The 288,358-nt window shown below is 45.5% G+C and overlaps 2 protein-coding genes across 2 annotated transcripts; one reads left to right on the forward strand and one right to left on the reverse strand.

The window, feature by feature from the left end:
• The first annotated feature begins 35,695 nt into the window (after positions 1-35,695).
• On the forward strand, positions 35,696-138,449 carry NCOA3 (nuclear receptor coactivator 3). The gene is made up of 23 exons (XM_090286531.1): positions 35,696-35,802; positions 95,757-95,835; positions 113,440-113,544; positions 114,363-114,535; positions 115,013-115,113; positions 117,339-117,513; positions 118,618-118,806; positions 118,978-119,079; positions 120,958-121,098; positions 121,447-121,594; positions 122,276-122,667; positions 122,835-123,700; positions 124,617-124,752; positions 125,690-125,884; positions 126,275-126,553; positions 126,649-126,775; positions 128,138-128,309; positions 133,282-133,575; positions 134,644-134,748; positions 136,014-136,269; positions 137,009-137,183; positions 137,524-137,665; positions 137,928-138,449. Exons 3-23 carry the CDS (start codon positions 113,459-113,461, stop codon positions 137,937-137,939), a joined length of 4,266 nt encoding a protein of 1,421 aa, XP_090142657.1. The 5' UTR covers positions 35,696-35,802; positions 95,757-95,835; positions 113,440-113,458; the 3' UTR covers positions 137,940-138,449.
• A 3,853-nt stretch (positions 138,450-142,302) lies between these two features.
• On the reverse strand, positions 142,303-240,230 carry SULF2 (sulfatase 2). Its single transcript, XM_090286532.1, has 21 exons — positions 240,145-240,230; positions 213,933-214,210; positions 199,048-199,287; positions 171,259-171,410; positions 168,327-168,496; positions 163,689-163,839; positions 162,440-162,615; positions 159,988-160,116; positions 158,506-158,562; positions 157,636-157,762; positions 155,660-155,855; positions 148,739-148,967; positions 148,510-148,606; positions 147,910-148,004; positions 147,037-147,096; positions 146,410-146,579; positions 146,018-146,160; positions 144,790-144,913; positions 144,112-144,145; positions 143,832-143,885; positions 142,303-142,926 (listed from the first exon to the last, which is right to left on the reverse strand). Exons 2-21 carry the CDS (start codon positions 214,105-214,107, stop codon positions 142,896-142,898), a joined length of 2,610 nt encoding a protein of 869 aa, XP_090142658.1. The 5' UTR covers positions 214,108-214,210; positions 240,145-240,230; the 3' UTR covers positions 142,303-142,895.
• Positions 240,231-288,358: the final 48,128 nt, after the last annotated feature.

The following is a 288,358-nucleotide window of genomic DNA, read 5'->3' on the forward strand; positions in this document are numbered from 1 at the left end:
TATGTACACATATACTGAAATAAAAATATTGGTTTCAATATATTGTGTATTTTGTTCCATTATTTTCTTATTCCATTTTGGTCTAGACTAGTCTGATTATAAATAAAATATAGGCCATAACCCAGAAAATTAATTTTATAACCTACTAATGGATTGGGACCTGAGGTTTGACAAACACTGGTCTATACTCGTCAGGATCATGGTCAAGAAGAAAGGCACAAGGAAATCGTTTAAATGAAGTATGTACATTATGGCCATGCAATCATTAAAATACATGTGGTTTCTACCATGGCTTTCTGAGCAGCACGAGCTGTGGCCTGCAACCTGCATGGCCCTGGGGCCCAAGGGTGGGCGCATTCTGGACGCTGCACACTGGCCCCATCTGCTCTGGTGCGTAAATTCACAGAGAAAGATGAGTGGATAACAACAGAAAATGGTGTTGGAACAGTGCGAATCAGTAATTGTGCACAGGAAGCTGTGGGAGATGTTTACTGTAGTCTGCCTGGAATTGGGACAAAACTGAACAAAGATGAGTTTGGTGCTTTGGAAAGTGTGAAAGCTGCTCATGAGCTCTACTGTCTTTTCTCAGAAGAAGTAACTAAATTAATGAAGCTCTTGCAGAAAATCCAAGATCTGCCAACAAATCTTGTCATGAAAGTGGTTGACTGATCAAGATGACCCCGAGTAACCCCTCAGAACTAGATGAACTAATGAGTGAAGAGACATATGAGAAATGCATAAAATCTATTGAGGAGTGAAAATGGACACCCCCTCCCCCAAATAAAGTAGTATGAAACAAACAAAAAAATGTGGTTAAGGTCTATGTGCTGATGCAGAATTCGTCCCTAAAATATATTTGCAAATTTAAAAATCTTGCAGGTGACTACATGGGCACACACCCTGTCTCACCTTCCCATGGCTTCAGCAAAAAGGAAGTGACTGGCCATTCTTGAGTCACAGGTCCTTCACCTGGAGTCAGTCTATAAGGATTGAAGGTAGGTGGAGACACTTGACGCAAGAACATAGGGGTAGTACTACCCAGAGAAGGAGGAAACCGATACTAAAACTGTGTAAATAAGCACACTATGACCTAAATGATGTTTAAAATAACAAAGGCTGCCCTGGCTGGTGTGGCTCAGTGGATTGAGTGCCAGCCTGCAAACCAAAGTGTTGCCAGTTCGATTCCCAGTCAGGGCATGTGCCTGGGTTGTGGGCCAGGTTCCCAGTTGTGCGTGCGCGAGAGGCAACCACACATTGAAGTTTCTCTCCCTCTCTTTCTCCCTCCCTTCCCCTCTCTCTAAAAACAAAAAAATAAATAGATAAATACAATCTTAAAAAATAATAAAATAAGTAAAATAATAAAGGTAAAAATATTAGGAGTTTAAAAAAAAAATATATATATATATAGAGAGAGAATTGTTAACAATAAATATCAAAAGGGCAGGAATACCAGGAGAATTTTCACCTGTATCATTTGTGTTTTTTACCATAAATGTTTTGCTTTTAGGACCAATAAAAATAGTGAAAATATTTTCATCTAAAGAAATGTCTAAAAAAAGTAACTCTATAAAGGCAAAAAGTAGATTCATGGCTGCCTGGGGCTGGGGCTGTGGGTGAAAGTGGGGAATAAAGAGAATCAGATGAGAGGTCTTACTGGGACGATGGAAAAACTGCATTGTATTAAGATTTACTAAAAATCATCGGACTGTATACTTGAAAGGGGTGAATTTTATGGCATGTAAATTATATCACAATAAAACTGGAAAAAAAGAAAAAGAAAAAGGGAAAGAAAGAAGGCGAGGAAGCAGGAGGAAGATTCAGAGGCCAACCAACCAATCAGTCTGCAGGATTTGGGATTCAGTTTTGAAAACCTGTGTACATTTCTGGACTCCAGTCTGCCAGCTGTTCCCACTCCACGATTTCCCAAAGATTACTGACAGCATTTCCTCAATCACATCTGCAAATTATTTCAGTCCCTTGGAATGTAATTCATCAGGTTTAAAACCTTTCTGACAAGGTGAATATGGGAACCAAGTCCAAAAGTTGAACGTTTTCCTGGGGCCTCTTGAGTCTCTACCCTTCGTGTTTGATTCTCTTCTGATTACTTTTTCAGCCTGTGTTTACGTTCTGTGATTTCTGAAAAGTGAGTTCCTAGGCAACAGAAAGAGCTGGGGTAGTTGTGCACAGTGAACTAGGAATTGGGAAGCTGGGCTCCTGGTGTGTCCCCGCCCAGATTCACCATATGACTGTAGTTGATGTTTGTAGTCTAGTCAACCTAGCAACTCTTCCTCCCTTTTCTGGAAATTGCACTCCAGGTTTTTTGGGGGGAATTTCCCCTCCCCAACTCTCTGTGATTCTGGTGGGACTCACCCCCAACCCTCGTGCTCTGGGAATAAACAAGTGACTCAGGTCTGGCCCCAGTGATTGGCTCAGGGATGGCCATGCGACCCAAGGCAGTCCAGTGAAGGTCAGTTCTGGGATGTTTACGAGAAATACTGGAAAAGAAGTGCTCTTTTTCTACCATGACGGGATGGGAAGTGGGGTTGTATCTGCCGTGGGCCACCATAGAGAGAACGCCTGAATAAGAGTGAAGCCAACGCGAAAGGGACAGAGAGATGAGAGAGTCCTGACCTCCCTGTCTGAGCCTCTGGGTCCACCATGACTGAAGCCATTACTGCCCGTGACTTTTACAATCAGGTGAGCCGTGAATTCTCTTTGTGTAAGCCAGTTTGATTTGGGGTTCTGTTACTTGCTCTCAAGAATCCTGATTAATACAGCGCCCTTGGGTGAGTTATTTCATCTATTGTTGTCTCAGTTTCCTTATTTGAAGAAAAAAAAAAGAACTGATAATAAAACATGGTGAGAATGAAATAGTTTATTGAAAAGAGCTGGAAAGAATAGAAAGGTTATACCAATGAATACTACTGTCAATTAGTATGAGAATACCTAGTTACTTCCTTTTTTTGCCTTTCTTTGTATTAACAGAACTCCAATTTCTATTCTAATACATTGCCCTTAGAATAAAACAATTTCCCCGCTTCCCTTGCAGTTAGGTAGGCACCTGACTAAGGTCTGGCCAATGAGATGTAAGTGGGTGGGGCTTCCAGGGAGTGAGTGGGGCTCCCTGCTACCTGCTGCCTGGGTTGCAGATGTGACAAATGGCAGTCCGGCCATACCCGTGAGACACGTGACTTTAAGAATAGGGTGCTAGAGCCCTGGCTAGTGTGGCTCAGTGGACTGAGTGCTGGCCTGCAAACCAAAGGGTTGCTGGTTTGATTCCCAGCCAGGGCACATGCCTGGGTTGTGGGCTGGGTCCTGTTGGGGGTGCATGAGAAGCAATCACACATTGATGTTTCTCTCCGTCTCTTTCTTTCTCCCTTCCCCTCTCTCTAAAAAAAAAAAAAAAAAAAAAAAAAGAATAGGGTGCTAGAGAAGCAGGGAAACAGACAGAAACCAGGTCCCTGAGGAAAATGCACCCGCCATACCAGCCCTGGACAGCTGACCTATGGACTTCTTAAGTCACCAGTTTGTCATGTCTCTGTTTCTTGTACCCACCTGAGTTGAATGGACAGAGCCTCCCCCACCACGCCCCGCACCCTCAGCAATACTTTGTATCATAAATTACATTTTCATTTTGCCAGTCTGATAGTTGAAAACATAATGCCACTTTATAGCTTTGAGTTCATTTCTCATAAGAATTGATCTTATTTTTCTGTTTATGAGCCATTTGTCCCCGTTCTGTCTGGGAGCTGTCTGTTCTCATTTTTTCCCCTTGATTCTGGTCTCAGGCTGCCTCTTCCCTGTGATTGTAAGACGCTGTCAGCGGCTCCTGGCTTCTTTCCCATCTTCTCAGCAACCTCGGCAGCAAGAACACCATTTTCCTGGAAGAGCCAATGAAAGTTTAGGGATTGTCAAGTGAAGACAAGCCACAGACTGGGAGAAAACATTTGCAGAAGACATATCTGATAAAAGACTTACCCAAATCATTAAAAAACAAAACAAAACAAAACAAAAAAACCCACTCTTAAAACTCAGCAACAAGAAAACTAATGACCCAATTAAAAAAATGAGCAAAAGATCTGAACAGATAGCTCATCGAAGAAGATAAATGGATGACAGGGAAGCACATGAAAAGATGCTTTACATCATGTATCACCAGGGAAATGCAAACTGAAACCATAAGTAAATACCACTACACACCTCTTCGAATGGGGTAAAGTCCAGAACACTGATAACACCAAATGCTGGCAAGTGTGTGGAGCAATGGGAACTCTCACACTCCTTGCTGGTGGGAATGCAAAATGGTACAGCCACTTCAGAAGAGAGTTTGGCAGTTTCTTACAAAATTAACTATACTCTTAACCAAACCTGGAAACAACCAAGATGTCGCTCAGTAGCTGAATGCGTAAGTAACCCGTGATATGTTTATCCAGTGGAGTATTATTCGGTGCTAAAATAAAAAAGTTACCAAGTTACAAAAACACCTGGAGTAACCTTAAATGCATATTACTAAGTGACAGGAGCCAATCTGAGAAAGGCTACACACTGGATGATTCTAACTACATGGCATACTGGCAAAGGTAAAACTATGGAGACAGTGGAAAGATAGCTGTTGGCAGGGATTAGGGCTAAAGGGGGAAATAGGTGGGGCCTGGGCTTTTTAGGGCAGTGAAGTGATTCTGTATGATACTGTAAGGATGGATACATATCATCATGCATTTGCCCAAACCTGTAGAATGTACACCACCACGTGTGAATCCTGACGTCAGCTATGGACTTTGTTTGATAATGATGTATCAATGTGAGTTCATCGATGATAACAAATGTACCATTCTGGTCGGGGATGTTTGTTGATGGTGAGGGAAATATGTTTGTATGTGTTGGGAAGGGGGCATTAACATGGGAACTCTCTGAACTTTCTACTCAATTTTTCTGAGAATCTAAAACTGCTCTAAAACAATAGTCTATTAAAAATAGGAGGGAGTATTGGTCCTGATTGGATCAAGTTGGATCAGTATCTCTTTCTGATTTAACGATTGTAGTTAGGAGAATTAAGCATGTTGATCGATCAGGCCCATCTCTGGAGCCTTGAGCAGATCAATCCTCCAAAAGCACTTGGAGTGAAAAGGCATAGAACTCTAGAAAGACAGTAAGTGCTTGTTATTAAAGAGGAGAACGGACAGTGGGAGGTTAACTCGATAAACTTGGACTACGTTGGACAAAGAGTAGAATCAGATTCTGTAATGGGCGGAGCAACAAGTCCAGAGGCCTGGAGGTGATCAAAGAGATGGAGTTTGTTGACAGACCAAGTGACGCATTCTCTTTTAGGTGTCTATTTAACTCCCATTCACGTCAACAGCTTTATTAATTTTTTGAGCATCAAATGGGGGCCAGATCCTGTGCGTGGAGTTGGAAGAAACTTGTGTGAATAATAACAAAGTGAACAAGTCCATTAATTTTCAAAGACGTCATATTCAGTCAATGAACATTTAGAAGACTATGCAAGTGTCACCGCTCCCAAATTAAATTACATGTCGCTTAATCAGAACATCCATAATCCTTCTAAATCATCGCAATTTCAGGACTTGAGAATTGGAGGATTCAGAGGAAGCCAGAGCAGTCACGTGACTCGCCGTGATCCCCAGGCTCCCAGGACATGGTAACTTTTGACCTTGACTAACCAAAGCGACCACTTAAAGGGAAGAAAGCGCTCACCAAGAGTGGCCCATGGTTACTCTTGAGTAACTAGACCCCAAACTGTGTGCGTCAGTCTGGAGATGTTGTAATTGTTCAAAAGACTGAGGCACAAACCATAAATTGTTTTTTCACATAGCCTTCAAAAAATTGTTTTTACATAACCTTCTAAAGGCGACAAAACCAACTTTTTAATACAATGCAAAAAAAAGAAATACAAACCTTTTTTATTCTGAATTTTAGTCTCTGGACACTTTTGAAGTGGTTTTGTTAGTTTTCTAAGTTTTTCTTCAATAAGCCTTCATTGCTCCATTCCTGTTTGTGATAAAAAGAAGGTCACATCACTTTCTCTGCTCCCTCCACCCCACATTGTTCCTGTTTCTATATTAAAGAGGTGTGTACCTGAATTAGACACAGGCGTACCACATCATTAACACTTCCCGTTAACCCGCATTTATGAAACACTCAGTTTATCCTTGGTACTGTAGAAAACATGAAAAAAATGGACACTATAGCTGGTCCATTAAGGAACCAAGAGTTAGTCTTCAGCTGTGTGATCTTAAACTGGTCACTTAACATCTCTGAGCTTCAGTTGCCTGACCTATAAAATAAGGATGTAATACCATTCTGGCAAGGGTCTTATTTTACTCATTCATTCAACAAGTATAGTGTGAATTTCTGCTCTAAGCCCCATACTCCTCCATAGAGTAGGGACATAGAGTAGCGCAGAGCTGTAGAGGGTTTTTGTGGGGTTAGAGGCTGGGCAGCAAGTAGGAAGCATTTGTATGTGAGCATTTCTGGTATATTAACTACAGAGAGCTCAGAAGAAAAGAATGCGACTCTCCTAAGGCCCCGGCATTAGCTGTCTATTGCTACGTAATAAGTCGCCTCTAAATTTAGCAGCTTAAAGCAATACACATTTATCTCACAGTTTCTGTGGGTTAGGACTCCAGCAGGGTTTGGCTGCACATTTCTGGCTCAGGCTCTCATCTGCTTGCAGCCACGCTGTCCCCTGGGGCTGCAGCCACCTGAAGGCTCAGTTAGGGCTGGAGGAGCTGTGGCTGAGCTAACTCACGTGGTTGTCGGCAGGAAGTTTCGGTCCCTCACTACCGGGGCCTCTCTATTGGGCTGCTCATGACATGGCAGCTGGCTTCCCCTCTAAGCAAGTGATTTAAGAAATAGAAAGAGAGAAACCAAGACGGAAGCTTCAGTCTTTTATAATTAATTTCAAAAGTGATGCTGTATCATCGCTTTTGCCAAATTTTCTTGATTGTACAGAACACCCTGGTGCAATGTATTGTGTGTGTGTGCGGTGGTGGGGAGGGATTATTTCAAGGGAGGTGATGGCCAGGAGTCAAAGGATCACTGGGGCCATTTTTGTTTTAAGATTTTATTTCTTTTTATTTTTAGAGAGAGAAGAAGGAAGGGAGAAAGAGGAGAGAAAGATCAATGAATGGTTGCCTGTCACGTGCCCCCAACTGGGGACCTGGCATATGTGCTGACTGGGAATTGAACCAGTGACCCTTTGGTTCACAGGCCAGTGTTCAACACACTGAGCCACACCAGCCAGGGCTGGGGCCATGTTTTTAAATCTCCGTTAAAAAAAAAAAAAAAAAAAAAAAGTTTTTTATTGACTTGAGAGAGAGAGAGAAATGTCAATTTGTTGTTTCACTTAGTTATGTATTCATTGATTGATTCTTGTATGTGCCCTGACTGAGAATCAAACCTGTAACCTTGGCCTACCAGGATGATGTTCTAACCAACTGAGCTACCTGGCCAGGGACCCTGGGGCCATTCTGAAATCTGGCTACCAAAGCCCTCCACAGTTTTTTGGTGATTTCTCATTTTATTTTATTTATTTATTTATTTTTTGTTCGAGGGCTGCCGCTTGCTCAGGCAGGATCAGCTGATTTCTCATTTTAAATCAATATTCACCTTTATTCTTAAATGTGTACTCATAATTTTATACTTTTAAAAAGAAGGCACCCCCCAGCTTGTATAAACTTCAGATCCTGCTAAACCTGGACTCCAGGCTGGTCCTGAAACAAGATCCCTTTTCATGACTCTGGCAGTGTTAGAGATTTTGTACACCTGGTGGGAACAAGACCCAGGTTTGCGGAGGACCCGTCCTGCCTGGGGAAGGTGTGGATTTCAGCCCCTCCTTCCCTGTCTTGGCTCAACATTCCTTTGGAAGTTGAAGCTGCTGGAATGAAACCACAGGTTTTGATGAATGGCAAAGAGATAAAGTCCTGTTTGCACGTTGTAATGGTGTATTTAAACATTTTGACAATGATCAGGTAAAGTGCTTCCCTGGTATTGACTCCACTCTTTCCATAAGGGGTTGTGCCTGGCAGGAAGCACCCCCGCTTCCTGCCACATGACTGGTGCGCTCACAGTTAATGGACTTGTTTGATTTCTTTCTGCTTAAGCCACACAGGTGAGGAAATGCAATTTTTTCTTCTTTGTTTCCTTTCTTAATGCACCAAGAAAAAACAAAGCTGGCTTTTAAACTCGACTGCATCTATTAACTAGAGGCTCTAGCTAGGAATGAACAAAAACAAAACAAAACAAAACAGAAACCAAAACAACCAACCAACCAAACAAACAAACTCTTTTGGTCATTGCTTGAATCATGGTGATCTAAGATAAATCTAATCCCCCCCTGCCCCACCCCCGGGTAGACACTGAATAGTGTGTTGGGATTGTGTAATAAAAGAAATGGCCACCTTTTATTGAATGCCTAATTTTATCTCACGCTGTCTTCATATATTATCTCATTTACTACTTATTTAACAGAGTAAGTTTGATGATCCCATTTTGCAGGTGAGGTTCAGAGAGGCTATATGACTTGCCTAAGGTCACACAGCACAGAAACGATGAAATTGGGCTTAAATGGATGTCTGCCTGGCTTAGGAACTCAGTTCTTTCTACTATGGGGCCCTCCTCCATCTCCAGATTAGTCTGGATTCCCACATTACATGATTGTACAGCGTCTAGTAGCTTTGCAGCATAGTACTTACTAAATTTCATTATTCTATGATAACAGTTACATATTACTGTGCAACAAACTATGCCAAACCATAATTGCTTAAAACACTCATTTATTGTTTCTTGTGAGTCTTTGGGTTGGTGAGTAGTAGTTCGTTAGTTAGACTTGGGTTTGCTCGTGCAGCTGCTGAATTCAGTGGGAGGTCAGCTGGGACAGCCAGACAGCTGGGTCTTTGTCACCGTGGTCTGTCATTTGGGGCTTTTCTGGCATCGTAGACTCAGGGCAGCATTCCAAGAGAGTGAAAGTGGAAGCTGTGAGGCCTTTCAAGGTCTAGGCTCTTGAACTGGTGCATGGTCCCATGTACCCCATTATATTGGTTAAAGCACGTTCCAGTGAGCTTCCTGTAGGTTTAAAGCATGTTGCTCTTTTCACGGCTCTGTCCCTAGTGCCTAGGACAGAGCCTCGTACATAGACTATTTCTTGACCTAAATGAGATTATCACCGGTGTCTTTTTCCCCTAGCACAGTGGTAGTAGACATTCCCTAAATGGTGGTTATCATTTTAAAGCTTTCTCAGGAGAGAGAAATATAGATGATCTGTTATTTCTAGGGACACCTCAGACTTCCACAGAATGATCTTCATTGTTCTCCCCAGCCTACCCCTGATCCGTTCTTATCTGATACTCAATAAATTGCCAGAGACACATTACTGAATTAATAGAGTGGCAGTAGAAAATCAGGATGGAGTGTGGTCATTGAGTTCAAATCCTGGCCCCACTTCTTTCTAGCTACCAGGCTTTGGACCAGTCATTTAAACTCTGTGCTTTCGCCCTGACTGGTGTAGCTCAGTGGGTTGGACGTTATCCTGCAAACCAAAAGGTCATCAGTTCAATTCTTGGCCAAGGCACATCACTGGGTTGTGGGCTGTGTCCTCGGTTGGGGGCCATGTCCCTGGTTGGGGGTGTGCAGGAGATTACCGATCGATGTCTCTCTCTCACATCGATGTTTCTCTTCCTTTCTTTCTACTTCTCTTCCCTTCTCTCTAAAAATAATTAAATAAAATCTTAAAAAAAAACAAAACAACCTCTCTGTGCTTTTGATTCCTCTTCTGTAAAATGTAACAGTAGTACCCATTTCTTGAGATTGATGAAAAATTAAGTAGATTAATAATTGTGGAAAGTATTAACAAGAGAAGTTAGCGTGCAGTTACTATTATATAAGAGTTAACTATTACTGTATTATAAGTAACCCATGGGGTCTGACTTCAAGTTTCCAGTGAGTCACTTTCTTAAGATACCACACTGAGTTTGGAGAGCTGCTATTCTCTGTCTCACCCAGCAATCTTCAGAGAATCAGGAAGCTATCAAGATGAGCTCTGAACAAGCACAAAAGCAATCTTGCCCTGTTCATGCTTGGGTAGCTTTAATTTGCCGATTTCTAATTTTATACGTAGTGTTTAGATTTTTAACTGGTTTTCTATTGGTATGAAAGAGGATGCCTTTGATAAGGAAGTCAGCTTTACAGGCTTAAATAGAAAAATTGCATTACACCCTGGAGCTTGCCTTCATTGTATTATTATTATTTTAGTATGGAGAATTTCTAACATTCAAAAGGATAGAAAAACAGTATAATCAGCCCCTGTATCCATCATCTGGTGGTTTGAGAAACACCTTGTCAAATGTATTGTGGTCTGTCTAGAAAAGGGCCTACTGCAGACCTTAGAAAGAAAAAGGTCTATTGTGATGGAAATGATGACAGAGAAATTTAAGTGAAAAAAAGAGATTGCGAAACACTCTAACGTTGTTTCCATTTGGTATAAAAACAATGTATTTTACTGGCACATATTTGTAACATTTCATTTTTCTTATATAGCCTGTTAGAACTGGCAGGGACAGCCCCTTCCCAGCAAGCAAGCAGGCAGGCAGGCAGGCAGGCTTACTGTCACACAAGCAAATGTCACAGGCAGCGAATGAAAACCATACATAGTTTTCCTCCTTGATTCATTTGGAATGAATGGGATCAGGGAGGTGGGTACCCCTTCTCTATGCTCTGTTCAGACTCGAGCTCAGGCCTGGGAGGGCCTTGCCAACTTGGGGTTCCCCGGATTTTGTGGTTTGAACTGACATCACTCTTTTTTTTTTTTTTAAATCTTACCTGAGGACACCATTTCATCACCTTCAGAGAGAGAGGGAGAGAGAGGGAAACACCGATGTGAGAGAGAAACATCCATTCGAGAGAGAAGCATGGGTTGGTTGCCTCCTGGAGGCGCCTGGACCAGGGATGGAACCCACAATCCAGGCGTGTGCACCAACCCCGGAATTGAACCCACAACACTTCTTCCCTTCGGTTACGGGATGACGCTCCAACCACCTGAGCCACACTGGCCAGGGGAACTGGCGACACTCTTGACTGCATTTGAAGCTGTCTTAGCAGGAGGTTCCAGGCTTCCGAGGTTCTCAGAATGGAACGTTTGTAAGACACGCACCTCTTTTCTCTTGCTAATGTTCAGTCCCCCTTTGGGCCCCCCCAGTCATGTATTACCATTCTGGACCCAGGTGGGGAGGGCAGGAGGGGTGTCAAGGAGAAAGAAATCTTTTTTGCCTCCTAGGGACTTGGAGACATTGGATGTTAACATCTCTGAGCAGTCACCTTGGGCCAGATACTCTGCTTGGTGCTTCATACTTAAAAACTCTTTGGATGTTATAACCATGCAGGGTGATGATACTATTACCATGCCCATTTTAGGGATGAGGAAGATGCAGAAAGGTCAGAGATATGCCCAAGGTCACACTGCTAACTAACTGTGGGCTGCCTTTGAACCTCTATCTCTTAACCGCTATAAACCAGCTGCCTAAACACGAAGAATGTTCTAGAAAGACAAGAGAAAAGGAGCTCATAGTAGTTGTCTCTGGGGATTGAGCCTCAGCTGGGAGGAAGGGTCCAAGGAGGCTTTTATTTTTCACCTCATAGTTTGACCAGACAAGTGATAGAGCTGAGTTGTAGATAAGATCAGAACAAAACTCAGGAGCCAGGTGACCTTAGTTCAAATGTAGCTTGGCCACTCACTGCCCAGGTGAATGCACCACTCTGCAAATCAGTTTCTGCACCATTCAAAGGGAGATGATGATGATCATAATGCCACTTTGTGGGACCGCACTGAGTTTGGAGAGCTGCTGTTCTCTGTCTCACCCAGCAATCTTCAGAGAATCAGGAAGCTATCAAGATGAGCTCTGAACAAGCGCTCATCTCTTCTTAAAACATTTAAAACCATGCCCTGTCACATAGTAAATAACAAACGCATTTTAACTGTTATCATTCTGAGCATTATTGATTGACACTTTGCCACAAATATGTATTACTTTTAAAATAAAAAATAAAGTAGTTCTTTTGAAAGGCCAAGTACAATGTCTAACAGTTAGACATACACCTGTCCTACGATCCAGTAACTTTGCTCTTGGGTTAAGAGAAATGAGTGCACATGGCCACAAAAATACTTGTTCAAGAAAGTTCATAACAGCTTTTTTTTTTTTTTTTTTTTCATAGTAGTCCAAACTGGAAACAAGAGGACAGGTAAATAAATTGTGGTGTAGTCAGCCAATGGACTAGTCAACCATAAAAAGGAATGAACTACTGATGTCCCAACAGCCAACATGACTGAATCTGGGAAACAAACAAACAAACAAACAAACAAAAAACCCATAATCTGAGTGGAAGAAACCAGATACAAATGAGTTCATTCTATATGATTCCGTTTACATGGAGTCTGAGAACAGGCAAAAAATTAATGGAGATAGAGGTCAGAATAGTGGTTAACTGGGTTTGGGAAGGAGCAGGAGGAAACTTTCCATGGGATGGAAAAGTTTTATGCCCCAGGGGACGTGTAAAGTCCGGAGATACTTGTGGTTGCCACAACTGGCGGAAAAGGTGAGTGCTGCTGGCGTCTGGTGGGTGGAGGCCAGAGATGTTGCCAAACATCCTATCGTGCTCAGGACAGCCCCACAATGAATTATCTGTCCCCAAGTGTCAATAGTGTTGAGCCTGAGAAACCTTGGTAAAGTCTAGGGTTGAAATTGCTTAAACGTGATCAAGCAATTTCAGCATCCTTGCAGATCCTTGCCATTATTACAGGCGCAATCCGAGTGATAGAGATGGCTGGTTACCCTTACGACAGAATCGTCACTGGAAAACAGCTGCCCAGTCAGGGACATCTCCCAACCCCCTTTGCATCTGGGTACAACCATGTGATTCTTGCAAACAGAATGTGAGCAAAAGCAACGTATGTTAGCTCAGGGCAAGGCCGCCAAGAAACACATCTTCTCCATTCTCTTTCCCCCGCCACTACAACCCAGAAAATGATGGAGAGTTGTTAATGAACCTGCAAGACAGCACTGGATAGCACTGTGAGCAGGAGATAGACTTCTGTTATGCAAACCCTGAAATGTGGGGGTTCATTTGTTACAGTGGCTAGTGTTACCCTAATAGAGTGTTCAATAACAACAACAAAAAAATACAGTCTCTGAGGGGCAGATCTTCCAAGCTGATCTATTAAGAGCTAGTTAATCTCACTCGTAAATTCTCTAAAAGCAGGGATCATATGGTACACATTTTCTTAATCCCCCATAATGCTAAGCACCGTGTGTTTGTTTTTTTTCTCTGAAGTCCTATGGCTCTTGATTGGAAGAGAACTGTGTCCTTCTTGTAATCTTTCCAAGGCACTGTTTATTGGACCGCAAACACCACTTGCACATTCTCATCCCATGTGTTTTGGGGTCAGATTTACCTTAGCAGAGTTGGGTTCTGATTGGCGTCAGTCAGTCCATGGGCTTTCCCTAGCATCAGTGTTCGGTTCACAGACCAGCACATAACCAGGCCAGAGCCGATAAGATACAAAGTATTAGCTGGGGCTCCTGAAGGGAAACCATTTCTTTTCTTTCAAGAGAGAATCCTAAATATACTTCCTCTTGCCCCGGGTTGGTAGTTTAGGTATGTGAGGCTTCCAGCTACGGCGGTCACCATGCCACCAAGAGGGCAATGCTTGGAGCTGTCTAGGAGCCATGGGTTGAGATGGGGCTCCAATAGTGTCAGATATAAGTTCTTTCTGTATTTCTTCTCTGCCACCCTCAGCATGTTAGTTTTGTTTACGCATGACGGTGGCAAAACAATACCCATGATTCCAGACATTGAGATTGCAATGTCATGTATCTCTGTTAATGAGAAGAACTTTTCCCAGAAGGACTCAGCAGATTTTTCATCTTGACTTGTTGCTCGAAAGCACATCACATGACAAAGCCCAAACCAGTCACTGGAAAGTGTCCAGATCCCCATGACAAGCTCATGTCTATCATGATTCTCTTCTTCAGGCTGAGTCTGGGACTGGGACTCCTCTCCCTGGAAGTACATGGTCACCAGGAGGAAGGTAAAATCCTGGTCATGACCAGAATTCTGGCTAAAAAGGGAGAATGTTTTTTGAATAGGCTATCAATAGTGTCTACAATATATCTTACCATTTATTATAGATATTTGTATACATGGTAGATCAGCCAATTGTAAGTAATAGAAAACAAAAAAAAAGTTAGGGAGAAATTTATTGGCTTGCACATCTCAAAAGTTCAGAGATAGCAGCTTCAGGCATGGTTGGATCTAGGCAACAACATCATCAATACTTGGGCTCTCTTCATCTCTTGCCTGTTTTCCTGATTGCTGGCTTTATTCTTAGGCATAAGCTCACTAACTGGTAGTCCCAGAAGCTACAGGCTTACTCTCTACTTAGCAACTTCAAAGAAATAAGTATTTGTTATGCAGTTGTTCCAACAGAAGTTTAAGAATTAAGACTCAATGACTTGGTTTGGATCACCCCTTCATCCGTGAGCCAATCACTGTACCCAGCAGTAATGGAAAGCTCTCATTGGTCAAGTCTAAGTCTTGTGCCCAATTCTCAAACCAGAAAATGAGGTCATCACCATATGCAAAAAGATTAAGAATGTGGGCAAAGAAACAAGAATGCTACCAAAGTGGACTTTGAGTGACTAGTGACTCTGAGGGCACCTCCCAGTCCCAACATGCTTTGCACCAAAGGCAGCATTTGAAAATCCATCAGACTTTATTTGGTTTCCTTCACTGACTCCTACCTGTGGTTGAGACTTGTTCTCCATACTTAGTCCCTTAGGCCAGTGCTTCTCAAAGACTAATAATATGCCTAGGAGCCAGCTGAGGGGAGTGTTTTCAAATGCAGATTCTGACTCGGCATGTCAGAGTTGGGGCCTGGGATTCTATATTTCCAGGGGCCACACTTAGAGTAACAAGGGATCAGAGTGCTTCCTGGATATTATCTCAGCTTTTCAGAGAAAACTATAATTGAGTTAGGAAGAAAATTAGATCATATAAATAATCCTTTAAAAAAAAATTAAAAGGTGAGTCCATTTAAAGAAATAATATTAAATAAATAATAATAAGGTAGTCTGTGGTTGTGGCAAAAAAAAAAAAAAACCCAAAGGCACTATGCTAGCGAATGAAGGTTGGTGAACTCTGATAGAGCCAGACAGCCTTCTGGATTGACTTTGGTTGGATGAGTCTGGACAAAAAATTCCTTACTTGAAAACTGGTGCGAGAGAAATCTTTCAAAAGACAGACAGCTGCTGCTACCTCCACGTAGACCTTCCAAGTCCGGATGACCTTTATTTGTGGCCTCTTTAAAGCTTGGGGGCTATTTTTTCAAAATGAAGCCTTCATTTCTGGGAGAGGAGGCATTGTGTATACTAATTGCCAGTTGCAAGAACCAAGTGGCCAGGGTGTCTGGCTTTTGAAGTCTTGCAAAACAGACTTATAAAAGTTGGCAGCCCAACCATCCAGAATCCAAGGCCTTGAAAGATCCCAGCTTGTTTATTTATGGAAAGCTTGCTTTTGCTGACCAGACCGATTTAAAACTTGCTCAGTGGTGGAAAGATGTGTGTGTGTGTGTTTCCTCTTCTTTTACCTCGTATAATTATAAACACCTAATGCCAAGGAACTGTGGCTCTTGTCACCTTGAACTCAGACTTTGTTTACCCTAAGCATATTCATTTCAGAGAGGGTTCACAAGGCAGAGAGAGAGCTGACTATCCCCAGAGGGGAAGTTTAAGTATTTTTTTTGCCACATTATTTCCACCAGTGGCCTCCCCAAATCATGCCTCATTTGCATTAATTCAGCAAAAAGTGAAAACGAATGAAGAAAAAAAAAGCATGTTTTGATTAATTAAAAAAATCTTTATCCGACTACATGGTTACTAAATCTGATTAACAGTGACATGTGGCTAAATCTGGATAAATGGGGTCATTTTTTTTCCCCCTAGAAAATGGCCTCGCTCTATCTTCTGTATCTAGAGAAGGATTAAGAAACTCATGTTAATCTTTTGGCTTGCTCTGACTAAATAAATCTTTGGTAGGCTGGTATTTTCTCTCTGTCACCCTCCCTGTCCCTTCCTTCCTTCCTTTGTAAACATTATTGAATACTTCCTATGGTACTGCTATCTGTTTGCAATACAATAAAAAACAAAAAAGGGAATTCAGTTTCTGGGCAGGAGTGACAAACTTAAATGCACAACAGGAACCAGGGATGCAGTGAATAGAGCTGGCTTGTGTAAGACAAGAGGTGATAACTGTCATTCAGCCTCAGTATCTGGGAGACATCAGGGAATGGTGGGGACTCCGGTAAGCTGGAGAACCCTTGCCCCTCTCCAGGTCCTTATATAAGCCATGCAAAACAATAGAACTTGTTTTTCCACACTTTTATGCACGCATTTCCAAAGAAATCAGAAACTCAGATCCTATGGGAAATCTACCAATATTCAAATACTGGTGACTAATTGAGACTTTTTAAACATTGTATGGGCCAAACCTGTACTCTAGATTTGACTAAGTCTAAAAGAGTAGCTTACAAACAGTTTTTATCTTCATTCACAGTAAGAAATACGTTTTATGTCATGTTGGCACGCACACACACACACTCCTGAAATGTAAGTTTCCAGAATACTATGTAGGATGCAGTATTTTCTTTTCTGTTCTATCCTATCCTAACCTACTCTTTAAATTTTTGGATTGGAGAGATTAAATTGTTTTTAGGACTTCCTTACTGGTAGCTCAGTTGGTTGGAGCATTGTCCCCATACACCAAGGTCCTGGTTTGATCCCCAATCAGGGCACATACAAGAATCAACCAAAGAATGTTTAGCTGAGTGGAGCAACGAATCGACGTTTCTCTCTATCTCAAATTGATAAATAAAATTAAAAAACAAAAGGGCCATGCATGGATCACTAAATGAAGTAGGGAAAACTGAGTCAGAGCGTGAGTAGCAGTTCCCGGCACTGGTGACACACGAAATCAATCAACTGAAGAACTTGAAAGATACTGACACCTGGTCCCTATCCCAACCAATTATATCAGACTGTCTGGGCCTGGGGGCTGAGCATTGGAAGGCTTCCAACTCTCCTGGCAATTCTAACGTGCAGCCAGTACTGAGGACCCTATCTCTATATATTCAGGAGTTCTTACAGACCTAAATTCTGATCAAGGCCTGGTACTTTCTAGTTGTGTGTCCTTAGGCAATTTGCCTAACCGGAGGCTCTCTTTCCCTTGCTGCAAAATGTATATTATAAATAGTACTTAACTTGTTGGGGTGCTCAAAGATTAAATGAAATAAGATATGTAAATATTTTTGCCCTGGAACCTAGTACTCTACTATATACAGGGAGGGGCAAAAGTAGGTTTACAGTTGTGACTATGTGAAACAGTTTATTCTTGTATTATTAGTTATTAATTATTGTATTACTGTCCATACGAACAACTTAAACCTGCTTTTGCCCCACTATATATATGGCAGGTGTTCAATAAATAGGGACTATTGTTCTGCGTGGGAAAGACAAACAAATGAGCCATTCAGGGCCCCAGTCAGACCTTTTATTTAAAGACAACACCCTCGCCCTGCTTTGCCGTTTCTACCTGCTGCCTCCGGCTGCAGGGGGAAGTGTTAGCGCTGTGCTGGAGTTACTGTACTCGAATTATCAAGAAAGATACTGGCACAGCTGTGAGTTCATTTACATGTTGCAGCTGTGTGAGTCTTGTTAAAATAATAACAGTAGTAATTATAGTAACACTTACATGTGGAGTGATCAAGTGTCCTGGTTTCCCCGGGGCCTGAAGGGGCTGAACATTTATATACGGTGTCCAACTCGTTTCATTTGCGTAAGACTTTTCAGAATTTATCACTGCAGCCCTTAGGCCAAATCCAGCCCAATACCAGTATTTCTGTTTTTTTTGTTTTTTGTTTTAATTGAAATTTTTTTGAGTTGAAAGTTGAATTGGAATTTAATTGACATTTTTATTGAGTTAATTGTAAATTCACACGAAGTTGTAAGAAATAATACAGAGATCTCTTGTACACTTTGCCTATTTCCCCCCAATGGTATCATCATGCAATGCTGTAGTATGATATCACATTCCGCTTATGGACGTTAAGACAATCCACCAATCCTGTTCAGATTTTTCTAGCGTTAGTGTACTTGTGTGTGTGTGAGTATTAGTTCTATACACATGGATCACCTGTGGTTTGTGTATCTATCACCACAGTCAACCCCCAAGGGCTCCCTCGTTTTGCCCTTTTGTAACCGCACCCACCTCTCTCCCAGGTTTCGCCTGCAGTCTTCATGCCTAACTGTGGCTACCGCTTATCTGTGCTCCATCTCTAAATTGTTGTCATTTCAAAAATGTTATACAATGGGAACCACATCGTATGTAATTTGTGCAGGTTTTCCCCCAGCTCAGCATTATTCCTTGGAGATTCATCCAAATTATTGTATCAGCAGTTTGTTCCTTTTTATTACTAAATAATACCCAGGGTAAGGATATGCCACAGTGTAACTATTTACCTTTGAACCACGACTGGACTGGTTCTAATTTTTGGCTCCATTTCCTGTTTTTGTATAAAGTTTTATAGCAACACAGCCATGCCCACTTGCTTACATATTGTCTATGGCTGCTTTCCAGTGTTGACTGGTTGTACCACAGTGGCCCACAGCCTAAAATACTTACTGTCTGGCCCTTCACAGAAGTTTGCCAACCTCTATCCTAAGCACTTAACATAATGTTAATCTACTTAACTGTTACAACATTCCCATGTTATCATTATAATCATTATCCTCACTTTGCAAAGGAATAGAGAAATTGAGTAATCTGCTCAAGGTCAGGCAGCAGAGTTAGGGTTTGAACCCTGGCTCTTGGGGCTGCCTCTTAACCAATCCTGCTCTCAATAAACTAGAAAGAGGGGAACTCAAAACAGGAAAGGCAGGAAAGAGTCCACGGCTTGAGCTGCAAGGGTGCTCTTTGAGGGCTGAAGGGATAAGAGGATTTAGCCTGCGGTCATTGCTGTTTTTATGAGACTGATGTTTGGAATTGAGCTAACACTACTCGCTAATTTGAACTTAATTTAATATAGGGCTTCTTGCATTTTCTTCAAGATTTGGCTAAGGCTCAGGCCCCAGGTGCTGGGCACCCGGTGTCCACAGCCACATTGGCAATTGGAAAATTAGCATAGTCATCGTTGTCTTTGTTCATCTCCCAGGGATTTTCAGGTAAGTAGGGACCTGATCCTAGAGAGACCTCTTTGGACCAGGGAGAAGCTAAATGGTGGTTTTTAAATGAAATGCCTTACTTTTCTTTTAGATGGGAAGACATTATGTCACACTGAGAAGATCTGGGTCTCCTTTAGGGCAAGCAGCTATCCTGGTTTTCCCAGGATTCAGTGGGGTTTCTGGGATGCAGGCCTAGGAAAGTGCTGGGCAAACTGGGATGAGCTGGTCACCCTACCCCAGCCCAGTTTTGGCGGGGGAGGGTGGGTTTCAGAATACAGATATTAAAGACAGCAGCATTTCTATTCTTTCAGATGTTTTTGATTTGCTCATTTTTTTCTGAACAATTTGAGAGCTCCGTGCAAACAGAGGGGCTCTTCTCCACCTGTAAGTAACCCAACGTCTATCACCTGAGAACGAGGGCTCTATTCTATCTGATCAAATACAGTCATCAAGCTCAGGAAGCCTATCATTAAGATAAACTATCTTGTACTATACCCTCTCATGCTCAAATTTTCCTAACCATCCCAATAAAATTCCTTATAGCTGCTTTTTAATAATCTATTTGTTTATTGAGTTTAGAGAGAGGGAAAGGAAAAGGGAGAGGGATAGAGAGAAACATTAATTTGTTGTTCCACTTATTTATATATTCATTGGTTGATTCCTTTTTTCTTTTCCTTTTTTAAAGATGTTATTTATTTACTTATTGTTGTTTGGAAATGATTAAATCTTTTTTTCTTTTCCATTTTTTAAATTGTTGTACTATTATAGTTGTCCCATTTTCCCCCCCCATTATTGATTTATTTTTAGAGAGAGGGGAAGGGAGGGAGAAAGAAAGGGAGGAGGACATCAATGTGTGGTTGCCTCTTGTGCACCCCCAACTGGGGACCTGGCCTGCAACCCAGGCATGTGCCCTGACTGGGAATAGAATCAGCAACCTTTTGGTTCACAGGCTGGCTCTCAATCCACTGAGCCACACCAGCCAGAGCTGGTTGATTTTTTAAAAAGTATATTTTATTGATTATGCTGTTATAGTTGTCCCAATTTTTTTCCCCTTTGCTCCCCTCTGCCCAATATCCCTCTTCCCTTCAGCAATCCCTCTCACCTTAGTCCATGTCCATGGGTCATGCATGTAAGTTCTTTGGATTCGCCCTTTCCTATACTATTCTTAACATCTCCCTGTCTATTTTTTTCCTACCAATTATGCTTCTTGATCCCTGCACCATTTCCCTATTTCTCCCTCTTCCCCTTCCCAGCTGATAACCCTCCAAATGATCCCCATATCCATGATTCTGTTCCTGTTCTGGTTGGCTTAGTTGGATTTTTATTTTTTAGATGCAGTTGTTGATAGTTGTGAGTTTGTTGTCATTTTAGTGTTCATAGTTTTGATCTTTTTCTTAAATAAGTCCCTTTAACATTTCATATAATAATGGCTTGGTGATGATGAACTCTTTTAGCTTTACCTTATCTGGGAAGCACTTTATCTGCCCTTTCATTCTAAATGATAGCTTTGCTGGATGGAGTGATCAGGTTGTAGGTCCTTGCTTTTCATCACATTGAATACTTCTTGCCTGCAAAGTTTCTTTTGAGAAATCAGCTGATAGTGTAGGTAACTCTCTTTTTTCTTGCTGCTTTTAAGAACCTTTTTTTATCTTGAACCTTTGGCATTTTAATTATGATGTGTCTTGGTGTCTAGCTTGTTTGGGACTCTGTGCTTCCTGGGCTTTTATGTCTACGTGCCCTGATGGGGGATTGAACTCACAACCTTGGCATATCAGGATGATGCTCTAACCAATTAAGCTACCCAACCAGGGCTACAGCTGTTTAAAAAAAAAAAAAAAAATTCAGGATACAGCCCCGGCTGGGTAGCTAAGTTGCTTAGAGTGTTGTCCCAATAAGCCAAGGTTATGGGATCCATATTTCTCTCTTTCTTCTCTCTTTCTCCCTCTTCCTTCCTCTCTCTCCTTAAAATCAATCAATAAAAAATTTTTTTTAATTAAAAAAATAATAAATTTGTCTCCTTTTGTGTCTCTTTTAATCTAGATGTAGGACAGCTCCCTTGCCTTTCTTTGTCTTTCAAGACCATTGTTTTTTTTTTCCAGATTCTAGGCCAGTTCTACAGAATGTCCCTGAATTTGAATTTGTTCGATTGAGTCCACGGGTTTAGATTCAGGTTAAACATTTTTGGCAAAATACTGCAAAGGTGAGGGTGTGCGTGTGCTTCTCCGGGAGTGACTTTTACATTTATAGCAGCTGACAGTGTAACTCCTTAGAGGGGGAAAATATTGACATCACTAAAGGAGAAGCACCTTGCCCAAGGTCATCTCTGCTTCTTGGTTGGAGAACCCCGACCCTCATCCTGCTCTCCGTGTCCTCTGCACCTGTGTAATTTGTCTGTCTTCTGTGTTCTTAGAAAAGGACCCCCCCCACCCAACATGTTATTTTGGGTGAGAACTCTGTTGAAAAAACCCCTTTTTCCTCATTTCTTTTGCACACCATATGTTTCTCTCCAACAAGGCCGCAGCTGCTATTGTTTGCTGCAGACTTCTTCGCATCCAGTCCTTCCTCTTTTCAAGATAAGGCCTGTTTTTTCCCAGGGTTCAGGGAGCCCCACCTACGAGAGCTGTTCCAGGCATGGAGAGCATTGTTTCCCTTTCTCTGATAAGGTTCCTCTGCTGAGGACACTCCTTTGGTTTCTTACCTGTCCCCAGTGCACTCGAGTCTCACGTCTCTTTTAATTGGATAGTGTCGCCATTTGTTTCTGTTAAGATGCTATTTAATTATCTCCGTGTTGTGCATTCTTGACAGCCAGTTAGCTGACCGTCTCCAGAATCATGGCTTAAAGCAAAGGTTCTAAAACTTGAACATGCATTAAAACTGCCTGGAGGGCTTGTTAAATCACTGACAGCTGCTCCCCCGCCCCCCCCCCCCGCCCCTCCATAATTTCTGATCCAGAAGCTCTGTGGAGGGGCCGAGGATTTGCTTTTCTGACCTGTGGTCCATGAACTACACCTTGAGAATCACTACCTGAAGTCGTCGTCGGCAGCCGTCCGTCTCGAGAGACGATGGTGTAGCTTCTTAAGAGTCTATCTGCACCGCCGAGAATGGTTGTGCAGTCCGACTCGGGAGTGACACGGTATCTGTCTCCTCCCGTGTTGAATCGACATCTTGCGATGACGCTGGAGTGTCCTCTCCAGTGAAGCTGAAGCTACAGAGCCTGGGCAGGGTGATATGGAGGGTCTGCTGTTGCCCATGCAGCAGACCCCCCCTCTCTTCGCAGCTGAAGGGTCCAAGGGAAAGACGGAGTCAATACAGCTTGGCTTCAGGTGCGCCGCAGGAGTTGCCGGTGTTGACTACAAGGACTCCGGCTCCGGATTTTCTGTCGGGGTTTACTCCCTTAGCCTTTCCCCTGAAGAGGTATGCCGCAAGGCAGCGGAGGTTTTTTTTTTTGGAGTCAGAGTTTTCCTTCTCTGATGTGCCCTGACTGGAAGATCGAACCAGCGACACTTAGCTCGCAGGCCGACGCTCAATCCACTGAGCCAAACCAGCCAGGGTTAGGCATTTGTATTATATCAAACTGATGGTGTTGAAATAGTTTTCAGTAAATTACAAACATTATAACATCCACAAAACCTGGCAACCCTCTCTTCCCGGGTGCTGGGACATTTTCTTGCCCTTGATCCCACATCGGACCTGTCCGTTTTCTCTGTACTAGCTTCAACATACACCCCAAATCTGTCCTTTTCTCCCATACCACCCTCGTCCAAGCTCACACGCCCTCTCACCTGGAATGTTGCAGCCACTCTATCTGGTGCCCTCTCCTACTCCCCCGTGCCCCCGCCCCCCACCCACTCCCCGCCAACGCCATCGCCTGAGCAATCTTTGAAAAATGCAAGTCAGATCAAGTCACTCTGCTGAAAACACATCCAGTGGCTATTGCGATTAGAATAAATTGCAAACTTCTTTTACGACTGACAGGCGCCTGCATGTGCCCGCCCGCCCCTGCCTCGCTTCCTGGCTACAGCGCTGGCTTCTCCGGCTTTGCTCATCACTCCAGGTGCGTGGAGTCCTCCGGGTCCTGCACGCGCCAAGCCATCTGCATTTGCCACTTCTCCTCAACCCCGTGGTTCACAAAAGGCCACCTTCTCTATCCACCTATCTGAAGAAAGAGGGAAGTGATGGCCAAGATGTGCTGTTCCGGGAGAAAGTGTGTATTGCGTGTATGTTACCATTTAAGTAGAGAGCAGAGGGTATGTGCCTCTTTGCTTGGGCACAGTTAGAATACCTCTGAAAGGATACGCAATAAACTGGTAACCGGGTTGCCTCTAGGAAGAGAAACTGGACATCGGGGAGAGCAGAAGATTTTCACCCTAAGCCTTTTGTACCTTTTGAATTTTGAACCTCATTAACATGTTATCTAGTCAAAGTAAATAATCAAAGCTAAATAATTAAGTAAGTAGTTCTGTGGCTAGCCTATCATAACAAGCTATTTATTTCTTGTTTTGCACTGATCACAATCTGTAATTATCTTGCCTGTGTATTTCTTTTATTTTCTAGATCACTAGATTACAAACTCCTTGAGAGCAGGGAGTGTTGGCGTCTGTAGCTCGCCGTTAGATTCCCAGGAGTGCCCGGTTAGTTGTAGTAAATCTATAAATATTTGTTGAATGAATGAATCCTGTACACTGGGGACATGATGGGGGGGAATGGGCCATAAATTACCTCGTGATTCAGAACCAGCGTATACTTGAACCCCACACCTGCTGGAAAGGAACCTTTGGGGGTTCGTTATTACCTAATGCACTTTGAGTGCACAACCATCCTCTGTAAGTCCCGTGCCAGGTGGTTGCGGCTGCTAGGGCAGGTCAGAGTCAGCACGATATGCTGGAATCATGGTAGCTGTGCCAGGCCTTAGCTCTTATTCCACCTGAAAAAAATGGGCAGAGTAAATGAAAGTCATTCCTATTTTATATTTATGGTATTTGCCACATTCTTGTGCCACCTATATTATTATTATTTTAAAATATTTATTTCCTTACTTTTTAGAGAAAAAGGAAGGGAGGGAGAAAGCGAGGGAGAGAAACATCCATGCGAGGGAGAAACTTTGGTTGGTTGCCTCAAGTACACGCCCTGACTGGGGACTGAACCTGCAACTCAGGCATGCGCCCCAACTGGGAATCAAACCTGTAACCCTTTGGTTATGGGACAATGTTCCAACCAACTGAGCCACATCAGCCAGGGAGGATACACTGCATTTTGTTTATCCACTCATGGCGTGATGAACATTTGGGTTGTTTCCACTTTTTGGCTCTTACAAAGAATGCTGCTGTGAACACTCATGTACAAGTTTTTGTGTGGGCATATGTTTTCAGTTCTCGTGGGTATCTCTCTATTGAGGAGTGGAATTACTGAGTCATGTGAACCTTTTTTGGAGCTGAGTTGTTTTCCAGAGTGGCTGCACTGTTTTACATGGTATCTCATATATTGTGTGTCCTATGTTAATTTGGAGATTTTGGTTGCAAGATATGAAGACTCACTCCATCTACTTTAGGAAAGGGTGGGCTTATGGTAAGGATATTTGTAGGACGCTACTTGTGACATCATCCTTACAGAAAGCCAGCAAGACCAAATACTGAAGCCTTGCAGATGGACCAGAATCAGGATCATGTGCTCAGGAAGGCATTCCGCCTTCCTGCTGCTCCTGGAATGCCCCAGGTGAATCCCCACCTTTGTTCCCTCTGCCATCTTCCTCAGATATTTTGAGGGCTGCTGTCTTGTGTCACCTTAAATGTCATCTCCTTTCAGGACCCTGACCTGACATTCTAAAGTAGCCAGCCTCACCAGTCTCTGTTCTTTCACTCTGTCTTATTTCTTTCATAGCACAGATCACTTTCTGATATTATTTTGTTTATTTATGTGTTTACTTTAAATTATTCATCCCTCTTCTTTGCTCTCCAACCTGTAGAATTTGAGCTTTGTGAGAACAGGTTTGTATTATTTAATCCTAGAATTAGTGCCTGTGAGTATGTCACCTTACCTGGTAAAAGAGAGTTTACAGGTGTGATTAAGCTAAGGAGTTTGAGATAGAAAGAGTATCTGGAATTCTGTGAGTGGGCCCAATGTAACCATAAGAGTCCTTGTAAGAGGGAAGTAGGAGGGTCAGAGTCAGAGAAGATGTGACAGCAGAAGCAGAGGTGGGAGTGATGTGAGAGTCGGCAAATTTTCTTTGATGCGAAGGGGGCCGGGAGCCAAGGACTGTGGGCAGCCTTTGGAAGCTGAAAAGGCAAGGAAATGGATTTCCCCTAGAGCCTCCAGAAGGAACCCAGTCTTTGATTTTAGCCCCATAAGATTCATTCCAAACTTCTGACATCCCAAACTGTAACAGTAAATTTGTGTTGTTTTAAACCGCTACGTCTGTGGCCGTTTGTTACAGCAGCAATAGGACATAAACGCAGCACTCAGTAAGTACTTGGCAAAAAGATGAATGAATGGAGAAGGCTTCACAGGCACTCGAAAGCCATGAGATAGCTCAGCTGGCCTTGACGCAGGCTTGCAGCGCACCCCTCTACCGCTAGCAAAGTCACAGCTCAGTTACTTTCTCTATTTTTGGGTTTGTATGGGTCATCTTCTTTCCCTTCCTGCCACCACCTGCCAGCTTCCCTCGCCTGTACTCTGCTTGGTTCTTGGTCAGACTTGCTTGGTCTTTATATACAGATGATATATGAGGTCTGTCCAGAAAGTATCCAATCACAGACTGTGAAAAATAGAGACATTTATTGAAGAAGATACAAGATATAAGGAACATTGTATGTCTGACAATGACGCCCCAGTCTCCTTCAGAGTAGACACCCTGGGACCTCACGCAGTTCTAGTGGCTCTTCCACTGTTCAAAACACTGCAGAATCCTTTGTTGTAATTGTCATCAGCTGCCCTGTCATATTTTCCTAAGTCTCATCAATGGTCTGAAATCTTTTCCCTGTCATAGGTGATTTTAGTTTTGGGAAAAACCAAAAGTCACAGGCACCAAATTTGGGCTGTAGGGCGACTGAGTCACCTGGGTGATTTGATGTTTCATCAAAAAACTCTGCACCAGACGTGATGCATGAGCGGGTGCATGGTTGTGATGAAGCTGTCAATCACCAGTTGCCCATAGCTGCAGCCATTTTCATCATATTGCATCTCTCAACCGATGAGGAACATCAAGGTAGTACTTCTTATTAATTGTTTGGCCTGGAGGGGCGTGCTCATGATAGGCAACACCTTCCCAATCAAAAAATACAGTTAACATGGTCTTGATCTTGCTATGACTTTGCCACGTGGAGAACCAGGTGACTTCCATCGGGATGACAGCGCCTTTGTTTCCAGATCATAGCTTACACTCACGATCATCTTCAGTTGTGACCTTCTTGCGGAAATCAGGTTCATTGGTAGTGGTTTGAATCAAGGGATTAGCAATTGCAGCATGATGTTCCTTGTGCTCTGGGAGCAGAAGCCGTGGAACAAATTTTGCCACGACACGTTTCATGCCAAGATCCTGTGTTAAAATCTTGGACACAGTAGTTTTTGGAATCCTTGCATCAGCTTCTAGTCCTCACACTGTCAGTCACTGATCTTTGTTCATGGCAGCCTGTACACGTTATACATTCTAGGGTGTTCTGCTTGTTGCAGGCCTTCCAGAATGTGGACCACTTTCAACAGATTCTTGACCATCTTTGAAACATTTGTGCTGCACTTTTATTTGTGCTGCACTCATTGTATCATCCCTGAAAGCCTTCTGAGTCATCTCGAATAGTTTTCACGGAGGAATGTTCAAGCTTAACACAACATTTTCTTTTCTTTCTTTTTTTTTTTTTTTGCAGGGCATTAACACAACATTTTCAATGCTCTACTCACTCAGTCATCTTGAATGCAATGGCCACACAGGACACATGCTCACTCAGTGGTGTTTACCACCCCCATTGACGAGTACAATGAAGTCGTCATTGTTCACACATGCGCATTCCGGTCCACTCGCCTTGGCTGCCAGGCTACACTGATGTTGCGCAAACCGTTCTCTTTCTATTAACAGTGGCTGGACTTTTTCCAGACAGGCATTGTATATTGTTGTTTTCTCAAATTTTGTATATTTATATCACATCTCTCTCATAGTTTCTGTCCTAATATCCTATCTGCTGAAGTGCCAGGGGTCTAATCCCACCCTTCTTTTGTCCACTGATTCCTAGCTCAAGGAAGATTATTTCTGTGTGTTGCAACTTCAGATTATATGAGTTCAAGCTCTCATTTCCGGTCCTTGCATTTGTGTTTCAACCCAAGACCCTTGCTTTCTGAGACCCATGGCACCTCCCTCCTCTGGAAGTCACAGTGTCAGTTCACACTTTGGTTTGGTTTTCAGTTCCATTTTTGTTTTTTGGCTGCTGGGGATTTCCCTTACTTTCTTGTGAACTCAGTTACTCGTTTAAAAGAATATTTATCTTTTACCCAGAAGTTTCAGATGTTTTGGTAGTGAAGAAGGGTAGGAGGATGTTTCAGGTTATCTAAATCTGCAATTGCCGGGAATAAACTGCTTTCCCTTTTCTTTTTTTAGTATCTTTTCTTTACCTCCTAGCTCTGAATATTCAGTTTCTGTTCTTCAGGTCCCATCCTAGCCCCTCCTATCTCATGTGTCCTTTATCCCTGCAGTTGCAAATCCTTTTATTAACCAGATGAATCACTCTATAGGTTTCTATTTAAATTCACCCCAAATGAAAATCTGACAAGTCAACCTGTTTCCTGTCTGGACCAATAGAGTCACACCCAGCCATCTCAGAAATCACTCTCCAGCCCCTGCATTGGCTGCCCTTGGAGCTGATGCCCATATCTGACCCCATCATCTGCGGTGTGAGCAGAAGTGGCCAGTCACAAGGTACCGAAGACCTGCCCTTCCTTCAGAAGGGCATGTGGGTGGGGCAGACATCATGATTGACATGTTCAGTGACTTATCCTAAACAGACTCTGCAATCCAGTTGGTTGATAATAGCCAGAGGATGTTTGTTTGTGGTTTCTTTTCTTTCTTTCTTTTTTTGAATCCTAGAATCTTGGCTGTTATATTCACCCCTGGCATAAATATTGTTTTCATGCCTTAACACATCCATTCCTTTGATGTTTCTACTCTATAATTACTAAATAATTAGAAGAGGGTTTATCCTTTTGAATAAGCTCACTGTCATTAAAAAAAAAAACTAACTTCATTAAAAAAAACTAACTTCATTAAAAAAAAAAAAAAAAAAGAAACTAATTCCAGGGCTGGAGTCAGCCAACCTTTACAACCCCAAGACTCCATGTGATGGGGTGCCATACAGCCACCAAAACATAATGAAATTGCTCCACACGTACCAGTATGAGAGGATCTCCCAGATACTGCAAGTAGCAAAAGTCAGGGACAAAGCAGGGTGTAAAGCATGTCATTATTTCTGTTTCAAAAAATTTATGTATATGTTTACATGTGTGTTTATTTGTAAATGCACCTCTGGAATAACACTTAAGAAACTGGTAATAGTGGTTGCCTCTGGGAGAGGACTTGGATGGCACAGGGACTTGACCTTGTATTGCTTTTGTAGAATTTAAAAAGAAAGAAAAAAGGAAAGAAGAAAAAGAGGGGGAAGGGAGGGAAATGGAATAAAAGTCCCCCGACCAAGGTGGGAAGATTTTGTGAAAGAGTAACTAGTCTTCAAATGTATTTCTCTCTAGAGGAGAAGGGTGGGGACTAAAGTGGTTCCTCTAAGCTGCCATCTCAAAAACCAAGGACCTCCCACTGGCAGCATGTTCCACGTCACACTTGAATTTGTATTTGTGGTGTAGGGGAGGGGTATTCTCAGTTCTATACACTAAGCCTGGCAAAAAGGTTTGAGGTTATGAAATAGAATGTGGAGGCCAAACAAGTCACCTTCCTTGCTTCGTGCTTTTAAGCGTTTGACTGTGAATCACAGTGACAAATATATTTCACATTGTGATTCAGTATTCACACTTCTATATATATACTTGAGATAAGAAATTTAAGAAACAATATATACTATGTAAGATCCACTTGACTATCTGGTAAAATTCCGTTACGGTTTTTAAAAATAGTGGGCAAATCCCATGACGTTGATTTCTAGACGACGACTGGGTATTGACCCACCATCTGGAAAACAACGTTATCTCATAAAGCTGACCCCAGGGTTACTTTTTGGAGACACCCGATTCGGCCATCATGAAGGATATCCTTTCACATCGGAACCAAAATGCTTCATCTAGCCTTGGTGATCTTTCCATTGGGAGACTCTGAGCTGCCTTGATCCAAAGCACTGCCATTGTTAGACAAATTCTTTGTCTCCTCCCCATGGCCCCTCTCGTCCCCCTTCTGCCGGTGCTGGGAAGATCCTCAGCTTGACCTCTCTGAGCTCCTTTAGAAGGAGTTTGTTAAGGAGATCTTTACTTCCTTCTTTATATTTTGTGATTACTAGTACCTGTTAACACATTGCTTTTAAGAGAGAGGTACAAGGAAATTCACTGTAATAGTAAAGATAGGAAACAACCTGAGTGTCTACTAATAACTTCCACAGACTTATAACAGCTGTTTAAAAAAGCAGTACAGTTTCCTATGAACCTTATCATAAGGTCCTCGTGGGACAGTTTCCATGATACATAATGAAACAATAAAACAAGGGGCAAAACAGTGTGCACGGTATGCTCTTGTTGTACAAGAAGCAACACATGTGTAAGGTCGTGTAAGCACAGACTATCCCTGGGAGACAAGTGAGAAAGTAATGACAGTGGTGGCCCTGGAGACAAGAGGGTAGGGGAACAGGGGTGGGGGCAGACTGACTTTTCAGTTGACTTTTAAAAAATATTTTTAAAATTTCTACAATTATTTAAAAAATTTTCCTTTTCATATATCTCTTAACAAGATATGAAAATTATAATTCCCCAATTGTATTAACTGTAATCAGCACTTAAAAATAGCAGTTTTATTGAGATGTGATTCACAAACCATAACATTTATCCTTTTTAAGTGTACATGCCGGGTTTTTTTTAGCATATCCAGAGTCACACAACCATCATCACTGTCTAGTTTCAGAGTATTTTCATCGTCCCCTAAAGAAACCCTGTACACCCCCATAGCCAACATTCCCAGTCCCTGATCCTCCCAGCCCTAGAAAACCACTAATCTACTTTCTGTTTCTATACACTTGCCTATTCTGGACACTTCATGTAAATGGAATTATATATGACTGGCTTCTTTAACCTATCCTGATGTCTTTAAGGTTCTCCCATGTTATAGCATGTAGCACTACTTCGCTGCTTTTTTATTGTGTAATAATATTTCATTGTATGGCTAGACCACATTTGTTCAATCATTCATGAGTTGATGGTCATTTGGGTTGTTTCCATTTTTTGTATATTATGAATAATGTTGCTATGAACATTTCTGGGCAGGTTTTTGTTTTGACATATGTATCACTGACATATGTTTTAAATTCTCTTGGGTATATACCTAGGAATGAAAATGCTGGGTCATATGGCAACTCTGTTTAAGATTTTGAAGAACTGCCAGACTTTTCCAAAATGGCTGCACCATTTTACAGTGTTTGCAGCAATGTATAAAAGTTCCACTTTCTCCTTATCCTTGCTTACATCTTTTAAAAAAAGTTTTAGAATTCCTGCAATGGGTACTTTTTAAGCATTTGGTAGCAAATTACTTTTTCCCAAAGCAAGTACATTTAGTAAGTAAGTCTCAGGAATTAAAAAAAAAGTGAACTGGGCTTAAAATTCTTCCAGCTGTGGAGAGTCATTTGCAGGTTGTGGGGCTGGGCAAGTCTGCTGCAGCCAGACCAGGTGCCAATTTCAGCTGGCTTGTGTGCCACATGTGGCACAAAAATGACAGGTCACCAACCCTGATCTAGGTTTAAAGCAAGAGGCATGAACACAGTTACCCTGGGTTGAAAAGGTCAGGCCACTTTTTACTACCCCAAATTTGCCTTAAATGTGATTGTTTGCAGAGGTGTTTTTCCCCTTTAAGCAAACCAACGAATAAAGCACTCATTGGCTCTAAATCTCTTCTATCTGTCTGTCTGTGTTTCTGACGTTTAAGTCAGCTGTGTGTCCTACCTGGGGAATGGAATAGTTCAGAGTACAGCCTGGGGGTGGAGCCAGGACCAATGCCAGCTCATTTTCAGATTGGGTATTTCGAAACAGAGTTTTAGCCATGTGCAGGGTTTAGGTATCCACCTGAGCAATCTATTTTCACTTGCAGGAAAATTTCAGACTATAATAACTGTAATGAGGCAAAATGGAAGGAAAAGGAGGAAATTATTACTAACCTTTGGATATTAATCCCTGCAAACCCCAAGTTTGAAACTGTCATACACAATCATTATTAACATTTATTGAGTGTGTACTTTGTGCTTGACACCATTCTTAGGGCTACCAGTATTGTTTTATTTAAACATATGAAATAGGTATTATTATCATTGTGGTTCCCATGTTAGGAAATGGAGGTGCACAAAGTTTAACAACCAGGGGTTATCATACAAGTTTATAAGTAGCAGAACCAGCTGAGCGAGTCAGGCTGTGAATGCTAAAAGCCTACACTCTGAACCACTAGGGGATATTGTCACACAATAAAAGAGAGAAGAATGCAGGGCACTGTGAGAGGGGCAGGGTGAGAAGCAGAGCCTCTGGGATGGACCAGACAACTGAGAAGCATTTACTCATCCACTCATGGCTGAAATAGTAAATGCTTGCCTTTCCAGATTCCCTTGCAGCTAGGGGTAACTATGTAGCCCATATCCGCACTTATGGGACATTTGCCTTGGGTGTAGGGAACAAGGGGAAATTTTGGGAATCAGGTTTATATCTAAAAAAAAAAAGGGAGAGAGACAATGTCTTTCTTGACACCTATTCACTCTCCTGCTTCCTGCTTTTGGACTTGATTGGGAATTGATGTGATGCTTCAGCTGTGGCAGCCATCTTGAGTCCAGGAGGCTAAAACCTAAGGACAGAAAGTCAATATGCTGAAGATGGTGGACAAGATCCTTGATGAGCACACTCTGAAACTGCCTACCTCTAGACATGTTACGTGCAACAATTAAACGTCTTTATTGTTTATGTGTTTGTGGAGAGGCAGCGAAGTATAATAATTAAGAAGATGAGCTTATGAGCCTGGGTTTATATGCTGACTCTAGCACTTAGTAGCTCATAACCTTGGGCAGGCAGGTCACTTGTTCAATGCCTCCATTTACTCATCTGTCAAAATGAAAGACCCAGAACAGAAAACTTGCAAGACTAATTCAAGAAACATCTGTGTACCCTGAACCTAGAGTTACTAATTGATAAGTCTGCCACATTTGCTTACATGCACATGTTTGTATATTTTTTCCCCAACTGAATTATTTGAGAATAAGTTGCAGGCAGGCTGGTTATCATGATTATCAGTTTGGTAGCCTGTTAGTTGCATATACAACATGTGACCCAAACAAGACCATTTGGACAAGTTCCCTTTTTGAATTTGAATTTGGGGATAGGGTGATAGAATTAATAAATTGATTTCCTTTCTTTTTTTCTTTCCTCCTTTTTCCCCCTCCTTTTTTCCTTTCTTCTTTCTTTTCTTCCACAAATATTTATTAAGCGCTACTATCGGCCAGACACTAATCCAGGTGCTGGAGATGCTGCAGTGAACTGAACAAATTCCCTGCCCTCTTGGAGCTTATAGTCTAGAGCGGGAGCTGGACAATTAATTAAAAATTCAGATAGTGTTAATCATTCTGAAGAAAATAAAGCAGGGTGATATTTCAGAAGAGATCTGAATGACAATAGGGAGCATGCCAGGATAAAAATCTTCAGACCGCAAAGGGAACAGCAAAGTGAAAGATCCTGTGGCAGGAGCATGCTTGGTGTGTTCAGGAGACATCAGGAATCTTGGTGTCTGGCATGGGGTGCGAAATGAAGAGAGATATATTATTGCTTGAGATCAGATAAGAAAGCAGAGACAAAATCAGTTAGGGTCTGGGTTTTATCCCAAATGCAATGGGATGTCATTGGAACATGCTCAGGTTGGAAGCGACATAAATTATTTTCCAAAGCTCCCTCCAGCTACTGTGTGGGGAGTGGCTTATAGAAGACTAGCGGGAGAAGCGACGTGCAGTTGTTCAGGTGAAAGGTCATTCGGGATCTTAACATTTCAGTTCTGGATTCTCAACATCTAACATAGTATTATTATGAGTGCATACTATCCCTAAACTCTGTAGTGGATACTAAGACTACATCCGAGAACAAGAGAGATAAAATCCCACCTTCAGGTAGCTTTCATTCTAGTGAGAAAAAGAGATAATAAATACCATAAGTGAACAAAAATATGCAGTGTTTCCAATGATAAAAAGTGCTATGAAGAGAAATGAAATCGGGAAGAGTGGTAGGGAAAGCTGGGGTTGGAGTGGGTGGGAACTTAAAATAGAGAAATTAGGGAAGTCCTCACAAAACAAGTGACATTTAGACGATGAGCATGAGGAGAAGAGGAAGTGAGAGACTTGGATTTTCTGGAAAAAAGTGAACTAAGCGGAAGAAATAGCAAGTGTAAGGTCTCTGAGGCCAGAGCATGCTAGGCATGCTGGAGGAACCCCAAGGAGTCACTTGTGGGTAGACAAGAAGTGACTGATGAACTTAGAAAGGGCAGAGCAGGGCAGAAACAGGTGTGTGTGGCTTAATTGCAAAGATTTTGGAGGAGAGACAGTCAGTGACTTTCACCAGCATCCGTCTGGTTGCTGTGTTGAGAACAGACTCCAAGAGGAAAAGGGGGAATGGAAGCAGGGGGCAGTGAGGCAGCTACTGCAATAGCCCGGGTGGGAAATGATAGTGATGGAGCTAGTAAGTGGTTATTTATTTTATTCTGTTTGTACTCAAGACATTTTCCCCTGGCTGGTTTGGCTCAGTGGATTGAGCATCGGCCTGCGAGCTAAGTGTCGCTGGTTCGATCTTCCAGTCAGGGCACATCAGAGAAGGAAAACTCTGACTCCAAAAAACCTCCGCTGCCTTGCGGCATACCTCTTCAGGGGAAAGGCTAAGGGAGTAAACCCCGACAGAAAATCCGGAGCCGGAGTCCCTAAGGCGGTTTGACGTTGTAGTCAACACCGGCAACTCCTGCGGCGCACCTGAAGCCAAGCTGTATTGACTCCGTCTTTCCCTTGGACCCTTCAGCTGCGAAGAGAGGGGGGTTCTGCTGCATGGGCAACAGCAGACCCTCCATATCACCCCGCCCAGGCTCTGTAGCTTCAGCTTCACTGGAGAGGACACTCCAGCGTCATCGCAAGATGTCGATTCAACACGGGAGGAGACAGATACCGTGTCACTCCCGAGTCGGACTGCACAACCATTCTCGGCGGTGCAGATAGACTCTTAAGAAGCTACACCATCGTCTCTCGAGACGGACGGCTGCCAATACAATACTCAAGACATTTACTATTGATTCAATAATATTATCTAATATATAGTCCATATTAAAATTTTCCCCCGAGTCCTTTTTCTATGAAAAGCAAAACACAACAAAACCTTGGATCCAATCAAGGCTCACATATTGCATTTGGTTTCCACATCTTTCAAGCTTCGTGTTTCGTAGCACGCACCACATTCTGCATTTGTCTGTTTTCTCATAGTTAGGTTCAGTTTAGTGCCTTTTCTTAAAAAAAACAAGACTACAGGGGTGGCGTTACGACTTCCTCATTGCATCATATCAGGAGGCACATGCCAGTTCAATCCATTACCGGTGATGCGAGGTGATGGTGACTGGTGATTACTTGGTTCAGGTGGTCCCTGCTGATCTCTCCAGAGAAAAGCAAGCTGTTCCCCTGTTGTAAATGATAAGTACTCCGTGGCACGGTATTTTGGGACTGAATATATAGTGACTATCCTGTAGCCAGCAAGCTTTTACCCAGTGACTTCAGCATCTAATGAACAGCCCTGAGGTTTCTGACCTTGTGCCTCAGTTTGCGCCTCTGAACAATAAGGATAATAGTGGTTCCTAAGGTATGCTCGTTTTAAGGACCAGTTCTTGCACACAATAAACGCTCCATAAGTGTTAGATATTCTGGATGAAGACAAGGATGAAAAAATTAAGGGTACGGGTAGGGGTAGGTTTGCATTCTAGTTCTCCCCACCCCGCCGCAGATCCCAGGTGGTAAGTCAGCCAAAGCCAGCCAAAGCCAGCCAGAGCCAGCGGAGGGTCCACAAAGCCACGCCCTCACGCCAAGGAAGCCGTGCAGGGATGGGGCACCCAGCGCCCAGGCCGCGCAAGGCCCCCTGGGACCGGTAGTGCTGGGCGTGGCCCCGGGACTACATATCCCGGCGGCCCCCGCGCCGCGGCTCCAGCCGCTGGCTCCTCAGCCCTTACAGAGCGACGGCGGCAGTCGCGGTGGCTGGGTCGGTGGCGGAGGCAGCGGCGGCTGTGGCGGCTGCGGGCTGAGCAGCGAGTTTCCGATTTAAAGCTGAGCTGCGAGGAAAATGGCGGCGGGCGGTGAGTGGAGATAAAGGAGGAGCAGCAGCGGGCGAGGGGATGATGTGAGGTGGAGGGAAGAAGACCAGTCTCCGGGGCTGCCGCGAGCCGGCGGCTTCGGCTCCGAGGGGCGCGCTAAGTGGGGGGCGCGCTGAGAGAGTTTCGGGGTGTCGGGACGGCGCCGCTTCCCCGCAGCCCGGAGGCAGCCCAAGCTGGGCGGCAGCCGGCTTGGGGGTTTGAAAGGTTCCCGCGGGGAGGGGTCGCCCAAGGAGTTTGGGGGGACCGCGGGGGCCCACTTTCCCTCCTGCCCTTAAAGTTTTATTTTCCTCCTGCCTCCCCAGCCCTTGAGGGCGGCTTTTGGAAGCTGCCCGAGTCCCTCTCTACCCACCGCCGGGGCTGCTTCGCAGTTATTCGGAAGAACTGGGGGGTGGGAGAAGCCGCACGGACCCCCGCCGACCCCCCCGGCCCCGCCTCCGGGTCGTACCCAGGATGGGGTCGGATTTTGCTGTGTTTACCCCAGCACTCGGGCATTTTCAGTGTTTTAACCCCACTTATCGGCGGAATTTCCATTTTGGGCACGGGTAGGTTCTCAGCAGTTTTCTCGGTGAGAAGGCATTTTGCTACCTCCGGCGTGAAGGCTGGGGTACGGCGAGTGGGAAGTTGGTGGCTGCATCCCGGGTTTGGCTCTCGGCTCCTTCCCCTTCCCTCTCCCGCTTCTCCACCTCCCCTCTCCTCGCGGACACTGTTACACAGTTTGCAGCGATTTAAAGACGCTCTTCGTCTTGCACTTGTCTCAGACAAGAAACAGCCCGAGGCGTTGGGAGGGGTCTTCGCTTCCCAGGCAGCTCGAGGGCACCCGGGCTGGAAAGTTAGCCGGGAGAGCAGTTGTCAGAGCGCGAGAGCGTCGCCTCCAGATCTCACTTCGCTGGGAGTTCGGGATTCCCAGACGGAATGACACGGAAGGACGGAGATTCTCTCCAAGCCAACCCGCCCCCCGCCGCCGCCCCCGATCGCGGAGACTTCCTATTTGCAGTTTCTGCGCCGCGCGGCGGAGCCAGGCTGTGTTTGTTGTGAAGCCCGCACCGGGCCGAAACGGGGAGGCGAGGACCAGCTGGCGGGCTGCGGCGGTTTTACATGGAGTTGGAGGAGCGGAGCGAGAGGGCAGCATCTCGTGGGTTTAAATGCCCGGCCTCGCCGCCGGTCCCTGGCTGCAGGCTAGCGCCCCTGCTTGTTGCGGCAGGTTGTTTAGAGGCTAACGGGGGGGGGGGGGGGGGAATGGGGAGTACGGGGGGGAGGGGGCCTGTTGGGCACAGGTCTTCCGAGACCGCCGCGTCCACTAAACTGTGAAATGGCAATTCGCAAGTTGGCGGAACTGCTTGTTCTCATGATTGCTTATTTAGGATAGGTTCTATCAGCTGTGATGCCCACCTGGGAAGGTACAAAAGCTGTTGGAGAATGAGTCTCCTGCTCTAACCCTTTCCCAGTTCCCTTCTCCGGGGAGGCAGCGGCTATGACTGGTTTCTAGAGGATCCTTGGTGTTTGCGGGAATTATTTTAAGATTTTTCATCCGAAACACACACCCCTGTTGAATACCAAAAGCAGGGAAGTAAGAGGAACAGAAGAAAGGGCAAATGGTGGGAATACTGTTTTCTTTTTTTACTGTCTTAAAAAAAAATGTTTAGCTGTTGGAACTTAACTGCTTATGTTGCCTTATCTACTGACACCCTTGAAGAAATAACAATCTGTGAGGCTTGAGGATGAAGAACCCTGCTGGGTTCATTGTATGTAAGATGAAGCCTCTCTAACATGTAAAATGATATTGAACACTATAGCTCCTGTCGCTGGAGGTTGCTTCAGGTTCTGCATTTAAATGAGCTGCAATCTAGATGGCTTGTGAGCCTAAATTATAGAGGTAGTTTATGTATCCATAGAAGTGACTTCACTCTTCAATCAGCATTAAAAAAATAAAAAGCATACGCCAGCTTCTGGCATATAGAAGTACATTTTGGATACGAGGATTGTGGACTAAGTGGGAAGCTGTTATGTTTCTAGAGCAGTTATAGAAATTGTACCATGAAATATTCCGTAACTACAGAGGCTTTGAAAAGGCAGAACAACTCCAGCATAATTAACAAGATTTCCATTTTTATGTTTTAGAATGGTGCATTTGAATTTACCAAGACTAACAAATTCATTAAAAAATTTAGTGATAGCCCTGGCTGGTGTGGCTCAGTGGATTGGGTGCCGGCCTGCGAACCAAAGGGTCGTCGGTTCGATTCCCAGTCAGGGCACATGCCTGGGTTGCAGGCCAGGTCCCCAGTTGGGGGTGCGCAAGAGGCAACCATACACTGATGTTTCTCTCTCTCTCTCTTTCTCCCTCCTTTTCCCTCTCTCTAAAAATAAATAAATAAATAAATTAATAAATAATAAAATAAAATAAATAAATAAAACCTAAAAAAAAATTCAGTGATATTAGAACTTAGGGTATGAAGGGTTATATTAAATAATTTCACCATATTGTGTATTCTCCCTCCTGGATAAGAATTATTTCTATAAATCACCTCCTACCCCCTAAGCAAATAAGTTAGAATTCATTCAGTAAGGACTTAGTGTGCTGTTTGACCCTGGACCACTTCTCTAGGAGACATATAAATAAAAAATAGTTCTTGAGATGGTTATTTACTAATGGTACTTGACTGGTCTTTGGAAATAAACTTACTATGTCAGGGACATATTAATGTATTTAAAAATATATAAGAAATTCAGTCTTGTGTATTAGCAGTATGATTTTAGAACAGTTCTTTTTTAACTTGAAAGCTTTGTTTTTGAGGAGTCTTTTAAAAGAATGATTTAAAATATTCTTCAGTTTGGTAAGATAAAAAACAAACTATTACCCTATCCTTAATTGATATTGGAATAAATGGCTTTAGGGTCTTTGTTTTGAATTTTTTTAAGCTGTATAATTTCAAGCCTTGGCCAGAGGATATAGACTACTTTTGAAAACTTTTAGTTTGTTGAAAGCTTGGAATGAATATAGCCTGCAATTGTTACGTGTCTAAACAGCAAAGGGACCACAGTTTAACACAATTGTTACTCTTTTAATCATGATTGAAGAGGTACTGCAGTTTCTCATAGGTTAAACCAGAGAGAACCTGGCCCAGTTTGGTTTGAATTTGTTATACTACTGTGGTGAAGAATATTCCCTATTTGCATTATTGAGTGGGTAAATCTTCGGGAGCAGAAAATTAGTGTTGAAAATATATGCTCACTTTTCCTTTCCCTCCTAGTTCAGATGGAGGGAATGGGTGACTATTCGTTTAGATTCTCAGGGACAGCATTGAGGTTGAATGCTGCAGTAAAAATGTAGGCATTTTCTTCCATTGGAGTGCTTTTTTTGGTGGAGAGGTGATTACAAAATGGGCGTTTCAGAGTTTAAGTGGAGGAGGTGCTGTATTGTAACGAGGCTTATTTCTTCACCTTGTTAATGTTTGCTAGGTAATTGCATTTGGCCCATTTGGTTTTCTGACAGGGTTTCTGGGAGATTATTTTGGGTTAAGGATGCAATTTATCCAGAACCTAACCTTATTTTCAGCCCTCTGACAAATAATGGGAGTGACTTAAATTGAATCACCTTTCCCTTTCCAGCTTCTGGTGAAGAGTTGTTAAATGAACAGGAAAATGGCCAGAAGATACACAGCAGGAGTAGAGGGGAGGCTGCGGAGCAGGAGGCTGGGTTATCCAGAGACTGGATAATCTCAGACTACGTTCTGCCACTTCCCAACTTTGTCAGCATTAGCTCAGTTTGGTGGGTTCTGCTGACCTAGGTCAGTTTACAGGGGGCAGTAATGAAGGTTTATTTTAACTAACTGTAGTCAACTTCGTGGCCCAGAGGCAAAGGAAAGAAGTCTGACCTAAGCGGCACACAGGCTCTACCTATTTCAAAGAATATTCTAAAGAACAAATGAACTAGTCCTTCCTGTTGTCCTTTTTCCTATTTTTCATTAGGAACATCTGTATCCTATTTTTTCTTTTTTGTTTATTTCTTATTGCAAAGCTCTAGGAAAGAGTAACTTTTTTTGGGTCTGCTGTTCACCTGTGAAGGTATTCTTCTGAAATGTTTAATTTCCTTGGTTAGAGTCTCTGAGGGTTATGAAACCTCTTTTTGGAGAATAGGCTGACTACTGATTTTAACTCATCATCATCCACATCATAATGAAAAGGGAATATTGGCCTGGGTGTCACATAGCAATGGATAATCTACTGCCCCCTGGGGCTTTGCTTTTGATAGGCAGCTTCGGCAGCTGAGTTGGGCCGAACTAAGTTGGAAAGCGGTAGATGGATATAGATGGATAGATGGGAAAGGACTGCAGAAGTCATCATAATCCTCAATTAGGATAAGCCTCCTGGTTAATTGAATGTTGAGTATACAGGTTAAATCCCATTATAACAAACTCCAGGGGAGTAGATAAATTATTATGTTGTGTGGGGATTGAGCTTTATTGAATGCTGTTTAAAATAAATTAGTCTTTTTGTTTTTGTTAGAGATGTGGGAAAATTTTTTATTGTAACAATCTGACAAGTCGTTATTTGTGAACCAATAGGTTTTTCTCCTTCATTTTTAATGCATTTGCCTTTCAAAAGGAGAGAATCCATGTTGAGCTGGGCAGATAATTTATACACCCCCTCCCTTCAATCGAATAGCTTCATTGGTTTGTTTTAACAACCAAATAAGTTTATTAGTAAGTACTATTGCCACCATCAAAGTGTGGTCAGAGGAAATGGGAATTTCCCCAGGTTTCCAGGTAACTAGTGCTGGTAATTTTTTCTGCCCTGAAACTTTTAAAAATAAATGAATGTGCTTCATTTTAGTGTGAACTTTCCTTCATCAATAATAATTATTGTGCTGAATAATTTCTATTCAGCCGATATAGTTTGAGACCTTTAGATCTCAATATGGTATTGTTAAAAAATAAAAAGTGATGGTACTATTATAATCTTTAAGATGCTTCCATATAAGTAAGAAAACTTTCAGAAACAGGATTAATATACATTAGAGAAAATACTGTTTTTATGCTTGGCCAGAAATATATTCTTTCTGTCCTGTACTTTCAGATCAGTTTGTCCAGACTTCAGGCATTAACATCCCACCTGTCTGAGGCTTGCATTTGTATTTTGGATCGAGTTTTGATTGGGTGCATGCAGCAAGACATTTTCAAAGTCATTCTTTGAAATATATGTTCCATGAAGGAGGGAAAATCTGAAAGGGGGAATTTCAAACAACCCAAGCAGTGTTTTGAAGGTTCTCAAGTCTTAAGAATAATGACTGACTAGTAGGCAGGAAGCCTGCAGTTGTATTGTGGTATTGTTCCTCCATCTTATGCATTTGAGAGCAGGAGTACAAAAGAGAAGAAAGCCTGGGGAGGGGGAAGAAAGGGTTTTAACAAAAAAAGGTGGTGGTGGTGGGGGGGACTTTTAGAGTAAATAGTCTTTGCTCTTCTGTTTAAGTGAAATCTAAAACCAAATTATTTTTACGTTGAAAGGAAATGTTTGTTTATCCTAACTAAATGTCTTAAACTGACATTTTAATAAAATCGTTGCTGCTGTTGGTGGCAAGAGCAGCATGATCACACACTCAGTTTTAAAACAGAACTTAAAGAAACCACAGGTGAAAACCTTTAAATATTTTCCTCCTTTGTTAGTCAGCATTATTTGTTAACTTGTTATTTTGAAAAGACTTACCAGTGAAGAGTTGAGAATCATTTGTGAGTTTGTACTGTAAGGTTTGTGCAAATCGGTCATAGATTTATAAAGCAAGGGGGTGGAGTGTGCTCTCTTCCAAGGTTCCTTACATTAGCTGTGCAGAGTTTTTATTTACACTTTATTGGTCAAACAGTAAGTGGATTAAACTTTTTATGCCACATAATGGTGTGAGCATGCAAGTTTTGTTGGCTGACTCATGAGTTTGGGGACAAGATGACTTTGAGCGCCTGAGTTCATCATGGTGTATTCTGCGAGCTGCAGAAAGTGTGTGGGGGCGAGCAAGGAGAGAATTTTCATCCTCCTCCTCTGGGTTAAGAAAATGAAGCAGTATTTTCTTTACTCAGTAAAGCTGTCATCAGTGAAATTATTACTGAATTTAAGTCACTGTATAGAGTAGCTAAATCAGCTTGATTTTATTTCCAGATTGAAATTTGGCAACTTTATTTGAAAATGTTTTAAGGATTACCCAGTGTTCTCTTCACCAAATTGTGTCTTTAGTCTACACACTCTCTGCCTCTTCCAGGCTCATCTCTTTTTTTTTTTTTTTACTTGCTGGGTGGTTGGTTGTGGGCATTTATTTATTTATTTATTAATTATTTTTCTATTACAGTTGTCCCACTTTTTCCCCAGTTGCTCCCCCCACCCCATCCACCCCTTCCCCCATAGTCAATCCCATCCCGTTGTCCATGTCCATGAGACAATTATACGATTGTGTTTTATGGCCATATTTTTATCTCAGCCAACATAGTTGGTCCTCTTCCCGTCAGCAAGTATTTGCATCTAGGAAAATCTGACTTAACCAGTGAGAAGAATAACTGCACATGCATGTTGGAGGGTCAGTGGTATCTTCTTTATATAAGACCACTTACTATATTAAGTTTTAAAAATCACTTCAGGAATCAATAAAATGAATTCAGGAAGTCACTTTCAAAGTGCACAACCGTATCTAGAATGGTGGAACCCTTAGGTGTATTGATTCCAAATTAGGTAAACCTGAAATCGTGGACTTTCACTAATAACCTTCAGTCTCCCCCTTTTTTCTCCCAGAGTACAAAATAACTCCCATATGTGATGTTTTAAAAAATGGACTTTTCATACCACCATTCTCTTAGCCATGGGGCCTTAATTTTCAGTTCTCTTTAAATTTGCTACTGCTTGGCTGTTGCCCACTCCCCCATAAATATACATACAACAGCCCCTCTCTATATCGCGGTTCGCTTATCATGGCCTCACTGTATTGTGCGATTTTAAAAAATATTATATTTAATTATTTATGGCAGATTTTTCGCTATATCGCGGGATTTTGCAGTACTGTACAGTAAATACTAAAATAAATGTAAGGTTCCTACTTCGCGGATTTTCACCTATCGCGGGGGGTGGTCTAGAATGTAATACCCGTGGTAAGTGAGGGATCTCTGTACTCAGTGTTGTGCCTGCTTCGGCGGCACATACACATAGTGTCTACTAAGCTTTTACTATGTAAGGCACTGTGAGAGCTGAAAAAGGTTTTGACCTCCAAGTGTACACAATCAAGTGCTCACATCACTTCAGTTCAAGGTAATCTGTTTTGCCTATTAAAGATCGTGGAGAAGCTCAGAGGAGAAAAGGGACTACCTCTGACCAGGTGATCAGAGTGCAGGACTTTGAAAAATGAGTAAGATTTTAATATGAAGAGAGCACAGTTCCTGTTGGTGAGAAATTATTAGCAACAGCACAGAGGTAAGACATTTCAAGACTTGATCATTTAAATATTCAATTAATGTTGAGTGAGTGATGGTATTGCATAAAATGGTTTTGTTTTTGCAGAATCCCAATGATAGGTTTTCCCAAATAACTCTACTTCTACCAGTTTAATCTTATTAAGCATAATGTGATCACATTTTTTTTTGCTTAAAAATCTTCAGAGTACAACCCAAATTCCTTAATCTAGTATCAGCTCTTATCACAGTCTTTTTTAAAAATCAGTCTTTTCCATTTTTGCTGCCCCTTTTTTGCCATGCTTATTTTTTCTGCTGCTTCTCCCTTATTATCTTGTCTAGTCATTAAGTTCCAGCTCAGATCTTGTTTCATTGAAGTAAATTTCCCAGACCACAACTGAAAATATAGTTCTTGTTGCCTGGTATGAATTGTCATCATCTCTATATAGGAGTCAGTATTTATTGATTGGTAGGACAGATTCAAATAGTCTATTCTTTGAGGTGGGGACCATTTCTTTAATAAACTTTTAAAATCCTATACTATACACTTACATAATATATTACGTATATTATAATTTTTTGAATTATATTCATTTTAGGTATCCCAGTACTTGGTGTTTGGATGTGAAAGTTTCTAGAGTTCAACCCTCAAGTTAATTTTTCTGTCTGGAAATTGAGGTCAAAGTAGAGCCCTAAAGATTTTCTTGGGACCTGTGTCTCCCTTACAGAGCCATCCCAGATAAAGCATGTCTGGGCCTTAGAATACATTCATATTTCCCATATTCCTCCTTACAGAAGGACTGTCTTAGGACTGGACAGTCCTTCTGTAAGCTGTGCACATGTTTTTATTCATTATCACTGTTCTTCAAGGAATTGTGCTAATAAGCATTGTGGGCATTAAAATTCCTTTGTATTCTAGGAGCTTATAATCTAGTCAAGAAGTAAGTATAATTGAAAAAACTTAGTTGCAGCAACATAAGTGGTTTGGAAGTTCAGAGGAATAAAAGGTCATTTTCAACTGGGATTGTTAAAGAAAATTTAGTGGAGGAGATGGAACAGATCTAAAGGGAATTAATTGCTGCTTCTAATCTTTTTCCCACATCCTTTATTCTGTAGGACTTAACTTATAGTAAAAAAAATTAATAGTTTTTAAATCTAAAAGAGGGTGTAAACATAGTAGAGTCAAAGCAGTACAAAAAGGTATACCAGGAAAAAGTGAGGCTCCTAGTACCCCAGGTCTTTGGTCTTTGTAGCTGCCCTTCCCAAAGGCTAATCCTGTTAGAGGATGTTCTTCACCTTCAGTTGTCTCTGTCTTCAGTTTCTTTTTCTTTTTTTCCTATTCTCTTTCCCTCCCTCTTTATTTTTAATTAACAAATAGGAGCACAGTATGGGCTCCCACTGTTTCACTTAACAAAAGACGTTGGAGAGTCTTCTACACCTTATATTTTTAAAAGTCTATGTAATATTCCATTGTATGGATGAATTTGATAAAACTTATGTAACCGGGTTCTCATTGCTGTTTTCAGTCTTTTGCTGTTTTGAATGATGCTGCAGTGAACTGTATGGAGTTGTGTGTGCTGGCAGGAGTATATCTTAGTTAAAAATCTTGGAAGTAAGATTTCTAAATCAAAGAAAATGTACATTAAAAATTTTTAATGGCTCTTTCCAAGTTGCCTCCGAAGAGGGTATACCAAATTTATGCTCTCATCTATTCATAAGAGTGCCTGTTTCTTCTTTCTTATTTATTTTTTTAAAATCCCTTCATGTTGCTTGATGGCCTAAAGGCATGAAATCTTTGTTTTTTGTAATTTTAAGAGTTTGGAACTAAACTTCTCCTCATGAAGTTCCCAAAAGCCTTTCATAATCTGACTTTAATACACATTTGCAGCATTATCTCCTTAATTCTATTAATCTTAAATTGCTGTTGAGTCTCCTTTGCTCTGCCTTCCACTCTTTTACCCCAATAAAATTATTTTTTCTGTGTTCTGAGTCATATTCTTTGATATGGAATAAAAAAGCTACCATTTATCGAGTGCCTGTGTGCCTGGACAGTGTTGTGTGCTTTTAAGTACATGATCTCATTTAATAGTCTGAGATTTTTGTTGTAGAACCCACCATTTTTTAAAAATGCAGTTTTATTCAAAATCCTATTCAAAATACAAAAAGGTGATTCTATTAAAATTTACTTTTTAAGTTGAAATTTAAACTGTTTACTGGTTATAAAGGTAGCGAAAATGAGACTTAGGAATATAAAACTTGAAAGTGGGTTATGAAGAACTATTATGGACCTAATCTATCTCTGCCTCTAGTTTATTTCTGTAGTATTAAGAAAATCCCGATGCGTATAGAGATATAGTTGCAAATAGTTTCAGTTCAAAAATATGTTTTGAAATCTATAACAGGTATACATGGGACAAATTCAGAAGGTACCAAAGAGAAGTAAGCATCATCCTCAATTGTGTCTCAGTCACCTTCCAAGCCCCCGCCTACAGGCAGCCATTGTTGCTCTATGTCTAGGCATGTAAATGCATGTACTTAAGTTTTCAGGTTTAATGAATTTCTCCCCCATTTTTGGATAAACTTTATATTGAAGTGTAACGTACATTCAGGAAAGTGCACAGGTACAGTCCGAGAGATTTTCATAATGAACACAGCTATGTAACTGGCACTCAGGAGCCCTATTCTGGACTGTACATACTTTTTAAATCTTGGAGAGGTCTTACATCTTTGTATCGCTACTAAGTTCTTTCTAATAGTACTCCATTGTATGGATATATCATAATGTATTCAGTTTCATATTATTACAGACAAAGCTGTAAGTGAATATCCTTATACATATTTCTTCTCATATTTTGTTAGAAAGCATATAGAAATTTCTAGAAGTGGAATGCCAGCTTAAAGAGTATGAATTTAAAAATTTTGTAGATAATGCAGCTTGCTCTCTGTAGAGGTTATATCAATTTACAAATCCACTAGCAGCGTATGGAAGTGCCTGTTACCCTTACCTCTGAGTAACATTGTGATATCAGATTTTTATAAGATTTTATTTATTTTTTAGACAGGAGGAGGGAGGAAGAAAGAGAGGGAAGGAAACATTGATGTGTGAGAGAAGCATCAATTGGTTGTCTATTGTACGCCCCCAACTGGGGACCTGGCCCATAACCCAGGCGTGTCCTTGGCTGGGAATGGGAATCAAACCAGTGACCTTTCGATTTGCTGTACGATGCCCGACCCACTGAGCCACACCAGTCAGGGAGGGCTGCATTCAGTCCCCTTCTGGGTTTTGTATTCAGCCAGCCACTGGTCTGCTTCCTGTCACTGTAGTTTGCTTTCTTCCTTACTTTTTAAAAACCTTTTCTAGGTATAATTGACACTTGATTAATTGTATATACTTAACCTGTACAGTTTGTTTTGACATATGTGTCTCCCTGTGAATCCACCACCAAAGTTACAGTAATGGGAATATTACCTCCAATAGTTCTTTGTATTTTTTTGTAATCCATGTCACCCTGGTCTCCAGGTAATTACTCATCTGCTTTGTGTCACTAAAGATTAGTTTGTATTTTTGAGACTTATATATAAGTGGATTTAACAATATGGGAGGGTCTGACAGTTTCTTTTTACCTTAATGGAGTTATTTTGAGATTCATCTATATTGCATATAGCAATTGTTTCTCTTTATTGCTTAAAGAATATTGATTGCAGTGTATGGGTATATCATAATTGATCCATTCACCTGTTGATGAACATTCCAGTTGTGTCCTGTGTTTATTAAAAATAGAGTTTCTGTGACATTTGTGTACAAGGCTTTGTGTAGACATATACTTTATTTCTCTTGAGTAAATATCTGGGAATGGAATTGATGGGTTATATGCTAAGTGTATGTTCAACATTTAAAACTTTTAAGAAACTAGTACCTGTTTCTCAGAGTGGTTGCACCATTTTATGTTTCTCCCAGCAATGTATGACAGTTCCAGTTGTTCACCTTTACTTTTAAGATTAAAAAAAAAAAACAAAAAAAAAACGAAATCTCTTTTGCACTTGTGTACTTTTGCATACTTTAGAACTATTTAAGAGAACTGAGGTTCTAGAAATTGTATATAGCTTTCTAAAAACCAAATAAAACTACTAAGGAAATGAAAAGAGCCCTGGCTGGTGTGGCTCAGTGGATTGAATGCCAGCCTGTGAACCTAAAGGTTGCCGGTTTGATACCCATCAGGGCACACGCCTGGGCTGCGGGCCAGGTCCCCCAGTTGGGGGCATGTGAGAGGCAACCCATCGATGTTTCCCTCTCTGCCTCCCTCCCTTCCCCTCTCTCTAAAAATAAATAAATACAATCTTTAAAAAAAAGAAAAGAAAAAAAGAAGTCTTTGCCAAACCCAACGTTATTCAGATTTTCTCATAGTTTCTTAAGTAATTTCATAATTTTAGCTCTTAAATATAGGTTTATGGCTTATTAGAGTTAATTTTTGTATATGGTATGAGATAAGGGTTGAGGTTCATATTTAGGTACATGGCAATTTTTCTAGCATCATTTGTTGAAAAGATTATACATTCTCCATTGGATTGACTTGGCACCTTTGTAGAAAATCAAATAACCAAATAGGTGTAGGTGTAATTTTGGAGTCATTTCTGTTTCCTTCCATTTCTCCCTCCTCCTCCTCCTCCTTTTTTTTTTTTTTTTTAATTTCCTTTCTTTTTCCCTCCCTCCTGGTTTCCCCACCTTCCCTGTCTTGAAATCAGGTGGGATTAGTCCTCCAACTTTGTTCTTTTTGAAATCGTTTTGGCTGTTCCAGGTCCTTTGCATTTCCGTATAATTCACCTTATTTATTTCCGCTAAATCTCTTGTAATTTTGATTGTGATTGCACGGAATCAGTTGATCAATTTGGGGAGAATTGATTTCTTGAGAACATTGTGTCTTCTCTTCCATGAACATTTATGTATCTCTCAAACATTTGTTTAGGTCTTCTATGATTTCTCTTAGCAGTGTTTGTAGTTATCAGTGTACAGCTCTCATAAAGCTTTTGTCCCAACAGTAGTTCCGTATTTTTAAAAGTGATTGTAAATAGTGTCTTTAAGTTTCAATTTCCAATAATTAGTTAATATATAGAAATACAATTGATTATTGTATACTCACCTAGTACACTGTAACCTTGCTAAACTCATTTTAGTAGCTTTTATGTAGTTTGCATAGAATTATGTGATGACTATACTGTTTCTGAGTAAAGACCATTTTATTTCTTTTTTTCTTTCTTTGTTGTAATGGCTGGTGCTTCCAGTGCAGTGTTGGGATTATTTTAATTGTGATTGCATTGAATCAGTTGATTAATTTGGAGAGGCAGCTCTCTGTTTTGTTTTCAATCTTGGGAGTAAGTATTCGATCTTTCACCATTAAGATGTTATTTATGGGTCTTCTGACCTGCTTTGTATCCATATAGCTTCCTCTCCCTCTTCCGTTTGTTATTGAGTTCTAAGAGGTTTTACTTATTTTTGTTTTTAAGTGTGTATTCTGGATATATGTATTTTTAGAAGTATGTTTTGCAACTACTTTCTTCCAGTCTTTTCGGTACATATCTTTATTGGTGACTGGAGATGTCTCTGCTAATGTTCAAGTTCTTGATCATATGTGTATTTTGGGGAATAATAAGTGCTTTAAAGCTTGAATAACAGTTATGCAAACATGTATTATTGACCCCCATTTCTTAATTTGTATAAATGGAAAGAAAAACCAAAATTGCTTACCTGGAACATTTCAGTTCTTAAACATAGTTAATTATTTTCTACTTTATTTAACTGTTAAAAAGTCATTTTCCATTTTAAATAGTCTGGAACTTGATCTTTCTTTTTCTCTTTAATAAGAATGAATACGGCCCTGGCCCTTGTGGCTCAGTTGGTTGGAGTGTTCCGTGACTGAAGGGTTGCAGGTTTGATTCCCAGTCAGGGAGTGAGCCTGGGCTGCAGGTTCAGTCCTGGTCCCCCGTGGGGGTGCATATGTCCCCGGCGTGTTTGGGAGGCAGCTGGTTTCTGCCTCTTTCTCACATTGCTGTTTCTCTCTCTCCCTTCCTCTCTCCCTTTCTCTCTCTAAAAGCAATGAAAAATGGCCTTGGGTGAGGATTAAAAACAAAAAACCCAAAAAACCCAGTAAGTCTTTGTCTATTTTTGCATTTATTATTACAAATTAAGATTGAACACATCAATTATATTGGTCTAGTATAATCCTGTGAAAAGTTGCTGAAGATCCTCCTAAGAACTCTGACTCTTGACTTGTGAGGTTTTGTCATTGTTCTCTCTTTAACCCTTACTAACAAACCCAATCTTTATATGGCTTACTTCTATTAATATAAAACTTATTTCTTTTTTACCAAGCTATGTTTTATTGTCTTCTCTATTCATGGTTTCTATGCTTAACTGTTCTGCTGAGTTGTATTACCTTTTTAGTACCTCTACATTTGTGCTATTTTGACAAGTGTGCTACTTGTCACATTTAGTATTTATATTAAATTATTGTAACCTTAAGTCACCTAAGTATCTCCCTGAACCCCCTTTTTTTTTCCTGCTCAAAAGGAGTGATAGCTCAGTTTACTTACCTGTCCTCTTACCTAATTTGAAGATACGTATTTTGATTCTGTTCTGTCTGAATTATTATTTCTGTCATGCTGGAATTTTGGAACATTTTGCAATTTACATTTAAGAAGGCTTGTTTAAAGAAAAAAAAAAAAAAAACAGTGGAAATTTCCAGCTTAAAAAAATCCAACTACTGGTCTCCTAACTGCTTCGCAGGAAGAAAGAAATATGAAAAAGAACCGCAGACGTCCTGGATGTCAGCCTGTGAAATTTTCCACGATTTCCCACAATAACATGCAGGCACGCTCATACTCCCGGATTCAGGGCAACTAGGGTTGCTCTCTGAGTGGAGTTTGAAGCTACCCTATCAATGATACAATGGCATCTGGCTGGCTTTTAGTGAGCAGTTCATAAATTCACACATCTGAGTACTATATGTTTATTTTATTTCTGCCTGAAATGTGGCTGTAACACTGAACTTGCAAGCTTATTTGAGTCTTCTGATTCCAAAATTTCTGTTTCTGAATTTTGGTTTTTTAATTTCATTAGTTATGCATCTGAGTATATAGACATATAAAATAATTCTTTTAGTGATGGTGTTATGTAAATTTTATTTTATAGGATTTTATACTATCTTGAATGCTCAGAAAATTAAAACAAAGTTTTAAGAAGATGTGCGTAAGTTCACTATTTGGTGTGATTTAAGAAACATTTTAACCTCTTTCAGGTTCGTGTTAATCTTCCAAAGGGTTAGTGGATTATAAATATACTGTAACCACCCACTTATACCTTGTTTCAACCCTTTCATGGCATATGCCTAACTGTGGTATTAGGGAATGAAGCTGAGAAATTCAGATTTTATGAATTAACCCTTTAACTGTTACACATTTCTACAGTGAGGAATTTGAGTGTTCATAGTGATACAACAGATGGATGCGCAGACATATCTTTGTATGTTTTAACACTCATAAGTCGCATTTTGGAAATAAAGGCATACTCATGCATACGTATGTCTCTCCCGGGGCTGTTAGGTCTTAGACTTGAATAAGAACAGCACTGTGACATAGCAGAGGCCTCCACCCTTCCCTGCGCTCCACTCTTCCGTGTGCAGCCTCATCCTTCCTCTTGGCCTTTCCTGTATCTGTAACTCTTCTGCCCTCTTCATGCGCTTCCTCTTCTCAGCCCTCATTCTGGCTTCAACTGTTTTATCCTTTTCCTCTCAGCCTTAATTTTCTCTGGTCCATGGCCTTTTCTTTTATTTCTCCTGTCAACTTTCCATCCTTTTCCATCTCTCACTTCTTCTAGTTGCTCACTGTTTGGAAGGTTTCTTTGCTCCAAGTGTTTTCTGCTCCTGGCAGATTGATTTTCTTTTTGTCTTTGATCCCTCACACACATACATCCTCGTACCTCTCCAGTCCTTCAGCTGTCATTTTTGCCTCCATGTTTTTATTTATTCCACAGATGTATTGAGTCCTAACCATGTGTCGGGATATACCAGTGACCAGAATGGCTATGGAAAAGACAAACAAACTGCATAAGGGGACTGGAAGCTGGTGTGTGCATGCATGTGTTGTGGGGTTCACATTTTAGATGAGTAGTCATGGTAACCTTCTCTGAGAAAGTAACATTTGAGCAAAGAATCCAGGAAGTAAGCCTTGAGAACATTGGAGGGTGGGGAACGTTCCATGTAGAGGGAATAGCCAGTGGAAAGGCCCTTTGGTAGGGGCACCCTTAGTGTGTGAAGAACAGCGGGGTGGCCAGTGTGCTGGGGCACAGTGGGAGGAGTAAGTAGTAAGAGAATGAATCTGCGAGGGAGCCGTGTGGCCTTGTAGGGAGTTGTAATGTCTTTAGCTTTTACTTTGAGCCAAAGTGGGGAGCCACTGTAGGTTTTTAACTTTCAGCTATTCCAAAAAGATCTTATGATAATTGATTTCCCCCTTCCAAGTGAAGCATTTCATTTTATTATAAAAGTAATTAATTGAGGTTTGTTTGAAAAATGCAGAAAAGTACAATGAAAATAAAAAATAAAGATTACTGTGACCTCATCATCCATGATTGAAGGTGTATATATCATCCCACTTGTTTTCCTTTGTGCTTGTATGTGCATGTATGTGTACACATGCACACACATGCACTGTAGGGTTTTGGTAGACAACAAATAAACTGACTTAGGCTTTAAAGAGGTGCCTCCAGCTGCTTTGTGAAGAGTAGCTGTATGAGGGCAGGAAGCAGGGAGGCCTATTAGAAGGCTATTAAAGTAATCCAGGTGCGAGATAATGTTGGCCCACACTGTGGTGGCAACAAAGGTGAAAAGAAGTGGTCCAATTCTGTAACTGTTATGAAAGTAGAGCCAGCAGAATTTTGTGGTGGGTCAGTGGGATTGGGCTGTGTGGGGTGGGCCAAGGGAGGAGGGAAGCATCAAGGTGACTCAAAAGTTTTTGGCTTAAGTAACTAGAAACCTTTGGTTTCATTTTTGCTTTCTTATTAGACTATCCACCCAAGATGAAATTCTGCCTATCTCTTATGATATATTTTCCTTGTGCACTTGAACTCGTGATTATTTCTTTCACCAAGCTCCTAGTCTGTTTTGCCTAGCTTGGCACTTGGTACCCACCACAAGATGTTATATAAAATACATTGTTTCACTAGTATTAGTCTTTTTAACTTGGAAGTGAGCATCCTTTTTCTGAGCATGCTGGGCTTACTTATCTGCTCAAGGTCTAATAACTTTCTGAATACATTATGGGCATTCAGTAAATGTTGAATTGTACGGTCCTCTGGCTTGAGAATAAGATATAAGAAAATCTTAAAGTAAATACCTGTTCTAGCTTTACTTTGGCTTACTGGCATCTTTTGAGGATGAATAGTTTTGGATATTTTCCTCAGTTATTTTAAGTCTAAAAAGCCATTAAATACTTTTTATTTCCATAAAATGTTATGTATTATCTTGAACTCAGCAGTATATTTATTTTTTCTCATATTTTATTGATTATGCTATTACAGTTGCCCCAATATTTTTTTCCTACTTTGCCCCCCTCCACCTGGTAACCCCCTTCCCTCCAGCAATCCTCCCTTTAGTTTATGTCTATGGGTCATGCATGTAAGTTCTTTGGCTTCACCCTTTCCTGTACTATTCTTAACATTCCTCTATCTATTTTTGTTCCTACCAATTATGCTTCTTAATTCCTGTACTTTTTCCTCCATTCTCCCCCTTTCCCCTCCCAGCTGATAACCCTCCAAATGGTCCCCACACCTGTAATTCTGTTTCTGTTCTGGTTGTTTGCTTCGTTTATTTTTGATTTTTTAGATTCAGTTGTTGATAATTATGAGTTTGTCATCATTTTAATGTTCATAGTTTTTATCTTCTTTTTCTTAAACAAGTCCCTTTGACATTTCATATAATAATGGCTTGGTGATGATGAGCTCCTTTAGCTTTACCATGTCTGGGAAGCACTTCATCTGCCCTTCCATTCTAAATGATAGCTTTGCTGGGTAGAGTAATTTTGGTTGTAGGTCCGTGCTTTTCATCACATTGAATACTTCTTTCCAGCCCCTTCTTGCCTGCAAAGTTTGAGAAATCAGCTGATAGTCTTATAGGTACCTCTTTTTTCCTCTTGCTGCTTTTAAGATTCTTTCTTTATCTTTAGCCTTTGGCATTTAAATTATGATGTGTCTTGGTGTGTTCCTCTTTGGGTCCAGCTTGTTTGGGACTCTCTGTGCTTCCTGGACTTGTATGTCTGGTTTTTTTTTCGCCAAATTAGGGAAGTTTTCTTTCAACTTTTTTTCATATAAATTTTCAATTTCTTGCTTTTCCTCTTATCCTTCTGGCACCCCTATGATTTGGATGTTGGCACTTTTGGGGATGTCCCAGAGTCTTTTTAAACTCTTAGTTTTTTTTAAAATTTAAATTCTTGTTTATTTTGTTCTGGTTGAATGTTTATTTCTTCTTTATGTTTCAAATTGTTGATTTGAATCCCAGCTTCCTTCCCATCACTGTTGGTTTCCTGTTTGTTTTTCTTTATTTCATTTTGTATAACCTTCACTTCCTTTATTTTGTGGTCATATTTAATCATTTCTCTGAGCATCCTTATTACCAGTGTTTTGAACTCTGCATATGACAGGTTGGCTATCTCCTTTTCACTTAGTTCTTTTTCTGGAATTTTGATTTGTTCTTTCATTGGACCATACTTTCCTGTCTCAACGTGGCAGCCATCCTGTGTTTGCCTCTGCATATTAGGTAGAACTGTTGCACTGTATGTTGTAAGGGGCAGAACCTTAGGTATTGGTCAGTGCTGGGTGAGCCAATTCACCACTTTGTGGGGCTGTATGTAGGGGTAGGGTCAGAGAGGGAGCAATGCCACTTGGCACTCACCCCATTTCCAGTCACTTCACGTGCTTCCTGTATGTGACTGGCGCCCCTTTAGCTGTTGCCCTGGTGATGGTTCCCAGAGTGGATGGGTTTGCGTAGAACCTTAGGGGCCATCTAAACCGACTCTCCTGAGAGAGGGGAAGTTCCTTCTGCTTCCCCAGCCCCCACTGGTTTTCACAGCCGGAAGCTATGAGGCTTTATTTTTCCTGGTGCAGGAACCATGAGCTGTGGGCTCATGGGGTCGCTCCCCAGGTGTCCCTCTCCCAGCTTTTATAATATAGGATGACTTGTTCTGCCAGCCGGCTGTAGCCTCTGCCTTGTGGCTGCCACACTGTCCTCACCGCAGGGCTTCTGCGGCTCCGCCCCTCCTACCCATCTGTATGAACACTTCCCCTTTAAATCTTTGACTGTCTGGCTTCCATACATTTGATTTTCTGGCAGTTCTGGTTGTTTTCTTTGTTTTGAGGTAGTTGTAATCCTTAATGGTTGTGTGAGGAGGTGAAATGTGTCCATCTATGTCTCCATCTTGGCTGGAAGTTCCATACATGTCTTTTTTTCTTAAAAAAAAGAATACTTACTGCTTACCCGAAATAAGTAAAGCATCCTAGGAGATAAAAAGATGAGTGAGGAAAGGTCCCTGCTCAGAAAGGAACTTATGCTTTTGTGCAGACAACGTAACATATATACAAATATGTCTCCTTTATGAACGTAATATTGTTTGATGATTGAATGCAAAAATTTTTTATTATACCTTTGGCATTCTAAAGGCTGTAGAGGTTCTTTGCCTCTTTATACAATTGCGTTACACTTTTGTGTTCTGGGTTCTTATTTATTAATGAATCATTTTTTTAATCTTCACCTGAGGACTTTTTCATTGCTTTTAGAGACAGAGGGAAGGTGGGATGGAAGGAGAGAGGAAAACATTGATGTGAGAGAGAAACATCAGTTAGTTTCCTCCTGTATGTGCCCGACCGGGGATCAAGCCTGCAGCTTAGGTATGTGCCCTGACTGGGAATTGATCCCGCCCCAGCCAACTGAGCCACATCAGCCAGGGCTGGGTTCTTATTTTATAAAATAGTTTTTCAGACTTATTCCCAGCTGTTGCTACTTGCTGATGGGAAGTGTGCTGTTGTCTCCCAACTGCCCCCTTTGGTTTTACTTGCATTGTATTTCCCTGGAGCCTTATTTAACATCAGTATTATTATTTTTTAAATCTCCTGTGCTATGTACATTTTTACTATCTGGTATAGGAGCACTTGCTTTCCCATTTATTTATATTTATGTATTTGAGAGAGACAGACACAGACACTGCTTTGTTACTCTTCTTATTTATGAGTTCACTGGCTGTTTCTTGTCTGAGCCCTGACCTGGGATCACGCCCGGAACCTTAGCGCATAGGGATGAAGCTCTAACCGAGTTAGCCGGCCGGGACCTGCTTTCCTCATCCTGTAGCTTTGCGCTTTACTTTTACTACTTTAGTGCTTAACCTTTCTACCTTTAATTAAAATAATTTCTCTAATAACATCAAGGATTCCAGAACACACACAAGATCTTCAAGGAATTTTCATGTAGAAACATTGTTCTATTTTAAGCAAAGACTAAGTTCTTCAAATGGTCCTCACTTATTAGATACTGTCTGGATTAGGGGATGTGCTGTCTCTCTACAATTGCATTCTCTTAAATTTCCCTTGTTTGGAAGGGATTAAATCTTCTAGACAGGGAGGATTGGAAAGTTGGTAAAAGGCAGTCCTTTCACTTACATGAGTTGTGGCCACCAACTGAGTTTTGCCTGTGATCATCATTTCTACTTCGAATATTTTTCTTTAGAAGGATGACAGAATGTAACCCACACAGATTTTAATTATAATCTAGTTAGTTCAACAAACTCTTAGATATAAAAACCAAGGAGATTAAAATGTCTTATTTGGATGACATTTAGTTGATTTGCTATAAGTCTTTGGGTTTGGGAATACTGTAGTAATTCATGATGTGATTTTTAGGCACATCATTAGAAACAAGGAAAATATGTAATTTATTTTGGTTGGAGAGTAGTGGTGAACTTAAACTTTCATGTTCTGTCCAGGGGTAGCTGATGTTCAAATCTTCACCTGCAATCAGCCACAAATCTTTAACTGCAAGCTTTGGAAAAATGATTTGTTGACATATATTGTTAGATGATTTTTAAAAACATAATAATTTGCTAGGAAAAATGATTTGTTGACACATTCATGATGATTTTTAAAAAAATTTGTTTTGTCTCCTGAGTTGTTTCATAAAGTAAAATTATTAATTCCCTTTTTCAAATGAATGTTTTATTTTGAGAAACTAGAGATGATGATATATCCCCCTTTTTTTTTCTTTTTAAAAAACTTTCAGTATCTGTTCTGGCTGTTCTATTGGACTTTTCCCCAGACCTTTACTTAGAGCAAAAAAAAGCTTGGATGTTCTGCTTTGTTTCCAGTACTTCACTTTGTATTTGGTAAGATGTTCTCTAAAGAAAATGTGTTGCCTAGGTAATGTTGTGTTTTAGTATCTTTCTTGGATGGCTCAGCTTTTTCAATCTTGGGACGATCTGTTGACTGAGTTTTGATTTTTGACATTTCCTTTCGTGTGCCAGTAGTACATAAACTCTGTTGACTGCAATGTCCTTAGTGCCCAGAATGGTGGCAGGCACGTGGTAGGTACTCAGGTATTTGCTGAATGAATGTAGAGTAGCAGTAGCAACAATTCCTTATAGAGCATGTGCTATATATGTCAAAGTGCTAAATATTTTGAATGGATTTGGTGGTATTTCCATTTTAGTGCTGAGTTTTTTCCTATCCTTGTGATGTGTATGAGTGGGTGTGAGGGAGGAAGGAGGCGATGAAGCTGGCGTTTATTGAAGATGCTGTTAACCAAATTTAATCAAGCTTAAGATGCTATCAGTTATGTAATGCATTATTTTACATACCACTACCACTAGGAAGGAACATGTAAAACTGCCAATTAAACTATGGGATATCGTCAGTAACATGATACATTGTGATTTATTTATTTTTAGGGGGACAGGGAGGGAGGAAGAGAGGGAGAGAAGCATCAATATGTGATTGCCTCTCACGTGCCCCTAACTGGGGACCTGGCCTGCAACCCAGGCATGTGCCCTGACTGGGAATCGAACAAGAGACCCTTTGGTCCACAGGCTGGCACTCAATCCACTGAGCCACACCAGCTAGGGCCCATTGTGATTTCAAAGCTGTAAAAACATTAAAAAAAAAAATCTTAGGAACCTCTAAGAAATACCAGTTTTACATAACTTTCTCATTTAACAAGCATTAAGTCTTCTATAGGTATTATTACCCTTATTTTAGAGATGACAGAAATTAAAGTTTTGGGTTAAATTCATAGTTTTCAAGATAGAGGATCCAAATTGAGGTCTTTTTACCATCTATATTGCTTCAAGAGTCAGGGAAGATAAATAGTACATAGGCCTCTCAACTCTGGCTTTAAGATTTTTAGTTGGCATGGCTTTAAACGGTTTCTTAATGTAGCTGTTTTCGTCTTTTTTGAAATCAACAAAATCTTTGTATTTACTGTGTGCTAGCTACTCTGGGTTTTTATGTGTATACAAAACAATATAAGGCCTTATCTCTTTCTCTGAAGGAATTTACAGTCTATTTAGGGAGATGAGAAATAAACATGAAAGTTAGATAACTAGAGAAGATTTAAATAACATTTCAGAGAATAATGAAAGAGGTTTAACAAGGCAATGCAGGATTAATTACGAAATAAATTGTACAAATAATTGCTTTTGGAGTTCAGAGGAAGGAGAGATTGCTTGAGGCTGAAGTAATCCAGGGAAGGATTTAAATGAATTCCGGGGAGATAGTTTCAGTTAGTGAGATTATTTACTTACTCTAAAATCGTATTAATGTTTGTTACAAATGGAATTGCAAACTCTTGAATATGCAGAACTGCAGTACATTCGGTTTTTTCTCTGTGTATGAGAGAAGACGAACTACCTGCCGTAGAAAAGTAAAGCAATCATATGGTATCAAGTAGATGGGGGGGGGTTACTCACTTTTAGAAGAAAGACCTTTGGATGAAAAAGAAGGGGTAGCCACCCCATCCCCCCATTTCTTAAATTCCTTGAGTGCCACTCTTGCCACATTTACAGTCAGTTGCATTTTCTGAACCATCATTGCCAAGGTTACTTTTTGTGGTTCTTAAAGTTCATGATGAACTTTGGAAGGTAGTAGGCAAGCATTAACTGTGCTACTAGTTTTTTCTGTACTTTGAAATAGGGCCTCGCTTAGTTAAAGAGGCACAGCAAACGAAGAATAGTCCCCCATGTGTTTCAGACTACATTCCCGAATGAATCAGACTCCCGAACTCCACACTGGGTTGTCAGGTGTGTTACTTGTTTTACAGGCACGTCTAAAGCAAAATAGGAAAGGCTTAGAAGGTAAGAGAACTGCATTTTGGACCTTGTCGGATAGTCTTGGGCATTTTATTTAACCTCTGGAGACATGAGTTGGATCACACCAAAAATTCTTTCCCTGTTTTTTAACATTTTTCTTTCTTATTAAAAAAAAATGCAGTAGATGCACATGACTAACAAAAATCCAAACTACAAAAGGTTATGAACTGAGATTTCCCTCCAACTTTTTGTTTCCTAGTTCCTTCCTCCCTCAGAGGCGATCACGGTTACTCTTTTGTCTGTGTATGTACAAACATATATATATGTTTTTATAAACTTTATATTCCATATATTTTCTCCCTTTTTTATAAGCATAAATTGTAGCATATTAAAAACATTGGTTTGCACTTGGTTACATTTAACAATATATTTTGAAAATGGTTTTATATTAATAAATACAGATCTAAATTTTTTTAGCAGATTGTCATTTTGTTAATATGCCTTAATTTATTTAACCAGTTTATTATTGATGGACATGGTTTGTTTCCAGTATGTTGCCATATAACAATAAAATGCTGTAGTGAATTTTCTTGTATACATTTTATTGCAGCTTTAATTTGTATCTCTAGTATTAGGAAAGTGATTAAACATCCCCCGCCCACACGCCCCATCCGGTTTATAGGTCAATTGTATTTCCTTATTCAGAAAACTTTATATTCCTTGTTCACTTTTCTTTTGGGTTATTGGTCTTTTTTTTTTTTAACTGATTATTTTCATATAATGAAATATATAATACATATTTAAAAAAGGCATTTGCCTTTGGAAAATACCTATTGCAAATACTTTTATATCTTTTTAAAACAGTAATGGAATTGTACTTTTTTGGCAGATAAATATTGCTTAACTTTACATTAAAATACCCACTTCTCAAATATTCTTTATTTTTTTTTGTAGCTCATCTTGTACATATTTACAAAATGAAGTTACGCTTCTCATGTATATTTTGTTTGTAATATACCTAATATATTAACATTTTTTATTGCTAATAAAATAGACATAGTATAAAATTTACCATTTTTAAGTGTACAAGTCAGTGACATTAAGTATATTCACAATGTTGTGCAACCACCATTACTGTGCATTTCCAGAACCTTTCATCATCTTAGACAGACCTAATATCTTTTTAGGTAGCAATTTCAATTCATGACTTAATAACTGCCTCTCATATTTAAAAGGGTACTGTCCATGTGAGAGCTCCTTTTAATCCAGAGACACAGAACTCTGAGTCCTTGTTTAGAAAGGTTTTAAGAAAGCAGTAGATGCTAAAACTGGGTGAAAGTCTCTTGTATTCTGAGGATTCTTTTCTGATGTTTACCTCAGTTTTGGTTATCTTCTTCTTGGTCATCTTCCAACAGTATGACTTTTTCCCCCTGTTTTACATTTTGGGAAATTTTAAACATAAAAAGTAGATTAGCATATTGATCCCCATGTCCTCATCACTTAGGTTCACCAGTTACCAATTTATAGCCAGTCTCGATATCTTTATCTCCTTTTACTCTTCCTCCCCATATTATTTTGAAGCAAATACCAGACTCACATGATTTCCTTAAGTATCTCTAAAAGATAAGGACTGTCTTTCAAAATAAAGCATAATCACAATGCCATTATTACATCTAGAGAAATTGCAATAATTTCTTAGCACCAAATAACACAGTCACTATTCAGTTTTCCGGGTCTCTCTTTTTAAAAAAATCCTCACTTGAGGACATGCTTATTGATTTTAGAGAGAGGGGACGAGAGAGGGAGAGAAACATTGATGTGAGAGAATCATTGACCGCCTGCCTCTCACATGTGCCCCAACTGGGGACTGAACCCGCAACTGAGGCATGTGCCCTGACCAGGAATCGAACCTACTACCTTTGGGTCTACAGGATGATGCTCCAACCAACTGGACCACACCTGCCAGGGCTCTTGCTTCTCCTTTAAAAAAGGAACGTTTATTTGAATCAAATCCAAATAAAATTCACACATTATAACTTAGTTATGTATTTTAAGTCATTTAAATATAGGTTACTTTATTTTCCCTTTGAATTTATTTGTTTTCCTGTAGAGTTTCCTTTTTGTCTATATTTTGCTAATATATCCTTATATTGTTTAAGTTGGTTCTATTTTTCTAATAAATTGGTAGTTGGTTGTCAAGACTCGGTCGAATTATGTTTGAGTTATTTTTAGCACATGCATTAGCTATCTCTTGCTGTGTAACAAATTGTCCCACAATTTAGCAGCTTAAAACAACATGATCTTCCACAGTTTTTGAAGGTTAAAATCTGGGAGTGGCCTTGATGGGTGGTTTTGGCTTAAGGTTTCTCATGGGTTGCAGTGAAGCCTTCATCCAGGGGGTACAGCAGACAGGGGCTGGAAGATCAGCTTTCAAGGTGGCCCGCTCACATGGCTGTTGCAGAAGGTCTCAGTTTCATGCCTGAGTATCCTGAAGGCACTCTCCCTGAGCAAGGGATTAGAGACAGGGAGACAGGAAGCAGAAAAGCTGCAGTGCTTTTATGATCCCAGAAGTGACATGCCATCATTTTACTCTCTTCTTTCAGTGGCACAGACTGATCCTGATGCTTGGTAGGAAGGGGCTACTTCAGGGTATGAATCGTAGGAGATGGGGATCACTAGGGCTCGCTGCCACAGTGAGACTACTTCCTGTGTGATGTGGTTTATCAGAAGACACCTGATGTTTGCTTCCCTTTCTTTTTGTGCTACTATAGCTATTGATGATCAGTACCTTTCAGCTGTTAATATATTAGGGGTAGCAAATTCTGATATTCTCTCATATCCTTTTCATTTAATAGCTGTAATATTTCTGTAAAGAGAAACTTCTTAAAATCAACTGTTTGGTCACCCAGTATGGATACAGTTCACATGGGAAGATTTATCCAGGCTTCCCTAATGTTAACAACTGCAAAACCATGGTACGGTGATCAAAACTGAGAAGTTAACATTGGTACAGTGCTGCTAACTAGATATATGCAGATATTGCCATTTCCCCCCCAGTAGAGTCCTTTGTTCTATTCCAGGATCTACTCTTACTCTTTATTAAAATTTCTTCCTTTTTGCTTTCTTTTTTTTGGTTTTTGTTCTTTAGTTTTTTTTTTTTGTTTGTTTGTTTTTGAGAGTGTGTGTGAATATGTCTGCTTGCCTTTTATATAATATTGTCTTAGTTTTAAAAAAGGTTTGCATTTTTGCTTTGGCTATTGCCTTTATATAAAAACTTCAGTGTGATATCCTTAGTCTCTCCCATCCCTCCTTTTTTTTGGTTATTGTCTGTTATTTTCTTACTTTGAGTACTGCTGAAATTACCTAGTAACCTTTTATTTCTTTTCCCCAGCATTGATATAAGCTATCCTTTTATGTTCTTTTAATATCCATAAGGCAATCAGCAAGTTTATTTTAATTTTTATCTCCTTACTTTCCCCTCATTTTTGATAGATATGTTGTGTGTACATTGTCAAAGCATATAGCCATTATGTATTATAATGTGCCCTTAGCAGTTTTCATTTTACATAGGTATATATTTATTTTTCACTATTTTAATGTTGATGTGGACTTTCTAGTTATTTGGGTTGTGTGAAATTCATTCTTTAGTAAATTTCTCAGGAAGAGCTTATGGGAACAATATTCCTTGAGCTTCACTATGTTTAAGTTTGTCTGCAACTTTAATATTTGAAAGCTGATTTGGCCTATTATAAAACTTTCTTCTAGAGTGTCTTGTCATTCCATTGTCTTTCGGCATAGAGTATTACTGTTATAGTCTGATGTCAGTCCGGTTTTTCTTACAAGTGACTTAGCCTTTTTGTCTTTGCCTGAATGTTCAAAGGATTTTTTTCATAGTGCCTTTATGTATAGGTGTTGGTCATTCTGATTCATTTTTCCTCGGGCATGTATGTAGTTACGTCCCTTTCAGTATGTAGTCTCAAGTCCTCCACCAGCCCTCCCCTGCCAACAGCAGGAAGGTTTACTTGACTGGTGGTGTGTTTTGTTTGTTTGATTTCTTTTTGTTTTTGTTATTTCATTGGCTTGGTTTTATTCTTTGGAACATATCTTTGTACGTTTATGTTTAGTAGGGAGATAAAACTCTTTACTATATCCAGACTGTGTACCCACTTGCCTTTCAACCTTTTCATTTGGATTTCTAATCGACCTCTCAAAGGCAGCATGTCTGAAGCTGAGCTTACCTTCCCTGCTAAATCTTCTTCTGGAAGCCTTCCTTGTCTCATGGTTCCTTTCATTTCTCCTTCTCTATTCCTCACTCGATCCAGTGCTGTTCTTCATCTAATACGGCCACACACTGCCTGTGGGTGTGCCCTCTCTGGGGAATGTCCTTCTCATCCTGTGTGTTTGATTAACTCCCTCATCTCTCGTAATGCCGCAAATCTCACTCTTAGTGAGGCCCATTCTGATGGCTTTGATACTGGAACCTCTCCCCTCATAGCACTAATCCTCTAATATACTGTATAACATACTTATTGTGTTTAATGTTTTTCCCTTATAAAATATAAGCTCCACCAGGACAGGAATCTTGGTCCCTCTTGCTCACTGATATATCTCAAATACTTAGGTAAGTGCCTGGTATGTAGTAAACATTCTTTATTCATGTGAATAAATGTGTCCTTCTCAAACGATTCTCCCACCTCTGTCTGTGGAATTAAGATTTTTTGGGGGGGAGTATAGCTGTCTTTTATCTTCAGATTCCATGGGCCTGCATTAGGGAAGTTTCTAGTCTCTGTTTTATTTTAGTTTCTGGTTTATTTAGGCTGGAACTGTTTTTAGAAATGCAGCCAAGATGGAAGTTGACTCTGAAAACAGGGTATTATTAATATGAAGAAACTGTGAGTAGTAGTTAACCATTTATCATATATACAAGGGAAATCCTTTTTTATTTTCTTATTCTGCCAGCCTAATACTAAAAGGTTCTTTCTTTAACTGAATTTTCAATGGGAGTTTGAGGAGAGGGAACGGTAGGTATAGGCATTAATTAACTTGGAATTGAATATTGCAAATTGGAAGAGTTGTAGTGGTCCAGTCCAGAACAGATTGTATCATGACAATTTATGAGTAGTCTCTCCAAGAAAGACTACTCTGTTCTGCACACTGCCCTCAGGTACAATATGTGGGATATAACAGTGGGGCTTTCAACTGGAGAACATAATAAAATTAATTGGTGTTGTAAGTCCCTCAAAAAATACCATTTAGTGAGATTAAAAAAAACTGTTAGTGAGTTGTTATTGAAAACATTTGTTAAATAAGTATTACTTTTCTCTGTTTGAATTGGATGTGATGCATAAAAAACTTCAGAGGAGTTGTAAAAAGCTTTTCTTATTACAAAGTTAATACATACTATCTATAGGTAATAGAAATTAGCATGTCAGAAAAGGGAACCCACCCAGAAGGATCATTTTGGTGTGTACCTTTTCAGTCTTCATCTATGTATAAATATACTTATATAGTATACATATTACATAAGAAATTTAATATATAATATTCTGTTTCCAATATATTGTGAACATTTTTAGAGGCTGCATAAGTATTTTATTATATGGATAAATCAATTACTTAATTTTTCAGCTTAACAATAACCTACAACCTTTGGACCAACTCAATTACTTAATTATTCAGATGTGCATTGAGGTTAATATTTTTTCCCTTTTGCTTCCTTGTTTTTATTTATTTATTTAAAAGTATATTTTATTGATTATGCTGTTACAGTCCCAAATTTTCCCCTATTGCCCCCCTCTGCCTGCTATCCCCATTCCCTCCAGCAATCCCCGCCCTTAGTTCATGTCCATGGGTCATGTGTGTAAGTTCTTTGGCTTCTCCTTTTCCTATAATATTCTTAACATCTCCTTTTGTTCCTACCAATTATGCTTCTTAATCCCTGCACCATTTTTCCTATACTTCCTCTTTGCTTCCCAGATGATAACCCTCTAAATGATCCCCATAACTATGATTCTCTTCCTGTTCTGGTTGTTTGCTTAGTTTGTTTTTGCTTTTTAAAGATTTTATTTATTTATTTTTAGAAAGGGGAAGGGAGGGAGAGAGGGAGAGAAACATCAGTGTGTGGTTGCCTCTCGTGTGTCCCCTACTGGGGACCTGGCCGCAACCCAGGCATGTGCCCTGACTGAGAATCGAACTGGTGACCCTTTGGTTCGCAGGCTGGCACTCAATCCACTGAGCCATACCAGCCAGGGCTGTTTTTGCTTTGTAGATTCAGTTGTTGATAGTTGTGAGTTTGTTGTCATTTTAATGTTCATAGATATTTATTTTTAGGATTTTATTTGTTTATTTTAGAGAGAGAGGAGGGGGGGGTAGAAAGAGAGGGAGAGAAACATCAACATGTGCTTGCCTCTTGTGCACCCCTAACTGAGGACCTGGTCCACGACCCAAGCATGTGCCCTGACTGGGAATCGAATTGGTGACCCTTTGGTTTGCAGGCTGGCACTCAATCCACTGAGCCACACCAGTCAGCACCATTGTTTTGATCTTTTTCTTAAACAAGTCCCTTTAACATTTCATGTAGTAATGGCTTGGTGATGATGAGCTCCTTTAGCTTTACCTTGGCTGGGAAGCACTTCATCTGCCCTTCCATTCTAATGATAGCTTTGCTGGATAGAGTAATCTTGGTTGTAGGTCCTTGCATTTCATCACATTGAATACTTCTTGCCAGTTCCTTCTTGCCTGCAAAGTTTCTTTTGGGAAATCAGCTGATAGTCTTATGGGAACAACTTTGTAGGTAACTCTGCTTTTTTTTTGCTGTTTTTAAGCTTCTCTCTTTATCTTTAACCTTTGCATTTTAATTATGGTGTGTCTTAGCGTGGTTCTCTATGGGTTCAACTTGTTTGGGACTCTGTGCTTCCTGGACTTGTAGGTCTACAGTAGTCCCTCTCTATATTGCGGTTCACTTTCACGGCCTCACTATATCACGGGATTTTAAAAAATATTGTATTTAATTATTTATCGTGGATTTTTCACTATGTCACGGGATTTTGTGGCACCGTACAGTAAATACTAAAATAAACGTACGGTTCCTACTTCACGGATTTTCACCTATCGCGAGGGGGTCTAGAACGTAATACCCGTGATAAGTGATGGATCACTGTATTTCCTTTGCCAAATTAGGGAAGTTTTCTTTCATTAATTTTCACATACGTTTTCAATTTCTTGTTCTTCCTCTTCTCCTTCTGGCACCCCTATGATTTGGATGTTGGTAATTTAAAGTTGTTTCAGAGGTTCCTGAGCCTATCCTCATTTTATGCCATTCTTGTTTCTTCATTTTGTTCTGGTTGAATGTTTATCTCTTCCTTTTGTTCCAAATCATTGATTTGAATCCCAGCTTCCTTCCCTTCACGCTTGGTTCTTTGTATATTTTTCTTTATTTCATTTTGTGTAACCTTCATTTCTTCCTTTGTTCTTCTTATTTGCTGTGTTAGAGTTCTCTGAGCATCCTGATCACTAGTGTTTTGAACTCTACATCTGATAGGTTGGCTATCTCCGTTTCATTTAGTTCTTTTTCTGGGGTTTTATTCTTTTCTTTCATTTGGGCCATATTTCTTTGTCTCCTCAATTTGGCCGCCTCCCTGTGTTTGCTTCTGTGTGTGACGTAGAGCTGCTTTTACTCCCTGTCTTAGTAGCATGGCCTATGTAGCAGAGTCATCTGTAAATGGTGTGGGGCTGAGCCTTAGCTTGTTGCCAGGGTGGGGCCACCTGCTTCCCCACTTTGTGGCTCTATTTGTGGTGGGGGGCGCAGAGAGGGGACAGTGCCGCTGCCTGGCTCATAGAGATTTGCCCAGCACTTGCCCTGTTTCATCACTTCACCCACTTCCCTGTATGCGATTGGCGCCCTTCCAGTTGCTGCCCTGGTGTTTGCATCCATTCTAAGACCATGAGGGCCCTTATAAGTGGCAAAAATCCCGGCATTTGCTTCTGGTACTCCAACCCCCATTGGTTTTTACAGCCAGAGGTAATGGGGGTTTATCTTTTTGGTGTTAGAACCCTGGGCTGTGCGGTGTGGCCTGGGGCTGGGTTTGCTTGCTCCCAGGGTATCTCTTCCAATTTTTATCCACCCTACGTGTATGTGGGAGCATCCGTGCTACTGCTGCTTCTCCAAGCCGCTCTGCCTCTCCGCCCCTCTGCCCCTCCCTGTGACTGCTCCCCCCCCACCCCCACCCCCACCCCCCGTTTGGATGAATGAGTCTTCTTTAAATCCTTAGTTGTCGGACTTCCACGTAGCTGGATTTTCTGACAGTTCTGGTTATTTGTTTTTGAGATCTGGTTGTAATTCTTTCTATGGTTGCACGAGGAGGCAAAGCGTGTCTACTACGCCTCCGTCTTGACTAGAAGTCCAAGGTTATCTTTTGCTAGTATAAAATAACACTGCAGTGACAGTTTCTCAGTACTTGATGTATTATTCAGTTGTAGTGAAACCTTTTTTAATGGATGTTTAAGTAATTATCCTCAAGAAATAACATTTCTTTTTCAAATTATTTTAAAATTGTACATAAACTTAAATTCTTATAGTGACCCTTAGTGAGAAGACAACAATTCAAGGAGTCATTTAAATTATTGACACTACTTAAAGTTCTTTAGAAGTTTAATTTAGCATTTACAGTTAAGAGTTCTTACTATAGTTTCTTTTTTGATAAGAAAAACATGGGAATGAAAGTTGCTTTAGGTGAATAACCAACATGCCTTCAATCAGCTACAGGGATTTTTTAAAAAGTACTTGAGATAGTCCTGGAATAGCTAATTATATTAAATACTGATATAATAGAACTTCTATTAACTTCTAATAACTTCTCCCCAATGCATTACTTTAGTCAAGAATTAGTAGTGTGTGTCCCTGCCTCCCGTACATATATATTTTAAAATACTAATTTGATACCTTAAAGAGATGATTATTTTTGTTTTTAAATGCTTTTAATAATAGCATAAAAGTTTATTTTTTGAAAGAGGTTTAAAAGCTTCTATCCAGTTTCATTTACATGTTTATTTTATACATACTGTTTATTAAACACAATTAAGGAAAAGTGATTTGTTCTTTTCTGATTTTATAAAAAGCAGTAAAATGATGGATGTACATTTAAAAAAGAAATTCAAGCAATGCAGAAAAGTGTATCTAGAGATAGTTGGTGCCGAGATTTTTGTGTGCATCTTTCTACATTTCTCTATGTAGACTTTAACATATGTTAGAAATGAGGGTATTTTTTTGCATGCTGTTCTGTAATTTTTTATTATTCCATCTTATGTGGTGGATATCTTTCTAGGTTAGTAAGTTGAAATCAGTATTATTTTTTTGGTTTCTACTATACATGTGGCATCTTTTATTTTTTCTGTGTATGCACCATCTTTTAAATAATCTGTGTTTTATTGATAAACAGGTTGTTTCCAATTAGACGTTTATGCTTTAAATGCCTCACTAACTTAAAAAAAAAATCCTCCTCTGTGGATATATTTATTGATGTTAGAGAGAGGAAGGGAGAAAGAGAAAAATACTGATGGGAGAGAAACATTGGCTGATTTCCTCTCATACGCGCCTTGACAGGAAATCAAACCTGTAACCTTGGTGGTGGTGTATGGGACGACACTCCAACCAACTGAGCCACCTGGCTGGGGCCAATCTTATTTTTAATTATGCTTTCTCTTTCCCATATTCCCTTGAAGGAAGTCCCAGATAATCTACTATTCTAATTGTAAAAGTTTTAGTAAGTACAGTAGTGTACCTTGTTTGTGGTTTTTCTTTCTGTGGTTACTGTTACTACCTGTACTCACCTATGGTTCGAAAATATGAAATGGAAAATTCCAGAAATAAACATTAAGTTTCAGATTTCCTGCTGTCTGAGTAACGTGATGAAATTTTGCACTGCCCCTCTGTGTCCTACCTGGGACACGAATCATCCTGTTGTCCAGTGTATCCACACTGTATGTGCTGTCTGGCTGTTAAGTCAGTTAGTAGCCCTCTTGGTTATGAGAGAGAGAGAGAGAGAGAGACAGACACGCATAGAAGAGACCACATTCACATACATTTAATACAGTACACTTTTATAATTGCTCTGTTTTATTGTTGTTTTCTTACTGTGCCTTATAGATTAATAAACGTCATCATAAATATGGACGTATAGGAAGAAACAGGGTATGATACTGTCTGCGATCCCTCTCAGATAAGGGAGGAACGCTGTATCTTTAACAATAAGGATTATTTAAAAAAATTATCTCACCTTAAGAAATTCCTTAATATAAAATATCCAGGCATGTTCTATTTTTTCAATCGCTTGAAACATAACTGTGTTTATAGTTAGTTTGAATTAGATACCCATATTGCAATTTATGTTTTATTTCTCTTATTTAGGTTCTTACTGTTCCTCTTATTGGGAAAAGTGGGGCTCTGTCCTGCAAATTTTTCCATAGTCTGGATTTTGTACCTTAGTAGTATCAGTTAGCACATTTTTCTGTCCTCTGTATTTTCTATAAATTGGTGGTTGGATCTAGAGTCTTTAACACAGATCATTAAAAGAGAATTCAGTTTCCATATTCATAAACTTTCATTCTTTTAAATTCTTAAGTTGGTCTACCTGAGAAAGCTTTGCAGACTTATTCTCCAGGTGTCTCCTTTCATAGTTGTCCTTCTAATTGCCAAAAAAAGGAGCAACTTTCTTTTACTGTGTTGCATTTACACTGGGTGTTTAAAAACAAGTCTGGGGTTTGACTCACATGTGTAATTACTACTATTGGTGTTATGGTGTAAAAAGTGACTGACTGACTCTTATGGCTGGGTAACAAATGGTCTGTCAGGTGATTCTGAGTCTGTTTTCATCAAAATCAAAATTGAAGGGAGAGTTAATCAAATTGCTCTCTGAGAGACAATGGAAAAGTAATTTTTGATGATAGTTTACTGAGATATTGTCCGTGTAACTAAGATTGCACTGAAAGAATTGAGTGATGCTGCTTTCACATAACTCCTTCACTTAATTATCTACTTAGGTCAGCAAGTTTTATGTATAATTTTACAACCAAAAATGTATAAATTGATGGACACTGTTGCAGTTTAGCAATAATTACTTATTGTGGATAGACACCTGGATGTAAGGGCTTGTGTATCTTAACAGATTCACTTAACAATGAAAAATGTACCTTTTACACGAATTTTATAAAAATGTGTAATACACTTTTATTTTGAACAATTACATCCTAATATCAGTTGTATTAATTCAGAATAAAATGTGTTTTCAACACTTAAGAACCTATGATCAGATGGAATATAATTATTATTTCAATTTATATACCCCTTTGTTGCAGAGATAGGATGATCAATAAAATACTTTCAAGCATAAAATGATATTCATTATGATCAGATACTGTGGGAGAAGAGGAATAGAAATTTGTCTTCCAGAGAAAAAGAACAGTTATAAAATTTCTGGCTGTTAGGGTGATGATTATTCTGGTTTCTTTAAATACTTAAGAGTAATATAACTTTATTAAAAATTCTAATACTGATAATACCTTGGAAATTACTATTTTGTAACTAGTTAAGTTTTAATTTAAACACCAATTTACAAATATTCCAGGGTACATATTTTTTTCAAGATTATTTTGGTTGGTAAATGAGTAAAAATTCGAAGTCCTTAGATACCCACTAATGTCAGGCTCTGTACTATTGATAAAAGGACTGAAGTGTTACATTCCTGGCTTTTAAGGAGTAGATTTTTGAGGAAAAAAAATACATCTTTGTCTCAAACAAAGACACATAACTTTATAAAAACATGAAATGTAAAGAAATTCATTTACCTCCCTTCCCCATTCTTAGCAGACAAGCAGCTGACTCTTTTGTATATATAAGCAAAATTACAAATCCCTATTTTGTATTTTCAGTTTTAAGTCAGCCCTCCCTCCCTTGTGTTTTCTTTATCAAAGTGCAGGCTGGAAAATAAATATTCTTGTTAAAATGAAAAAAATTTACCAGTGATTAAAGAAAATTTTAATAGTGACGATTGTGTTAAAAAATCTTAAATATTTTTATTTTAGTTTGCTAAAATAAAGAAGGAGAAGAAGAATTTTGCAGGCTTAATAGTTCATCATTAAGATAATATGCGTGTCCCCCCCATGAAGAATAAATAGGAAGGCTAACACAGAAAGGCTAATGTAAACACTTTTTAAACTAAATTTTTTATTTTTATTTTTTTGGCTTGATGGAAGCTCTATTTCCCTTGGTTTTTAAATCCTCATGCACCAGGTTGGTTCTTTTGCTGAGGATGAGGTACTTTTGTGGTAGTGTTGCCATGGTGACTGCCTTCCAAGTGCTGCCTCAAGGTCACTCATCACTCAAGAGCTCTGAATACTTGGATTTTGTTAAAGAAAAATATCAACACTGAGTGGCTAGAATGAAGTTAATTATCACATTGTATTACTCAATCAAATTAGCAAAAAATATAAACAGTATTTTGTGTTGACAGTATTGATAAACTATTTTCTTTGAATATTGAATTTTAATCTGTTAGATTAAAAGTCTAATGATATATCTACCAATTATTCTTAGCCACATATTACAATCATTTGATTTTATTCTATTTGCAACCTTTTAAAAAAATACAGCAACTGTACTTAATTGCATTTATGTTTGTGTGTCTAAACATACCTGCCTCAGTATTTGTATTTTTGATGAGATGAAGGCAAAGATTCCTTAACATTCCCTTTCTTTTCAGCAACCTCAGCTTGATGCTGCCTGTTGTATCAGCCTTTATTCATATTAGAACGATCATTTTTGTCCCCAAAACTAGATTTCAGAGATCTATTGTCTACCTGGCTTCTATTTCATGCATTCTTTGTCTCATACTGTTGTTAGTTTCCTGTATGATTACTTCTGGATTTTACCATTTAGTTAAATTTAAGATGTTCTGCCACCAGAGATATTTATATATTACCATAAACTGGTTTTCATTGAGGAAAATATGAAAAGAAATGCCTCCTTGCATTATCCTCTGTTCTCCTGAGTCTTGTTCTGAGGAGAGAAGAATCAGAGCTGTGTGCCTCCGTCAGGCTGGAAGGTGACTTTGAAATCAGATGAGAAACGTTACTGTAAGGAGGAAAGTGCCACCGAAACAAGCAAAAATTGCCATTCGAACATACGTCGCTAGAAAATTTGGTCTTTCAGCTAATTAGACTCTAACTAGTTGCTGTACCTCCAGGGGAATTGGATAAATTGGTTCTCATAAAGCATTTTCATCTCTGCTTCTGTAGAGCAGCCACCTTTGCAATGTCTGATCAAGACACTATTTTACATGCTTGAAATTTTAATGAATGCAGAGCTCTATAGATAGGATTGGAAATCTGCCAGGTAGTATATGCCATCTAATGCTTGTTTCATTTATGCATATTTATGAAACCAAGTGAGTTACCTGATGCTATTTTTGCTAATTTATTTGGAAAAATGAACTGATTTAAAACTGTAAGCTATGATCTAGAGAGAAGAGTATTAGACCAGGTGGCCAGGGTGCTGCATTGATCCTTCCTCTGTATTACTGTGGGAACTTGGTCAAGTCATTTTTGTGCTTCATTTTCCTCATCTGTAAAACGGGGTGGTTCCGTTTCCATTGTGACCTTTCATGACTCCAATCTGTCGTTTTGTGTATTAAATTCAGATTATATTCCGAAAGGGAGAATTGTGGTTCATACTAATCTAAAATGCTGACTCTTTCCAACTAATTTGTTGGATTCTGAATGGAGATTGATTTTATGTTTCCTGAGGTACCCGTGAAGCGGTTTTGTGTTCTAGATGCATTTTTAACTTAGCTTATTTTGAAAAGAAGGAAGAAAGAGTTTGAGTGGTACTGGTTATGTGGCAAATAATTAGCAGTTTTTAAGGTGTTTTGCAACTCTACAGAGTTAGAATTGACTGTAGAAATAGAAACTGAAAAATATCAAATAGAAATTGATTTTGAAAATCTTGAATGTGGGCTTAATATAGATTCTAGACTTTTTCAATGAGGAAGAAGGGTTCAAATGCAATATATTTTTCTTTGAAGTTTTCCTCAACATGCCTCATTTTATAGCACAGGAAGGCCTTAGTCTCAAAAGATGGTGCACATCCATGTTTCTTTTGTATTAGAAAAAAATTACTATTATGAGTTTTAAAAAATTTTACAATGTATAGAATATATGAGCAGAAAGTGAAAGCTGTTTGTGGTTTGATGTTGTATCTTTTCATGCCCACTTCCACGCCTGCGTAAACACAGTTTTTACTTGACTGGATCATGTAGCACTTATTCTGCCATTGCCATCTTTGTGCCAGTGCACAGGGATCTACTTCATTTAAAAAATGGCAAATATGGATCTAGTAGAGTCTAATATTAAATAAGACCTGGTTTGCATTGGTTGAATATTGATTGGCTTGTAAAACAGTGTCACAAAGAACATCTTTTGAGCCCTGACTGGTGTGACTCAGTGGATTGAGCGCCCGCCTGCGAACCAAAGTGTCGCTGGTTCGATTCCCAGTCAGGACACACGCCTGGGTTGCAGGCCACGTCCCCAGTTGGGGGATGCACGAGAGGCAACCACACATTGATGTTTCTCTCCCTCTCTGTTTCTCTCCTTTCCTCCTCTCTCCAAAAATAAATAAACAAAATACTTTTTTTTAAAAAAAGAAAAAAACAAGAACGTCCTTTTACTTCTGTTTTTACTTGTGTGTGCAAATATTTCCATAGAACATATTCCTTTAAGTTGAGTTTCTGGGTCAGAGGGATATCATTAATGTTTGGATAGATATTTCAAAATTGCCGTCTAGAAAGGTTTAAAAGTTTCCAGTCCTGTTAACAATGACACCTACTTAAAAATTTTTTAAAAAAGATTTTATTTATTAGAGGTGGGAGGGAGAGGCAGGGAGAAAGAGAGGGAGAGAAACATTGATGTACAAGAGATATATTGATCAGATAGATACATTGATCAGTTGCCTCTTGCATGTCCCCAACTGGGGACCTGGCCCACAACCCAGGCATGTGCCCTGACTGGGAATTGAACTGGCGACCTGTAGATTCTCAGGCCAGCATTCTGTCCACTGAGCCACACCAACCAGGGCCCTACTTTTCATGCACATTTTTATTGGATGAGGATCTTATCATAGCTACCATTCATTGACTTACCCACTTGTGTTAGGAATTGTGCCAAATTCTTTAACTGGTAATTTGGTAAGATGTTATTTTGGTCTCCATTTACAGTTGAAGAATTTGAGGGTCAGAGAGGTGAAATAACTTCTTAAGGCCACATAACTATTAAATGGCAGCAGTGGGGCTTAAATCCCTATCTCTGTGACTCCAAAGTCTGTTTCTTTTATCCAAAAACAACGTTTCTGATTTTGCTCACGTTGAAAAAACTTTCATAGGAGCACATAAAAGTTTCAGTATGTGTATTTTTCCTTAGAACCAGTGATGCAATCACATAATACATTATTACCTGTTAATAGTGCTTTTAGATCATCCATAGCCTAAATGGTATAGCTAATCCATTTTATTAAAAAAATGATGTATGATATATAATTCCTGAATCTGGCTTTAGGTATTTGATTTTTTTAAGAAAATTTATTTTAGAAATGTGTCTAATTCTAATTGGCGTTGAGATTAGTTTGAGGAACCAGTGACTACACTTAGAGATATATTGCCAGTTTATAAACCCAATCTAGTTTGAGAAAGAGTAGACTATTCATTTGCTGGGGCTGTCATAACAAAGTGCCACAGACCAGGTGGCTTAAACAACAAACTTATTTTCTCATGGTTCTGGAGGCCAGAAGTGGAAGATCAAGGGTTGATTTCTTCTAAGACCTTGCTCCTTGGCTTGTTGATGGCCATCTTCTTTCTGAATCTTGAATGGTCTTCCCTCTGTATGTGTCTGTGTCTTAATTTTCTCTTATAAAGACATTAGCCATAGTAAATTAAGGCCCATCCTAATTACCTTATTTTAACTGCATTACCCTTTTAAAGACCCTATCTGCAAATACATTCATATTCTGAGGTTCTGGGGGTTAGGACTTCAACATGCGAGTTTTGGGGGGTGGGGTGGGGTGGGCATGATTCAGTTCATAACAGGTCATATTATTTTTGTCTTCCATATTTTAAGGATTTTTAAGTGCTCTTTATATATTTGATATGACTGGTTTAGCTTTATGAAAATACTAAATCCTTGCTTTGTTAAATTTTCTGCTGTACTAAATGTAAACATAGGTTATTTAGCTAGTAATTATAATAACTGATTTTTATAATAAAATTGTTATATTTGGGGGTGGCAGTTTAGAAGAAATAGAGTATTTTCATTGTTAGAAAAGAAGCTGAGGTCAGTGATAGGAAACACCTTAACTCTCAGAAAATATAACTTGCTATCTGGACCTTTGCTTTCTAAGATTCTTCTATCATGAAGTAATACTAATATCCCCAGTTACCATTTATTGATCACTTGATACAGTATCAGAATCTGAGTATTTTAAGTTCTTTATGTAATTCTTATATAATTCTCACAACAGCCCCATAAGGTATTTTTTATGTTCATTTTAGGATAAAGCCTTCATTTGAGTGGATTAGTCTTATCTATATTTAAAGTTTGTAATCTTTACTGCCTTCTCATTTTCTACTTACTTGAAATTTGTCATTTTATGACAGATTTCTCTACCATATTATACATGATTTCATCTTTTCTGGTCAGGAGCCAGAGGTTTTCTCCTCTGTGTTGGGCAGAATTCCAAAAATCATTCCTGGAACAGAAAATTGAAGTCATTTGGTGTTTTATAACATGACGTTAAGTCATAGTGTATATGTATGTTTTAAATTCCAGAAAACTGTAGTAGCTGTGTTGGCAGCTTTTTAAAAAAGATATTTTATTCCTTTATTTTAGAGAGAGGGGAAGGGAGGAAGAATGAGGGGGAGAGAAACATCTATGTGTGAGAGAAACATGGACTGGTTGCCTTTTGCACACCCCCCAACTGGGGACCGGGCCCCCAGCCCAGCCCTGTGCCCTGACCTGGAATCAAACCAGCAACCTTTTGGTTCTCAGGCCAGCGCTCAATCCACTGAGCCACACTAGCCAGGGCTGTGTTGTCATCTTTTAATTATTATTAGGTTGACCAAAAAGTCCATTTAGTTTCTTCTATAAAAAAGACATTTTTCATTTCACCAATAACTTCATTGATTTGGATATTTTGAGTTTGTCGGCTGTCTCCTGCTATTGGTGTCTAGTGGGTAGAGGCCAGGGGTGCTCCTAAACGTCTTCCAGTGCATAAGACAGCCCCACAGAGAAGAATTATTTGGCTAAAATGTCACTAGTACCAAGAAACCTCACAAACTACTTTTGACACGTTCAATCAGTCACAGCACCTTCTCCATACACTGCACACATCTTGTTTTGTATTTCAGTTGCATTTTTACCTTTTTTTAAATTATAAAGCATAGTATGCCAAAAATGTTGTGTATCCATCTTTAATATTAAAATGACTGCACAAAAATTTACTTTTGATAAGTTTTTTCTAAATGCACGCTGAGATGACAGCTGTCACAATATAATCTAACAAAAATTGTTTCAAATGAAGTTAAAGACAACTAAGCATTACTAGAGCCATTGTACAGAAAAAGCTAAATAAACTTCTTGACCATCCCAATATATTTTAACTTCTTGAGTCCAGGAGATTTTACATTAATGCCATGAATTATTTGATGGTACACTTTTTTTAAAAATAGTGTTTCACTTTATTTTCTTTTGCACTTGGAACCACAAAGATTATCTATGTCTAGTAAACATTTTTCGAGAATTTTTCAAATGTTATGGGATGTTATACAAAACCTTCTTCTATACCGGGATACCTCAGAGATATTGCAGGTTTGGTTCCAGACCACCAAAATAAAGCAAATTGTAATCTTTTTGCTGGTAGAGAGTCTTGCCTTCAATTTGTAAAAAATCCAGCATTTGTGAAATGCAATAAAGCAAAGTACAGTCAAACAAGGTCTATATTGGTAAGCAACTTTCTCATATTTTCACCTCTTTTGGGGGAGTGATTCTCTCCTTCAAGATCTCTGAGCATCTTATACATATTCACCTGTATGAATCTTTCCTTTTATTTAATCTACGACAGTTTTGTGCGACTGCCGTGTGTTAGGCAGTGTGGTCCTAACAATACAGAACCTCATACTCTCCCTTCAAGAGGGAGAAGAATGAGAAGCAGTTACCAGGATGTTCAAAGGTGTTAGTTGTCCAGCTTATTGGAGGGGTGTATAACCTAAGTTGGGATTGGGAGGGTAAGGACCAAGTTGAAGCATCTGGGGAATCTTTCAGGAGACGTGTATGAATTGGAGGTGAACGGTGGGTCCCTAGAAGAGCATCCTGATCAAGAGCAGCTTGTGTGAAAGGCTTGAGCAGTTGGGGAATCCTCTGGGAAATGTAGGTTAATAGTATGACTGGACCCTTAGATGATACAAGGAGGGTATTTAAAATGAGCCGAGAAGGGAATGTGAACTCGACAGGCACAGAAAGGTTTAAGTAGGGGTATGCAAAGATTGCCCTGATTCATTTGAGGATTAAGTGAAGAATAAAGGTAGACTATGGGGAGTAATCCAGGGAAAACATACTACCTAAAGGATAGTTGTAATGAGGTTAGATGATTTGAGAGAGATTAAAAACTAATGATACTGTGGGATGACAGAGGTGCAGGACATAAACTTTTTAAGAGCGTCTTATGTCTCCAGATTTCTAGTTTGCTTATTTTACAAATTATAGCAGGCATTTAGTGACCATCTGCTGAATTAGTAAGCGGACAGAATAGGTAATTTTGCTGATGATTAGAATCTATCAGTCTAACCTACTCCTTTTCTCAGTTCTACATTTTCTTTGACACCTGGGCATTGCCGTTATGGGAATGTAGTGGTGGAATTTTCATGCGTCTATATAAAAAGCTGTTGAAAGATAAATTGTTAAATTATTTCTCCCTCAGGTCACATAGCGGCAGACCTCCTGATAGAATTCAGATCTTCTCAGAGTTCAGGTGTTCTTTGTGGTGTCTCAGGGGATACTCTTTCTTGTGGCCACATAATGCTTAATTGAATCATATTAAAATTTCATGTAAGTCCTTTTGAAGGTTTTATTGGTATTATTTTGTTCTAAAGGTAATAAATTAAACTCTAATTTAATCTCATTGGTATATTTTGAGAAATGGGATTCATTTGACAAAATTGGTTGTGACCTATAAAAATAATCATGAATTAGATTGAGAATCTCAGTGAGAAAGCAGGAAGGATTGAAGTGTTATTCAAGTTGGGATATGTGAGATGTTCTAAGAGGATTTGTTCTAATCCACTGCTTCTCAGAAGTATGGTCTGCATTTCTGCAGTATTTGTATCATCTGGGCCACATTAAAAGTGTAAATTCATGGGTAGCCAGGCCTGTTGGGGGGGGCAGGAATTTAACAGCCACCCCTCTCCCCCAGGTGATTCTGCTCCCTCAAGTTGGAGAAGCACTGTTCAAAACTAGACAGACAGGGAGGATTAACTCAATCCATTTCCTCTTTTTAGAAGTGTGGTTAACTGTTGTGTTTAGGAGCGTATGTCCTAGAGCAGCCCTAAGAAGTCAGATTTTCTCTATAGTGGTGGTTATCAGACTTTGGAGCACACCAGAATCACCCGGATGCCCAAATCACAGGTTGCTGGGCCCCACCTGTAGAGTTTGTGATACTGGCATAGCGTTCAAGAATTTCCATTTCTAAGTTCTTTAGTGTTGCTGATGCTGATGCCTATGCTGCTGGTCTGGGGACCACAATGGGACGACCACCGTTCTGTGACAAACGGAGTGATAATGGAAGTGCAGGGAGCATGAAGTGGAGAGGAGGCAGTTCTGGTTCTGGCAGAATCTGGCCAGCCAGTGGTTTCCCAGACCCCAAGGTCACTTATTATGAAAAAATAGAGGATGCGACTATACTTCTAATATTCCTTGGTTACAACTGGAAAAACTTAGTTTTAGGTAGTTGTTGAGTACCTATTTTCTACCTATGTGCTCCTTCTCCCCTCAGAATTGCAAAAATGGTTGCTATTGGGTAATTTTAGAATTTAGATTTATGCAATCACAGTGATTACTACAATTAAAATATAGGAAAAGGATAGTACAAAAAGCACGAACTTGGACTTCCAGCTCTTTTTGAGTTCCAGTTAATCCCTGTTCTATCATCAGTTGTAAGATCTTGAGCATTATTCTAACCTACCTAAATTTTAGTATTCTTCTCCACGGACAATAAAATTCTGTGCACTCTAGGCTTCTAGAAATGTTCCTTCTCTTTATGGTAGGATCTAGTTTAAAATAATTTAAACAGTTTGTTGCCATAAAGGGTAAATTCCAAATGTTGTTTGGGATTAAATTGTTTACAAAATATTATCTTTCATCTAACAGAGGTCATTTAATATGTGGTGCTACCCAGATTTTCTCTCCATCACCCCCCCATTTATTTATTTATTTTTAGAGAGATGGGGAAGGAGGGAGGGAAAAAGAGGGAGAGAAACATCGATTGGTTGCCTCTTGCATGACCTCAACTGGGGACCCGGCCCTCAACCCAGGCATGTGCCCTGACTGGGAATTGAACCAGCAGCCTTTCAGTTCGCAGGCTGGCGCGCTCAGTCTATTGAACCACACAAGTCAGGGCTGTGTGGACATATTTTCAACTTAAATTGGGTAAACATCTAGGAGTATGATTGTTGAATCATACGGGAAGAGTAGTTTCAGCTTTGTAAGAATCCACCAAACCGTCTTCTAAAGTGGCGTTAGTTACCATTTTGCATTTTTCCCAGCGATGAATGAGAGTTCTGTTGCTTCTTACTCTTGACAGCATTTGCTGTTGTCGGTGTTAGTTGTTCTTCTGCCATTTTTTAATCAGATGGTTTGCTTTCTTTGTTGATTATTGTTTCTTGTCTTTATTTAATTTTTTTTCTTTTTTTTTGTATTTTGAGTATAAGTCCTTTATCAGCTATGTAGTTTGCAAATATTTTTTCCCAGTCTTAGAGTAGTCTTTAATTTTTTACTGATATTTTTTTGGGGGGGAGGGGAGAGAGAGAGAGAGAATGAGAATGAATTGATTTGTTGTTCCACTTATTTATGTATTTATTGGTTGACATTGGTTGGTTCTTGCATTTGCCCTGACTGAGGATCAAACCCACAACCTTGGCATTTCAGGACGACGCTCTAACCAACTGAGCTACCTGGCCAGGGCCTCCTTGACTTGTATTGATTTTTTTTTAAAACTGGCAAATGATGGGATGTGGGGGGAGGTAGAAGAGGGTATGGGGAGGATAAATGGTGATAGAAGAAAACTTGACTTGGGGTGGTGAACACACAATACAATATACAGATGATGTGTTACAGAATTGCACACCTGGAACCTATATAAATTTATTAACCATTGTCACCCTAATACAGTCAATAAAGAAAAAAATAAATTGGAAAAGAGGGTCAGGAATTGGGTTTGGGATCTAATTTAGGTAAGGAGTTAGGGTTTTGTATTTCAGATGTAAAATAAGGCTTAGAAATGTTTATATATAAGTAAATTTTGACATTGTCTCATCACTTATTTTGTGGTTAAAAGAGCAAAACAAGCTAATTTTGGAAAATTTGGGGCAATTTCTAAGTGGAAAAAGGCACTAGTAATCTTGGGTATTAAAAATTTGGTGCATTTCCTTAATTTTTCTTCTCTCTCCCGTGTGTGTATTTTCTGTATTTTTCTGCATCTTGCTTTTATGTAATTGTGTAGAACTTGTAATAATATTTTAAAGGCTACTTCTGTTTTATAATTGTTAAAAGTAATGCTGATGTAAGCATTTGTTACCACAAGCTTTGTCTGCTTTTCTAATACTTCTTTTTGGTAGACTCTTGGAAGTAGAAGCGGGATCAAAGATTTTAAGATTCTTACCTAATTATTTTTCCTAATCTGTTTTTTAAAATATTATATTAAGTTTAATTTTTTGTAGAGCTTAAAAGTTTTTAGTGGCATTTCCTTTAAATTTAATTAAAAAAATATTGATAAAGTTATTTGTAATTTCACCTTTTGAAAAAGTATAGTAACAAGCATTCCTTCAATTTAATTGCTCATCAGAATTTGTTTATACTCTTCCCTACTTTTCTCCAAGTGTAGGCAGATATATTTATGTTCTCACACTTTAAAACAGTGATGTTATATGTTGCTTGCAAGTCTTTTTTCTCAGTTTCTTATACATCTTTTTAGGTGATTGTATATGTAGATCTACTGCATTCTTTTCAATGGTTACATAATATACCATTTTTGGATGCCCTTTCTTTAACCATTTATCCATTAATTCAGCAAATATTTATTAAGTACCTGTCGTGTACCAGTTACTAAGGGAGAAATAGCAATGAACAGAATGTAGTAGATGTTCTCACCTTAAGAAACTTGCATGGTTAGTTTGTGTTCCCCCATTGATGCTCATTAGTTGTTTCCTTCTCCATTTTATGCTCTTTTATAGGATGTTATATTGAATACCCTTATGTATCTTTTGTGTCTTGATGTATTGTGTTGTGTTCCTAGACATGGGCTTGTTGAGCCCAAAGGCTACCTGCTTAAAATTGCCTTTTCCTTCCTTCCTCCCTCCCTCCCTCCCTCCCTCCCTCCCTGTCTCTCTTTTTCTGCCAGCTGGTACCATTTTCTTTCATTTTTATTTTGCATTTTCCTACAAGAGCTGTGTGTATTTTCATGTGTTTATTGACCACTTGTCCTTTTGGGAACTGCCACTCTGATTCTTTGCTCATTTTTCCTCTTATGTTGTCTTTTTCTTATTAATTTGTAAGAGTTCCTATGTATTGTGGGTTTTTATTCCTTGTCTGTTTATACACTGCAGATGTTTTCTCCTAGTCTGTTATTTACCTTTTAAATTATTTTAAATTTCTCCTTAATTTGAGACTTACAGAAAAGTTGCAAGACTGATATAAAGAATTTTTCACTCATTCTTCAAATGTTAACATTTTACTGCATTTGTTTTCCTCTAACATTTAAAAAAATATTTTTTTCTGAACCATTTAAGAGTAAGTTGTAGATGGGATGCCCTTTACTGTTAAATACTTTAGTATATATTTTCTCTAAACAAGGAATTCTTTTACATAATTATTACAATGATAAAAATCATGACATTAATATTGATACTAGCAATCATCCTTATAATGCCCCCTAAAGGGGAGGAAAATCCAAAATTGAATGCATTCAATTTTAACATATTTAGTCACCTTCAGCCTGGGACAATTTCTGATTTTTTCATTTCATGACATTGATACTTTTATAGACTACAGATCAGTTATTTTTTGGAAGTCCCTCATTTTGAGCTAGTGTGGTATCTCCTCATGTTTAGATTCAGGCTCTACACTTTTGGGGGAGGGATGCTGTAGAAGTGATGTGTTCTCTGTTCAACCAGGAGGCGCGTGTCTCTGAATGAGTCCCATTATTGATGGTGCGAACTAACCCTGGCCATTTAGTTGAGGTGGTATCTGCTGCTTTCTCCATTGTAAGATTACACGTGGGGATATACTGTAAAATTTCCTGTGGGGTGTAGAGGTTTTCAGTCTGTAGTTAGGAATATATCCTCTTACCCCTTAAACTTGTACCCACTAGTTTTAGCTTCCATTGATGATTCTTGTCTCCTGAGTGAATCATTGTGATTTTGCCAAGTGGTGACTTTCTAGTTCCAACATTCTACTTTTTTTTTTTTTCTTCTTCTTGCTATTTCTCTTCTCCTTCTGGCACCCCTATGATTCGGATGTTGGCACCTTTTGTTTTTGTTTTTTAAAATATTTATTTATTTGTAGAGAGAGGGGAAGAGAGGGAGAAAGAGAGGGAGAGAAACATCAATGTGTGGTTGCCTTATGCTTGCCCCCAACTGGGGACCTGGCCTGCAACCCAGGCATGTGCCCTGACTGGGAATTGAACCGGCGACCCTTTGGTTCACAGGCCGGTGCTCAGTCCTCTGAGCCACACCAGCCAGGGCCCCATCATTCTGTTTTTATTGGTTAGCTTTCTATTGTAAGGAAGAGCTTTCTCTTTGTATATATATTTTCATATTTATTGTTGATTAATAAGTTTTTAGTTTAGTAGATTATAGTACTTTGCTATTATTTGTGATGTTCAAATTGTACCAGATTTGTCCAGTTGCTGTTCAACTTTGATTATGTGTTTTTTTTTTTTTTTTTTTGTATATGGGATCTACAAAAATACGCTCATTTTAAGTGTATTGATCTTTTGAGACTTCTGGGTTTTGTGTTGTGTTCAGGGGAAGCCCTTTATTGCTTTAACTGACACTCCACCATTGATCATCTAAGTCCTCTGGTTTTCTAATCTTTGTTGCTCGCCTCGTGACCACTCCTTTGCTTCTAAGCACCACCCTGGGGAGTGGCCGGGAACTGAGAACCAGCACGCAGAGTCCCACAGTGAACTGACTGTTGTGCTGAGCCGAAAACAGAGCCATTAAGTCACAGCACTTGGGAGAAATATTTTAACCCTCCAACATGAAAATGAAAATCTTTAAGGGTAGTTGAACTCCTTTTCAAGCAGTGTGCTAAGTGTTTCTGTGTGTGTTTAATCTTTCCTTAAGAATTTAGGGCTTGAAGAGCATTATTGCTACTTTTTTTTTTTTGGCTGTGACACTTCTTTTTTTTTTTTTTTTTTTTTTTTCACATTCATTTTTTTTTTTTTCAGATTTAATGTGTTTTGGCTGTGACACTTCTTATACCTCCTGAATTAAACAGGATTATTTTTCTTTAGGCTGAAAGACAATAGAGCCTAGACCATTTTAATTTTAAGAGGTTTTCTGTTTGCTTTTTACTTTATTTCTTCCTATTTTCCTTCGCTATTGTTTGTCAGCCAGTTATCTGTACTTTCTTGCTGTTGTCAATACTTTGCCTTTAACAGTGTCCCCTTTCTAATTTGCCGTGACGTTACACACAATTCTAATGAACTGGGAATAATAAGAACAAATAAACTCAAGTCTGAGGCCCTGAGAATCTCTCCTAACGGGTGGATGGGCTGTATGTTTTTTGCACCAGTTGTCAGACTTTTCCTGACAGTGTTGGTGGCAGCAAGGCTGTCGATAATTCAGCCTTCATAACTGCCATTTGAGATAGGTAGGACAAGAGATGTCATCCTTATTTTATAAAGGGAGAAATGGGTGGTGTTGGTTAGGAGAGTGGAATTTGAGTGCCATTTCCCTCCAAATCTGTTGAATAAACTTTGTTTTTAGCAATAACCTCTTGCCCCACCCACACTAGTCCTAGAAAAAGCTGTGTTGTGTACTGGCTTCAAGTATGGTTCTTTATTGATTATTAAACTTAAAATTTAAAATGAAGCATATTACTTTTCAAGCAGTTTAGCACATAATTTTCAAGTTCCCATTGGTCTACAAAATGGGTCCCAGAATAGAAGTGGGAAGATTGAGACTGTTGGACTTGATGATAATAAAAGACAATGAAATTAACTAATTGTAATTAATCACTGATCTGTTAATGCTGTCACACAGTGCCGTCTGCCTGGAACCCTCTTTGCATCTTGGTTTCCTTTCAGCTCTCAGATTAAACGTTGCATCCTCAGAGAGCCCTTTCCTGAGCTGAAATTACTTTCCTCCTCTTACCGTCTATATCATATCACCCTATTTATTTTCATTATGTCATTTACCGCATTCTGAAATTACCTTGTTCATCTATTTGTTGTTTGCTAATATCTAATAAAATGTAAGCTCTGTAATTTTATCTTTTGTCCATCGTTAGGATTTATTTCATCTCAAAGGTAAGTGCTTATTAGGTCTTCCTGAACCTGCCTGAGTAACTTCCCTTGCCACGCCCTGGTTCTGGCTTTCTGGACTGAAGGACTTCTGTGAGGGCTGGTGTCTTTGTTTATGCAGAAGCTGAAGTAGCAGTACTGTAGAGTGTGGTATGATTTCAGCGAGCATTTGTGAAACGAATGGATGCTTTGCCCTGTTATTTCGTGCTAGGCACCGTAATGACAACCAGTTAGCTTTCCACTGGAGAGGTATGGCTGAGGCTTACAGACCAACGCGCTTCTGAAAGAGTAAGCATATGTATGGCCTAAGTTACGTTATTGCTCATTAATAATACCATTTTACATGGGATAGTCCTTTGTATTTTTTTTTTAAGCAGAATTCTCAATTATGCATTAGCCAATCCAGAGTGATACCATAGAAAAGATTTGAATCTTAATTTTGTTAAAGAGTAATTTTTTTAAGTGAGTGATTCTTAAGCTTAATGTCTGTGAAGTACTCAGAGCAAGAAGCCATGCAGGCTGGAGTTTTGTTTGCTTTTATTTTATAGTCAGCACTTCCTTTTAGGTTGTTTGACACGGAAGCTGCATTGGTGCAGGAAGGAGACCAGGCAACTAGCCGCGGTGGCTGTAGTTTAGTTTGTCGTGTTTGTCATGTGAGGAACACATTGGGTACTTGCATAAAACCAGGGAAGACATGATGTAGTTGGAGATGTGATGAATGGTTGCACCTCCCCTGCCCTGGCCCATGACAAGAACCTCGCCAACAACTACTTATCTCTGTGCTTTATTCTGAGTTATTTTTGGAATAATTCATGTGATGGAAAAAATATAGAGAGGTTAGGAGAAATTGAGGAACATTTAATACCTCTGCTAGTGCCTCACAATGTGTCCTGGGGAAAAGGAGTATGAATAAATAAATTAATTTTATCCTTTGTCCATTTTTAGAGTTTGTCGCATCTCAAAGAGGCAGGTGAAAAGGTCTTGCTGACTTCTTCTGAATGCTTCCCTTTGCTATACCAGCCACTAGATTCTCTACATTTGGGAACATCTCACAGTTTTTTCTATTCGGTTGCCTTCCTTTTCCTAAAATGATCTTTTTCTTCACTCAACGTCCATTTATTTTATTTTTATTTTTTAAATATATTTTATTGATTAGGCTATTACAGTTGTCCCAGTTTTTCCCCCTTTGCTTTCCTCCACCTGGGACTCCCATTCCCTCCAGCAATGACCGCCTCCCCCTCCCCCCACCCGCCCCCGCCTAGTTCATGTCCATGGGTCTTGCATATAAGTTCCTTGGCTACTCCATTACCTATACTGTTCTTAACTTATCCCTGTGTATTTTGTACCTACCAATTTGTGCTTCTTGATCCCTGCGCCTTTCTCCCCATTTTCCCCTTTCACCCTCCCAGCTGATAACCCTCCAAATGATCTCCATACCTATGATTCTGGTCCTGTTCTGCTTGTTTGCTTAGTTTACTATTTGGATTCAAATATTGATAGTTGTGAATTTGTTGCCATTTTAATGTTCATCATTTTGATCTTTTTTTAAATATAATTTTCTTTAACTTTCATATAATAATGGCTTGGTGATGATGAGCTCCTTTAGCTTTACCTGTCTGAGAAGCACGTCATCTGCCCTTCTATTCTAAATGATAGCTTTGCTGGATAGAGTAACCTAGGTTGTAGGTCCTTGCTTTTCATCACTTTGAATACTTTTTGCCAGTCTCTTCTTGCCTGCAAAGTTTCTTTTGAGAAATAAGCTGACAGTCTTATGGGAACTCCTTTGTAAGTAACTCTGCTTTTAAGATTCTCTCTTTATCTTTAACCTTTTGCTTTTAAATTATGATGTATCTTGGTGTGGTCCTCTTTGGGCTCTACTTCTTTGGGACTCTGTGCTTCCTGGACTTTTATGTCTATTTCCTTTGCCGTATTAGGGAAGTTTTCTTTCATTATTGTTTCAAATAAGCTTCAATTTCTTGCTCTTTCTCTTCTCCTTCTGGCACCCCTACAGTTCAGATGTTGGCATGTTTGGATATGTCCCAGAGGTTCCTAAGCCTATCTGTGTTTTTAAAAAATTTTAAAATTCTTTTTTCTTCCTGCTGTTCTGATTGAATGCTTTTTCCTTCCTTGTGTTCCAATTCATTGATTTGATTCTTGGTGATTCGATTCTCGGCTTCATCCCCTCCACTGTTGATTCCTGTAGATTTTCCTTTATTTCACTTAATGCAGCCTTCATTTCTGCCTGGGTCTTTTTTATGCTGTTGAAGTACCCCATGAGTTCCTGGGGCATGCTGATAACCAGTGTTTTGAAATGTGTATCTGATGGGTTGCTTATCTCCATTTCATTTAGTTCTTTTTCTGGAATTTTGTTCTGTTCTGTTACCTAAATAATTACTAGTAGCAAGATTTAACTGAGCAGTTACTAGGTAAAGCTAGGCAACCATACAAGTACTTGGTCTATCCTAAGGTTCTATTTATACTTCAATTAATTGGATAAAATATTAGGTAGCATCAGAAAATCTATATGCTCTTTATAATTTTCTATATGTAACCTTGGATAAATTAGATTTTGTGTCTCACTTTTTTCTACCTACCAGATTGAAGTTATTCTTAAAACATGATATTCCGCAGAGATATAGAATCACCAAAGCACCTCTGTGTTTTTAATGGGCCATGTTTCTTTGTCTCCTCGATTTGGCATCCTCCCTGTGTGTGTTTCTATGTATTGGGTAGAGCTGCTTTGACTCCGTTTTAGTTGTGTGGCCTGTTGTAGGAAAGCACACCGGTAAGTTGTATGGGGTGGAGCCTTAGGTGTTGGTCAAGGCTGAGCAACCTGTGCCCTCACTGCTGTGTTGCTCTGTGGAGTTTGCCCAGGGGGAAGCTTCTCCCATCACTTGCCCTGATGCCAGTCACTTCACTTCGTCACGTATGTCACTGGTGGCTTTCCAGCTGTTGTCCTGGTGCTGAATCCAGAGGGCATGCGTCCGCATGAGTCTTAAGTCTGTTGGGAACCCTTTAAGAGGAGTCTAGAGAATCTAGTTTCTTCCGCCATCTGATGGGGATTGATCATCCTGGCATTGGAACCTTGGGCTCTGGGTAGTTTGGTCTGGGGTACACCTGCTCCTGAGGTATCCCTCCCGATTGTTATCCACCACGCACGCATGTGAGACCACCTGTTCCCATCTCTGTGCCTGCCCACCTACTCCATCTCCGCCCCCCCACTCATCTAGGTGAATGTGTCTTCTTTAAGTCCTTGGTCGTCGGACTTTCACACAGCTGGGCAGCTTGATTTCCTTTCTTTCTTTCTTTCTAAAAAAAATCATAGTATTAGGTTTTACTTCGTTTTTTAAATTTCTATTTATTTATTTATTTTTGGAGAGAGGGGAAGGGAGAGAGAAAGGGAGAGAAGCATCAAGATGTGGTTGCCTCTCATGCGCCACCAACTGGGGACACAGCCCTCAACCCAGGCATGTGCCCTGACTGGGAATTGAACTGGCGACCCTTTGGTTCACAGGCCGGCACTCAGTTGAGCCACACCAGTCAGGGCCAGCTTGATTTTCTAACAATTCTGGGTGATACTTGTTTTGTAGTCTACTTGTATTTTTTGCTATAGTTGTGCATGGAGGTGAGGCGTGTTTACTTAGATCTCCATCTTGACTGAACGTCTCTCATTTTGCATCCTAAATGATTTTGTAAAAAGCCCTTTACTCCTGGCTCGTATGGCTCAGTGGTTTGAGCACTGGCCTGTGGACTGAAAGGTCGCTGGTTCAATTCTGAGTAAGGGCCCATGCCTGGAGTGCAGGCCAGGTCCCCACTTGGGGCAACCAATTGATGTTTCTCTTACACATCAGTGTTTCTGTTCCTCTTTCTCCCTCCCTTGCCCTCTCTCTAAAAATAATAAAGAATCTTAAAAAAAAAAAAAAAAGCCCTTTACATATACAGAAAGCTATGTGCCTGTTAAATAACAGCTCTTTCCTGCCATTCATTGAAAGGTAAAAGACTTAAAAACATCAAGCAATACCAGTTTGTTTGAACTTGATCAGCCAGTATCCAGTTTTTTCTCTGTTGAAGTTATTGAACCTTCAAACTTCAATCACAGTGAAAGGATGGGAGCCTAAGGGAGGGACAAATTATATACTTAATTTATGTACAAAATAGAAATAAAATGGCTTTGAATATGCTGACAATTTAAAAAGAAAGGCCAGATTTTGCATTTTTTATACAACCATTAAAAACACAGAGGTGCTTTGCTGATTCTATATCTCTGTGGAATATCATGTTTTAAGAATAACTTCAATCTGGTAGGTAGGAAAAAGTGAGACACACAAAATCTAATTTATCCAAGGGCATATAGATTTTCTGATTCTACCTAATATTTTATCCAATTAGTTGAAGTATAAATAGAACCTTAGGATAGACAAACTACTTGTATAGTTTCCTAGCTTTACCTAGTAACTGCTCAGTTAAATCTTGCTATTAGTAATTATTTAGGGAACAGGTTTGTTTTGGTTACTGATAATGTATATTTTGAGGATGTTTGTTGTTTGAGCACAGAGACATAATATTAATGATGGTTAGAGGAAAATGAAATTGAATTTCAGTACACAACTTTTGCAGATATTTTGCAATGCGGGCTTTTGTGTTTTGGATTTCTACTTTCATGACTTTTAGGCCACTCTTGGCTTTAACAGAGAGGAATTTGAATCTGATTCTATTTTCTTCAAGGGCCTGCATCTTCCTTTGTGGGCATTTTGCATAGCAAGGACAGTTTGTACGTATTGTGTTGAATGCTAAGTTTACTTCAGTGTCTGGGGTTAGATGATTTGTATAGTATTAAGTAAAATGTTTTAATGTATTGTAGCAATGAGGATATCTTTGATATTATACTGAATAAAATTTCTGTCTTTATTAAGGCAGGGAAGTATTTTAATCTTTATATGACAGGAATTCTGGGATCTTCCTGTTCTCCCCTTCTTATATAGCTACTGGTGGGGATGGAAGCCTAGCTCAGTGTTAATAAATGCCATCACCCATTCCCTTCCCCCAGCCTCACGCTGGAGTCTAGTTTGCCTGCAGCTGCAATGGTAGGCATCTTTCAGGAAGTGACCTTGGCTTGTATTAATCAAATTCAGAACACACAAAAAAGCTTCTTCCTAACATGCTGACTTGATGTAAAATTTTATTGCATCCATTTTCTTTCAAAATGAGGCCATCTTGTAAAAAGAAGATACACAGAAGACTCCTCTAGTTTAGTGTATTATTAAAAAAAAACTTCTGCAGGCCATGTTTTTTGTTGTTTTTCTTTTTTAAGCCTAGATTTTTAAAAGTATAGACATATTTATTGATAAATAATGCATAAACTTAAATTATGAAGGTTTGGGATTTCTTTTCTTCTTTTTTTTTTTTTTTACCAGAAATTTAATGCTAAATTTAAAAAAATCCTATATCAGCATCAAGTTTAAAATTTACTATCTTAATAACTGATATTAAATTGCTATGGAAACTTTAGACACTATGAATTTATTTTGGGATCCTTTAGCAGTATATATTAAATAAGGCACTATTTTTTGTATATTGGTTACCTTCGGGTGTTCAAAGATAACTGGTGTTTTACTTTCCTGGTTTGGATAAGAAATAAATTTCCTACATGAAGTAATTTTCTTAGGCAGTAGTAGTGTCTGCAGCAGCTTCTAAATACAGTATAAACTTAAATTTAAGTCAGTAAGCCTGCTAAAATTTGACCACTTATTGTATTAATGAGAAATATTGCTAACTACAAGTTCACATATCTGATTATTTAGAATTTAACTGATCGTCTTGATAGAGTAGCTAATGCAGATATCTCACTTTTATCCTATGAAAAACATTAGTTTTTAAATGTAGGGTAGTTACGATGTATATAGTACAGACCTTCATTTTGACCTTACTCATTGTTAAGTATAAAATGTTGAAAAGAGTCTTTAATGGATTATTTTACCAATGTTTTGTGCATTTGGAAGAAATATGTAAAAAAATGATTCTGAGAGCAGTTGTATCTCTTTCCAAAGGGGTCACTCTTGAGTTGGATGTGTAGGGGATCACTCCTGGGAACTGGTGTTTGGAGAGGGGAGACAGAGGAAAAGAAAGCTCACACCTTGGGTGCGCTGTATTTGCACTGTGGTTCATGTGCAGTGTGGAAAGGACAGACAGGCTGCATGTTTCTATTAATCGTTTAGAGAAGAGGTAGGGAATTATGCAAACAAAAATTGGGGGTGTAGATAAATAATTAAATGTCTTTCCTTTTTGAGTTGTTTTTAAAGCATTTACTGGAAACCCAACCAGCCATTATCTTTCCTCATATTGTAAATTGTTCTTAGAATTACAGCCTCATGGAGATAAATCTGTTGCTTTAACCTGTCTAAATTCACTGTCTAGATATTAGCATTAATGGTTTGTTTGTTAGATACTACAGGATAAAGAAACTAATTTCAAGGAGAGAGATAATAATTACTCAATTATTTCTCCCCTCAAATACCTGTTTAATATACATGGTCTTAAATAAGATCGTTGCCTTGAACTTAAAATATTCATTGTCTTCTGCCTCTCCCCTCCCACCCCAACTCCCAATTAAAAAAAAAAAAAAGAAGAAGAAGATGGAAGGAAGGAAGAAGGAGAAGCTGGACAAGAAAAGGAATATATATAATCCCGGTAGCCAATGAGTTAATGTTCATTTGCAGCCTGAGGGGTCAGCGTGCAGGCTCTGTTTCCTGATTGGCTGCTAAAAGGTGAAATTGAAACCACTGTAAACTTTTGACCCTGTAGCAATTCTTGTGGAACGCCTTCCACTGGTGGAGCCCAGAGCTTCGCTCACCTCCCCACCCAGGCTCCCCACCCCCTTTCCTGTATTTATTTTGTGTGATCGTGCGGCACCGCATGCAGTTTTTCCAAGAGACTGGCGAGAGAGAAAGCGAACAAGCGCCAGCAGGCTCGCTCGCATGCCTGTTTTAGTAACCATGTCATTACTAACTACAGCCCAGCCAGAGATGTGGGGCCTGGTAATAAACGGGTCTGCCAACCGGATTTTTTAGTTTTCTCCTTAATCGCAAGGTAATTTAAAAAATGCAGAATGGTTCTATTTACTGCCATTGTTCATCAGTGGATAGTGTCGTGGTGTAAGCAAATTTCCCGAATATGTTGAATTAAAAATAGCTTTCATTTTCAGCAGCCGTTGTATGTGCCCCATTAATGTTTTCTACATCTCATGTAATTTTTACATAACTGGCTAACATTTTTACGAGAGTTTTTTTTTCTTTGCCTTTGTCTTCTGTTATAAAGAAATGGCATTTTGGTTATGATAACTGGAAAATAATTGCAGAAATTATCTGTACATTCAAATATTATCAGTAATTCTCTTTCTTTTTTGTTGAGGTAAATGGTTTTGGATTTGTCTTGCATTCACACTTAAACAGTGTTTTACAGTCATGTTACCACACAATCCTATGAAAAAGGCAGGGCAGTTCTCTCTTCTCTCCTTTAATATTATCATTGGACTCTGTGTCTTCAGTTTCTGGTCCTTGTATCCCTGGTGTCTGGTACCGTGTAACATGGGTGCTCAGCAAATGCTTACTCAATGAACCTGGTTTTCATTTTGGAAATTATAGTGACTATTTGTACCTGCTTCTTTCTCAATAAATGGCAAGAATCATATTTTGCTTATGACTTCTGAGTGCCACTGCAGTGCCTGGCATTTAACACAGGTACACAGTGAACATTTAATTGAAGGTCACTTCAAGAAGCTGGACTTCCAAAACCGAGGTTTTCTAAAACCAAGACTTCTGTTTTTACTACATCATTTAAATTTTCAGGTTGACTCCATATAGGACTAAACATTTATTTTAATTTATTAAATGACTGTGTAAACTATTATAAATCAGATTCGGTCCTTTATAGTATATACCATAGTGTAAGTAGTAATAATTTCAGTTTTTTGACCCTGTCCTTACTTTACTAGACAGGCATATGCTGTAATTTGAGGTCATTCCTATCCCCTTTATCAAAAAGGAAAGTTTGTTATAAGTGATTACCAATGTCCTTAATGGACAAAGTAATAAATAGTTAAAAAAATAGTTTTACTGAGTTCAGTTTATTCAGTTTCAAAAAAGTGGTACCTTTCTATATAATATTAAATTTTCATGTGATTATTAACTTTGATTTGTTTTTTTCCCTTTCAGTGTAGCTACAGATTGGTTGCAGTTGCAAGTAAAATCTGTTGTTACTGTTTTGACAAAGGATATATTTATCTCTTGATAAATAATCTCAACTACAAAGGAATATTAAATTTAATTTACGCCAATATTAGGTAACCCTTAAATAACTTGAAATTTAATTGATACACAAACAGTCTGTAGTGCTTTGAAGACGAGCAGGCAACAGCTGGCTTTTCCCGAAGATGGTGATTCCCCATCTCCGTGATTTTAGGGAACTAAGGAAGGCGCCCCTAGGAGCATTGTCCATAGCAGCATGGAAGGAACAGTGAGTCTAATATGACTAGTAACAGTGTCCTGGCCTCCATCCGTGTTCAGCAGCAAAAGGAAGGCATGTTCATAATATTCAGTGACCTCTTTTTGTTTGCGCGGGGTTTCCAAGCATGAGCATTATATAGTTTGAATTTTCCTGTCAACTCCCCTCCCACAGTTTGAGCCTTTGTTTTGGCCTCGAGGTACATCTTCTCCTACGAGTTACTAACAAAGCCCAGTTTGACCCCCACTCCCCCCATTAGCTTTCTAGTGATGCAGGCTTTGATCGTGTGGACCTCATCAGTAACCTTTTTTTAATTCTAGTAGAAAAATGAATGTCCGCTACCCTTCCCAGATATCTAGCTTTTGGGGATGCATCATTCAGTTTTTATGACAGTGTGATTTGATTTTTTTATGTGTGATTGACTAAAGTCCAAATTATGGAAAATGGTAAGAGTAAGCTTAATTTTGATAAAAGTAAGAAATACAGTTTTAGGAAGTCTTCTAGGACTCTTGCCTTTGCAGAATCTTACATTCTAGACAAGTTAACTGCAGTATTCCTAACAGTTTCACTCTTGACAGGATCCTAGTATATATACTTTTTAGACCATATCTACCTCTTGCATGTTGCTGGTAGGCAAGCCAATCATTGATCTATGATCTGGGGACCGCTATAGTCCACACTTCTGGAAGTGCAGAGTTTTGTAGATGGTGTTTCTTCGGATTCCTGGGGGTAATGGGGTACAAATTGGGTAGGTCAGCACTCCTTTAAGTAGTTCTCATCAGCAGTACAGCAATACTTGAGTATTAATGTAGGCTCTGTTTGCCAACGCTCCACACTAGGCAGTGACGCTTGTTTCCTGGGTCAGTCGTTATGCTACTAGGTACATTCGGAATCAAATTCATTTTTCTACCCACTGCTCTTGTTCTCCAGTCACTTCCCCTCCCCATCCCCTCATGTAAAGGACCATCAACAAAAAAACCATTTCTGATGTGAAACTTGATTTAAAACCAGGGCCAGAAAACCTTGGATCTTCTTTACAGAAGTTCAGCTTACCTCCCCTGCCCCCCCTTCATCTTGCAATTAAATTGGATATCATAAAAATTAAAAGTCATAAAACATTAAATTTATTTAAGAACTAAATCTAATGCTTGTGTTTTCTCCTGTTTTTCAGTGCGCTTGGAAATTCTTTTAAAGATTTTTATTTATTTATTTTTAGAGGGGAAGAGGGAGAAAGAGAGAGAAACATTAATGTGAGAGAGAAACTTCAATTGGTTGCCTCTCGTAGGCACCCTGACTGTATGCACCCTGACCAGGGCGCGAACCTGCAACCTCTAGGCTTGTGCTCTGATAGGGAATCGAATTGGTGACCTTTCACTTTGCAAGACAATGCTCAGCCAACTGAGCCAGTACCGGTCATGGTGGAAATTCTTAAATTATATGTCAGGTGATCTTTTGTTTGGCTGAGAATAGTTTTTATTTACTGAGCATTTATGTATTAGGTACTAATAAGGAATGTAACCATTTTCATTGAATCTTTACAACAACCTTCTGATGTGTGATTCCCATTTTAAGATGAGAACTCGTAAGTCTCTAAGAAGTCTTAAGTTGATTCAGGAGTACCCAGCGAGTAAGTGAAAGAGTTGAGTCTTGATCAGGTGAACTCCACAGCTTCTGCTGTTTAACTGTTATGCTAACAACTAGTTATACTATTGTGCATGGGAAGGTGTATTCCAAGAACCAGCTTATTTTTGGCATATATCTCAAGTATAAGCAAGAGATTATACTGTGATTATAAATAGACATATTAGTAGATATATCAGCTGTTTATAACTAATTACATGACACTGACAGACTATCTGGATACTCTGCTTTGCCATTTGTGTTCCACACATGATGTGCTTCTTTCCCCCAGCCTCCAATTTTCTTACCTTTAATTTGGGTTTCAAAAGTACAAGACCCTTCACATCATACAGCTGTATCGTGGCGGTTGGGAAGTTGCCAGGGCTGTGACACTGTGACGTGTTCATTACTTGGAACTTGTGAATATCTTTTTTCTTTTTTTCTTTAGGGCTGAGTTGTGGTGGTCATCTTGCTATGAGGTCCTACTAGAGGTAGCGATAGACTTGCTTTGTTACATTGGAAATTCATAAGGGGAAGGTGAATGTTCTTGTCGGCTCGCTTTGTCATTACACCAGAGCCACTGCCGGATTTCCTTAGGGACCAAAGTCTGCGATGTAGATGTTTGTGTAGTTTATTGCAGATTATTTTGAAAACTGCTCCTCATTTCCCTGTCTTTCATTTAAAAATATTTCTTGGTAATTTAAATGCAGCCTTCCCTAGAGGGGGGAAAAGTCCAGTTTTTTCCCCTCTTGCTTGCTTACATCATCCATCCATCCATCCATCCATCCATCCATCCATCCATCCATCCTGTGGTTATTTACGCATTAGCTTCTGCCAGGATATTAATATTATCTTTAATTGTTATTTGTCAAAGACTCCTTTTGGGCAGATGGGGATGTTCCAAGTTCAGATTACCCATCTGGTTTGATCATATATCAGGACTTGGAGCTGGTTTCCTCCGTCTCACTTTGTGTGATCCATTTTTACAAACTGTGACAAAACATATTGTATATGCTATGCCAGAGTTTTTAAGCAGAAGCAGTAATGTATGGCAAAATAAGGCATCAGTTCAAATTTTTAGGAGGCCTTCTATTTGATAGGTTTGTTTGTTTGTTTCTTATGTCTAGGGAAGGGAAAAATGGTAAAAGTTAATTTGCGTGTGACTAATAATTATACTAATATTAAGAAAGGGCAATGAAATTCAACACCCCCCCCTTTTTTTTTTTTTAAATCTTCAGGATCAAAATACTTGCTGAACAGTGGAGTCAGAGACCGATAAAAATAAACTCCTTGAACATCATTTGACTGGTTAGCCAGGTAATTCAGGATTTATTTATTTATTTATTTATTTGTTTGTTTGTTTGTTTATTTATTTGACTGGATCCTTTGCAATTTTCTGACTCCACCCTCTGAAGATACTACCCTCTTTATTATTTAATCTTAAACTTGTTTCCTATTTCATGGTTTCTCTTTAATGATATTAGCTAAATCAATGCATGCTATTAGAATGAGTAAATATATGTGTGTATGTATATATTCACACACAGAAACATAACTTTTGGAGGGAGGAGAGGAACCATATGCTGCAGTTTAATATGAGACACTACCCTCCTGCCCATTTTGTCTTTATGTGTGAGTATTTTAATGGCATTAGTCAAAATCTGATCAGCCCCACCTGTTTTTACCTTGGGAAGACTAGTTTTCCCAGCTTGCTTGCATGGGCATATAACATTCATCTATGTTTTTATTGCATCAGAATAAGGAAATGATAGAAAACATTATCTGATAGCTGAGAAAGTAATTAGGCTTTGCCTAGCTATTTAAATTTTTGTTAGTAATACCATCATTCTCTAGACTTGAAATCTGAGTCTTTGAATCCCACTCCCCTTTGATACATTTAGTAAACAGGTCTTAATCTGGTTTTCTATTTTCATGTCTCCTGTATTTGTTCTACTTTCTGGTATTAATCTTTGCTTCCTAGGCCAAGACCCCATAATTTCATGCTTATTTTTGTCCAGATGTCTCTTTACTGCTCCTTATCTACTGCTTCTACCCACTTGAAATGTATGTGGGCATAAGGATTGCTACATAAATCAGTAGAACAAACAAAAACCAGAAAGAGATCCTGATGCTGAGTTACCAAAGCAATGTAATGGGGAAAGGAGTCTTCTCAACAATCACCCTGGAATGAAGTTAGCCATACTTAAAAAATTGATCCTTGGTCCTTTCTTCACATTGTACACAAAGTTTAAATCAAAATGGACCACAGACTTTATAAAGCTAAAACTATACAACTCCTACAAGAAAACACAGGCGAAAATTAGGTAGCCACTGGTCTGCTTTAAGTCACTACAGTTTTGTCTTTTCTTGAATTTCATGTAAATGATATTCCCCTTATGCATATATTATACATTTTTAAATTGTTCCTCAGTTCTTGGATATTTTGTTCTGCCTTTTCCTTTTTTCTCTTTGTATTTCAGGTCTTGAAGTTTGTATTGGTATATCTTCAAGCTCCTTTTTTTTTTTTTTTCCTCCTCAGCTGTGTCTAGTTAGCTGATGAGCCCATCCAAGGCATTGTTCATGTCTGTTAGTGTTTTTGACTTCTAATATTCCTGTTAACTTCTTTTTTACTTTCAATCTTTCTGCTTGTGTTACCCATCTGTTCTTGCATGGTGTCCACTTTTTTCTGTGAGAGCCCTTAGTATATTAATCATAGTTAAAATTATACATCTTTCCTGTGTGCTAGCAAATTTTGGAGGCTTCTTTGTATATATCATCAAAATCTTTATTTATTTAGTGCTCAAGATTTCTCATTTAAGAATGTACGTGGCCATATATGTACATAATGTTACTATGTTGTTCATAGTAACAATAATAGCTAAAAATGGAGACAACCTAAATGTCTATCAATGGATGAATGGATAAACAAAATAAGGTATATCCATAGAAAAAAGTATTTATTCAGAAATAAAAAGAACTTTTAAAAAAAATTTTTCATTTTCTTTCTTTTTTTAAAAAAGTATTTTATTTATTTATTTTTAGAAGGGAAGGAAGGGAGACAGAAAGGGAGAGAAACGTTGTGTGAGAGATTGGCTGCCTCTCGCATGCCCCCAACTGGGTACCTGGCCTGCAATCCAGGCGTGTGCCCTGACTGGGAATCAAACTGGTGACCCTTTGATTCACAAGCCAGCACTCAATCCACTGAGCCACACCAGCCAGGGCTGACTATTGATTTATGCTACAGCATGGGTGAACTAGAAAGAATTATGCTTAGTGAAAGAAACTAGTCCCAAAGTCCTAGATACTATGTGATTCCATTTGTATCAACTGACGAGAATAGGTAAATCCATAGAGACAGAGCAGATGAGTGGTTGCCTAACGTAGGGAAAGAGATTGTGTGACGTTGGGAGAAATTGGGAGGGTTAGGGGAGAGACAGCTAAGGGGTACTGGGTTTCTTTTTAGGATAACGAAAATGTTCTAAAATTGATTGTGGTGATGATTGTACAACCCTGAATATACTAAGCCCCATTGAATTGCATACTTTAAGTGTATGTTAAGTGAATTATATCTCAGTAAAGCTGTTTAAGAATATAGCAGATGTCTTGAGGAATAGTAAGAACTCTGTGGTGCCATAAAGGAATTTTATGGAAAAAGATTGTTAACCTTTCTCATGGCACTGACCTAAGAAGATTTGCTGTTGCAAACATTCCTGGGTTTCAAAAAAAAAACATGTTAATTGAACTCACCTCAGTTTTTCCAAAACCTCACTCACTCAGTCTTTGTTATAATAGTCAACCTGTAATTACTTAATGCTAATTCCAGCCTAGTATATTTTTCATGTGTTAAAGTTTATATTGAAAAGAACTTATTCTTAAAAATAAATTCAAATTCATACCTAGACCTATCTGCACTTTTCTATTCATTAAATGTTGGTGAGATACTTATGGGTATCTTGCAACAAAATGTTTCAAAATCAATTTTGTTCTCAAACTTATAATAGTAATTTAAAGAAATACCAAGAAAGCCATAATTTTCATGAATATGCTATTTAGGGTTAATGAGGTGCTGTGGTTACAAGTGGAAAAGCCAGGGTTATTTTACTTGAGGTAATCAGACCTCACTTAGTCTTTCTCCTCCCTTTTAATTTTTTTCTTGGGCTTTAAACTTTTAAGAGTCTACTTCTATGGAAAGAAGACTGATGACTAGTGATATTATATTTAAAATTAGAGGTGCCTGGTTCAGCGATGATATATAGGATAATTTTAATGCATTAGTAATTTTAAAAGAAATATTTTGAATTTAATGTTGATCAAACAGCAACTTAAATATTTTTATTTTTGAGCAGAGGTTACATATAAAAAAGAGATGCTTTTAACAGAAAATTCCTATTGATAGTTGTGTTTTATTAAAGTCAGACTGAGTGAAGAAGGTTAAGCTCACTTTGATGATGGAGCTTTGAAAATCTGTAGAGAAAACTGTTGAAAGTTGTAAGGTCCATCTTTGACATGAACAACAAATGTCTAATTTGCTGCACTAATCCAATGACCATTTTTCTGCTCTTGGTGAAAATGGATGGGGATAAAGTTTTAGTAATTGTTCATAGTCAGGGTTCATTAAGAGGACAGTTTTATTGGACTTGGAAAATATAGACCTAAAAATGGTCGAATTGGCAATAATATAGCTCTTGTAGTACTTAATTTTGTAACTTAATTAAGAAATATAATTGGCCTAAATATCAGCTTAATGATGTAAAAGTGAACTGCTGTATAAATAGTTCATTTTATTATAAATCGCCCTATCTTTCATGTGCCAGACTCTTAATTACTTTCTTATGATTCCGTATTTGTGGCAGTTTACTAAGAATATGGTTTTGAATCCATGTAATAGTTAACATATAAAGCCTACGTTATTATGAAGCTGATATTGAAAACCTTTAAACTTCTGACCTTGACTAGATAGGATTTGTTTTGTATAACCATTATGTGCTACTGGTGGATTCAAAATTGCCTTTTCTGGGACTCAGCTTTGTGAAAAATAGTATGTATTGGGCATGAGTGCATGACAGCTGACATTTATCACGGATAACAGCAGCTTTACTCATTTTCACATTTTAAAGTCACTTTGAAAGCTTTGCATGTGCACATGTGGTCAACATATGTTTCTAAGATTTAAATATATTTTATATCATGTATCAGTGAAACTAAGTGTCAGTCTTTAATGAGCTTCGTATATTAAACTTATACTATGTGAGTACATAAGCGTGCTATGAGTATACTTTATGAGTACACAAAGATCAGTTTAGGATATTTTAATTCCCTTCTGTAGAATTTTATCTCATGGTTTTTAAATTATAACAAGTAAAAATGTACCTAATGTAGTCCAGGTAGCACTCTGATTACACAATGTGTGATGTGGCATTCTTTCATTCCCCTACTATAAAATTTGACCCTAATGTAGAAAACTGAGTTACAGAAATTACTCTTTTCTAAATCAATTACTAGTGTATTGCTTTTCTTTTTGAAAAGACTTTTATAGAGCTTGTTATTTTACAGGAGGATGAGAGAGAATTGGCATTGTATAATTTTTAATATTGGTTCTTAGCTTTTTAAAATTTTTTAAAATTAGAATTGTGATAATATAAAAAAGATTTTAGAACAAAACTGCAAAGTTCTTCATGTGTTGGCAAACTTGTTAATTACAATAACACCTTTCTATGGTTGGTTGGTTTCAGATACTGCATCCCTTGGTTACATTTATTGATATGCAGATCACATTTACTTGCTGCAAGGTAACAGGAGACATGCTTTGACTTCACAAGATAACTTGGCCATGCACAGCTGTAATCCTTCTGTCTTTTCATTTTTAGACATGATTCAGTATATGAGGCCCTGGGAAGTAAGTTAATTTTTATGAGTGTGAGGGTTTTTATTTGGCTTTTGATGAGCCTGTTTTGTGGTGTGAAGGTATTATGCAAATTGTAGCTGTTAAAATACCTCTCTCCCAATTCAGTTTGAAATAAAAGAAGTCCAAGTTCTATTTTTTTCCTTTCCTTTTTTTTGTGGCAGTTGAAAAGGAAGCCATGAACAATGAAGAGTGAAAGGAATTTTAAATTTAGGCTACTTAAATTGCCAGTGTTTTTATATTTTAAAAAATCACAGAGCAATTAATAATTTTAACATGAGTTTTCAAAGCAGAAATTGTCTTTAATCACTTATGACCCAAGTGCCCTTTGTAATAAGTTCTGTTTCAATACATTATTTTGACAGAGCAGTGTACAGTATCAGAGAGGTTTAAAGAAAATATTTGAAGTGTATACATAAGAACACTTTAAGACCACTACCAAAACTTTATTTGTAGATCTTAACATTTTAGAGAATTTAGTACTCCCTAAAGTTATCTTTTTAGTCCCCTCTGAGGTACCAAGGTTTAGATAATTTGCTTAAGTTTTTCAGCTAATATAGGAGTTAGAAAACACAAATACTACAGTGTTTCCTGAATTTATCTGGATGGTGGACATAGTTACTTTATAATTACAGGGACAGTTTTTTTAAATAACCATGGTTCTTGAGGAAGTCATTTTTTAAGCCTACCATTTGCTTTTTATTTTGGCATGTTGTTTTTAATTTCTTAATTTTTTAAATTGATTTTAACAAGAGAGAAAGAGATATTGAGAGATGAATTTGTTGTTCCACTTATTTATGTATTCATTGACTGCTTCTTGTGTGTGCCCTGAATGCACATCAGACCTGCAACCTTAGCCTATGGGGATGATGCTCTAACCAACTGAGCTACCTGGCCAGGGCCTGATTTTTAATTCTTTAAGTAGTGTTGAAAAGGTGATGGCATATCCATTTTAGAGAGTAGGAAACTGAAGTTCAGAGATTTAAATTTGTTATTATTATACTGGGGTTTATATAAATTCTAAAGTCTTTCTCTCCCACTTCACTGTGCTGCATTCTGGTTGGATTGGTTAGTTTTCTTGTCTAATTCATTGTGTGGTGTGTGCATATAGCCTAGGAATTAATCCTATCTTGAGTTTTGGTTTCAGATACAGGTTTAAGTATTCCATGTTAACCAAATATATTCAGAATTTGGATATTTGATACTCAGATAATGGTTAATACTATCTCTTTTTAGTACTTTATAATATCTGAAGGCTTATAATTCATTGCTTTCACAATCACATTTTTTCATACATTTTTTTATCAAATATCATTAAAAATCATAAACATTTTAAACTTATTTTCAGTTTCATTTTATTGGGTGGTGAGTTTGTTTTCAGATATTGATGAATTTCGTGGCCATTTTTCTCAGTTCCAATTTCAAACGTACTTGGGAATTTTAGTTCACAATTTGCAGCTTGAGTGGGAAATGTATTTTTCTTTTCTTTTCTTCTGGGGCCCTCCATGTATGCCCCCCTCCCTGCCCCTGGCATTCATAGCCCCATTTTTGTTGACTTTACCCATTTCTGCCATACCTTCAGTCCAGGTTCAGGATTTCATTCTGAAATATTAACTGGCACTATCAGAGATATACATGTACAAGTTTTGTATGTATTACCCTTTCTTCAGCTGTGGGTGACAGTTTGATATAATCAGTAACTAGCTATTAATAATTGCTTTTTCCCACCTTCCTTTCAGGACTTTTGTTTGGTTTCTACCTCTGAGTATTGCTTTTGATGCTGTTACTTTGTGCATGATTTGATTTACTGACTGCCTTTGCTAGTTTCTGGCCCTGGAGCACCGTGAGTTCATGGAATCATCAGTTTGTTGCTGTGTGTTTGCTCCATGTTTTGGTCCAAAGACATATTTGATATATTGGAGCATGACTGTTTCTCCCTAAATTAATAAGATTTTAAAAATGTCATTATTATTACATTTGGAGCAAGCGGGCAGAGTGTGTTTGGTTGAAAGCAATAGTCCACTATGTCATTTTATCAAGAAGTCCTTTGTTCTTTTAATCTCACAATGTGGTTTATTTATACAGATGGGCCCAACTTGGTACAATTAAAAATTTTTGATGCTGTGGAAGTGGTCACACCTTCAGTAGAAATGTACTTTGAATTTTGACCTTTTCCCGAGCTAGTGATATGCGGTACAATACCCTCTCGTGATGCTGGACAGCGGCAGCGAGCCTCCGCCCCCCCCATCAGCCGCTGTGTCCCCAGGGTAAGCAGCCGGTGGACGCTCCACAGTGCATTCATTTCCTTAGACGACTGTGCCCAAGGGGAGGCTAATTACTGTGCGTGTTCTGAGCACATGTAAGGTAGGCTAGGCTATGATGTTTGATAGGTTAGGTATATTAAGTGCATTTTTGACTTAAGATATTTACAATTTATAATGGGGCTGTTTCAATTTATGATGGGTCTATTGGGGCCGAACCCCACTGTAAGTTGATGAGCAGCTGTGTAGGTCTGCAGGTAGTAGATACTGAAATATTTATTAAATGAATGTAGAGGATCTTGGAGAAACCATAGCAGTTTCAAAGCCTCAATCCCAACCTTAATGTCGTCCGGTGGTTCTCAAAGTGTGGTTGATGGACCCTTGGGAGTCCCCGAGAATCTTCTGTGGAGTCCACACAGTTAAAACTTTTTGTTATATGTTATTTGCCATTTTCATCCTGTCGATGTTTGCATCTATGGGGCAGAAGCAGCGGTGCATGAAACTGCTGGGTCAAGGCAGTGGCCTCAGCAGACTCTGCTAGTAGTCACCACAGTCTTCATTGTCACGGACTCATAGTTAAAGAGAAAACCCATTGATTTCCCCCTTAGGATTGTCCTTGATAAAGCAGCAAAATTTGCACAGTTCATTAAATCTCACCTTTTGAGTACTATACTTTTAATACTCTGTCTAGTGAGAATGGAAAACTTCGTAGAAAGCACGTCTGCCTACCAAAGTGTAATGGTTGTCTTGGGGAAAAGCACTTGGGCGATTGGCTTGTGTACTGAACCTGCCCCTTTCTTTATGGAATATTGTTTTTACTTGAAAGAATGGCTGAAAAATTATGGATATTGAAACTTGGATTTTCGCTGACAGTTTCTTAAAATTAAGCAAGGTGAGCCTTTCACATCAAGGAAAACATCTGACAGTATTTGTTGACAGTGATAAAATTTGAGTTTTCAGGTGAAAATTGTTGGTAAATTTGAATCTGGCACCCATGAGTGTGACAGCTTCTCAGTACTCAAAAGACTTTCAGGATGAGGTGGGTGATGATATTAATGTGGAGTTTTTGATATATCAGTGTTTGAAAATCTGCTTAATCAGTGAACCAGTATTATCCAGATGACAATGTTTGATGTTACAAAATCATGCATGGGTCAGAGTTGTTCAGAGTGCAACGTAGGTCATTATTTTTTAATGTAACAACATGAAGGTTGATTGACATGGTTTCAGACTTCACTTTGCAACTAACCTTTAAGAAAGTACTGCTTGTCAGGTTTTAGCATAATATCAAGAAAATTATCTCTTAATATTTGTGAAAGGCTATTGAAATTGTCCTTCCTTTTACAAGTACTTGTCTTTTTGAGGCTGGGTTTCCTTATGTTTTAATAAAAAAGCATATTGCAACAGATTGAATGGAGAAATAGGTAAGAGAATCCAGCTGTTCCTTATTCAGACATAAGATTTGTAAAAATGAAAGCAGTGCCAACTCTCTGAATTGTTTTATGTCACAAGTTATTTTTTATAAAATTGCTTATGTTAACATATAATGGGCTTATTATGAAATGAATTAATATTCCAAATGTTTCTAAGTTTTAATTTATTATATGGTAAATATTGACAGCTATAACCCAAACAACGAAAACTTCTTGGGGGGTTCTCAATTTTTAAGTAGGAATCCTGTTATCAAGAAGGTTGAGAAGCACTGAACTAGTAAATTTGATTGGAACTCTAGAAGTATTTGTCACAAATCTTTCACCTTGTTGCCTGTAGCACATCTGGTTCCTACTATACAGCTGTTTCTGTTCTGTCCTGATAAACATGAAGAAGACCTGAGAAAAACCAGTGAAGGGTGGCCAATTTCAAGGACATGTAGTTGTCTTTTTCCTAAATCTTTCTTTAGTAGTAAGAACCAAATGGACTGCAGATCGTTAGGACTTTGAACACCTGTATAACATTGTGTACTGTGTTGGTACTTAGTTGTTCCTGCTTTTGAATTACAGATCAGGCATTAATTTTCAGTGGAGACCTTTTATATAGCACATAATACATTTTGTGGTTTTACACTTATCTAGGTCAGCATTTTTCAACTGGTATGCCGCAAGAATTTTTAAAACATGGAGTACCTGACTATTTAGTCAAGGTGCACTGACTTCTTTTCCCTTAGATTGTCAATAAATAAATAAATAAATAAATAAATAACAACAGCCAACACAGCAATAGCCATCTGGTGTGAATGCCCTGTCTTGAACCAAAAAAATATAGCTTATATAATAGAGTTGCATCTTACTAGTCACATTACATAATAAGGTTGCATCTGATTGGTTAATTCTTGGTACCAGACTGGGAATCGAACCTGCGACTGTTCAGTTCATGGGATGACACTGCAACCAACTGAGCCACACTAGCCAGGGCAGCACCTGATTTTCTTAAAAAGTCACTTTGGAGCAAAAAGGGTAGGTAATTACTACTACTACTACTTCTGTTGTTGTTGTTGTTATAAATCAAAATTATACTTTCTTTGGTCAGATCATCAAAGTCCATTTTTGGGGTGCTGCAGAATTTTAGTAATTAGTTTATGTGTGCCATGAGATGAAAAAGGTTGAAAATTGCTGTACTAAATTTATTGATCTTGACACTGGGTCATCAGCTCATTGAAGGCAAAAACCCTTGTCTGTTTTGATCAGTTTATCCCGAGCACATGGCATAGGGAATTTGATAGCCTTTGTCTGTGCGGACAACACTCAGTATGTTGAATAATGACCACTCTTTAAAAACAAACTTTTTTCCAGTTTTATTGAGAAATAATTGATGTGTTACTGTATGAGTTTAAGGCATACATCATGGTGGTTTAATTTACATATATTGTAAAATGATTACCACAGTAGATTCAATTAACATCCATCATCTCCTATAAATATAATAAAAAGAAGAAAATTATTTTTCTCTTTGTGATGAGAACTCTTAGAATTTACTCTCTAAACACCTTTCCTGTATATCATACTTTCCTATATATCATATGGAAGTGCTAACTATAGTCGTCATATTGTGCATTACATTCCTGGTAATTAAGGGACCACTCTTAAGACACTTGCTAAAGTGGGTTTTGATTTTAACCAGTTTAGTTGTATACATGATTTTATAAGAGTTCATAATTAAATTTTTGCCTCGGGTATTCTCTAGCAATAATGAGGTGCCCCCAGTTTTGTTTCATTTCTTTTTTTAAATTGTAATATTTCTATAACTTAACTTTTTACTAATTTTATTTGTTTAAATTTATTTTTAAAATAAGGACAATAGCAGTTTATACGTTTTCTTATGTGCGAGGCGCTGTTATTTCCATTAGGAACATCGTAGATAAGAGGTGCCCCCAGTTTCATTTCCTAGACACACATAGGCAGGTTTTATGACATACAGAAAGAAGCCTTTTAAACTTATGAATCATGAAACTGACCTTTGAAAAACAACAAAAACAAGTTATGTTTTACTTTAAATTATTTGGGTGATGCTCTTTTTGTCTTATTTCTCAGTATTTTATATTCTTGCTTGTTGAAAATGTCTTCTCCCTAACAGTCGTGACCAAGAGGCACAGATTTTTAATTCTACTTGGTATAGTAGCTGTATTTTGAAGGGGAATAGGGAGACAGTGAGGTTATTGTTCATTTCAGATTTTGGTGGTACTTTTTAACATTTCTACTGGTGCTGCTCCACCCTCCAAGGGGTAAATGATGTTAAGGAGTGCTTCTTAAGATTTCTTGACTTTGATATATATGTTCTCAGTCATTATTTGTATCATCGTCAAACCAGTAATGACTTTTGGAGATTTATTTGAAGAGAGAAATTCTGTTTCCAGGCATGTAACTTCTAGGGAGATGGAAACATTTTAAAAAAGGATTCTTTTGAATTTAAAGTTACTTAGGCTAGGAGTGGAATTAGAGTCGCTGAAGAGTAACAAGCTGTGAGGTCAGGAAAAGTAAAAAATAACACAGTGGAAACAGTAAGAAATGAGCCACAGACGAACCTGCAGTAAAGATGACCCATTCAGGAAGTCTTATGAGTCAGACTTGCCATGTCTGCGTTGCTCTGAGTTAGAGGCCATCTGCTCTAACCCCTTTGCTTTTAGAGAAAAAAATCTAGCTAAGATATGTTCTTCCTTCGATAAGATATGTTCTTCCTTCGATACATTTTACTCTTTCTCTTCCACCCTCAGTATCTTTTCTTTGAAAAATTAATTCAGAATGCTTTAATCAGTTTCACATTTGCACATTGTTAATTTTTGTAGTTTGTGTCACAAGCAAACCCACTGTAGCTTCTTTAAGTTTTTGATATTGGTGGACAGGGCCAATTTCAATACCGTGGGGGCAGTGTCTTGTTACCCGAAGTTTTTTCCTCTGCAGGCCCTCCAGCATAGGAACACCTGTTTTGCAGTTGACCCATGGTTACCATTCCCTGTGTCACTTCATTCATTGCCTTCGTAGTGACACTGGCTATAGCGGTTCTGCCGCTTTCTGCCCTTTGGTTACCAGGTGGCCAATGTCGGCGGCTCTTAAGTTTTAACGTTTTTTCTAATGTCTTTCTCCTCTGAGGCAGGTAGAAAGAATGAGTTAGGAGAAAATGGGTCATGTGTTGTGATCATTTCTCCTTTACATCTTTACTGCTTATTAATTACATTTCTATCAGATTTTATTTTAACTTCTCACTGCTTACCTCTTACCTCTAGGGGAATAAAAACTTTGTTTTTCTCTTCTCTTTTCTCTGCTGCTTCTATTTTCATTATGTGTCAAGGGATAACCTTAGGTATAAACAGTACTTTCGGTGGAGATAGATTTATGTCTGTCAAAGAAAAATTAAACCACAAATTTAGATGTAAAAATGGATGATAAAGGAGAACCAGCATTGTGTACTTTACTTAGTATCTTTGAAGGTGCTTGGATGGCCTTTTCAGAACCTCTAAAATGTGCCTGCTTATTCTTTATACCTTAAGATTCTTTATCTTAAGAACACATATGTTTATGACAGTAGTTTTATTCTATTTTCTTGGCATTATGTTAGTTACTAGCGACAGTTCACCACACTATTTCAGTGGGAAATTGTTTTGAATTCTAGTCAGCTCTCTGTATGTTGCAGTTAGCCTCCACAGTCCTGGCTAATTTATTTGTGTGAATCATTTTCATTGATTGCCATATGGGATATTTGTAGCTATTTGTTTTTCCAGCGAGAGGAAAATTCATGTTGCTGAGCATACATCTGTGTTCTTGGTGTTGCGTACTTCTGAGGGATCATCATTATCCCCATGCTTGTTTTACATTGCTTTTCATCCTTACAAAAAGCATAGGAAGATGTGAGGTGTGATTATCCCCAGTTTTTACAGGTGACAGGATTTTAACAGGTGACAGAAGTTTATTTACCTTTTAGTGAAATTGAGATTCAGCTCTCAAGTTTGATCCCAACAAACCTCCATTATTTCTTTATTGTATCATAGTACGTGAGCTGACGGATTCAAACCCTCGAGTTTTATTTTGATAGCATGAAGCCACTACAAGTTTTGGAATGGGAATGCCCAAGTGAAGATGACATGTCAGAAAGAAGCAAAAATGTTCTCGAGTATTATTCCTCCACCCCCACCAAATCTCTGTATTTTAGGAAGAATGTGGAGTTTGTTTAAAGTACAGCTAAGAGGGTGGGAAGGAGACTGGGAGATGGGCAGAGGAACAGGGGGACTGGTGGTAGGAGTAAAAAGGAAAGGAAGACGTTTGTAATAAAAGTCTCATATAAGTTTTTATAATGGTTTAGGGTTTGTGTGAGGAAAGTGGAGACAGGAAAGTGAAGAGGAGTAGAGTGTGCTGTTGTCAAATGTTGTAATTAAAGTCTGAGAAGTGATGAGGATAAAGTAGGCGGGAACTTCTTTATGGGAATGCTTTCACCAGAGCTGACAGGCAGTTCAGCTTGATCTTGAAGGATGCATTAGGAGTGTTCTAGACAGAAGCGGGGAGGAAGGGAGATTTCAAGAGAAATTGATGACAAGGTTAAAAACAAAATAGGAAATATTTCAGTGATCATCCGTGGCCTAAGGTTTCTCTTAGCATAGGTCATCTGGGGGGCTGCTGCTGGCGGTGGTGAGGAGGAGGAGGTATGACTGATGGTGTGTTGTTTAGAATGAAGCCGAAATCAGATTTATGAAACCTAAGTTTAGGTCTGTTCTTATGTATCAGAGAGATTCAATGCGTAAAATGGTAGGAGTCATTGTAACCTTTGAAACAACTAAAGAATTACTCAGCTAGTTCGTATGCTGTCAGGAGAGGGTTATATGACTTAGGTGGAATTGGCTTGCTTAACTCCCTCTGCACAGTGTGTATTTGTGAACTTCAACTCTGTTGCTTATGTAGGGGTTGAAAAGTCTCTTGGCAACAGGCTTCCAGTTGCAACCAACACCTGTCTTTGCTAATTGGTATGCCCAGTTCTGGTCCTAGAGCCTCTGGGGAGTTTGTGTTTGAGTTCAACTTCATCAGGTTTAAACTGGAGCATGAACGTGAAGGGCCTTTGGGTCAGCCTGTTGATTGAGAAGGAAAAGGCAAACATGCAGAGGGAGAGGAGGGAATGAAACCTCCTGGATTAAATGGCGGTTAATTTACATGCGGGTGTTTTTCAGCTCTGTTTATTAAAAACAGGCAATTTTACTTTGTTGTTCTTTGGTAGCCCCGATAGAGGAAGAGAAATGACCAGGACCCGAGGTTATAGCATTTTCTGGCATATTTCTGCACCAGGGTAGTTTCTTGTAGACACCTTCATATACTTTCTCTCTTTTAAAAAAAATGTAGGTGGGTAGGTTTCCTGTCGGCTGTGTTCCCATGCACTTTATTGCGCTCATTTGAACACTTACTAAATTATTTTATAATTGTTTATATGTCTTCCTCTTCTGCTAGCCTGTGAGTTCTAGCGGTGTGTGATGGTATTCATTTCTATTTCCTGGACCTAAAATGGTTCTGGGCGTATAAGTGTTTGAGCGGAAGTGGGATTGCAAAATGGACTGCATTAGGTAGTTTATACTTTGTCCTACCAAATGTAACAGGTTATCAACAACAAAACAAAAGGATATTGCCAATTTTTAGTTGAAAAATTTCCCCTCTTTTCCTTCCTCCTTGTCTGCTTTCAGCTCTTGTTCTTTTTCCTGGGGCTGAATTAAAACGTGAAGGCAGGACACACTCACTGGAAGACAAAGCCTTCATCATGGGTCCCTGTTTGCGGCCTTGTCTCCTCCCCTGCTTCTCCCTGTGCCCTAAAAACACACGGGCTGTCCAGTTCTTCCCTCCACGGTGCTGGTTCTTTTGGAATTGCACAACAGGCTGAAATAAAGCCTTTGGTATTTTAGAAAAGACAATCTTGTAGGATTAAGTGTTTAACTAGTGGTGACTAGATACTTAAGTGTCTTGAGTAAGAGTGTCAACTTGAGTTCTGGGCAGTGCCTTTATGTACAAATGTCTCATACATTTTTTTCCCCAAGAGCAATTTTTTGTTCTAATTGGCTTGAGCAGTATCTGCTTTTACATAGTACTTCAAGCAGTTTTCAATAAATCTACAGGAGTTTGAAAAATTTTGTTAAGTTACTCTCTCAGGAGACACCCAGAAACGCTCCCTAATTAACATATTAATCATACCTTGTGTAAGTCAGGCAAACAAGCCTGACCAATAAACTAAATTACTGGTGGGGTAGTCAGAGAGTTCTCAGCCCCCCGCATTTACTCTTACAAAATCCAAGAATTAAAACACCCGACAGACTGTTTTAGGGTACAGTTTGTGCTTTTCTGACTTCAGGTTTATTTTTTGCTGTGTAAGCCACTGACTGTTTGTCATCTCAAGTGGAAATAAGGGTCATGGTTAATATTAGACCATGTCAGAGGGCAATTTATTTGGTATTTGTAATGATTAGTTTTTTAGGGGCTTGAGGGGAGTAGCAGCATTCAGTACCTGCTGAGCTGGAGCAGGGCCTTGCCTCTGTCCCTAATACTGCATGCCCTTAGCCCTGGATGGAGTAACTTTTCCGTGTTCCTGCTGATCAGCTGAGAAATTTTCTGGTTAACTGGTTGGAGATGATGTGATTCAACAATATAAATGGTTTATTTGCGGGGTGTGTGTTTGTGTGTGAGAGAAAATGCCCAAGAAACACTTGATGCCAACATTTTATTGGTTATAAAGTTTGAAGATATTATAGTCTCAGCTCTGCCATCTCTTATCTGTGTGTGATCTAGGGAAAAGTATGTAGCTATTTCCATATCTGTAAAATGGGAATGATAAAACATACCCTGAGGAGTCGCTGTGAGAAATTACAAGAGAATATGTGATATGCCCAGCACTATAGCCACAGAAAGTTATATCCTTACTCATTTAGAAAAATAAAATATTTTAGTGGGTCTCAACATCAGTTGAGATGTACTGGGTGACTGATCTCGTCCCCACTTTGGCATGGCGTGGCTTTTCTTAGGCCCCTACCAAAATAACTTTTGCTTGCCTGGTGACACTAGCATTGTTGATTATTCTCTTTTCCTCTTGGACAGGGAGTAAGGACTTCCTGTATCCTTGTCTATCTGGCTAGTTTGTTGTACACAATCAAGATTTTCCCTCCTGTCTTAACCTCAAATAACCAAAAGCAAAGCTAGGTAATGCTGCTAAGCCATATATAACATTTTCATGGCTTTTGAGCTGACGAGTGTAATTCTTTGCTGCTTTTAGCCTGAATTGAAATTTAGGAATGTTCATTTTCTAGCAATTTGTTTTATTTTGTTCATGTCTAAGCTTAAACATGTACCATAGCTTGATCATTATGTATAGAAAGGCCTACAGTATTTATATGAGAAATTCTATTTAGTTGCTATAAGCTTCTTGCTCATGTAAAATCTGATTTATCCTGGATCTACTGATTTTTTTCAGGCAATATAGACATAGGTAAAATTAGATTTTGATAGCAATGAAAGTTATTCTAAGCTTCTCCTATTCTGTACTTGAAGTAATTGCATAGAATTGAAGTAATTGCATAGAATATCTTGCTTACCTTAACAATTGGCCCTCCGTATTGGTAGGTTTTGTATCCAACAGTATTTTTGATCTGTGGTTGAGAATCTGTGGATGCAGACTGACTGTATGCACTGTTCTATGCCATTTTATTTAAGGGATTGGAACATCCATGGAGTTTGGTGTCTGAGGGGGGTCACGGCAGCATTTCCGTGGATACTGAGGGACAATTGTAAAGTTAAAGTCTATATTGTCATATTCCTGTATCTAAGTGGTGTAGCGTAGAACTCTTCAGTAGAAACATTTTGCACAGGGAAAATAATTGTAAAAATGGCTCAAAGATCTACACAGTTGAGTTCATATTGAATACATTTTGGGCCTTTGGGTTCTGATTCAATGAAAAGTCTACTTATAGTCATTTTCTGTGTCATGGACTTAAAGGCTCCTGTGATTGGATTGCATTCTGAGTATTCTTTCAAATCATAACGTTAAGGCACTATTAACCGAAGTTATTTTAAGTTCTTTCTCTCTCCTTTATTTTAATTTATGTTGTGAGGAAAGAAAAACACCAACTGTTGAAAACATCTCAGTTCTTAAGCCTTTATATTTTACTATCAAAATTATAGATAGAGTGAATTTTGTTGGTATTTATTTCATACCTAGAGCAGCTGTTAAGACAGTGGTGTAATGTAAAACTCCTGATTAATGATTGTGTGATTTTGATTTTTTTTAAAGCTACATATTTTAAGTTTGATCAGTATCTTGTGTGAAATTTTAATTTTTATTTCATTTCCCTTCTTGATAGTATTGTGCCACCTAGTGGAAACCTATGTCCCTTAATGTATATCTCAGAATGTAGATGGAATGCGAGACCCATTTTAACATGTTAACAAAAAATAGTTTGGAATGTTTGAACTTCTTGATTGACTTGGAATTCTTTAGAACAATGATTGATTTCCTAAAAAAGAGTTTAGGACAAATAAAATTCTTAGTAAGTGAAGGTTTAGTTGATGTCTTAAAATTATGAACTCCTCAGTGTTAAAATCTGTTTCTTTTTTCAACAAGAAATACCTTACATTTTTTTATTAGTGAAACTTTAACCAAAGCATATTATATTTCCATCAGTTAATATTAAAATAATTGTTGCTTTATGAGTCTTGTCAAAATCCCCCTGCCCCCTGGGGTTTTAGGTGTTGTACACCTACACAAAATGTAGTGGAGTTTACATGCTGTTTACACAATCTAGATTTATTTGGAAGTAACAGGAGAAAAACACATTGGATGATAAATACTAATAAAATGATCTAAAAAAATGAGCTGCCTTGAGAATAATCTGAAATAAATTAGACGTTTGTCATTTGAACACTTCTTACCAAATGATAAGATAAGCTCTAATTCGTGCGTACTTGAGTATAACTAAAATTTAGGGTTTTATCAATTGAAGAGTTGGTGTTCTCTTTGTCTTATTGGATAAATAGGAAGAAGATGCAAATTCTTTGTGAGCTATTCAGTGCACACATTTTTAGTAGCACTTGAGGAACATTTCTGTTTTGGGGTTGGACATTCTGTATAATCAACTGGAATATGAACTCTGAGGTTGTCTTCAGAATACTCATTTATTAGAAAGAATATTGAGAATTCTCTAACCAGTTAGAGAAAGTAGTTCTGAATTACATGATGTACAGTCATTCAAGCATATAACACCTTTATAAAGTTACAGATATTTTATAATGTTTTTATCTTATTCTTTTTTAGTTGCTGATGTACATTCACAATGAGCGGATTAGGAGAAAACTCCTTGGATCCACTGGTCCCTGATTCACGAAAACGCAAATTGCCATGTGATACCCCAGGACAAGGGTAGGCAATTTATTTTCTGCTGTTTCACCAAGGTCTCCTCCCCTTGCCCTTATTTTTTTGGTTTAAAGATAACATTTACACTTTCTGTTACTTACATTCTCTGGTTACATCTCTTGGTTTTTGTCTTTCTTTAAATATTATTTTGCTTTTTATAAGTAGGGGGTACAGCGATGAGATGGACATCATGATGTAATCGAAGCTTTATCGCTGATTCAGATAGAAGCGAGAATATTGTACAGTCTGTGATACTGTAAGAAGCAGTTCTCAACGGAAGAGGCAGGAGTTGGGAATAGATAACCAAGACTGTTATAAATAAGGATTTTTGATATCTTTGAAAACATATTATGAGTTGATATTTTGGCATTTCTAAAGTTTAATCATTTTTTTCCTTAATGAAGTTAGAAGTTTAAAAATTAGAAATAAAATACTGAATTTTATGCAGCGATGCTCTGTAGCCTTTTTAGTATTTACCACTGTCAGTATCATTTGAATTTTAATGTGACAGTTGCAAAATACAAACAATCTATAATTTGTAATAAAACATTATTAATACTTACCCCCAGTTTCCACATGATAAAACTGAGATGGACTCTGCCCAAGACCACTGGGCTGCAAAAAGGTGGACTTGAATTTAGGTTTGCATGGATTTCTGCTGTATTGTACCACCTCTCCAAGACAATGTTTTTATATTTTTTATTGGCCAAATTTAGTTTATTTACATTTGAAGATAATAGTGTTGTGTAGGGACTGATGCTGCTCACGGCTCTTTTATGATTGGTATATTTGTGTTTTTTCCCCCCGCTCTGTCCTCTTCATAGTCTTACCTGCAGTGGTGAAAAGTGGAGACGGGAGCAGGAAAGTAAATATATTGAAGAGTTGGCCGAACTGATATCTGCTAATCTTAGTGATATTGACAATTTCAACGTCAAACCAGATAAGTGTGCAATTTTAAAGGAAACAGTAAGACAGATTCGACAAATAAAAGAACAAGGTAATACAAAGTAAGAAGAACACTCAAGTCTTTTAGAAGGAACTTGTTAACTGTTTACATTTGTCTTTTTGCTACCTTGTTGCTTAGGTGGGGTCTCCTACTAATCGAGGCTAGCTCCTGTGGGAATGGACAAATGAGTTGACCAACTTTACTCTTTAGGAGACTCTCGGTTGATTGAGAAGAAGGCTTAGTGTTGCTCACCCTATTCAAACGTTAGTTCTTTTTCAGGAAGCCATGGGGTAGTAGTGCATTAGTAGTGAGAGAATATTTACGTTACTTTTATTTTCTGTCCTCCTGGGTAGCTCTGAAGTTTAATTTTAACATTTAAAAATCGCAGCATTTTCTTATCAGGAAATACGTGTATATGTGCACGCGTGTGCGTGTGTCTTTTGCATCTATCCCAGGGACTGTTTGAAGGTGGATTTAATCTGTCACTGGTATGAGTGCTATTTGTAGTGCTGCTTTCTGTCTTTTTAGGAAAAGCTATTTCCAATGATGATGATGTTCAGAAAGCTGATGTATCTTCTACAGGACAAGGGGTTATTGATAAAGACTCCTTAGGACCACTTTTACTTCAGGCAAGTATATGGCTTTAGCTATCTAGTAAGCTATACTGATTTTGTTAAGAAATTGTTGAAATTTTGGTTAGGTAATGAGAACAAAAAGATGTTCTTTTTTTGAGACATAGCTCAGTATTTTGAATATGATGACAAAGTGCTCATATTTACAATATATATAACTCAGGAGGCATGCGGGGGAAGGGGGCGCCCCTTATAAAATGTAGGTGCAAACTGAGAAAGCAAACAGAAAAAAGAAATGGGGGACGAAAGGTAACACATAATTTCAAAGGTAATATTTGGGCACATTTTAGCTCAGACTCTGCATTTTTGCGTGACTGAGCATAGAGCATACTACAGTTTTTTTGAAGTATATTTTATTGATGATGCTATTACAGTTGTCCCAATTTTTCCCCCTTTGCCCCCCTCCACCTTGTACCTCCTTTTCTCCAGCAATCCGCTCCCCGCTTAGTTCATATTTATGGGTCGTGCATATAAGTTCTTTGGCTTCTTCATTTCCTGTATTATTCTCAACATCCTACCAAGTATCCTTCTTAGTCCCTGCACCATTTCCCCATTCTCTCCCGTCCCCCACCCCCAGTTGATAGCTCTCCAAAGGATCTCCACACCTATGATTCTGTTTTTGTTCTGGTTGTTTGCTTAATTTGTTTTTGCTTTGTTTTGTTTTTTAGATTCAGTTGTTGATAGTTGTGAATTTGTTGCCTTTTTAATGTTCATGGTTTTGATCTTTTTCTTAAATAAGTCCCTTTAACATTTCCTGTAATAAAGGCTTGGTGGTGATGAACTCCTTTAGCTTTACCTTGTCTGGGAAGCACTTTATCTGTCCTTCCATTCTAAATGATAACTTTGCTGGATAGAGTAATCTTGGTTGTAGGTCCTTGTTTTCATCACTTTGAATAAATACCTCCTGCCAGTTCCTTCTTGCCTGCAAAGTTTCTTTTGAGAAATCAGCTGATGGTCTTATAGGCACTGCTTTGTAGGTAACTCTCTGCTTTTCTCTGGCTGCTTTTAAGATTCTCTCTTTATCTTGAACCTTTGGCATTTAAATTATGATGTGTCTTGGTGTGGTCCTCTTTGGGTCTAGCTTGTTTGGGACTCTGTGCTTCCTGGACTTGTATGTCTATTTCCTTTGCCAAATTACTTGAAGTCAGGGCCTGAAGCCCTTTATTAAATTCACTTTTTAACTTTTTTGTTTCATCTAGTTTGCTCCAACTACTTTTTAGTTGATCAGTTCATTTCTCTTTGTAAATTCTCATTAAGGAATAGTATAGTTCCTGTAGCTTGACTTGGTATCAAATAGACAAATGGGATGTGCTGAGGATGATTATTTAAAAAAAATTTTTAAAGCTGTGAAGCTATACAGTTTCAAAAATTAGGGTAGACGTTAATTGATTTTATGTTGACATATTTGCCTTCTTTTTTTTTTTTGGAATTGTCCTTAAAAAAAAAATCCTCACCTGATTTTAGAGAAAGAGGAAGGGGTGGGAGGTGAGGAAGAGAAGGAGAAAGAAAGAAAGAGAGAAACGTTGATGTAAGAGAGGAACATCAGTTGCTTCCCATACATGCTTCACCTGGGGATTGAACCCGCACGTAACCTAGGCACGTGCCCCGATTGGGAATCGAACCCACAGCATTTTGGTGTATGGGATGACGCTCCAACCAACTGACTTTCCAGCCAGGGCTGTCTTTTATTTTTTATAAAACGGTGTAGTCGTGGTGCTAACGTTAACAGAATGGTGGCTGATAGTTTTGCAGTGCTTGTTAAATCAAGAGTAGTTGTTAAAAAAATTCTACTTAGTACCAAGGCTGGTGTCTTAGTCTGCTAAGGCTGCCATAGTAAAATACCATGGAATGGGTGGAATAAACAGCAGAAATTTATTTCTTACAATTTTGGAGTCTGGGAGTCCCAAGATCAAAGTGTAAGCAGGTTTGTTTTTTCCTGAGACCTCTCTCCTTGGCTTGTGTAGACTGCTGCCTTCTCACTGTGTCTTTATATGGTCTTTTCTTTGTGGGTGTGTATACCTGGTGTTTGTCTGTCTCTCTCCCTCCCTCTCCTTGGGAGGACACCAGTCATACTGGATTAGAGCCCTACCCTTATGACTTCATTTAACCTTAATTACCTCCTGAAAGCCTTGTCTTCATCAAGGGTTAGGGAGTTTAGCATATGAATTTTGGTAGGGATATAGTTCAGTCCGTAATATCCAATATTAACATACTCCCTTCAGGCATTGGATGGTTTCCTGTTTGTGGTGAATCGTGATGGGAACATTGTATTTGTGTCAGAAAATGTCACACAGTACCTGCAATATAAGCAAGAGGATCTGGTTAACACAAGTGTCTACAATATTTTGCATGAAGAAGACAGAAAGGATTTCCTTAAAAACTTACCAAAATCTACAGGTAGGCCTTTAATTTATTAGTTTACTTATTTATTTTCTTAATAAGTTGAATTTTTTTTCTTGATCATGTCTTAGAAAATTTAATGTACCTTTTAGGAAGCCAAGTGATTAAATTTGTGTAGAAAGGCAAATGCTTAATAGCAAAGATTTCAAATATTACCTTGGTGGATTTAGAATATGGTATACATTTCATATGACCAAAATATACAGTGAGATTTCTGTTTTAATTGAAATTATTTCAGTGTTTTGTGTATAATAGTCTCCCATTATTCTTAGGCGACATGTTCCAAAGACCCCCAGTGGATGCCTGAAACTGGATAGTACCAAACCTTATATATACTATGCTTTTTCACTTAAAGGAAACATTCTATTTTATTTATTTATTACTGTTTTTTATCCTCACCTGAGGACTTTTTAAAACTGCTTTTAGAAAGAAAGGAGTGGGGAAAGGGAAAAGGGGAGGGAGGGAGGAAGGGGGAGAGAGAGAGAGAGAGAGATGTAAAACAGAAACATTGGTTGCCTTCTCATAACCTGAGTATGTTCCCTGACTGGGAATCAAATCCATGACCTTTTGGTTTTCGGGCTGATGCTTCAATCAACTGAGCCATACTGGACAGGGCAGGGAGGCATTTTACATCTTCTCTGGGGTATCCAAATTGTCAGTGTCACTCCCTTGTGCTTTGGGGCCATTACTAAGTAAAGTAAGGATGACTTGAACACAAGGACTACTACTGAGCCACGTGATCTGATAATCGAGATAGCTATGAAGTGACTCACTGGGGGGTAGAACATACTTCATGGATATGTGGGACAGAGAGATGATTTGTGTCCCAGGCAGGCTGGGGTGGGACGACATGCATTTTAAAACTTATGAATTGTTTATTTCTGGAATTTTTCATTTAATAGTTTTGGACCATGGTCAACCACAGGTAACTGAAACTATGGGTAAGGGGGAACTCTACTGTGCTGTCACCTTGAAATGTTAGTGTAGACATCACTATTATGGAAAACATGTGTAATGAGAAAATGTAGCTTGAGTTCTTGGTGATGGTGATAGACTGAATTGCCAGCTTTTAAAAAACTCCTTTCAATTTATTTTCCAAAGTTAATGGAGTTGCCTGGACAAATGAGACCCAGAGACAAAAAAGCCATACGTTTAATTGCCGTATGCTGATGAAAACACCACATGATGTTCTGGAAGACATAAACACTAGTCCTGAAATGCGCCAGAGATACGAAACCATGCAGTGCTTCGCCCTGTCCCAGCCACGAGCTATGATGGAGGAGGGGGAAGGTAAGTGACCACATGTATGTGATGTTTATCACTTACCACACAAAGAGCAGTCACACTTGTACTTTTGTAATTTCCATTGTTATAATTTTTCTTACTAAATTTCATGTCCTCACCTACTGAGCATACTCAGTGGCTACATAGATTTCTTACCTGGTTAAAATTTTATCGCAGATTTGCAGTCCTGTATGATCTGTGTGGCGCGCCGCATTACTACGGGAGAGAGAGCATTTCCATCAAACCCTGAGAGCTTTATTACTAGACATGACCTTTCAGGTAAAAATTTGGGGTATATATATTTTGTTCATTTAGAAAATTTTTGGAAAAGCTCACTACTTCTGTAGCCTACGCTGTCAGGCTACGTCCACCATTAATGAGTGCTTTGCATGGGTTATTTCCTGTATTTCTAATGTGCCCCTGAGAGAGATTCACCAAAACCCATTTGAGAGAAAGCACCTGGTTTTCTTTTCAAATAGCATTTTAAATCAGAGATTAATATTTTTTTCTCTAACTTCAGACCCAGTTTTTATAAAGAAATAAGTTTTCAGCCCTGGCTGGTGTGGCTCAGTGGATTGAGTGCTGGCCTGTGAATCAGAGGGTCACTGGTTCGATTCCCAGTCAGGGCACATGCTTGGGTCACTGGCCAGGTTCCCAGTTGGGGGCATGTGAGAGGCAACCACACATTGATGCTTCTCTCCCTCTCTTTCTCCCTCCCTTCTCCTCTCTAAAAAGTGAGTAAATTCTTTAAAAAATTTTTTTTCAAAGGTACGGGTAATTTTAACTATTAAAGATTTGAATTTTAAACATATTCTTGGGCTAATGGCTCATATTCATCAGCTTATCCAACATTAGTACCTTTTTAGCTTTTCTGGAACTGTCTTTTACTATGCAGCTCCATGAGTTTTCCCAATCCAAACTTGATTTTCTTCATTTTTACTTTTCTCACAAAAACATCATGGAGAGAATAGATTGGCAAATCTTTTCTGTATCTTTTCCAGTGTGTCAGGAATCAGGTTATTAACCACTTCTTTCATCTTGTGTCGTGATTTACATTATCTTCTGGGTTTGGTAGACCTTTTGGTGCTGAGCACGAAGAGATTGTCTGGATCTGAGTATTGCCTTTTTTTAAAAGTAATATCCGTGCAGAACAGACGAAAACAATCATTAATAGTCTTGACATCAACATGAACTTTAGTCATAGTTGACATTTTTTGACCATGTTGCATATTTTGTCACAGAAATCCATGTCATGGATGTTGATCACACAGTTTTTGCCCTGGACATTGTCACTAATTATTCTGAATTTTCCAAATGCAACTTAAATACTCTGTAGATCAGCAAGGCTCACTTCTGTAGCAAAGCTCTTGAGGCCATCAGAGGCAGTTTGGGCTCCTAGAGTCCTTGTGACCAGTGTTTCCCCAGGACCCCTTATCGTGAACACAGCTGGTGCTTTCATGTCATACCAACCTTCTTTTGAAACTGGATCAGCCACTTTTCTCCTGGGCTCTCTTTTTGCCAGTTTCTGTAAGGAGTGTTTTCTTGCAATTTACCTGGTACTGCTCAGAACTTGAGAAGGCCTAGCTAGTTTTTAAGAACCATCTTCATGAAACCTACTCTAATTTTGTAGCATATTTGAGTTGTATATATTTTGTTTCTTCACTGTATTTGATGTAGAGCAAAAGTTGTCAGAAACTTCCAGATTTGTGGTCATGAGTATTTGGTTAACCCTCTTAGTTAAGATTTTAGGTGCCTAACAGTGCAGTCTCAGATGTAAAGAATTGTTTGTGCCAGCTGTTTAGGCAGGCATTTTCTCTAGCTTCATAGTTTCTTCAGGTGTGAACAATTTTACCGGTAGGTTTTTTTTTTTCTTTCTTTTTTCTTTAAATAAAAATGGATCTCAGGTTATCTGGACATGTTGCTTTCTGTATGTTCAGAAAGTAAAAGGAGTTGTGTTTATAGCAAAATGTTTAATATAAGCGTTTACCTGTAGGACTCTGCCCTTAAAGAGAAAAACTCTGGATATAACAAATTTGTGTCAGAGAAGGTGAAGCAAAGATTTAGTGTCTTTATTTTATTTTTTAGTGCTAAGCCATGCAATGTGCAACCAGTAAATAGTTGTAGGTTGGATTTAAATTTTTACTTTCTGTTTAATAGGAAAACTTGTCAATATAGATACAAATTCACTGAGATCCTCCATGAGGCCTGGCTTTGAAGATATAATCCGAAGGTGTATCCAGAGATTTTTCAGTCTTAATGATGGGCAGTCATGGTCCCAGAAACGTCACTATCAAGAAGGTAAGGAATTTTAAGGTTAATTCTTGATACTGTTCGTTGTGTCTGGCATGCCATACAGCAGTAAGTATACACATGACTGTAGGTGTTTTTTGGGGGGTGGGGGTGGTGGTGCGTAGGAAAATGAATCTTGAGCATTTTATTATTTCTTTTATTATTTTTTTGTTATTTTTCTATTACAATTGTCCCACTTAATCTTGAGCATTTTAGTTTAGCCTATTCATAATTTTGGTGCAGATTCAGTCTTTCACTGGATTTTGAAAATGTTGCATATGAAATATGTTTCTTTCCTCTCCTATATGTATCTGTTTGCAGTTGTAGTTATTAGTAATGGGATATTTCCCCCCACAGCTTATATTCACGGCCATGCAGAAACGCCAGTGTATCGGTTCTCTTTGGCTGATGGAACAATAGTGACTGCGCAAACGAAAAGCAAACTCTTCCGAAATCCTGTAACAAATGATCGGCATGGCTTTGTCTCCACCCACTTTCTTCAGAGGTAACGATAGATTGCTCGGTACTCTCATAGGAAACGCAGCAGTGTCCTCAAGGTGCTTTATGGTTCATGTAAAAAGAGAAAATTTCACAATACTAAAAGCAAGAAGGATGTTGGATTTGCCAAAGTGAGTTTAGATTCCTGGATTATGATAGGTTTTCTATAAGGCTATATTTTTATGTGAAAATGAGTATTTGTTCATTAAATACTTTCTGGGAAATCTTAGAAATGAGAAGGCTGTTGGGTAAAAGCATATAAAATCTGACTGCCTCTGTTACCTTTCATTTCTAATGATATATGACATTGCTTTAAGGATTGAATTTAAAATTTGAAGGTAGACTTTAAGAATAGTTATTACTGCAGTTGGTAAGTGAACAACACAAAATTCTCTCATTAACTATCTTGAGTAGTTTGCAGGCACCTCCAGGTTAACCCCCAGACAGATGGCAACTCTGGTGAAGCCCTGCTGAGATTCCATTTACCGTAGCTTTGGGGCATTCACAGTACTGTGGTGGTGTTCATTTGGACTTTCTGGCTTATTAAAAAGTATGTTATTAGCTTAATAATTGATCAGTATCTAGATTGGAATTGTTACTAGGTATCAGAATGGCACCTAAGAAGTTAAGTGCCTAGGCTGATTCAGGGCTTTAATGCATACCTGTAAATTTTTTCTTTGTTTTGCAGGGAACAGAATGGGTACAGACCAACCCCAAATCCTGTTGTGCAAGGCATTAGACCTCCAGCAGCTGGATGTAATAATTCGGTAGGTGGCATGAGCATGTCACCAAACCAAGGCTTACCGATGCTGAACAGCAGGCCCTATGGCTTGGCTGACCCCAGCACCACAGGGCCGATGAGTGGAGCTAGATACGGGGCTTCTAGCAACGTAGCGGCGATGAATCCTGGGCCAGCCATGCAGTCGCCATCTTCCTACCAGAACAACAACTATGCTCTCAGCATGGGCAGCCCCCCACACGGGAGTCCTGTTCTTGGCTCCAACCAGCAGAATATCATGATTTCTCCTCGTAATCGTGGGAGTCCGAAGATGGCCTCACATCAGTTTTCTCCTGTTGCAGGTATTCCTGTTGGTGTTTCCTTTTTTTGGGGGGTAATCCTTTTCTTTCCATACCACTGTAATTCTTGTGAAGTCAATTCATTTTATAGTAGAAACTCTGAGGCGTTAAGTGGTGCTGTGTTCCAGCGCTTGCTGGCCTAACTCTTTTCCTCATTTCTCCGCATGCAGGTGTGCACTCTCCCATGGGACCTTCCGGCAGTACAGGGAGCCACAGCTTTTCCAGCAGCTCTCTCAGCGCCCTTCAAGCCATCAGTGAGGGCGTGGGGACATCTCTTTTGTCTACTCTGTCTTCCCCAGGCCCCAAATTGGACAACTCTCCCAATATGAATATAACTCAACCAAATAAAGTGAACAGTCAGGATTCAAAGAGTCCCTTAGGCTTGTATTGTGACCAGAACCCAGTGGAGAGTTCAATGTGCCAGTCAAATAGCAGGGATCACCTCAATGACAAAGACAGTAAAGAGAGCAATGTTGAAGCGTCAGAGAATCAACGGGGTCCTCTGGAGAGCAAAGGCCATAAAAAATTACTGCAGTTACTCACCTGTTCTTCTGATGACCGGGGTCATTCCTCTTTGACCAACTCACCCCTGGATTCAAGTTGTAAAGACTCTTCCATTAGTGTCACCAGCCCCTCTGGGGTCTCCTCCTCGACATCTGGAGGCGTGTCCTCCACATCCAATGTGCATGGATCACTGCTCCAAGAGAAGCACCGGATTTTGCACAAGCTGCTGCAGAATGGGAATTCGCCAGCCGAAGTGGCCAAGATTACCGCAGAGGCCACCGGGAAAGACACTAGTAGTGCAGCGTTTTGTGTGGAAGGGAACGTCAAGCAGGAGCAGCTGAGTCCTAAGAAGAAGGAAAATAACGCCCTACTTAGGTACCTGCTGGACAGGGACGATCCTGGTGACTCCCTCTCTAAGGAGCTGCAGCCCAAAGTGGAGGGAGCGGACAAGATGGGTCAGTGCAGCAGCTCGGCCGTTCCGAGCTCAAGCCAAGAGAGAGACGCTAAAGTTAAGACAGAAGCAAATGAAGAGGTAATGTGTTTTCCTGTGTGGTCCAGCTTAGTCATTATGTTTCATCGTTGCATTTCTGTGTTAGAAAGTTATTCTTTCTATCTTCCATCTTAGATTTATGTAATGGAAGTTAATCTTGAGCTGTCATTTTTTTGTAATTCTTTGAGGCATCAGTAAAGAGTATTATGATGCAATTTCGAAATATCAGATGTATATGCTTTGAAATGTGACTTTAACTTGTGAGTAGCCGATTTGAAATTTCTCACGGATGTTTATTTTTGGAACGAACAGATTGGGTCATTAAGGGTATGGTAGAAAGAAACTAGGAGCGGGGGGAGAACTTTTCTATTAAGCAACAGCATTTTACTTTTTACCTAAAATCACATTTTATGTACACGATCACATTCTATGGAAGCACTTTCCAATCTCTGCTTGAGGAACACTATGCTGAGAGATGTTAACCATGTGCCTGAGAAAATAAGTCTTGCGTAAGTCCTACGGTTAGGATGTCTGTTTCACCTTAAGCTGGTATTCTCCAAATTTATTGATCAGAAACCCCTTTTAAAGCCTGCCTGTGAATATCATGTTGAACGTCAGCTTGTTGCTTTTAGTATTAATCATACTTATTTTCAGAAGGTGCGTACGGATGCAGACATCTGTCTGTTAATGATCCTGATTAATGTTAGCTGGAAAATATCCTACAGTTTGAGAATTAAACATCTACTGTAAAGTAAGGAAATGCCTCTTTGAAAGCACTCCCCAAATCAGGGATTTATCTTAGTAGTTTAAACTGTTTTTTCAAGGAAGAAGAGAAGGTGGGTTATTTCAGGTAACCATTGTATTTTGCTTGTTCCCATTTTATCTGTTTTCTTCTGATGAATATGTTTATACTTATTCAGTAATGTACACAGGTTAATTTTTTTAATTTTATTTTCAGGGATCTGGAGATTTGGATAATCTAGATGCTATTCTTGGGGATCTGACTAGTTCTGACTTCTACAATAATTCCATATCCACAAATGGTAGTAATCTGGGAACCAAGCAGCAAATGCTTCAAGGAACTAGTTCTTTGGGTAAGAACGAACTGAATTTTATTCTTACTGCCTTTTAATCTTTACGGTACACTTGCATATTACTCTTACATTAAGAATAAGGGCCCAGCTGGCATATATGACTTTAACATGCATGCTCTGCCTCCCAGTTTCTTATACTAATTTATAATTATGTGTTAAAAAAAATCTTTTGGGACATTTTCCTATTTTTAAAAAATTTCCTATTTTTAACTAATATGATACTAGTAATCATGGCACTTACAGGAAAATATTAATCTTTGGTTGGTCCACATGACTAGGAGGTACTAGGGCATATATTTTTCTAGGCACAGAGAATCGGATTAAAAAGCAACCAGAACTGTAGCTCAAAGCCTGTCCTTTGACACTGTGGAATCTTATCATTTCATTATGAGACTTTTCTTTGGTGTTTGCTGCTTCTTACCCAGCCTATCTTCTGTAGCCATGTCTTTCCTAGTTCATCAATTTAATAAGGATATATTATATGTAGCAGTTGAAAAAGAATAATTCACAATTATCTGACTGGTTTATTTCTTGTTTGATTAGACAGCAACTTATCTGGTTACACTTAATTGCAAACTTTTAAACAGAGAAGCCATTTAATAAGTAGACATATGGGAAGAACCCTCAGGAGTTTGAAACATTGGTAACATATTTAGTATTAAGTGAAGCAGAAGAGGAATGACCATAGCAGGCTACAAATCAGTGCCCATTACTTCAGCCAACACTGAGATTCTTGTTTCTACTTTGTTTGGAATCTGAGGTGGTTTTTCATTTTTCTTTTGGACTTAATGTTTATGTTGTAAAGGAAGACAGTGTTTGTTTTAGTAGGAAAGACATTCTTGGGTGGGTGGTATTAGTATTTATGTCCTATACTTGATTATTTATGTATTGAATCATCAGAGGATATTTATATGTATTGTGCTTATATTTTCAACAGGTTTGAGGAGCCCACAGTCCGTGCAGGCCGTTCGGCCTCCCTCTAACCGAGCAGTGTCTCTGGACAGCCCTGTTTCTGTTGGCTCAAGTCCTCCAGTAAAGAGCAGCAACGCTTTCCCCATGCTGCCAAAGCAGCCCGTGTTGGGTGGGAATCCGAGAATGATGGAGAGTCAGGAGAATTATGGTTCAAATATGGGTACGTTATTTCTAATTAGTATTTGTGAGTAAAATGTTCTTTTGGGAAAAGCAAGTTTAACATTTAAAACTATTTGAAGAACTGGGTTCAAGTAATAGGTTTTTGAATAAAACTAGCATAATGTTTCTTTCATGAGTATTTTCTTCATTTATTCTGTGTCTTGGTTATTTAAACTCCTAAGGAGGCTTTTGGTCTCAGATGTTTTCTAACTTGTAACGAATACATAGTAGCCTATGAAAAATGTGTTAATTGCTCGCTAGCCCTATTCTTAGGATGACAAAGCACTTTTTTTGGTCATGGCTGATGTCGTGTATAATGACTGTACCTATATGATATAAGGAAGATTCATTATAATATAGAAAACAACCTAATCGTTTCTACTGGTTGTAGGTGGACCAAACAGAAGTGTGACTGTGAATCAGACTCCTTCAGGAGACTGGGGCTTACCAAACTCAAAGGCCAGCCGCATGGAGCCTCTGAGTTCACCCGCCATGGGAAGACCAGGAGTGGATTACAATGCTTCTTTGCCCAGACCCACAGTGTGCGGCTCGATGCCCGCCTTGCCTCTGCGGTCCAACAGCATTCCAGGCGCAAGACCAATGTTGCCGCCGCCGCCGCCGCCGCAGCAGCAGCAGCAGCAGCAGCCGCCGCCGCAGATGTTTCAAATGCGTAAGCATCCCCTTCAGAGAAAAAGAAAATTAGATGTCATAGGATAACTTCTGCTGTGGGCTTATTTGAAAATTTATTCTTTTTTATTCCCCCAGGGCCTGGTGAAATTGCCATGGGAATGGGGGTCAGTCCTTATGGCCAAGCAGCACCATCTAACCAACCAGGTTCCTGGCCAGATGGCATGTTGTCCATGGAACAAAGCCTTCATGGGACTCAAAATAGGTGGGGGTTTATTATGTGACTCTGTTAGACTTGGATTATCTAGCAAAGGATCAGAGCATGGAACAAACCTGAAAGAGAACAAGAAAATGAGAAAAACTCTGTAAATTAGGTACTCAGTTGCCCTCTGGGCATTTCTTGGATAATTATATGTAGAGGCTGAGGCAAGGCAGGGGTGGTGGCACTGCTGGGAAAGGAAGGAGGCGGAGCGGTGTCCTGCAGCTGCCAGGACTCTGGAGTGGTCCAACCTGGGAGCCTCTCCCACGTAGCTGCCTCTCATGCTGTTATAACCTCCTCCACAGGGAGGGGCAAGTTAGCACCAGCTTCTCAAGATGAATGGTGTTCAGAAGATGAGTCTAGTTTCTATGGAAAATTAATTTTTAAGGATTGGATAATTTTTCTTAAAAATTATTTAAAACATTCCAGGGATGTTGGTGACAGTGAACGAGAGCACTCTTTTGTAATTATGTTTATATTTCGTTTTTCTTTAGCTTGGTCAATAACTCATTTGCATGAAAGAGGCTACCTGTCAATGTCAGTTCTAACTTGAATGCTATAATAAATTAAGCTAAGAAAAAAATGAATCGATCTATTGAGTAGTCAGTGATGTAATCACATGAATTTATTAATGTGAGTGCTTTCCTACCTGGTAGGGAACAAATACTTTCATCACAGAATTTTTCGGAGTCAGGAGAAATGTCTGGCTCCATGCCCTTTTCATGTGCTGGAGCCCTGACACCTGGCTGTGGGTGTATGGAGTTCGTATCATACTCATCACTACATGGGCTCTGTGGGCCAAACACAAAAAGTTACTTCGGGAGACTCCCAGGCTCGGTTCATTTATTGTGAAACATTTCTTTTCTTTTTCCTGTTCTTTTGTTGATTTCTCAACTTACCTATTACCAGCTCTACTTTTGTATAGGGACTTGAAAACTGCACCCCCCCACCCCCCAGATCTCTGCTATCCTTCAAATGCTGAGGGGTCTAGCAGTTACATTTTGGTGGTGGGAGAGGGGAGGCCTAAGGTAGATACAGTGGTTGAAGATGGCCTGTTGAGTTGAAAATTGTGGGCCTTAAATTTAAACTGGTACCATTTGCTAGTCTCTGTTACTCAGTTCATTATTTATACCTAACAGTGTTTGAGTTATTGTTGCATATTAAAAATACTGTGCGTTAAATTGATTTTTAAAATTTATTATTTTGAAGAGGATTTTAAATTGATACCATTTGCTAGTCTCTTAGTTCATTTTATATACTTACAGTATTTGAGTTATTGTTGCATATTAAAAATAGCATGTAGTTACTGTGATTTTTTTTTTAAAATTATTATTTTGAAGAGGAAATTGATTGCAAGTCTTTTTTTAGGCCTCTTCTTAGGAATTCCCTGGATGATCTCCTTGGGCCACCTTCCAACCTAGAAGGACAGAATGATGAAAGAGCATTATTGGACCAACTGCACACTCTCTTGAGCAACACCGATGCCACAGGCTTAGAAGAAATTGACAGAGCTCTGGGCATCCCTGAGCTTGTAAATCAGGTAGGTAGTATTGACATGGACACAGAGGTGCGTGTGTGCACGTCCCTGAAGCCATGCGCAAGACGGCCTGTGTGTCTTTCCTGTTCCTGCCTTCATGTATACCAGCATTAAGTTGAGAAAATATACTTTATGTTTAGCAAAGTAGTCTTTGTAACTTAAAAATAAAATGATACAGAATATACTTATTGAAGAACCCCAGTCATTTGCTCCATTCAGGGGTCGTGAAATTCAACTGTTAACTTTGGGGATGTTTCTAAGTAATAGGCTTATGCAGCGATTTCTTTATCAACTTCAGTTCGTATCTCTTGTATTCCTGATACGATAGCTGACTGTGCATTCATAGTCCCTCATCTGAGAACCTTGGGGTCAGATGTGCTTTGGATTCAGGAATTTTGGATTTTAGAAAGGTAAATGATACATTCATACCACACATTACACAATATCCCTGGTAGAGTCTTGATTGATACTGTAGTTTTGGACAGTAGCCTGTGATCAAACACGTTAATATTTCTACAGCAAGATACATAAATAGTCATACTAGGTGGAGTATATGGAGATTGTGTATTGCTTCAGCTCAGGTTTTACTGTTAAATACACTGGGTGCTAATAAAAAATTATTTTTTTAGAGCTTTCCTGGATATTTGGAATTTCAGATAAAAAATTGTGGGTTGGTTTTTATCCCCTTCCCTCCAGCGTGCACTCGCACGCCCAGCCCCTGTGTGCACACGCCCCTGTGCTCCTTCTGCCCCCAGCCTCACTGTGTCTTCTGCTGTTGCGTAGGTAGTCAGTATTTACATTACTTTGACTCATTACTGATCCCAGGTAAAGCTTGTATGGGGTTTTGTTTGTTTTAATTGCCTTTTGATTTGCTTTGTTTTCCACACACTCACTGCTGTTATTTCCCAGCTACTCCAACAAGAAGTACAGTTTCTCTCATTTTTTTCTTCACACGTTCAGACACCCATCTCTTTGTCTCTCTGCTGTGGGGCCTTGTCCCTCTGTTTCACTCTGCCCTCGAGAGGCAGGTCTGGTGATTAGTGGTTGTCCTTCTTCTCCTGTGTTGGCACCCCAGTTCCTGAGTCCTAGGTCATTTTCCTTTTGATTTACTCGTTTGTTTTTCTGAAACACACTTTCTATTAACTTCTTCATCTCTGCTGCATGAGATACAATGTTTTAGGTCCTTATAGGTTTGAAAACGTACCCCCCTCCCCACCTGTTGCATGTCTGGCTGTGTATTAAATTCGAGGTCAAAAGTGATTTCCTCTCGGAAGAAGTCTATATTTTTCTGGCATCCAATGTTGCTGCCATTGAGTCATATTCCAATCTGATTCCTTTTGGAATTACTCAGGAACCTTTTTTCTCTCTGAAATTTCATGATGCCCTGTCTTGGTATGGATCTTGTTTCATTCATTCCGCTGTGTATTAGATACACAGATAATTCCCTTTGGTTAGGGGGCATTTTCTTGTATCATTTAAAAAATAATTTTATCTCCTCTGTTTTTTCTGTTCTTTCTGGGATGTCTGTTGGCATGTTGGGTGTTATGTTAATTCTCTGTATGTGTATTTTTTAAATCTTTGTTTTTAAGTTGCTGGGTATTTGAGGCGCTGATGTTGGAAGCATTCAGTATCAAATACCTGGTGGTCCTGGACTGTCTTTTTATGTTTAAGAATGATGTATTAAAAAGCAGGATCAGTCTATTTAAGGACTCCCCAAATTGCCACATGTAAACTTGTTGGCCCCCACTGCCCTCCACTCCCACTGTACAGTTTTTCTAGAGAAGGTTCTCCATTTCTTGCTTGGAATTTTTTTTTTATTGCCTGATTGCATTTTGGGAGCAGCAAGTTGATGATCCCATAGTGTTAAGGTATAAAGTTCTACTAAAATTACAAATATGTGATTTCCTGTTTCCAGTGTCTGTCCTACTCCGGCCCTTTGCTGTGCTTGGTGTCCCTGACCTGAGGCACTGGGGAGTGCGTAGAAGGCACAGCTGTTCGGCTGTGTGCAGTTGGGGCACAGGCGGAGGGCAGGGAGGTAGGTGGGCCCCCGCTCTGTGCTCAGACTCCCGACCAGTGCCTGCGTGAGCACCGTGCCTGCCCCCCTGCTGTCCCAGTGGGTCTCCCACCAGCTCCGCGGGGGACGTTTGCTCAGTCTTCGTGTGTTTTCTTCTTTAGGCACATGGGTCTCAGGTTTCCTGCTCTGTTGAGCTATTGGGCTGGCCAAAAAGTCTGTAGGGTTTTGTTCCGTAAAATAAAAAGACACATTTTTCATTTTCACCAATAACAGTATTGATTTGGATATTCTGAGAAGGGCGGCTGTCTCCCTTGTGGTATAACGTTGATTGATCTCAATGTCTCAGTTTGATCGCTGTCAACTCCAGTGGGTCTACCCGACTGTGGAGCATCGTCCAGCAAGAAATCTCCAGCACGAAACTTCGCAAACCACTTTGACACATTCGATCTTTTGTGTTTCAGTTGCGTTTTTATCTTTCTTGAAATAATAAAGCATAACATGCCGATAATGTTGTATATTTTCTTCCATCTTTAGTATTAAAATGGCTGCACACAAATTCACCAGTTATCTTGATAAGTTTTTTAAAAAACGCACCCTGAGATGACAGCTGTCACGATATAATCTAACAAAATGGTTTTGCATGAAGTTAAAGACAACTAAGCACTACTAGGGCCATCTTATGGAAAAAAACTAAACCAATTTTTGGCCAGCCCAATACTTTTCATTTCACTTTCTGCTTTTCAGATACCTGTTGAACAATTTGATCTTGTTGGCCTTTCTTATTCTCATTGTTTTGTGGATAAATACTAGCATTTACATTATTTGCTCTTATTTTAGTAGGGTTTGCAGGAGAAAATTGGTAAATGTGCATGATCGATCAACCATGTTAAATTTACAGTATTTCTTACTGTATAAATTTTCTTTATAAAAAGGTATTGCAGCCCTGCCTGGTGTGGCTCATTTGGTTGGAGCATCGTCCCATAACCCGAAGGGTTGCAGGTTTGATTCCTGGTCAGAGCACATGCCTGGGTTGTGGGTTTGGTCTGTGGTTGGGGCGCATGCCAGGGGCAGAGCTGACTGATATTTCTCTGTCACAGTGATGTTTCTCTCCCTCTTGCTCTCTCCCCTCCTTTTTCTCTTTATAAAGTCAATGAGCATGTGCTTGGTAAGAAAAGGACATACTGCAGATTGCTGTCTCGGGGGCGGGGGGGGGGGGGACTGGTGTGATGGGGCAACACAGAAGCACAGATAGTTATGACGAGAGCCCTGTGGTGTCTTGAAAAAGGTTGTGGCCCTGGGATGAAGGAAAGGATACACCTTATGTCACGGAGGCAAAACTGACGGGACTTGGTAGATCGCGTGCGCACGCACGCATGTGCATGCGTACACATGCTTTTCAGGGAGAGTGTGAAGAATCGAGATTGCCGACTTTTCGTTTGGGGTGAATGATGTTGCCACGTCTTGTGATATAGGAAAGATTGGAAGAGAATCAGGCTTTCGGGGGAGGGGCTGTTGGGAATCACAGTTTCTGTTTTCTGGACATTAACTTTGAGATGCCTGAGACCTCTGGGTAAAGATGTTAAAGCAGGCATCTGCATAAGTAAGATTAGAGACATTGGAGCTGGAGACAAAAAATTGGCAGTTGTTGCCAGCGGATGAGAACATCCAAGTAGACCGTGTAGTGAGGAGAAAGAAGAGGGCTAACGTTCCTCCAAGGAGAGCGAGAGGTGGGGGAAGTGGCAGCGTGGGGTCACCATGCAATGGGGCAAGTATGCTTCCAGGCGAGCCCTGGTGGGGGGTGGGGGGCTGCTCACCTGGCCGCCTCTGCCTGTGGGGAATGCGGTCCCTGCCAGGCTGCTCTTGTCTCAGCATGGCAGGCTCTTCCCTCCTTCAGGATATTTTTTTAAAAAGATTTTATTTATTTTTAGAGAGAAGGGAAGGAAGGTAGAAAGAGAGGGAGAGAAACATCGACGTGAGAGAGAAACATCAATTGGTTGTCTCTTGTTTGTACCCCAACCAGGGAGGGACCTGGCCAACAACCCAGGCATGTGCCCTGACTGGGACTCGAACCGGTGACCTTTCATTTTGTGGGCTGACACCCCAATAGCTGAGCCACATCAGTGAGGATGCCTTCAGAATATTTATTTGTACTTCTTTTTCTGTCACCTGCTGGATGTTATTTTGTACACATTCTCAGTAAAAGTGATGCCTGGCACATAACAGGCACTTATAAATAAATACTGCCCACCATCAACAAATAGTTGTGGATGACTACCTTTAAGTGAATATACCCCAGGAGCTATGAGCTTTTGTTGATTTACCTGTCTCTACCAAAACACCTTTTGCAAACTTAAGTAGTGTTCTTTTACAAATTACATTAGAATTCATTGAGCATAGTGATTTTTAAAAAAAGATTGATTTACTTTTAGAGAGAGGGGAAGGGAGGGAGAGAAACATCAGTGTGCGAGAGAAACTTTGATCGGTTGCCTCTCATGTGTCCCCAGCCAGGGAACTGGCCCGCAACCCAGGCATGTGCCCTGACTGGGAATCGAACTGGTGACCTTTTGGTTCACAGGCACTCAATCCACTGAGCCACACCAGTCAGGGCTGAGCCTAGTGATTTTAATTGATTTATTTTATACGTGGCATGGAAAGTCCATGTTGGTACAGAGATAGAGCTACTCTGGAACAAGTAGCATTTCTCCAGGTACTGGGCTCAGAAAATATTTGAGTGTCTATCTTTGTGAAACCTTGTGCTCGGCATCAGGACACAGCTGTGAAAAGATGGAACATGGTTTGTGCTCTCATGAGACTTCAGACAATAAACTTGATTTTGCTTTTGGAACTCTGCAACATCATGGTGCACATATATTAACTTATTTTTCACCTTCTGTAGAGTATTTGATTTCAGTTGCTTTCCCAGATGTACTTCATTGTTCATTTATGTGTTTGATGTTTAAGGGACAAGCTTTGGAGGCCAAACAGGATGTTTTCCAAAGCCAAGAAGCAGCAGTAATGATGGAGCAGAAGGCGGCACTGTATGGGCAGCCGTATCCCGCACAGGGGCCTCCCATGCAAGGAGGCTTTAATCTTCAGGCACAAGCACCGTCTTTTAACTCTATGATGAGTCAGATGAACCAGCAAGGCAACTTTCCTCTCCAGGGGATGCACCCTAGGGCTGGCCTCATGAGACCTCGGACAAACACCCCCAAGCAGCTGCGAATGCAGCTTCAGCAGAGGCTGCAGGGCCAGCAGGTAACCAGCCACGTGCTTGTCCTCGGCCAAGGGGGCTTGACTTTTGGCCGCCTCCTCTTCAGTGTTCAAGACTGTGCTTCAGAGCCCTTGTCCCCGGCTCTCCATCCCTTGTCCACTGACGGAAGTCCTTTTGTTTTCACTCTGTGTAACATTTTATTTGTACAGGTGTACACCTTGTTAGGGTGTAGGGTGCTAGAACTGGGCATCTTTTTATAAGAATATCGCATCGCACAGGTTAAAGAGTCAGTGTCAGAGAGGTTTGCTCTTGGGAGAGAAGAGGATTTCTCGATGACTTTGTGGTCCTCAAGGTAGATAACTTCTGTTTTTAAAAAAGTCCTTAATAGTAATAACCAGATATCTAAACCTGATTGATTTCAGCATTTTTAATGGAATTTCTGCTTTTATAAAACTTGAGTTCTTTTAATATACCAAGATAAGGCATGTTTTTCTCATTGTTTCCTTAATCCCCAAGAAATACTTTAAACTTAATTACTTATATTGTTTGCATCTTGGGTGTGCTATGGTCAGATGTGGCAGGCAGACCGAAGCATGTAAGTAGGCGAGTGAGTGGGTTTAGAATCCAGTGAGCCAGAGATGCTTCTAGTTGTATGCACAGTTCTAAAAGTCAGTTTAGGACTCAGGAAAAGCTGTGTTAATGTGCTCATGATATCATTTTACATTTTTATCGTTTCTTCCCAATAAAATTTATCTGGGAAAAGATAACAGAAGAGGTAATTTATTCATTGTTACTCTGACCAGCTTAAAGCTGTTTCCCCAATGGCCTAAATAATCCCAGAGAACATCTGGAGTTCCTATTGTAGATATTCTTTCAGCTTTTTCTTCTGATGCCAAACAATAAAGCTTCATATGCTTGCTAATCAAGAACTTTTCAGCATGAGCCTTTCTGAAGTGTGGAAAGCAAACGGGTTCAGCTCAGATGTGACTTAACCAGGTTAATGGGTTTGGAGGTACCATCGTGACTTCCCTGGGTGGTGCTGAGGATGTGGAAAGCTGTTTTGGGCTCATTAACATGTTCATTTGCATCCTAACTAACCTGTTTCTCTCCAGTTTTTGAATCAGAGCCGTCAGGCACTTGAAATGAAAATGGAAAACCCCACCGCTGGTGCCGCGGCAGTGATGAGGCCCATGCTGCAGCCCCAGGTGAGCTCCCAGGTGAGGGGAGCAGCTTTCTGTGTTGTTCGCTTTCACTGCCTTCTGCCGGCACAGTCTGGTGTGGCCTGCGGCCGGCCCTCAGTAAACGCTCGTTAGGTAAAGGCATTCCAAGTTTCTTGTGTAAGAAGCCATCCCATGGTCCCATTGCACTTTTCCTTCCACGCTTATTTCTTGCTGGTGACCGGGAAGAATCAGAAGAGGAGTTCTTTTATTAACATTACTGATTCGTGTTTTTTAAATTAATTCCCACGTGTGATCGATTGCCAGGTTGTGAAAACAGCTGTCAGTTACTTTTTAGGAATTTAAGATAACCTATAAACTTTTCTCTGTTTGGATTATGAAACCATATGCTCACTGGGTAACATTTGAAATTGCAAGAACTATAAAGAAGAAAATGAGTGAAACATAATCTTACTCTCAGTAATAACCCCTGAGATGACCTGTTTCCTATAGTGGGAGGGATGATATTCAAGTTCTCGCCACCTCCAGTCCAAGGTGGAGACTGTATTTTCAGGTATTTTCTTAATGTGCATGAGGCAGAAAGCCTTACTGTGGTCTGGAATATTGTTCATAATTATTGTTATTAAAAAACAGCTGTGAAAATGCCCAGTTTTCACTGTCGTAGGTCCACTTGGAGGTCCTGCTACCTCTATTTTCCGGGTAATCAGGCATACTGTATAAGCCAAGCTAGGGGGCCCTTCAGAAAGATAATAAAAGTTTGCCTTTGGAGACAAGCCAGCTTCCCTGTTCAGTGCTGTGATCATGTCACCTCTGGGCCTGCACACAGCTTCTCCTTACCTAACTCTGCCTCTTCTCCTGGGTTAAAGAGACCGTCAGACCTTCTGGGGTGGATTCCTGCTCCCCTTCTTGTTTCAGATCCCCCTCTCCCCCAAACACTCTCAGTCATGCCCTTTCTCATCTTATTTCATGGTTTCTGAAAAGTTTGTCCTCAAAGTGACCTCTTAAGTACTCTCACTTCTGAGGAATGTTTTCTAACTATTTAAAGCTTGATAGTTGTCTGGTTTTGTCTCCCGACCTCAGATAATTTCTAGGTCCCTATTCTGCACATCTTCTCCCCCCCCGCCCCCAATAGCCAGAAGGCCTTTGCTATAATGAGAATTGCACTTTTTCCTTTTTTGTAATTACAGAGAAAGGCATTGGGTGCTTTTTCTGTCTGACACCTAATGTATTGTGGGGGTACTGTATGCATGAAATTGGCTGGCTCTTGCTATATGTGTGTAATTGCATTCTTTCTTGGGTATTAGCAGGGTTTTCTTAATGCCCAGATGGTGGCCCAGCGCAGCAGGGAGCTGCTGAGTCATCACTTCCGACAGCAGAGGGTGGCGGCCATGATGATGCAGCAGCAGCAGCAGCAACAGCAGCAGCAGCAGCAGCAGCAGCAGCCCCAGGCCTTCAGCCCGCCCCCCAATGTGACTGCATCGCCCAGCATGGATGGGGTTTTGGGGGGGCCTGCCCTTCCACAGGCTCCACCCCAGCAGTTTCCCTACCCACCAAACTACGGTGAGTTTGACCATGGCAGTGTCTGCCCCAAAGCATAATATTACTGAAGACACAAAATTCACTAGCTCTGTTGCATGTTTAAAACAAATGAAAGTACTATTCACTTCCTCTTATTATTTCATGAGAAAAAGGAAATTAATTAAAAAGAACAAAAATGTGTACTGCAGTACACAGGTAATTGTAATGTAAGTAGATGGTCTATCATAATTGAGTATTTTTTTCCAGGTTTTGATTTTTTTCAGCTCTCTACATCTTAATTTGGAAGAAAGACTACCAGGTGTCTCCCTCCATCATGTCCCTCCGGGCTCTGAATGCTTGGTCAAGTCAGTGAGAGTGGTGTTTGTGCAGGCTTCTGAGTTCCTTTTCTTGGTGACTGAGACATTAATTTCAATCATGCGTATACCTCTTGGGCGTGGCAGTATTTACTGGGGAGGTTCCATTTGGAATGCCCTCCTGCCAGCCAGGACGGCAGTACTTCTGCCCTCTGAAGAGGGACAGAGTGATGTGAGCTGGCTAATAAGGAGTCCCTTTCATACACTCAGTGAGCTGCTCTGCAGTAAGCCTGTCACTCTAGTTGGCATCTTGGTGAGAAGCAGGAGTGACTGGCAGGCGGCATCCTGCAGCGTTGTGTGCCTTAACCTCCCCCACCGCTAAAAAAGACCCTAAAATTACTATAGAAAGCTGATAAGCTAAGGAGGTAGCATTTGAGAATTATAATATTTTTTTTTTCCTTTGAAAGGGATGGGACAACAACCAGATCCAACCTTTGGTCGAGTATCCAGTCCTCCCAATGCAATGATGTCATCAAGGATGGGCCCCGCCCAGAACCCCATGATGCAGCACCCTCAGACCGCGCCTGTGTATCAGTCCTCAGAAATGAAGGGCTGGCCATCAGGAAGCCTGGCTAGGAACAGGTGAAGAACAGGGACTCGAAGTCATTCATATTCTGTGCCAAAAGTCGAGGAAATATCTGCATTTTTGAGTTAAGCCTATTTGGGTGGCAAGGTCTAAAGGCCTGGGTTCATACTAGAAAACATTATTTGGTTCATCCATTTTATGAATCCTTCCTACCATGCTCCATGAGAGCATTGAATACAGACAGCTGTGAAAAATAGAGGGCAGGCTGTCAGGGAGTCTCCTCTCTTGCTGTTCTCTGCTTAAGTGTAGTGACATTTGGCAAAACTGTGATAGTCTGTGTGTGCATGTCCTGTGTTGCTAAAATGACCCGGGGGTAATTTCACACTTCTTTTGCAGCTCCTTTCCACAGCAGCAGTTTGCCCACCAGGGGAACCCTGCAGCGTATAGCATGGTGCACATGAACGGCAGCGGTGGTCCCATGGGGCAGATGAACATGAACTCCATGCCTCTGTCTGGCTTGCCCATGGGCCCTGATCAGGTACGGGCATCTAGGCCTTATTCTCTCAGAAAGTTTTTCTTGTTCTCTGGAAGGAACCAAACCCTCAGCTGTAATCTAAAATTCTAGGTGGATTTTAAACTTAGATGTGAAACTTAAAAATATAGTCATTGAAAATACTTTTGGTTTGAAAACATTGGGCCATCAATCAGCCAGAGCCTCGTTGCAAGCCCTCAGCATAGACACATGGGTCCTTTTCTCCTGTGCACAGTGGTTCACTCACGTTTCTTCTGGTTGTTAACAGAAATACTGCTGACATCTCTACACCAGGACCTCCAAAGAAATCACTGTACAAATGGCGCTGCACTAGGATTATTGGGAGTAAAGAATCCTTGTTCTAGGCATCCATCTTTGAAGAAAGGACCAGCTTTGATATCCGTCAAGGGTATTCCCAGTGATGTCATTTGAATAGGACTGGATTTAAAAAGCTGAAGCGTGATAGCTACCTTTTTCTTTCCCCCTCCTCCGTATCATGGTGTTCAAAACAAATAGTTTTGGCATTCTGTCTTAGGGATATGATTCTGGAGGGAACAGTGTTAGTGACCACAAAACACTCCTGTGCCCCTTCTTCCTGCCTTGATATCCAGTCTTTCAAATAAACGTAGGTGGGACATTGAACAGAGAACGTTGGAGAAACCAAGATTAGAAGACCTGGTTTCTTGAGTTCCAGTCCTGGAGGAAGAGCCTCGTCCAGCCTTCGTTTGTCTGCCACTGCCAGGTAGTTCTGTTCTGGAGGGTCGGCACTTCTGAGTTCTTGTCCCTGAACGACAGTTGAGTTGCTCCAGCCCTGTCCTTGGCTGACCTAGGCTTTGGCTAGGGTTTTCATTTGCCCCTAATGTTTCGTCATACTTCACCTCCAGGAATTCTCCTTGATGTCAAGTGGCTTTGTTTCAGAAGGGAAAACGAGAGATGACAGTATTTAATTGCAGCAGTAGCAGTTTTCACATGCTAATGTGCCGCCGTTGCACTTTATTTAAAAAGTAGTGGATAAATGCAATATTCTTGAGGTCTTGAGGAATAATGAACCACATTCCTGGTTTTTGTCTAATCTGTTGGATAAGAACTGTGATTTTCTTGTTGTTCAAAGTACTGGTGTCACCATTTGCCTATATGGTAGAGCAATAATGCTTTTTGAGAATAAACTGCAGAAAACCCAAGGCCAGGTACTGCATTCTGAATCAGAATTTTGCAGTGTTTCTGTGAATAGATTTTCTTTTGTAAATATGACCTTAAGATATTATATTATGTAAAATATGTATATACCTTTTTTTTGTAGGTCACAACAACTCATTTTTACAGAGTTTGTGAAGCTAAATATTTAACATTGTTGATTTCAGTCAGCTCAGTGTGGTGAGGTTACAGATAGAAGAGACAGCCCCTGAATTTTGTGGCCTGGAGGAGGGGACAGCTGTCCAGAGCTCTTCCTTCCCTCTAGCTGTAGATGCCTCACTCTTTTCAGTCTGTTAATCTAAAAGCTTTTTTAAGAGATCATTTGTTTAGATGTAGACATTTAAATTAAAAAAAAAAAAAAAAAATCTACCAGAACTAAGCACTTTGTTAATTTTGGGGGAAAGAATAGACACGGGGAAATAAACTTAAAAAAAGATGTCAGGAATTTTAAAAGATTAAGCAATTTGATTTAAAAAAGAATATTGGATTTTCAGGGGTCCATAAATTAACAGTAACGCAGTTTTAAAAAAAATTTGAATATGGTGTCTTTTCATCTATTTGAGGATTGTTCTAAGGTTTTGGTTACTAGGACCTGAATCCCACATTGAGCTCTCAGGAGTAGAATCCTTGATGTGCGGTTTCTGGTGTCTGCTCAGCTGCTTTTTCACTCATTAACATGAGGTTTTCACCACCCCTGAGAACAAGAATAGTGCCCTGATTATGTAAGGACTCAGTCCCAAGAAGTCGGTTTTGTGTGAATCGGAGCTGCAGCCTGAGCACCTTTGCACGGCCTCCCTCTGCTGCCCTGGCCCGCGGCTGCGGTCGCTGCTCCCTGACACTTGCTCTGGGCAGTTGGGGGTAGGAAAAAAAGATCACGTGTAATTAGTTCCCTGTGTCTGGTTTACTTTATTAGGTTCAAACAATGGAGTGAAATTGGGTTTTTGGAATATCTACGAATTTCAAATGTCTCTGCTAGCTTTGGTGTCATTTCCTAGCAATAAGTGAGAGCCAGTTAGTTTTCATTTCACACACATTTAACTAATCTTTCTAGGTGGATCTGAAGGTAAGATCATTTAATTTCTCTGACTTGCTTATGAATAAGTGAAGCCTGCATTTCCAGAACCACTACTAGAGTGGATTTGAGTCTGACACCACCCCCCACCTCTGCCCCGTTAAAAATAAATCTAAGATTGCAAATCCATCAGCTTCCATAATATGGCCTGGACTTTTCAGATAACATATCCTCTTGTCTGGAGACAGAGACATGGCTGGTTAAGTCTGTCTTTTCAGATGCTGTTGAGTGTGTCTGAGCCTCTTGTTTGTCACGCGTGCGTGGGGAGAAACAGAATGGTGCTCTTCCCTTTCTTGACTTTTAAAAATTAAAAGTAACGTCTATGATTCTTTTCCTTAGTCCTGGTTCCAGGCTAACTGGAAGGCAGCACCCCTTTTTATATGAAAAAAACAAGTTTATTATAAGTTTTTATATTTTCTACATGTTCACTTTATTGGTACAAACTTAAAATTTTGATTTAATAGGTGCAGTCTTTGAGATAATTTGTTTTTTTTAACCTTTATTGCCCTTTTATCTGTTTTGGATAATTCTTTGTACTTCTGCTGCCTACCTCTCCTCAACCCCCAGCCCCCCACTTTTTTAAACCTTGGTATCTGTTGGATGAACAGTATAAGTAATCTTTTCATCTGCTTTTAGAATGTGAGATATTTCCAGTATACCTACTTTTTTGCTGAATCCAAAGATATATATATATATTTTTAAAGATCAAAATGATATAAAGCAGATAGGTTTCTTCCTTTAAAAGAGCAAATAGAAATTGTTAATGTTCATATGATGATGCCACTTTTCTAAATTGTGCATCTTGATGGAAAGGTGTAAATATCAATCAACAAGGACTGCTTAATCATCTTGCCATCTAAGGTGAGTTGAGGGTAGGGGGGTGAGGTACTGCAGTAGGACGTAATTGGCTTGCTGTCCTAGAAGTCCTTTGATCCAGAGGTGCAGCTGGAAAATAACGTAGAATGTGTTGCCAGTTACGCATATCCCTGTCCAGTTCCGTTTTTATTTGCAGAAGCCATGAGTTCTGTTCACAAGTGGGAAATTCATAGGAGCAAAACCTCTAGGATAGATGGGATTTCCTCCTGTGAGGAGCAGGTGCTGTTGTTCAGCCCAAGGCAAACCATTTAATAATGAGCAGGGTGTTCTTTTTTCTTTCCTTATTTGTCTTTTTCTCTTTCCAATGTATGGAATTTTGAAGATGGAAATGTCATTCTGAGAGCAATATTTAAATTCTCAGGAATTGACTTATAGTATTGAGAATGAATTCAATTTTGATCGAGTTTACATTAAATGTTGCTTTAAAAAAAAGTCTGTCATTCTTCATACTGCAAAGACTCCAAACCACATGGAAGAACTCATGAGATGGCTGTGTGGCAAGCCATGACTGTTTTGGTGATCATTTTGAGTGTCATTGTAAATAAAGGTTTCTATTTAAAATTGAAGCCTATGAGCTTATTTATTTTAAAAACATCCCTGTCAGATTAAGGGTAAAAAAAAAGGTTAAGGATTCTTATTTCAAATAATAGTAGCAGTTTCTGTGAGGTTACAAGGAATCTCATTTCCCACCAAATGCCTTTTATTGTCTGCAGCACAGCAAAACTGGAGATTATACTCTGCAACCGTGTTCCAAAAAGAAATCTTGAAAAGCATGGGACTGTTCTTATCAGAGGCCAGTGCTTAGAGAGCATCTATTAAATGAGGAATGCCCTGGCCTAGCTGATGGCTGAGATGCCTCCCAGGACTCCCATTCCAGCATTCTGGCAGCTGCCTTTACCTGGGGACTGCCTGGGATGCACAGATGGGTCAGTGAATTGCTTTGCATTTCATACATGTGAAAAGTAAGGTCCTAAAGGTGGTGTAATGTGAGACTTACCTGCGAGGCCCCTGAAACAGGGTAGATTTTAGGCATTAATTTATAACTATTCCCCTATAGGTAGTTTTTTTTTTTTTTTTAAGTCCAAGGTGTCGCCTTTGAAAAAGGTGTTGATTTGTAGTGTCTTGAATGATTAAAAAACAAAAACAAACAAAAAAACACACCATAAAACTCCCAAGGATGGCCTTTTACAAAATGTCAAGGGTTACCTCATACCAACTGCTGGTTATTGGCTGGGGTTTTGAATATCATTTGACAATACTTAAAGACTACAAAATTTCTTTACAAATACAATTTCATTAAAGCCTGGACGTACATGAACTTCATTTCTTCTCAGTACTTGAAAAACCATTAGATCTGGGGGAGAGAACAAAAGAACAGTGGGAGACATGGTACCGGGCGGGAGCAGAAATGCCCACACCTGCAAGGGCTTTTCTCTTACACCGGCCACACCGCGTTTATTGCCACCACCACTCTTGAAAAGGGGGCTTTCCTATTAGATTCCCCTAAAAGTTCCCACGCTGGTTACATGTAAATAGTCGCATATGTACAGTGAAGTCAGTTTCCTCAGAGGCAGCCAGGGTGACAGTGCCAGGTGAGCGTCACGTCTTTTGTGCTCCGGACTCCCTGTCAGACTGTGCACCATTTCCAGCGTCTGCAAGCTGCCTCTGCCCTGCTGCTTTGTCCTTCGTGACAGATCGAAAGGTAAGAGGATTTAAAACAGGGCTGTTCTTCCCTTATGATTAAAAAAAAATTCCAGTGACTTCCCACCCTCTGGGGAAATACAAGAAAAAAAATCTGTTCTTGTCCCTTTGTGAGCCTCTCGGAGAGGGTTAGTGGTGACTTTTGGATATGAAATGCATTTTGTGCAGCTGGTGAGGTACGATCCAAAGCAAAAGCGGGGGCGAGAGTGGACTTCCGGAAGGGCCCCTCGCGGCCCCCATGGCGCTCCTCCGGAACCGGCCGTGTTAATAGAAAGCAAGGGTGTGTGTCTCAGGCCTCCCGGCTAACAGCACAATTCTGCGTGAAGTCACACGGGGTGTGCCGTCTGTACAGCCAGGTGACACCTGTGTTTGCGGAGGTCCATGTCGCGCTGCTTAGCCTTCCCAGCCTTCCCACAGTTGTCCCCTGTGGGGCAAAGCAAACCCGTCTCAGTGTTTGGGTACTGCGCTGCCCCGTCAGCCCTACAGCTGAGTGAGCTTTGCTGCAAGGCTGTGGCTGCTGAGAAGGACTATTTCTAGGTCCCCCAGAACGGGCTCGCTGCCCCCTAGTCATCCAGAGTGTCAGTTGTCAGCAGAGGCGGCGTTTAAAGATGGGGGCACAGTAGTGGCCAAGGAGAAGGGGAGAAGTACAAATGAGGCTTCGCTGGCCCAGTATTATGGTCCTATTAAAGTCGCACCGGTTTCTGTGCACACAAACGAAGCGGCCAGAGGCTGCCCGTGGCCGCTCCCTAAGGGCTTCTGTTGGCGTGGTAACTTACTGTCAGAGTAGTTGCCAGCGTTAAAAAATTCGCACACATATTTCAGCTTTTGGATTTTCCTGAGGAATGAGGGGATTCAAATTGCATTGCGTTCATGCTGTTCTCTTTAGACCAGAGGCAGCCTTTCTGCGTGCCACCGTCTCTCAGCCCCCTGCCAGCCTCGGCTGGCACTGGAGTTCGTAGCATGGGCGTCTTGGAAACGTTTAATGAGGCCGCTCTGCTGATGTTACGGACCAGATAATGCTTCTGCAGCCACAGCCTTCACGGTGTCTGGCAGTCCTAACACCTAAATGCTTCTCGGCCTCTACGGAAGACCTTGAGTTTACCAGGCACAGGATATTGTGTAGAGAACAGTGTATCTAGACAAGGTATTAATCCCAAATGTGAAATGTACCAAGTATGTTATTTACAGGAAAGACATTACTGCTTCCCCTTGCGTTAGAGGAACTAATGAGGACACTACATGGGGACTGGCATGCACACACAATAGCCCTGGCAGAGCGGAGCAAGCCGGAGCCAGGTCTCTAATTTGCAAACAGACTCCTCAACTCACAGTGATTTGGAAGAAGGTCTCTTCATCTCTGGCCACTTTCGACGCTGAAACTGCCTAAGTTTTCAAGTGTCAAAAGGAGAATGAGTGTTAACCGCCACCGAGAGAGAAAAAGTTACCCCCAAAGAACACTACAAAAGGTCTCGCAGGTGACACTGATCACTGGTGGGTGGTCCAGGCCAGAGAAAGGGCAAGTCTCGCCCCAGCCCGTGTAGCCACAGAGGTCAGACTAAAGGGCCTGGAGAAGGGACGGTTCTCAGGCTTTAAAAACAAAACCAAATACCTGTATTGCTCATAGCTTCCTCCATCTTTAAGTCCTAAACGAGAGAGAGAGGAACAGAATGGAAACAGGTGATTTAGGGTATATATGGCACAAGCAACAACAGACTTTTTTTTTTTTTTAAACATCTTCAGCACTTTGTCACCCATGATGTTGACAGTGTTCCCCGGGCAGATAGGACTGAATGAGGAGGTGGGCTTTCCTTGCGGCAGCCTTATAGGTTGCCCACACTCCAGTGTCACCTTACCAGTTAGGAGGCAGGTATGGGCACGAACACCTGTGCTACAGAGGACGAAACCGAGGCCCTGAGAGAGGCGGGGTGGTGGGAGAGCACGTGTCTTGCTCTTGGCAAGTTTCCTAGAAGGCACAGCAGTGTGAGCCAAAGTGTGGACTTGGGGGGTCAGGTGACCTGGTCACTGAGGACACGCAGGTATACCTCGGGGTTGTCAGATTATCAGTTGGGCATACACAACTCAGCACAGCAGCTGGCACTGAGCGGTTAGTAAGTGATGGATCGTAAAAGCAGCACTTGGTGGACGTCAGGGAGGTGATATTGTAGCCAGCGGTGAGCGTTCATCCACCCCGGTGATTCCGGGTTCCCTTTTTGGACTAGACATGACCTCCAACGTTCCTGTGGTAACCCTGCTGGGGTACAGGCCCCACGTTGGGGCACCTACTCACCCAGGTCCATGTTCCGTGTCCGGGGGTTACACTGCTTGTAGCCCCTGCAACTCCTCAGCTCCATGAGCTGTACGTGTAGCTGGTTGAGGACATCCCTGTCCAGTGTATTCACTGCATTCATCAGCTGGTTGGAAAAAAGGTGGGTCATCAACAAGGTGAGTGTAGAGACCCCCCACCCCTGCCACCAGCCAGGTGACTGACTGCCTGCAGGCCGGAGCAGGGGGTGCCATGGGCCGGAGCTTCGGCCAGAGCTGAGTTTGGAACAGTTAAAACCCTTTTTTCCTCCAGCCCCCACCAGTCGCTCTTCATGAGGATGAGAACTCAGGAGGGCAAAAACCCACTTGTACTTAACATTGCGCTCTGGGAGCCGCTGGTCAGGGGATGGACCCAGCCTGGGAAGCAGCCCTTCGAAGCCCTGTGTTTTTAAGCAGCCTTCAGTCACAGCCCCTGCCCCTCTGGATTGGAAAGCGGCCGTTCGGTGGCGGGATGGATAGTGTGACCTGGGTCCCTGCCTAGTCTGGGAGCTACCAGTGACTTTTGCAAAATACGGGGATGACCTACGGAAGGACAGAGACTGGCAGACCATAGAGTTGCTGGCATTTAGACATCAGCTTTCATGTAAAAACGGTCAGCCTTTCCTTGAAGCACGGAGACTGGGCAGTGCCAAGGCCACACCCCGGCGCGGCTGCGGTGCGAGGCACAGGGGCGGCCGTCTGCTGTAGGCGGGACGTGCCCGTGCCACTCACCACAGACGGGCTCCTTTCTGTCTTCCGTGCTCGGGGCCACTTTAGTCATCACGTATGTGCTCAGACGCCTTAACATACGGAAGTGCTTCCGAAACCACGCGCACGCGGGGAGCGCTACGTGAGGGCCAGGTGTCGGCCCTGTAGGCACCTGCGGGCGCCCGGCTGGGCCTGGCCCCAAGGGCCTCTCCAGCCTAGGAGTCTTCACGGGTGCCCACACCGCCCGTTCTAATGTGACCTTGCCCGGGAAGAGGCTGCACGAGGCCTAGGTCGCAGGCGCAGGAAGATGCGGGCAGGGAAGGGCCGGCTGCGCGTGGAGTCCCCAAGTTCTCGGAGGCTTCACAACTCACTTCTGACTGAGGGACTTAGTGGGACTTGGAAAACGTATCACTTCCTCGGGGCGTCGGAGGGGGGCGGGGAGGGTGCCTTGAGTGGCAGCACCTGTGTGCCCCACACCCCCGTTCTCCCGTGTGGGCCGTCTGTACCTGGTAGGGGTCTGTGTTGAGATCGAAGTACTCGAGGAAGCCGGTTGCAAATTCGCAGAAGAGGAAATTGTGGGTCTCGTTGATGGTCCTCATGCACCAGTACGTGTTGTTGTTAGCGCTGGTGCAGGCGCAGAAGGGCCCCACTGCCGAGGGAAGACAGAGCCCACCCTGAGTGCGCCTGCAGGAAGGCACCCGACCTGCCAACAGGAATTCCTGTCCGGGGCGACCCGAGCCGCTTCCTGTTGGGAGCACTTGTGGACCCCGCTGTTGTCAGGGAACCCGTTCCCAAGGGACCTGCAGGGTCTGGCAAGGAAGCACTCACAGGCCGGGGCCAGGGGAGGCCCTGGAGAAGCCCCTCTTGTCTGCCCCGCGCCTGCCCCGGGCTCGCTCACGTGTCCAGAGAGGTGCGGTCTGCCAGTGCTGGTTGTCGTGGGTGAAGCACGTGAGGCCCGGCATGCTGCACGTGTCGTTGTTCTGCAGTCGTTTGAGCAGCTTACGAAGTTTCTTCTTGCGCTTCTGCTCCCGCAACAGCCACACCTTGTCCTTCTCCTGCAGCCCCTTCCTACGGGCACAGAGGGCCACACCTCTCACAATTCTCTCGGCTCCCGCCTAGGAGTCTCCTAGCGATCAATGACCCTGAACCTCTGCCCTTCCCGCCAGACAGCTGTGGGCACAGCGCTGGCGGGATCCCCAAGGGAAGAACCTCCGCTAAAGGGCCACTGCAGGTCCGCGGCGGCACAGAGGTGGAGAGGATTAGAGGCTGCGGGGACCCCCCGCTCCATTCCCCCCCCCCCCCCGGTTTCGGGGGCCTGTTTTGCCCAGCCTGCTGCGGCTGCAGTAACCCCTCGCAGCCACAGGGGGGCGCGTGCAGACCTGCTCAGTGTCGATCTGGGAGCCAGACCTCGGCAAGGACTGCCTCCGCCTGCCCAGGGGAAGGCCAAGACTTCGTTTCCTTGTTTGTTTTAGGTTAAGGAAGGGCAGCTTTTGCGTCTCTCCCCTGGACCCGAAGCCGCCTTTACCTGAAAGGATGCAGACTGGAGCCTTTGTGCTTGAGTCGGCCTTTGTGCTGCGTGTAGTAACTGGAACAGACCCCAAACCCCAGGTTTCAGGGTAACCGTCCTGGGTGGGCACAAACTGCAGTTTCCTGGGACCCCACCCCAGGAGCGCCCTGCCTGGTTCCTTCCTGCATGTGTGAGCGGGGCACCCCAGCTGCAGGCCTGGGCCAGACGGAGAAGGTCGGGGTAGGTGGAAGTTGGCCAGGACTGGAAGCTTGGTTTTGTGTGGCATCACCAGATGGGTGTCCCCCGACCCCCGGCCACCTCATGCTTGGTCAGGGGCAGCCCTGGGGGGTCCCACATTTGCAAGCCCTTTCTGGGAAGGTAGCGGAGATGCTCCAGGTGGCTGTGGTACAGTCCCCACGTGTAACTAAATGTAAATGATAAATTCGATTCCTCAGTTTCACGGCCACATTGTAAGTGCTTACTAGTCAGCCGTGGTTGGTGGCCACCCCGCTGCTCAGTAGCCACTGCCCTTCCCATCATCACGGAAGTTCTACTGGGCAGCGCTGCTCTCGAGCTGTCCCTTGGGCCAGGGCTGGTTGGGACCTCAGGCCACATGGGCTATTCCTAAAAGGGCAGTCGGCCTTTTTCCCTCCTGGGAGCCAGCCCCCCATGTCCACAGTCTGCCTCTGTCGGCCGTGCATGAACCTGGCGTCTGGCTGGCTACCTGGGGGTGGCAATGTGTGCCCAGTGGCTGACAGTGGGGATGTGAATTACTGAATTTTTTTTTTAACCCCAAGGGAACAAACAGGGATACAAAAATAAGGAGAGGAGCCCCAGAGGGAATGCTGTCCCCAGGAGCAGCCTTGCAGGATCCCTTTGCTTCTTCCTCACCTGATTTTGTGACAATCACATTCTTCTGGCCTCTTTTTCTTCAGGTGACCTCGGACTTCCCTCAGGTTCTTAATTTTGTTCTGCAGGGTTTCAATCTGAGGGGGAGAGAGGAGAGGAGGCCGTGAAACTTGGGAGGGGGGCTGGGTAAGAAGGGGTGGCCTGGTGGTGCCCCTCCATTGCCCACATCTGTGGGTGCTGAGGGGGTTCCATGGCTTTACCTGAAGTAACCAGACTCCAGCAAAGGAACTGTGAGTCATTTTCCTTCAGTCCTGTCCTGCCAGGGAACCAGCCATAACTCCCACTGAGGACTTAAATGTGCGCCCCTTCCCACCCCCTCCCAGGCCAGGCTTGTTGAAAGGACTGAATGGGGTGTGACCGTCCTGCAAACCAGAAAGGGGTGTGAGGCGACCATGCCGGCTTCCTTCCATAGCCGGCTGTGGGAAAGCTGTCTCGTGCCAGGACACACGCTCCTGGTCCCGGGTGGAGGGGTCTGTGGGGCCTCTTGGCACTGGGCCCGGCCTCACTTCTCTCCTCGTGTGGCTGGTGGCCCTGCCATGTGCGTGGTGGTGAGAAACCGCTCCGTGCCCCGACACCCGTCACCTCGTGGTCGATGTGCAGTTTGTGGTCCTTCCAGGCCTGCAGGGACTTGTACAAGTCCAGGTCACACTGGACCGTGTCGTTCTCCAGGATGTAGCACCTACTCCAGAGAAGGGATTGCATGTGGCCCTGAGGGGGTGAGGAGGGCCCAGCCAGGGGCCTGTGTGGGGTGGGGGCCCCTGCCAAGGCCCAGCCTCTCCCTCTTACCCCCGCCCTCTGCCTGGACGCTCACCGATGTGTGACTTTAATGGGGTTGGGGACTGACGAGTCCGGAAGGCCTCCAGTGCCACTGAAGTCCCCGCTGTCCTTGTCGTCCTGGTCCCGAGGGGCCCCTGGCCAGTGCCGCTTGGTAAGGTTGCGGGGCTGGGACGCCTCCTCCAGACTTATGTGGTGCACCTCGCCGCCCACCCGGATGGCCAGCGAGCGGATGGAGCGGTTGCGGGCGTAGTTGGCCTTGTACTCTGTGGGCGTCCAAGGGGTGGCTCGGTCAGAGGGCTTGGGAGGCTGGCTGGGCTCCCTGGGCAGCAGACTCTCGGTCTGGGTAGGGCAGCACTCCCGAGCAAGAGGCTCAGTGCTGCCTGAGACTCGCAGGCTCATGTAACCTACTGCCTGGGAAGCAGGACCTGGAGCCCAGCGGAAAGGACCTCAGGGTGATTTAACTGGGGAAACTGCAGCCCCAGAGCCAGGAAGGAATCGGTTTGGGTGATCTCAAGGAAGAGCTGTGATTGGATAAACCAACTGGTACATCCATACAATGGGACATTTGGCCCTAAAGGAATGAAACAGTAATACATGCTGCACACGGGTGGATGTTGAAAACACTGCCGTGTGAAAGAACCCAGACACGAGAGGTCTCCTATTGGATGAGTCTGTATAAAATATCCGAACTAGGGAACGACACTGAAACAAAGCAAATTAGGGTTGCTGTGGGGACGGCGTCATTGGGTTTCCTTTCGGGGCAGTGGGAATGTTTTTAGAGCTAGAGTCAGTGGTCACACTACATTGTGAATGTATTAAGTGCTGCTACATTGTATACTTGAAGGTTGTAAAAATGGTAAATTATATTTTCTGTGAACTCAACTTCAATTTAAAAAAATTAAAAGGTAAGGAGATTGAATCAGTAATCAGAAACCTCCCAACAAACAAAAAGTCCAGGACTAGGCAGCTACACTGGTGAATTCTACCAAATATTCAAAGGAAGTAAGAATCAAACTTGTGCCCTGGCTGGTGTGGCTCAGTGGATTGAGCGCCGGCCTGTGAACTAAAAGGTCGCTGGTTCGATTCCCAGTCAGGGCACATGACTGGGTTGCGGGCCAGGTCTCCGGTTGGGGGTGCGTGAGAGACAACCACACATTGATGTTTCTCTCCTTCCCTCCCCTTCTTCCCCTCTCTCTAAAAATAATAAAATCTTAAAAAATAATAGACTCAAACTTGTCCAAAAAGTAGAAGAGGAGGAAATACTTCCAGACTCATTTTACAAAGTCAGTATTACTCTGGTGCCAAAATGAAAGGACACCACAGGAAAAAAAAGTTATAGGCCAGGCCAATATCCCTGATGAACACAGAATGCAAGAATTCTCAGTAAAATATCAGCAAACTGAATTCAACAATACATAATCAAGTGGGATATATTCCAGGGATGCAAGTATGGTTTACTATCAGCAGATCAATGTGCTACATCACGTTAACAAAATGAAGGACAAAAATCATAGGATCTCAGAAGATGCAGAAAAAGCACTGACTAAATCCAATCTCCATTTAGGGGAAAAACGATCTGATAAGGGGTTAATATCCACAAATGTATAAAGATTTGTACAACGCAATAGCAAAACACAATCTGATTAAAAAATGGGCAGAGGATCTGAATAGACATTTTTCCAAAGACGACCTACAGACAGCCAGCAGGTACATGAAACTGTGCTCAGTGTCACCGATCACCAGGGAAATGCAAAGCAAAAGCACCCATCACACTTGTTAGAAGGGCTGTCATCAAACAGGCTGATGAGTGCTGGCGAGGGTGTAGAGAGAGGGAGCCCTCGTGCATGGCTGGTGGGAATGTGAGTTGGGGCAGCCACTATGGAAGACAATATGGGGGTTCCCCCCAAAAAGAAAACTAGAACTACCATATAATCCAGCAATTCCATGTCTCAATATTTATCCGAAGGAAACAAAAACACTAACTTGAAAAGGTATATGCGCCCCCATGTTCCCTGCAGAATCATTTACAACAGCCAGGACCCAGAAGCAACCTCGGTGCTCATGGATGGATAAACACACAAAGATGTGGTACTACATACATACAGTGGAGCATTACTCAGCCATGAAAAGGAAACTCTGCCACCGACAACATGATGGACCTTGAGGGCATAATATTACGTGAAGTCAGACAGAGAAAGACGTACCATATGATCTCACTTACATGTGGAATTAAAAAAACACCACAAAACCAAAAAACCCAAGGTCAGATACAGAGAACAGACTGGAAGTTGCCAGAGGTGGGGGGGGGGGGGGAAGAAAAGGGAAATGGGGAAAATGGGTGAAGGGAGTCCAAAGGTACCAGCTTTCCGTTATTAAATCTTGGTGGTGGCTAATAATACTGCATTCCATATTTGTATATGGTGACAGATGTTGACTTGACGTACTGTGGTGATCATTTTGCAATACACACAGATACTGAGTCATTATGTGGCACACCTGAAACTAATACCTGTCAATTATACCACAATAAAACACAAAAAACAAAACCTATTTATTTTAATTGGGGAAAATAACAAGCCAGGCAAGCTTGCTCTTCTGCATAGGAAACGGGGAGGCTCAGGGACGTTACTGAGCTGCTCCGAGTCTCAGTTTCCCCAGCTGGGAGCTGGATGCAGCTCTCGACCTGGTGGGCACTTTTTCTAAACCCTAAGTCAGCTACTGAAAATGGAGGGCAGGCCGGCTCAAGTCAGAGCTCAGATTGCTTCCACCTTCCATATATTCAAAGACAAACTAGATCAGATAGCCAACGCTAAGCAGGTGTGCCAGTTTCCAGCGTCCGAAGAGAAATGGATGTGCCTGCCCACCTGGTCCGCGGACCGCACAGTGGGCCCCAGCAGGAGCTGATGCACTTGCCCTTCAGACGGGGCGGGGCGGCCTCCCTTTGGCCACGGCCCCAGCCACTCCTTGGTGTTTTAAAACTCTGCGCTCTTCACTCAGGCCTGGCCCGGCATGCATCGCGTCCTTGACCCCCCTGCTGCCCTAAATGTCCATCTTTTAAGGAGGAGGGCCGGAGCCAGCCACAGCCCAGCTTTTTGCTTGGCTCCGTTTGACCACCAGCGGGCGCCCATAGATCAGGGACTGACTGGAGGCCAGAGACGGCGGTACCCAGGCGGGAAGGGACTCTCGCTCCCGTGTGCTCCAGGCCCAGGGCTCCAGGACCTGGTTTTGCTGCCCCCACTCTTGGGACAGCTGCTGGCGTCTTTCATTTCTCAGGCTCACTGGATCCAAGGACCCAGGGCCCAGGTCCGGGGGAGGCGCTGCCTCTCCGGCAAGGCCTTGATCCCATCTGACCCCGGGCAGCTTTCTCTTTGGCCTTTTTCTCCCAGAGTTCACCTCCTTGAAGCCACAGGGCACGGCCGCTGGTGCACACAGTACTGAGCTGATGCCCCTGCGGGAGCAGGTCGTCTGTCCAAGAGGCCATGAACTAGACACCCCAGGGCTCTCTGCTCCTTTGTCTCTCCTGCTTGGGAGCCAGCGGCCTTGTATCTTCCCCCTCCATCCCCAGCCACACACCCAGGGCCCCTCAACCATCCGGCTTCTGCCTGATGCTGTCAAAAAGCCACCCTCACCCCAGGCCAGGGCTGCTTCCAGGCCTCAGAGACAGAATTGAGTCACTGAGGCAGAGACTGCAGTCTGCAAAGACTCAAATATTTACTCTCTGGCCCTTCCCAGAAGAGGCTGGCCAGCCCCGTGCGACCCTCTCCCTGGACCAGAGCCACACCGCTCGCTCTCCGTGTCACCCTAGCTGTCTGTGTTTCCAGGGTCCCTAAGGTGCCCTCCCTCCCACAGGCCCTGGGAAGGGGGCTTCCTGACCCTGTGGCCGTGAGTTCAGATTCTGGAATCTGATGGCTCGGGGGCAGGCCCTGAGCCAGGGTGCGACTGCCATGGTCTCAGAATGGTCTCCACCTGGCAAGGCGCTCGCTGGTCTACGGTTAGGGATCTGCAGCTGTGAACTCCTCGCCCAAGGCCACAGCCTGGGCCTGCCCACCTCCCAGGCAGTAAAGCCCCGCTGGCCCGCTGCTGGGGCTGCGGTTGTGGTGCCTTTGTGCTTCCTCCTGCCCCGACACAGAACTCTTGCTCTGGCTGGTCCCAAGGCCCGTCCCTTCTCCACACTTGGCTCTTGTTTAAATCACAGCTCAGCACCCACTCTAGAGCTGCTGCCGGCTCCACTGGCCACGCCCCCGTTTCATTTCCTCCACACGTTTTCCACCAAGGAAGTGACCTTCCCATCCTGCTCACTAGCTTACACCTCGTCTTGCCCACGAGGTCCGGTCAGTGTCTCTCTCGTTCGACTCTGTAACCTCAGCATCCGGCACAGGGCAGGACTCGCAGATGGTTAGGAGAATAAGTGAAGAAACAGCAGCCCCCTCGAACCTGTCCCCAGAGTCCTCGTCATCTCTGCGCGGTCCGGCTGGCTCTGCCTGGCGTGCTGGGGTCTGGGCTGCTCTGGGCTGGGGCTGCTCAGCCTCAAAACCAATGACGTCGTGGGGCTGGATAGACCTTTGCTGTGGGAGCCTGACCGGCGCCTTGCGGGAGATTTACAGCACCCATAGTTTCTGTGCACTAGATGCAAGAAGCGTCCCTCCCCCGCCCCACAATACACTAGCCAGAAAGGTCTCCACACTGCCAAGTGTCCCCAAGGGGTCCAGATAGCCCCAGTTTAGAACCCCTACTCCAGGCTGGCCACTCAGAAAGGAAGAACAAAGCGTCTTCTTGGCAGGCACTTGCAAGAGGAAGAATGTTAGGCCAGGAGATGGGGCTTATGCCCCCCAAGTTGGCTGTGTGACCCAGTCTTTCTTGTCCTAAGAGTGACCTCTTGTCTTGCTCCTAGGTGGCTGTGCAGGGCACAGGGCTTTGACAAGGACCTGGGCTGAGCTGAGGCAGCTATTTAGGTGCCGTTTTCTTTCCCCTGTGCACTCACAGGAAAGGAAAAAGCTTAACTGGGTCGCAAGTTCCCGTATTATTTAAAGACTATCCTCTGTGCCACGTGTTGGAGCAAGGAGATGTTAGCTGTGTAACTCAGTCTAAAGCAATCATATTTGCCAGAAAAAGGTTAGCTTACTAGTTACCACTTGGCTTGTGAAGAAATATTGGGGGCGGGGGGGCATCAATGGGGAAGTGTTATTTGAGGAGGAGCCTGGTCCTTGCGGACAGAGCCACGCGCGCTGTAAGAAAGGTGTTCTCTGCCCAGGTGGCACGGACCAGAGGGGTCAATCCATAGACGGAAGGCGGGAGGGTGGTCGCCAGGGGCTGGGGAAGGATGACGGGGAGTTAGCGTTTAATGGGCAGAGCGTCAGTTCTGCAAGATGCCAAGAGCTCTGGAGGTGGTGGTGGGGATAGTTACCCAGCAGTGCGGATGCACCTAAGGCCACTGAACTGCACACTTAAAAATGGTTAAGGTGCTAAATATTATGCTACGTGTATTTTACCACCGTTAAAAAAAAAAAAAGAACTGAAATCTCTGACTGGGCCAGAACAGTGGGGGATACTTCCAGCCCGCGGACCAGGTCCCACCGAGATGAAGTCCTAGCCCCCGGAGGCCTTTCTTCCCCTGGGGTGCTGAGCTTGGAATGGGGCCGTGAGTAGCCCAGGGTGACAACCGAGTCTTCCAGCCGCGTCTGGAGGACGTCTGCCCTCCGGTCTCTGCTCGTGGGCTCTCTCACTGCCTGCTGTCCTCAGCCCCTGCTGGGGCCGGGGGTGGAGGCTTAGGCAGCTCCTTCGGCGGGGCTGGGTGCCTTTCTTCACCCCAAACATCACCTGCTGGCGTTATGTGCAGTAACTACGTTCGCTAAGGTCACTGTGAGCAATGAGTTAGCAAACAGCGACCTCTGCTTCCAGGGGAAACATAGGGTTAGGCTCCTGTGGGCCTCTGGTCCCGTCACCTTGTTTTAGGGGTGTTCCCTGTTGAATGACACCCTATTTAATATACATTGTTGGTTCATCACCATTGAACTCATGGCCAGCAGAGCTACACCTCAGGTCTGCACAAGCTCCTCTAAGCCATGTATCTCCCCCAGGAGGCATGTCACAGCATCCCTGAGCTCGCGAGCAGGACACCGTACTTCAGCAGGGTGCTGGGGGCCGCTTCCAACAGCGAAATCCCCGGAAAAGGTACAAAAATGGGGAAGGAAGGGCAGCAGACAGGCGTGAAGGGGACACCTGTGCAGAGCAGGAAGCCGAAACCAGGAAGGGCGTCTCCCTGTGCAACCTCTGCCAGGGACCCAGCCCGCGGGTGGCTCAGAATTCCTGGCCTCCCTGCACGTGCCCGTGAATAACCGTGAAAGCATCTCAAGCAGGGACTTGGGGGCTACAAGTAAATTTTAGGGAGCCTGTGACCTTGCAGACATGGACTCCACAAATAACAAGGATTGTCCCCATCAGCCCACCCTGAGGGGGTCTCCCCTGAAGTCACTTCCAGGGCCCAAGCCTGTTTCCTGTGATATGACTGCCTAGGCCGTCACTGGCTCCTCCCAGGGCTGGTGGCCAGTCTCCTGCGGGCCTTCCTGCTCCTGCCCACTGACACGCAGCTGTGAGGGGCGGGGGGGAGGGCGGCGGTCACTTGAAAACAGTAATCTGATCTCGGCTCCTCTGCTCAAACCCTCTGGTGGCTTGTGTCTCAGAGTAAGGGCCCTGCAATGCCACGTGATGGGCCCTGGCTGCTGTCCCCGCCTCCTCCCGCCCTCTGCACTGTGATCCTCCCAGCCCTCAGTTGTCCCATGATGTCCCCTCTTTGTTCCTGCCCTTCCCCACCGGACCAGGAGGATCATCAGGGGCTTGGCTGTGTCCCCAGCTCCCTGGCCCCTGTACGCATCTGTGGAATTACTTGAATGAACCAATCGGGTACCGGTGCGGTCCCTGCCCTCCTGTCCCCACCCGCCGAGGGCGCCACACTCACTCTTCTTAAAGAACTTCTTCCGGCGCCCAGCCAGGCTGAGCTGTCCATCTGCGCCGCTGTCACAGGCGCAGGCCCCGCCGTCCTGCCCGAAGTACTTGGGCACCAGGTTGGACTGGGCTCTGCCGCCGGGCCGCGCCGGGCCCTTGCACTTGTGCAGCTTCAGCGTCCCCGTGGCGTCCTCCACACACTGCCACTTCTGCAAGACACGGCGAGGGCCTCAGGCTCTGCGGTGCGGCCTGTCCACATCCCCCGCGCCCCCATTGGCCCCGGGATTTCTCTCTCCTGTCCTCGTGGGGTCACGGGCTCACAAGAGCCACGTCCCTGGAACTGTGTGCTCAGTGACGGACAGACACACGTCGACTGCAGGCGGGGGCACACCAGGTGACGCTGTGGCTGAGTGTGAGCCGCAGTCACAGGAGGCATTGTGGTGGCGGAGAGAATGGCTCACAGGCAGGGGAGGGCGTCCCCGAAGGCACAGCATGAGTGAAGGGGGCAGTGGCATTTGGAGGTGGCTCAGCCAGCAGGGCCAGGACCACGTCCTGGGTGCACGACAGGGACGGGGATCCCGGAGGCCCTAGAGCTGTAGGTCTAAGGGTCATGGATGATGCCCCCCAGCCGGCCTGGGCCCAACCCCAACTCGGACGCGCGTTGCGCCTGGGTTAAGCAGTGCGCTCTGACAATCTGCTCTGGGTGTGCACTTACCTGCCCCTCCCCTGCCCTGGACTGCCCGACCCTTAATCTGGGGCATGGGATTTGACAACAGTCCCAGGGGGACAGAGGCCCCCCGGCCTTATTGGCTCTTCCTTGTAGCTCAGAACCAAAATCAGAACCACTTGTGGGCTCTCGGCATAAACCAGGGGCCAGGCTCTCCCCAGTGTCAGCGCTGTCTGTGAATGGCGTTCAAGGCCGTCACCCTCGTGCCTGGAACAGTGCCCTTAACAGAGGTGCGCACTTAATGTTGCTACGAAGCAGCGTGACCCACAGCTCCGCCCAGGGGCGCGGACTGGCTTTTCCCGGACATGGGAGGGGCGTGGGGGTTACAGACAAGCACTGGGAAGGGTGCCAGCCTGGAAGCGGGCTGGTACTTGTTCTTCATCTAGCGATGGGCCGGAGCTGCCCGAATGCAGCCTAGAAGAAACCCACCCAACTCCTGCCTCGGCCTCGGCGGGGTTTATTAATGAGAAATGAAATGTGAAGGCCCTGGCTTTGCTTCTTATTTGTGAAATGGGTACACATCCGCACGCCTGAGCCATCGTGGATGAGCTCGAAGTCCCGGCCCACAGGCTGAGGCAGGGATGCACCTCCTGAAGCCCTCGGGCCAGGCCAGGCCACCTCCGCCCGCTCCCCGACCTCCCTTTGCTCATGGACCCTCCGGGCTCCGCCCCTGCTCTGCCTGCCTCCTGCTTGGGTCCCTCTGTACAAGGCCATGCCCCCAACCCTCCCCAGAGCCCACCTCGGCCTTTCAGGCCTCAGAAAAGCCTAGTTGAGACTCTCCCAAACATCAGTTTTTGCTCTAACATACTATTCAGATTATAATTTCCTTAATATTTCTTTTGAAATCAGCTCACATTTTCAAAACCTACATTTATTTCAAAAGGCAATTTCCTATTTACCCCTGTAAATGGAAAAGCAGCCACGAAGAGGGGCCTCCGGAAGGGGCACCACAGAAATAGTTACTGAACTCTACGAATGCCGTGCAGAGGCCGCTGTGCTTCCATCAAAGAGGGGTCGGGAGCTACCCACTCTCCCCCCCAGACTTCTCCTCTGATGGGACCAGGGTCGAAAGGGAGCTGAGAAAGAAATCGCTTTCTGAGCGTCACCAGCATCACCTGGGGCGTCACATGTCAGCAAAACGCCACAGCACGGGGGCACTGGCCTTGCTGGCTCTGCTGGCTGCCCGGGCTGAGGAGCAGGCCCGGCCACCGTTTACAGGGGCACCTGTGCCCGGCCCCAGGGCTGCGGCCGCGCCCCCTCACCTGCCCCAGCTGCTCACACGCGGTCTGGTACTCGGCCCGCTGACACAGGTCTTTCACGCGCTGGTACTTGGGCAGGAAGTTCTCCTGGGCGTCTGCCTTGTCACTGTCCCTCTTGTGGAGCAGTTTGCTGTGGGGCCGAGAGCGGGACACAGGGCTGGCCTCCTGGCTCTGGAGGAGCATGTGGCCCGCCTACAGGGCAGCCCCCACTCAGCCCTGGCGTGGAGCCGCCACGGAGCAGGTAGGTCCAGCCTGGCCATGTCTTCTGATCCGAGACTTAAGAAACGGGGAGCGTATGAGAAACCTCCCAAACTGCATGAGTTGGCAATAAATTAAAAAACACTGAAGGCACTGTATAGGCGGCAGAAAGCATGTGGCCTCCAGATGCAAATTGTGTGTCAACCACAGGAACAGCAAATTGGCTTCTGTGTCTAGGGACGGTGGATACAAGGTCCCAGTCACTGTTGGAAGGTATGACAATAACAACATTCTCCTTCTTTCCTTGATAGTGAGACCTTTATTTTTTATTTATTGAGTTATTTTTATCCTCATCCGAGGACATTTTTTCATTGCTTTTAGAGCAAGGAAGGGAGAGAGACACATAGATTGGTTGCTTCCCATACGTGCCCAGACTGGGGATTGAACCCACAACCTAGGTATGTGCCCTGACCAGGAATCAAACCTATAACCTGTTGGTTTTGGGATGACATTCCAACTGACTGAGCTGCCCGGCCAGGGCCCGATAGTGAGATCTTTAATACCACAGGTGCAGGTGGGGCTGCCAGGAGCTTCCTGGAATGGGACAGTTGTGGGGGTCCCCTGGGTGCTGCTCAGCTCAAATACCCTGGTATCTCCTCGGGGCCTAGCACTCACCCTCTCTCCACCAGGAACGAGTCCCGCCAGACCCTCATCTTCTTTTTCAAGTGAAACCTAGGGAAGAAAGCACACCTCCATCTTCTCATCAATGGGGGGACCTCCCATGGCCCCTCCCCGCCCATTCTCCCGGAAGCAGGGACAATGCCCAGAGCCAGCCTGCTGGGTTCACAACCAACATAGACCCCAGGGTCCCCAGGGAAGACAGGGTGAGCCAGGCACAGGAAAGGCTTTGCCGTCCACCTCTGCCCCCAGCAGAGCCACACCTTTCCGGAGACCCGAGTCTGGGGGCACGGGGGCAGAAGTGACCTAGGTCAAAGCCACACGCAGTCACGTGTGTGTACGTCTCCCTGCCTCCCAGGAAGTCCAGCAGTCCGCCCGTGCTGGGGGAGATCGCTTCCTCTTAGGCCAGCACCAGCTGGAGAGGCTGCCCTGACTTCAGGTGAATTACATTGTGTTTTGGGCAGGGGATGGGGGAGAGGATTTCCTTCTTGGACCCATTATAGTTGGATTTGTGTAATTTAAATGTGCTTTTCATGTCGTTTCTGTTTCCCAGACAGGGACTCAGGCTGACAGAGGGAGCTTCCATTCTGTATCTGACTCCCAGGGATCCTATCCTGGCTCCCAGCCCAGCACCTCCACTCCCTGAACCTTCCCAGTTTACACCCTTACAGCTTATACAGCCTCACAGTCGGAGGGTGGAGGCTCAAGGAAGGCGGTCCCCTACAGGGCAGTCCGATGAGCATGGAGAGTGCCCTTCAGCGCTGCACCTTCTGAGAGGCGGGAGGTGCAAGTCCGATGGGCAGTTCCAGTGCTGGCCACCAGATGTCGCTAATGCCACACCAGTGGCTGCGTCTCCCTGCTTTCCTGTCCCCGCGGGGCTCAACTCACCTTCCCAACTGCCTATGTTTTGCTCACCATCCCTGTTCCCTATTCGGCCTCCAGGACACCTAGGAACATGTTCCCATCACGCCATATGGCATGAAGGGCACAGAGTATGGTGGCTGGGATTCAGCCTCCAGTCTGGAGACTGAATGCTGGAGTCGGAGCCAGATGTGCCCAGAGACCTCCACCAACTCACTCGACCTCTCTGGGACTCTGTTTTCAAAATGGTAAAAGGGGATCCCAGTAACGCTTGCCTCACCGGGTTATTGTGAAGATCAGAACGATGAAACCCCCTGCCAAGTACTCAGGACAGGGCCTGGGAACAGCAAGTGCTTCACGGGTGTTAATTCTGGTCATTATTTCAAGTTTTACACAGATTTAGGGTCTGCAACTGGTCACCCTGGCCATATCCAGATGGGAAGCTGGCACCTCAGAGGGGCCATCCTTCTCTCCCACAGCAGGGAAATGGTCAGAATGAGGGACCCTGGAACCCCAGCTCCTGACTCTCAGGGCTGCACCCCTTCCTCAGACCCAAACAATTTGGCCCCAAGTGCACGCAGTAGGGGGAGCCAGCCCAGCAACCCCCGTCCTCCTTACCGATTCACCGGCCGCTCCGCGTCCAGCAGCTTCAGGATGGATTTCCCATCCATGTCCGATGGGATGTCCAGACCGGCGATGTCCAGGATGGTGGGGGCCAGGTCGATGTTGAGGACGATGTGGGGGATCCTAGGGGAGGGAGGCAGGGAGCCCAGACTTGGCCACTGGAGCCATGGTGCCCAGCCTCCCTCCCTCGGGAGAGGGACGACTGGAGGGCTAGAGGTCACAGGCGTGGAGGCCCTGGAGGTGGGAAGCTGGGATCGCCTCACTCACTCCCCACATCTTGGTGCTCAATGGCCTACTGAGGCCTGATTCTCCTGAACCCTGCCCCTGCCCGCCACCCCATGCCCCAGACACACCATGGGGGCTGCAAGGAGTCACAGGACACACCGACCTCTACTTGGCTGTTTCTTATGCCAGGAATGCTCTTCCTTCTCTCCCCACTATCCGAACAAAGGACACCCGCCTTCAAGAGCTACCCCAATCCCAGGCCTTCCCCTGGCCCAGTTGCTGTCCCTGATTGGCAAGGCACAGTCTGGCCTCAGGGCCTTTGCTCTTGCTGCCAGAATGTTCTTCCTCCAGAGACCAGCACAGCACGTTCTTTCCCTCACTTTCTTTAGCTCTCTGCTTGAGAGAAAGCCTGTGACAGACTCTACGTGGCTCTGTGGTCCCCACCCATGTATGTGACATGTGACGCTGTCTTGCTGTGTCTCCGTCACTGCTTACTGAAGGCGCAAGCTGCCATAAGTCCGCCCCCAGCAGGACGCTTGGTGAACAGCGGAGGGCGGGGCTGTGTGAGTTCAAGTCCTCTGCTTGTTCTTGCACAGCCTTGTGAGCAGGGAAGTGGGACACATGCGCTCACACAGGCTGGTGACAGTCAGGCTCAGGCTTCTGTTCAAACCACTGCTTGGTTTCCTAAGCCAGGTGGCTGAAAGTCATGGCAACTCTGCCACCACAGAGAAAAGCCTGCCTGAGAGTGAAATCCATTCAGAGGAAGCAGACAGAGAAATGGAAAATGAGAGCTTCCCGGTGTCACTGTGGGACTGCTGGATCCAGCCGTGCCTGAAGCTGCTGCTAGCCTTGGACTTTCCAGTTCCTTTAGTTGCTCCACTCATTTTATCTCACTTAGTCTTATCCAATTTGATGGTCACTCCTGCTTGCCTTTCAAGTGAAGGAGTCCTGGCTGACAGGCATCCTGTGTGTCTCAGCCCCAAATCTGACATTAGCACTGTTTTGTCCACGTGGGATTGCTTTGGGTCCTCTGAACAGGACCACAGACTCTGAGGCTGACCAAACCTGTAATGCTAGTGCTAAGAGAGCCCTTAGTGAGCCACATTCGCTCTGTTCACAGGGGACACTCGAGGTTTCTGAGAGGCTGCATGGAGTGGCAGACAGGAGCAGAGACTCCGGGCTTCAGACCCCGGCTCCTTCCCTTAACCTCTCTGGGCCTGGGTGCCCTGAGGTATGAGAGGGGTGATGATAATCGCATCCCCTGCACAGGGCTGTGCTGATGCTGAAATGAATACATGGGTATAGAGAGCTGAGACCTGGCCTGCAGGATTACCGCTCTGTAAACACAGTTGTTAGCATAGCTCTGATCACAGCTGGGGGCCTGAGACCAGAGACAGGGAGTGATTTGATGAGGTGGGCCGAGGAAGAGGGACGAGGCTGGGTCTGGCTCTGGAAATTGTCATGAGGCATCCAAGGCCACCGGATCATCCCTGTCCCCACAGGGCACGGCCGGCGGCCGGTCAGGGGGAATTCTGCAGCAAGACTTGTCAGTGCCTGTGGGTGTCTGGCCTGGACTCGGGGATCTGACAGAAGTCAGACTAAGTAAGTGACTTAAGAGCAATTTATGCACATTTCAAAAAAACTGTTTGGGCTGGTGTTCCTAATGTCCCTGTGGATCCGAGGAAGCAGCCTTCTACTTCTCCCTGCCCCAGACATGACTTTTTGTACTGCCAGAACGTGTCATCTCAAAGGTTAACTGGAGAAGGCTGGCTGAGGGCCACGTGGTCCTTGAAGGACAGAGGGGAGCCGGCTTCCCTTTGTGCTGCTGCCTGAGCTGGCCCAGCCCCTCTCCCAACACCCCCATGCCTTCCTGACAGCCACCAGACCCCAGGGGTGCCCAGCCAGACAGAAATCAAGGCGGCACTCCCACCTGCTGGCGCTGGCGGCAACACACCGCCCACCAGACCTCCTGTGTCCACAGGTGCCCACGGCTCCTGGCCCCTCCTTCCCTGACCGAGGCATAGAAACGCATCAGAACCCACTCTGAGTGGCAGGAGCATTGGCACGTGGCACCAAGGTTCACTTGCGCGGACGGGAGCCACCCCAGGGAGCAGCTGGACGCTGCACGGTTGAACTGCCTGCTCCTTGCCCGTCTGGGAGCCTGCGGAGCCTAGGGGCCTCCCGGGGACTTTGGAGCGGCGAGGGGGTGGGGCACACTTACAGCGAGCCAGCCTCCACGTTGGGGCCCCGCACGTAGAAGGGGACCCTGATGTCGAACTCGTAGGGCATGGACTTGCCCTTCACCAGGCCGAACTGGCCGATGTGGTAGCCGTGGTCGGCGGTGTAGACGATATAGGTGTTGTCCAGCTCGCCCGTCTCCACCAGCATGTTGTAGATCTGAGACGGGGTTGGGGGGGCGGAGGGGAGGAGCAGGTGAGGGTGCCCCAAGGCCGCGGGCTCTGTGCACCCTGCCCGCTCTCTCCACGGCCAGCCGACTAGGGCTCAGGCTGTCCCCTCTCAGTGGGGCCCTGGGCTGTCCCATGTATAACTGCAGCTTCGCCACCGCCTGTCACTTCCTGTCACCTTACTTTTCTTCACGGCGTCCTCCCCTTCTATCTCTTCTACTTACTTGTGGGTTGTGAGCCTCCCTGCTTTGGAAGGTAAGCTCCATCAGAGCACAGTTTCTGTCACTCAGCAAATGCTGACGAATGAATGAAGCTGACCAGTGGCAGGGGCTCGCGAACTACCACGCTCCAAAGGCGCCTCTGTGACAGGGGCGACGTCAATTTCTGCCCTGTCCCTGTGTGGCTATTGGGCACGTGCAATGTGGCTAGTGTGACTGAGGAACTGAATTTTAAACTGCACCGTGTTTTAATGAATTTAAATGTCGATAGCTGTGGAGAAATAAAGTATGTGGCGGACGTCCACACAATGGAATAGTACTCAGCATCAAAAAGGAATAGCGTTCTGAGAGGGGCCACCAGGTGGGTGAACCCTGAAAATATCATGCTGATGAAAGAAGCCAGTCACAGAAGACCACACATGCCATTCACATGAAATGTCCAGAAGAAGCAAACCCACAGACACAGAGAAGACTGGTGGCTGCCTAAGGAGGAAGAGGGAGGGCGTCTTGTGGGTGGGCGGGGTTTCTTTTGGGGGGTTAATGGAACTGTCCTAGAGCTGACTGTGGTGCTGATCATCCACATCTGTAAGTGTATCAAAGCCGTTCAACTGTGCACTTGAACTGGGTGGGTGGTGTGGTATGTGAATCATGTCTCAATAAAGCTGTTAATAAATGTAAATAGTCACACGGGGCGATCATACTGAACACAACAGGACAGAGCTCAAGGCAGGGGTGGTGTGCAGGGCTCAGAGCCTTTGTCCCCAGGCACCTGCCAGCTGCTGGCACTCAGGGGAGGGGGCAGGGCAGGAGGGGTCCGCAGGAGGGGCGCGTGCAGGGGGCGGCCTACCGTCTCCATGGACTCATCTACAGACATGAGGGTCTGCAGGCGCTTCCGCTGGAGCATGTTGGTGAATTCCATGTGGATGGGCTTCATGGGCCCCGTGTAGCGCATGATCCAGTGCTTGTCGGGGTTGGGCGCGTAGTTGTAGCTTGGTGTGCTGGCGGGAAACACGCATGCAGAGGTCAGGCCAGAGGGTGCTGGGTGGCCCCCCAGCCCTCCCCTCAACCCCAGGCCATGAGGGAGCGTCTGCCCTTCTCTCTGTCTGCAGCCCAGCGTGAAACGCCCCCACCTGGGGGCAAGTGGCTGCAGGTGTTAGGTCTACGTTTCTCCCCGAGTGGGGCGGCCACATGGGAAGACCTCAGGAGGGACAGTGTGAAATGGCCTGGTGCCACAAACTCAGAAAGTCCTTCCCGTTCCAGCTCTGTCAGCCCACCCAGATGTCAAGGCCAAAGTCTCGGTCTGGCGTCAACCTTCCTGTAACACCTGTGCGGAATGTGCTCATTTTTCTTTTTAAAGGAGAGAGGCTCGAGTTCAGAGCCTCTGGCAGAAACAGAACCCGATTCTAATTTAAGAGGATCATGCTTATTTTCCAGTTACTTTGGGTAGATGGTCACAGACAGTTACCACAGTTAAGGCAGGATGGCTGAATTTCCTTTTGTAATAGATAAGGGTTTGGTTCAAAAAAAAAAGAAACTGATGAAAAAGTAGACACCTAATAGAAATGCACGTATGACCGACGCTGGGCGGGTGGTGCCTGAATGTGTGCATTTGGGACCTGCCACGTCCTATGACTCCGTTGTCACAACTATTCTTCCTGTTTGATTTAACTTCCCATTTACAAAAGAGGACACGAAGGGTCAGAAATGAGAAGACGGAGGCCCAGCGAGGCGACTAAGTTGCCAAAGGCAGAGCTGGGGTCTGAACCCCAGGAGCGGGGGTGGGGGGTCCCTGACACGTGGCCCTGCCGGAGACCCTCACATCTGCAGTGTTTGAGCAAAACGTCGGCCAAGAAATTCCTGCTGGGGGTGGAGCAGCGGACACCCAGGTTAATTCAGTCCCCGGCCTCAGAAGTTGGCAGAGGATCCCCATAATATATTACTCTGTCCCAAACCAAGGGCACCCCTTGTCCCCTCACCCCAGGATCTGAGCTGCTGAAAACCCCACCAACAGACGGGGGATTCTGGGGTGTGTGTGTGTGTACCACCAATAGGAAGTATTCTATTTAAAACTCCACACAGAGTGGGTGTCCCTTGAACTGATGATCCTCGAGGTCCCCCCAGATCTGATCCCCTCCTCCCAGACAAAGCTGCACCATAAGGTCAAGTTTCCAGTGAAGACAAAGGCTTTTTCAAAGTGGCCATGAAGGGGCAGAGGGCTGCAGGGGGCGGGGGCAGCAAAACAGGTCTTGTCGGGAGGCCCAACCCCGTTCCCTCTCGCGGGCGACATCATGTCAGAATGTCCTCGGGGCAGAAGTCATAACACGACGGCTTCAGGTGGCCAGACAGTTATGGAGACGGTTGCTATGTGAGCTGGTGAGCCCTGGCCTCCAGATTCCTGCTGGACTCTGCTTTCAGTCCTTGGCCGCTCTCCTGCCGCTAAATCCAACCGGCCCAAGGCCTCCTTTGATTATGAGAAGTGCCGCGCGCAGCTGCGGGCTAGCGTGGGGCCTGACCCGCGTGTCGAACATTCCCAGGAACAAGCTCCCGCCACCCCCTCACGGAGGGGCTGGATCAGGGCTGCCGGTGCCGCCGCACAAAGAGGCTCTCAGAGCGGCTGGGCGGTGTGGGAAAAGCGTTCCCCAGGCCCACGGGGCCGCATTCCAGGAGGCAATTTTGAGCAATCATCCCTGCGTCCATTACATTCTGTTAGGCTGGTGTCTGTGCTGAGACCAGCGAGGGGCGCGTCTGTCGGGGTCTGTGGGGGAGGAGTTCCAGAGCCCCTTTCCTGACGCACAGGCGGCACGGCCCGGGGTCCCACTTGGGGCCAGCGCCCCCGTCGCCCGCACCAGGCCAGGCTTTCTCGAAGACGGGGTTGCATTTTCGTGGGAACCCAGCAGCCTGCGGAAGAGTCACAACCCTCACCTCCTCAGGAATCCCAGGAATGTGTGGTGTGTTCCCAGCGGGGCCTGAAGCAGGACCTCCCGGATTCTGCTGGGGGCAGTGGTGGCGGGGGTGGGGGGGGTGGGGGTGGGGCAGGTGTGTGACTCTGTCCCCACAGCCCTCGCCCAAGGCTGCCACCAGGCCTGGTTCCCAGGGGTTAGAAAAGGAGAGGCCACACCTGAGACGCAGCTCTGGGGGCTGGTGTCTGCATGCATGTAGCTCAGTGTGTTTCATGTCATAAGTTTCTGTGTGTACATGCCTGTAGGTTAGCATATCTGTGTCTTTGCATGTTTGTGCATACATATCCATTTGGATATGTCTTTGTGTGTATCTGTGCATATCTGTGTTTATCTCTAAATGTGTGTCTGTGTTTGTGTGGACAGGTTTGTATGTGCATTTGTGTAACTGTGTATTTTTGTATGCATGTGTCTGATGTGTCCCTATCTGTGTGCATGTGCATCTGTGTGTGCATGTGTATGTGTGCATATCTGTATCTTTGTGTTTGCCTCCGTATCTGTGTATGTATCTGTGTGTTTGTCCCTGTATCTGTGTGTACCTGTCTGTGTGCGCGTGTGTATGGAGCGAGGGAAGGGGGACAGTGTGGCATCAAGCAGCATTTCTCAGAATCCACGAGACCCAGCCCAGGGACAGGGCACAGGCTTGATGGGGTCAGAGTCTCCAACAGCAGCCTCCTGATAGAACGATCTGGAACTCCGACCCAACTTGCAGGGCTCTGTCCCCTCCTCACCCGCCCCCCCCCCACCACCAATGGTCATAACTAAACATCCCAGCTGCAGAACTTTCTGGTTTTATTTTGGAAATGATTATACCCCAGAGATAAGAGAGCCTTCCAAACACACCCCTAATAAGGCGAGGGGGTTCTCTGGGTACGGCGCAGCAGGCGCTGCTCATGTCCAATTTCTGTAATTTTCATTTCAAAGGGAAAATAAAAGAGTGGGCAATGTCAAACAATCTCATCATGGAACACCAGGGCTGCTGGGGTGGGGGGGCTGCCAGCACCTCTTTTAAAGGAGAAGCCACAGAAGCAAAGTGTAACCCCCACCCCATGGCTTCTCCCCTAGGTGAGACTGAGCTGGGCACATGCCCCTTCTGCAAAGGGGAGCCCTTAGCTGGAGGGGGGCTGGCATCCGGGTGGGAGGAGTGGGCTGGGGGTGGGGGGCAGGCACGTCAGCTGTGCAGAGGGGCAGTGCTGCCCTCTGGGGCGTGAGGACGGCACTGCCGTCCTGGAATGCAGTTCATCACCTGTCAAATCCTCCTCCCCAGAGACCAGGGGATCAGAGGTTAACACGCCCCTCATCCTCTGTGAGCCTCTTCGGGTGCTGTCAGAAAGCAATCACAGTGAGGCGCCTGGGGAGGGCAATGAAAATTAAACACCCGGAACATTCAGCAGGATTCCAAACTGCCCTGTCCTTGTCACCCGAAATGTCACAGCAAGGGCTGCTGAGTGTCACCGCTAAGCGGGAGCTGGCCTGAGGCAGAGAAAAACAGAACTTCCCAGAAAGATTTACTAGCCACCTGGAGGGAGGAGGACTAGTGGGGTGGGCAGGGAGGTGGGAGCGGGGGCTGCATTCCCGTCTTGGCTCTGCCTGTCCCAGCTGGGCCCCCTGAGGGAAGTGACCCCACCTCTCTGCGCCTCCATTTCCTGGCCTATATAATGGGAATATCACATGTGATTGAAAGATGGCCTCCAAGAGAGCCCTCCGTGGCCCCTGCTTCCAGGTATCACACGCCTGTGTGGCCCCCGCCCATGCTGACTGCAGCAGCGGTGTCTGTGTGACCAACAGAATATGGCAGAGTGACAGTGTGCCACCGGGGGCTAGGTTAATAAAAGAAGACAGCATCTGCCTCAGTCTCCCCTACCCCCCACCTCTCTCCCTCTCCCTCTCCCTCTCTCTCTATCTCGGATCGTTTGCTCTGGGGAAGCCAGCCGCTATGCAGTGAGAAGCTGGTGGAACCCAGGCAAGTCTCAGGGGGCTGCAACCCCTTCATTACTACAGCCTCTGGGGACCCTGAGCCGGAATCTCCCTAAAAGGCTTCCCCCAGACGCCCGACTCCCAGACACTGGGAGATAACACACTGTTGTTTGAAGCTGCTAGATTTCAGGGTACTCTGGTAATGAATACATTGAGGGTCACCGTGACTATTCAGTAATTTGGCACCACGTCAGGGGCCTAGCACCGAGCCTGCCACACAGCCGATGCTTAATAAAGTCAGGCGGATATGTTATTAGTCTGATGATACTACAGGCCCCTTCCCAAAAGAATGTTTTAAAATGTATAAAATAAATAACATGGGATTACAAGGGAAGCTTATTACACAGGGAGGCAGTTCTAGGCACAGACCTCCCGGTGGGAGGATGTGGGTCCCAAGTCAGAACTTGTCGCCTGCTTTGGCAGTGTGGCCAATCGGGCAGACGAGCTGCGTGTTCCCAGGTTCTGTCACCCAGCTGTCACTGCTGTGGCATCACTGTGACCCTCCCACTCCATACCCGCCGTGGGCCCTGCAGGCAGGCGCCGAAGCTTACATGTGCTGGGACGCATTGGGGAAGAGGCGTGAGTACTGGGGGGCCGAGTCCTCGGGGCCGTGGGGGGCTGCGTGGCTGATGACCATCAGCACGGGCCTGTGCGGGTACACCTTCTTGGACGTGCGGAAGAAGCTCACGCTGTCGTTGGTGATGAGGTCTGTCAGGTAATCCTGGGGGGCGCGGGAGAGACGGGAGAACTGAGCGTGCCAGGCACTGTGCTGGGCATCAGGACACAGCAAGGACCAAGCCAGCCCATCCCTGCCCTCGGGGAGCCGGCGGTCTAGGGGGCCAACCAGTACCAAGTCAGCAAGTAAAAATATGAGTGTCACATGCTGCTATGCATAATGGAGGGAAAAAAGTCAGAGAAAAGGTTAGGGAGGATGGCCGAGAAATTGCAATTTGTCCTTCATTCATTGTAGATACTGAAAGAGTAACAGCTGGACCACTGAGTGCGTACGGTGTGCCAGGAACCATTCTGTGTCCCCTTACATAGCCACAGGAAGTATGCGTGGTGCTAAGCCCTGTTTTCCAGAACAGGGGATGAAAGCACAGAGAAGTTATGTGACTCGCTGTCACATAGCTGGGAAGAGTTACAGCCAGGCCTCCTGAGTCTTGGTTCCTAAGCCTGAAGTCTTCTCAAGGATCCAGGGCCTACCAGCCAGGGGGGGTGGGTGCATCTTGCATTCCTGGAGTGCCTGCGTTGGGGGCACGAGCAGAGAACATGTAGACAAAACACCAAGATAGTGACAGGACGTGACAGATGAAGAAAGTAAGACAAGATGTGACAAAGAGTCACTGGGAGCTGGGGTGAGGGGCATAATTTAGCTGGGGCAGTCAGGGAGGGCCTCTCTGAGGAGGTGACATTTGAGCTGAGACCTAAATGATGAGAAGGAGCCGGGCACCGGAAGATCTCTGTTATTAGGGGTTCATCTTAGCGGCTGGAATCCTCTGGGGAGCTTTACCAATGCCTGGGCCCACTCCCAGCATTTCTGGTTTAATTGTTCAGCCCAACACCGAACTTTTTAAAAGCTCTCCAGGGGATTCCGGTTTCCAGCCAAGACTGAGAACCACTGATGCAGGGAAGAGTTCCAGGCAGAGGGAACAGCCAACGCAAGGGTTCAGCAGCAGGAATGAGGAACAGAAGGAACTGGCAAGGGCGAGGATGCTCTTTTAGAGGGAAAACGGTGAAGACGTGGCTACGGCTTCTACCCTGAGTTACACTGTATGGGCCCCCCCACCCCCCACGGGTGTCCGTGTGCAGCCGCAGACACGCCTTCAGGGACACGTAGACACTCCTCTATGCACGGGACGGTCACCCAGCGGTGCTGATAAAGCAGTGACCAGCGACAGGAAGATGACTAACGGGCTCACACTGCATTCATGCCGTGTGGGTTGCGCAGACAATACAAGGGCCGTTGACCTGCCGCGACAGAGGTGGGAAGCCACCAAGGAGACCCTGTCGGGAGAAAGGCCAAGCGACAGACTCAGACCCAGGGAAGAAGGGAGGCAGGCAGAGCGTGAGGAGAGGACAGCCCCCTACCTTCATCCGCTTTGGGTACCAAGGAAGAATCCTGGACACTGGGGATGGCGAGGAAGGGAGAGGAGGGGGGAAAGCTGCTTGCTGCTTGATGTGCTTTTCCTTGAATACTTTTATGATTAATTTGAGGACTATGAAAGGGCTTTATAAAGGGGCTTGGAGAACTTACTGCATAAAAATAATGTTATGTAAATCGAAGAGATGCCGGTACAGTTGTGGAACGTGATCTAAAGGGGTTAGAAAAACTCTAAAAACTCTTAAAATGACAAAGGTAACTAACAGTGGATCAAAAAACGGTGCAGCTCACATGGGTGAAAGGCGGGGCCAGATCCCAACAGTCAGGGCCTCCAGGGGATGAGTCCCCACCGGCAGTGAGATGGCAGTGAGATCGTGGTGGGATGCGCCAGCTGAAGCTCGCTGCCTCTGGCCATTGGGGTTGGGTGAGAAAGGGGCTCCCTGCAGCTCTTCATAATAGACCCACCTTCATGATCCGATTTTAGAACCATATGCCCCGGCCAGGGCCAATGAGACGCAATGAGACCTGCTGGGAATCCTGGGACGGAGACTCAGCTTGCAGCAGGGCGGGAGGCAGAGAGGATGGAAGGACAGCTGTACTGTTACTAGGGGGGAGGGGAGAGAGAGTCTGCCTGTGAATGGGGTCAAGGAGAAGAAAACAGCTCAGAGGAGAGAGAAACCACTGCCCGAAAACCATGTTTGAGTCCCCGGCCCCAGCTTCGTCTGACACTGTTTCTGCTGAATCTGTTAAATGGGCGAACCTGTTTCCTCTTCAACTGAGCCGTTTTGAGTTAAGTTTCTGGTCACAACTGAAAGAGGGCAGTCTGATTCAAGAAAGGATAAATCCTGCAGTTTAGGGCAATTCAGGAAGGGTTTCTGGACGAGAAGGTAGGTCAGACTTGGATAAATTCAGGGCAGGAAAACACTAATAAAGATTTTTAGATGGTTGCGATAGCTGACAAGGCAGGTATGGCTGAATGATTCACAGAGAAAATGACACAGTAGTAGACAGGGCTGGTGTGTGTGTGTGTGTGTGTGTGTGTGTGTGTGTGTGTGCGCGCGCCACTGTAGTGTGGCTCACCCTCAGATATCCAGCACCGGGCACGGGGAATGAATGGATAATGTAATCAAATTCAACTGGTTCACTCACCTTATATGATTGTTGTGAAGGTCAGAGACACATAAGACGCCCAGCATGGTGCCTGGACCATAGCAGGTGCACATTATTAAGGACTCAAGGATGTGCCCATTTCCCAGATTAGAGATTCTCAGGAGTAGCAGCAGACTGGGCTCTGAACCCAAGTCAAGGGCCTCGCTGCGCATCCCTGGAGGGCGGGGAGCAGAGGAAGCACCAACGGGCGGAGAGGCTGCGGAACTCACCTTGGAGTAGTCAGAGCCGTGCTTCTCCTTCACGCCGTTCCGACACAGTGTGTAGTTATAGAAGCGGGAGTTTTTAAGGAGGCCGACCCATTCCTTCCAGCCTGGCGGCACATAGGAGCCATTATATTCATTCAGGTACTTTCCAAAGAAAGCTGGAGGTGGGGGGGAGAGGGAACGGCACCAAGAGGCCATGTGAGACAGCAGTGAGCAGAAGCCTGTCCTGAGCATCACCCAGCCATCCTGGGCTCCGGGCCTGCAGACGGAGCCGCCCTCTGAGCACCGAGCCCTTTGCGAGCAGGTGACATCTGGGACCCCCTTCTAAGTTTTACACGCATAGAACAAAATATATAGGATTACAGAGACAATAGATTATTTTGAAATATAGCTACCAACATATTAAAATATTCTGCCATATAACATAGGTGCCTTTAAAAATTATCTTTAACTAAGATAGTAAAAGCAAGACGTTGCAGAGTGATCATTTCAGAGCAGTGATGCGTGGAAATATTTTATTCTGCAATATCTGCAGTAACTGCAATGGACTAGTAGCATATGGTTGATTTCTACTGATGACAGTTATCGATTCGGCCCACCTGCTGTGGTTTGTGGCCTGTGTTCATAATTGAAGCGACCGCTAAGTTTCAGTTGTAGGATCGTGAAAGTAAGAGTGAATTATTCTTTTTTTGCATTCACGCTGACGGGCGCCTTGAATCCTACCTACTACCCAGGGAGCAGAATGGCTCACGTTAAGAAACGGACAGTACCAAGTGCTGGGGGTGAGGGGGGATGTGGAGCAACTGGAATGCGTGCAGACTGGCCCAGCCAGTGGGGAAGACCGTCTGGCAGTGTCGGCTAACCTTGAACATACGTATGCCCTCAGACCCAGCGAGGGTATTTAGGCGACAGAATTGCATCCATTCACACGATCCCCAAAAGTCAGGAGCAGGACGTGCTCACAGCAGCAGTAGCCATGACAACCCTCAGAAAGGGGCTGTGCCCTCAAGCCCAGCCTTTGTCAGATTCATCAAAGGGCTATTCTGGCGTCTGTTCGCTGACTCCTTAGTTTTATTTCTCAGTGGGTTCAGAACCTCAACAAGGAAGAGGGTGACATGTGATAAGGCCCCCCTCCCCGCCCCCCGGATGCTTCCTGTTCGTGGCAAGTAATACTGGTGGTGATGACGGAAAAGTTTCCCTTGGAAACTAATGAAGTAAAAAGAGTAAAACAATGGAGAGAAAAACACTAAGTAAATAACAGAATCTGTGTGCCCAGACATGGGAAAAATCAATATATCCGTTCAGTCACTCTTTATTAAACACCTGTGGTATGCCAGGAGCTGTCCTGGGCACCGGAAACACAGCAGCAGATGAGACCCGCAGGACCCCTGCCCTCACGGGGCTGATGGTTGAATTCAGGGGAGCAGGGGGGGACGGTGACAAATAAGGATGGTGTTGTTGGTGATAACAGTGATGAAAATAAAGGATGATGATGTGACAAAGTGGCCAGAGATGGACCCTGGAGGCACCAGAGGTTCAAGTGGAGAGGGGAGGCCTCTTTGCGGAATGCAAGGGAAACTGCTCTAGGCAGCGGGAGCAGCAAGTGCAAAGGGCCTGAGGCAGGGACAAACGGGGCATTGGAGGAGTACAAGGAGGCCCGCGAGGGAGGGAGGAGATGATGCTGCAGGTAGAGGGGCCAGACCATGGAGGCTCCTGGAGGCCACAATTGAGAGGGTCATATGTCCCCTGGAACATTACCCCCCGGACTTTGCATTCTGTGTGCATTTTCCTGGAAACGGCCGCCGCTTTTGACATACGAGTATTCTGAAAGGAACCCAGGACCACAGGTAATTTAAGAAGCACAGGACATCACTGTTCAGCAACAAAATCCTGGAGAAAGAGGCTGACTGAAGTCCCCACCGTGGGGACTGAGTTCTCTCGCCCAGGTCTCTCAAGTCCCTGGCTTGTGATCTGTGGGTTTGTCCCTGAAGGCTGGGCAGTACAGAATGCTAATAAGCTTAAGCTTAAGTTCTTGGCCTGGGGGTGGGAAATGGGTTACCTCCTGAAGCCCACCCCTGCCTATTCTATTACTGTCCCATGCCATGGGTGGCAAAGTGTCCGGAGCTGTTTCCTCTCCAGAGTCTCCCCTTTCCCATCTCTCCCTTCTCTTCAACCCCCAACCCTTAAAAAAAAATCCAGAAAGAGTTTATTATTCAGGCTCCATAAGGCCCTAGAAAACAGGGCTTCAGTCAAAGGCTTTTAGTGCCAAATTAGATTTTGTTCTCATTTGATTAGATTTCCCCAAGGCAGTTTTTAAAATGGTTATTCCGGCACCAGATGAGGTGGGACAAGCAAATTAGCGTGGGCCCCAGGGCTCCGGGCTGGGAGATACAGCCAGGAGAATGAGCTGGAATTAAAATCAAGATAAAAAATACAGCCTGTGTGATGGCTGATGTCACCGAGTTTTCCAGGCTCGACGGTGCCAAAGGAAGAGCAAACGGGGGCTGGCGCGGGGGTGAAACAACTCGGCATGCAGATTAAGAGGAATTAAATGCCAGGCCAGGAAAGGCCATTGAAAATGTGCTGGTTGACGGCTGCCCCTAGGAAGCAGGGCTGGCATCAGTGAAAAGACGGGGCACTTACTGCCTCCCATGTGCCAGGCACTGGGTGGAAATTTACACCTGGCAGTGGAGACTTTTGTTTTGTCTGCCTGGTCCTGACTGTGATTCTCTGGGTACCATCACTTCTTTACTTAAGTACACATGGGCTGTTCTTAATTCAGCCTGACCAATCAGAGCACCACATTGCCTGGGCTACTGCCATTGGTTCACAGATAGGCATGTGACCCAAAATGAGACAATGAGAGTCAGCCCTGGGATTTTTAAAGAGCTACTGGTAAAGAGAAATTCTTCTTTTACAGGGCTTGAAGCTGCTTGCAGTCATCTATGTTTTTTTTTTTTTTAAATCTTTACCCAAGGACATTATTTTTCATTGCTTTTTAGAGAGAGAGGAAGAGAGAGAGAGAGAAATATTGATGAGAGAGAGAAGCATCAGTTGATTGCCTCCCATACATGCCCAGACTGGGGACTGAACCCATAACCCAGGCATGTGTCCTGACCAGGAATCAAACCTGCAACCATTTGGTGATGGGGCGATGTGCCAACCAACTGAGCCACACCGGCCAGGGCTGCAGTCACCTTGCCGCCAGGAGGGGAGATCCTATTTGAGCTTGAAGCAACATGGAAGAAAGCAGCAGAGGTGAAAGATGGAGAGATGGAGGGAGGAAGTAGACTATGAACTGGGCCAGGGCAGCGAGGGGGCTTCACCGTGCAAAGGACTGACACATAAGGACACAACAAAGAGGACAGCAATGACGACCAGAGAAGGAGCAGCCACTTCCAGGCAGCCCTCACCTTGCATGGCCCTGATACTCGCAAACGTGTTTCCACAGTTCAGTTAAACACCGGTTGCCACAACCCAGTTCACATTTAGCCACCACCATATATTCACTGTCAGGATGTAAAGCACAGACTTCGCAATGGGCTTTCCTGTCCACAGACTGATGTGAAAATAACATATGTGCATCGTGATCGGCGGCCAATCGCGGCACTTCTTGCGAAGTTAACCAGTGACCGGTCACAGAGCATCTGTCATTCTGTTCACGCACAGACGGCGAGGCCTCCCTGTCTCCCAGTGATACATCTACAAGACACTTTACAGAAGTGGATTATAAGAGGAGAGAACTGGCAGACAGAGATCAAAGTGCAGCAAGGAAACCAAAAGTCGGAATGCTGTAATGCAAACCCGAGGTGCATGTAATGTCGTTCTAGAAGAAACGGAGCTGCCCATGGGAATGTGGACACGTGCTCCATGGGAAACTCTAGATTAGCAGCCAGAAGACCTTAGTGGAAGGAGAACTTAATCATCGACATAAATGAGGATGCATGGTTGTGATGAAAAGGACGGAGACATCCCAGAGGAGGTGACACTGTCCCCGTGAAAGGGACCCATGGAGGTATTTCACAACGTCGTCACCTGTGCATTGTTGGGCAAGTCACTTAATCTCCCACTAGCTCAGTTTATCCCCTGATAAAATGGGGGGTAATAGCAGTATTTATCTTGTGGTATTGTTATGAGTATACTATTTGTATGTTGCTTAGATCCAGCCCACAACATGTGCCCACTAAGTGTTCCGGTGTCATTGTCACCTTCTTGCTCCACGACACCTTGTTTCATGGAGTCACTGCAGAGACAGATGTCAGAATGCCCCCTCGCTGCCTCCCCGCTTTGAAAGGTTTATTAGCTAACCCCTAAATCCTTTTGTGGGGCTCTTGCCTGGTCCTGCCGGCCTGAGCAGGCAGCTCTTGGTTGGAAAGCTTTGCGCCAGCTCCCCTTCCTGGCTGCTGCTCTCCTCGTCCATCTGAGTTAAGTGCTGCCGGGGAACCGCATGCGGAGTCTGATGGGAGAGCCAGGCCATTCTGTTTTCTCTCTCTGCCCCAAATCTAACTGAAACCGCCTTGTAATAATCGCATTTGTGGTCTGTAAAAGCCGTGTCTTGCTGCGACCGGGGACTGAGAGGAGGTAATCCTGGTGCAGGCGGGCAGACAGACAGAGGCATCGCTTTGGATATGGGGGAGATGGAGGGTTTCAGCAACTGGACAATACCAGGAATGCCAGGGTCATTTCCGTGTGCTGGTGAGCAGGTGGGCAGGCGTGGGGGACACTGGCACCTGCCGGCAGCCGTTCCCCTTTCTCTGGGTAACACAGGAGGCGACATGGAGAGCAGCAGACTGTTTGGTTTTGAAGCCTGGCCTGCCACCTCCTAGCCCTGGGACCTCAGGCAAGGGGCTTCACCCCTCTGTGCCTACTGTCATGTCAAGTGGAGGAAGCAACAGGAAGGAATAGAAACAATACTCAGTGCAGGTGCCTCGCAAGTGGCAGCTAGTGGGACTGACAGCATACACTGCCTTAGGGCGACGTTCTCCCCTGATGGCCCATCTGGGTGGGACTGTGAATGCGGCTGTTTTAAGAACATTGGCACCTCTTAGCTCACACTCATCCCACCCATATCCATCCACATCCTGCATTAGAGATAATCAATAACAAAGAGCTGAAATATTCCAGAGTTGACTGGTTGAAATCATGCTACATTTCATTATTTCTATTTAAATATAAATATTTCATTAAATACTTATTCATTCTGATTTGGCAGTTTCCCCCATATTTTGAAACCGATATTCAAATACACACACACACACTCACACACACATGCACAAAGCCACAGCTACTGCACCCCTGGTTCCTCTCTAATACAAAGGTCCTGGCTGTCAGTCAAGGTGCTCTTCCCCACCCACAGGGCAGGTGTGTGACTGAACTCAGCCAATCAGACTCTATCCTGGGACTTCGAATTTGGAGCTAGGAAATTGAAAGGTGGAAAAACAGGTTGGCGTTCTGTAAGAGTCCCTGATGTGACAGTTGCTCAAAAACTGCAACCTGAATCCTTGGATCCAGTGTTTGAAAATCTAAATGAAAGGAGCAAGGCTATCAGAGCAATGAAGTCTCAAAAGAGAAATTAATCTTGTTTCTTCATCCTGTTTCCCTTGCTCAAAAGAGAAATGGCCTCCACCTGGACTATGCCTTCCACCTGCCTTCCCTTTGCCTTCCCATAATCTACGCACCCCCACATGGCCAGAAGGAGCCTTCTGGACCCGAGACCCTCCTGCCATTCCCGCTCAGTGATCGCCTGCCAGTCCGCTCCCTCTGCCCACGTCTCCCACCCCTCGGCCCTCGGCTCGCTCTGTTCTAGCCCCTCCAGGCCTCTTGGTCTCTGAACACGCCAACTCACATCCACCTCAAGGCATTTGCACCTGCCCTTCCCTCTGCCTCGGACAGGTGCCTCCTCCCTTCTCATGGTGATATCTTAGATCAGATGTCCCCTCCTCTGAGAAGCTGTCGCTGATCCCCCTGTCTAAAGTCACCCCCTACGTGTTACTCATCAAGCTATTGATCTTCTCTCTCGCACTCAACACTCTCAAAATTAACCTGTAGATTGTTTTCTTGTGTATCATCTCCCTACCAAGGATGCTGGGTCCTCAAGGCGGGGCCTTTTCTGGGCGCTGTAGACCCCGCCTACCACTTGGCCAAGAGTGGGCACCCCGGTAATCACTGCGGACAGGGGGACTGGACACGGGGGAGACACGCAGGCCGTGCAGGGCAGAGCTGCCCCTCTCGAGGGTCTCCAGGCTCTGGGAGGCTGGGCGGGCTGGAGGAGGGGCACCCGAATCTCCCATTAAAAGGGATTTCTATTACAGTATGTGCAGGAGACAGTGTGCGTGCCGGGGATGGTGGTGTGTGTCAGCCCACACAGCCTGTCTCAGGCCAGTGGGGGCCGATCTGCCCCCAGGGGCCATTGGGCCATGTCTAGAGCAGCGATTTTTGACCCTTTTCATTTCACGGTACACGTAAACGCATTACTAAAATTCTGCGGCACACCAAAGAACATACTGTATTTTTTGCCAAGCTGACAAAACAATGGGTATAATTTTGATTCATTCACATCAGACGGCTACTGTGGCGTTGGCTGTTGTCATTTTTTCATTTGACAATCTAAGGGGAAAGAGGTTGGTGCCCCTGACTTAACAGATAGACATTGCATGTTTTAATAGAATCTTGGGGTACGCCAGTTGAAAGCACTGTTTAGAGACATTTCTGGCTGTCACAAGTTGGGGAGGATGTGCTACCGGCATGCAGTGGGCAGAGGCCAGGGATGCTGTTCATCACCCTGCAGTGCACAGATGGCCCCACGGCGGAGAACGAGCTGACAGCCAAGTGTCCGCAGCACCGAGGTGGAGGAACCCTGTGTGGGCTACGCAGTTTCAAAGTTGCGCCGGTCTCCAGTGACGGCGAGGGAGTCAGCATGGCTTGGAAGGGCTGGGTTTCCTGAGTCAGGGAGCCGGGGTTCGAGCCCTGTCACCCTGGGCAAGCAAGGGCACCCTCACTAAGCCTCAGTGACTTCATCTGTACAATGGGAGCAGCGACACATGAGATCATGTCTGGCACAGAGTAAGAAAGCCAAAAAATTAAAAAAAATCAACATAAAGAAACTGTGAGTTCCCCAAATACAGCCTGCCTTTTGTTTTCAGGGAGGGAGATGAAAACTCAGGTCTCTGGAGGACGGAGCATGGTTGTTAGAAACCAGATGTGACGCCATCTTGGAAAAGGACAAGGCCCCTCCGGGACTCCAGTAATGAGCTCGGGAGGGATGTCGATGTGACGCAAAGAGATCGGCTGAGAGTGACACACAGCTATTAGCAAAGAGGGGCCGGGCGCGGGGCCGAGCCAACGACTATAAACAGCGTTTGCCTAAGCGACTCGGGGAGAGGTCAGTGTGGGGCGGGGGGAGCGTGCCGTCAAGCCCACCTTCCCTGGGTTAGCGGCTCCGTTGTACAGGCAGAGAGGTCTCTGCCCTTCGTGACAACTTCTAGGTCTCGGCTGTCTGGGTGCCTCTTTCACATGTTTTGCCATTTTTAGGTATCATTCAGACCGTTACAAACTTAACTTTTTTCTTCAGATCAATTCATTTGAAGCCAAATAGGCATTTCAGACTGGACTCTTGATTGGTCCTAGTAAACCTGCTTCTCTCCCAGCCTTCCAGTAGATGCCAGGTGCTCCAGCCACGCAACTGGAGGCGTCTTTTGTCCCTCTCGATCTCCTCGTGTCCACTGACGACATAGCATAGTAGCCCGCCCTTCAGAACAGACTCAAGACTGAGCACTTAGCGAGTCCCGCTGGGATCAGCTTGGTTCAAGCCGCCACCTTCTCTCGCCTGGACCTTGCAGGAGTTTCCTCATTGGTCCTCCTGCCTCCAACCTTCAACCTCCAGCCCAGCCTGCACAGTAGCCAGAAGGATGCTGTTAACTCACAAGCCGCAGTTTTGCTCAAAACCTTTCAATGGCTCCGCATCGCACCTGGGCTAAAATCCAGAGTCCTTGCCGTGCCCTGTAAGGTCCCATGTGTTCCGTCCTCTGCCTCCACCTTGACCTGGGCTCCTCTGCTTTGCCCTGGTCCATACTGCTCCAGCCACAGTGGCCTCCTTATGTGGTCTCAGCCCTGTGAAGCTCATTTCTGCCTCAGGGCCTTTGCCCCTGCCATCCCTTCTGAAGGAACCATCTTCCTTAGTCAAATGTTTCCTTATTGGGTTACCTGCCTACTCATCCTATTAAAATGGCCTCTCCTCAGCCCCGATTCTCTCTCCTCCTGATTTTGTTTCTTTACAGTATTTAGCACCACCTGACAAAATCTACCCATTTTCTGGTTTTTACCACCTGCCTGCCCAACAAGAACATCAGCTCCTTGGGGGCAGGGTTTCTGCTCGCCTTGCTCCTGCCGGTGTCCCTACATCTAGAACAGAGCTTGGCAAGTGGCAAGTCCTCAGCAGACACTGTGGGACTAATGAGTAAATGCTTGAACAGACGAACACCCACGTTATGGGAGGCCCGTGGGAGTCACCTCCGGCCCCGGGAACAGCAGGGTCTTATGGCTCATTAGCCAGGACATGTTTTGGGGTCAAAGAACAGGTAGAGCTGTTAAGCTGTTGTCTATTTGACTTGGTGGCACCTGGAAGGTCGAATCTGGATCTATGTCATCCACATGGGACATGACTTCACTGTGGGGACACTTAGCAAAACTGAAGAAGGTCCCCAGGCCAGTGTTAATCAACAGCAGGGGTTCTCAAGTGTTTGGGGTTAGGGGCCCCTTAGACTCTTAACAAGGATTCAGAACCCCAAAGAGCTTTGCTTATACCTAGTGATAGTTACCGTATTAGAAATAAAAAATGGAAGAATTTAAAACATAGTAATTCATTTAAAAATAGTAGTGACCTACTTGTCTAGTATGTATTTTAACCCTTTGAGTGCCATGCATAATGCAAAATTTGGATCAACATGAGAAAAAGTTATATCAATATATAACCCGAGGTACAAAAAAAGAGAACAAAACATAAAATATGAATTATCCCATTGTTATTTACATTTCTAGCCATCGAAAAAGAGTTGCTGGGAGCGACGCTGGGACTTTTGGGAAAGTTTGTCAGCGTCGCTCACAGTGATGCTGGCACTCAAAGAGTTAAAAAACGAGAACTATGCCTAGAACCGCCCAGTACATCAGCAGTGTGCTCCTCATGTCTACTGAGTAGGTGACCTAGAGAATGAGTGAGTGAATGAAGGATTAAGATCAGGGATCTAGGGCAGGGCAAAGGGGGCTTACAGTTGTGAGTCCTTGAAAGTTTATTCTTGTATTCTTATTTATTATTTATTAATAATTGTATTATTTTCCATGCAAACAACTATAAACCTTACTCTTGCCCCACCCTGTCTGTCCCCAAAATGAAATAAAATTCGTGAGAAGGGCTGTACTGGTTGACATTGTTGCAAATCTCCTCACTGTCTGGTTTGACGGAGGACAGCTGGATGCTCGTATCTGCTTCGGCGTTTAGTCTGCTGCAGGACGTTGTCTTGGTTCTGTTTCATGAAAAATCCAGACTCCCAAAGACATATGCACGTGGAAAGCAGAAGAGTATTTAAAAACCTTTTAAAGATCATTGTGGGTGTGTTACAAATTCTCTAGAAAACCATTGTGCACCCCCCCAAAAAAAGGAGGGCGAATAAGGTGAACGATGTTTGGTATTCTCATGGAAACAGTTTTTGGGTCCAGGGACCTTGGGGCCACACTTTGAGAACCGCTGGGGTAGAGGATGATGATGCTCCACAACCACGCAATGAGGCAGATACTATTTCTGTCCCCATTTTAGAGCTGGAAAAATGGAGGCACAGAGAGGCGAAGTCCCTCGTTGCCTGATCTACAGCTGGTGGGCGGCAGAGCTGAGACGCAAACCCAGGTGGCCTGTCTGGACTCCACACTGAGGTCACTTCCCCAGGATTCCTCGGGCCCCAGGCTGTGGCAGGGACGGGGCCACAGACCCCATCTAGGTCAGTCTTTCCAGAAGTGCGGGCTTCGAGGGATGATTTTTATCCTGGCAGGCAGCCGGGTGTGGAGGGCGAGCGCTGGAGAGCTGACAGTCTGTCTGGGTTTAGATCAAGCTATTTCCACAAAGTGGCACTTACAGAATAATCACGGGGATGTAAAGTACAGCATAGGAATCTAGTCAATAATATTCTAATAACTGTGTATGGTGTCAGATGGGTACTAGACTTATTGGGGTGATTACCTAGTAAGTTATATAATGTCCAATCACTGGGTCATACTCCTGAAACTAACAGAATATTGCATGTCAACTATAACTGAAAAATAAAAAAAGTACTTAAAGTTAAAAAATAATAAATTAAGCTAGCTCTACCAACCCGCTCAGTTTTCCCAACTGTAACATGGGGATAGATAATACAATAATATGCCCACCTGACAAAGTTGATCGGAAGGATTCAATGAGAAAACTCAGGGAAACTGCAACCCAAATTTTGATGACCATTTTTATGTTATTTATAATGTTATATTATTCATCATGACGTTCATTCATTTACTTATTCATGCACTAATTCACTCATTCAATAAACATTAGAAGCACACTGCTATGTACCAGGCATGGTTCTAGGCGCTGGGATAGCATCGAACAGAACAGAATAAATTAATAAATAGACAAACGCTGCACCCTCACGGAGCTTACGTTCTAGGGCTGAGAAGGGCATGAACAGGGAAGTGAATGCCTGGAGGCCGTTACAGTAACGCAGGAGGGAGACCGGGGTGCTTCCAGCCAGGTGGGCACAGGGGAGGGCCTGGCTGGTTTCAGGCTCTTTTTGAAGGTGGAACCAACAGGGTTTGCTGATGCATTCGATGTGGTGCGGGAAGAAGGGAGGCCAGGATGTGCTCGAGGTTTTCAGCCTGAGCAACAAGGACAGCTCCGCCACCCTCTTGGAAGGGGGCACCGTGGGGGTGGGAAAGATGTGTTAACCTTGAGGTGCTGGTGAGACATCAAGGGGAAGAAGACCGGGTGGGCCACTGGAGAATGTACGCAGGTTCAGGGGAAAGATCGGGCCAAGGGTGGGCATCTGGGAGTTGTTAGCACTCAGCTGGCATTGAATGCAATGGAACGGAATGATACCACCTGAGGAAGCAGTTCTTATTCTGTGGCCCGTGAACTTGAATGGGAAAACTACTTTACTTTTGTTATCCTCTATCTAGCCTCTCCTTCAATAATGACTGAAGGCAACAAATCACAGAAACAGTAGTATCTATTTCTTCGTCACCGATAGAAGTCACAGATCAGATATTTTCATATCACGTTACAGTTAACACAGACATCTGGAAGTTTAAAGCATTTAAACCAGCACTCCTTTGAAATTGCATTAAGTTTTCCGACTTATCAGTCAGCAGCTAAATAACCACTACATCCTATTATTTAATGTGTAAAGAAGCATACATATCACAGTTTACAAAGTGTTTTGATGAATGTATCTGGATATCACTGGCTTCCTTGCAATTCTCTGTATTTTCTTCCATGCATTTAATTTGAAGGTATTCTGAGAAGAATCCGCAGCCTTCACCAGGTGCAAGGGGGCTCCGTGGCACTAATGGATAAAACCCCCAGTTTTAGGGAATGAGCATAGCTGGAGAAGAGGGCCCGGGCTCTGGGCTCCAGTGTAAGGGGTCAGGATGATGGGACACCAGCCCAGATGACTGGAAAGGGGGCGCAGGTGGGGCAGGAGGAGAACCAAGTGAGAAGTCAGGTGTAGGAAGTGTTTCCAGGAGTGTGGTGGGATCAATTTGGCTCTCCGCTGCTCAGGACAATGGAAATTCCTACCCCAGGGTGAGCGAGAACACTGACCACAATCCCCACGGGGCATCAGAGCGTCCAAAGCGCATCCCATCCTCTGCTGACCCCAGTGTTTTGCGCACTAGATCTGGGAGCCCACTCAGCCCAACTATTTCCCAGTCACTAGCTTTGTAACAAGGGGACACATAATGCACGGCTCCATGCCTGCCACATTTCCTCTGCCCCTGGAGTTCATCGGTTCCCTTTCTTCTCCCCCCACCCCGGGGGGGGGGGGGCGGGGAGAATATACATAATTTACATAAACTCAAACAAGACTCAGGTGATTCTGTGAATGAATAAAATGGACCGAGAGTAAGAGGCGGTGAGGTGTGTGGCGAAGGGAGATGCTGGCCCTGCCTGTTAGGTGCCACGGGCTGTGCTGTGTCAGCCCTGCGCCCATTTGCTCCCTCTCCCCAGAAATAGCATTGCTAGCTGGGCACAAGGCTGCCAGGGTGGAGGTCACATTCTCCACCCCCTTGGCAGCTGGATGTGGCCATGACCAACTTCTGGAGGAGCGGTGGGTGGGAGTGATGTGTTCTGGTAACGCCCCTGCGGGTGGTGAATGTGCTTCCTTTCTCTTCTACTTCCTGCTGGCCGGACGTGCCGTGGACATGGACGGGGACGTGGACAGTGATTCTGGACAAGGGCAGGCCCCCCGGACGGTGGTGCATCACAGCAGCAGCCTGGACGCCAGCACCAAGTGTGTCTAATCACCCCCGGGCTGCTAACGCCTTAGCTGTCCAATGAGAGAGAAATAAGCACTTCTCACCTCTGAACCACTATTCGTTAGGGACTGAAGGGCCCTCAGCTGTGACACAAAGCCAGTTGGCCACTGCCATTTAGGAGGGGTCCGCAAACCTTCTCTTCAAAGGGCCAGAATGTAAATATTTTCGGCTTTGCAGCCATAGGGTCTCTGCTGCAATTATTCAATTCTGCCCCTGCAGAGCGAAAGCGGCGCCAGACAATACGTGAAGGAATGGGCATGCCATGTTCCAACAAAACTTTATTTACAAAAACAGGAGACAGATCTCTGGGGGCTGTAGTCTGCTGACCCCTACCATTCAGGAATGCCAATATCGGCAAGATAATTATCAACAGCAGCAGCTTTTTTTTTTTTTTTTTTTAAAGAAAAGCTTGGAATCTGGATTTTTGGGGGTGAAATTTCCAGGCTTTAAGAAATATCTTGTAACCCACGCATAATTGGGGCTGAGGTGTGGAATCAGGCTGTTGGTTGCCATGTAGCAAGACCCAAATTTGGTCCCAAGTGATACAGAGTAGAATCTGAGCTGGTCCAGCCCCGGTTTCAATCCCATCCCTAAGCACCTTGAATTGTGAGACCATCACCATCTGTCATTTGGCTTTTGGGGCTCCTGGCTTGGGCAGAGAGAACAATCCACTAACTTTCTGGGGGTGGAGCTGGGGGAGGTCTCCCGAGGAACAAGTGATAAATGAGAAGGAATTGCTTTTGCAAACTCTAGAACACTATAAATATTAGATGCGAAATGCCACAGGACTGAAGTATTTGTTTTTTTGGCAGACAAATTGGCTGAGGAAGCAAGGCCGGGAAGAAATGCATTAAATAAACCCAAAGCCCCAAAGCTCTTAGGGCTGGGGTATTTCTGATATTCTGTAACTGGAGCCTTTTAACTTTGGGCTGCTCGCAAGGTTACAACATGAATCTCTTTCTTCTGAAAAGACAGTGAATGCAAATTGCTGCACAAAGTGATAAATCAATGCTGTGGAAAGTTCTGGATGCCAGAGAGGGGATCTTGCTGAACAGAGGCCTGTGGGAAAGCAAATGAGGAAGGTGGAGGCTGGGAGAAACGCCGTCCCTCCTCGCACTTGCCCCTTGCGGGGGAAGCTGGATTTGGGTGTCTGTAGTAGACATTTGTCTTATTTTTTGGCTCAGCATCCATTCTCCTGTCTTCTGGGAACTATGTCTTCTGAGGGAACCAAGTTTTCCTCTCTCTCAGTCTTACCTATTCAGGTGAGGTTGTTTCTATCCCCCACATACTGGGTGAGGCATATGATCTGGGCCTGACCAATCAAGGTGTCCCATATCCTTTGGCTTGTGTGATTGGGTAATGGATAGATACATGACCCTAGCTGAACCAATGAAAGTCTCCCCTGAGACTTTTGCTGGACCTCTAGGAAGAGGCCCTGTTTTTCAGCCGCGGCCACTGACTCTGGTGAGATGTGACCCACAGGGACCATCTTAACATCACTAAGGAGAACCTTCCTAAGAATAAAGCCAATCCAAATGAAGGAACATTCAACAAGCAGAATGACAGGGTTCTGATGACAATGTTTGAGCACAGGGACTCAGCTAAATTCACCTGAACTAATTTCAATTACACTTTTTAGTGCCAGAAAAGTAAGATAGCAATCCAAATTCCCCTTTGTCCTCATTTTCTGCTTACATCAAGCCTAAGGCCTGAGAGTCAGCCTTTCATTCAAATATTCACTGAGTACCCAATACCTACCAGGCACTGTTCTTGGATCTGGGGATATAGCAGTGAACAGAACAAGCAAGAAATAAGCTCAAAACATCTGAGGTAATTTCAAGGGGGTGATAAGTCCTTCTAGAAACATACAACAGAATCATGGGAGAGAGTGACAGGGAGTGGAGAGGGCTACCTGGTGCAGAAGGGATGTTAGAGATAGAAGGTGAGTGGTGGTGTGAACAGTGCCGTAGGCAGAGGCAACTGAAGTGCAAAGGCCCTGGGGCAGGTATGAACTTAGAATGTTTGAGGAACAGCAAAGAGGCCAGGTGTTGTTAGAAAGGAATGGAGAGAGGTAGGAGATGGGGACAGAGAGAGGCCAGGCTGAGGCCGTGCAAAGCCTTGGCAGCTGTGGCAAGAATCTAGAAGTTTATTTTAAGAGCAGGGAGCAGCATTGGAGGGTTGTAAGCAGGGAGCGGCATGATTAGATTTCCATTTTTAAAAGCTTCCTCTGGCTGCTGGGTGGAGGGGAGGAATGGCTAATTGCCTGGGGGAGACGAAGGGACAAGCAAATAACCAGAGAAGGCTGAGGGTTATGGCTTGCCTCTTCCCTTCACAAACTCCTGTGTTCTGCCTGCCTATTTTTGGCAAGGTCATTGCTATGGAAGAAGGCTGGGCTGCAGATAATCCCCAGGCTTTATAAACTGTCTGTGGGAGGCACAGAGGGCGGGCTGCTTGGGCCTCTAATTAAATGTTAGCCACTCCACTCCTTGGGAGGGTTACACAGTTCCAATGAATGAGGTCCAGTGCCCATCTATTTCCTGGAAACTTGATTAGTGTTGGGGAGGCATTGAGGGCTCCCCCAGCACGATCTGAGTCAACATCAAAGGTGAGCTGTACGTGAAAATCTTCTTGCCCCTTTTAAGTGTGGTTTTGGCTCTGACCAGGTGGCTCAGTCTGGTTCGATCCCTGGTCAGGACGCATATGGGAGGCAACCTACTGATGTTTCTCTCTCTCTCTCTAAAATCAGTAAATATATTCTCAGGTGACAATTAAAAAAAATTAAAGTGTGTTTTTCTTCCAGAAGGATGGGACAGAAGAGGGAAAGAGACCCACAACAGACCCTTAGAACAAGGCCTAAGGAGACCATCAATCGATGGATATTTAATTATCACCTCGGAGGAATGAGACACTAAGCCAATCCTTCAAAGAGCTGTTCTCAACGCCATTAGACCGATGTCCCATTTCTATGACAAATATTGTGTAACGCTCCCTTATTTTCCTGAAAGGAAATTTATAGGTGACAAACGCTACCTATGCACATCGTTTCAAAAAAAAAAAAAAAAATCAATACAATGTCCTAACTGCAATCTGTAAGACAAATAAAAGGAAGGCAATTTATAATAAAGAAAAATTTCAGCGTGAACTCTCGAGCACATCCATCAAGGAGACACCATGGAGCAGTCAGATGCCGTCACTGAGATGCAGATTCACTGCGAATGTGACAGCTCTGAGCACAGACTGGGTGGGCTGGTGGCATTTGCAATTCAAATACTTCGGGTGGCAGGGCCATCCGTAAGGGGATCTTTAGCAATAGGCAGTAACTCTTGGAAAAGTCTTGTATTCAAATATAATATTTTATCCATTTACTTATCACATACATCCCTGGAAAATTCAGGCTGTGTTATAACTGCAAAAAACCTTCCGTGTTTATAGACACTGGACTTAGGGTCAAGGTTCAGACAACATTAATTAACCCACTTATATAATGATCTGGTAGGAAACCCCGAAGCCAGGTGGAATGCAAGGCACTATGGGGGCCGTGTAGGGCTCTCAGTGCAGAGCAGGACGTCAGAGACCCTTGGTCCTGGACCCCAGGAAGCCAGGGGCATCCCCCGACCTTTATAACCACCAGAAATGCCTTCATAGATTTTAACCCCTAGGGGGCGGTGTGCTCCCTTGAGAACCATCAGGTTAGAAAAAAAGTGTGCAAACTGGTGGCCTGTGGGCTGAATCCATCCCACAGGTGTGTTTGCTTTGGGCCTGACTGGTGTTTTTATTTATTTTTAAAAAGTAGAGCAAAGAGTCCACATTTGAAAACTGGGCAATTTCACATAAAAACTGGATATTGCACTTTTGACAAATCAGAACATCTGGCAACTCTGGGTCTGGTCAACATCCAACGGGCACATCTGGCTGGGCTTCAGGGCTCTGCCCCCTGCCCCGCCCGGACCGTCTATGCATTGGGTTCTCTGGATGGACAGGGTCCCCACACACATGGCAGAGAGCTGACCCTGCTGTGGCCTCAGGAAGAGTTCCCCCTCCTTTGCTGAAAGCCCTCTCTCCTGCTGCTCTGACCTGTCCCAGCACAGCACAGATGGATTCTGAAGGGCTCACAACATGTGTTGGTAATGCCCTGCTGGCCACGGCGGGGGTGTGTACTCATTCAGAGAACAAGACCCTGTCTGTGGGCAGGGGGATCCACAAGCCCCAGGATCCTGAAGCTCTGACCCGCAGCACAGCCACGGACGGACCGTGACAGCTTGGAAAGGCGGGTGAACAAAACAGATGCCCGTGCTCGGGGCCTGAGAGGCAACACAGGAATAAGGAGGGACGGCACCCACCTCCTAGGCTTGTGTGAGCGCCTGGCCCAAGGTCTGAGCATGGTAAATGCTTGGTGATCAGTTGCATTTTTCCTATTGTTTATATTATTATTATATTCTCAAAGGTTTGTGTGCCCTCCTCCAAAAAGATTCTGCTTGAATGGCACTTCATTCCAAGGCTGTCCCACAGACCTTCTCGCGAGGAAGGAAATGTTCTCTATCTGTACCGTTCAATCCGGCACCCGCGTGCGCCCAGGGGCACTGGAAACACAGCTAGTGAGACTGAGAAATGGAATCTTAAGTCTGATCTATTTTAAATTAAAGTTCAAAAGCTCCTGGTGGCTACTGTGTGGGGCCTAGCAGCTCTAGTGTATGCCCTTCCAGAATGTTCCAGGGAGGGGGGAGCTGCCGAAGGTCACACTTGCCCTGAAAACTCCTGCAAAGCCGCCGGCAGCTTGGCAGGTAGGGCTTACACATCCGTCCAACACAGAGGTCCTGCCTCTCGCTTTTATTCTGATTTCCATGGGCGTTTTAATGCCCGTCGGGGTGAGAGTGAAACCAAAGCACTGGAGCCGATGGGCTAGGCGGCCTCCCTGCGCGCGCCTGGGGCCAGGGCAGGTGCTGGAGGGTGGGTGCCAGCTTGCTGTGAGTTCCTACTCCCCTGCAGGGGGTTTTCCTCCAGCTCAACCCCAAGACCCTGCCGCTTCCCGGAGGTTAATGTGCCATCGTGAGCACTAAATAAAGTGGTGTGTGCGCAAGAACCAAGAACGGGCTGGTGGGGGTGGAGCCGTGGTCCTGAAACCACATGTTCAAGTTCAAGCCTGGGTACTTGGGAAGGCGCCTTTATTTGGGAATAGGGCCTTGGTAGATGTCACCCAGTTAAGATGAGTCATACTGGATCAGGGTGGGCTCTCACCCCATGACTGCTGTCCTTATAAGAAGAGGGGCATCAGGACACAGGCATGCAGAGGAAAGAAGGCCATGTGACGAGAAGGACACCCAGGAAGACGGCCACGTGAAGATGGGGACAGAGACCGGAGTGATGGCAGCCGAAAGCCAAGGGTTGCCAGTGACTGCCGGGAGCTGACGCGGTGAGGAGGGATTCTCCTGAGAGCCTTCGGAGGGGGTGGCCCTGATGCCACCTGATTTGGGGCTCCTAGCTTCCAGGACCGTGACAGTCCATTTCTGCTGTTGTAAACCACCTGGGCTGTGGCACTTGGTGACAGCAGCCTCAGGAAACAAGCACCTCAGCTAACAGGCTGGGACAGAGGGCTCCCAAGGGCTGCCCAGGGACAAACAGAAATCTTGCTTGATCAGCCTCACACCCTGTCTTTGAAAAGCTGAAACACAGGACCACCTTCTTCCTCTTTCCAAGTGGCCTGTCACCTCGTAGCCCCAGGGGACCTCTCCTCCCAGGTTTGTGGGCACTGGTCACACGACCCTCAGGGTGAAGTCACATCAAAGACATTGGGTGACTTACACATACATGCAGCAATGCTGCTGCACAGCTGGAGAAACTGAGGCCCAGAGGGGGCCGGACCTCAGCTAAGGTCACAAAGGAGTTAGAAGCAGGGCCGAATTCTCTGCACCCCCACGCCCAGGTTTTACTTGTTTTGAAATTCGAAGGTCTTGGAGAAAAGGTGTGACTATTAACTTGGGGTTTAAGGAAATTCAGCTTGAAGATATATGTGGCAGTGACAAATGTTTGCCTCCTAAGGACACCTCCCTTGGGCCAGCCTAGGTCCTGGGAGGGGCTGCTTGACTCCTGCGGATGCCCAGACTTTCATGGTGGGGTAGGTGGGGTCCTGGGGGCGAGGAGAGGGACAGGGAGGGTCCCCTGCTGCTTGACGTGGGCTCCCTTCCTGGGGTGAATGAAGACACTCTGTGACACCCACAGGCCGGGCAGGGGGCAGGCGGAGGGGCAGCTGGACAGAGGGAAGAAGGCAGCTGTGTGCATGTGTGTGTGTGCGCTGGAGGGAGAGGAAGGGAGTGGGGGGCAAACCCAGGAGAAAGGCCAAGCCGAGAGAAGGCTGCCATTGTGAAGGCAGGACAGCTGCATGAGGGCCCGGAGGAGGGGTCCCAGGAAGGAGCCAAGTCCTTTCTTCTCTGTGTGTGCCGAAGGGCCCAGAAGAAAAAGGAGAGGCCAGGGTGGCGGGAGTGGGGGTAGGGGGAGAGAAATGGGAAGAGAAGGGAGTCTAGAAAAGATGGGGGCGGGGTAGGGGCTGCTGGCCCTGGACAGAATATGCGGATTTGTCCATGCATCCTGCAAAGGTTCACTGATCACCTACTACAGGCAGGCCGTCTTCCAGACACGGGGATAGCAGGGATTACAGACTAGACAGGCCTGCTTCCATGGAGCCGATACTTTACAAGCGAGACAACCAGCTAGATAAATGGCGAAGTAACTCGTCAGTGTTGGAAAGGGCCGGAGCGACAGATGAAGCAGGAAGCAGGGTCGGAAATCGGGAAGGAGGGCAGGGACATAATTTAACTTGAGAGGTTGGAAGAACAAATATAAGTGTCGACAAGGGCTCCAAAGGAAAATAACACAGGGGAGGGGTAAGGAGGGGGAGGGAACCCTCTTTTGGGTGGGGAGCAGGGAGGCCGGGGCAGGGCGAGAAGGAGGAGTAGCTCAGGGCGGCAGCATGGATTCTGGTGTATTGTGGAGGGAGAGCTGATGGGTGCCGCAGACGGATCGAACGTGGAATGTGAAAGGAAGAGAAAAAAAACTAAGAGTGACATTCAGGGTTTGGCCTGAATGATTGGAACGAGGGAGCCGCTCAGGGGAAGACAGTGAGGGGCACCCGGGGAGGGCGGGAGGGAGGGACAAGATCAGGGAGTCCTTTTGGACATGACAGGTCTACAGGTTTGCAATGCTGGGCAGACACCCAAGGGGAGATGTTCAGGAGGCAGCTGGGTGCCGGTGTGTGGGGGTCGGGGCAGAGGCTCAAGGCAGATCCAAACAGACTGGTCAAGGAGGGAGGCGCCCGGAGTGCCAGCCCTCATGTCTTTGCAGTCCTGAAACCACTTCAGGGTCAAACAAGTCACACACGCACACCTGCCTTCATGCGCCAGCAGTGAATGCCCAAGCGCCCAGCAGAAGCCATTCTGCCCTCCCGTGTGACGGGGCGGCAGGATGTCCCAGCCTCCCCCAACACCCCGCGGGTGGCTGTCCAAGGTGGACGGCCAAGTTGTGCAGGTCCTCAGCTGCCCTCCCTCCCCAGCAGTGTGTGAGGAGAAGAGCAAAAATAACTGGGGTAGGTACCTGGGGCCAAATCTGAACACAACTCCAACTGGGAGCCCCGGCACAGTGTGGGTGTGTAACGAGGGGCATGCTCCCTCGCCCCCCAACGCATTCCAGAACAGGACGAGGGAGGGGTAGAAGGCTCCCCACCAACGCTCACATCTCTGCAAAAGTCTGCACCAGATGGCAGGAGCTGGGCGGGGAAACCACCTCAAAATTGCCAGACTCAGATGGCCATGTGGATGAGAAAGCATCTCCCTAATGAGAATAAAATGGGCTCTCCCGTCTGACTTGCCAGAAAGGGCTGGAAAAGATGGTCTTTTTTTTTTTTTTTTTTTTATACAACAGCAGTGCAGTGGAAATTCATGATGCCTCTGCAGTAGGTTTCTCCTCCTTATTCTTCCCAATAGCCCTCCATTTCTATGTGGGGACCCAGCTGTTGGGGTGGGGGGAGCACTGACTCCACCTGCAGCTCCAGGAACAGGTGATGTAGGCTAAGCTATTTGGCTTATCCCATCTACTCTCCATGGTGATTGGTTCAGGGGTTGGGCTGTGGCCCCATCAGAAAGCCTCTCCCTACCCTGGCATTCTGGGAAGAGGCACCTAGCACCTGGAAGCACCAGCCAGCATCTTGAGACCTCAAGCCTTATGATAAAATCATGATACTGTTAAACCACAGGATCTGCCTCTGCCTAAAGGTCACCCTTTTCAGTTTAGGGAGCAAAAAATTCACTATTTTATTGAAGCCGCTTGGAGTTGGGGTTTCTGTCACTTGGGTCTGAAGACCATCTGCTGGCCATGTAATCACCAGGAAGTGTTTTCTCCTTGCTCAAGCAGAGCCTACAGAGCACCTCCCAGAAGCGAGGGGGAAGAACCAGAGAAGAGATGCTGAATGGAAGCACACGCACATTATCAGCTTTGCTAGAAATCGCCAACTTGCTCTTCAAAGTGGAGGTGCCAATATGCATCCCCAACTCTAGTGTACGCGGCTGCCTGCTTTCCCGCCCCCTCCCAAGGTCAGGTGTGCAGGACCTCTGCATATTCGCTGCGGTAACATACGGGGGGGGGGGGGGGGAATGTGACAGTTCATTGTTGGTCTAATTTGCATTTCGCTGATTACCAGAGAGGTCGAGGCCCTGCACCGCTGACTTCCCCTGTCCAAGTAACCTACTGTGACCTTCACTGGAACACTGGCCTGGGGGCGGGGGGCGGGGTTGTGGGAGGCTGGGCTGCCCGTGCAAATGGTCATTATCATCACTGCTAACATCTCTTAAGTGTTTTCTATGTGTCACTGTCTTAACATATTTAATCCTCACAAAACCCTATGAGCTAAGTAACATTATTTATGCTCAGTGGAGGTAACCCAGACAAAGAAATGTAATAACTTGTCCAAATTCATTCAACTAGTAAGTGGTCGAGCCTGTACTCAAACCCAGGCAGGACTCTTGCCCTCAACTAACCTTGCAAAGGGCTGGGAAGTAACTCATTCCAAGAACACTGTGGAACTTTGACTCGTGGGCGTGAGTGGGCATAGTCCGGTTAGCGTAAGTGTGCTAAAGATGGCGAGGTACACGTGTAAAAACTGAGCGTGCAATTTATCCTTTCAAGGCTAGTTATACTTGAGATCCATGTCCCCAAATTTAGAGGAAGCCCACACATGGAACTATCCACGAACAAATGGATATTTATCCTGCTTAAACTCAGCATTTCCTACTTCATTCTTTGTCAGCCTTTATTGCAAACACAACACAAAGCAAGATCAGTGCAAGATAGAATGGCAACTCTTGTAAAAGATGCAAGGTTTTGTGAGATTAATTAAAGCGATGCTGAAGGACAGCTGGAAGTACCAGTAAGTCCACTGACAAACAATAATTTGGGCTCTGAGATAATTAAAGAAGAGGCCACTGAAAATAATGGCAAGTTAATACGCACTTCACAGGGGAAGAGTCAGTGTCAAAGGATTAAGAGAGGCCCTGGCAAAACTGATCAAATCTGCTATAAAAACTGAAGGTGAAGTAAAGAATATTATATTGTATTTTCATTTAAATTTGTTAGACAGACTACACCCCACCCCCAACTGACACTTCATCAATTTGTTTAAGTAATGAACCCATTAGTGACAATGATAATCTAGCCTTTATTAAATACTGTTAGATGCAACATAAAATAAAGGTTTTTTTCAAAATTTTGTAGTTTCATTTTTTTCAAGATAAAAATACCCAACTAAATACATTAAAAAACTATTTACATGAAATATTGGTCAATAGTTGGTCTCCTTAGGGAAGATTTTTCCAGTTCCAGTCCTCCACAGTTCAGTCTGACTTCTGTATTCAAAAGCGTATCACATACACAAATAGTTGAGAACTGTTACTGTGGTTGTGAGTTTAATCCGCCCTCAGTATTCACTTTCTTCTTCTCCCATAGTAAAAGTATTTTTAGCCCTGGCTGGTGTGGCTCAGTGGATTGAGCGCTGGCCTGCGAGCCAAAGGGTTGCTGGTTTGAGTCCCAGTCAGGGCACACGCCTGGGTTGCGGGTCTGATCCCCAGTTGGGTGTGTGAAAGAAGCAACCACACCTTGAAGTTTCTTTCCCTCTCTTTCTCCCTCCCTTCCCTTCTCCTTAGGGATAAATAAATAAAATCTTTAAAAAAAAAGAAGAAGAATTTTTAGCTGGGCAAACAGCCACCCAGAATAAAGACTACATTCCCCAGGCTCCTTTGTACTCGTATGGCTCATGTGACTTATTTCTCATCAATTTGATCAATTTAGGAGCACCTAAACATATAAAGCAAATATTAATGGACCTAGAAGGAGAAACAGACAACAATACAATAATACCCCACCTTCATCAATGGATAGATCACCTGGACAGAAAATCAATGAGGAAACATCGGCCTTAAACAGCACATTATAGCAGATGGGACTTGATAGATACACACTGAACTTTTCATCCAAAAGCAACAGAATCCACATTCTTCTCGAGTGTGCATGGAACATCCTCCATGATATATTACATGTTAGGTCACAAAATTAGTCTTAATTAATTTAAGAAAATTGAAATCATATCAAGCATCTTTTCTGCCAATAATGGTAGGAAATTAGAAATCAATGACAAGAAAACTGGAAAAGTCAGTGTACATGGAGACTAAACAACATACTACTGAACAACTTAACAGTCAAAGAAAAAATCAAAAGAGAAAAAAATACCCCGAGACAAATGAAAACGGAACCACAACACGGCAAAGCTTATGGGATGCAGCAAAAGCAGCTCTAAGACGGAAGCTCACGCATGATGTCTACATCAGGAAACGAGAAAAGTCTCAAATAAGGTATCTAACTTTACACCTCAAGGAACTAGAAAGAGAACAAACAAAGCGTGAAGTTAGTAGAAGGAAGGAAATAAAGATAAGAGCAGAAAGAAATAAAACAGAGACTAAAGGACAATAGAAAAAAAATCAATGGAACAAACAGCTGATTCTCTGAATGAAAAGATAAACTAGACAAACCTTTAGCTGGAGTCACCAAGAAAAAGAAGATTCGGAATAAAAAACCAAAGAGGAGACATTACAACTAAAACCACAAAAATGCAAAAGAACATAAGAGATTATTATGATCAATTATATGCCAACAAAGTTGACAACCTAGCAGAAATGGATAAATTCATAGAAACATACAACCTACCAAGACTGAATTATGAAGAAACAGAAAGTCTGAACAGAGGGATTACCAGCAAGGAGATTGATTCAACAATCAAAAACCTCCCTACAAACAAAAGTTTAGGACCACATGGCTTCTTTGATGAATTCCATCAAACATTCAAAGAAGAATTAATACTAACAGTATTCTGACCATACATAACTCAAAAATGGCTTAAAAACTTGAACATAAGATCTGAAACTATAACTTGATGTTAGTTTTTGTGATGATTTTTAAAAAATTTTCACACCAAAAGCAAAAGCCATAGAAGCAAGAACAAATGAGACTACATCCAAAGAAAAAGTTTCTGCACAGCAAAGTCAACTGTCAACAAAATGAAAAGGCAGCCTACTGAATGGGAGAAAAGATTTGCAAGTCATATGTATGATAAAAGGTTGATTTCCAAAGTATTTAAAGAACTCACACAACTCAACTGCAAAAAACCAAACATTCTGATTTAAAAAGTGAGCAGGGGATGTGAACAGACATTTCTCTGAAGAACAGCTACAGAGGGCGAACAGGTACATGCAAAGATGCTCAATATCACCAATCGTCAGGGAAATGCAAAACCACAGTGAGCTGCTCCCCCCCCCCACCTGCTAAAATAACTGTCAAAAAGACGGGCAGTAACAAGCATTGCCGAGAATGTGGAGCAAAGGGAACCCTTGTGCACTGTTGACGGGACCATAAGTTGGTGCTGCCACTCAAAAAATTAGAACTAGAACTACCATATGATCCAGCAATTCCACTTTTGGGTAGTTATCCAAAGAAAATGAAAACACAACCTCAAAAATATATATGTATCCCCATGTCCACTGGAGCATTATTAATCCAAGATATGGAAACAACCTCTGTCCATCAATGGACGAATGGATAAAGACACATACCTATACACACAATGGAATACTATTCAGCCATAAAAAAGAAAATCTCGCCATTTGAGACAACATGGATGGAACTTGAGGGCATTAGGCTGAGTGAAACAAGTCACATGGAGAAAGACAATTACCATGTGATACTACTTACATGTGGCATCTTAAGAAAATGAGCTCATAGATGCAGAGAACACATTGGTGGTTGCCAAAGGCAGGGGTTTAAGGGCGGGCAAAATGGGTGAAGGGGGGGTCAAAGGTACAAACCATGGGGATGTGAGGGACAGCATGGTGACTGCAGTTAATAATACTGTACCGCATGTTTGAAAACTGAGAGAATAGATCTTAAAAGTTCTCATCACACACGGAACAGTTCGTAAACACATGTGGTGATAGATGCTAACTAATTTATTGTGGTGACCACTTTGCAATATCTACAAAGATCGAATCATTATCTTGTATAGCTGAAACTAATATAATGTTATATGTCAATTATATCTCAATAAAAAATAAGTGGTTGAGTTTCCGATCGATTCATGACCTTGAGTGGGGCAGGCCGCCCAAGCAGCGTGGACTTTTAACTGAGAGTGAGAACCAGCTGCTCTCCTGAGAGTCTCAAACACCACCATAAATCCAATCAACAGCTGCCCTACACAAGAATGCGGGGTCTAATGTGTCTAATGACCCAGCAAGAATAGTTGACCACTGGTTTTGGGGGGACTAAAAAGTTTTATTTTCTAATGTGAGTCATAAAAATCACATTAATTTAAGAGGGATTTTGAATTTATTATAGTTTTCTAGTCATCGTCCTCAGTGAAATAACAATGACCAACATAATATTATTAAGTAGTGGTAGCTTTAAAACGTTTTCACTTTAAGCAGTAACTTAATATAAATGGGGGAAAGTATACCTGGTACATTGCTCTTGTTAGTTAATGACTAGGAGCATACCAGCTCCAAGTAAAAATGGATTTCAGGATCCTCAGTTCTGAAAGTCAGGTCGTGATGGGGTTTCTTGTACAGAGGGGCCTTCTCAATATAACAAATAAAATTCTCAGTGACGTTTTACAAAAAAGAAGTGTTCTGTGTGTAGAAATTTACCTCTGACGTTATCCTGGCAGTCTTCAATGAGGGTATGAACAATTAAACACAGTCTGATGAAAGCCGTTCTTTGGAGAAACAGCGTTTCGGTGATTTGTGTAAATTTAAGGATCAGTTTGGGAAATCAATTTTGAAGACTATTCCTGAGAGACAGCTCCTTTCTTTGCACCATCTGTATGATTCTGAAACCCATCATGAACCCCCAAGATACTGCAGGGTATGTGCTTCCTTTCAATTGGATGGATGTGAGGCCCATGTTCCCTCTGAATTCCCATGGTCTTTTTTCCATTGGATTAAGCCACAAGCACCGCATTTATGACTCTGGGAAAATCTCTTTCCTGTGAGTTGCGGGTGTATGTGTGTGTGTGCGTGAGTGTGTGTGCGTGTGTGTGTGTGTGTGTGTGATGAGAACACTTTTAGGGTCCTTTCTGTTCTTTGGCATCTAAGGCTAAAGGTTCTGCCCAGGCCTTTTGGCCAGAGGTGGTACAAAGGGGTCTGTGAGCCACACTCAGCCCTTAGACGTGTTTTGTTTGGCCCACAGCTAACAGTGAGTTTTGCCAACATTTTCTAAACCAGCAGATTTCAGCGAAAAGGTCAGAGTAGAAATATCTGAAGGTTGGCAACCCTTAGCATAAATGGCTCTAATTAAACTAAGTCCTCACTTAACGTCATTGATAGATTCGGCGACTTGAAGGGAAATAACGTAGAATGAAGCCAACTTTACCACAGGAGAATTAATGCAAACAAGAGTCAAGTTCCTACGGCATCTAACCAACACTATAATGTAATGGCACTGAACAAAATGATGTCTTCTGAGGACCTGCTGTATCTGGACCGGAGGGGCAGATGCCCCTTCAGTTGGTGCCCTCTGGTCTGCTGCAGCCCACCCTCTCCCTCCGTCCTGCTTTCTGCATCTACGTACATCCAGGCCCCTGCGACCACCTGCGCGGCGGTCCTTGGTAAACCGTGACACGTGGCTCTCCGCAGAGACCCAGGACCGACAGTTGTGTGTTCGGGATCCGGGCCTCCCAGGTGCTCTCTGCGGGAGCCGCCTCCCGGCTGATGCTGGCAGCAGATGAGTCTGCAAGGAGAGTCACCTCACCAGCTTGCCCGGCTCCCTGTCTGCACAGCCACACGCTGTAACCGAGGGAAGCTGCCCAGCCTCCAGCTGTGAACGGAGCTGAGCGAGGCCTCGGTCCTTTCCTCGTGTCACTCCCACCTGAAAAAGTACCTGGTCACTGGGACACACTTCCTGGAATTGCAACATCCATGCCACAGTATCTGATTTCACAACTGCCTCGGCTCCTTTGCCAAGGTGGGGAGTGTTTATTTTTAATTAAAGCAAACCAAATTAATTGAGGTTGCAGGATTATGCAATGGTGTTGGAGGCGAGTGACTGTAATTGTGTCTTTGCTTCAGGCAACCCGTCTGAGATGAGTCTTCAGAAACCAGCAAAGCACCTCCTCCAAGGTAAACAGACCTTGCTCCCTCTCACCCGGCATGCGACACCGGGTAGTGCCGACAGTCAAGTGTGGACAAAGTGCTTGGCCATGCCAACTTCTAGACCATTCCATAGTGGCCACACAATTCCCACATATGCTCCTCTCCATTCTCCACAACAGTTTTCTCACCATTCCCTAGCCTCGTGTTCTTCTGGAACCTTCTTCCATGCTAATGATCTAAAGTCAATAATACTTCGGTCCCCGGTGGCTTTAACAACATCATTTACGAAGAATGCAAACTCACGCACAAGGATTTCTGGCCTCTCTCTCTACTGTATTTCATATTTTAAGTGGAATCCCCCTTTTTTTTAAGCTCAAATTCTTTTGAAAAGGTCACTTTCTATCCCTACTATAGGCACAGCAACATGTATTTTTCTAATGCATATAGAAATAAACGCACCACTTTTAAATAAAGTCATCTAGGTGGCCCCGTGGTACAGGGGCAACCCTGGGGGAGACATGGGTCCCAGGCCACCGCGGCCACCTCCCGGGGCCCCGCCGCCCGCCCCCCTCACCTGTCCGGTAGCCGGTGCTGTTGAGGTACACGGCGAAGGTGCGGCTCTCGTGCTGCGCCTGCCAGGAGGGCGAGGAGCAGTTCTCGTTGTTGGTGTAGGTGTTGTGGTTGTGGACGTACTTCCCGGTGAGGATGGAGGACCGCGAGGGGCAGCACATGGGCGTGGTCACGAAGGCGTTGATGAAGTGCGCCCCGCCCTGCTCCATGATGCGCCGCGTCTTGTTCATCACCTGCATGGAACCTGCAACCGGGGCGGGAGGTGAGAGGCCGCCCGCAGAGCCTACCCCGTGCGCCCCGGGGGGCGCGCCACCATTAGGGCCCTGCGGGCGCCGAGTGGCCCCCAACAGGGTGGCACCCCCACTCCTGGGGAGGGGGATACATTTTGGAAACCTCCCGCGACCGGTGGGGTGTACTACGGGCATGTGCGGGTCGCGACCAGCGAGGCACTTGGGATGGACCTTCACCATGAGGTGGCATCCTGGGAGCCCGTTCGCACTGGGTGTCTGTGCGGTGTAGGTGAAAGCCTGTGCCTAAGTTCTCTGGGCCTAGGACGGAACTCTGTTTTTATAAACAGAAGATTTTTTCTGCAGAGGATTAATATACACTGATATATATATATAGGAAGCAACTGTTATGTAAACTGAGGGAAGATTTTGTTTTGTTTGGAATCGTCCCAAGAATTGTTTGCTCTTTTTGAAATCTGGTCACGCCAACCCCCTGGCCCACTTTCTCTGTGATTACTCTCCAGCCGAAATGTTCTACCTACATCAGCCATGAGCCATGCCTACCTCCTCTGTTCCCACACTCCTCTGGATTGGAACCTACTTCTCATCTGCCCCCAGATCTAACCCATCAGTTGCTGGGCGCCTCTTCTAGTCACCCTCTGGGATCACTCTGGTTTCTAATTCCCTCGAGCTCTTGTTCCACGCGCAGCCTGTGTTATTAGGGCTTAATTACACACCACCAGGTACAGTGGGTTCATACATGCCTCGTCTTGTTTCCCAAGGAAGCTGTCAGCAGAGTAAGGCATGCAGGACGGGAAGGAAAGTAACATGTGTGGAAACCTGCCATGCGCAGGTGCTTTCCCACGCACTGCTATGCCCCATGAGGGCAAAGACTGTGCCTCGCTCAGTACTCATCCTCAGTGCCCCTGTGGTATGTGACAGACAGTAGGTGCTCAATAAACGTGCGAAGGGTGGATGCGTAATTGTGTTTGGCTGGTACCCATACACTTAGTAATAATGGAAATAGTGGAATTTCTCTTCCTTCTATGGCCATCCTCAGCTCTTCCTTTTTCCTGCAGTTCTTGGGGTCTGTAGGGTGGAATGATGGCCCACCCTCTAGAGATAGGTCCATGTTCTAAGCCCTGAAATATGTAAATGTGATCTAATTTGGAAAAAGGGTCTTTGTGAATACACGTAAGGATTTTGAGGTGTGGTCATCCTGGATTACCTGGGTGGGCCCTAAATCCAATGACAAGTGTCCGTACAAGAGACAGAAGGAGGAGACACACAGACACAGGGGGAATGGCCAGGTGAAGTTGGAGGCAGGGACACATGTACAAGCCAAGGAATGTCTGGAGCCCCCAGAAGCTGAAAGAGCAGGGCAGGATTCTCCCCTAGAGCCTTCGGAGAAACCGGGCTGTGCCGGCACCCTCATTTTGAACTACTGTCTCCAGAACTGTGAGAGAATCAATTTCTGCTGTTTTAAGCCAACCCGTTTGTGACAATTTGTTAGGACAGCAATTGGAAAGCAATATAGCATCTAGCAGGCATTTGAGGTTCAGGCTGCGGAGCTGCAGATCCCAATCACAAGAATCCCCGAGAGACCTGCAAACACCCAAGCAGACCACCCCCTCAGTGCTCTGTCCCTAAAGCCTAAGAATGAAGAGGAGATTTATATAGCTCTTTATCCCATCTTTCTGCCAAATACAGAAGGAAACAGAGCTAGAGCTTCCCTGAGGTAAACACAGATCCTATCTCTTCAGGCTTAAAACCATCCAATAGCTTTCCATTGTACTCACAAGAAACATCGAATTTCTTCCCATGGCCTAAAAGAGTCTTCGAGACCTGCCTTCCCCTGTCAACTCCCTTCCAGTGTTTCTTTGACCTCATCTCGTCCCTCCTCTTTGCTCAGTTGGCTTACACTGGCCTCATTTTTCTCAAATGCTCCAAGCTCATCCCTGCCCCAGGACCTTTGCACTTGCTATTGCCGCTGCCTGGGACTTTCTGAGATTTTGCTTTGCCTGGCTTATCCCATTATTCAGATCTCAACTTCGAGGTCACCTCCTCACCAAGGCCAATATCTGAAGGAACTCCCACCCTGGGTACTTCTCATCACACCAGTGTATGATTCTTAGTATCTCCTTCTGAAATGGTCATTTTACTGGTTTGCTTGTTTATGATTTGCCTCTCGTCTGGTTTGAGCTCTAGGTGATCCTGGCACTGCCTAACGCCCCAACCCCAGGAATACATAACTGATACTTTGTAAAAACCCACTGACTGACTGAAGAACACAGAGCAAAGCCTTCCAAGCCCAGCGTAGAGGTGGTTTTATAAGAGACACCTTCCTGCTGCCAGGTGTGTTTCCTGAGCCCCTTGGCCAAGGCTGCCCCCGGTGGGTGGAGGAAAGAACAGGCTTTGTGTCTGAACAGGAATTGTCAGGCCCTGGGACTGCATGAATACCTGTCTCAAGGTCACATGCCCTCGTGAGACGTCCCCAAGGGTCCCAGCTTTCCACTGGGGGTGAAGTCTCCCTCTGGAAGGGATGGAGGCGGTGGGCTTTTGGAGGCTTCCCTCAACCCCCCGGTGCTAACTCGCTGGAACCTGATGGAGCGTGGCATGGTCTCAGGGCCCCTGTCTTGGTCTGGCAGAGCCCTGGGGCCTCGTCAGCCTCAGACTGCTTATGGAGATCTGGCTCCTTGGGATCCCAGGAGGTCTTCTGCTGGCCTATCAGTTCCTTCCACCTTGAATTTTTACCACAAACTGAGATATCGAGGTCAAGGTTATGCCTGTGAGATCCTAAGCTTGGATACTGGCCACATTCCCACCTCGTGGTATCTGCCTAAGCAGTGCCCCTGCCCCCTGGGGGGGGGGGGGCTCTCTCCTGGCCACCTTCAGGTTAATGACCAAATGTCAGGCCTCTCAGCGACACCTTCCCTGGCCCTGCACTGAAACCCCCCACTCCCAGCCCTCCTCATCTCCTTTCCCACCTCCCTTCTCCCCAGGGCAAAGACTGCACTCAGGCCCCAAAGTCACTTCCACTGTGCTTGTTTGCCTGCTGCCTGTCGCTTCTGCAGGAACAGCTCCATGAGGGCAGGGATTTAGACCTACTTTATTCACTGTCTTATTCCCAAGCCAAGAACAGTGCCCAGCACATAGTGGGAGCTTAACAGATATCTGCTAAAATAACCAAAAATTGTTCTTACTCTTTGGGTTTCCATATAACTCAGGAGCCCAAGTTGGTTTGTGTCCATGGATGTGTGTGTGTGTGTGTGTGTGTGTGTGTGTGTTTTATGCAGTGGACTTTAAATAGCCCTAAACACTTCATATGCTCTCTAGTTGGATGCATGCCCCAGCACTCCCTATAGCCTCACACCAACTTCATACATCCACATTACTTGCCTGGTCCCAGAAGGCCTTGGCTTTGCAACTCCTCTCCTTAGCACCTTCCATGGCTCCCTCTTTCTCGAGAATGAAGGGCCTGTGGTTGCCCACAGGCCCTGTGGGACCTAGCCCTCCACCCGCATTCTGCAGCCAGGCTCATTCCCACCTCAGAGCCTTAGCCCATGCTGTTCTTCCTACCTGGAACTCCTTTTTCCCAATCCCCCCACGGCCTGGGCCTTCACTCCCTCCTTGTCTCCACTCCAAAGTTCTCTTCTCAGTGAGGCCTTCCCTGCCCACCAAATCCACAGTTCTACTCCTCCATCCTGCCTGGATATTTCATATTCTCTTCCTTGTTTTACATTTCAACTCTGACACATTATCTAATACACAATGTACTTGTATATTTTTAACATCTTGATCTTGCTTGTCATTCTGCTGCCTCCCCAGATATCAGGTGCACAAGAGCTTTCATTACTGACTGTGCCCCACAGCCCAGGCCTGGAACAGTGCCTGGCATACAGCAGGTGCTCAATAAACATTTTGTGAAGAAATGAACCTAGGACAATCCAGGCGGCCTCACCCCTCTGGCTGCTCCTCACAAACGATGAAGACAGAGGAGGGAATGAGACTGCAGCTTCCCTCGGCCTGTAGTCACTGCAGAAAGGACTAGGCTGGCTGCCCACCTGACCCGCCTGACCCTTCTCCAGGAAAGCGGAAAGGCTTCATCACCTGGTGAATATTCACCGGCAGTCAGCAGCCCCAAGGGCTGCGTTGGCAAAAAGCAAACAGCCTGCAGAACCGTTTCTTATTTTTAACCTGTGCAAAACCAGGGTCTCGAAGTGCTCATAGCTCTAGCCCACTAATTTCAGAGGAAGTGAGCGACGGGCTGCCCTTGACTGGTCGCTGCCTGTGCGTGCCTGCCAGGCGTACTCACTCCAGCCCCAATAAGCCAGTGAAGGAGAGCTGTGTCAATCCACTACGAAAGCACAATTTCACGACGCCGTGAAATGACAGCAGCATCTGTGCATAAGCACCACTGCATGTTAAACCTCCCCTTGGGGACAGTAACCTGCTTTATTAAAACTGCCACAGCGACGAGGCTCTGGAAAGCCACATCTGGAACTCAGAAACATATGCTCAAACCTCCTAGCCCAGCACAGCACTAACGCGGACGGACGGCTGTCGGGGGAGGGAACAGCCTGGAAGTCAGGCCACACAGAAATAAAAAGGCTGGTTCTCACTATTTAAAACAAAGCTGAGCCAGCCAACCAAAACTTATTCTGTCCAACATAAACCTGGGGACAGGCAGACAAAAACAGGCTCGGTTTCTTTCCGTGATCAAACCTTTCTACCTCGCTGGGCCAGGGCTGAGGTCACCCTGACACCTCTCTGTGACTCTAACGGGTCTGGGAAGCCCCACCCCTACCCTATAGATGGCACTTAAGTTTCGATGCGCAAGTCACTCACCTGCCAGGAATGTGGCATTTTCCCCACGACACCCATTTGCCTACCCACTTTGTGACAGCTTTTTGGGGGCCTCTCAATGCACTGCCTGTGCTATTATTTATTTGATATTTCACTCTAAGCGGCTTTAAAAAAATAAACTTGAATCTCAACCCAAGTAACTATGTAAAATTTTGGATTTGACGGGCTAATAGTATATTTTTTGATGTATATCAACATGAGTTCATAAGTAGTAAGATCAATGTTTGTTGACCTGTCATCTGAGATGATCTCGTGAATTACCTGGGCATTTTAGGAGATGCTGAGTTAATCTGTTCTTCTAAAGGTCTGGTCCAGAGCAATCGCTACCTCTGGGGACTCAGCAGGTGCTGGGAGCTTTCAAGATTCAAAGCATGACCCAGTTTTTGCCATTCCTGGGACTTAGGTAGCTCACATCCACTTTCTGCCCCAGAGGCCTGCGTCAGCTGGGAGCAGGTGCACCCTGCACCCCTCCCAGACGAACGCCTATGGCCCCCAACCTTGATGGCACCGGGGCGCTGGTTTTGATGAATAACTAAGGAGATGACGCCTTCCAATGTTTGTTTTCTTAAAGTTATATGTACATAATTAGAGTCTGGGATGTCAGGCTGTCCTTGGGAAAGTAGTGAGGGCGGGGTAAGCAGAAAAAAGAAAACCCAGTCTTGACTTAAATCTGAACACATTTGCCTCTCGCCTGGACTGCTGCAGAATCCTAACTGAGAAAAAACTAGGTGAAGCCTTTCGTTCAGTGCTTGGCATACAGGAAGCACGTCACGTGTGTTAGCTTTAAAAATATTTCCTTATCGTGGCTCTGAGGGATAGTGTAGTACCCAGCGCACACACCGAGTGTGCCTCCGGACAGAATGTTGCCTGCACGTGCGTTTGATTTTTAGGTCTGCTTGAAAGTGCTCAAAACTTTGAATTAATGGCTAACTTTGTATTTTTAATTGGGAGATTTCGCATCAATCCGGCTTTCAGGCTTTGCTTAAAAAAAATAGAGATCTGGCCTTGACGGGCCAACAGGTGAGTTGAAGCCAAGCCTGACTTCAGAGTGGCCCCATTCGTTCTCCTCAGTCCCCGCCAAGCCCACGCCCCTCATTGGCAACACCTGCCTGGTCCTGTAGGCACGGTGTTTGCCATCCTTAGCCAACTCAGGTCCAGCTGAAGGGACCAGCTAAGCAAACCCACGAAGTAACACTTGCTATGACCTGGAGACCCACAAAGAACATGCTCTAAGAGGGAGGAGGGGGCTATGGGTCTGGGTAAAGGCTGGAATTGACCTTTGACCTAGACAGGTAGGTGGGGGAGGTCCCTGAGCGCACGCCACAGGTGGGAAAGCCTCCGCTGTCCTCCAGCCACTGGCATCCACCCACCAGGCTGGCATTCATGGGCAGCCCTCATCCGGTCCTCAAGTGCCCCTGGAATGCCCACAATGTCATTAGGTCGGACTGTGAGCTGCCTGCCCATGGGACACCTCTGTAACAGCTGTCATACCCCAACAGAAGAGCTCTGCCCCTAGCAGGGGGGTGAGAGAAAGGCCTGGGGGACAAACAGCAGCCACCCAGGCCACATCTGGGCAAAAGGACCCCACCGTTCCCCTCGTGCTCACTGTTGTCTGTTGGCAACTCAATTCGGAATAATGACACCGGGTTCCCGGGACCTGCTTCTCAAAGGAGATTTCCTCAGGGAAAAGCATTCCTGATTCCTCACTTTACGCACTGAAGTCAAATGTAATTTCTGTTTCTAGCTATGAAAAACTAAGGCTCGAAAATGGTTCCTAAACCCAAATGAATTAAGCAGATGTCGAAGAGGCAGCGTTGGAATTTCATTAACGAACATCGGGCTGTCAGATCGTGAAGCGAAATTCTCCTCCTCTGCCTGGTGCTGGCTCTGGTTGCAGAAGCTTCAGGGAGAAAATTCTGTTAAGGTCTTTCTCCACGGAGGGGAGGCGGCAGAGGGACCCTGGTAAAGGGCAGGTCACCCTTGTAATCAACAGCACTCAGCAGTCATCGGTCATTTCCTCTCTGAGAAGCTCCGCCCAGAAACGATCCTTTCACTAGTACTTCTCCAATGCACTTCCCTTGGCAGAGGCTGTTTATTCAATAGTGTGTTGTGCCCAATTCTCAGGGTGGGCTACACAGAGCCAGTCAGTCGCCTAGCCCCTGGCCTGGTGGGTGACGTTGGCAAAGCAGCTTGACGTCTGTCATAAGCCTGAACACCCGTTCCTCCTCCCCCAGTCTCCCGTCTCTGTAAATGCCACTGCCATCTGCCCAACGGCTCAGCCAAAAACCTAGGAGTCATCCTTGATTTTCCTTCGTCTCCCTCCCACTTGCAATCCATCAACAAGCGCTGCCTGCCAGACCCGCAACGCAGAGCCTGCTCCATCCACCATCCACTCTGTTCTCTCTGCGGCACCCCTATCCCCTCCCGCCCAGACAACTGGTCTCCCTGGTCCCACACTTGTCCCCAGGCCACCCCTTTCCACCTGTAGTCTGATGAGCCCCTGAAAACACGGGTCATGTGCACTTGACCTGCTCAGAACATCTCAGCGAATTTCCATTGGCCTCCCCACTTCTTCCCTCTGCTCTTTGTCTCCAGCACCCTCCCGCTCACCCCCAGGTCCTGCTGGCTGTCCTGCTGGCTGTCCTTCCTGCCACACAGCTCTCCACTTTTCCTTCTCCCCCAGTTTCCATGTAAACGATTCCTTCTGACAGTGCAGTGCCTGTCACCCAACCACGCCACCCCTGCTAGAAGTGCTGCCCCTCACCGGGCCCCTTGCTCTTGATTTCTGCTGTGTCCAAGACCCTAGGTGGCCCACCCATATGTTTCCCCTTCTTCTCAGCAGGTCCTGATTTAATCTTCAATGCACTTAGCTAGGAGACTACATTTCCCAGACTCTCCTGTAGACACATGTGGGAGTGGTCCTCCTTGGCCTTCCGGAGCCTCCAGCTCTCCAGCCAGGGAGTGAGCTGGAGGAGCTGCACCCACGAGTGACCCAACTCTCTGGCTTTGGGCTGGGTTTGGCTAATGGGGGCCCTGGTAGGAGATCAGCAAAAGATGAACGGAGGTTGGGGTATAGATCCCTCCATCTCCTTCCCTGTGGTGTCAACAGAGGGTGACAGCTCCTGTTGGTTGGGTGGACTTTGTGTCTCCAGTTCCCAGTAACCATTCGCTTCTCTTGGCCTTGGGTGGGGAGGACCTCACTGTTGCTAACTAACCTTGGGTGCTGTATCATCACTAGTTGTTCCCCCACGCTTGCTTGCACCTTAGCAAAAACAAGCAAAAAACACCCTCCCTGAATAACCCAAAGGCAAGTGCACCCCATGTTTCTTGCTGAGATGGAGTGACTAAGTAAATAAGCTCTGTCCATGCTGTATGTGATGTCTGGGATAAGGTCCTTAAAAGGAGCTAACTTAACTTGAAGGTCCATCCCTTTGCCCTTCTGTTTCTTCCTTCTTCCTGCCTGGAATACAGCTGTGACAGATGGAGCTTAAGCAGCCATTCTGAATCACGAGGAGACCTTGAGGATGGAAGCCTTGCAATAAGCATCAGAGAACAAACATAGAGAAGGCGCTTGGGTCCCTGATAACCTTGAAGCCACGGTGTCTGCCTTGGACTGCCAATTTCCAAATAGTTTTACGTGGGTGGGAAGCAAACTTCTATCTTGTTTAAGCCACTGCTATTTTATATTTTCTTTTACATGCAGCCAAACCTAATCCCGATATAGTTAGCTTCCAGAATTTAAGTGATTTCCCAAGTATTGCTGAATTGAAAAAAAAAAAAAAAGCCTGCAGGAATGCACTTGGCAAGTGGAACACCAGGGTGGATCCAAGGGAGCCTCCCTTCTTCCCCAGATAACCTGCACCTACATGTTTTCCTAACTCTAGTGAGCAGCAGCAGGAATGTCAGGAGTTGCTATCTCAGAGAGGCTGAGCTGGAAGTTAGCACCGATCTGGTGTCCGGAATCTGGGCACGCTGTCCTGGGCTTCCAGCCACTTGGCCCTTGCAAAGCATCCAAGCCTGCAATTTAGAATTGATTCCTGGATATCAGTCTGCAGCCCAGGGTGTGGTTTCCTCGCGTTCACAGATGGAAAGGAGAAAACAAGTGCCTGGTCAGAAACCCTCCCCAGCCTTTCTCACCAAAGCAGCCTTTCCGGCTGGGGGCCTGCAGTTTTTAGGATCACAGGCCTCTCGAAGAATCGAGTGAGGGTCTCGGGCGCAGTAAAGCCCAAACGGGCACGCGATCCCACCCTCCGCCACTCCAGGCCCATCCAGGCCTGGGATCTCCCCTGAAGTTCTGACTGCCCTGGACAGCTCCTCTTGGCAGTTCACAGGCACCTACAATTTACCAGGCCCGACCACACCTTTCCCCATCTCCGTAAACAGAGAATCCCTCCTTGCGGATGTTTAGGTCAAAATCTTGGCGTTATTCTGGCCTCCTCTCTCCCACTCCACACCAGATTCCTGAGTATACCTTATCAGCTCCACCCTCTAACTATGCACGGTACCTGACTCCTTTTCCCCACTCTGGTCTGTGCCGCCACCATCCCCCACCCAGACCATCGCAGTAAGACTTCTCTTATGACCTCCCTTTAGTCTATTCTTTATATATAATCGCCAGAGGAGTCATATTAAGACATAAGTCAGATGATGTTCTTTCTCTGCTCAACGTTCTCTACTGGTGTCCAACTCACTCAAAGGCCCTATGTGATCCGCCCTCCTAGCACCCCATTACCTCTCGGACCTCACCTTCTCTGGTCCCCTTGCTCACACTGCTCTGCTACTCAGACCACGTGGCTGCTCTGTGAGTCTGCCAGGACTGCTTCTGCCTCAGGGCCTTTGCACCTACTGTCCCCTCTGCCTGCAATGCTCTTCCCCAGGCGAATCCCTTTGCCTGGATCCCTCACCTTCTTTGCCTTCTCAGTGAGACTACCCCACACAAAATCACGACTCTCCCTTTCCCCATCCCTCTCCTGGCTGACCTCCCTTCCTTGCGTCTTCTTACCATGTTCACTATCTTATGCACTATCTACATTATGTATATTTTTATTAACTCTTGCACTAAAATGTCAGCTCCCTTAGAGCAGAGATTTTGCCTACTTTGTTTGCTGCCGGACTGTAAGTGAATGAATGAGCCTGGTCCACCCTTTGAGCACCCTGTTCCACAGAGAGCCTATTGAGGGCGACACGGGCATCTCCTGGGCTTGACACACCAGTCATTCCGTCTTCTTCCGGTACCAGCTCTTGACTTTTCCTTTAGAGACTCACCCCTACTCCCCTCTCTCCTTGTCTTCACGCCAGCCTCGTGGGAGGCAGCATCTTGCTGAAATGTCAAACCACTGCTGTTCTCATTGTACTGGGCTTGGCGGTGACCTTTTCCCAAAGGCAATGGATACTGGTTTTTCATTTACAGTCATCATTTAGAGCTTCCTTCCAAAATGATACTGAAGTCTCAGAAGAGGAAGTCTAGTTAAAGAAAATTTCACACAGAACAGCTGGCCCTGGGATTCTGCACATCTTCCCTGGCCCCAGGCAGGGCTGTGTGTGCCCCACTTCTGTGCCCCAGAGCCTGCCCGGGCCCCGCAGCTCGCCACAGGCTTGTCTGGATCGGATCAAACCAGTAAATCCTGGCAGAGTCCACAGCTTTGTGGGTTCTCTGACCCAAGGACACATGTGAACAAGACCTTGGCTTCTGTGTGCTTCGTCCTCTCCTACTTACTGCTGAAGAAGGACAGCCAAGACCCTGCTGGCCTCCGAGGTCACCCAAACCCAAGCATTTTCCCAGTGACTTTAAACATGTGTTGATAATTGAAGCCACGTATTGACTAATACTCCCAGGGACCAGTTCCCCTGTGCATCTGACACTTCTGGGTGACAACTCAGGGACTTGTGTCAAATGCAGGCAGGGAAAGGAAAAATGAACATACGCCTCTTCCTTGCAATTAGGCAAGAGGACGAGGGGCCCCTCCTCTGGGCACCTGTTCCCCCAACCAGACCCTAATGAGGATAGACGGCTGTTTTCCGCCCGGGGACTGGAAGAGAGCCTGGAATTGTCTTAGCTGTGAAGTCTCCAGCCCCAAGAACCATCGGAGCTGCTGCGCGGATGGGCAGAAATAGCAGATGATAAATTTTTTAGGACCGCCCTCTGTGTGCCAGTTGTCGCAGACTGTGAGATAATGTGCTGGTCTTTCTGGGAACATGCATTATTGATCTGGGTCTGTCTAGTGGTTTATAAAAAGCCCGTCCTCCCCGCTCCCCCGCTGCCCCCTTCCCACCCCTCACCTCCCGAAAGAAGGGCAGCTTCCTTCCCAAGTCAGCTCTGTCACTGGAGGAGCTGGCTTGTTAGGGGAAGGCAAGCCATGCAGGCACCGATCTATGCAAGTCAGTGCTGGGGGAGGGCGGGGGGAGCTGACAGATGCCACGGACCACAAGGGCTCTAAACTCACCACCCACCATATCCACTTCCTGGAATTCATCTTTCAGAAACACGTTTTATCTTGGTGTGTGCAAAGGTGCATGTATCAAGACCTTTCTGGCAACACTACTTGTAACTGTGAAAACTAACAAACACACTGACAATCTAGAAACCACAGTCACCCCAGAAGACTGGTTAAGCAGAACAGTGCTGAAGACCATGGGCTCTGGGTTCAAATCCTGTCTAGCCACGTTCTGGCTGTGTGACCTTAGACAAGTATCTTCACTTCTCTGTGCCTGTCTCTTCATCTACACAATGAGGAGAAGGAAGCTATGTATTTTAAGTAAGCCATGATTTTCTCTGCTCTTCTCTCTCCCGGGTCCTCATCCCACCCACAGCTCCTTTCCCCACATTTGCATATTCCGTTGGTTTTATTTGCGAGGCACAGATGCAAACTTACAATCAGATTCTGACGTGACTCGAGCACGTTGCTGTAGCAAAAATGTGCTGTTCCTACAAATGGGTGTTTGATCGCTCACCCTGGTTCAGGCCAGGTATTTAGGAGTCACCTTGAAGTCCTCTTGTCCTTAACCCCCATGTCTAACCCAGTCATCATTGTGTCACTCCTACTGCTTCTGCTCTGGTCCCCTTTCACTGTCACCTGCCCAGTTACTGCACTAGCTTCTGAATGGGCGTCCCTGTCTCTGCAATCTAATTTCAACATAAGTCAGAGGGATCCTGTTGGAACCTAAGGTAGTTCAAGCCCCTCACTCCCATCTATGCCTGTTACACTAAGAATAAAACTCAAAACACTTACCATGCCCACAAGGCCCCCCATGACCTGGTCCCAGTCAACTCTTGGCCTCTTGCCTCTTCCCTTACACGCTGGCTTCCTCCACGCCCACTCACAGGCACCCTTTCTGTCCCAAACCACCAAGCTCATTTCTAACTCTGTAGCTTCGCCTTTTCTGTCCTCTCTACCTGGAGCGATCCTTCCCCAGTCCTGAAGCTCCCAGGACAGTGCGCTGCACAGCAGAGATGCTTAATAAATATCTTTTGAATGCACGAGTGAATGTTCAAGGTGCTTTGGTCTCCCAGGCATGACTACGGTCAAAATAGGTTGAGGGGCCCCACGAGGCAAGACTATGGTGCTCTGAGGTCCAGGGCTACCTGCACTTTCTCTCTGCAAAATTCTGCCAGAAACAACACTTGCTTCCCTATGGCCACAGTCTTTAGATGCCCCGTGGTTATCAAGGGACTCATGCTAAATGGTGCTGGGAGATAGGGATCATGTGTCAAATTGTCAATAAAAACTCTGGGCTCTGATTGTGTCTTGGCTGACTATTCTTTTTACACTGATAAGCTCCCTGAGAAAAATCTATATTTGTGATCATTAATATAAATCATTACAAGGAATGACTTGGATTTATATAAACCACCTTCTCTTGGCAGTTAAAAGACTGATTTTAATAATGGATTCAAAAAGGGTGGAGATCTGCAGTTGGATCTTCATCACAATCTTACATTTGGTTGCGAAGGCTTATCCAGTAACCCCTTAACTGGATTGCTACCAAGGATATTCGGGTGTCCTTTGAGAGTGAGCAGAGGCTGAAGACCAAACCCTCACCTGGTCAACCATTGGCACTCTTTCCCACAACCTAGGACAGCCTCCAAGATCCGGCTCCATCCTCTCTCCAGTCTCATTTCCTACATCCATTTCCTGGGCTCCAGCCACACCTGGCTCCTTGGTCCTGCCTCAGGGCCTTTGCACATGCTGTCCCCTCCCACCCCACCCCCCGCCCCGCGTAGAAGGCTTTCCTTCAGATATTTACAATATAGAGTAATATTCATGGTGAGAAGGGAAATCTAATTTCTAGGAGAAGGAAAATGTGCAAGGCTCAAGAGCTGTCCAGAAGAGCAGCCATAAGTAAAAAATGGCCACTGGGTACCTGAAAGGTGGTCTAGTCCTGAGATGTGTTCTAAGCATAAAATACATGCCTGATGATAAAAACAATATAAAAAGCATAAACTATCTCATTATTTGTTACATTGATTACATGTTGAGATGATAAAAACTTGGATGTAGTGGGTTAAACAAGATATGTTATCAAAATTAATTTCACCAGTTTCTTTTTACATTTTTAAAAACGTCACAATTAGAACATTTTAAATTACTTAGGTCATTTGCATCTATGGCTGGCGTTATAATTCTACAGGGCAGCGCTGATGTAGGGTTTCCTGTGGAGAAATGGAATCCCTAAAATCAGTAAATTCGACAGGAAGAAGACACAGATAAGGAGAGGGAGGGTTTCTACTTAGAGCCTCAAAGGGGAGCTATAATAGGGGTAGAGTTTGAGCCAGGGGAGCAGAAGGCCCAGTAAGGCTTTCTGGAGGCCTCCCTCTCGGTGGCCTCATGCATGGGGTTTCCTCCTTATGCAAATGAAGCCACCCGCAGGTGGGGTGGAGGAGCCCTTGATCTCACTTAGGGGAGGCAGGGAGGAGTCAGAATGGTGGACACAGTGGACCAAGGCTGAGGCCCAGGGGTGCTAGTGTGGGAAATGGAGGGCAAGTGCAAAGGCCTTGAGCTGGAGAAGCCGGGAGCACCTGCCATCGGTGTAAATGAACTAAACCTGGGCAACGTCCCTGTCCTCACCTCTTCTCCCTGGAGCCCACAGTGCCACGCGGGGAGGCAGCTCAGGACCAGCGACGGCCAAGCTCACCCTCCTGAGGCACCATCTTTGGGAACTGGGTCAGGCCACCGCCCCCGGATGCCACCAGGAAACGCTGAGCCCACCCACCGCTGTGGATGTGGGTGGGGCAGGGGTCCATACGTGTATGTGTGTGTCCACAGGCACAGGAGGGGGATAGACCAAACATTACCTCCTCTGACAGCCCCTCCCTGATGGACAACCCAGCTACCACCCCCTTCCGCACAGCACCCTCTTCAGTTTCACAGGAGCATTTCTCCTTGAAGTTACTTTTCATGTGAACGTGGAATCGCAGTGATTATCCGTCTCCCTCACTCCGTGAGCCCAGGCGTTGTGCCTTCCTTACTCATTACTGAAGTCCTGGGCCCTAGAATATTGCCTGGCATGTGGCAGGTACTCCAGAAATTAGATGAACACTGGAATTGGTCTTAACGTGTCTTCTGCCTAAGACTTTGGAGAAACCCAGGAAGGGTTTTGCATTAGGACAAGGCTGGAGACCCTCAAACTTGAGACCTATTTGCAGATCCAGAGGGGTATGGCAGCCCCGGTGACTTGGCTAAACCCACAGGAAGGGAATTCTACAGGCTGCCATGAGCATCTTGCACCAGGAGACTTGGCTCCAGCAGGTGGCCCTCATGACTCCAGGTAGATGCCACCTGCTGACCAGGGCACTTACCGAGCTCCACGTCCTGGTCGTCCGTGAGCACCAGGATGATGTTGGGGCGGATGTTTCGGCGGTCCCTCTGAAACCTGCCTTTCAGGCGGTGGTGCGACAGAAAGGCCGAGCTCCCACCCAGCAGAGGGAGGACAGACGCAGAGAGCAGGCACAGCAGGAGGCCGGGGCGGGCCATGGTTTGTTTCTGCCGATCTGTGCTGCTTCTTGCAGGAGGCAGGAGCCTGAAGCTGCGGCTGGCGGACTCGTTTCTTTGCCCTCTTCCCTCTCTGCTCACGGATCTAAAGAGGCAGGAAAAGAACCAGGTCAATCTTTATGTAAGGCTGCCCGGCTGCTTGGTCTCATATAATGACCGGCACGATGGCTGCTGAGAAGGACAGTGACAATTTCTCTGATCAGGGACAGCTCAGGCGATGAGAAAAGTACTTGCAACTTGCTCAGGCAAAACAGGCTGGTAGGAAAGCCTTCTGTGACCACTTCTGCAGCTGGGATTCTCCCCTGGACCAGGGAGCCTCTGGATGTGCTGGTGGCAGCCCAGGCCCCAAATCAGATGATCGGCCCGTCACTGAACCACTTTGACAGACAGATCACCCCCAGAGAAAGGAAAAGAAGAAGCCCGTTTTAGGGGAGCAGGTATTCCTGCTCCTCTCTTCTCTGCGGGCCCTGTGGGGTGAGCACAGGGGAGGGGGCTGCAGCCTGGCTGGAGCCAGTGTGGGGCTCAGGCAGGGGTCTGGCCAGCAGGGCGGGAACGGCGTCTGCTTTGGACTGGACGGCTCCTCATAGGTTTCAGTCCTGACTCCATCACTCACCAGCTCAGTTTCCCCATCAATCAGTCAGCAGGGAACTCGGGGAGACATGGCTGTTACAAGAACCCGGTCCAGTTGGGGTGTGTGTGGAGGCTCCCTGCCAACAGGCCCCAGAACTGGGTAAGTTATTCACATTAGGTTTAAGTGGTCGAATAAAGAAAATGACAGAGGAGCCACTTGAGGGCTAAAAAGCTGAGGAAGAAGAACTGTCACACTCCACGGTGACCTCAGTCACCTCCGCCCCAACACCCCAGACGAGGCCACAAGCAAAGGCCGAGGCGTGAAGGCAAAGCTTGGCTCGGGCAGGTCCCTGCTCTCGCTTTGCTCTTTGGTCTCTGCGGTCATTTTTCTACTTTTTGAGGAAATGAGCCTTCAAGTCTTGTCCAGATATAGACTTCTGGTCTCATTTATTTAAGAGGACAGAGAGAAAGAGCGAGCAAACAGACGTGTTGAGAGGAAACCGAACTCACTGAAGTCAGGCTGAGTCACCGTCCTTGTGACCTTGAAGGACCATGGGGAACCCCACCCCAAAGTCAAGGCTCAGGGAACTCGGCAAGGGCCCCAGTTTCTGCAGAGGGGAATGTGCCGCCTTCATTATCTCTCCTAGAGACTACTAAAGCCTCTTAAGAGTCCCCCCACTGCCCCCATTGCCCCCCTTCCATTACCCCTGGGGCAGCCAGTGTGAACACCCTAAAGCTCAGACTATTTCATACCACTCGGCGATGCACGTAGTGCACAGAATTAAAGGGACACTCACTCCAGGTTGTACAAGTGCAAGGTCCTCACCTCACCTTAGTCCCAGTCCTGTCACTCACCTGCTCAGACTCTCCTCTGGCTTCTCCTGGCTCAGGGGAATTAGAGGCAAATTCATCACCAGGGCCCCTGTGACCTAGCCCCTGCCCACCTCTCCCCCTTCCTCTCAACTGCTCTCCAGCCCCACTGGCTCCTTTCTGTTGCCTGAATAAGTCCAGCTTGCTCCTGCCCCAGGGCCTTTGCACTTGCTCTTCCTTAAGCTTGGAAGAGTCTTTCCTCAAATTATGTATGATGGGCTTATTCACCTCTGACAAGTCTCAGCACAGACCTTCTCGGAGAGGCTGCCCTGACCACCTATGTAAGGTGGTGCCCCCCACCCCGGGCATTCTCTGTATTTTATAACCTGTTCTATTTCCCTCATACTCCTTACTACAACCAGCAACTGTCTTATTTACTGCCCAGTTGTCCCCACTGGAGGGTCAGCTCTGTGAGGACAGCAAGTGGGCCTGTGTTAATCACAGCATGCTTGTCACATGGCAGGTGGCAAAGACATGTCCACATGAATAAAGGAGCGGGGCTGTTGTTAAGGTCCTCTGAGTTCTGCAGAGCGAGGGGCGCAGGGCTCAGCAGGGCAGCCTCCATCAGTGACGCCCTCCCCGTCACCCTTCCTGAGTTGCCAAGGAGGAGCTGGCCTGAGTTCTCTGGGCATACGATGATTGAAAAGACCCCAGGACGGGTCCGGGGTGGGCTGCTCTTCATGTCCCCTGATCCACGGTCCAGCCTCGGTGCCCCAGGAAGCAGAGCTGTGCAGACTGGTCTCTGGCTTCCTGCTGTTCCGCCCGGGGAAGGTCTGCTGGGCAGCAGCAGGGCAGGCGGGGCGGCCAACCAGCCGACTTCCTGTCCTCGCTCCTCTCCCGCACGCAGTGGCTCCCGGTCACTTTGTCTCTCCAGTCTGGCCACAGTTCCAGCCAGGACCCCTCCCTGCTCTAGCTCCCCCCCCAGTTCTGAGCGCCTGTCCCTCCTCTTGCCCCTCCGAGCCTGGGGTAGCTATGCCTCCTCCTCTCCCTTGCTAGCTCCCAGGCGCTGCATCATTCCTGTCTGTTCCCTTACCCTCACCCAGCGCCAGAAAACAGTGCCTTCAATCTCCGCTCCCTAGGGGAGGCCGGGAGCAGGGGCAGGCTGCACATGGGGCTCCCTTCCCACTCTCAGGGGAGCTGACTGAGAACTGCGAGTTTCATGGGACCGGAGGGCAAGCACTGACTTCCACTTTCAACCCCAGAGCCTGCTGACACATGCAGCTCTCGGCAGCCGGGGTCCGTGTCCGCTGTGTCCTGGGCGCCTGATTTGTGCCACGTCCTGTGACAGGTACGACAGAGGCTTTGGAGTGACTTGCTGGGTGAGCCTCGCCAAGTAACCTAACACCTCTGTGCCTCAGTTTCCTCACCTGTAAGATGGGTGTAAGGGATTAACGAGTTGATGCCGAGTGCCTGGCACGTGGCACTAACCGGAGCCCCTGGCTGGCAGTGTAACCCGTTACTAGGATACTGGTATCACCGCAGCCGGGTGCGAGTCAGGCACTCTGTTGGCAGATCTCGCTCAATCCCCACACCCACCGTCTCACACGGGTACCAGCACCATCCCCCCTTTACAGTTGAGACAGCTGAGGCCTCGTCACGGTCTTAAGGTCACCCAGGGAGAAAGTGGCAGAGACAGGATTTGGCCTCTGCTCTGCCTGCTCAGCGTGGGCCCCTCACTGCTCAGCTCACGTTTCCCAGCTTCTCCCGCTCACGCGCCCCAGGCCGGAGGTCTGCCCCTGCCATTATTCGCTTCACGCACTTCTTGAAATGACCTCATTTGAAGGTTTCTGAAAAAGGAAACTTTGTGTCCAAGGATAAATGGAAAGTCAGCAAACCTTCCCTGTAGAACCGACCACACAAAATCAAAGGAAATGGACACAGAGTCACTCAGTCTAACAGCACCTAGTTTGCGGTAAAGGCTCCGAGCCCAGCCCTGGGCGCGCCTGTTCTTGAACTTGCTCGCTCTCTCTTTCAGGGAGATTCGCAGGTAGCGTATCAGCAGCATCTCTGCTGGAGGGAATGGGAGGCTTCAGAGGGATGGAACGGAGACAAGCTCCAGCCATCTGGCAGCTAATGGGTCCCTGAATCACCCCAGATCGTGGGGTCCTCAGAAAGTGTTGTTGATGGGTACTTATCCTCCCCGGGGAAACACACCGGGATGCTTTGTGCTTTGCACATCCTCAAAAAGGCATTCGTGTTCCTTCAGGGAGACGTCGAGGGATAAAATACCACGAGAATGGCCAAGGGTTGCTCTACAAAGAGCAGCTCTCTCACACCAGGAACAGTAACAGCAAACGCTTACTGAGCTCGTAATGCTCCCGCCTGCCCTAAGCGTTTTACGTACTCATATCAACCCGTTCCACCTGCACATCCGCCCACTGGTATTATTATACCCATTTTATGAACCAGGAAGCTGAGGACCAGAGATCGAAAAACACTTTCTCACGGTCCCGTGGCTCCGTAGCTGGCAGAGACAGAGTCCGGCTGGAGTCAGCCGGCTCAACCGGAAGCTCCTGGAAGTAGATCTCTGGGCGAGTTCCTATGAGTCTCCGAGCCTCAGTTTCCTTATTTGCCAAATGAAGCAGCATGCGGCCACCAGCCTGCCGCCTGTGATGTGAGGTCCAGGGGAGCTGGGAGCTGCAGCCTGCACTGGGAGCCCTGGGCCAGCCAGGTGGGGAGTGGAGCGGGGACTCTGCCCCTGGCACCTGTGTGGGACTTCTTAGCGACCCCTGCCCCCACTTCCTGGCAGCTATTGCCAGCCAGCCAGGCTGCTCCTGCTCTGGATGAAAGTATGCTCTGCGATCAGAGACTGGAGAACAGGAGCTAATTATTTCATCAGCTCTAGTCATCAATAGGTCGATTTTTGATGAATTGCCTGGCTCCGATGTCCCCAGGCCTTGTGCCAGCCTCTCTCCAGATGCCGAAGGAATCAATTAAAAATGACACAAGGGATTCTGCCTCCATTTTTCTCTTTCTTGGTAAAAGAGTCAAAGTGGCTGAACCGAGAGAGGGTCTGGTGAATCCGTACAGCTGACTGATGTTCTGACTGTCCCACGACACCTCTCCTCCTTCCATCAGTTTGTGCCAAGGTCCATCCCACTCCTTCTCTTCCTCCCAGACCGGATGGCGTCTCTGGAAATGCCTACTGTCCCAAGCATCATCCCTGCCCCTGGATCTGTATGCCTATCTGCAGAAAGCAGCAGGTCTCAGTGTGATTGGCAACCCCTAGCTCTGCATACCACAACTCTGGGGACCATCCAGGACCACCCAGGCCTGTCTGGGAAGACCCAGATAGCTGCTTTTCTCTGAGGACCCCCCCCCGCCAACGTCCCACCAGAGTAGCTGAGAGGAGTTTGGGAATGGTCAGGTAACTGAGGCGGATGGGAGGGGAAGATGTGGCCAGAGGCAGAACCAGGCATTGACCAGACAGGAGAACTCACATGGGAGGTAGGAAGAAAGGAAATTGTAGGGTGTGCAGGGATGCCCCGTGTGCTGGGGCCAGAGACTCTGCAACTGACTGGGGGACCCTCCTAGGGGGTCCAGAGGGCCAGGCCACTTCTGTCTGCCTTCAGTTACTTGATAAGTATTTATTTAGGCCAAGTATGTGCGAGGCAGTGTTAGGTGGTAGGATAATCCTGCCTCCACACTGGTTGCCCTGCTTTCATCCCCGCTCCTTCTATCAAGCAGCCAGAAGGACCCTGTTAAAAGTAAGAGGTTGTCTTCCTCTCCTGCAAAGCCTTCAAGGGCTCCCATCTCATGCTGAATAACCCCCACCAAACCCTCCAAAAAGCTTACTAGGTCCTACACAGTCAGCTCCATCCCCTCTCTGACTTCATCCCCTTCTCCTTTCCCCCTTGCCCACTCAGCACCGGCCACATGGTCTCTGTGCTGTTCCTCAAACATGCCACCCCAGGGCCTTTGCACATGCTGTTCAAGCTGTCTGCCGCCTTCTCCCAGATGTCTTCATGGCCCTTTCCTCACCTCTTTGAGGTTAAAATCAAAATCTCTTACCTCCCCAGTAGCACTCACCTCTCCTGACTGAATAGTTTATGTCTTTGTGGGTTTCCTGGACTAAAACAGCCCCATGAGGGCATGGATTTTGTCGGCCTTGTTCACATCTGTATCCCCAACACCTGAAACAGTGCTTCAGTATGAGCACACGCTCAGGACACTTACTGACTTAGCAAGGCATTTTCTCCCTCCTGGTCACAGTACTCCCATTGTGGTTGGGGGCACTGTCCCTCCCTTAGGAGGATTCTGTGCAGTTTGAATGTAGGGTGGGATATGTGACCCAGGTGGAGCTGATCAGCACATTCCATCTCTAGCTCCTCTGACTGGCCCAGAAATAGACGTGTGACCCAGGCTTGGCCAACAAGAGGGAGGGGAGGAATAGTAGGGTGGGTTGCTTGGTGCTGGGAAGGGGTGAGCCCAGCCTGGGCACCAACTGCAGCCTGAGGGGATGCTGGTGACACTAGGCTGATGCACCCTACAGCAGGTCACAGGCTCAAACAAGTGTCCCTGTTGCTTAAGCTTGTCTGAGTTGGGGCTGTCATTTGCAACAGAAAGAATCCAGAGCAACACAATAAACTCCCAAGAATGAGAGCGATGAAGAAAACCTAAAATTTATGATGTGCTTATCTTGGGTCCTGCCCAATTTTCAGCACTTTTCCTGTGTTAACTCATGTCACCCTTACAGCAACATTATGAATTGCAGATGAGCAAGCCGAGGCACGGAGATTCAGCAGCCTGCCCAAGGTCACACCACTTGAGCACTGAGCACCGGCCCGTGACCCACCCCTTGCCACCCTCTCTCCATGCTTCTTTGCGCCCTGGGAACTTCACTGGGATGGATCACATTCATGGGCTTTGTACTCTGGCTCCTGGTAGAGTGTGGTCATGGGGGAACGCTACCACGGGAAGGGAGGTGGGAAGAGAGAGGGGCCCGGCTATTTTCCAGATGCCCTCTTTGCCCTCTTACTGGGAAATGACCACATCCCTCCACTGCTTTCTAGTGAGGGCCGCAGCTCCTGTGGGTGACCCTCTCCGGGTTCCAGCAAATGCTCCCCACTGTCCCCAGCTCCAGGGAATCTGTATTACTCATGTTCCTACATTCTGCTCACACCTTCATTGGGGGGCCCCATCTGTTTCTGGTCGCACCAACACTGCAAGGAGACAGCACAGCTGAGACTGGCACCCAGACATTCTGACCCGGGAGCCCTCTCTTGATGCCTATGCTTACTTGGAAAGTGATGAGTGATAGCAGAGCCTGAGGTTAAGTGTGTTGCACAAACAGGAAAAAGTGGGGGGCAGGGAGGAGGACGGGACTTCTGGCCTGGGGGCAATCAGGGAGGGCTGCCTGGAGGAGTCCTTAGAGAGTCAAGTTCAAGAAGTCTAAGAGGAACAAAGGTCTGATGTGGGCAGACCCTGAAGAAGGGAGTGAAGTGCAGGGTGCTGCCGGGAGGGCAAATGGCTTGAGGAAACAGCAGGCAGAATGGGAGGGGTGGAAATGTGTGGTCCTGAGCCTCACAAGCCCAGAAGTTGTCTAGACAGGGGATGACACACGCACATCTGTTAAACCTTACACTCCCCTGGCGTCTCCCCTTCTTCCTGGCCACAGGCTTTTTTGAGCCTTCTCTCCTCCCCACCAGGGCTGTCAACGAAAGGACAGGAGCTCCTGTAACCTGCAGGCCATGAACCTTCCCTGTCTCTGCTACCCAGGTCCAGGGCATCTGGTGGCTCTCTGCCTGTTCTTGGAATTCTAGCTGGAGGCTGAGAACCAAGCCAGCTCTCAAGAGCAAGACAGGGGCCAAAAAAAAAAAAAAAAAAAAAAGGGTCCCTCAGAGGGAGGGGGATAAGATCAGATTTCAAGACAAGGGCTCAGGATCTGGAAAGGAAATCAGGGCATAAAGAGAAGGGCTTAAGAACCCAGTAGTGCACATAACTGTTCACACAACAGGAAATCCTCCATGGCCTATTGTGTGCCAGGCAGTTCTTGGCGCTGCAGATCCAACAGTTGGTGGTGGGGAGGGGGGAAGAGTCCCTGCCCACATGGAGCTGAGATTCTAAGGGGTCTGCATATCAAAAGCTGGGGTTGAAAGTCTCCAGCTGAAGGTGAGAAGGGTCAGAAAACAGGATCAAAGGACCAGCAAATCACAGGTGAACTGTTAGATCTGTTAGATTAGGACCATGGATTACATATCTAGTTAGAGCTCAAAGGAAGTTGAGAAACAAGATATTTGTTGTTTGAAGTCTTGGGAAGTTGAGCATGGTAAGGTTCTGCGTGTCCAGTGAGCGGGTGTTTGAGAGGCCATGTAATTCACATGCTCAGATGTCTGAGCATCTGTTACATGCCCTGTACTGTTTCATGACCAGTGGAAAGAAAACCAGACACAAATCTCTGTTCTCATGGAACTGACAAAGACAGCAGAGAAAGGGCAGCAGGTCGATGGATAGGTGCTAGGGGGAAAAGAGAGCCGGTACCAGACTAGAGAACGGGTTAAGATGGCGACTGGAGCCTGACAGCCTGGGTTCGAATCTTGGCTCCACTGCTTACCAGCTGTTGGAAAAGTCACTTAACCTCTTGTGGCCTCAGTATCTCACCTGTAAAGTGGCACCAATAATAGCACTGACAGAGTTGTGAGGATGAAATGACTTAATACCTATGAAACCTTTACAACAGAGCTATAAACAGTAAGCACCCAATAAATGTTGGCTTTGGGCCACCTAGCAGTTTTCTCACTCAACTTTCTGAAAGTACCCAGTTTTCAGTTGGGATCCTATTCTCCCCAATCCATGCTCCAGAAGGTGCAAACCAGGTCCCAGCTACAAAACTCCAAGGCTGAACCAGTCAGGGCCTTCCAGTGACCAACCAGAGTAACCCAGGCACTTTGGCCTAATTAGAGAGAGGTGCCTACTCTTTCCAACTGGCTAACTTATTCCATATCTTGTTGCCTCACATGGAGTTGGAGTGAAGCCAACACACAGGAGAGAACAGAGCTGCAGAATGGAATATACTTGGGTCTTGACAACTTTGGAGACCTGGATCCAGCTAAGCTTGAAGGAGGTTTACCTCTGGGTTCTTTGTTCATTTCTTTGCACCAACAGATTCTTCCATGTCCTTCATCTAGTTTTCTTTCTTTTTAGGTCAAGTTTCTCAGCACTTTGACTCTTCAGGGATGTGAATCAAATTCTCCTTTTTCCTTAGGTCACTCCGAGTAGCTTTCTCTGTCACTTGCAACCAAATGAGCCCAAACAGTAGAGCAGGCTGGAGGCAGAGTGTTGACTCAGGTGACACCCCTGACACCTTCAGCCTTTGTATAGACACATCTACCAACACTGCCTTCTAGTCCTGGGCCTGTGCCCAATTCTCGCAGGCAAACGTCCCTCATTCTTATTTGTTATTGGATCCAAGAAAAGAGGTGCAGAGAAGTGGAAGAAACGTGGGCATGGCAGTCACAAATTCTGGTCCTGATGCGGCCTCAGTTTCCTCATCTGTCAAGGAAAACAGGCTATTCCCTGGGCGTGGCCTTCAGGTCTGGGATGTGTGGAGTCTGACAGGTGGAGAGAGAGCCTTCCCAGGCCTCCCTCTGTCCCCTCTGGGCTCAGTCCCAGGCTTATTGTCTTTAGAGCACTCACTGCAGCCTGCTATTCCTTTATGCACACTTCTGTTCGGGTTTTTATTTCGTGGGAGGCTGTTGTTCCCACTGGAAGCTCTATGAGGGTAGAGGCTGTTGGTTTCTAACTACACAGCCCCAGCCCCAGCCCCTGGCGCAGCCCGGGTCCTAATTCTTCCAGTCAACAGATATTTACTGAGCACCTACGATGCACAGGCCCTAGGCTCTGTGCTGAGGATCCAGAAATGAAAATCTTTCATGATCAGACACCCAAATAAATTACAGGTACATGAGGTGATACATCCTAAGGGGAAGATGCGGGGGATGGGGGGTGGGGCAAATTTCTAGTGGGGGAAGGCTGTAATTCTACATGGCATGGGTCAGCAAAGGCCTATTTTGGAGATGACATTGGGCAGAGTCCTGAGGGAGGTGAAGAAATGTGCCCTGTAGATAGTTTGGGGAACAGTGTTCCAGGCTTAGGGGAAAAGCAAGTGCAAATGTCCTGAGGTGCGACCGTGCCTCGGTGTTCGCGAAACATAAAGTGAGCAAGCATGGCTGTAGGGGAGCGGAGTAAGGAGAAGGCTAATATTCAAAGTGAGACAGGGGCCAGGAAGGTTCCAGCCCAGGAGTGCCAGGTCGGATGTAGGCTTTAACAGGATCCTTCTGGCTGGTGACCGCCATGGACCAGTGTGGGGGCAGTGAAGGGGCGAGAAGTGAGATTCTGGGTGTTGATGAATGAATGAATGAATGAATGAAAGGAGGGAAGATTGGCACATGCCCACTGCACCAACTACCATTTCTGTATAACAACTTACCCCCCAATCTGGAATAAAATCTTTACTTTTTCTTATTTTTTATGCTCAGGGACTCGTGCTCAGGAATTCAACAGGTCACAGCAGAAATGGGCTAGTCTCTGCTTTGTAACATCTAGGGCCACTGCTGAAAAGACAGAACTGGGGACTTGAGTCCTCTGGTGGCTGCTGCTGGCCCTCAGCTGGGACCTCAGTGGGACTTCTCCATGTGGCCTGGCCTTTCTCACAGCATGGCGGCCTGAGAGTGGTGTCTGATTTCTAATGTCCCAGTGGTCAAGGTCCCTCCTGTCCCACCAAGCCTCAGATGTCACTCAGGATCACTTCTACCATGTTCTATCGGTGTCACGCAATTCACAAGAGAGGCCAGATTTAATGAGGGGACACGGACCCCACCTCTCAATGGGGGCATGTCCAGGTCACACTGGAGGTGAGGATGTGGGGTGCCCTCTGGCTGTCTTGGGAAACACAGTGGGCCCTGCCAAGTCATGGAAGCCTGGGCATGGCAGGGGGAACAGAGCCTGTGGGTCACCGCCCACCCCCGGCTTGGCACATCACCCCTGCTAGGAAGTGAAACTTCAAGTGCGTCAGATTCTGTCTGTCTGCCCCTGCCATACTTCTGACCCCACAGCCATTTCGCAGCTCCCTGCCTGGGGGGAGGGACCTGAAGTCTGCCCCCAACTCCAGTTCTCCTCACATGACCCAAAGGGGTTAAGTCAATGGGTCCTGGGAGCTACAGCAACCACTTCCCCTCTTTACATCCGAGGATGGCCTTTGCTTATTATTTCTGCACTGAAAACATTTCTTCATTCTCACTTAAAAAAAAAAACCCAAGCCCAAAACTTCCCTCTTTCTTGTTCTTAAGTAGAAAGGGGGCCACCTGATGAAGCCAAACAGAAGTGTGGGAGCTGACTGGGGGGGGGGGTGCATGGCGTTCACTTCCCCAGGCCTTCCCTGCTGCCAGGAGAACCGATGCCCTCAGGCTCTGCCCTTTGGCCCTAGGAGCTCAGGGTCACTGTTGACCCGGAAGCTGTCCAAGAGGGGAAACTGCCTCTCAACTGTCCCCGGTCTCATCAGGTGGCCGCTGGCTTGTCTGGGGTGGGAGACTTCAACTGGGGGATGCCAGGCCAGGGCTCCACGGCCAGGATGGTGACGACGCCTGGCTGGGTGAGAGAGGTGCCAACAGCTCCCAACCTGCCACAGCTCAGCCCCAGATAATGCAGTTCCCCGAGGGGCCTAGATCTGGACATCGCCAGTCAACCACCGCAACTTTGCAGGCAGCTCCTGGGAAGCTCCCAGGGGCAGGGGCTGCTGGGGTGAAGCAGATGGTCTGAGAGTCTGAAAGGGGCGACAGGACTGACCTTTGCCCTGCGCCCTCCATCCATATGTCAGGGTCTCAGGGAGTTCTGCTTGTCACCTGCAGTCTCATCGGTGCGAGAGTTAGCTTCCATTCACTCCCTTTCTTATTCAGTGCATTTATCAGCAAAGGAAGGTTCTTCCTCCATGGGGAACGAGAATCACTTGCCCTGAACCAGGGTCTCTCAGCTCGGACCTACTGACACTCAGGGCCAGGCCATTCTTCGCTGTGGGTCATCCTGTGCATGGCATGGTGTCTGGCAGCATCCCTGGCTGCCTGTTACATGCAAGTAGCACCCCCACCCACCTGGGACAATCCAAAACGTCCCCAGATGTCGCCCAACAGCCCCCACGTGAGAACGCTGCCATAAAGGGACAGCAGCACTAAGAAGCAAACCCACAATGACCTTGTGGTTCCACTCTTGCTTGCCAAGGGCACTGAGATTTTTCTTACAAGGGGAGCAGGCCTCCTTGAAGGCCAGGATGGAGGAGTTCGTGGGACTCCCTCCTCGATGTCAGAGGGCGAAAGGGCAGAAAAGGGAAGGGCCTGCTCACTGAGATTTGAAGTCATTTATAAACCCATACATGGGCCCCTAGAAAGAGGACTACCCTTTGATCCAGACTAGGAACTGGGTCCCCGGAGCCCAGAGGGCTGGCCCAAGGCCTGGGCTCACGAGAACTCTGGATATTGTCTGGTCACCTTTGGAGAGAGACACTTATCTGTAGGGCCTTTGTCTAAAGTGGGGATACAAACTCAAACAGCTGCAGGGACAGGCAGGAGAATTAAAAGACTTAGGGGAACAGGGAAGGACGGGGACAGGACCACACTGGAGATACGCAGATTCCAGAGTGAAAACATTTCAACACATTTTAAATATCGAGCAGGCCAAAGCCTGTCTGGAGTGGGGCTGGGGGACTATTTGCAACCTTTCAAAGATGTCTGATTTTTTCTGAGCACCTACTCTGTGCCAGGTGCTGTGTGGGATGCTGGATAACAGCAGTGGACGTGAGGCAGACCAGGCCTCTGGCCTCAAGGAGCTGACCTTTCAGTGGGGAAGACAGATACTTAACAAATGAAGATGAAGTTCAGGTTTTCTTAAGCGCTTTGAGGGACATTATGAAGGGACAGGACAGAGAGTAAGTTGGGGGAGGCCTCTAGGAGGAGGTGATGTTTGAGCTGAGAACAGAAGGTGGGTGAGAAGCCAGTTGTGGATGAAATGCTTTCTAAGCAAAGGAAGAAGCTGTGCAAAGGCCCTGTGGTGGAAATGAGCTTGGCCTGTTTGAAGAACAGAAGGCAGATCAGTTTGGCAGGAGGAGGGAGCAGGAGTGGCAGCCTGGCCTAGGCGCGGCTGGACATGGCCTCACCCCTGCCCACACCTGCCAGGTAGGTCACACCTGCTCCCCTTCCTGGGTGTTTAGGGGAAAAGGGAATCAGATACAGAAATTCCCACTTCTGTTCTTTGTTCTTTTGTCTTAGCTCTGGACAAAAGCTTCCCTGGCAGCAAGTTACAAAGTTATTTCTGCAAAGGGCCTTTGGCCAAAAGCAATAAAGTCGGACCTGAACAGAGTCATTATTCACGCCTAACTGTGGGCCGGTTCCCAGTGCAGGCTGACTCTGCCAGGACTGACAATTCCAGACACACCCCCTCCCCACTTTTAACCCCACACTCTCTCAGTGTACTGTTTCTCCCCTGAAAACACGTATTTATGTTTCCAAAGACTGTAGTTTCCTTCAAGAAGAACATAAAAGGGATAAAGGGCTATTTTGACTGGCTGGTATGAATAATCCAATTAATTCTTCCTTTCCACCCAATCCATAGCCCTGTGCTCCATCCTCACCCATCATGCCCCTGCTATTAGCTGATAGTTTCTCATTAGCTCACCTTGGAAACAGTCTGTTGCTTACAATTATTTGAGAAGCTTGTCCTCACAGGCGGGGAGGGAGTCTGAAGCTACTTTTTACCAAATAACCCACTAAATATAGAGATGCGAGTTGAGAGAATTTGGAATGACAGGTCCATTTCCAACCCTGGCGTGCTGTGCAATCTAATTAGCAGCTGGAAACAGACCATCAAGTGGGAGCACAGCCGTGGGTCAGAGGTGCTCTTCAAGTCCGGATCAGTGTCTCCCACTGAAGGTCTCCCCACTGCTGGGGCCTCACAGGGTGTCTCCAGGTGTCCTGTGTGTACAGGGGCCGCAAGAGAGGGAGTAGAGCTGGGTTGGCAGTGTCCATGGGGGGGTGAGGACTGGAGAGGCGGGAGCACACCATTGTGCCAGCTTTTCCCACCTTGTCACGTTTGCTCTCCCTTCCAGATGTCAGTTCAAATCATCCCCCATCCTTGGGGGGTTGACGCTGAGGTGTGGCAGGGGTTCTGGGGCTTGGCTTTGCCCCATAAAGTGCAGAGGGCTCCCAGTTTGCCAGCAGTGCCTGAGCTATGGGGCCCTTGTCCTTGAAAAGCCACCATACATTTTGGGCATTCTACTTACACCGGACTTTAAAAAATTCATTCATTTATTCATTCATTCACTCATTCAGCCACCCACCCATCCATCCTCCATTCATTCATTCATTGATTAAAATATGTTCACTGCTCATCTTGAAGCAGAGTCGATTATTGAGGGGCCATGTAGGGCTTTTGTCTGTCCAGCATCTGGTCCCCTTCTTTTGACAACAGCACCCCAATTTCCTGAGGGCCCTCTCTCCAAGATGCCCTACCCTCTCTTGCCATGTGACCAAGGGGTGATCATGTGACCAAAACTGGCCAGTCAGACTCTCACTGAGGCTCTGACTCTCAAATGGACTCAAAGGCAGAAGAAAAAAGCAGGGGTGCGTTTGTCCCATTGGAACCCCTCCTGCAGGGGCTGCCAGCAACTCCTGCCCTGAGGTCCCTAGAATGTCCTATGCTAAAGAAGCTTAAGAAGTCTCGGTGGCTCTCATTTTTGCGGGCTGAGAAGTCAGACTACCCTGAGATCCCCATACTGTGAGGACGCCCAGGCCGCCATGAGAAAATGCCACGTGGAGGAGAATAGAGCCATTTAGCTGATGGCCCCAACGGTGCTCCTGCCTTGTGACCAGCACTAGCCACCAGCCACTTGAGAGGAGCCATTTTGGACCCTGCAGCTGATATTACATGAAGCAACCCTCCCACCCCAGCAACCCACAGAGTCATTAGAAATAAAGTGTTGTTGCTTTAAACCATAGCATTGGGGGTGATCTGTCATGCAACAGGAACCCAACCAAAGAACCCCCGAAAGACGAAAGACACCGACTGGAGCCCATTCCTCCAACCGGAATGTCACCCATGACCTATGATGAGACGACATTTTAGGTTTCCTGGGCCAATGGCTTCAATCAGATGAACACTTAGAAGAGCACATCATTCGTTCATTCTTTCCGTCATTGGTTCAAATGGCCACCAAGCTCCTGTTCGAGTTTCCTCAATTATGAAAAACTTGGCCCTGCTTAAAAGGGCTGTTGTGATGATTAAAAGCTTGGCAACAAATAACAATGATATTAGATTCTATTATTATTATAAACAGAGTTGCTATGCATTGTCCTTAGAAGTGTGGCCATTTGGTGTGAACAATGTGCTGGAGGTGGTGTGTTTGAGAGGTCATTGGGTCACGAGGGTGGATCCCTCACGAATGCAATTTGTGCCCTTAAAAAAGTGACCCCAGGGAGCTCCCTCACCCCTCTGCCATGCTAGGACACATCTAGCGAGAAGGTGGCAAACGTGAACCAGGAAGCAAGGTCTCGCCAGACCCTGAATCTACTGCCACCTTCACCTTGACCTTCCCAGCCTGCAGAAGTTGTGTTGTTTATAAGCCTCCCGGGGCCCAGTATCCAGTTCCAGCAGCCTGAATGGACGAAGACCCCTGCAGCACAGAACGCTACTCCAGTTTCCCCGGCGCCGGCACACTCAGAAGGCCGCCTGGCCTGTGGGCAGTGCTCAGTACCTGTGAAGGTTCGGAGTGTGGGCTGGGGACAGGAGATGACAGAGGCTGGTCTCCTACCCTGTGACAGCTCCTTTCAGGAAGGCGACAACTGAAGCAGAGACAGCTGTCTTTCTGAGGGCACGTGCAGAGCTCTTGGCTCCCAGAGCCCTCATTAGAATGCCACCATGCTCATCTCGCGGATGAACCCTCACATCTGACGGGGCCTGAGACTGGTCAGGACAGAGCGCTGCCAGCACTCTGCTGGGCATGATGTCCCCGCTGCAGCCAGAGGGGGATGACGTTAGCTCAAAACCCAGCTCTGGCAGCGGGCTGGGGGCCGGAAGGTACACCTATGGATGTGTGGGTGAAAGCAGCCCTCTCCACGCCCCCCACCCCTACCCCGTACCGCCTAGCGATGACAAATAGGTTTAGACTCCTTTGCCGTGAGCAGTCACCTTTGAGCCAGGATCCCCAAATACTGGGTGCAGACCCACCAGGAGTCTCCAGGACTCCTGCCACGATTCCTTCATCCAAAACATATTTCTTGAGCATTCAGAGTGCCAGGCCTTGTTCTAGATGCTGGGGTCCAGGGGTGAATGAGATAGACAAGGTTCCTGCCACCACCGGTTTACTTTTTAAGAGAGAGGACAAAGGACAAATAAGTAAAACGAGATAATTCCAGAGAGGGGTAAGTGCTATAAACAAAAAACAGGGGTTATTCTGGGCATTCTAGGATGTGACATTTGAGCTGAGGCCCGAAGGATCAGAGACAGATTTGTGACACTTTGAAGGAAGAGCAGTGCGGGCAGGGGGGACAACAAGTGCAAAGGCCCCGAGGTTAGAACAAGCTTCAAGGCAGCCACGCAACAGAGAGGAGACCAGCATGAGTGAGGACAATAAGCTTAGAGGAACACGGAGTGAGACAGAGGCGGAGGCCAGGCGGGGCAGGGAGAGAGAGAACACAGAAAGAAGGGAGGGAGGGGTTTTCTTCAAGGGGCTGCCACCTCCTAGGACCCCTTTAGGGCCTTTGTAGAAATGCCTGGCCAAAGGCACCCCATCCAGCCCCTCTCTGTTTGCCTCAGGTATCCTTAACCTCAGCTGCACATTGGAATCACCTGGGAACTAAAATTACGATGATGCCCAGCCTCCCACCTCAGGTTGCCGTTTTAACTGGTCTGGGTGAGGCCTGGAGCTGGAGTTTTCAGAGCCCCCCTTTGAGATTGATTGTTAGGAACCTCTGCTCTGCTCTTCTCACAAGCCTCTTCTTGGGCTCCCAGCATAGACCAGGGCCCTATCCTGCTGGTCAGTCCCCGAGGTGTGCTCTTTTCTGGAGGTGGCTTCTCTGAGGGCTAAAGGAGGTGGGTGAGGTAGAACGGGGCGTGGGGCGTGGTGCAGCTGGTTGACTCAGGAAGCCAAAGGATTGAGCTCTGGGTCTAGTTACGCCTTCGACTGCTGTCACCCCTGCCCTGGACTTTCGTCATCTGTAGGAGAGGCCAGTGGCCTTTCTTAGGGGCAGAGTGGCTGAAAAGACCAGTGGAAGGCCAGGCGCAAAAGCACTTCAAAAGCTACAAAGACTTGGTGCAGCACTATGGAACACAGCATGGAGGCTGCCCCCAGATGAAACACAGAACTACCATACGACCCAGCAATCCCACTGCTGGGTGTTTATCTGAAAACACAAACAAACAAACAACTCAAAACAAAAACACGCACTCGAAGAGATGTCTGCCCCCCATGTTCCCTGCAGCATCCTTCACAGTAGTGAAGACTGGAAACTAGAGCCCTGGGGGCCAATGACCGGATAAAGAAGGAGTGACATATACACACCACAGCACATTACTCAGCTGCAAAAAGGAGGAAATCCTGCCATCTGCAACAACAGGTAGGGGCCCCGAGGGCACTATGCTACCCGAATAAGTTAGAGGAAGACAGATACTGTAAGACCTCACTTACATTAGGGGTGTGTGTGTGTGCTGGGGGGGCGGGGTTTGAGTAAACTGGGTGAAGGTGGTCAAAAAGTACAAACTTCCGGTAATAAGATAAGTAAGTCCTTGGGGGTGTACTGTGTCGCACAGTGACTATAATGTACAGTACAATGTTGTATATTTGAAAGTTGCTAAGAGTGTCGATTTTAAACGTTCCCATCACAAGAAGTTGTAACTATGTGAGGTGATGGATCTCAGACTCATCCGTGTGATCATTTTGCATCATAGACATACATCAGATCATTACGCTGTGTAACTGAAACCAACACAAGGGTCCATTATACCTCAATTAAAAAAAATAATTTGTTTATTTATTTATTTTTAGAGAGAGGGGAAAGGAGAAAGAGAGGGAGAGAAACATCATTGTGGGACAACTGTAATTGAAAAATCAAAAAGTAAAATTAAAAAAAAAAAAAAAAGAAAAGAAACATCATTGTGCGGTTGCCTCTCACTCGCGCCCCCAACTGGGGACCTGACGTGCAACCTAGTCATGTGCCCTGACTGGGAATCGAACCAGTGACACTTGGCTCGCAGGCTGACGCGCGATCCATTGAGCCACAGCAGCCAGGGCTTATACCTCAATTTTTAAAAAGCTAAAAAAGGATCTATAAGCATGAGCCGTCGTAATGATGGCAATAATGATGGTTCCTGCCTTTTTGAAGCAAGTTCTATGAGCCCACACGCTGCTGTTTCAGAAAAACTCTGGGAGGAAGCTGCTATGATTACCCCCACTTATGGAACATGAATCTGAGGCTCAGAGAGGGTGAGGGGCATGCCCAGCTCTACCCAGCTACGAAGAGGCCAGGCTGGGATTTTGACCCGGGAAGGGTGGTTCTGGAGCCCAAGCTCTTAACCATTCTGGCACACCGCTTCTCAGAGATGTCGCCTATACTTTCTTTGTCTCCTGCCTGGGTGGAAGCTGCTGATACCTAGCTTGACTCAGGAACACATAACCCCATTTACTGGAGAGGCGGGTCCATGCTAGCCCCATGAGTTTGGCTCACTGGCTGGACCAGGACATTTCAGGATCACGTCAATAAGAAGGAACTTGGGGACCACTCTGACGCAGACTGTGGGAGGCCCTTGGCTGACAAACAGGACCCCAACTTTGTTCAGGAGGTAAATCTTCCCCTGCTTTGGCAACAAACCACTATCAGTCTAAGCCCATGGTTCTCTCAGTGTGAAATCACTTCCTCAAAGGGGTGTTCCCAGGAATTTGGAAGGAGTTTTTGGTTGTCACAATGACTGGGCAATGCTTCTGGCATCTAGTGGGAGGTGCAGGGATGCTGGATAATGTGCAACTCTCCACGCAGTGAAGAATTTACAGGATTATGCCCCGTCTCCAGCACGACCTTCTAACGTCCTACACTCAGGTGAAAAACGCTTTTGGAAATTTTTGTAAATTGCTCACTATTCTGGGAAATCACATTGTTGATGGCCATAACATTTGTGGTTTCTGAGCTGCCAAAATCACACATCCACATCCCACTTGAATGTGTAGCCATCAGATTGATGGGATTCTACACTAATGTGAGCATCTGACTGCTTCATTATGTCTTCTAATGTAGCTGTGCCTAAGCATTTATATGCAGCATACGTATGTTTAATTACAAATCACTTTCCCTTTAAATTACAGTCAAGGTATCTTACTGATTAAAAAAAAGGTGTAGATCAGTTACATTACCTATAAATTTATTTCAGGCAAACCTGGCAAAAATATTTGCTATAAAAGGGTGTCTAAATTGCTAATTTGGGGAACCGCAGGACTAAGTCAAACATGAAAAGCCCATTTCCTTTTGTGTTTGGTTTAGAATTAACTACAAAACCCAACCCGGGGCCAATGAGTCATAAAGCAAAGTGCTCCTGGAAGGATTTTGCTCTTTGATTAAAAGAGAGACAGCAAGGAGTCCTGCTCTTTATTCCCACTTCTTATGGGAGGTGATGTCTGGAGCTGCGGCAGCCATTTTGAGACCATGAAGCAGCAAGGCCACAGACATGCTGAGGACAGAGGAACTGATGAGAGGAAGAGCCTGGGTCCCTGATGACACTATTGTACTGACAAACGGGCCTCTGGACTCTCCTGCTTTGGACTCTGTTATGTGGGAATTAAATGTTTCTACTGTGTAAGCCGCTCTCAGCCAGGAATTCTAACTTGCAGTACATACATCTTGAGTCACGAAGGATTAGAACTCTAAGTCACTAAGAATACTAGTACGCTCGCCTGTTCTGTCAAACGTCTGGTAAGTGGCCTGCATTCAGAAGTCTGTGGCAAGGGTCTGTCTCAAGAGCAGGCCAGAAGCAGTTTTGAATGATCTGATTGTCATCAGGGCATAAACATCTTCTGAACTTCTGTGGGCTAACAGTTTTTTCAATCTCTTTTTAAAAAAGTTCTCCTTTTCTGGCCACTGAGGCGGGTCAAGTCGTCCACTGACCGGGAGCCAACAGAAAGGCTGCTGCGACATTCTTCCCGTCACACATCTGGCATCCACCTGGTCAAACATTTCTTGGGTACTGCTCATGGTCCCTGGGGATGGCCCAGCCCATCAGCTCACACACACGCGACTTGCTCGTAATGACTCTGAGTTTGGGATAGAACAAATTTAAGGTTTAAGCAGGGCCCAGGTGTGCAAAGCAGTGGGCCAGGCCTTTATAAGATGAAGCTACATGTCAGAGGCCAGGGTCGCTGGGCAACATGTGTTTTGGAATCATTACTAAGAGACCGTGGAGAACTGAGAACAGTGGTGGTCTCTGGTGAGAAAGAATTCCACGGAGTCTGGGTCTGGGCTGTAGAAGCTCTGAAGACCATGCGAGGCTCAAGATCCTGCGTGACCTTGAGCAATTTCCTAAGGGCATCTTTGGCGGAGTTCTGCATATTGAGTTCTGTCTGCTCATCACTGAGTGATGAGGACTTGGGCGAGGGGAGGGGAGGCTTGAGCCTTTGGGAATTTCTCAGGAGTGCCATAAAGAGGTGAGCATGTGGGATGCACTAAAAATATTCATCAAATAGGTGTATGACAGGCCTGGGGGGTGGGGGTAAGGGAAGGAGGGAGAACACCACACCAGGGAACAAAATACATTCTCCCTGGATGATGGTGTCTGGCCTATGGCTTAAAATAACACGGATGTGCCCATGACTCCCAAATTTAGGCTGCCAGCCCCAACCAGCTCCGGGCTTGTGTATCTAGCACCCGCTGAGCTATCAGACACCCAGTCGAGTGTCCTTTTAAGCCCAACATTTCCACAACTAAATTCAGGATCCTTTTTCCTCCAAGTGTTCTCTCCCAGCCTTCCCTATTTAGAAGTCACCACACACCAGGCTGCCCAGTCATCTTCGAATGCTTGGAACTAAGAATATTTGCTGGAGGTGTGTGTGTGTGTGGGGGGGTGCTATCCTGCACTATAATGTGTTTAGCAGCATCTGGTGGTGGCCTTTACTCATTATATGCCAGTAGCATCCCCTTTCCCGGTATGACAACCAAAAAATGTCTCCAGACATTGCCAAATGTCCCCTGGGGGACAAAGTCACCTTGGTTGAGAACCACAGTTCTTCCCATCATTTTGAATATTCAAATCACTGGCTCTGCCTTCAGTCTGCTCCTTTCACTCCAATCCCCATCGATACCACCACCATCCAGGCCAATATCAGCTCCCCATCCTCATGTCCCACCTTCTCCTTGCAAAAGCACACTTCTCAGGGTGGGCACCGAGATCTCTTAAAAAACTCAAATCATGTCATCCTTGACTTGAAACTCTCCAATGGTGTCCCATGTCATTTCAAATAAAATTGGAGGTTCTCACCACGGCTGGTATTTCTCATCACAGACCTCGCCTCCCCTCCCCTCCTTCCTGTTGATTCACTACCTTTCACTCCACTGCACTTCTGTGTGTCTACCTCCACCCCACTGAACTTCTGTGTGTCTACCCTCCACCCCACTGGATTTCTATGTGTCTACCCTCCACCCCACTGGACTTCTGTGTATAGCACGGGCTGTTCCTGCTACCTGTAATACTCTTCCTCCAGAACTTCCCAAGGCTGACCCATTCTCAAAATTTAGGCCACCACCCAAAGGTCCCCTCCACAGAGAGACCACCCCTGACCACCTGCCAAAATTTGCCCCCCACCCTACCCCATCATGCAGTCATTTCCCAAAACACGTATCAGTATTTTGGTTCCACTGCAGAGCTCGTCATTTTCCAAAAGAGCCTCCTCTGTGGCCTTGTTTGCTTGCATATTAACTGCTTCTCCATTTTGGAATGTACGTTCCATGACAGCAGGGTCATCTCTTGTTCATTCCAATGCCTAACGCAGGGCCTGGCCCATAGTAGCTGCTCAATAAACACGGGTATGATGACAAATAAGAGGGATGCTGTCTTATCCTGCACAGCACTTTCTCCATCACCTTTATATCTCTGATCTCATTTGGAGCCTCTGCCCTGCCTCCTGGCAGCCCCTGACTCAGGCAGAAAGACAAAGTAGGCACACGTCAGGGCCCTCTCTCCCAGACTTCCCTGCTGGTACATTCACACCACGGCCCTCTTGCTCACTCCCCAGCACCCAGGCCCTCCCTGGTCGTTTTGACTCAGCAGGGTTGGGGCTTTCCATTTTTTCAGCAAACACGGCCAGATGATTCTCCTGGTGGGAGGTTGGGCAAACACTGGCCCTGGCCGCCAGAAAGCACAGAATCAAGCCCAGGTTGCGTATTTCTGACATGAAGACAGAAAAGTCAGGCCTCTAATGCCTGCTGACCCCAATGGAGAGAGAGAGGGGAAGCTGCCCACCCCGCAGCTGCTTTCATGGTCCCCACCGCGGCCAAAAAGAGACAGGTCCACCTGGCCACCATCTCTCACACCAGTGTCCCTGTCGCCGTAGGCACTGGCTGTTTGCCTCCCTAGCAGGCAGGCTGCCTTTCCCTGGGATCCCCCACAGGGCTTTGGGGTCCAGCCAGTCTGCGCTCCGCTCCAGAGCGGGGCTTTGGGAGCGTGGCCCAGGCTCATTGCTGGGGCCTCCTGTCCTGGACCAGTGATTGGCCTGGCGTGAGCACATGACACAATACAGTCCAATCAGAGAGGTGCTCAGGGCATGGGTGGGCGGTATCTGAACAGAGACTTGTTCTTTTCCCCTGGGCTTAAACCAGAGAAGACACCTCAATTATGATAACAAGCAATGTTATACTGAGGGCTTGCCTGTGCCAGACGCAGCGCTAAGCACTTGACATTGATGATCTCATTTCATCCTTCACCACCAACCAGGAGGCAGGTGCTACGGGCATCATCATTTGCTGATGAGAACGCTGGGGCACAGAACGGTTAAGTAACCCTCTCCAGATCACACTGCTGGGCAGGTAGCCAGGCAGGCCGGTTCTCCTGACCACGGTGCCGAAGCCGGCACACTTCCCGAAGCTGGAGAGAGGGGGACAGAGTCTCGTGACTCTGAGACCTGACTCCAGCTGTGCCTGAAGCTGTACCTTAGCATTTTTTAGTTATGAGAGCCAACAAGTCCCCTTCTTTTCTCCTGCTCAGTCAGACGTTTCTCCTCTTTCTGTTGCTTATAGGAGAAAGGATCCTGCTTACTTGCTAGTCCTGATAGGGAAATGCCCCCTGACTGATAGTCCATTTGCGACTTGTACACGACAGCCGCTCAGTAAACACTAGCAGATGTGGGCGAGGTGTGCTCCCTTCCCGTGAGCTCCTGGGTCTGAACCCCACCGCTCTGCCCAACTGTGGCCAGCCCCATGCCTCTTCCGTTTTTGGCTCCAAGTGAGGCCTGGTTCCCTAGCAACCACCCCAATTAGGCCATCATGCCATTTATCAGGATGCCAATTAATTATAATGATCTTAATGATCTTCCAATTAAATAGCGCCTTGAATCTGGATCAGGGGCAGGGCAGATTTCCCACCAGGCCCCGTCACAAGCGCCCCACCCCCCAAGACCCCCCACCTCCCTGGAAGGCAGGCTCAGTGAGGCCTCCCTCACCTGTAGGTCAGCCTGGAGAGGCTCCGCCTTCCCCATCCACTGGGTGCACAGGAACCAGTCAGGACACAAAGCGCCCTGGACTGCCCCACCCCCCTCCCTCCAGGGACAGGCCCATGCAGCTCCATCACCCACCACAAGAGGGCTGCACCTCTAGGGGAATTTTTACCCTCTTGCCATTGTACCAGTACTTCCAGGGAGCATGAACCTTCGCCTCAGACCTCATGCCTTTTTTCTGGCAGCCACGTTTACTATTTTCCTCTGCATATTTTCTTCAAGGCACCCCTCTCCCCCAAAACAAAACACAAACCCAAGACACCCCCAAACAAAACACAAACCCAAGAGTCCCCCAAACAATGGAGGTTTGGGAGACAAGTGGGATTACTGAAGGGCTTTTGCCTTTCAAAGTTTTATTGTCTAAATGTGTGTTCTTCTGCTGCACATGTGTTCCTTCTACATTTGGAGAAAAGGCCAAGGTCACGGAGGGAGGAGAGTGTGGTGGGTCAGAGTGAACTCTGGAGCCCCAGGGCCTCTTGAATTCCGGCTCTACCTCCCAGCAGCTGTCAGCAAGTCACAGTCTTCATGCCTCAGGCTTCTCTCATCTTTGACAACAATCAAAGGACCTACTTCTCAGGGTTTTGTGTGGATTAAATGACTTATGTATAAGGGCTTAGAGCACACTACATCCTAGCACTTCAGTGTTACCTATCACCTTGAGTCTAGACTAAGCCCTTTCTTTTAACTACAAGCTGATCAGACATGCTGATATTCTTCTGCAGGACAAGGCTTTGGTCTCTTTCTAAGGGGGCAAAGTCTAAGAACAGGCTTGATAAGAGTTATGTGATATTCCCAGTCTGGCTAACTCAGACCAGAAGCTGCCCCCTTGAGGCAGGTCCAAACAGTTAAACTGAACATATCCAGTGGCGGGGGGTGGCGTGGGGGTGGGGGGATGCTATCCCCACATCAAAAGGCACACTTCAAGCTTCAGGGTGTGCAACCACACACCAGCTAGGTCCCTGGGATGGCAGCTGGATGGAGCTGTTGAGTGGGGACACACATGCACGTGTGTAGGTACACACACACACAGACACACAGTCTCACACACAGCCATACGGTCTTCCTCCAAGTTCAGCTTTTTAATAATCAGCTCATCGTTCAACCCTTAAGTTTGAAAGCCTAACATGTTATTAGGGTTTTAGAAAAAGCCCTAAGTTCAAATTGAAAAACCCAATAAATATACACCAAGTCCAAAGCCTAAACCCACAGTGACCCTCAGCTGCACAGTTAGACCAACATCGTGCATTTATGGACATAAACTTGGCCTGAGAAAGGAAGATTCTTCATGTACAAACGTGCAACATGCCATCAGCCAAGCTCGCCACCACCGCCCTGCGAGCGGCTTCCTAGAACACTCGCTTACACACCCAGGCAGGCGGTGGTGATGAGCTTGTCTTCTCCACGATGTGGGACGAGCAAAGCTGGAGAACCTCCCTTACAAGGCAAGAGGTCTTCAGCCTGTCCTCCCCATCCCCTTTCTATATGTAATGAAGGGCTTTAGCTTAATTAAAACCCTCCAGTGGTTCTGTAATGGAGAGCGGAGACACAGCAAGAAAGCTCTTCATTATTAACTGAGAGATGAGAGTAAGTCTTCCTGCTCCAGGGAAAGCCCATCCTACCTGTTTCTCTGTCCCCCCCAGAGATCCCGCTCTGGAGCAGCCTCCTGTCTCTGTCCCAAAGGAGGGGGACCACACTGTGGGAGAGAGGCAGGGGACAGATGGAGGGGCGAGAGAGAGGGTGTCCTGACATGCACAGATGTGCAAATACCAGATTCAAACGTAAGCTGAATGTAATTACTTGGTTAATTAAATATTGACTTTTAACTCAAAAAGTGATTAAAACAAGCTGCAGAAAAGACTCGCCAGAGAGGAGAGGGGGCAGGGAATGAGTCAGAACTTTCAAGAAAGGGGAAGAGGAGGATGAAAATGGTCAAAATGAAGGTCTTCGCTGTCATACTGTGGGCAGGCACCTACTGTGTGCAAGGGCTGGGAGTGGCCTTCAGTCTCCCAGCAGGTGGGGGAATTTTGGAAAAATGTCACTGTGCCAAACTAATATTTGTGGGTGTCTCCTTCCTTTTTTCCACCTAAGACTGCATCTTTCTACCAAGTGGACAGAAAGCTTTTGGTTCTCTGGAACTAGGCTCTATTCATCCCGTCTCCCTGGAACAAAACTCAAGGGCTGGAGCCACGAGGTGCTCCACAAATGCTTGCAGAACGAATGAATGAACTCGTACAAAGAATGTTTGCTTTTTAAAGTGCACTCCTAGGAATCGCAGTCACACTTCTGAAACCCTCAGGAGCCTCTGGAGGGGAGCATGCCTCATGAGGCTTTGAGAACTGGTTCTGACCCAGCTTGCAACAAAGTTTGCCTTCTCAATCCTATCTGCCTTCTGGGTATCTGCGAGTTCCCAGTCACTCTCAAGCTCCGGTCCCCCGCTTTCCAGTGTCCTGCCCGGACAAGCCCCACGTGGTCCGGCTTCTCTGATCGGTTTGTTAGGTCTAAACTCGAAGGGGTCAAGGAGGCCATGCCCCTGCGGCTGGCGGGCTCAGCCGGGCTCTCCCCGGGGCCTCGAGGGCTCCCGTCCTCACCTCAGGGGGCGCGGGGGGAAGTGCCCGGCCCACTAGCAGGGTCAAGCGGGTCATCCCCCCGGGGCCCGCTGGCGCCGGGGCCTCTCTCCCGCTCGCCAGTCGGACCTCCGCGCTCTGAGCTGGGGCCGGGGCCGGAGCCGGAGCCCGACGGTCGGGAGCGGCCCCAGCTCACCTGAGCTGCACTCGCGGCCGCGCTCACTCCGGAGCGGGCGCCAGCTCCAGGGAGCCCCCGCCCCGCCCACCTGGCTCGGGCACCCCACTCACCGGCGCGCACGGCCTCAGCGGCCTCACCCCGCGCGGGGCGCCGCCGTCTCTGCCGCAGCCCGGCCGGGCCGCGGGGCGCAGGGGACTCCGCGCCGCCGCCGCTGCTGCTGCTGCTGCTGCTGCCGCCGCTCCCGCTGCTGCCGCCGCTGCTGCATCCTCAGCGAGTGCGGCTGCTGCTCCTCCTCCCGCCCTCCGCCTCCGCCCGTCCCTCCGCCCAGCGGCTCCGCGGCCGCCACCGCCCCCGGCCCCAGCCCCAGCCCCAGCCCGGGCGCGCCGCCCTCGCCAAAGTCCGGGTCCGCGCCCCGCCCGGGCCAGTTTTGCATCGTCCCGGCCGGCCAGCAGAGCCGCCCGAGCCAACCCTCGGCACGGCGCAGCCGGGCCCCTCCCCACCGCCTGCCCCCGCGCGGGGCGGGGAGCGCCAGACCCGGAGCCGCAAGCGGCGGCAGCCGGGGACCGGGGACCCTGCCGCGGCGCCCTCCCCGCGTTCCCTGAACGCGGGCCCTTTACCTTTGGCAGGTGGGACGCCCGGTCCGCCCGGTCCAGCCCTGCTGTCCCCGGCGCACGGTCTTGGCCCCGAAGTCTGGCTCGGGACGGGGCAGCGGCGGGGAGCTGAGGTCCGGGCAGCTTTTGGCCTCCCAAAGCCGCGGGACCCGGCTGGCCGCGCTCCCGGCGCCGAGCGCGCACCCTCGCCGGGACACAGACGCACACTCACCCGACACACTCGCTCCTGCTCGCCTTTGGCGGAGAGTTGAAACAGCTGTGAGGTTCGCCCAGGAGCTGGAAATAAGGGAGGGACGCGAGCCAGAGCCTTGCGTGCGAGTGTGTGTATGTGTGCAACACACAGACGAGGGGCGGGTGGGTGGGAAGCATCGCTAATAAATCAATTATCGCAATAAAGTCAGAAGGGCCATCGATCAGGTCCACTTGGCTGTAAACGAAGAGAATTCTTGCCTCTTTTCTGCTTTGTTTTTCTTCCCCCTCTGAGCTGGAGGGAGCCAAGTGTTCCGCAGGGCTTGAAACAGCCCCGCCGGGGGCTCCCCTCGTAAAGACACGTTAATAAATGTTTTCTTTTATCTGCTTTCAGAAGGGCTCGCCTGGGTATGAAAACACCGACCGCTGTGCTGGAAGCCCTGCGCTCACCTCTAGCTACACACTTGCCTTTGGAGACGCGGGGTCGAGTCGGGCCCGCAGCTAGATCGCAGGGTGAACTGCCCACGCATCCGGGACCTTCCCACGCGCCCGGGAAGCTCCCGGAGACATTCGTTTGAGCTCAAGTGAAAATAGCTGCGTTGCCCAGAAATGGTCCGGGAATAGGAAAGAATGGAGAACCGGGCTTCCTCCGAGTGGGGAAGAATTCGACTCAAGGTGGTGCTGTCTACCGCGGTTTCCACTGTCCCCAGAAAACAGAAGAGGTCCGAGGGAAACAGGACAGACACGGTGGGCAAACAGCCTGCAGAGAACCAACTGGCAGCTGCAGAAGACACAGCTGAGTAGCTAAGGGGAAACAGACCCTGTGGTATCTAAGTGTACTGGTCGGCAATAGTAACTTATTTAAATCTAATAATAATCCTATAAATTGTAGGATCATACCCATCTTGCAGATGTGGAAACCAAGTCACAGAGGGGTTAAGTAATTGACACAGCGTCACACAAATGGCGAACCTAGGATCTGAACCCGAGAAACTTGGCTCCAGAGTTATGTTCTGAAAAAGGCCATTCCTACTTTTTCAGCCCAGTACCTCCTTTCTCTGGTGCAGCCTTTTTTTTTAATGCTAGTTAGGGTCATCAGGTTTAGTAAATAAAAATGAACAGTGGTCTATGGGGGTATACTTACGTAAAAAAATACTCCGTTTATCTGGAATTCAAATCGAGTGTCCTGACCTGGTAGGGATTTCTACATTCCCCCACCATAATCTCCTTTAGCCATCCCAGATCAATTTACAGTCTAAATAAATCAGAAAAACCTGGAACTTGCTTATCCAAATTAGATTCTGGTGCTCACTTTCGGCACTACCTTCCCTTAGCCTTGCAACAAAATGCCAAGCTTCCTTCTTCAGTGTCACCCACCAAAAAATAATGGGGATCCCCTTCCCTTCTGCCTCATCTCTGCAGAAGGAAGGGCATATTTGCTGCAAAGCCTCAAGTGCAGGGCTGTTCGGTGGAAGTACAAGATGGGCCACGTTGAAATGTAAAATTTTCTAGTAGCTGCAGTCAAAAGTAAAAAGAATCAGGTGAACTTAATTTTAACGATACAGTTCATTTAACCTAGTAGATCCAAGATATGTCAACATGCAATCAGTACAAAAATTATTAATGAGATAGTCTTTTTTTTTCGAAGTCTTTGGAATCTGGTGTGTATTTTATACTTAACGCCTCTCAATCTGGGGCAGCTACATGGTGCTCCGGTCCCATGCTGATGTTCCCACCAGCATCCTCATGTAATCCTATTACCAGCCTGGCTTTCAAGAAAACTGAGAAAGTAAAGGGATTGGTCAAAGTTACAAAGTTGGCAAATGGGATTTGAACTCGTGTGAGGCTGTGTCTGGCTTTGGGACATACATCCTCTGTGGCTGCAGTTTTCCAACTGGGGCCTCAGACCCGCACGGGGGTGCCTCAGGGGCTTGGGGTACAGGAGTGTGGTGTGATCTGCTTTTGCTTGCTTTTTAGGTTGGGTTCTGAACAATATTTCAGAGGAAAGGGGATTTCCACCACAGAAAAAGCTCAAAATCACACTGCCTTCCTTCAGGCCTCAAGTTCATGAACATGGCTCTCCCTTCCCTGTATGGGCCCTGCCTGCAATTTCTCCTCCATCCTTCTCATCAGGAATGCAGTCACAGAGGGAGGGGCTGCTCCCAACCCCCTCTGAGGGGCTACAGGCACAGCTGAGATGATGTCATCTGATTATCTTTTTGGATATTTATTCTTTCCACTGTTGCTGTTCAGAGACCAAACATGGCGATGTCTGTGTTTTGCCCCTTATCCTTTATTAGGAGGGAGGTGACAGATGTTGTGTGTGTCTCTTTGTGCATGTATACCCGTGTGCATGTGGGAGCACGTGTGTGTGCTCTCTGTGGACAGGGGCTGTGGGTCGGGTTTCAGGTCAGGACTTAACTCAGCAGTTCAGACACTCATTGGCTTGCAGAGTCTTTAAAGCACTCTCTGGCCACATTTTTTTCCCCCATAATTCACAGCAAACTCCGTGGTCCTCTGGGTCTCAGCCTCGGCCTGAGTTTTCCAGGCTCTTTCCAGGCAGGTGGGGCCTTCTGGCCCTATGTGGGAGCTCAGTGACTGTCTGGGAGATGAGAGGGGCTGTAGGAACTCAGAGGTCCCCCAGCCTGGGAAGTCGCTCAGCCACAACTGAGCTGGGACTGGCGGCGGGGGAGAGAGGGACGCTCAGCAGAATTCTGAGGAGCCTGTCCTTCTCCAACCACAGCGTCTGGGACAGGCTTTCTTCTCCCATGTCAACCTGATGGCATCTCTCAACCGGAATCTTCCTGCCTGGATAACGCGGTCTTTCAGGCTCTTCGTACCTCTCCCAACTTGTCACCCCCTTGTTGGTTTAACTTTAAGGGGACCTTTCTCTTGACACCTACCTGCCTTGTTTCCTCCTTTTGCGAGATCCTTGGTGGCTCTGTGCAGAACACCCATTCAGTTGGGTCTACCTTGCGACACCAGGACGCTGTTCTAGTTCCTGAACTCCCGTGCAAGAATTAAACCAAACAAACAAATCATTCCTGCTGTGTGTGTATCTTCCTCTCCAGCAAGAGGCTGAAACTCAACCTGGTGGTGCTTGCACTTCTGGCTGCACTTGGGTGGGAGTAGGTGGGATTTTATGAGGGTTGTAATTGGCAAGCTTTTAACGTGTCTCAAACAAATTAGCGTGTGAAGGAGAAACGTTGAAGTAGAAAGAGGGCGGCAGACCCGAGGCTTGGGAATGTGAGCCGCAAAACTAGGGCACAGGTGGCTTTAATAACCCACACGAGTTTGGCTGTAACTTGCTTCTTTCTGCAAATGCAGAATAGGCTGCAGAATCACCCCCAGGGGTTTGGGATCAAACTTCTCCATTCCTGAGTGGGGACAGTTCTGCACGGGTTTCAAAATACAAATCCCAGAATCATCCATAACATTATACATTTGTGTTTAATTCTGCTGAGTTTTTACTTAGACCCAGCTGTCTTGTCGGCAGAAATGCAATTGCATTAGGGAAAAAACTGTTTATACTTCTTGAGATATTGTGATAATGAAAAATAGCACCATAAACCCCCATTAAGTCAAAAGAACATTAATTGTGTTCCACGCTGCCTCCCCGGCCGGCACGCTGACATTGATACGCTTTACTTCAGCAAAACAGGGCGGCTCATCTTTGCAGCGTGGTGCCGTTTCCCCCTTAATTACACGTAATTGCAGAGTCTAATTTATTTTAACGTCTGACGCCTAAAAGTGCACATTCATGAATCAAGGGTTAGATGGGGAGGTAGGGAAATTATAAACGGGTATAATTGCAGTCTCCTGGGGCTGCTTGGGCATGATCTCAAGGAGCCATGATGTTGATTCTGGATTCTTACAAATGAAAGACAGTTGGCTACCTCTAGTTAAAAAAATAGATAACATTGACAGTTTGTCTAGTTGCTTGATCATTCACCAATAGTTCTCTTTTGGCAACGCGGACAAGAAAGATTAAACACATGAGATTTCACTGTGCGATGAAACACACCAGCAGAACTGGTGCCTCTGTAGTTGAGTATTAAAATGAGTGAGGTAGCCCCAGTAGCATGCAGAGCTTCTGGCTCTTCAGTGGACAGTAGTTTTCTAAAGGGGACAAGCAGGGACCATTGGACCATATGTGCAATTCAATTTGGTCTCTCCTGTGACAACACATCTGTTTTTACAATTGTCTTCTAGCGAAAACACTTTTGAGCTTTGATTATAATTAATCAGTTATGATTAACGTTGGCAGTGGCCAGCCCTGGCTGGTTTAGCTCAGTGATTGAGCGTCGGCCTGCGAGCTAAGTGTCGCTGGTTCGATCTTCCAGTCAGGGTACATCAGAGAAGGAAAACTCTGACTCCAAAAAACCTCCGCTGCCTTGCGGCATACCTCTTCAGGGGAAAGGCTAAGGGAGTAAACCCCGACAGAAAATCCGGAGCCGGAGTCCCTAAGGCGGTTTGACGTTGTAGTCAACACCGGCAACTCCTGCGGCGCACCTGAACCCAAGCTGTATCGACTCCGTCTTTCCCTTGGACCCTTCAGCTGCGAAGAGAGGGGGGGTCTGCTGCATGGGCAACAGCAGACCCTCCATATTACCCTGCCCAGGCTCTGTAGCTTCAGCGTCATCACAAGATGTCGATTCAACACGGGAGGAGACAGATACCATGTCACTCCCGAGTCGGACTGCACAGCCATTCTCGGCGGTGCAGATAGACTCTTAAGAAGCTACACCATCGTCTCTCGAGACGGACGGCTGCCGACGACGACCGAGTAAAAGTGGAATGATGACTTAGTGGTGCCCCAGGGCTGAAGTTCTAACTAACGTGGACTCCGCCCCCGCTGGCTGGTGGCTTCTTAGTCCGTCTGCTCCAATCTCAGTTTTCTCATCGAAAGAAGGGGGATAGTACTGAGGATAGTACAGGTTGTCATGTGGATTCAGGGAGATCAATGAAGGTAAAAATGCAGGCACAGTGGCCTGTCTGGAAGGTGCCTGATGGGTATTTATTGAATCAGAAATAGAAACATGCAATCCTGGGCCTCTAGCAAGTCTCCTTCGTTGTCTGCAAAATGTGACTGTGAAAATCCAGGGCAGTTGCTGCGATGATGGCAAAGCAGACCAGGTCATGCCACTTTCAGGCTTAAGAGCTGGCATCTCAGATGGAAATCCACCTCCCTGAGCAGGACTACGAAATCTACATGGTGCTGACCCTGTCCACATCTCCAGCATCTTTCTTTGCTGTCTTCTATTTTTATTATGAAAATTTCAGAAGAAAAATTTAAAATGCAGTACAGTGGATATGCTATACCCTCTACCTAGAATCAACGGTTGTTAGTGTTTTGCCACATGTGCCTTACATGTTGCTAAACCATTTGACATGCCCCTCTGCCCCTTAAGGACTTGAGTGAGCATCTCCTAGAATAAGCTATTCTTTCAGGTGACCGCTACCTTGTTATCACACCTAACAAGATGAACACTAATTCTATAATCACTCCCCAGCTTGCTCACATTAACAGAACCACAAAAGGGTCTTTCTTTTTGTTCCTCAAGCCTTCTCCTGCCTCAGAACCTTTGCACTTGCTGTTCTCACTTCCAGGAATACTCTTTCCCTAGATTTTGCTCTACTAGCTCCTTGTAGATCTCAGCTTAAATGCTACCTGCCTGAGAGTTCTGGTCTATTTTACCTAAAGATGTGTCCTGATCTACCTCCCTCTCTATTCTTGCCATTTTATTGTCTTCCTAGAACATGCCACTATATGACATTCCATTTTTATTCTGTGTCTGTGACCATGGTCTGTTTGCCCCTCTCCACCCCCACCCCCACTAGCTGTAGGAGAACAAGGGCTGTGTCTGGTTTGTTCACTGTTTTAGCCCCGGCGCCTAGCACAGTGTCCAGCGCATAGTAGGTCTTCAATGGGTATATGTGAAATGGATAAATAAATATCCCTGAGTACAATGTTTTCAAACAGAAGATGGGGTAAAATGAAGTGATTAGGACCTCAGTATTTCGAGACAAATCCGCAGGGGTTAATCCCAGGGCTACCACTCACCAGCTGCGTGTCACTATGGGCCTCTGTCCCTTAAACTTCTCTGCAAATTGGGGACAATGACAACAGTCTCTAATTCCTAGGGCGGTTGTGAGTTATTCATGAGGTTATATACAGAGTGCTTAGGACAGTGCCTGGCACATACTCATCAGCCTTCCTTGTGCACTTATAATTAATTTAAGTCAGTTGGCCGGAGGCCTGGGATTTTAAGCACCACTGGGCACTCACCGCCTCCCACAGAAACTGTCTCCAAGCATAACGCCCCGCGGAGAACTTCTTGGAAGCGCTGATGTAGCTGCACTTTTGGCCACATGCTGCCTGCCCTGTGAGAGGCCAGCCAGGTCAACCCTGGCCTGGAAAAGGCTCTGGTTGTTTACCGCCGGCATCTGGGCTGATGCATCAGGGCCCAAGGTTAAACATGGTGACTCTCACACCTGAGACCAGCCCTTGGATTCTCACACAGAAGCTGAGGCAACGGCACCAGGAGCCGAGGGGACAAAAGTCCACCCTTCCCCTGGAGGAGCGTGAACCCACTGGTGTGGACTATGACTCAGCAGGTCCCCTCCCACACCCTGTCTGCTTGGTCTGACTCTTATGAATTTTTACCTTATTACTGGCCTGTAAGGGCATGCAGGGAAATACGTGTTTTTCAGCTGAAGTTGCAAGAAAAAAAATGAGGTAGGAAATCAAGACAATTGTTGGAAATTTGGATCAAACTGCATCTAACAGGAGATAAAATAAGGTAGTCTGCCCAGAAGAGTGGTATGGAATAGAGATATTTGCTTTTTCAAGGAGGCGGGAGGGGTGTTTCTGCTGGTGCGATTTTTACAACAGGGATGCTGCTTTCATTTGATGAAGTGATCCCGACCCTGTTTTCAATCTCTGCACTTCTGGTGGAATGGCTTGGACCTCTTGGTCCAGATTTGGGCATGTGACTCAGACCTGGCCAATCAGGGCACGCCATGCTCTGATCAGTGATTGGTTCAGACATGGGCACACGATTCATTTTGAGCCAATAGGAATCAGGCCTGGGATTTCATTTCCTCCACTGAGTGACAGGAGCTTTCTTGCCTCTGGATTTGAACTGGGTGATCATTGCAAAGCCATTGGAGCTCACACTTGGCCCTGGAAATGAAGCAGAAGCAGAGCCGCGAGGTAGGTAAAGTGTATTGTGATTCTAAGATGGCCCCGAGCACCCCCGCCATTCTGGTACATAGGTCCTGTAGAATTTCCTTTCTGGGGGGTGGGCAGGACATGGATATGACGGATTTCACTCCCATGATGAGGTTACGGGGAAGGGATTCTGCAGATGTCATTAAGACCCCAATCAGTTGAGTTTGAATGAATCAAAAGGGAGAATATCCTGGGTGGGGCTGACTCAGTCAGTGAAAGTCTTTAAAGGGGACCGGGCCACGCTAGGAATCAGAGATGTTTCAGCTGGCCCTGTGAGGGCAAAGTGCCATCTGTGGGGAAGGCCACTTGACAAGAAGTGGCCTCTGCCTGACAGACGGCAAAAAAGCAGGGGCCATTCTCCTAAAACCATAAGGAACTGAATTCTTCCACAGCCAAGGAGCATGAAAGAGGATCCTGAGCCTGGGACCGGATCACAGCCTCGGTCACCTTCAGCCAAGGACACTGAAATCACCCTGGATTTCAGTCTGCTGTGACCCTGAGCAGGGAGAACCCCACTAACCCACACTCAGATTTCTGACCCATGGGAAGTGTTCGGTAATAAAGTTGTATCGGTTTAAGCTGCCAAGTTCGTGGTACTTTTGTTATGCAGTAACGGAAAAACTAATACACGTATGAACACCTAGGTCATACTGTACCTGAAGCCACAAGATAACACTAGAATTTTCAATTCTGTGAGTCAATAAGTCCACTCCTTCCCTCCTTTTACTCTTGAGCCTGTTTTCTAGCAGAAATCACAGGATGACATTCCACTGACCTGGCTTATTTGACTTACTCCTCCCTGAACCAGTCACTAAGCCTGGGGATGTGACATGTGGTGCTGTGACTGGCCCCGTCTGGGTCATAGGCCTGTGTGCTTCTGTGGTTTGCTGTCATTTCATGTGTGTCTACATTCTGACCCTGAGGGTATAGACTTCTGTCTACAACCTCTGTATGCTTTCTGGTTCTGTCTTGGTGGCTGTGGGAGTTGGGAGAGGCTGTGTAGCATCATGGTTTAGGGCAGGAATTGGCACACTTTTTGTGTAAAGAGGCAGAGAGTGAAGAGTTTAGGCTTTGTAAGCTACATAGCTCTTTGTCACATAGTCTTCCTTGTTTGTTCTTTCTTTCTTTCTTTCTTTCTTTCTTTCTTTCTTTCTTTCTTTCTTTCTTTCTTTCTTTCTTTCCTTCCTTCCTTCCTTCCTTCCTTCCTTCCTTCCTTCCTTCCTTCCTTCTTTCTTTTGTTCTTTCTTTCGTTCTTTCTGTCTGTCTTTCCCTCCCTCCCTCCCTCCCTCCCTCCCTTCCTTCCTTCCTTCCTTCCTTCCTTCCTTCCTTCCTTCCTTCCTTCCTTCCTTCCTTTCTTCCCTTTAAAAATGGAAAAACCACCCTGTCTGGTGTGGATTCACGGATTAAGTGCCGGCCTGTGGACTGAAGGGCTGCCAGTTCGATTCCCAGTCAGGGCACATGCCTGGGCTGTGGGCCAGGTCCCTGGTTGTGGGCGCGTGAGAGGCAACCACCCATGGGTGTTTCTCTCCCTCTCTTTCTTTCTCCCTTCCCCTCTCTCTAAAGATAAGTAAATAAAATCTTTAAAACATCAAAATGAAAATGGAAAAACCATTCTCAGCTCATGGGTCCTACAAACACAGGTGTGATTACTGCAGGAATGGAGGAGGGGCGGGTCACTAAGTCACCCTGTCCTCACAAGGTTGCCTGCACTCTCATTTCTGCTGTACTGGTTGGAAAAACACCCCCCTGAAATTCATGTCCACCCAGAGCCTCCAAATGGAATCTTATTGGAAAAAGGGTCTTTGCAGAATGCAAATAAAGGTGAAGCCATACTGGGTTAGGGAGGGCCTGATCCAATGGTGGGTGTCCTTATAAGAACATAGGAACATAGAAAGACACAGGAAAGAGGGCTGTGTGAACACAGAGGCAGAGATGAGAGGGAGGCAGCGATGAGTCAGGGGACACTGACAATTGCTGGGAACTGTCAGAAGCTGGAAGAGGCAAGGAAGGATCCTCCCATGAACTTTTGGGGCGGGCCCTGCAGACACCTTGATTTCAGGCTTCTGGTCTCCAAAATGGTGAGAATAAAGCTCTATTGTGTTAAGCCACCCAGTTTTGGCTTTGTAATGACAGCCCCAGGACACTAATTGAGGGTCACTGCTCCTCCCTTGGTGTGTGTGCATGATGGTGGTGAAAAGAAATGTCCCCACAATGACACCAGAGTAGGGGTCTCAGCCTAGGCCCTAACCAGAGAGTCTGATTTAATGGGTTAGCAATGTCCCTAAACATGGGTATTTGTAAAAGACAACTTTATTGAGGTATCCTTTACATGCCATGAAATTCACACCCATGTTAAGTGTGCCATTGAATGATTATAAATTCCCTGAGTTGTGCAGCCATTGCCATAATAAGGTTCTAGAACTTTCTCATTGCCCTTCATAATATGATCCCTTGTGGCCATAGGTTGTTTTAAAGCTCCCCAGATGATTCTCACCTGTGGTTGGATGGGAACTGGAGCCTGGGGAAGCAGAGCCGAGGGACATAAAGTGGCCTAGGGGTGCTGAGGCACCTAGGTGATGCTGAAATAGGCGTGTATGGAGCTTAAAAGAATGTAAAGAAGCATTCATGGGAGCAGTTGTAGTCGTCAGGAGTAGGGGGAAGGGTGAGGTGGGGGTGGGCAGTGGAGGCTGGCTGCTGAGATGGGGTACGGAAGCCCAGGTCCCTCTCCAGAAGGGTTCGTCTGGGTTGTGCACAGTGCTGGGGAGGGAAGCAGGGATAAGGAAATTGGGGGCACCCTCCACATTTCCCCCAGAAAGAGAACCCTGTGCCTCCTCCCCAGCCCATACTTCCTACCTTCGCTGGAGATTAAGAGCGGAGGCTGGGGGATGGGAACTGGGGTAGAGGTGGAGCTGCAGGCCCCCTGCATGGCCCAGAGCCACATGCTTGGGAGTCACTCTTACCAGAGGGGTGAAACACCGTCCTGGAGGACACACAGTGGGGCAAAACCAGAGGAGAGTGAAGGACCCGGCGGCTCTGCAATTCCTGCCCCGGCGCAGCCCCTGAGCCTGCCCTGTCCTCTCGGTGTCCAGGGCTGGCCCCTGCCTGGACTCCCCAAGTGCTCCCTTGCCTTCCTTCCAGCAGGACCTTGCCTTGCCTCATGGCTCCGCTTCCCGTCAGTCACAGCACTGTCTCCTGTGTGGCTTGGCAGAATCTCCACCACTTGGCACCCAGGCTTATGGTCCCCCTGTGATTGCTCCTGGTGACTCACCCGTTTGTGCTTATATCCGGTTGTCTGTGGCTCTGGCAGGCGCTGGTGACCACAAGGGCCTGGCTGCCAATCGAGACAGCAGCTGAGGCCTCTGGGACATGCCCAGTTTACTCTGGTCTGTCCCCTTCACCTTGGAGAGAGTGACTTAGGAGTATTACATCCGCGGGATAGTGATACTTACTGTCCATGTCTTGGAACTCGGTTGCAGACCATAGGCCCACCATGGCCCGTTACAGCAAGAAAGGGGTCAGAACACAGTCTCCAGAGCTATGCAGTGGGTAAAAGACAGCAATCACTCCATGGCTGCTGCATCTGTTCTGGCGAAATTGTGCCTGGACATGGAAGGCTGAGCCCCTGGAAGAACCAACAGCCTTGCCACTGTGTTTTCCAGAAGCACAGTCCCTTGGGCATAGCCGTCACAGCTCCATTGCAAAGCCCGTTCTCACAGAGGCCTGTCTGATCGGTGCAACCTGGCCCACGTAACTGCATCCTGGCTGCAAAGAAATGTGGGAACTGAGTTTCTGGAATTGACCTGGGAAGACAGCATCCATTTCATGGGATGTTAGCAAAGTGTGGGGAGGGAATTGGGTGGCCCTAAAAGACAGACACCTGCTTTACCTACTGTGCCAGGGACGGGCTGACCACCCAATGCCTCTCATTTAATCCCATCCTTATAGTTAGAGAACCAAGGATCAGAGAGGGCAAGTAATTTGTCCAAGGTTGCATGGAGCTCAGACTTCAGAACCTTCACCAAACTTCAAAAGGCAGGATTGAAGACAGAATGGCCCAGAGCTCCCCAGACCCCAGCCATGCAGATGCCCTAATGCTGGCCTGGGGCCCCAACCAAGAAGTAACCCATTTTGTGTGATCAGTGCAGTCACAGGGTAGGCTCTCTGCCCTTGCCCAGACAAATCCTCTGATCAAAGCAGGAAACCACTTACATTTTGTCCATTTGTAAACAGCCAGATCATGTCAAATTCATTGGCGTGCCCATGGTCAGAGACTTTGTGTTCTGGGTCCAGCTTCCTATCGCGTGACCTTGGGTCTCGTTCATTCTCTGAGCCTCTGTTTTCTCACCTGTAAAATGGGTGCCAAAACCTCTCCCCACCTGGCTCCCTCCAGGGCTGTCATTCGCATCAAACATGAATGTGAGTGCAGAATGAAAGGAATGAATGAACTCTAATGCAGGACAGCTCTCCTCTTCATGGACCTTATTCCCCGCCAGCCACCTGTGGATAAAGGAACGCATGGGCCTGTTTGCAACTGCATTCGCTCAGTTCAGAAGGAATCATAAGTTCTGTTTAGATAAGTGAACTGAGGGCTTGTTTCTTTGTCTTGAGCAGGGACCACACCCCCGTGGGCCATGAACAGACACTATCTGGGACTGATGGTCTGGCCACAGGCCGTCTGCCTCAGCCTGGATGTTAGGCCTCAGGAATGACATGCAAACAAGCGTTGTTCTTGGCTTATGCGTAGGGGTGTTCTGCTCCTGCAGTGCCCTTCAGTGCAGGAGGAGGCATTGAGAGGGAGGCCGTGTGAGCTGCTTTTGGGGGGCTGTATCCCTGAGTCTGGTGGGGAGTGGCTGGCCTTGTGCCTTGCTGCTGATGAGGAAGGTGATTGGCTCAGGGTTACCAGAGCATGGAGCAGCCTTGCACACCTTAGGGAGCCGCTTATTTGTTCATTCATTTGACACCTGTTTAAAGTTGCCACTAAGTCTCGGTAACTAAGTCTCAGATCCAGAGCCTGCAAGATGACTTTTAGTACCTCTGCTCCCAGGGGCTTAGAGTCTAGGAAGTGAAAAAGATACAAAAACTGACTTGCCAGAGAGTTTGTGGCAGAACATTGTGATTATCCGGTGACTTTTCTTCCCCCCTTGCCAACAGAAACTTGACTTTGTTTTGGGAGGCAGTGTACCCCACTGAAGGGGTAGCTCAGGGTCGTTTTAAGCCAGAGGTTCTGTAAGTTAGGTTCCCGGACCAGCAGCATCAGCATCACCTGGGAACTTGTTAGACATGCAAATTCTTGGGCCCTCCGCAGACCCGCCAGACACACTGAATTGGGAGCTCTGGGGATGGGACAAGCAATCTCCACTTCCACACACCCCTTGCCTGGGGTACCAAGCATAGGCATGGGCACATGGCAGTTCTTGCCCATGAGATGTAAGGAGGTATCTGCTGGGGCTTTGGAGAAAAAGTTTTCTTCGTGTTAAAAATATTGGTGAGGCCGGAGCAATGTCACTGATCAAACCTGTTGGTACAGAGGAAAATTGGAGTTTAATGTGGCGGGGGGTGTGGGGTCTGGGAGATGGAGCTGGTTACCTGTGGATGGGTTACCCCAGGGGTGAGGGAGCACCATCTCCTACACATCATTCCTTGGGGGGCTGCTGGGGGGGGGCTGTTAATTCTTTGGCACTTTCTGCCTGCCCTGTGTGGGCAGAGTGGTGTGCTGAGGCTGTGGACAGAAGCCTCACAGCAAAGGGAAGCAGATATTGGCAGCTGGAAGTGGGTCTGAGCCACCAGAGGGTCCCAGGGCTCTGTGCTGGGCACGGACAGTGCCTACTGGCCCTGTAGGTGATGACCAACGGGGCTCACTGAGTGACCCTGACCCTCAGGACACAACATGGAGACACATGGTTAGAAAACTGGTCCTTTCTAATTCTTCTTTCCCTCAAGGAGAAAAGTCTCAGTTTGTGCTGATAGGTCTTAACTCTTCCCTAAAGCTCGATCTTCTCCCTTTTGAACTGAGGGAGAGCCAGCCTTGGGTTCTGGGCCTTCCTGGGCAATTGTACCTAGCTGCAACTTATAACATTGCTTCGGTTTCTTATTTATTTTTCCAATTAACTCAAGTATATAGGGTTCACTTTTAAAAATGCATTTACATAGTTAAGGCATCTGAGTGAAAAGAATGTTAAATACATCCCAGGTTGTGCTGCATCAGACGGGTGACAGGCAGTGACTGGAGCACAGGGATGCTGGCCCGAGGGATGATGTCCCCATTCCGCTGTGGGCATTAGAGGCCTCTTTGCCTTCTGTCTCCTTCTGTCTGGATCCGATTCTCATTTCTCACTGACCCCTCTGCCTCCCGGAAACCCCTTCTCACTCCCACCAAGTGGTTCTCGTCTGTTGTTGTCCCAGCTGTTCCCACCACCTACGATACCTTCTTCCCTTCTTCTTTCGCGATATCCTGGCCACGTTCAAGGCCCAGCTCCATGCTCCCTCCTCCTGGGCCCCCTCACCCCCAGACCCTCAACTTCCCCCAAGTTGGAGCTGAGTGCTTCTTGCTGGGAACCCCCCGCCCCCCGCCCACCGGTTTATTTCATCCTCCTGCACATATGGCTGTTGAAAGATGGGTCCCCCACTAGCCCAGAAGCTTTGTGACAACAGGGTCCATCCAGCCCCTCACTGTAGGCTGTGGTGAGTTGGCTGATGAACCAGTAAAAGATCGAAGGAGTGAGCACAGCTTTTCCGTGTCCCCATGACCTCCTCGGTGACTCCAGATCGCCAGGGTACTCAACCTGGGGAAGGATCATCATGGAGTGTGACCGTGGCCCCAGCAGCTCAGTGTTGACCTCTACTCTTAGCTGTCCCTGTCCCTGGCTGAGTGGAGCCTGAGGAGGTCTTGTCCCCAGTTCTGAGTGAGACCAGAGAGCAGCCTGCACTGGTGGAGGTGGGTGCCAGGAGCCTGTCAGGAGGCTCCAGGTTGGGTTTGGAGAACCACGAGGGCAGAGGCCCGAGCGGGAGGTCATGACACCATGAACAGAACAGAGCTGGGGACGGGTGGGAGGGAGCCGCATGGACCTCATCCAGCCCCTTCTGTCCTGGCAGCAGAGGAGCGAGTCCCAGCAGGTTCCCCTCACAGGGGCCCTGCCGAGTCCTGGCAGGCTCAGGCTCCTCCTGCTGAGCACGTGGGCAGGTGGGAGCCCCGAGGGGTCAGAGGCAGGGCTTGTGGAGTCAACTGGGAGTTAGTCCCTCACTGAGAGAGCTGAGGGCTGGGCATGTGAGTGAATGAGAGTGAGTGTGTGAGTGTGTGTGTGTGTGTGAGGCAGAGGGGGGGGGAGAGGGAGAGAGAGAGAGAGAGAAAGAAGGGGGAGAGAAAGAGATTGAAGGAGATCGGTGGTGGGGAGACCAGAGCACAGGGTGAAGAGCCGACTTCAGAGGAGAGGTGTCAGGTGGACAGAGGAGCCTGGAATGTGGGCCTGGGGCTGTGACATGAATGGGGTGGGGGTGGGGTGGGGGAGGATCAGAGGGGTTAGAATGACTCCCAGGTCCTGGTCTTACTTTGTCAAGAAGAGCAGCTACAATTCACGGAGTGCACACAGGCAGCAAACACTCCTCTGAGCCCTTTTTGTGCATTGTATGTATTTTTATTTAACAAACCCGTGGGGCCTGCTGTGTGGAGGCCCTGCTCTCATTGTTTACAAAACAAAACAATCAACCACAATTTTAAACCATTTAATCGTGAAGCTCCCCCTGGCTGGTTTGGCTCAGTGGATTGAGCGTCGGCCTGCGAGCTAAGTGTCGCTGGTTCGATCTTCCAGTCAGGGCACATCAGAGAAGGAAAACTCTGACTCCAAAAAACCTCCGCTGCCTTGCAGCATACCTCTTGAGGGGAAAGGCTAAGGGAGTAAACCCCGACAGAAAATCCGGAGCCGGAGTCCCTAAGGCAGTTTGACGTTGTAGTCAACACCGGCAACTCCTGCGGCGCACCTGAAGCCAAGCTGTATCGACTCCGTCTTTCCCTTGGACCCTTCAGCTGCGAAGAGAGGGGGGGGTCTGCTGCATGGGCAACAGCAGACCCTCCATATCACCCTGCCCAGGCTCTGTAGCTTCAGCTTCACTGGAGAGGACACTCCAGCGTCATCACAAGATGTCGATTCAACACGGGAGGAGACAGATACGATGTCACTCCCGAGTCGGACTGCACAGCCATTCTCAGCGGTGCAGATAGACTCTTAAGAAGCTACACCATCGTCTCTCGAGACGGACGGCTGCCAATGAATGAATCGTGAAGCCACTTACTCTTCACTAAGCCCTGGGGTGTTGGCGCCATTGTCTCCACTGGTAGGGACAGCTGGTGACTCTCTCAGGGTCTTAAAGCGAGTGAGGGGAGGGGCTCGTGGAGTGACAGGTCTGGCTCCAGAGTCGGGTTTCTCCCCATGCCCAGAAAATGCCACAGGCCAATTGTGATTATTATCCATTTCACAGATGGAAAAATCAAGGCACACGGGGATTAGCAATTTTTCAGCTAGAAAAAGACCGAGCCAGGACCCCGCCCAGGCTGCAGGGTCTGGCCCACACTGTAACCACCTGGCTACGGCCCCATAGTAATGAGCCCTTTGAAGAAAGGTGAGTCACTGACTTTGGCTGTGCCTCAGTTTCCTCATTTGCCAAGGTGGGCTCTACAAATCCTTCCTTACTGGACTCACAAGGGGTGCTGAGAGAAGGGGTCTGGGCCAAGACTCCCAGAAACTTCCCCTCGGAAGGTGCCCTGGGCTGGGAGGACACTGGTCTGTGTGCCTGTGGTCCAGTCATGTCCCCTTGTCAGCCTGCAGGTTCCTCATCTGGATGTGTGTGGCCTGAGCTGAGATTTCAGGTTCATTAAGCTCTCCACGTGATCCTGACTGTCCAGCTGTGTTCCGACGTCTGAGTGACTGTCATCAGGAACCATCTCAGTGCAGATGGCAGAGCCGCCAGTTTGAGACTTGTTCTAGGAAAGCCCATTCAGGAGGCCAAGCTCCTGTCTGGCTTCTGTGATGATCCTTGTGGACAGATAATTGCATGGTGATCCTCTGTGCTGAGAAGAAGGGACCTTGGACTAGGAGTCCAGGTCCTGGGTTCAGGCCAGCCTCTGTCGGTCTCCCCTGAGTTCCCCTTTGAGGCAGAACTCTCACAAGGGAGCATCATTTACTCGTTCGACTCCTTCAGTCATAACTCTCTACAGAGCAACTCCTATGTTATGGGCAACAGGGATACAGACCAAGGCCCAGGTCTCATGGAGCTGACATTCCTGGGGAGGGGAAAGGGGGGCCAGTAAACATTAAGGCAGACCCACCCAACCAGTATGGTCATATAGACATACATATGTATATGTGCAATATACATGTAAATGTGCATATGTGCACATACACACTCACATACATATACATATAAAATGTGTTATTCTAGGTCATAGTAGATGCTATAAAAAAATTGAGCAAGCAAGTAGGGTATTGGGATAGAGAGTTCTGGGGGTTACTTTAAATTAGGGACCATGGAAGTCCTCTCTGAGATGAGGCATTTGAGCAGAGGCCTGAATGAATTAAAGGAGTCTTCCATGTGCACATCTGGGGGATGAATGTCTCAGACAGAGGAAGAGCATGTGCAAAGGCCCTGTGGTGGGTGTGTGCCTGGTGTGTTCTAGGAAGAACAAGAACCAGTGTGACTACCATAGTGGGGTGAGCTGGATTGAGGGGGGTGGTGTGATAGAGTTGAGATTATGTAGGGCCTTTTAGGCCATGGCAAAGAACGTTGGGTCACATTCTGAGAAAGATGGAATGTGACCTGAGAGTTTTATATGGAGGACTTTATGGATTTTGACCTGATATTTGGAAGGGTTCCTCTGGCTGCCTATGGAGGATGAAGGGTGCTGCTGCAGGGCTGATGCAGGAGGAGCGCATGCAGGGAGACCAGTGAGAGCTGATGGGTGCTCGGACTGCTGGTGCTAGAGGTGGGGAGCTGACCAATTTCTGGCCACTGTTCAAAGGTAAAGCCAACAGGATGGGGCGATGGGTTGGATATGGTGAAACAGGAGGACAAGTGTCAAAGCTGACTCCAAGTGTTGGCCTCGTCACCTGGAAGGATGGAGTTGACCTTGACTATGGGGAATGACTGACTCAGGTGGAAGACGGGCGCAGTGGGCACCTGCAGGAGCACACGTGCAACCCTGATGTAAGGTGGACCTCACCCTCGGTCCCTGGGGCCTCTGCTCATTGGTAGGGGGACCCTGAAACATGAGCCTCCGAGTTAACTGGGAACCTATGTTTCCTTCTTGAAATCTCACCTCTAAAGTTTCCAGGGCACTTTTGACTTACTTTTTTAAAGAGCCAGCATACATTTTACTTTAAGGGCTGGGGTCTATGCCTCTAAGAATTGGCAGCCCCAGCAGTTAAAGCATGAATGGATGACATTCTATCAGTGTTGTAAGTGCCCCCGGCCCACGGAGGAGATTCGGCATGGCTGCCACCTGTCCAGACAGATTTGTCAGAAAGTGCTACATCTGTTAAAGGGAGTTTGAATGTTAAAGAGGACTATCAATTGTGAGAAGGAAGTTACCACTGAATCTTCAAATGTCATCAACTGGGAAAAAGATGAAGCTTTTATGGACATGTCGTTGGTCCCAATAAAATAAAACATCTTAAAACCTGTCTCTACTGGCACCCAAGTGTACAGTGTTGTCTAACAGCAGTTTACATGGCACCGATGAGTTTCTTTCTTTTTATTGTTGTTCTATTACAGGTGTCCCATTTTCCCCCCCTTGCTCTCCCTCCTCCCAGCCAATCCCCTCCCTGTTGTACACGTCCACGGGTCATTTATATTAGTGCTTTGACTAAACCCTTCACCTTTTTCCCCCATTCTCCCCCTCCCCTTGCCCCTCTGGTTACTGTCAGTCTGTTTCTTGTTTCCATGCCTCTGGTTCTATTTTGCTAATTTGTTTGTTTTGTTCATTAGGTGCCTGTATTAGGTGAGATCATATGGTATTTGTCTTTTACCACCTGGCTTATTTCACTAAACATAATACTCTTCCGTTGCATCCATGCTGTCGCAAAATGTAGGAGTTCCTTCTTTCTTTCTGCTGCGTAGTATTCCATTGTGTAAATGCACCACAGTTTTTTGATCCACTGATCCGCTGCTGGGCACTTAGCTGTTTCCAGCACTTGGCTATTGTAAATAGCACTGCTATGAACTTAGGGGTGCATAGGCTTTTTGAATTGGTGTTTCAGAATGATGAGCTTCTTAAAAATAAAACACAAAACAGTGCATTCACCCCTCTCCGGCTTTCTAGAGCAACTGCAATACAAATACATGTTTATTTGTCTAATGAAATTTACAAAACATGTACTAAGTGCAGGGCCCTGGGCTAAAGAGGAGAGAGATGAATCCAGTCTTGTTCTCAGTGGGCCCATGGCTGGTGGGGGAATAAACAGGGACATAAATTAGCATACAGGGCGCAGTGGGTTGATGCAGTGAGAAAGGTCTTGAGGTTCAGAGAAGGGGGCGTTGCTGGGTGCTGGGAAGTCAGACTGGGTTTCTTGGAAGGGATGGCGTGTCAGTTAGCTTGCTTTTGCCAGCATGGAACTGAAACCCCCAATGAGTCTGACTTAGGCCGTAAGGGAATTTCTCTCCCGTAACAGAGTCCATCTACCAGGGAGGTAGATTGCAGGGTAGGTAATTCAGGGGCTCTGCATCACCATCAGCATTTCTGCTCTGCCATCTGTTCTCGTGCTTTTATTCTCAAGTTGGTTCCCCTCTCGGTCACAAGAGAGCTGCCATCAGTGACTGGGACCACAGGTCTCTTTGTCCGGGTTTGCTAACATTGAGAAGGTAGCTGTCTGTAAGCCAGGAAGCAGGTGTCCTGAGGAGCTGAACTGGCCAACACCTTGATCTTGGAGTTCCCAGCCTCTAAACTGTCAGAACTAAATGTTTGCCATCTAAGCCACCTGTCTATCATAATTTGTTACAACAGATGCCATGATTCCTCTCTCCTCCCAGGGTGACATCTTGGGCGGGTTGTGAAGCTTCTCAGACTTTCTCGGCTTTAAGAACAGGGACATCTTTGGGGAACTGAAGAGTCCAGTCCAGGACACATCATTGTTCTCTCTCACAACCAATCTGAGCATCTCCTGTTGTGAACGTCCTCTGGGACATGCCCCCCCAGGGAGTGTCGGCCCTGCCCAGCCTGACTCTGCTCACCTGTGACTTGTGGCTCCGGGATGGCCCCGTGACCGCGTGCAGGTGAGGATTAAGGGAGGTAGAGCATGGAGCACGCAGAGCCCCAGCCCCTGCCCATGGTAAGAACCATATGACTGTCAGCCCACTGTCGTCAGCGAGTCCCCAGTCAGGGTCACAGGTGAGTCAGAGCAAGAGGCCGCCCTGGAAGTGAGGCATTGGGCCTAGGAAAAGAGGTTTCTGTAGGAACACTTTGGGATGCAGCTCTTGAGAGACAGCCCAAGAAGGCTGAGTATCCTTCAGTGGGGAGCAGAGAGAGCTTTGCGGAGGAGCGGGGGCCTTGGTGTCTGCCTTGCACCCACTCTGCCTGCTGCTGTCAGGTGTCCAGATGCAGACGGACCTTCCGAAGCTCTGGGCTTGGGGCCCACTGCTTTTTCTCCTTCTGCTTCTTAATTAAAAAAAAAAAAAAGATTATATATATAGCTATTGCTAACCTTCATGGCCATGGATGCCCTGCCACTCGACTGCAGAATAACCTTTAGGGAAAAGCATAGACTTTTTGGAGTGTTTTTCTCCTCTGGGTGTCCTCTTTGATCCTGAGACCAGGAAGAGACCCGTGCTCTTGCCGAGTGCCGGGAAATGTGCCCCTTGTTCATTCCTAATGCTCTCCTTCCTCCCTCTCTTTCTGGCCAAGTGTTTATGTCTTTCTCCTTCAGGGCTGATGGATGCTTAATTCCCTGAAGGCTGCAAAGCAGGTTGTAGGTATGATGGTGATGCCTATAGGATGACCAGCCCCAGCCGCTCTGAACAGCTACAGCAGACAGCAAAGCCTCAGCCTGGTTGCATGGAGGACGTTCATGGACAAGCCGGGAAGAAAGCTCTAGAGAGAAAGGAGCATCACCAAGGCCCTGGGAGCCTGGATCCGCGGATGCCTCAAATCCTTCTTTGACCAAGTCGTTCCATGAATATCTGTCAAAGAATTTCTGTGCACTCGACTCCATCCTAGCCATGGCTATGCAAGAATGGCAAAGTCCCTGCACACATGGAGCCACATCTGGGAAGCACAGACAGGAAATGGACAATTGAATCAATCGATGATATAATTTCAGATCCTACTAAGCGGTGAGGGACTAGGGGCTGGCTCTCAAAAGAGATATTTGAGTTGAGATGTGAATGAAGAGAAGGGAGTATACCAAGTAAAGACAGTGGAAGATGAGTGAATGGATAAAAGAAAACGTGATCTGTCCATACAATGGACTATTATTCGTCCTTAAAAAGGAAGGGAATTCTGACACATGTGACAACATGACTGACCCTTGAGGACTTTATGCTGAGTGCCATAAGCCACGGAAGGACAGATACTATATGATTCCACTCAAGCGAGGTACCCAGAGTGATCTAATTCACAGAGACAGAAAGGAGAACGGCGGATGCCAGGGGCTGGGGGCGAGGAGGGACTGGGAGTTGTTATTTAAGGGGTACAGGGTTTTGCTTTTGCAGGACGAAGGGAGTTCTATTGATGAATGGTGGCACGGGTAGCGTGATGACGTGACTATACAAATACCACTGAATTGTACACTCAGAAATGGTTAAGATGGTAAGTTAAAGTTATGTTTATTTTATTGAAATTTAAAAAAATTATTGGAAGAGGGCTCCAGGCTGAAGGAACAAACAGGCCAGGTGGTAGGGATGAGCTGGCACATTTGGGAAATAGAAAGGGGTCTGGCGATTCAGGAGCAAAGTGAGTCATTTGAGGGAGTGGAAAGAGATGCAACTAGAAAGATGGACAGGGACCAGAGCAGGCAGACCTCAGAAGTCTGCATTTTATTTTACAGAGGTGAAATCTGACATTCAGAAAATAAGTCCCAAGAATTTGTCCAAAGTCAAACAGCCAGTAAGTGGCTATGGCAGGCGGTCCTAGTGGCCCTCTGATAGCTTAGCTGTTCTTCCTTCTTCCTTAGTACCAGCTCTACTGATTATCGGCTGTGCCTATCCCCACCCAGAGTGATGACTACCTTGCGCAGCTTCCCTTGCAGCTCGGCATGACTATGTGATTTAGCCCTAGACAGTGGAAGTACAGGGAAGCATCGAGGGCAACTTAGGGAATATGTGTTTTTAAAGGGAGTGGGCATTTTCTTCTTTATTTCTTGTGCCTTTTTGCTGTCTGAAATGTCAATGTGATGGCTGGAGTTTGAGCAGCCATCTTTGACCCATGAAGGTGCCATGACATATGAGAGGGGGTAGCTGACTTTGCACTGGGGAGTCAAGAGGCCTTTTAAGGAGGGGCCACTTGATCTGCCTTGTTTCATGAGGGGGCATCCAAGGGGGGCCTATTTGGGGAGGTGACTCCTGGTGGAGGCAACTGAGGTGGGACAAACTCAGGGTCTAGGACCCAGCAGTGATGGACAGGGTGGCAGGCGTAGGTGGTGTGTGGGCACAGATGGGATCTAAGAGGGGGCGGGAGGGGAGCACTGGAAGAGTTCAGGCCAAGAGGCGCTGTGATCTGACTCAGGAGTTGAAAGCCTCCCCCACCTCCCGCGCTCATGTGTGGGAGGATCACTCATGAGCAGGAGGGGAGGCAGGAAGGCCAGGGCGGGGCCGGGGCAGCCTCCAGGGTCAGCTGACGCTGGCAAGCTGAAAGAGCAGGCCCGTGCTCTGCAGACTGGAGGCTGCCTCCCATCTCAGGGACAGTGGGCCAGCCCCTGCCACGGTCTCAGTGACACCTGAGGCTGTCGATGGTGATGATGATGAGGGGGACGACCTCAGAGTGTCCCTTCTCAGCCTGTGTTTCTGCAGGAGAAGGTCTGAGCCAGGAGGTCCTGGCAGAAAACCACAGGGAGCTGATAGGCCAGGAATGAAGGTCACCAGAGTCATCCACTGCAATCCTGAGGAGGATGAGGATGATGATGAGGATGATGATGATGTCTAACCTTTTGAGGCCTTGCTTCCTGTGTGCTGACATGGCTTTACTGATACTTTATTGATACCTTCTGCTTTAATCTTGCCAGTGATCCTACGAGACAGGGACTGTTATTATCCTCTTTTTTCAGACCAGGAAACTGAGGCACGGAGAGGTTAACTCACTTGTCTGAGGTCACACAGCTAGTAAGCAGTGGGCTGGGATTTGAACCCAGAGACTCTGCCTCCAGAGGCTGTGCTCTCAGAAAGCTAATTGTTGAAGTCCCGATACCTGTACAGCTAACCACTTCTGAATGGTTTCACTCTGTGACCTTCTTAGGTGACCTTTCTCGGCATTCTAACATCTGGCTTCCAGAAAGACAAAGTGGGAAACACTTCCGCCAGGTATTCCCTCTTTTCTGGACTCCATCCCTCCCTCTGTGAGCTTGCACTGTCTGCTCCAGACTCTGACCCACTGACCCTGCTAAGAACAGGCAATACCTGAGTTCCCAAGAGCCCACGGGGCAGGGCTGGGATGGGCAGGTGGGGGCTGGGCCTCCACCTCCAGGTGAGAATGAGCAGGACCTGCATATTGACCAGGGACTGAGATGGGCCGTCTCAGGCTCCCGTTACACGCTGGAACCCCCCTGCAGCAGGACAATGAGGGGCTTTGAGCCCTTATTCCTGAATTGAGAGACTCTCTTCTCCCTCAACACCAGAGAGCACAGCCACGATGGCCCTTCCCAGGGGCCCGCACGAGGCAGACGTGCTGTGCGTGGAGCCGGCCCTGCCTCCAGCTGGGTGGAACAGCCACCAAGCCTTGTCCCCGACCCCTCAGCAGACACGCATGCCAGTGACCTGAGGGGCCGGCAGTGATTCCACCCCCAGGTAACGAAGGTGGAAACACTTCCAGGGAGCAGCCGATGAAATATTCATGCCGTGAACTCCGGGTCTCGGTGCTCTTTGCGGAGCAGAATCCTGCCCTCTGGACATTGCCGGCTGCCCGGGCAGGGCCCACAGGGAAGTCTACCCGGCAGGACAGGCCCCGCTCACCATGGAGCCCAGCAGCGGCTCCCAGGGCCGAGCGAGCGGGAGAGCTGGGTCCTCCTTGGCGTTCTGAGGGATTTATGACAGTGGGGGCCCCTCCTGCCCCTGCAAGTTCCTGTGCGGACAGCCCCGGTTTCCGAGCGCCCAGGAGTCCCTCCTCTCCTACACACACCGGTGCTAAAAATGTCGTTATTTTCCCCAAACTCAGCTGCACCTGCAGCGAGGAGAGCACAGCACAGACTATTTTTAGTGGGTGACGGACTGCTGTGGGGGCCGTTCTAATTAGCATCTCATTCTAAGGGTGGAGTTTCCAACCCAGGGCAGAAAGTGACTGCCCAGGGGGCAGGGAGGGGGTTCCCCTCACCTCCGCATCTGTCTGGTGTCTGGTGTGGGAAGGAGCCAGCTGCACCGGGAAGAGCCCTCGTTCCCTGGGAGTCCAGGAGGGGGCGATGCCTCAGAGGTGTTGCTCCTCATCATCACTCACTGCCTGTCCCCACCTGGCCTATTTGCAGAAGGCTTGATCCTGCCTCTCCTACAGGCATGACCTGGCCAGGCCAGGGTGATAAAGGTGCCCTTCACATTGGTGTTGGGCTTGAAGGTCATCTGTCCCTCATTCACAGCTGCCCTCTGTAGGGACAGCTTGGAGGTTGCTGAGCTGCAGCAGAGACTGTGGGGTGTCCCCCCACTTTCCTCTCTCAGGCCCCATAGAAGCAAAGACTTTGGTTGCTTGGAATTAAGACTACATTCCCCAGGCTCCCTTGGGACCCCAAATGGGTGTGAGCACCATCTTTCTTTCTCTTTTCCATTGGCTGGGAGAGAATTGGGGATAAAGGTGAAGGCAACAGCCTCAGAAATCAGAGTAACAAGCTAGGAGAGGGAGTCTCGGTTTCCTCATTTGTAAAAGTGGAAAGTAATTATACCTACCTTCTGTGGTGTCTGTAAATGAGGATTCTTGCAACTGCAACTGTCTGTCTAACTAAGGCAAAGGGAACTTCATCGGCTCAGGTGACTGGAAAACAAATGTTTAACAGGCTGACTCAGACAAGACTATCTTTGGCTTGGGGACCTATGCCTGTTATTTTCACAGCAGTTAAGGTCACAAACAACTCTGGCTTGAAAGGACCACAGAATCTCATTGTAACCCAGATGTTGGCAGGTAGACACGCTCGAATCGCACAGCCATGAGAAGTGCAAGGTCATCCCCCAGATTTCTGCGATTCACGGAGCTGGCATTTCTCCTGCTCCCCCAGCTCTCGTTTCCGCCTCTGATAAGCTCTTGTTCTCCCCTCTGCATCCTGTGGATGCTCTTCTCCCTTCTGCACGAGTCCATCATCTGCGCATGGCATTGGCCCCTTCTCCTTGGCCCCCGCCCCCCTAAATTCCGCATCCCGGTGGCAGCTGTGATGGGCCCATTTTACTGGTGACTCTGGAGCAGCAGAGGTGATTTTATCGATGTCCTTGTTCCTTTTGCATTTCTGCCAACACCAGCTTCAGGGTGTGTTGCTTAGCAACCCCACAGTCTCTTCTGAAGCTTCCTTTGAACCCTGCCTCTCCCCACTCCCACGCTTGTCACCCCTCTGTAGCTTATCTCATTTTGCACAAGTACCCCAAGAGGTGGGGCCTATTTCCCCATTTAACAGACGAGGGTGCCAAGGAGGAGTCGGAAGGAGGGAATTGATGGTTAGTGGAAGGGTTGAGTGCTGTCTCATCCTGGGGTCCAAACTCCTCACCATTGCTCACTGTTTTCTCTATTTTATTTGTATTGAGGTATGATTGACGTATTATATTGTTGTAGTTTCAGGTGTACAGCATAATTTATTGATAGTTGTATATATTGTAAAACAACGACCACAATAAGTTTCGTTAACATCCATCACCACAGGTAGTTAGAAGTTTTTTTCTTGTGATGATAACTTTAAAAAGAAAATCCCCACTGGAGGATATGTTTATTGAGGGATAGAGAGGGAGAGAGAGAGAGAGGTGAGAGAGAGACATTGATCAGTGGCCCCCATATATGCCCTGACCAGGGATTGAACCCACAACCTAGGTATGTGCTTTGACTGGGAATCGAACCCCAAAACTTTTGGGTTATGGGATGACGTTCCCACCAATGGAGCCACTCGGCCAGGACATCATGAGAACTTTTAAGATCTATTCTCTTAGCAACTTTCCAATATGTAATATAGTCTTATTAAATATAGTCATCATGCTGTACATTATACCCCAAGACTTAATTAGCGGCTATCTGGAATTTTGTAACTTTTGATCCCATCATGCATTTCACCCACCCCCAAACTGTTTTCCCAGTTTTATTCATTTGCAAGCCACTGTCTCCATTTCCTCCACATCTACACACCACCAGGACAATCCTTTATTATTTTCTGTAGTGAAACTATTTTTTGTTTTTAGTAAGAAACTTCTATTTGAAAGGAAAGCTGTATCAGCAGAGTAAATGGAAAAGCAGCGTGTTTTGCTACAAAGGATGGTAACCATGGCAACAGAAACAATAAACCTGCACAGAGGTGCTGCATTCTGTGCTAAGTCCGGGCCTGTTCCTTCTTTGTTCCCAAGGATGATTAGTGAGGCTTAGGGAGGCGCTCATGGCATATTAGCACCAAATCAAGATGTTGCCTTTGAGGTCATTGGAAGAAGCGAAGAAGTGTCATGTAGGAGTGAGTAGAGGAGTCAGTGTTCCTGAGCACCCGGTCTTTTGCTCTGTCAAATCATCTCACATTTGCTGTTTGGGAGGTCCTGAGCTGGGGGGAGGGGACTGGCAGGGGTGGGATGGGGGGACAGCATTGCCCAGGCCTGAGAAAAGAGGAGACAGGACCCCAGGCCCAAATGAAGAGCAGAGAGGAGGCAGTGCAGAGGGAGGGCGGAGGAGGCCGGAGAGCTGGGCAGGGTGGGGCCTGGAGACCATGGACAAGAGTTCCTTGGGTGGCCATGGGAAGCCCTGTGAGGACTGCAAAGCCAAGGTGTGAAGGGGTCAGGGCAGTGATCGTGAAGTCCAGGTGGCTCTGGGAGAGGAAAAGAGATGGAACACGTTCTGCCAGGTGGGACAGCTTGCCACCCATGTGCCACCCCCCATCTGCCACCCGCTGCTTCCTCCTGGCTCTCAGACACCCAGCCCACTGTAGCCCTCAGGGGCTGAGCTCGAGGGGCCAGTGCAGGCTTTGTGCTGCATCTGCTGAATCTGTGCATCGGTGTCTTGGCAGGGGCCCCTGGCCAGCTCTGGGAGAGCAGTGCATGACATCAGCGGCAGCCCCTCTGTGCCCGGCGAAGTGCCAGCCCCTCTGTGCCCGGCGAAGTGCCCTGGTTGGATTTCTGAGGCCTCGCCAGCCCTGCGGATCACACTGATGTCGCCGGCCAGCCCCCCCTCTTCACCTGCCTGCTGAATCAACCCCATCGGCTCTCCCTCTCTCAACACGTTCCCTGAAACATGAAAGCTCTGATCGTTTCAATAATTTACTTATTTCCAGCCACTGGGTCACGGCAGAGAAGCCCATAGGCTCTGTACTAGAATGCCTTCCCCTTTATCATTCAGGCTCTCTAAAGAACAATGGAGACACCTTTACATGGATTGAGCCGCTGTAGAGAGGAGGCCTGAGGCAGCGGGCTGCTGACTCTAACCTGCCTGCCCATCATGTGGGCCCTCCAGAGCGCAGGTACCGTGTACCCAGTTCCACTCCAGGCGGTGACACTGATGGATTGTCTTTGCTGCACTGAGTCCAGCTGCAACCCCAGGGACAGAACAGCCCTGAGAACGAAGGTGGCCCAGACTTTCCAGGAGCTCCTGGTCTAGTGAGTGGGGTCAGGTCGTGTTCAGAAAGGTGACAGCGTGGTCACAGCCTAATTTATGGATGATGAGATCATGTTAGGACCAGTGTGAAGGTGAGCTGGGGAATGGAGGCCAGAGGCAGAATATTTGATGTTTAAATATTTTTTTACAAAGCATGACTTTGTTTGCTGTTGTTTCTTTGGGTAAACAATAAAGGCTTTTACAGGCTGTGCTCTGATTATAATCAAGTGACATTAAAGCAAACACTATAACTACGTCCATGTGGGAAATGTTCTGTGTCTTGATTGTGTCACTGTTTACTCTGGTGACAGATATGTCAAAACTCATCTAACTGGATGCTTATAATGGGTGCATTGGATTGGAAGGAATTCACTCCCAAATAACTCCCGGATCAAAGCAGGAATCAAAATAAAAGCACCATTTCTAGAAAACAATGAAAAGGAGAGAAGTTCACACCCAAACCTGGGGACATGGCTAAGCTAGAACTTGGAAGAAAATGTAAGGTCTGAATTGCTTGCATTTTTCCAGAGCAGAGGAAAGAGCAATGGCAAAGGCCCTGAGTTCTTCAAATGTAGAATTAAAGAAAGGAGCAACAGAAGCCAAGATAACATGAGGAGAGGGAATTAATAAAAATAAGAGCCAAAATAAAATAGGCACATGGTCAGCGTCCAGAAGATGAGTGTTTTAGAGGAGCTAGTAACGCAAGAATGTATCTTAGGAAATGCATTTTTTTCTCACTTCAGGAACTGGAAGGGTTTTGTGCAGTGAGCAATGTGGGGGAGCTGGGCTGAGAAGGATGGGGGCCCTGACTGCAGGTGGAAAGCAGCCCCAGGCAGGGCGGGCTAGCAGCTGGAGCAGACAGGGTGTCTGCCTGGCCCCTCCTCGTCCTCCTGGGTGCTAAGTATTTAGTTTCCTTTTCTCAACCAGTACATGGGGTTGGATGCTAGCTCTGCCCTGCCTCTGGGTTACACAGATCAGAAGTGAGGTTTTGAGAGAGTGGATTCATCTGTCCAAAGTGTCATCAGAATCAAAGACATCTGAGATCTGGTGGGGTCTGCAATAATTTTGCATAATGTTGGGGGAGACAGGGTGGACTGGTCAGGGTGGGCCTGTCTGGATTCTCCATGCCGGGAAAGGGGTTTCCCTGGAGCGTGGACAAAGAGGACCACCCAGGGCTCTGGATGGGAGGGGCCTGCCCATCCCTGTCCTTCAAGGACCCCGAAGGTCCAACTGACCTCGATGAGACATGACAAAGCAGAAAGGCAGGAGGTGAGCCAAGAGTGGGAGTTTGGAGCAGCAGGAGTGGAGCAAATCCCCTTGGGGCGGGGCCAAGGGTGGTTTCTGAGTGACTGACTCAAACACCCCTGGGGGTTGGTGGCTCGCCTTAAAAAATGTCTTTGTGTTTTTCAATCAAAATGCCACTGTGAGCAAACTATATTGGTGTATAAGTGACACAAGGAAAGTGCCTGGATCACAAGGCCGCGCTGAAGAGTCCTCACCGGGCGTGGCGTGCAAACCTGCACACAGCCGCTGGGTCAGGAAACAGCTGGACGCACTCTGGAGGGGCCCATTGCCGCCTTCAGTGGAAGGGAGCTTGGACCCCCAAAGCCTTCTGTCTCCCCCGGCTGTTTCACTGAATCTCTACATGCTGATTTCTATGTAGACTTCAGAAATGGGTCCTGCCTTGTTTTAAGGTTCAAATTTCATCTTGATTCCACCCCCTGCAGAGCAATGGAAACTCCACATCACAGAATATGATGCTGAAAATCTGGAAAAGGTTGATACATTTTTTTAACCACCAGAAAAAGTCACCTAGAGAGGTGGCCCATGAAGTCAGGAGCTCAGCTCTTATGTGTTACAGGGACCATTGGCCAAGAGCAGGGATGAAGGACCCATAGGTCCCAGGATGGCCACTGTGGCCTGGAAGCTGCTTCCTGGGAGCCCTGAGGGGCTGGGGCATGTGGAGGGCCAGCAAGGGCACAAGGGACAGGTCTGAGCTGGTTTTAAAGTCGACCTGTGTCAGACAAGCTCCCACCATGGCATCAAAGAACAAATAAGCTCCACGTGCCCTCATCCTGGCTTTTTTTCCCTCCCTTCCTCGTTCTCTCTGTGTATTTTGCCTCAGTAAGAAAATGTACTATGTGTCTGAAGGCGGCCACTTTCTTGTCCTCCCCTGAGAGCTGCTGAGCAAAGAATTAATTTTGATTTTTGCCTTGTTGGGGCCTCACTCATTAAATTACTCCCGTAGTCTCTTGGAAGCGTTGGTAATTCAGTTTAATGATCTCTCACTCCTTATATCCTTAAAGAAAAAAAAAGAAGCGCCCCGTGTCTCCCAGCATGGGCAATCTTAAATCTGTGGGCAACTCTGGGTTTCCTGTCATTGGCCCACAAGCCAAGGCCTCAGCTCCACCCTGTCCCCCCGCCCCGCGGCTCTGCTCTGAGCTGCCCATCTTCCCCACGCCTGGCCTTAGCTCTCCGTTCTGTCGGTGCTTCCTGGCTCACTGACATGCCTTCTGCTCCTATGGAAAGCCCAACTATACCCAGCCATGCTCTTTAAAGTAAAAAAACTGAAATGTGGCAATATGGTGGTGGTGACCATTAAGCCCTCATCGAAGGTCACTGCCTAATGGCTTACATTTGTTGGGATGGGACAGGCAGGCAGCAAGAAATGGCGAGGACTCACCTGGCCTGTGCAGATGTGGTTAATAGATACCTAACACTTCATTCGCCGAAAACAAGGATGCAAGCAAAGAAACTTTCCCTTCCTATTTGATCATGTGTGGTGCAGGTGAGAATTACACTGTCCTCTTAGCCATCTGGAAAATTCTTACGAAGAAGAGTTTAAGCCTGTTCCTATCAAGCTGAAAAATATTCTCTATAAAAATCCACATGATGGATCACACTGCGTCTCAAACCTCTACAGACTGTCATGTAAATGTCCGTTTCGTTTCCCTGAGTCTTTGGTTCTGACGTATCCAAGTGTTCAGGAAGGTTAACCAGCAATAATGTTGCAACTGGGGAAGACGACCTCGAGATCAAGCTCTGAAGAGCGCCCACATCATTCAGGCCTGGTGCCAAGGCTGGAAGAGAAGACAGAGTCTGTCTTTTAAAAGCTTGGCAAGGAGGAGAAATGGACAGTTTTAGATCATGGCAGGGAGGGACAGCCACAGGATCAGCATGTTTAGTGCAAAGGCGACATTCTGAGATGCAGGAGTATTCACTCAGTTAGGGCCTTGTACTGGTTACCTATTGCTGAGTAACAAATACCCCCTCTCAAATTTAGAGGCTTAAAGCCACACCCACCTATTATCTCACAGTTTTTGGAGGGTCAGAATCCTGGGGGCCGCTTAGCTGATGTTCCTGGCTCAGGATCTCTCCCAAGGTTGTAGGGAAGCTCTCTATCGGGGCTGCGGTCTCTGAAGTCCCACAAGAGCTGAAGAAGCTGCTTCTGAGGTCACTTACATGGCTGCTGGCAGAGAGAGATGGAAATTCCAACCTTTTATAACCTAATAGTAGAAGTGACATGCCATCACTTCCGCCATGTGCTGTTGGTCATACACACCAAATACGATATGACATGGACAAGGACAGCGGAGTGCCAGGAGGAGGATCATTGGAGGCCAGCTACTACAAACTGGGTGTCTCTCTTTTATTCAGAAAGTATTAATGAGCCCCTGCCAGGAGCCACGCAATGCTGTGGTGTCTGGGAATTCAACAGCTAACAAAACAGACAAGGTCCCTGCCTCCGGGAGTTTGCATTTCAGCAGAGGAACAGACAAGGTACAAATAAATATGTGATATATTTCCTTGATCCTAGGATGAGTGTTCTTCACACATTTAACATCTCTAGAATTGGCATGTGTCTTATAAATCGATGCTACATCGATATACTGGTATACTGGTCAATGTCTTTATTTTCCTCTCTTCAGAGAAGGACACAAAGTTCTCGTTAAAAAGATGAATGGGAGAGGGTTTAATGAAGAGACCGTTCAATGACCATTAATAGTGGGGCTGGGTTACGGGAGCCAAGGGAGGAAGGTGCCTCGCACAGGGACTAGCCCCAGCTGTTCCCGTCTTGAAGGGGCGAGAGGAGGCGCAGCGTATGGGAACCTGGTTGAACTTCATCCAGGGGACAGGGCCCCGACAGGGGTGGTGGCTGTTGAGATATGCAGCTGCTGCCAGCACCACAACCCAACATGAAGGAGGCAGGAGAAATTAATCTCCCGGCTCTCCCTAACCCTGCCCTCATTCTCCTATTCCTATGGAAGCCGAGCACAGGGGGCCTGGTTGAGGCAGTCCCCAGAGGTCAGCCTCTTGGAGCACAGAGCAGGTGGAGGACAGAGAACAGGTATGGAGAGAAGCAAGGGACAGGGGATATCCCAGGAAGGTGGTCGGGAAGGCCACTCTGTGAAGTCACAACTGAGCTAAGATAGAGCCAGAAAGTTAAGAATGTCCAAGACCAGGTGCTTCTGAACCTTGTGGGCCACCGTGAGGACTTGGGTTTGTCTCAAGTGTGGCTGGAGCCTTTGAGGGTTTTGAGCAGAGGAGGCACATGATCCAGGGAAGGAAACAGGATCCCTGTGGCAGCTGCGTGCAAGATGGCCTGTAGGGGGCGAGATGGAGCCAGGGGACCAGTGAGGAGGGGCGGCAATGGTCCGGGGAGAGATGGCGGCACCTGGTCCGGGGTGGACGTGGAAGAAGTGGTCAGATGGATTCAGGACATATTTTAAAAGTAAAACGAGCAAGATTTGCTGATCAATTGCAAATGATGTGACAGGGGGAGAGGAGGCAATGACAAATCCAAGGTCATTCTATGCAGTTCCTACGGAGAGCATTCGAATTTATGAACTATGATCCATTTGCAATGAAGAGTATATCGGGGCAGATACTTGAAGCTTCCAGGCATTCTTTAGGATGTCCTAATGGTGAAAAACAAAGCTTAGAGCGTCCCCCACACCCATATGATGCTCACCCTTCAGCCCATAAAATGTGTGCTTTAATACCCGCCATGAATCACTAGTCACCCCTCGGGTATTAATGTGCTGGGAAATGACCAAAGTATCTGCTACACACCCAAAGACTGTCCTTGTCGGCGGGAAAACGGGATGTTAACACAGGGAGATGGAGCATGAACCACAGCGGGCGGTCTAGCCTGTCAATAGAGGGGGAACGGTGTCCCACTATCTGGGTGCAGTCAGTCCTGTTGTGGTCAGTCAGTTCTGTGGGGAAGCAGGGCCTCACTGGGCAGAGCTGTCCCGGTGAGCAGGTGCCATGCAGCCCAGAGAAGGGAGGTAGGGAGGTCTCGTGAGAGGAGCCAACATGTGAGCTGGGCTGGGCAGGGAAGGTGGGAGGTTGGGGAGAGGGGGAGGGGACCCCAGGAGCAGAAGGAGGATGTGCAAAGGTGCTTCCAGCAAGGCTGGGGAACTTGACCTGGACAAAGACCCAGGAAGATGCAAGAGTCCAGAGTGATTTCTATTCATTAGGGCTCTGGCTGCAGGTGACAGAGGCCTAACTTAACACAGCCAGGGATTCAGGGGACAGCTCTATGGGGTGTTCTCAGGGCCAGGGCAGGCTGGGGACCAAGAATGGAAGTGAGAGAATAGACGCAGGGGGACCATAGAGGCTGGAGAAGGCATGCGTAGTGGACGGTGGCCTGGACCAGGTAGTGGTCTTGGCCGTGGAGAGAGCAGGTTAGGTTTAAAGTTTTTTAAAGGCTCAATTTTTACCTTGTCCTGCGTAGTGATCAGTCCCTAACGCAGTTCTCAGAGCGCTGGCAGCCAGCAGCACTCCTGCTGGAATGGGTGCTGTCGCAGGTACACGTCTTCCCACTCGGGGAGGGACCCAAGACCCTCCTTCTTCCCACAAGGGAGTTAGCAAGGTTTGGGGTCAGGGACCACCTGGCCCCCGCAGGTGGTGGGTCAAGGTGTGGGTGACTCCCCTCCTTCTCAGGGAACACCTCCAGGGGGCGGGGTGTCCGCTGGGCACGATTCCCAGGGTGACCGGGAGATTGGCTGGACTGTGGCCGTAGGGAGATCTTCGGCGCAAATCGCTCTGCAGAGGAGGCAGGACATTTTCTTTCTCAAACTTACCTGGCAGATTCCCTTTTTAAGTCCGTGGAAGAGGGAGGATTTCATTGTCGCACTGGGCAGTAAACCTGGGCGTTTCAGCGAAAGCGAGCGCTGTCCCCAGTTGCGTCTTCCGCTCACTGCTGGTCCTCGCGTTTAATCATTTCTTCACCCACCCGGGCAGAGCCTGGGCTGGGGAGAGCAGCCTGCTGCTACCCTCGGGGCTGCGGGGAGGGCGCCGTGCCCAGGAAGGGGCAGGTCTGGGGCAACCGCAGCTCCAACAAAGGCAAGAGCGCGGCAGTGGAGGGAAATTACAGGAGAAACCCTCGTGGGGCCTCAAAGCCTGGCCCCATAGCCAAGAAAAGCCCGCAGGGAAGGGAGGGACGAAACGCAGAAAAGAAAAGAAACAGCCAGAGTTCTCTGCCAAGGGAGTCTTGAAGATTTTCACTCAAGACGGAATGTGTCCTTGTTTGTGCACAACTCGTTTTCCTCCCAAATGGAGGACTTAGTCTGTCACTGAGTGTTGCAACGGCACCGAGCGTCCCCATTGTAATTAAGGTAGCACGTGCCCCTTCGGCTTGCGAGGCTGGCTGTTCGCACTACATGCTGGGGCAGCAAACATGGCTTGGATTGGTTCCTGGGTCTAAACCAACAAAGAATGGAAGAAAACATGTCCAAATACAGACTTGGCTCCCGCAGGGATGATGGCAGCTGGAAAATGTGCGCAGGACTGACGGTCCTGATGGAAGGGCGGGGTAGAGCCCTGCTCTGGTTAAGAGAGCTGGGCCCAGGAGCACTTGGTGTCCGGAGACTCCAGAAATGGAGTCACAAGTGCACAGGCCTCCAGGGCCAGGTAGGAGGTGTCTGTGAGGACAGAGGGTGGGTTGTATTTTTTCATGCAAGTGCATTCTGTTTGCGTAGTAAATACATGGGTAAGTAAATTCCACAAAAGAAATATGCACTCCTCCTTCTTGGAACATATGGGTCTCTTAAGTTAACTTTTGTTTTTGCTGTTAATGGAGATGGTGTATTCCTTTGCTGCAAAACCAATTGCCACTAATTGAATGGCTTAAAACAACACGCATGCATGATCTCCGTCGTATAGGTCAGAAGCGCAGCGTGATGTGCCTGGGTTCTCGGCGCAGGGTCTCTCCAGCTAAAACCTGGGGATCAACAGGAGCTCTGATTCTCCTCTGAACTCGGGGTCCTCTCTGTTCAGTTCACTGGTTGTAGGCAGAACTCATTTCCTTCCTTGTGGTCTTTTCCATCATGAAGCCACAACGGTCGGTCAAGTCCTTCTCATGCCCTAATCTCTATGCCTTCCTCTTCTGCTTTTAAGGGCTTGCCTGACTATGTGGGGTCCACCTGGATAATCCAGGACACTCTGTTTTAATATCAGCTGATTGGTAATCTTAATTACACCTGTAAAGTCCCTTTTGCCCTGCAATGTGACATAATAGAAGTCACATCAGACGGTGGACGTTATGGGGGCCAACTCAACACGAAGATGATGAGTAACCTGAAAAACAAAGGGCAAAAGGTCTGAACAGACATTTCATAAAAGAAGATACGTGAGTGAGAACTAAGCACGTGACAAGATGCTTAACGCTTTTGTTGATGCAAAGCAAAATCACCATGTGATACCCCTACATACCCCATGGTACTGCTACAATGAGAAAGGACAAGATTAAGTCTTGGCAAATAATATTATATTTGGAGCAAGTGACACACTCCTAAATTACTGGTGGTAAGTTGAATGATACTGTTGCTTTATGAAAATAGTTACAGTTTCTTATAGAGCTAAACACACACTTATTATTTGACCCAATGATCTCACTTCTCAGTATTTATCCAAAAGAAATGAAAACACATATCCCCAGAATAACCGGTACTCGATGTTCATAGCACCTTCATTCACAAAAGCCCCAAACTGAGACAATGCAAATGCCCTTCAACAGGTGCTAAATGAAGAGGCCAGATGCACAGAGCCATGTACTGTGTGATTCCATTTACACACAATTCTATAGAACTCAAAATGAAAGTGATAAAGAGAAATGGTTGTCAGGGGCTGGGAGTGGGGGGAATAGTTGTAATTATGGTGGTACACTGGGCAGATGACCATGGTGGGACCATGGTGGGCTCAGTCCTGCTGGGTCCTGTGGGAGATGCTGTTAAACAGGCCTCAGAGGGGATGTGCTGAGGGCGAGGTGGCCGGGGTTTGTCCCACCAGCTTCCTTCTGGTCTTTGCTGAGTCTGCTCCCTAGAGTGTCAGCTCCCAGCCCCACAGGCTCCTGCAGCCCAGACCTCAGAGGGGGAAGTCTGGGGGCAGTAAGAAGCCACCCCTGGGCAAAATGGTGAGGAATGAGGGGACAGTGGCGCTGGGTGTGTGCTGCCCTGACTGTCCTAGGCTGTCGCCAGAGATTGTCTGTCTCCTTCTGTAGGTTACGAGCTCCTGGAGGTGGGTCTACATCTGTTCTGTTCCTTGCTGCATCCCTAGGGACCTCAGCTGTGGCCGGCACACAGCTGGCCCTCCTGAACTACGTGTGGAATGAGCGAGTGAAGCCTCAGAGTGCCACCTCTCAGGCTGCTGTGCTGGATATTTAGGGCCGTAAAGAACCGAATTCTAAACCAAACGATCCACTTTGGCCACTGCAGACCTGACTCCCCACAGTGTTCTCGCTGGTTCTGAAGCTGCCGCCGCCACCCCCTGGGGCCGGGTCCGCTGTCTCAGTGGCAGCTGTGCTGCAGAGGGGCGCGGACATGCTGATGAAGCTCCTTGCCAGGCGGGTGCTGGGCTGATGCTTCCAGAGAGATGCCCTTTGATGTTGCAGCCACGGGGCCTGATGGCAGCTGTGACAGTAACAGTCCCAATTACCCGGGCCATTTCACTTGATGCGATGACCAAGAGTCCACAGATCACTCCTGAGTGCACCTTGCTAAAGACAGACATTTTTTTTGAAACTGGCCCACCTGGTTTGACCGGGAGAAGAAAACAACAAATAGATGTATTTTTTCTTTACCTCTTTGATGGAGAAGCTGCAATCATCTCGAAATGATTTAAAGATTGTCCAGACACCTGAGACCCCAAGGACACAGACTCCTGAGCATCATCTCCATCCTTGAAGGTCAAGGCTCCCTCTGCACATCTCTGGTGCCAGCACAGGGCCTGGCATGAAGCAGAGCTCAAAGCAAGGAGTGTCAGTCACCCCCCAGGTGAGGTCAGACAGGAACTGGGCCTGCTGGCCTGTCGGACATCCTGCAGAATGAGCATGACTGTTTCCAAATAGAGTCAGGCCACACGTTGTTGCCAGGATCTCTGCAGAGGGGCCTCTGCCCAGCCCAGTGCATGGAGGGAGACTCCTGATGTCTGCTCCCGCCCTGAGGATGTCAGGGCTGAGCCCTTGGTTAAGGTGGTGGTCGCCAGATCTCTCTGTTGTAAAGAATCCTCTTTCCCTTTGCAATTGCTAAGTCACGTGTGGGGTGATATGTGGGGGCATGTGGATAGCCAAAGAGTCCCCCAGATCTTTCCTTCAGTGGTTTTGGTGTTCACTGATAGTCTGCCCCCAAGTCAGTTACTACAGTGATGGTCACAGAGAGTGATTTTGTTCTTCTGCCAAGCCGTGCACAGGTATTAGCTGGCCTTCTTCCATGAAGAAGAACTGTCTCTTCTCCTAATAACTATTTTTAGTGCCACTATGGACTCATGGATTTATTTTTTTGAATTCCATGTAGTCATATCTATTACCATAACAGTTTTATGTGCAAATATCCCAAAATTTGGGCACTGGGAGCTCCTTTATTCCAGCTTATGTTTTCTCGATTTGTTCCCATTCATCCTTTGAGTATTTCTTAGCTTTCTGATCTAAAGACAAAAATCTTTTTTAAAAATGTCAAAATCATATAAGTCAAAAAAGGGAGGGAGCATTGTTCTGGAAGTTGAGTCATGACAATGGAAGACACTGCATGATCCTTTATAGGGTTCCAGAATCAAGGGAAAAAAACTTTAGAAGTCTGGACTGTACAGTAAACTATGCTTCCACATCAATGTTAACTATTATGAGGATAAGGTGGTTTGGACACTGTGTAGGGGGTCATTTTTTTTAATGACATACACCCTGAAGAGTTTAGGCCTGAAATACCATGTTGTTTGTGCCGTGCTCCCAAACGGCTTAAGTGAAAGAAGAAAAGTCCAGACTCGTATTATAAATAGCGTGCACAGAGGCTGAAACAATGTGGCACAGTATCACCAGCTGGTGACTGAGGACTATGGTGTTGGCATGTACACTCTACTACTCTTCACACTTTTCTGTAGCTTTGACATTTTTCAAAACAATACGTTGGGGAAAATAAAAAGAAAATGAAATACATCAGGCAGAGCATGGGACTTGTGGTCAGTCCACCCTGTAAAAATAGCCCCTGGCACACAGCTGCCTTCGTGTGTCTAAAGAATCGTACCCATTTCCTTTTCCCAGCGGAAGGATAAATCTAGGCAGACCTGAAGAGCCGTTGTCTCTCTGTTGTTCAGGAGAAGGGTAAGAGGTAAAGGGGGGGATGGAGGGAAGGAAAAAGAGAAGAGTGGACTGAAGGAAGGATGGGGGGGAGGAGGGATGAAAGGAAGGAGTGGGGCTGGGAAGCAGGAATTTCTTGATCAATAGTCTGAGCCAGGAACTGGGTTAGGTACTTTCTTCTACAGCTTTCATCTATTTCTAACAAAAACCTTTAACAGACATGAAAATTGAGGCTTAATGAAGTAAAAAAACCTGTCCCTTGGCTACAAAACAAAAACTGGTTAGTTCAGATAATGTTATTCAGTAAAGAAATACGATTAAATCAATGAGTTATAAGGAGAGAGGGCGAAAAACTACAGGAACATAGAGATTTTCAAAATCCTCACCAGTTTCTATGTTTTTCACAACTTTGTAGCAGGAAGGGCTGTGTCCTTTGGGCTGAGATGTTAACAGAGACACCTGGACCTCTCACCTAAGCTGAGCCTTGGCCCAGAGGGTGAGTCTGGAAAGGCAGGTAACGTTTCCCTCTGTCTCACACAGTTCATAGGATGCTGCCCTGGAGGGACCTTCCCCATCAGTAGCTTTGCCCCTTTGCTTCACAGCAGGAAAGGAGGCCCCTGGGAACTTGGCCTGGGGTTGGGGGCTGAGCACAGGAGTGGGCAGTGGGTCTGGTCAGGTTGCAGCCTCTGGACCACTGGCTGTCACTCCATGGGATTCAAAACTCCGTGAGCAGAAACAAAGAGGCTTCTTGCAGCATTTGAAAGCTCCTAAGACTCTTATGACCCATGCACGGGTCTGCTTTCCATATATTGCAGTGTAGTGGTTGGTATGTGAAAATTAGGGTATTTTATTCAGGGTGAATGGCCGGGGACATAGTCCACCTTTCCCTAGCTCCTTCCCTGCTCCATGTCCCCTGCAGCTGTGGAAGAAAAGGAAACTTAAGTGGCATTCCATGAAGACAGTTCCTGATTGCGCTCCAGTAGAGACAGAAGCAAATGAGCCCATTAAGGCAGCTCCACTAACTACATTCCACATCCAGGCAGTTTGCTATTTACTTCCCACATGGACAAAGAAACTAAAAAAGGAACCAAATCAACAACTCAGTAAGAAAAAAAAATCTTTGAAGAATGAATTAAAATGAAAGACTTCTTGATCATTTACACATCTGAAATGATTCTCACCCTGAGGTCGAAAGTTGACAGCCCCTTCTCAAACCAAAGCTTCCATCATCCCCCCCCAGGAAAACAGTCCTTCAGGGCCTAGCATGTGTCAGGCATGACATGAAGTGACCAGGGGAAATAGGACAAGGAGGCTGGTAAATCAACAGTCAAACAGACAAAGCAGACCTGAGCCCTCAGTCCACACCGGCTGCCTCCAGAATCTCCAGAGACCCAGGTAACAACTGGCAGGGAAGGTGGTAGAAACAGACTAGATAATCAGAGCAGATTTTCTGGTGGGTCCAACTGTGTTTTCATCGTTCCTTTCTGAGATTTCATTGTCTCGAGGGGCTCCTGCCCTCCCTGCCCCTACCCCATTGTCAGTTCTGGACTGTCTCATCTTTTTGTATGAGCTTGGCCCACAGGGATAGGCCTATTTATTATGGACTGCAACACCCCCTTCCTCTTCTGATCGGTGCATCCAGCCAGAGTCATGTCCGAGATCTTTGAACCACTCAGCAGTGCCCGATTGCTCCTGAGCGAACCATTTCAGCACCCAGGACAGCTCCCGCACATACTGAGCGCTCAATCAGTATCCATGTGAAAAAGACTGAATAGACATCCCAGAACAAACCAAGGGGACTCATGGTTTGCTTGTGGATGGAGCTGAAAAGCATAAGTGGCCTCAGCACAGTGGTTTTGGGGCTCACGATCCCTTTTTAGTGAAGTGGGTGAAAGGAGAAAGCTCGGGTTTGGACATGGGAACCACTGGGATACCGGGGCTTCCCACCCAAATGTCAGGGTTCTGCAGGAGAGGTGCCTGCAGAAGCATGTTGACAACCTGGTGCTTTAGGGAAAAAACATCCCTGATTTGTAGCAATTGTTTATTTCTCTGGTATAAATTCTCCTACCTGATTCCAAGTACCAGTTAGTAAAACTTCTGAATGGTTCACAATCAACTCCCAGAGCTGTCTGTCCTCTGTACACCGCTGGGAGTGAGTCACTTTGTGGATCACCACTAGTGGATCCCAGCAGATGCGGGGGTGGGGGAGTGAGGGTGAGCTTGTGCGTCTTGCCACACAAGAGGACTCTCAGCCTCTCCTCATTCCCCACCGCAGCCTGTCAGCACAGGGGAGAACCTGGGGGGATGCAGACTTCTGTTTTATGCCCTTGGCCACCTCTCAGGAGAAAACCAGAGCAGACAGTCCGGAAATATTCAGGGAGAAACTCAGGCGTGGGCAGCAGGGGCCTGGGAGTCAGTGAGCTGTGGTGTCTTGTCCTGGGCACCCCGCCTGATGCAGGGTCTCCAAGAGCAGCGTCAGGACATGTCCAGAGTCACATGGGCCGGGGAAGGACAGACGAAGGGCTCACAATGGAAGTACCTGCTTTGGGAGCGTCAGCTGCCAAGGACCAGCTGGCTGGGCAGTTCAGATTCTTCAGGGATACAGGTTTGTGTGGGACCCAGGAGACTCGCGTGCATCTCCATGCAAGTGGCTTCAGTGCTTGAGGGGAGGAATGCATTATTTACTGTGGGATGAATGAACTATTTCATTAAGTGATGCAAGCTGCTTTTGGAGTAAAAAATGGAGAATTAACTAAAAATAAGTGAAGCAGTGAAATTCAGCCACAAGGACATTCATGAATAATTAAGGGACCGACACACGCGACTGTATTTCAAGGGGACTCTCATCTCCACCTGTCGCTTTTCCCTGCGTGGCACAGGCAAGACTTTGTTTTTCAGCATGAAGAGTCTCTCAATTAAATTTATTTGTCAAGCAGGCGAGATGCATTTGTGTTTACTCCAGCTCCCATTGTTACAAACTTTGCAATGTCTTCTCTGAAAAAATGCTCCTTTTCTGCTCAAAAGAGCTGGATTATTGCTTTTCCTCTCTTCCACTGTGAGGAGGAAATGCTACGAGTTCTTTGTCAGGTAATCAATTATCCTCCTTAAAGGATCCCTGAAGTCATCATCTGAAAATTATAGCCTCTGAAAAATACTAAAATGCCCACTTTAACATCCCGTCGCGTGTCAGAGTGAGTTTCCCTCCCCCTCAGAGTCACAGAGCCCGTCGGTTGCCTGTGTTAATGATCTCTGACTCCAAATGCGGTCACTTCCTGCCACTTCTGGGGGTTCACTGTTGACACCCTGTCTCCTTCAGCTTCTCAGAAGCCCTGTAATGATGCCCAATTAGTAACGCAGCTTCCTCTTTCCTCCATCTCATTCCAATTGCTCTGATATATGTCCCTTGATGATATGCCCACCAGGCAAGTCATCTGTACCTGTGTGTGGAGTAGGAAGCTCTCAAGTTCAAGGTCCCTGGCAGGTAAACAACGCAGTTTCAAGTTCAGGGACATCCTCCTCAATCAACATCAACTACTCCAACAAGAGCACAAGACCTTGGTATAATGGTGGTAGCAGACAATTTATGAGCGTATCAGCATAATAATCCATGGCCCCTGATCTGTATCAGTCTGAAATTAGAAACCGTTTAAGAGATGTCAGGAAAACATGGCATGACCCCCTCCTCCTCCTCCTACCATTTGACTTGGACTCATTCATGTACGAAATTGAGTTCTTGTGATGGGGAAGTATTAAAGATCCTGTGTAGGCAAATTAATATCATGGAACCAGAGAGCGGAAACAGGTTATTAAATGTCCCCTAATTTGCCCTCCTTCCAACAGGCAGAGAAAACACACAGAAGACTTAGATGCACGTATGAGTTCATGTCCTAGAATTCATGACAACCAGCATAGACTGAGAAAGTAGAGCTGGGTAGAGGTCCAGATAATTGGGGTTAAAAAGACTGTTATTAAGATAAATGGTGATGGTTGAAGACTTGACTTGGGGTGGTGAGCACACAATATGGGGCACAGATGATGACTGTGGATTGTGCACCTGACACCTGTATAATTTTGTTAACTGGTGTCACCCCAATAAATTCAATAAAAAAGACCTATTAGAAACATCATACTCATTCAGGCACAGGTTGTAGATTCTGCCATAGTTTATCTATCCTGTCACCTTGTGAATGAACCTCAAGGCTCATGTCAACACTGAGTGGACTTGTCAAAGCATCTTTGAAATTCCCTGAGTCAAAGGCAGGTTCAGGTCCCAGTCCTGCCACCACCTGTGAGCGGGGCAGATGGTCTTCTTTCTCAGGGAACCTCCTGGAATCTGTATTTGAATCTATACTGATGTTTTTTTCTTAGTGGCACATAAAACAATGATCCATCCTCTGATCAATTCTGTCTTAAATGTGTGAAATGCAGTATCATCTGCCATCGGCCAGTTTGGATGAAGGTCAGATGTGACTGTATGGGTTGAGAGGCTTTTGTAAATTATAAAATGTCGTATGGTGGTTTGTCCCCACTCTGCCTGGTGAGTGTCCCTGGCTGACACGCCTCCTCCAGGCCTCAAGTTCCTCATCCTTTGCCCAAGGACGGAGGACTGGGCCCGAGATGTTGACATCGACTCTGCTGGGTCTCAGGAAAGCCGAGGCCCGGGAGCGTGCTGGGCCACTGTGAGCAACGTTGTCCCCGATGAAAGCGAGACAAACCCCAGATGGGACATCTCCAAGGTGCCTCCTTCAAGACCTGACTTTCCAGGGTGGCTTAGGGGTTTCCCTAGGACTTAGGAGGGGCAGCCGGTAGAGGCTGGCAGTGCACACCTCCAGGGGCACCCGTGACACTTACCCCGGTGGGAACAGGGACCCCTGGGGGTGTGTGGCAAACAATCTGTATGATCCCATCTGCCGGCCTCAGCGCCGCTCTTCAGGGCGTGGGGGGCGATGCCCTGAAAACATGCTGCTGGCACCGAGCCTGATGGGCCCGGAGGCGTGAGACCCCTGCAGAGAAAATGGGAATCTGACAAATGACACCGTTTCCCAGGAAATGTTGGCAGCGAGACGTGTGTGTGCTGGCTGCGTGTACGCAGGCAGGCACAGCGAGTAATTTGTTCCTGATCTAACCGTGTTGTGGGCAATTTAAGGGATGGTCTGCGGCCAAGTGGACGGTCCGGCTGGGCACCGGAGGTGGGGGTCTTCACGTGACCCACTGAGCTGACGTGTTCCAGGCACTGACCCCGGCGCTGGAGCCCCAGTGGGGACCGAAGTGTGCCGAGGACGTGATGAAAGGCATTTGTATCCATTAGCCTCAGCTTCTGGCTTGATATGCTCAGAACCTGTAGCTTTTTTATTTTCTAAATAAAAAATCACTTTTATTATAGAAGTGATAAATTGTTAATGTAAAAATAAATAATCCCATGAGCACAGCCTTGCAGCATTTCTAGAGTCCTGAGAGCTGCCTTTTCCATACAAACGTCCATCTGTGTCCCCTGTCCTGGCCCCCTGCCTCTGGAGGGAAGCTGTCATTATTCCAGCGTTCAAGGCCCACGGTGGTCTCATCCCAAGTGACATGGGGAAACAGGGGTCACTTCTGCCTGCCTGCAACCCATTTCATCTTCCTGAACCTCCTGGACTTCAGTTGGGAATTGGCCCTTTCCTGTGAGGGAATATTGCAGGGTAATAATTCCTGCTGACACCTCCCATCATGAAACCTGAGGGGTGAGCCCCTCCTTCTCTTACTTTGGTTTCCTGAGGGGTGGGCACTGGTCTAAATCTGTCCCCTCATATATGCTCTTCCCTGGGACTTGAGCAAGTGAGGGGAGGAAGAGGGAAGTGACGGAGGTCACCTCTCCCAGGTCCGCGTCTTGATCAGTGATTTCCAGGTGTAAGATGCTGCTCCTTGACCCCACATTTCCTGTGGTTCCCTCCTGGTCTTCCTTGTCTCAGCCTCTCCATGGGGCCTGAGATCCTGCAGAAAAAGCCCACGGTGCTCACGTCATCCAGGTAGGTCTGTACTGCTCACAGTCCAGAGCCTCAATTGCACCATGTCCCCTTTGTCTGTCCAGGCAAGTGCACCCCTCGCTCCCCTCCCTCCTTCCAGAAGGAATGATAACTCTATGGTGCCCATTTTTAGCAGGATCCCTCCTTTGAAACTCGGAGGCCTTGTCTCAAGGGCAAAAAACAAGGGGTCTCCAGGAGATAACTTTGGGTTGTGTGGGGCAGACACCCAGTTGGGTCAGCTGGATGGCCAGGACACAGGACATCTGCAGGAAGTAGGAGGTGAGGCCCAGGCTCAGAAGGGCAGGACCCAGACCTGAAGGCTGTCAGGATTCCAGGTGGCCACTCTGCCATTTCCTTGGAGTTTCATGTCCCCGCTGGCCATTTATTTCAATCTTCTCTTCTTTCTGCCTCTCTGAGGTCATGGCTCGAAAGGATGGCCCCTTTGTATGTCTTCTTAATTCTATGACCTTAAAGAGATTCTGGTTGGTCTCAATCAGATCATGTGCTCTGTGCCCATCCAATGAGCTCTGCACAGGAGTTTGGGTCAAACCCAGCTGCTGAGGCCACACCTGTGTGTGTGTGGAGGCGCGTGGCTCACAGGTGTCCACTCAGAGCCCCAGGGCTTGTGCCAGCCTTGGGGGTGACGCATGGGTCATCGACACACAAATCTCCTTCACTAAATGGCTGAATGGATTAACATGGCCCCCCTATCAGGGGAATTAACAAGTTACTTTTTAATAAATGACCTCTTTGGAATGTGTTACAGGGAGAAAGATGATCTCTGGTTCTTACAGCAAAAGTCTGTTTCCCTCTGACAAAAGGACTGATTTGTAGCACTTATTGTCAACCATTAATTTTACTTCTATGGGATGAACTCCAGAAGAATATTTCTTTCATGTGCCTATCAAATTATAGGTGCTTTTGAGCAAGAATTTTTTCATAAACCATATGCCTAGCTAACCCTCACTAATGTGAGAAGTTTCAAAAAATCATTAGATTCCCTCCCCTATGTCTGCCCTCCCCCGTGAATTGCAGAGCATGTGAAATTGTGATGGGGATGATGTCAGAGCTCAGGGTTCTGTATTCACGCAGAAATAGCCCACACAAGCCTGGCTTTTCCAAATCACACCAATCTTGGATTTTTTTAGTTTTGTTTTAAATCTGGATTTTTTTTTGGTTTCATTTAAATAAAGGGAGATATAATATCCATACCATAAAAGCTGCCTTTTTAAAGTATACAATTCAATGGTTTTTAGTATTTACAAGGTGTGCAAAAATCACTATTAATTCCACAACATTTTCATCACTTCAAAAAGAAGCCCAACCACCCTAGAAAATCAATCACCAATCAACTTTCTGTTTCTCTGAGTTTTCTTGCTCTGGACATTTTATATAAATGGAATTATACATTAGGTGGCCTTTTGTGTCTGGTTTCTTTCACTTAACCTAATATTTTCAAGGTTCATCCATGTTGTAGCATGTAGCAGTACTTTATTCCTTTTTAATGACTGAATAATATTTCATTCCATAAATAACTTTTTAGGGTTTAAGTGTAGAACAAGTAAAATTACCTTAAACAACTAAATAAACAAATGAACGTAAGGTGTCATATCCCTGAAGAATCCAGAGGTGTGGTGGGCAGAATTCTAAGATGACTCCTAGTCATCTTCACCCGTGTATGATCTTTTGCCCTTCAGTGTGGTATAACCCATAAATATGATGAGAATTTACTCCTGTGATTATGTGATGTTGTAGCACAAAGGGCTTGTGCAGATCTGATTCAGTTTATTAGTTGACTTTGAGTTCATCAAAAGGAAGACCTGACCTAATCACACTAGCCCTTTAAAATTGAGTCTGGGGATCAGAGGCAGAAGAAGTTGCATATTTAAAGCATGAGAGGTATTCAACACACCATTGTTCTATTGAAGATGAAGGTACCCACATGGCAAAGAATGTGGGAGACCTCTAGGAGGTGCTGGTGGTCCCTGGTGGATGCCCGGCAAAAACACAGTCACCTTAGTCTTGATGCCAATGACATGAACTAGCTTGGAAGCACTTTTTGCCCTCAGAGCCTCCATGGTTCCTTGAACATGGAATATTTCTCCAGGCATTTAGTTCCTCTTTGATTTCTTTTACTGGAGTTTTGTGATTTTCTTTATACAAGTATCATACAAATTTATAAAAATTTATACCAAAGTCGGACTTCCGGCCAAGATGGAGGCGTAGACAGACACGCTGCGTCTCCCTCCACAACTAAGAAGGAATACAACTGCCTCAAAACTAGAAACAACCAGAAATTCCAGAAAATCAAACTGCATGGAAGTCCAGCAAACAAAGATATAAAGAAGAAATACTCATCCAGACAGGTAGGAGGGGTGGAGCCGGGGTGGAGAGGACGCGGTATGGTGGCAGCAGCAGCAGCAGCAGCAGCAGCAGCAGCAGCAGGCCGGCAGAAAGTGCAGTCACACGTTTTAAAGTCAGGAGGGACACCTGGGGAGCAGTCCCAGCTCCTCACTGGACCTAGCAGCTCATGATTTCAGCACCAGGGAAAATCAGGCCTCATTGCTTCTGACTGTGCAGACCAGTGGAGGTTGGGGTGGAGGCAGAAACTGCCAATCTCTCAGCAGAGTCCGATTGTTTAAAGGGCCCCCATGGTCCTAGAACACCCGCAGACCCACCCACTCTGGGAATGACGACCAGGGCAGCAGCTAGAGGGGCACCAGTCCGGTGCGGAAGTGGGAGAGGTACCTGGAAAAGGGGTGAGTGCTGGGCAAGGGGCATTGTTCCCTCTCAGACCCCTCCCCCCACACACAGCGCCACAACGTGGTGAAATAGGTCACCCTGTACTGATGAATCCCTAAGACTCTGCCCCTTACAATGTAACAGGAGCGACAGCTCTACCTGGGATGTGGAGGCAAACCAACACAGGAGCCTGTCAGAATGAGGAGACAGAGAAGTATAGCCCCAAAGGGGGAATGGATCAAGGTTCCAGTGGGACAACTAAGCGATGAGGAGATAGCCAGCATAACAGATGAAGAATTGAAAACACTGGTGATAAAGATGCTCACAGGCTTGACAGATATGCTTGAGTATGGCAAACACATAAGAGAAGAAGTGAAGGCTATACTAAGTGAAACGAAGGAAAATCCACACAAAACCAATGGTGAAGGGAAGGAAATTGGGGTTCAAATAAATGATTTGGAACATAAGGAAGAAAAAAACAGTCAACCAGTGCAGAATGAGGAAGCAAGGATTGAAAAAAAATGAGGAAAACTTCCCAAATTTTGTAAAGGAGATGGACATATAGGAAGCACTGAGGGTCCCGGGGAAGCTGGACCCAGAGGGGACCACACCAGGACGCATCATGATTGAGATGCCAAAGGTGAAAGATAAAGAGAGAGTCCCGGGGGCAGCAAGGGAGAGGCGGAGAGTTGCCTACAGGGGGTGGGTGCCTGTAGGACTATCAGCTGATTTCTCAAAGGACACTTTGCAGGCAGGAAGGGACTGGCAAGCAGTATTCAATGTGATGAAAGGCAACCTGCAACCAGGACTACTCTAACCAGCAAAGCTATGATTTGGAATGGAAGGGCAGGTAAAGTGCTTCCCAGACAAGGTGAAGCTAAAGGAGTTCATCATCACCAAGCCGTTACTATATGAAATGTCAAAGGGACTTATGTAAGAAAAAGAAGATCAAAACTATGAACACTAAAATGACAGCAAACTCACAACTATCAACTGAATCTAAAAAATAAAAACAAAATCCAACTGTGCAAACCAGA

The sequence above is a fragment of the Furipterus horrens genome, unplaced genomic scaffold, assembly GCF_987537825.1.
Source record: "Furipterus horrens unplaced genomic scaffold, mFurHor1.1.pri manual_scaffold_8, whole genome shotgun sequence".
Taxonomy (NCBI): Eukaryota; Metazoa; Chordata; class Mammalia; order Chiroptera; family Furipteridae; genus Furipterus; species Furipterus horrens.

Bases quoted from the DNA above. Each gene is read 5' to 3' on its own strand.
- NCOA3 (XM_090286531.1), top strand. From the start codon at position 113,459: ATGAGCGGATTAGGAGAAAACTCCTTGGATCCACTGGTCCCTGATTCA. The intron at 113,545-114,362 runs GTAGGCAATTTA...TCCTCTTCATAG, and splicing joins TGTGATACCCCAGGACAAGG to TCTTACCTGCAGTGGTGAAA. The intron at 115,114-117,338 runs GCAAGTATATGG...TACTCCCTTCAG, and splicing joins TAGGACCACTTTTACTTCAG to GCATTGGATGGTTTCCTGTT.
- SULF2 (XM_090286532.1), bottom strand. From the start codon at position 214,107: ATGGCCCGCCCCGGCCTCCTGCTGTGCCTGCTCTCTGCGTCTGTCCTC. The intron at 148,607-148,738 runs GTGAGCGTCCAG...TCTCTGGAGTAG, and splicing joins CCCATTAAAGTCACACATCG to GTGCTACATCCTGGAGAACG. The intron at 143,886-144,111 runs GTATTTGGTTTT...TTGAAAACTTAG, and splicing joins GGAAGCTATGAGCAATACAG to GCAGTTTCAGCGTCGAAAGT.